The sequence below is a fragment of the Lampetra planeri genome, chromosome 29 (genome assembly GCF_965212315.1).
Source record: "Lampetra planeri chromosome 29, kcLamPlan1.2.h2, whole genome shotgun sequence".
NCBI lineage: Eukaryota > Metazoa > Chordata > Hyperoartia > Petromyzontiformes > Petromyzontidae > Lampetra > Lampetra planeri.
The window spans coordinates 8,951,597-9,221,628 of record NC_136135.1 but is presented as its reverse complement, the minus strand read 5'-3'; the positions used below and the strand labels follow the sequence as shown (position 1 = coordinate 9,221,628).

Genomic DNA, 270,032 nt, shown 5'->3' with positions numbered 1-270,032 from the left:
TTATTCTTTGTGACAGGCATAGCCAGCATAACTAATCTGAATTGCAGGGAAAGTATCAATCATTCACTTAAAAGTGCTGATCGACATGAATTAGCCCGTTGTCCAATGAGCACGCTGCGCACACTTGACCCCCCCTCAAGACCACAAACTGCCTTCAACATCCAATCGGACAATTACGAGTTCAAATACTGGTTAGGGGTTGACTTAGCGCATCAACCCTCCGGGGTCAATAAAATTGAGCACCACTTTGTGGAGAAGAAGATTTGCCCACCCAATCCGAATTTGCACTTTTAATAACGTATTTGTATGTATGGGGTGGAATAGTGCTGCAGGTGTGAGCGCACTAGACTGTGAACCTGGCGACGCCTACAGTGAGGGAAAAAAGTATTTGATCCCCTGCTGATTTTGTACGTTTGCCCACTGACAAAGAAATTATCAGTCTATAATTTTAATGGTAGGTTTATTTGAACAGTGAGAGACAGAATAACAACAACAAAATCCAGGAAAACGCATGTCAAAAATGTTATAAATTGATTTGCATTTTAATGAAGGAAATAAGTATTTGACCCCTCTGCAAAACATGACTTAGTACTTGGTGGCAAAACCCTTGGTGGCAATCACAGAGGTCAGACGTTTCATGTAGTTGGCCACCAGGTTAGCACACATCTCAAGAGGCTTTTTGTCCCACTCCTCTTTGCAGATCTTCTCCAAATCATTAAGGTTTCGAGGCTGACGTTTGGCAACTCGAACCTTCAGCTCGCTCCACAGATTTTCTATGGGATTAAGGTCTGGAGACTGGCTAGGCCACTCCAGGACCTTAATTTGCTTCTTCTTGAGCCACTCCTTTGTTGCCTTGGCCGTGTGTTTTGGGTCATTGTCATGCTGGAATACCCATCCACGACCCATTTTCAATGCCCTGGCTGAGGGAAGGAGGTTCTCACCCAAGATTTGACGGTATATGGCCCCGTCCATCGTCCCTTTGATGTGGTGAAGTTGTCCTGTCCCATTAGCAGAAAAACACCCCCAAAGCATAATGTTTCCACCTCCATGTTTGACAGTGGGGAAGATGTTCTTGGGGTCATAGGCAGCGTTCCTCCTCCTCCAAACACAGCGAGTTGAGTTGATGCCAAAAAGCTCCATTTTGGTCTCATTTGACCACAACACTTTCCCCCAGTTGTCCTCTGAATCATTCAGATGTGCATTGGCAAACTATAGACGGGCATGTATATGTGCTTTCTTGAGCAGGGGGACCTTGCGGGCGCTGCAGGATTTCAGTCCTTCACGGCGTAGTGTGTTACCAACTATTTTCATAGTGACTATGGTCCCAGCTGTCTTGAGATCATTGATTCCTCACAGTTCCCATGATCATTGCAACTCCACGAGGTGAGATCTTGCATGGAGCCCCAGGCCGAGGGAGATTGACAGTTCTTTTGTGTTTCTTACATTTGCGAATAATCGCACCAACTGTTGTCACCTTCTCACCAAGCTGCTTGGCGATGGTCTTGTAGCCCATTCCAGCTTTGTGTAGGTCTACAATCTTGTCGCTGACATCCTTGGAGAGCTCTTAGCATTTTTGACGTGCGTTTTTCTGGATTTTTTTGTTGTTATTCTGTCTCTCACTGTTCAAATAAGCCTACCATTAAAATTATAGACTGATCATTTCTTAGTCAGTGGGCAAAGGTACAAAATCAGCAGGGGATCAAATACTTTTATCCCTCACTGAAAGTTCAATTAATAGCTGTGCGGCTAACATCAGTGGCGAGTGATGTCTGTGTAATAACAGCCATAGAGGGTTCACGTGGGGATTGGCTTGCCGGTCCTGCTTGTAGCCAATAAGGGTTGAGATAGGGAGCATGGCCCCGGCGTGATCACGGCATGTCATCAGGAGTGATTGGCCTAGCCATTCGGGGCCCCAGCTAATGGCGAGCCGGATGAGAGGCGTGGTCCCGGGATTGACAGGGAACCATCGAGAATGGTCAAGGCTGTCCATGAACGATTGGCTGGGGGGACCACGTGACGAAGGGATTAAGAGAGAGTGAGAGAGAACGATCGAGAGCAGACTGGGAAACGAGAAGAGCAGGGTCACGCATGTACGGGGGCTCTGGGTGCCACGTGCACGGTGGGGACTTAGTGTGAAGTCTGTCCTCTCTCCGTTGTCTGCCAGCAACGGAGAGTGAGTGAGTAAAGTGTATTGTGGAAGTGGAAATAAAAGGACTGATTCCGAAGCCGTCTCAAGAAGGATTATTACACTGGTGTCAGAAGTGATTCTGCGACTGTTTGGACGATCGTCAAGATGTCTAAGCACCCCAGAAAAAAGAACCTGCCCGTGCCTCTATCGAAGGAAGAGGTCGAGACGGATGAAGATGAGCTGTTGGGAGCTACAGCCCTTATGCCGCCTGCTGATGACTCTCTCCTCGACGCCTCTCAGCGTTGACCGGGGGAGGATGCGACCACCGCAGGACCAAAAGACGAATGTCGGCTGATGGCGGAGCAGATTGAGTCGTTGCGCGCCATTCTGCTAAGCCTGGTGACCGCAGTGGCGTCCTCACCAGCCGTGGGTCGCCAGATCGCCGATCAGCTGGACGCCGCGGGAAGGGGTCCTGCTAAGGAATCGGGGTCCGCCATTGCTCCTGCCACGCGGGAGGACGCCGTTGTCTTGGGTGGGGCGGCTGCGCCAGAGTCGTCGGCCGCCATTTTGGGCGCGCCTACCACCACGCGGCCGCCGGACGCCATTTTGCCTGCACCGAGTGGAGAGCGGGAACGGCAGTCGGAGACGCCCGGGGCACGCGCCTGCCACCGCGGACATCGCCTTCCACAAATTAAAGAATTTATCGCCGGGGGCGATTGGGAGTCTTCCGCTCCATCCCGGCGTCCAATAAGAAGACACTGCGGGATGCGTTCACAGAGATGGCGGAATTTTATGACCCGCCGACATCGGCCACCAGAAAATTTATGTCGCGTCGCCGAGCACCGGAGGAATCGCCCTTGGCCTATCGGGGGGCGTTGATGGCGATGGCCATGGCCGCCTACCCCGACGCAATGGCCGATCATTTGGATCCGCTCATCCTTTCCCGTATGCTGGAGTTGTCTCAGGAGCTCAACATCTCTCTACCAGTGTGCGGCCACGAACCGCTTTCATCGCGGTGGGTGGCGCGCTGCCTGGACGCTAAGTTTAATATCAAGCGTTGGGACCAGATGGCGGCGTGGACGGGGAAACCCGAGATCGACGGGCCGCCTCTGGGGTGGTCTCCGCGACTGGTTGTCCACTGCTCCGACGACTCGGGCGACGACGACATGCTGGCTGCTGCTCTCCCGCATAGGATTCCGGGACGGTGGCTGCGCGACCAGCGGGGCGACTACACGAGCCGGCCGCGTGCAAGGGCCGGGTCGTACGACCACCGGCCGACGTCGGCCGCGTGTTTCAAGTGCGGCAGACGGGGCCACTTCGCCCGTGACTGCCGCTGCCGACTTCTGCTGTCGCCTCTTCCGCCAACGGGACATCCATCTCCTCTACCTGCTGCGGAGCTGCAACAACCTCGGGCGAGTCGGCACAAATCGGACACCCGGCAGGTCGTGTCACATCACTCATCCACTCGCACTCATTCTTACACTCCTAAGGATAATTTTACTTCTCCTGCTCCATTGACACGCTCTGCTACACAGTGGAAGAAATTGGCTCACAGGATTGTGGCTGCGGCGTCGGGCTCGTCGACGGTATGAGGTACCATCGACGGCGTTGACGTCCGTATCTTGGTGGACACTGGCGCATCGGCTACCATCATTTCTGATGTTATTTTTCATTTGTTGTCCATTCCTGCGTCGCGGATACACAAGGTTAATGATGCGTGTGTTGCCGCCAATGGGGGAAGCATGGGTATCTGCGGACAGGTAGATGTGAGCATCGCTATCGGAAATATTACCGCCGCAGGACCTGTGTTAATTTCTCGCTCGCTAGCTGTTCCATGCTTGTTGGGTACTGATTTCCTGCGCCGGATGCCGCTGAGAATACAGGTTGACCAGGACTGTTTGGAAATGCCGGGGGGTCGTAGGATGGCGTTCCTGCCTTCCCTGCTGGCCAATGCGCCTACAGGTAACGCAGTTACTGCTGTCGTTGCTGCTACGGTGGAGGTTCCGTCGGGAGTGCAAATGCTCATCCTGCTGCGTTACCGAAAACCACTTCAAATGGGAAGGGATGCGAAGGGCGTGCTATTATCCCCATCGAATTCGGTATCGAAATCTTTTTCTTTGGCGGCGGCACAAACGATCGTGCGCCCAGGTCAGGCACCTTTCATACAGGTCTTGAATGGGGGACCTGACCGCGTTGTTGTTCCGGAGGGATCGGTGCTGGCTCACGCCACTACCGATTTCGCCTCTTGTGACAAAACGCCGCGCGCTCGGATGCCCGCGGGTGGGCCTCCGCACGATCGTTCACAAGAACGCTGGATCGCAGATTTATGCGGAGAGAATTCTTCCTTGTCAAATGAACATAGGAACGCCTTGCGTTCGCTATTGCTACGGTACGCTGATGTTTTCAGCAGAAATTATTTGGACCTCGGCCGCACGTCGCTTTTGTCGCACCATATTGAAACCTGTGCGGCGCCTCCCGTCTGTATGCACCCTCACCGCATGAGCCCGGCGGAAAGGGAACACGTGCGTGGGGCAGTAGATGAATTGCTGGCGGCGGATATTATTTTGCCGTCCAACAGCCCTTGGGGCGCGCCCGTCGTTCTGGTTAAGAAGAAAGATGGTGGTATGAGGTTTTGCGTTGATTTCCGCCGGTTGAACAAAATTTCGGTAGCGGACGCGTACCCCTTACCGAGGATGGATGACTCATTGGATGCTTTATCGGGTGCTAAATTCTTTTCCACCCTTGACCTGTCCTCGGGCTTCTGGCAGCTTTCCCTCGATGACGAGTCTAAAGCCAAAACGGCATTCCGCACGCCGCAAGGCCTCTTTGAATTTAATCGGTTGACTATGGGCCTGAACGCGGCTCCGGCCACGTTTCAGCGGCTCATGGAATTGGTGTTGGCGGGACTGCAGTGGGAAACGTGCCTCATATATCTAGACGATATAATTGTCTTTAGCCGCACGTTCGAGGAACATCTCCAACGCCTTGAGACAGTTTTTCAAAGAATGCGTGCGGCTGACCTTAAGTTTAAACCGAGGAAATGCCACCTTCTGCAACACTCCGTCCGTTACCTGGGTCATATTGTCAGTTCGGTCGGTGTATCCACTGACCCTCTGAAAACGAAGTGTGTACGTGAGTGGCCCACACCCACTTCGGTGGGTGATGTTCGGCGGTTTATTGGATTCGCTTCCTATTATCACCGCTTCGTTAAGAACTTTGCGACGTTGGCTAAACCATTACACGTTCTAACTGGCAAAATCAAAGGTTTAAATGGGGTGCGGAGGAAGAAAGTTCCTTTATGGCACTTCGGGACCACCTCGCCACGGCGCCTACGTTAGATTACCCAGATTTTTCGCAGCCGTTCATCCTTGATACGGATGCTAGTGATATCGGCATTGGGGCCGTTTTGTCGCAACGCAAGGACGGGGTTGAGAGAGTGGTGGCGTACGGCAGCAGGGTTCTATCCCCTGCGGAAACGCGCTATTGCATGACAAGGCGGGAACTTTTAGCAATTGTCCATTTTGTTCGATTGTACCGGCCTTACCTGTATGGACGCAAATTCCTGGTCCGCACTGATCATGCGGCTTTGCAATATTCCCTCAAATTGGATCAGCCGTCAGGCCAATTGGCCCGGTGGTTGGAATCGTTACAGGAATTTTCCTTCGATATAACATACCGAAAGGGGGCCCGTCACGTGAACGCGGATGCGCTCTCAAGGCTGCCGCCCGTTCCTCCGTGCACTTGCCTGACGGGCACGCACCGCTGCGCGGCACCGCCCACGTCGCCCTGCCCGGTTATGGGGGCGATAGCGAATGAGGACGACGCAGGAGCGAAAGCGAAGGAGGAGGACCAGCAGGTGTCGGTGGACACCGATGATACCTTACGGCTGCCGCATGCGGTCTGGTTGCGCGAGCAGGAGGCCGATGCCTCGCTGTCTCCGCTACGGAAATTGGTAGGGAAACAGAAATCTCAATTGGCGGGCTGGAAGTGGCAGATGTTCCGGGGTAAGTCGGGATTGTTAATGTGTACCGACGGGTTGTCTGACCGACCACGCTTGGTAGTGCCTACTTCGCTTCGCTACGACCTGCTCCGTGCTCTGCACGCTGATAAGTTGATGCACCTTGGCGTCCAAAAGACTGTGGCCGCGATGCAAAAGGATTTTTTCTGGGCCGGTATGATGGCAGACATCAATGACTTTGTCCGCTCGTGCCATGATTGTGCGAAGAGGAAGCCGCCTCGGAACCACTATGTACCACCGTTGCGTTCCATTGAGGTGTCCCGTATCAACGAATTCGTTTCTCTCGACATTCTGGGGCCATTTCCCCCGTCGGCTAGGGGCAATAAATACCTTCTGGTCGGGGTGGAATATTTTTCTCGATGGCCGGTGGCCTGCCCTCTGCCCGATCAAACGGCAGCGTCCATCACCGACGCTTTCTTGAACGGGTATGTCATGGACAAGGGGGCACCTGAGAGGTTGCTCACAGATCAAGGGCGGAATTTCTCCTCTAAATTGCTTAGGGAAGTTTGTGACGCGCTAGGTACTAAGAAAGTTCGCACCTCCCCATACCATCCACAAACAGATGGTATGGTGGAACGATTCAACCGTACCCTCTCGGCTATGCTTTGTCACACGGTCAGTGAAAAGCAAACCTGCACATACCAGGCGTCTTAGCGGCATACCGCATGGTTCCGCACACGTCCACGGGATACTCACCTTTTTTTTTGATGTACGGCCGTGAAAATGTTCCACCCATCGATGTGCAACTGGGCACGCCGAGTAAGCGACCGTCCCGCTCCTTGCCTGACCACGTGCGTGACTCGCTTGAACGAGTAACGGAGGCGCGAGAGGCTGCCCGGTGTGCGACGGCCCGTGCTCAGGCAAGGAACGAACGGTATGCGCGTCGATCGCATACTCGCATGCCTTGGTCAGTGGGAGACCTGGCGTGGCTCCACTGCCCCCAGGTACCGGTGGGCACATCCCCTAAACTGCACAGGCCATGGCGGGGGCCCGTGACGCTGATAGATGTTCGGAACGCACAGAGTATCCGCGTTCAGTACGGAAACCGTCGGTGGTATGTTCATTCCTCGCGACTTAAAACCTATGTTGATGCGCGTGTCGGTCCTTCATCCCCACTAGCTGACCTGCCGGGGTCTGCCGGGCTGATTACGCCGATTGCCACACCCGTTGATCCCAAGGGGGACTGTGTTGTGCCTCCTGCAGATGAACAGGTTCTGAGGGCTGAGGAAGCCCCCGCTGCCCCCCCTCCAACGGGGCCCGCCCTGGACGTGACCGAGCACCAACAACCTACTTCTTCTTCGAGCCTGCCACCTCCTGTCCATCCGGAAGCAAAGCGACCTTGCGCTGGGAGCGGAGAGGGTCCCGTGTCGCGTACGCGGTCAAAATCTCTTCCGTTTCGTTAACGTTTGATCGTTTCGCTAATTTCCTTGTCGTTACTGCGCTGCAGGGGCGCCCTAATGTATGTCGTGATTTTTTTTTTATGGGTGACTGTTTTAAATGTTGTTAGGCACGGGAACGCCGGTTCACCCTCGAATTGTTAAACGCACCTTGGTGCCCTAATAAGATGTTGCGGAATTGGTTCTTCACCCTTTTCCCAGCCGAGACGGCTAAATTTTTTTCACCGGGGGGGGGGGGGGGGGTGATGTAATAACAGCCATAGAGGGTTCACGTGGGGATTAGCTTGCCGGTCCTGCTTGTAGTCAATAAGGGTTGAGATAGGGAGCATGGCCCCGGCGTGATCACGGCATGTCATCAGGAGTGATTGGCCTAGCCATTCGGGGCCCCAGCTAATGGGGAGCCGGATGAGAGGCGTGGTCCCGGGATTGACAGGGAACCATCGAGAATGGTCAAGGCTGTCCATGAACGATTGGCTGGGGGGACCACGTGACGAAGGGATTAAGAGAGAGTGAGAGAGAACGATCGAGAGCAGACTGGAAAACGAGAAGAGCAGGGTCACGCGTGTACGGGGGCTCTGGGTGCCACGTGCGTGGTGGGGACTTAGTGTGAAGTCTGTCCTCTCTCCGTTGTCTGCCAGCAACGGAGAGTGAGTGAGTAAAGTGTATTGTGGAAGTGGAAATAAAAGGACTGATTCCGAAGCCGTCTCAAGAAGGATTATTACATCTGTACAAGTACAGGTTCTGTGCCCCCACCCCCTTAACAACCAACACTAAGCATGATTAAACAACCCCGGTGCCCAACATGGCTTGATGAGGCCTTCATCCAAAAGTGGAGTATTATTTTATTCTTATTATTATGGTCAACATGTCCCCGAGTCTTGCCAAGGTGGGCAGTCGACATCGTTATGGCCGAAGAACGCCATAATTATACTGCAAGCAAGAAGCCACCTGCAGCCGCGTGTGATGGAAACGGTGTCCAGGCGTGCTTTCACCTACACAATTCCAGCACAGCCAACATACATTCAAAATAGGCAGTGCATGAAAGGCGACAATCTCCCAGTCTTACCTTGGCCTTGACATTGGACAGGCCTCTGACATTCTTAATTTTGGAGCTTTCGTGACTGCAGGAATTATTCTTGGGTTCTTTCGGTTAAGTCACGTCTAAAGATAAAATAATAAATTAAAATAATGGCATATTACGACGTTTCGATTGCAACACAAGCAATCATCATCAGGCATAAAAGAAATAGCAACAAAAATCTAACTAGAAAACTATAGACAGACATACAAGCAGACAGACATCACAAGGGTACACAGAGAGAGGACACATATCGGCACAAAGACATTCCACAACCGCCTCCAGGAAGATGACGACCACAGTGGGGAAGAGGAACTATGTCTACAAGTAAACTGGGCGGCTCAAATATGCTTTGCATGATCGCTCGTATCGCCCTTCTGCTATGCAGCCGCCGAGTATTAGGTAAGCACCAGGGTAATTTCGGTCGCCGCACACACTGCTTGTGCTGATTGGCATCCAAATATATTCAAGCACCCGCATAGTCAGAGGGACGTAGCTATGGTGCTGAGCATCATCCGCCCACCACCCGCTCGCATTTGTCGTGATGGAGAAGATTTGTGTGGATACGCTAGGCCTGGAAATGGTCAACCCTCAATGAGCCCCCCACTTCATCAAGACACCTCGTGTGGACCCAACATGGCATGGGGCACGGTTCGCCCACAATGCATCGAGGACCGCTTTCACATCGCCCACCCAACCGCCGTTCTTCTTCCTGCCTAGAATACGTCTCTTTTGAAGTTTAAATGTACCTTAGAGAAACTTTTAATATTCTTGAGTCATATTTTTCCATTGTTTACATTACTCAATTCTAGATTTGAAGCTTTCGTGACTGCAAGGATTCATACTCTTAGTTCTTTCGGTAAAGTCACGTAGGTAAAATTAATAAAAATAAAACAATAAAAATCACGACGGTCTCACCTGAAGACGGAAGCTTGTGTTGCCTCCGAAACGTCGTGATTTTTATTGTTTTATTTTTATTAATTTTACCTACGTGACTACATTACTCAAGTTCATGCAATGTAGTGTTGTTGTCACGAACTTGGTTGACTTTTTGTTGTTGCCAGGAATGGTTACAAGTTATTTTTATTTTCCTTGATGCACACTTTTTGAGAGTGCATCAAGGTCGCGCATAAATAAACCACAAGTATTGTGAACAGAAATCATGAATGATTGATTGTGTTTGACTACATGGCTTAGAGTGAGTGTGGCTGGCTACTCTTGTTTCATCCTTGAAGGTGACTAACCCTAAATAAAGGTTGTGACAGAATATGTAACTAGCCAGCCTGTCCAATGGCGCTGGAAGCATGACCCACCAGGATATACGGCATTCTGAGAACATATTACACACGTCGCTCGTCAATAATAATGACAGTTTGGTTCAGATGGAAAGTGCTGGAAATGTTTAAATGGGATTTGAAAAAATTAACAGGGAGTTGGGATTATGGGAAATATGTTTTGTGTGGAGGCCAGTCACTACAGTGGGTGTCTGGCATGTATCACAATCCGTTGCAAACATAACATTGATTTATCCATTGCATACATTATTACAGAAGGAATGCATTGAACAATCAAACCTTGAAAAACATTGATAATTGTTTTTTTACTCTTTTATCTGGCAACAAAACTGACACCTTTTTTTACAAGGAGTCATGTTTGCATTGACCACAATACCTGCAGTCGGAATGCAAACAAAAAACATAACTCTGATAATGTATGCACTGTCCTTGAATTGATTGGTCCACACCCGAGACAGCTTTCTTTAGAGCCTAGTCTCACATGGTGTTGGACCAGATGACGCCAAAAGGCGCACAACTCAATGACAATGAACCATCAGAGTATGAGAGCTCGGGGTAAGCATTTACACCATTGGAACCTCATTTGCCAGTAACAAAATATGATAATTGTTTTTTTACCCTTTTAAACATTATGTTTTTTGTTCGCATTCCGACTGCAGGTATTGTGGTCAATGCAAACATGACTCCTTGTAAAAAAGGTGTCAGTTTTGTTGCCAGATAAAAAGGGTAAAAAAACAATTATCATATTTTGTTACTGGCAAATGAGGTTCCAGTGGTGTTAAAAAACATTATCAAGAAAAAAGCATTCTGTTATATTTGTAATGACAGGGTAAGGGTCAAGGTTGGTGTCAGTCGGGAAGCTCTGAGAACCATCCCGATGGGTCTAGCAGGTTCTATAAAGGGGGCGTGGCCAGAGGTGGAGCTTGGGCACGCTGAGCGAGATATAAGGAGCACCGAACCCTTGGTTCGGGGCTGTTAGCGTGGGGTCTGGGTACTGAGTGCATCGCTGCTCGCCGTCATCTTCGTCTTCGACCACGTGGCTCTTCGTCTGCGTCTTCGCCGCTATGCTCGTCAACCAGCCAGCATAACGCAGGATGGAGAGGGGCCGCGTGTTAGAGCAGCCTGGGTGTAGCTGCGTTACTAGGTGAATCGCCTTGTGTGCTCTTAATAAACAAGAAGCCTTCTACTAAGATGTGTGTCGGGGATCGCTCACTACACATTTATGGTTGTAATCAGTTTGCCCTGTCTCCTGATGTCCAACCCTAAAAGCACTGATGATGCAGGTGCCATCTACCAAAAGATATCATTAATCCGGTTAATGGAGAACCATCAGGCATCTGAAATATTGTTCACAGACTCATTATCAGGTCTCATTACCTACTATATTTTTTGGCAGCTTTCAGCATTTTCGCAAGAACAATGCCTTGGCAAAATAATGTTAGATTATACTGTAGATATCAAATACGATATTTCGTTTCAAAGGCTAAAGCGACATGAAAATTATTGTTAATTTAAACACCCGTGGGGTTTTTTAGGACCGTTTTACAAATGCCCTGCTCTGGATGCATTTGTACAATATAGGCGAAAACCAGAGTTCACCACAATAGCCACTCACGTGGGGCCAAGGGCACGTGGCTCTGCACGACACATCACAGGCATTGCCCGGTGTCTTGTGAGTGTCACAGCTCCATCCCCATGTTATGGAATAGCGTTGGCCTTGCAATTCAGTGTCAAGGGCGAGTGTTGGGCTGACAATTCAATGTTTGGGGCGAGTGTTGGGCATGCGTGCCACTGCGTGGGAAAAGTTAAAGAGACAGGCGGGGGAGGGGGGTTAAATAGTGTACACACAGGCATTAGTATAGTAAAAACGACTTGGCATCTTTTTAGTACAATAGCAAAGGCGGATATCATGCAAAAATTCATGAAATAAAAATAAATAAAAGTAAAAACGACTTGGCATCTTTTTAGTACAATAACAAAGGCGGATATCATGCAAAAATTCATGAAATAAAAATAAATTTTAGCGATAATTTAGGACCCTAGAACGCAACCATCTTTCCCAAAAGGTGTCGTAATTCTCTAGAAACTGTCAGGTTTTTGGTTTTAAAAAAAACAATCGTTCAGCCTCATTACATTTGGGTAATTGAGACGAGCCCCGGACAGATGGAACAGCGTTATTCATATCGATTGAAACTATTTTTCTCGTGTAAAGTAAAAAAAAAATACTATACTTCATTTTTGTAATTTAAATCAAGTCAATCAGTTTGGATGATTGTCTTCAAATTTAAGTTCGAGTCCATAATAGAGGTTTTTTGGGTTATATCGCGTATACACATATTTAAATGTGTCGTTAAAACCCGCCACCACTCAACACAGACAAGTAGTAAGGGATGGTACGTAATCAGAACTTGCCAATTCGTCACTAGTACAGCACACCGGTGTGTTGGAGAGCCAAGACACAACACTTACAATGATGAAGCTAGTTGTATTCTTTGGGTCTTTCGGTAAAGTCACGTAGATAGGTTCAAATACATTTTTTTGATATTTTCTTTGAACCTAACTACGTGACTTTACCGAAAGACCCAAAGAATATTAATTCCTGCAGTCATGAAAGCTTTAAGTCAAGATTTAAACTAGTTTTAGTTACTGGCGAAACGTCGTACTCAGATTGTAAATGTTGTGGCTTGGCTCTTCAACACACCGGTGTGCTGTACTAGTGACGAATTTGCATGTTCTGTTTACATGACAACCCTTACTAGTTGGCTGTGTCGGGTGGTGGGGGTTTTAACGACACATATATTTACGCGATCTAACCCAAAAAACCTCTATTATGGATGATATTGGTCGCGAAAGCCTACGTGTTAAACTGTAAGTTCGAGTGTTATAGATGGTTTCCAGTGTAATTATATTTGAAATAATGCATTTCAGCCCCGTTTAATTGCTGTTTACCTTGCCGATTGTTTTTAATCTTCAGGCTAACTCTTATACATATATATTTTGCGACCATAGTAGTAGTTTATTTAGAATTACCCTGTGAGCCAAGAAGCTCTTACATCGGGTTTCATCAACAAAAAACATCAACAAAACACCACTGGCTCAGCTTTCGATGTCAACATAGCGCAATTCAAATGTTAATTACGTTACTATTCATATGTAAATCGAGTAATATTGCATGTGTTTATTTATTGAGAACTGATATGGAAAGGTAGACTGATATGGGTATGTAGACTGATATGGAAAGGGTCACATGTTGTGCTTCAGTCAGTAATATGGCCCTGTTATTGGGGGGGTGAGGATACGTAATGTCCTTATATTTAGCACAATGCTCCATTATTGTAGCTGGATGAAACGATACTACAACAGCCACCACATTTATTAGTAACGGTTTTCATTTGCAATGGACTAATTCAAAATAGGACTGAGCAGAAAAGGACCTCATAACATGAGGCCATAGTGTGGCTTTGGGTGGGTATGAGCTGTGTGTCTCTGTGTACTTCTGTGTGTATATATTTATATTTTTTTGTTCTTCTATTTTTTACAGCTGCATATTTTTTTACTAAGTTTATTTAATTCACTTTTGAATTATCTTACCTATCGTACAATAAAGAAGTGTGTTGCTCCCCGAGCTGGAGGAACCTGGAACAAAAAAAAATCACGTTCATATACTCACCAGTGAGACAGGTGCCCTGAATAAATCTGAAAAAAATTGTAAGGGGCGAACCCTACCTCTGAACAAGGAGCAGGCTGGGCATTCGGCCGAGCATCCCAGGAATCGTCAAACGTGCCGTGGCGAGGCCTGTACGCCATATGGCCGGCCTGCCGTTTGTCTTGGAAACCCAGCCTCGGAGACGTCTTCCTTCGGGGTTCATCTCACCGGCCAGGAGCCGCTCCCTCTATGCTGCTCTACTCGACACTGCGCCACTTGGCGCGGTCTCCAGGGAGACCGATTGGGTGGCACAATCGTGGGGACTGCTCCCCTGAGAGACAGAGGAGCAGTCCCTAAGAAGTCGATGTACTCGGCTAGTAAAATACGCTAAATGTTCATACTATTGTAGTGACATAGAATGGGTCACTACGGCACGTAGGACAGGTGAAGAGTGCCACTGGAGCGCGTAGCACCGGTTGCTGGCAGAGAAGGGGCATTTGAGGATATAGCAGCCAGTCTGCCAGTAGGGCACGTGATCGGCCGGGGTAATGGATGTAGGGTAAAGGTGACAGAGGGGACACGTAGGGCAAAGCCCAGAATCTTCTGGTAGATTCCAGAATGTGACATGGCCGAGGGAGGAGCCAGGCCATGCTGGGGAGGATAAAAGGGAGGCCCTGATGCCGGGTCGGGGCAGCTGAGGTTTGGGAATGGAGCCTGTCATCTATGAAGTCTTTGTCCTCCTCGTCGGTGTTGGGTCAGGCAGTGTGCTGGCTGTTCTGACCCGTCTATAGTTATCCCCTGTACTGTGTAAAGTGTAGAATAAACGTGTATGCCTCCTACGACTAGTGTATCTAAAGTAACCCACTACACTATCATTATAACTATTCTAAATTTACAGAGCCTTTTACTCTGTACAATTGGAGAGATAAGGTGGGTCCGTTGGCAATACTCTATTATAATATTAATTGCTGCCCATCTATGGCCGGTGAAGATTTAGAATAAACAAATCAGCTATGATGGCATTAAATGTCGGGATTTTGACAGAAACTTTAAGACCTCTGATTTGTGGACCTACGGTTGAAAATTAGGTCTTTTAGAGGTGGCCGTGTGACTCAAGGGGTCAGAGCGCCACTCTGCCAGGACTTAAATTCCACCAGAAGGCTATCACCTTGTAGATGTTCGCGGTTCAAGCCCGTGGCCGTCCTGGTTAACGTTGTTGGCATGTTTAGCCACAATAGTGCGTGCTGTCATCGTCACAGTGGACGTTTTGGCCGATGGACAAAAAACATTTATATATTCATACGGGGAGACAGAAAAGAGTTCCAGTTAAAAAGGAGTTTCAAATATAGAGCATGCTGCAAAGGGTTTTAATGGCAAAGGAAAGTGATACAGTTGTTTTAAATTTACATCTCCTTGCAACTATCTCATTTTTTAAATTACAGCTAAAATATTTTCATAGGTATTGAACAATGTAACGTCATAAATATGAGCATTTTTATATAACAAAGTTGTTTGTGAGCATCAGCTACTCTATCCACATCAACCAATCTGATTGTATGGCATAAAGATGGTCTGCATTTGATCTCTGAGGTCACCATGCTGTCAATGTGCATCATTAACTGTTAGTCAATGATGCCTTCAATTTTCTCCAACACCAGTATTTCTCCCACTCCATCCCCAGATCACAATGCAAGGCTCCACTTTTACTCGTGCATAACAATTTGTATTTGTATGGAAAAGATTTCCATGAGTGGATATATGGATTATATTTTGGCACAAACGATAGTTTGGAAAATGTAACCATTTTACCATTTTCCATTCACACTTTTTGCTTCTACATTAATCAACAGCATTGTTTGTGTAACTTAATGTAGTTGTATTCTATAACCTTTGGTTAAATACCTACTTTTAACACTCATATAAATCACTAACTCGTGCAATATCAATCATGTAGCGTTTTGCTTGTATTACTTAATGCTACAAATGTGTATACACATCAAAATTATACGTGTTTAAAAGTGCCACATAGACTTATATAGAATCTCGCGTATTATATTATCGTTTAAACCAATCATAATGTCACGGTGGCAGAAAAGAAAAACATTGTATTTGAGTTGGTGGTCACATGAGACGTACACAAGTTATGAAGTGACTTGCGCCTTCCTGCTGTTTGCAAGCACCACAGATTTGCATGTTGTTTGACATAGTTTAACTTTAAATGCCCATTTTGACAGCTGACAACAAGGGGCAGGCTACAAACATCAGCACCATGGAATGGGGAATACTGTACATCTTATCCAGAATTTTATATATATTTTTTGAGACCGAAACAGGATCATTTATCCACAACTCTGTCTGTCACCTGATAAGGCTGGTTGTAATTACCTGGTGAAACGTCGTACTCGAATTGTAAATGTTGTGGGTTTACTCTCCAACACACCCGGTGTGCTGGACCAGTAATGGATTGGCATGTTTTGTTTACGTGACAAACCGTACTACCACCTATGTTAGGTGGTGGAGGGTTTACCGACACATTTAAATTTACGTGACCTAAACCACAAAAAGGCTATGATGGATAATATTTGGCGAGAAAGCCTACGTGTTAAACTCACTATACATCGTCTGCTTGTTGCCGTATATGTATAACATCGCTCTGTCTAAAGATCAGTCGCACAATGAGCCTGATACTTACGAAGATAAGCATCGATCTAAAATGTTATTGGCATCAGATGTGAAGATGATAGTTCCAAAGTTCAATCACTGCTTGCTCATAAAGTCCCCGGGTGCCCTCCTCATTGGAAAAAAAATGATGGGATGATACTCTTGCAGATTACGCAATGGAACCCTTTTGGAGGATTAATGTAGGTCCGGAGAGAGGTGATTCTCAATCTGTGAAGACACAAATAAAACCGCTCATAGCTTGTAAAACAAAGTATCACCTAATTATCAATCATCATCAGCAGCAGCAGTCATAATCAATCCACTGCCGGATGAAGACCTTCCCAAATCCCCCAACCACCACCTCCTCCACTCTCCTGCAATGTTAATAATCCGAGTAGCACCTGCGCACGGACTGATGTCATTGCTCCCCCTCCTCAGTGGACATACTCTCGGACACGCTCTATTTCCTGCTTCAATGATGACTTCATGACAAAGTGTGTGAGCGTCAGGTGCCTTGCGTCTCACCAAATCTTCTTTTGCAGCTAACCGTTAGAAAAAAAACAATGCACGGACTATTAAAAACGACATGACAGAAATGAGAAAAAATTGTGAATTCAGCTAAGAAAAAAGAAGTCACAACTGCCAATGCCATTTATATCACCACTCCTGCCATCCGTTCCTTTGTCTCATATGTATGTATATTTTTCTTCTTCTTCTTCTTCTGCTGCTGATGACGACGATGGAGATGATGTGGGTGAGGTAGTGCTCCCAGGAACCACACAGAGTTCGAAACTCGTGTTTACGCATGTTTGGCATGTGAGCAGAAACTAGGCTACCCAGAGAATCTTGCACATGCAAGGCGATAGTGCTCACTATCGAAACATATTCCCTCTGCATACCTATCGGACACACAGCTTTATAGCAGATTTTTTTCAGCAGCATTGGTTCAATATTCAGTGTCTTATTAGCAGTCAGGCTTGCTTAAATCAATGCTGGTGAACAACTGCCAGATGTTTTTAGGCAAGAAACCATCTGTTATTATGGGCCCTATTTAGACACAAAACTATATGATGCATCACACTTTATATGGCAAATATAAGAAACTAGGACCCATATCTAACAGAGTTGGTGGAGGGACAGATTTGGGAAGGAGGTTAACACTAATGATTAGCTTGTGTACTTCTTGTCATGTACTGCCTCGGCCATTTTGGTAATGTGAATGCCGGAGTCACACAAAAGTACGAAGATGAACTGTACATGAATCAGCCGTCAAAACTATTCAAGAGCATGTTTGCATATGTGCAGACCTGTATGAAGTAAACAAAAATAAACAATTGTACCGTTACATTTCCTAGAAGGCTGCAAGTATTGTTGCCCCATGAGATCTAAGTAGGCTTTTCATATTAAAGTGTTTTTTCTTCCACTGGCTTTAGAGGACTGTACAAACTTTATAAATATTAAATGTTTTCCCTCAAAACAAGATATCAAATAATTTTTTTACGCAGATGTATTTTTACTATGTATTACATAAGCAGACGTATTCTGTCGTATTGTATGCTCACTCTCTCGGTGATATGTAAGTACTTTATTATTATTTTCTTGGTTCTTTCAGTAAAGTCACGTAGAAGGGAAGTAATAAAATAAGAAAAAAGAAAACATAATAAAATATAAAATATTTTTTATTTTTTTTATTTTTTTTATTTTATTACTTCCCTTCTACGTGACTTTACCGAAAGAACCAAGAAGATGAATCCCTGCAGTCACGAAAGCTTTAAATCGAAATTTACTTTATTATTAGTCTGAATATGTGCGAACATACCAAATAAAATCAATAGCAACAATATGTATTTCTAAAGTGTAAAAAAGAGGAGCATATCAATATGGTGTATCAAAAATGCACACCATCTTAATAATTGCAACCCCAAGTGAATAATAATGAATGGACTGTAAAAGGTAATTTAACTCACTCTCCTGCTGGCAAAAGGGCCTCAAATAGAGGAATTTATCTAGAAAGCCACTCGAGTGGATTTGTGGCCTCTTCTTATACAGTCGTCAGACGTCTTGTGGGGAGTGCCCCCACACTCTACCCCACCACGTGTGACCTGCCGATCGACTATCTGTGGTTGTACCCCCCTCTATGCTGCTAGGCCAGGGGTCGGCAACCTGCGGCTCTGCATCTGCACGCGGCTCTTAAATGACTGCTTCGTGACGTCATTTATTAAGGATTCACGTACATTGCGGCTCTTGAAATATAGACTTTTTTTAACCGAATTTGAAAACAAAATTGCACTCCTTGTTATTTTGGCTGCCGACCCCTGTGCTGGGTGGACAGAGGGGGAAGGAGGTCCTACAGACGACCTCTGGATTGCAAGGAGCAGCGTGATAACCATTATAACTGCGGCTTAATTTCGGATGCCCTGTAAGGCGTATTAAGTGTCTGAAGCAACAAGCAGATGCAAAGGAGGCGTTAGTATTCTTGTTTATGGAGATGGCTAGCAAGCATTGTGGAAAGTATTCTTTGTAAAGTTACCGGTTAACAGCAGAGAACAGAAAAGTCGTGGGTATGGGCTTAAAGAGTGGCTAGGGAATTGACCAGACAGACAATTAGCGGAGGAGGGGAGGTGGAATGCCAAACCCTCCGGGGCAGCAAAGGAGCAGAGGAGCAGTGTAGATGTTAATTTATAGCTTCCCCACATATGGCCTAAGCGGCGGCAGCAAAGTGAACGCCAGGGTAGAGTGAGATGAGAGGGGAGACGTGGACTGGGAGAAAGGCAGCGTAACCCTTTCCCATTCCGATGATATGCGTCAAAAGTCATGATGTAAACGTCATCAGTTTTTTCTCACGATTCTGTTCTGATGACGTACGAAAGTCATCGGAACCGAATCGGAAAAGGCCATGCGGGAGGGCGTGGCGCAATTTGGCGCCAGCTATCATCGAGTGTCAATCATGTCACGACAGTTCTTTACGGTGAGCGCAATGTCTTTAAAAACAGTGGCACTGTGCCTCTCTAAATAAAATTTACGCTAACCTCTTGCATGTTCCGAGATTCAGCAGTGAACGGGACACCCACCTTGCAACTTGCAGACATCTTGGAACGGAAAAAGTGTAAGATCTTAAAAGCAACGTGTACTTGAATCGGACCCTCAGAAGTGTTGGCATCATCTTCCTTCACTATATTTGTATGCTGCAAGAGTGAGTCGTGTGGCTTTAATATCCACACAATACAATTTAAATGTCACGTAACTTTGGATGTTTTATTTAACAATTGTAAAAAATACATATATAATAGCTCAGAACTCCGGAAAGAGAATGAAAATCCTACAAAATATCCAATTAAACCCAAACGTACAACCACTCTCAGATCAATAAAAAGATCAATTAGAATCGATAACAAATGATTCAAAATCAAGGTGTGATTTAGCCTGGACCTCGGAACGGGGAGGTTTCTCGTTCACAATATTGACCGATTGCATATCGTCCTACCTTAAATTACAATTTAAAATTCCGTAAGTGTTTGCTTTGGAAAATTAAGATGCATGGTGGACAATAGGCTGCCAGCACCAGTAAATTGACATGACATCATTTTGCTGCATCAGCCTTTGTTTTAATGGTTTGAAAACTGCCTCACGTTCAACTTTAAATGCAAATCCCTTAACATTTTCAGCCAATGCGTCTGTCCCACTTAGCCTCAAATGAGTACCTGGTGTGGTGGACAAACATCACCACTGGGGAGACAAAGGCGGCCCGGGGGTGGCGTTGGTCACCCACCCCCTCGTGTGCCGTGCCGGCCTTCATAGGTGCTCGCTAACAACACTTTCCCCAACAGTCTGTCCAGGCTTTCCGGGGGGTCTTTGTCTTTTGATGTGTTTATAAAGCTGTGCGTTTGTGTTTGCGTTTGACCTTTTGTTAAAATCGAAAGTCAAAGTAAGGAGCGGTGATACAGTTTTTGTATGTCCTGTATGTTGAACTTATTTCTCACTGTACGTAGCCCAACCGTGATAATCGGAGGTGCAGTGATTAGCAGAATGTGCGACGAACCAGCAATTTGAGTTTGAATCTGTCCCGGGCTGTTCACTCGTGCACCCTGCTTCGCATTTTAAGTTGCTTAATAACTACACTTTCCCCAGCATCCTAAAAAGTCTATACACGGGGAATCTTTGCCTCTGTATTTAAATATGCACTGGACTTTGACGAGGTTGACTCAGCCTTAAATGAGTGCCTGTGAAAGCATCAGCACTCGGGATAAAAAGGTGGTTGGGTAAATGCTCTCGCTGCTTTAGTAAGTGCCCTAACAGCTGATAAGGCTAAACAAAACAATAATTGGCATCATTATGCAGTGTATACATCACAATATAGACGAGTAGACAATACGTTTGAACCGTCTGTCTGTGCGCTCCGATGGGTTTCTTAAGAAACACTTCAATATATGTGGAGACACAGATACGCGAAGAAGATTATTACGAGGCTAAACGGAGCATCTGTGTCTTTGTGTGGATGCTCGTGTGTATATGTGTGTGAGGGCTTCAGGCATATCCCGTGACGTGTTTATACCGTAATGCGAATGGATTGTTTTCTTCCTGAGCGCTCCGATTTCTTATTAAGGGCAACAACTAAACACAAAGTCAAGCATCCGAAAACAGGATGTCCGTGACACATTATAACACTTTTTCAGACTGTTTTAAGAGTACGTTCATAAATATTCTAATTCCGTGAGTTACCAAAGATTAAACTATTGACCTCATACATTCTTACTCGGTGGCAAGCGTTCAAATTGCTCTGCCACCAGCTTCCTACTTACGCTCAGACAGTTGGAGACAGTTGGAAGAAAATCAAGAACACCGCGATCATATCTGGGTGCAAGTTGACACTTTCTTCTTTACACGCGTTCGTTTATTATCGAACCATGTTGAACAAAAAGCGTTGTACTTGAACCCGTAATACATCCTGACCCTGTCTCTAAATGTTACTGGTGTGTTTTCTACATCAGCCAAATTGTTATTTACTAGTCCCTGTATTTTGCTATCATTAACAGACATAAGCATTCTCAAGTTCCACTCACCACGGATATTTTTTTATTTTCTCAAAGGAACAAAAATAAAATGCCCATTGAGGAGTTCTGGGAAAGTAATCAAGCCTTGCCTGTGTAGTATAATAGCGCCGGCTGGTGGACAGCAACGGCAACTGTCGTGGACAGACAGTACACACGCCGGTGAGCGTGTGCACAGGTGTGTTGGCAAAGCAGAGGAACTAGGGCAAGGGTCATGGAGGACCCCATCTGGAGGCCCCTGGAAGCTGCTAGTAGGTTCGAGAAGGAAGCCGTGGTCAGTGTTATGCCAGGTCGTATTGGTAAGATAAAAGGAGCCGAGAGCTCGAGGCTGCCGGTTTTGGGAGTGGACTCGTTTCGTCGTTGCTGTCGTCTCGTCGCCGTCGTCGCTACCGTCTTCGCTAGATATTGTGCTACAGGATAGTTGTTGGCTGCCTCAGTCAGCGCCGTCAGTGTTAGACGGCTAGTGTTGTGTGCAGGCTCGGCTAAGCAACTGCGGAGAGTGTGTGGACGAGACCGTGAATGTTATAATAAAGAAGGTGCCTCCTATAAACCTTGTCACCGAATCACTGACACTACACATGTGTTACATTTAATATCCTCATCGCCACATTACTATGTATTCTTCACACTCTATGTATGAATCCAATGTGGTTCCATCATTTTAATGCAATGACAAAAGTGTCTTTATTCATTAAATATATTCATAAAATTAAACGACCTTCTTTGCACCACGTAGAAATTTAATATAATTCTTATGATGCAAACATCATTGACAGATTTCCTATTTGAATGCACAATACGATATATTTCATATTGCTTGAAACTTGAGTCTCAAGTAGCATTAGCTCATTTCCCTAACATGGGCATCATTCACTTACCCTCCCTCCTTTTTATTTCCATGTTATATCCTTGGCATTCTGTGCATCTAAATTATTGTATTGTGTGAGTCTTTGCCACATGAGAACCATAGTATATAAGCACTAAGTACAGTGGCTCCTTAGCATGCAATTAAAAGGCAATTATTTAAAGGTACAATTCATCATCATGATTATCTTAATTACCATGGATGTGAAATCCATTTAATTCCAACATCTGCCTTGCATCATGGCCAAAGCAAAGCGATGTGAAATGTAAATCAACGTGACATGTTTAGTCTCGACACAACATGTTAATATTGGATCTGATTGCTGAATGTGGTTGTGATAATTGTCGAAACAACAATCGTTTGACGCGTTAAACACGTGTGCATGGGACAATTTGTTTTGTTGGCAGTGTTCGGTGGTGGAGGATATTAACAACACAAAGTTGGCAGCATCATTCGGGTGGCCTAATCCGAACATACATACTGTAATCGATAAGAAAGGCTGCGTTACTGTCGTGAATTGTCGCAGTCATTTTAACTAGCACCGTACACACTATTCCACAGTTTTATAATTCACAGCGGCTTTGTAAGTATTATTATTCCTTGGAGCAAATATATAAATAACATTACTCATTGTGGTACCTTCTTCAGCAGGGGCAAGAGCAGTCGTGGTGTTGGTGACTTGGATCGGAATACAGCTCCGACGGACGATGCTCAAGACTTCTCGGGCATAAAGCCCTGGGTGGCTGCTTATCTTTTTCATACTCTATTGGGAGAAAGAACGAGAGGATTAACTTGTTAACAAGCAGAACTCCGTTCTGTACTTCTGCATACAAAAAAACCTATGTTTTAGGCTATACGCCTTTCCAGACCAATATTATCTGGCAGCATTTGCTTACAGCGAGCAAACTCTGGACTGGTTTTTGACCTTCACAGATGTCCTCCGAGACGTCTATGAAAAAGAGCTTCATAGCTCATCGGATTCCTTCCTGCAGTCTAGATAAAGATTCAGATAAAGATTAAAGATTCGGAATCTGACCTTTTGGATCTCATCAGCAGTGTCAGGTGTGTGAAACTAATGCTTCTGCTGTGTGTCCAGACAATCGACTTGGTCAGCATCCACCAACATAAGCACTCACTGGATTGGCTTACTTGTTTTGCTTAGCAACTGATGGATGCAACACCAAAATAAAAAAAGTACAAAGATTCATTTGGATCTGCAGTACATATGTTAGTTGAGAGGAGGTACTTACGAAGACTGGGAAGCAGCACACCTTTGTATCATACTCAGTTGACATTTTCTTCCTAGGTATAATGTTAACACATTGCACAAAGTGTGTATTTATGGCTGAGTTAACCAGGTCAAGTTTAAATTCAAATACCACTGATATTCTCCATGGCCAGGAATTGAACCTTGATTATTATAATTGTTTGTTATATTAATACTTTTTCTTACTCGCTAAACTAGGCAGGTGGCACAGCTGTAGCGCGAGCGGCTCACAATCAGAAGGCCGCAAGTTAAAAATCTGGCTTGCGGTTAATTATGCCGAGAATTACCCCTGCCATAGGAATGTGGAATTTCCACCACCAACGTAGTGCTGTAAATAGGAAATCAGCACAGCTTCTAAACCGGAGTACCGAGAGAAAACCCACCATGCATATGTGGGATAAGACTTAAATCTATGCACAGATTCAAGAATCCATTGATCGACTGCCAACTTACGACAACCCTACAGCCGCCCACACCCCAAGCGTTTGACTATAGAGTGCTTTATACCCACACACTAGAGGATGACACTAAGCACATACATCGTGGTCACTGGGTGATATCACGGTCCAACATTTAAATCACCAGTAAATTAATTGCATCTATGTTACAAAGTAATAATTACTATCCACATTCAACTCTGAATATCTCAAATTTCTGTCCACGACACAGCAATACAATGGTTATTTTAAATAAATTAATGCAATAATGTACAACGGCACTGTATTACAATGTCAAAAAAACATCAGCAGAGACCAAACTTAAAATTGTTGCTCCATTGAAAAAAAATATATATGTCGGCCAACAGGAGAATGCTGTAAACACCAGAAGAATGGCATCCTAATCTCTAATTATATTTTTTCTTTTGTGTCCTTTTATCTGAATAATGCACGTTGCATTTGCATGTAGTCTGTGCTCCGATGAGCACTGGCGAGTCAATATTTGCATTCATAATATTCCCACATCGATAAAGGTGACATTTAAACGCGACCTCCACAGTGCACGGCAGAGCATACAACATGTGTTCAAGAGGACAGATATCATATTGAGAAATTCACATGGGACACCCAGCGATGTGACAGCAGTGCTGATCCACTGTGCTGTCGTACCTTATCTTAATGGGCAAAACATGTGTTGTTATAGTTGTTCTTCTTGGCCAAACGAACCAACAGTATGTTGCAATGGCAACACCTATGATAGCGATACGGAATGCATGTGCCCTTGCTCACAGCATCGTGCAATAACAGGCACGATAAGAAGACGGACTTTAAAGTATATTTTTCCCCAATTTAAACAAAGTAATGTGACAGTAAAAAAACAATACATCATCGTTCACCCATGATCTATCCACTGCCGAATGAAGTCCTCCCAAGACGTCGCAATCTCTCACGGTCCTGCGATGTAACGATCCGCCCAGCACCTGCACAGGACCTCAGCAGTGAATGTGCTCTTGGGCCCCCTTGAGTCCCTACGTGATAACCAGATATTTAAAAGTGCACCTTGTTGTCCATTACTTGTATTTTGCCCGTATTCAACTTTAACCCAACTTTGCAGATGTCTTAATTAAGTTCACTTATTATTTCCTGCTGTCCATGACCATTGATTGGATGTTATGACTTTCTCATCAGCAAGTCTGAGATGGTTTAATCCTTATTCTATCTGTGCCTATGTATGTATTTTTCCAATCAATTTTCTGACTATATTCTTACATGTCGTTTTAATTCTAGATTTGAAGCTTTCGTGACTGCAAGGATTCATACTCTTAGTTTTTTCGGTAAAGTCACGTAGGTAAAAAATGAAATTAAAATTAAAACAAATAAAATTATAAAAAATCACGACGTTTCGGAGGCAACACAAGTCTCCGTCATCAGGTGGAACCGTCACAGCCAGATTTGCTGTATCAAGTGAGGCAGGGATTCCAAGATTCAAGTTCTTAAATGCAAGTTAAGGGAGAGGGGGGGGAGCTTATCAGAATGTGGTAGCCAATGAATGGAACGTATTGGGAGGGGGGGGGGGGCTAAAAGAGAGCACGAGTTGTAAGTAGACGTCGACGTGGACGTGTTTGTGCCCAAGCCCCTGTTGGTGCACATGATAACGTATTGGAAGGGGGGGGGGGGGCTAAAAGAGAGCACGAGTTGTAAGTAGACGTCGACGTGGACCTGTTTGTGCACAAGCACCTGTTGGTGCACATGATAGAAGAGAACGAAAATGACCATGTTACTAGTGTTGGCTGACAATGAAATACGAAAAAGGAGAGTACTGTTAAACGCTGGGGATTTTAACACTCGGTAAAGTAAAATAGTGCCTGTCAGATAAGATGGTCCAAAAATGTGTAGTTACATCTTTTTTGCATGGTTAATAACATCTTTCCAATGATTACTAAGTTTGTACCCATCATCACGGTTGAAATTATGTCTGTGTTTGTATATCTGAATGGCTTCGTGTACACACCTTTGATGGTAGCCAGAGGGTTTGCAGAGCACCTTAGTCTCGAAAAAAACAATATCATGAGAGCCCACCGTGTTGTAGCAATGATCGGCAACGGCGGAAGACTCAATTTTTGCCGTGTTTCAAATCTGACTGATGGTGTCCGCGAGCACTATTTTACTTTACCGAGTGTTAAAATCCCCAGCGTTTAACAGTACTCTCCTTTTTCGTATTTGATTGTCAGCCAACACTGGTAAAAAACAACATGGGCATTTTAGTTCTCTTCTATCATGTGCACCAACAGGTGCTTGTGCACAAACAGGTCCACGTCGACGTCTACTTACACCTCGTGCTCTCTTTTAGCCCCCCCCCCTCCCAATACGTTCCATTCATTGGCTACCACATTCTGATAAGCCCCCCCCTCACCTTAACTTGTATTTAAGAACTTGCATCTTGGAATCCCTGCCTCACTTGATACAGCAAATCTGGCTGTGACAGTCCCACCTGATGACGGAGAATGTGTTGCCTCCGAAACGTCGTGATTTTTTATTATTTTATTTTTTATTAATTTTTATTTCATTTTTGTCGTTTTAACTTTGGTGAATGTGTGTCTCCTGGTCTGACTCCCTAATATTTATGTTACTTAATACAATCTCAGTGTAACTGTTACATTATTGTAACATATATATAATGAATTTGTATTACCTTCATGCCTAGCGTTTATTTGCTGTTTAAAGGCAATTAGCTATGTGTAATTTGATGCACTATACACTGACAGTGCTTATGCATATTTGTAGAGAATAATATTGCATCAATATCATCGTCATCACCATCATCATCATATTTCACATCCATAGCATAACTTTATACCCGACACATTTTCAGAACGCACAAGAAAGAAGACAAAAGAGATTTATGCCATCACACAAACAGCCAAACTGTATAGAAATAATTTTGTTTTAATTGAGCATGAATCGACTCGATTTGACAGTTCAATTCCTACAGCCATCTGCTAATTTCCGCAGGGAATTACTTCGCAAGCCATCTAGTTTAAAGTGGGCATTAAAGACAAGAGTAGGTCATTATGTGCCAACGACGACTCAAATGTTACATTTTGTACTTGTTCACAATTGACGCTACAAAAGTTTGAGTACCAGTTCTCCCGTAAAAAAAATTCAATAACGAATCTCAATTGCATCTCTCCTGGTTAAATAAAAGAGTATGTTGAATTCAGAAGACGTCCCAAATGCGCAATATGTGTTAACTGCCGACCCTGTCTCCACCCTCCTTGAGCAACGCAAACAGGATCACGCGAAGAATAACGATTTACAAATTTTAACACGGGCCGACGCTACACGGCTCATTCCGAGTTGCCTGAATGTTAATCAATTTGATGCTACAGTGGAAAGGTCAACTGTCATTAAGAGCTGTTGATTATCTTGGCTCATCATACAATACCTCTAACCACTGATTACTCCAACTAATGAAACGCAATCTGCAGTTGATATAGGTTCCCACGAGACAAAGCTCTGGCATTTGAATTAGAGGCTCTGGGACATGGCTACGGTGTGTGCATGCATGATTACAACTATCTCGAGCTGGCTACTCCAGTGAATTTGAAATGAGCGGGTGCCACGGTGGCGAGATGTTAACTTCCTAGCCCGGTATGCAGGAGAGCGTATGTTCAATCCCGACCCTGATGCCTGCTGTATATTTTGGAGTTTGTATGTTCTCTCCGTGGTCGTGTGGATTTTTCTACGAGTCCTCAGGTTTTTCCCTAATTTAAAATCAACATGCGTTTAGAGTATTTGGCTGCTATAAATGTTCCAAGTGATAAGCCACTTCATTGAGATATCATTTGTGGCCAGGTCGCTTCTTAAAAAAGAGCTATGTAGCTCAGTGGGCCTTACCTGGTAAAATAAAAACAGTTCATAGTATAAATAGCTTCAATGCATAAAAAAAACTTTATTTTAGGGGTTGCTGCAAAACGGAGGGGTACATTTTCCCACGATTGTTAACTGTTGATTTGAATGTTCCATAGAAGAATATTGCGCATGTCATTAGTACAATGCTACAATTTTTTTGTAAAATATATTTCTGAATTACTGTATATGGTTAGACATAAATCAACCGTTCTCACAATGTACTGAGGAAATCGTATCAGACTACATGGGAAGAACATGTTTTCCGGCTGGATAATCTGTTTGGATTCCTGAACAATGGCCTCCCTCAAGGCTCGGTACGAGTGTCAAGGAGGTCGATACGAGGGAGGGACGGAGGGAGTGAAGGGCGGTTGGCGGTACGGAGGGACGGCCACGTCCAAAGAACATGCAGGCTGCACATTTGTAATGTTTTTTTTGTATCATTAACAAATGCGTATAAATACATACACAAAGGAAGCACATATTCATAGACGAATGAGGGAAAGTGCTGTTAGTGAGCACCTATCAAGGCCAACACAACTAACGAATATGCAGGCCTGATCACTTTTATCGACCCCAGTACTGTTGACTATATTATGCCAGACTCAAATTTAAGGGTGCGTTATCCTCAGGGAGACCAAAACAACAACAACAAAGGGAGTAAGGGAGCAAAGGAAGTGGTAGACAGGATTGAAATTATGGCGAAGGTTTACCCCCGAGGTACTAGTTGGCAAGATCATAGCAAAACTCAGCAGAGGTGGCGTTCTTGGCACGAATTCACCATTAGAAGGGAATGCATGGTCCATGCGGTAATGAACCCCCACTACACTGTGGAAGACAATGCCACTGTATGCGTATTTGTTATTGCCAATTTAACCACCTACGATAAGCAACATGCCATCACCATATATATGTATATGCATACAAACATGACTCGAAAAGTATATTTTTTATTGCAAGAGATGGTCATTTATTATTTAGGCTATTTTTGTTCTTGTATGCGTGTACGGTTAAGGTAACGCTCAGAGTCAGGGTCAGGGTTCATGTTCCAGTTACTGAACTCGATCAATAAACATCAAATCACGGGGAAAGAAAAGTTTATCTGGATATACCGGTAAAATATTGCGAGTTACGGGAAAGTATAATTACGAGAAAATATAGAATTGGTGTAAACGTTTGAAACTATTTTCGTGATTTATTTTAATTGTAAAAAAATATTCACCTGGGATAATCCCTTACACATATTGGACAATTTCGTTTGTAAGTGTCCAGGGTGTCAAGTGAAATATTAAACATGTAAACATCGTAAAGACAACTACTTATCACGTACAATTTATACAGTGTCAAGGACATTTACACAGAGTCAAGAACATAAAAAAAAACATCACACGACTGTCAAACTCATAAATAAGTGGTGCACACTGCCAGTATATAACGAATGTGCTCTAGGCGTAAATATTAACTTAATTGGTAATTGGTATTTAATTGCAAAGAACATACCTGTACATTATGGGAACCTCATTTGCCAGTAAAAAATATGATAATTGTTTTTTTACCTTTCTATCTTGGCGTCATCTGGTCCAACCCATGTGAGACTAGGCTCTAAGGAAAGCTGTCTCGGGTGTGGACCAATCAACTTCAAGGACAGTGCACATTATCAGAGTTATGTTCTTTTGTTTGTATTATGACTGCAGGTATTGCGGTCTATGCAAACATGACTCCTTGTAAAAAGGTGTCAGTTTTGTTGCCAGATAGAAGGGTAAAAAACCAATTATCATACCTGTACATGTTATTCATCAATTAAAGTTTATTCTTATGCTCACAATACATGCATAGATGAGTGAGAAACGACAATTTATACAAATCCCTAGGGGATGGATCAGTGACACCGGTGTTCAGCACATTGCACTATAAACCTAACTACCTTAGTTCGATTCCCAACCACAGCTAACATCAGTAGTGATGAGATACTGTATGTTCAAACCAGTTCAGACTTTGCCTGTACTAATTGAACGCTGCTGAAATTATGCACTCCCAGAAGGCTTTTGGACTGATGAGGTGTGTATGAAATATTTTTTTTGGAGAGAGAAATATGAAGGAGACTTTGTTTGCTTATCTGTTATATTTATATTCTACACAACAAAGCAATGTATTATTTCGTGTTATACATCAGTAGTGATTAATATCCGCAACAATGCTACTGCATTCCAAAGTGGTATTACCCATAGTTTGGTGATTGCACCCAGTATGGATGAGACCAAAACAGTCATTCAAATGTTGAGTCCTCAACGTTTCCAGTTATTTAAGCACGTGGTATTGGATCGAAGGTCAATGTGTACCCAGCCGGCATTGTTCAATTTATCTGTCACCCTGCAAGGTTAATTTCCACATTCCTTTCAGAGTTCTCTGAGTTCCTCTCGGTGGGATGTGCTTGTTCTGAACAGATTATCATAATTAGTGACTTCAATGTTCATGTTGATATACCATCCAAACCTCATGTCAGGGACGTTTTGGCCATCCTTGACCCTTTTGGTTTCATCCAGCATGTCAAACAGGCAACACAGTCTGGTGGACATACTTTAGATTTGGTTTGTTCTCTTTGGCTTTCACTATCTGCAATGACTGGGATGGATCCAGGAATCTCATGCCACTCTTTGGTCCTCTTTGATATATTCCTGCACTCTCCTGGTCCTTCTATTATCCATCGAATTTAATTTCTCAAAATTGCATCTATCTCCCCAGCCTCTCTCACAGACGCCTTATCGAGCTGCCTACTGGCTAATGAGTGTGAGCTTCCCGTTGAAGGAGCTGCTCGATTATATAACTCTGTTCTGTCAGAGATCCTGGATCATTTGGCTCCCCTCCGAACCCATCGAATATATTCACATCGCCCTTCACCATGGTGCACTGAAACATTGAGGGTGCAAAAAACTACCGTTCGTAAAGCAGAACGTGCTTGGAGAAAGTCCAGCCTCACTATTCATCATCAAATATTTAAAGAATAACTTTGTACTTATCATAAGAACAATTGCCTCCTACATTGCTGGTCACATTGGAAATAGTGATAACAATTATCGGACCTTATTTTCCTGCATAAGTCAACTTTTAATAAGGAACCAAATGTAATCTTTCACTCCTCCGCTGAGTTTTCTAATACAATTCAACAGTTTTTGTTCACGATACAATTCCCATTATCCAGTTTCAATTAATGTCTCTTTCCTCTTTTCCAACTTGCCTCCAAATCAGTTCGAGGGCACATTGTTGACCGGGTTTCCCGCAAAATTAACTGCAGAACTTCATATTTTTATTTGCTGTCTCTCGACCTACCAGCTGTCCACTGGATCCCTTCCCTTCAAGGCTGTTGTGCGACCATTCTGTTATGCTGAGGCCGTATACCCTCAGTTTTCTCAACAGGTCCCTCAAAACCGGCACCATTCCTGACAGTTTTAAGATTAATGCTGTGACCCCACTTTAAGAAAAATCCGGGTCTTGATGCCAAGCTTCTGGAAACTTTTCGCCAAATATCCAACCTTCCGTATTTGTGTAATGCGAGCGTAAATGGGAAGGCCGGATGTGACGATCCGAGAGGGAGTATACACGTCGAGCCGCGGGGATGTGGTTATGGTAATCATTCCTTGACTCTCGTGTTGCGCTCTAACTTGTGTGCGTGCATTGCGTGTTGTGCGCAATGCTGGTGTGTTGGCGCCCATCGGGGTAACAAGAGCGTAGTGGCACGTGGCTCACTAAAGAGGGGCGTATCATTGCACCAGCATTTTGGGATGGAGATGCTGGCTGGGTTCTGTTCTGGGGCAAATATTTCATCAGTATATGCCTGCCATTGTTGAGTGGATGATGTACGAGTTGTGGTCACATCGGCCTATGGCCGATAGCTGACCCGACAGCCCGGAGGCGAGACACTCCGTGGTTTGGTCTCAAACTAATGGGCCGTGTGCTCATATGGCTCGGGGAGTCGTGGTTCAATTGTGTTGTGGCAGACTGAACCTGGTGGGCCAGGGGCTCACGGGATTCAGGAGTAGAGGTTCCGTTACGTGGCAGCGAACAGGGTGACCTGGCTAGCATGGGGCGGGGATTCCCCTTGCGGGTCCTCCAGCGGGAAGGGCCGCGGACTTGTTCCGCTCTGGGTTAGGACGTTATTGAATGTATAAGGCAACATTGCCCCGTGGGGGGGGGGGGGGGTCGATGGGGTCTGGCCTTGCCAAGGGATGAACCTTCCCTTGTCTGTAAAGCGTCAGACTATAAGCTGCTGGGGTGTGTCCATTGGTGATGGGATAGTACGGGATGGAGCGTGGCTGAGTTGTTGCGATGTGCCATTGTCTCGTCCCCGAAATTTCACTGGCCGAGTGTATGGCCAGTGGACGTTGTTGTGGTTGGACGACCACGGTGAGCGTGAGGGCAAGTTAAATATTACCGCTGGGGAGCGTGGCTCTCTCCACGCGAGGGTGTGTGGCTGGGGGCTGTGTTGAGAGTGACAGTGGGTAGATGCTGTGTACGTGAGATGTCTGTGCTGGTCTTCAAGGGAGGACTGCTGGTGGGCAAGAGCAGGAGAATTTCTGTTGTCACGTGTAAATCATATTTTAGTTAAAAGGTAAATACTGGGGCATCCATCGCGTCTATTTTGGGTATTTATTGGGGTTTTCTTTATGCGGGCCAGATATCGATCATCTCCACTACCCTGGGGCCGGATGGCTGTCGTGTACGACATGCGGATGTGCGTTTTGTTGTGTTGTGCCTCAGGGGGTTGGCTTCTCCTTCTCGTCACAGATCTTCGGCGCCTGCCACACTGGGTGTTACCGGTTGTGCTAACCGGATGTGGACTTGAAGGGGGAGTGGAGCGTCTGTTCGTCACTCCTGCTCTACCAATTGCTCTTTGAAGTTGGACTTGATCCAGGCAGATGGACCAGCAACACGGACACGCTCTAAGACACCGCATTCCTGGTTTATGCGCGTCGGCCGTTCTTGCGTGTCGGTTGCCATTGTTGTGCATTGTTCCATTCTTAATTCTTGTTGCTTGTTGTGTGGAGGACGGGCCGATGTTCTGTACCGGATCCTGATCCCTCCCCTTTCGTTACTTGTCTTGTTGTTCTAATCTCCGTTGTGTCTGGAGTGATTCCTGATGGTCATGTTGTCGCTCGCATTATTTTGTCCTGTTTCAGCCGAGGACGGCTGGCTTTTCTTTAGTGGGGGGGGGTCATGTAATGCGAGCGTAAATGGGAAGGCCGGATGTGACGATCCGAGAGGGTGGAGTCAGGTTCACGTGGGAGAGAGGTTATAGGAGGGAGCCCGGAAGAGATCAGGGCCAGTCGATGGAGTGAAGAGGTGGGACCACGTTGGGTGGCCACCGCGCCATCAGCCACATGGCTGATGGGGCTTGGGACACCGTCAGCCAGGCGCACGGGCTAGCGGAGTGGCTAGCAGAGCGTGCGGGGTGCACGGGGCTAGCGGAGTGGCTAGTGGAGCGTGCGGGGTGCACGGGGCTAGCGGAGTGGCTAGCGGAGCGTGCGGAGTGCACGGGGCTAGCGGAGTGGCTAGCGGAGCGTGCGGGGTGCACGGGGCTAGCGAAGTGGCTAACGGAGCGTGCGGAGTGCATGGGGCTAGTGGAGTGGCTAGCAGAGCGTGCGGGGTGCACGGGGCTAGCGGAGGGGCTAGCAGGGCGTGCGTGGCATGCGAGAGGAGACGCTGGTCCGAGGAGGAGGCCAGCGGGGTGCGGGGGAGAAGAATCTAAATAAAGGACCAACGGAGAGTGACATCATGTGTGAAGGAGTCTTTTATTACATTTGTATAAAATTCTGGAACGAGCTGTGGTAACTCATTTACATCAGCACCTGGCCTCAAACAATCTATTTGACAACTTTCAATCGGGGTTCAGGCCTGTGCATAGCACCGAAACTGCCCTGGTAAGGGTGGTCAATTATTTACTTTTGTCAGCAGATAAAGGCTTTGTCAGCCTCCTCATTCTGCTACATCTCCATTGATCACGGGGTTCTCCTTAAGCGAATAGAAGTTTCAATGGGGATATCTGGCAGAGCTTTGTTGTGGTTCTACTCTAACTTAAATAAACGTAGGTACTTTGTCACAAAGGATGGCTTCAATTCACCAATTAGACCAGTTCTCTGCAGTGTTCCGCAGGGATCTGTCGTTGGCCCATCACTTATTAGTATCTAAATGGCACCATTAGATATTCTGCTCCGACATATTGGCTCATCCTACCATTGCTATGCAGTTGAAACTCTAATTTATATCCAGTTAGAACCCGACTATGCAACAGCTTCTTCTGCGCTATCTGCATCACTAAAAGTAGTGAATTCATGGTTGCGCCAAAACGTTTTGCTATTAAATGGCAACAAGACTGACGCCATATTCATTGGCTCCCTTCTGCCTCTTTTTAAAATTGGTTCGCCTCGTTTTTTGATTGATGGTCACGATGTCAGTCCCACATGGGAGGTCAGAAACCTTGGTGTTCAGTGTGACCAGTCATTATCCTTTGAGGCACATATATCTAAGGTGGTTACAATTTCCCTTTTCCACTGACGAAATATTACCAGAATGCATCGATTCCTGTCACCTGCTGACTTGGAGAGACTTGTCCATGCTTTTGTGTTATCCCTACTCGACTACTGCAGTGCCTTATCTACAAAACAACCTAGCGCGCGTCGTCATTGCCCACACTCATCCCCGTCTCGACTCACTGGCTTGTCTCCGTGCTCTCAACTGGCTACCCATCGCCAGTAGGGTCACATACAAGACCGCTTGCCTCTGCCACAATGCCTTCATATCCGCCTGCCCGCCGTACCGTTCTTCATTATTGACAACTTGCAGCTCAGCACACGGCAGATGCCTGCACAGCGCGACTCACGACCTCCTCTTGATACCAAGATCCATGATGGTCATGTCTATGCGCCGCTTCTCTGTGGCAGCCCCAACAGTCTGGAACGCTATCCCTCTGCACATTCGCAGCATCACCTCAATCGCCTCCTTCAAGAGAGACTTAAAAACTCACCTCTACAATCATGCTTTCGAGCGACTCTGAGCTTGGCTCCGCGCCTCTGAGTTGCGGCCACTACGTCTGCAAATTTGCGCGCGTTACAAATTGAATTATGATTATTATCGGTTGGAATTCTGAGCAAAGTACTGGGCAGACTCCAGCTTGTTTAAAATGCAGCTGCTAGAGTGCTTCAACTTACACCAATCCGTGAGCACATTACACCAGCCCTCTTATCTCTTGATTGACTACGAGTAAAATTTCGAGTGGATTTTAATATACTGCTATTAACCTATAATGCTTTAAGAAGGGCTCACCCCACATTACTTGTAGGAACTAATATATTGATATATTCCATCAAGGTTCTTAAGATCATCTGATCTCCAACTGCTCAGCATTCCCAGGTATAGGTTGCGCTCTATTAGTGATCAGGCTTTTGTAAGTATGGCATTCAAGCTATGGAACGCTCTGCCACTTTAAATCAGGAAATCGGAGTCGGTAGATATATTTAAGTCTGCTTTGAAAACCCATCTCTGTAAAGTGGCCTTCCCTCTTTAGTTTGGTCGGTTGCCCTGGTTCTGTTTTTGTTTCTTGCTTTTCATGCATTATGTATTGGAATCCTAGAATAGAATGCACATGATGAATTTAAATTATTATTAATAGCGATAGAAGGGTGCTAAGGAGGTGACTGACCAACAGTGAGCGAGTAACTGGAATAAGTTAGCGAGTGGTAGATCAGCAATCTAAACGAAACATTTTGTTTTATTTTATCAGATAAGGCCCACTAAGCTATATTGCTATTTCTTTAAGAAGCTACTTTGCCACAAATTATAGCTCAAACGAAGTGGCTTATCACGTGGAAATCTATTGCAGCCAAATACTCTAAATGCATGTTTCTAAATATGGAGGGGAAAATCGGAGGACCCCGAAAAATATCCACAAGACCACAGGGAGAACATTCAAACTCCAAATATACAGCAGGCATTAGGATTGAACCCACGACCTCCTGTATACCAGGGGAACATCTCGCCACCCTCGCACCCAAAACCTGAGAATTGGATCAGATGTATGAGATTGCGCAGAGAAACGGTGACAGTGGCAAGGTTGTACTTACGCGGGACGTCAGCGTCACATCCTTGAGTGCGTATATCTTGTTGGTGATGTCTCTTCCAATGAGGCTGGCAAAGACCACTTCCAGAAATGGGTTTGTCTTCAGGAAGTATATCAGACGCTCTTGTGACCACGACACAAGCTGGCAGTCGTCCATTGCCGATATCGATACCTGGTGGTAACATCACACCACACCCCGCTCCTTCGCTCACTCACTCAGTCACTTAAGGGATCCCCAGTGGGGCAGACCAATCTGTTTACGGTAGTAGAGGCTATGTTTGATTCATGTAACATTAATAGGGGAGAGCAGTGGTGCAATGGTTAGTGGACCGTGCGATGAATGTGGCGGCCTGAATTTGATTCCAGGCCACGGCTAATGCCAATGGCGAGTGATATCTGAACCCATCCTGGGACACTCCTCCCCCCTTCACGAATGCGTCCTGATCAGCGTGGTGAAGTATGTTCAAACAACCCCCTATGACGCGACTTGGCGTGTGGGGGCCCTCATTCAGCAGTGGATTGACAAAAGGATGCACATGAACGGGCAATTAAACAGATCAGGTAATAAGGAACTGCCACTGGGGGTGTTCTTTCAAGTGTGTTGAGAAGTGACGTAAACTCTTTGGTTCTTTTGGTAAAAGTGATGTAAAGCTCTACGTGGTGAGTCTATGGGTCTCTAACTGGTCAGTCTATGGCTCTCTGAGTGGTGAGCCTATGGATTTCTGTGTGGTGAGTCTATCGCAATGAGATGTCCCAGCATATCAAACACCAATCATTATTCAACAATTAGTTGGTTATAAAGCATTGGCAGTGGTGCACAACAATAAATATAAAAAAGGCAATGCATTTCTCAATAACACTGCCTTAAGAGTTGAAATAGATTCGTCTATTACATATATATTGCCAAACGATATGTAATGCTATTCAATATGCAGCTGAGTTTTTAAGATACCGTAGTTATTTACATGTTTATACCGCATTTGCTTCATATTTTATCACTTGACCCTTCTGTATAAACTACTTTGTCATTTATGATGAACAAAAACTCATTAAAAAGTTCCTCTTTTGGTGATACATGGGCCTGTCAAGATCTATGAGCACAACCACTCTGCATTAAAATAAAAAAATATATACTTTTGGAAACCATATCCTCACAGACAGGTACCATAATCTGAAGTCGATGCAGAATGCGTAAAACATATCACTGAATAAATGAGAAACTCAACCTGCAATTGTTATCAAACATAAACAATGCAACTTTTTTACGTTCATTCTTCAGTCACGGACATAAAATTATCACATCCATCTGCTAATTAAGTGAGAATGACTATTATATGTAATTCTGTGTTTCTACCCACTGCTACACTTGACGAGTTTGCGTACAATATAACTTTTTTGCATTGAATGATGTCCCATGTAATGTTTTATGGAGTAGTCTAGCTTATGGTAATCTGGTAATACATAAGCATTTGTTTAACAAGCCTGATTCTTCTTATGAGACCCAGGAGGTCAAAACCAATGCAGAATTTAATGGCTTAAACAAATGCTACTTAATAATGTTGGTCTGGAAAGCCAGTAGGCTGATGGACTAGAATTGATTTTTATATATATAATGTGGAGAGACTGAAGGGAATTCTGCTTAAGCTTGCTTTTACCTTTCATATTCCACAACATAATCACTTTCTGTGCAGTTAGTCAGTTCCATTAAATACGAAGCAGGCGCTGTTGCTTGAAAGAGCTGCTGTTATATTTTATGATAATCTAAATCTTTATGCTGGAGGAATCCGATGAGCCATGAAGCTCTTTTTCACAGATTTTATGCTGCATCACACAACTTGTTGATGAGGAAGCCCTATTCGTTTTGGGGATAATGGCTTTGGCAAATGATTCATTTGGCGATGACACTGGCGGGTAATTGCATCATGTTGTAAAATGCACCACGGGACCTTTTGCTTCCCAAACAGACGGGAAATCAGGGTAAATATCCTCACGTATAGATGGATATTAATCAGCAACCAAATACAAAACCTCAGCTGTTATGAAGCCCCTACCATTAGAAACGCCACTTCAAACGATGCAAGCTCTAAAAACAGCAGCAACTGTAACAAATGTAGCTATTTGTAATCACCAGTGAAACGTCGCACTCGAATTGTAAATGCTGTGTGCTTACTCTCCAACACTCCGATGTGTTGAGCTAGTAATTAATTGGGATTTTTTGTTTACGTGACAAACCTTACTAATTGGCTATGTCGGGTGGTGGCGGGTTTAACGACACAATGTGTTCCTGGAGCTTCGTTCGTATATATTGAATCACTTACAACATTAGTACTATGAGAATGAACTCCCAGCCTTCGTAACTTGCTATTTCATACTATAAACACTTAATAACTTACCATTTATATTGTACAAAAAGGCAATTCATATTGTAAATAATATTCTATTTTACACTGTACGGTATTAATATAAATACAAAACTGACAAAGTAAAGAAGCATATTCTTCTTATGTACACAATACCGAAGATTTACATGCCCAAACGTTATTTAATTAGTATTTATTTTTGCATATTATTCTACTCATATTTTCCCCCTCATTAAAATGAATGGTAATACATCTAGAGTTCGTTTAACTGAAACTTCGTAAATCGAATATTCGCACATTTAGGCATTACCAGACTAAGATTGCTTCATTTATCATAAATTGGAAAACGGTCATTCATTGCATTGCACTGAAGAGTGTTCAATAACTCTTGCTATGAATATTAATGCGACCGTGGTAAAGGGAGCCATGTGCCTCCCTCCGTTTCCCTTAATTGGGCCGCTGAGACCGGTCACCGTTAGCGAGCCTACGCATTCACGGTCCAGCACACAGGGGACTGTGACATAACAATTACAGCCATCTTTGACTTCTTGCGGCAAACACAACCCCCATTGTTAATTCTTGGCATTGCTTGTCCAAGGCAATACAAAAAAAACATCCTAGGCATGTTTTGACCCTCTATGCTGTGGAAGCGTCTGTGTGCATGCCGGTTGCATTCTGCGGCGCTATAATTAGTTGTCCAACATGGCTAGACAGACATCCGACATTTTGAGCATGACAGATTTCATTTCCAGCAACATCGTTTCCGTTGAAGGCGGTGGCGAGCATGGGGAAAATGGGGAACGCAAAAAAAATGAATTGTTTTTTATTCTCGAAGGGATTTTGCAAAGAAATGAGATGTCACGACAGCGACAAGGAGGTCACATTCAGTGTGTCCCTTCAGGGAGGGTGTTTTTCGTGTTATAGGTCAAAAGGGCTTTCGCACGCTAGATCATGTCGTATAGTATTCAGACCCACGGGCAATTGTGGATTCATTGTTCAGAAAGAACAAGCCGGCAGATATCCCACGCTTGGTATCAGTAAATTTGCGCATCCACAAATTCTTACATCGATGGCCATCTCATTGCAGCAGCCTCTTCTACTTTCACTGACTGCAGGGTCAACAATGTCAGCGTCTTCCTACTCCTACAAGCATTTGGGAAGCACTCAGATGTGTTGATGGCCCGAAGCCATTTGTAGAAATTCCACAATCCCATCGTCGCGAGAGCCAGCTTATCATAAGAAACCCGCCTGTTGATCTGCTTTTCATGCTCAATAAAGGTGGCTTCCACTTACATCCACACACATGGTACGAGCACCTTGAAATGTGTGAATGTACGTATTTATGTTTAACACGTAGGCTTTCACGACCAATATTATCCATAATAGAGTTGTTTAGGTTAGATCCTATGAGCGTCTCATAAAAAAAGTCTATTATGTATGTGTGAATGTGTAGAGGTTGATGTAAAATATGCTAATGTATAATAAGAGGCAGCTCTCTAGTCTAGAGTTGAAAGAAAGTCAACCGTGTGGATATCAAAAGCAGCGTATGAGGAGGAGTTTCTCCTAATTGACGAAACATTGACAGGAAATGCCGCGGTGCCAAGGTTTAACAACAAGTGCGTCTGTGTGCCATTTTCGCGGAATGGAAGAAGAAGAAAAACAATAATTTTTCAAAACTTGACCACTTCACTTCAAGGTCTACTTTCCATGAAGCTGTTATATATATATGCCTCGAGACCTATAATTAGTGTTACAGCTGTGTCTGCGACCTGTCATCCATAAAGGGCAACTTGACTGACAATTCGCCCTGTAAAGTGCACTCCGCGAACATGAGAAATGTTTTGAAGGTATCACCTGAGACCTGCCCCCTTTTTGTGTCTCCATCATCCGGTATTCCACTGAATCGATGAATGCGTTTGGGTAAATAAAATGTAAAAAGCGTCCTTGGCAAGTCACCTTCATTCTGAAACAAACCATTCGCGCAAGACAGCATGTACATACGTGTATATGTTGAACTTATTTCGCAACGTACAAAGCCAACCGTGCTAATCGGAGGTGGAGGGAAGGATAACAAACTAAATACAAAAAGCAGTTGTAAAGAAATTCGTTTTCAATTCAGATTTAAAAGTTCATGTATGTATGTTAAACTTCTTTTGCAACGTACGTAGCCAACCGTGCTAATTGGAGGTGGGGGAAGGAAAACAAACTAAATACAAAAAGCAGTTGTAAGGAAATTCGTTTTCAATTCAGGTTTACAAGTTCATGTATGATGTATGTTGAGCTTCTTTCGCAACATACGTAGCCAACCGTGCTATTCGGAGGTGCAGAGGAAGGACAACGAACTAAACACAAAAATCAGTTTTAAACATATTAGTTTTCAATCTAGATGATTAAAAAGTGCATCGCTCCAGTGGCTGACTATTCCAGACGCTGGCCGAAGCGTTAAGTCGAAACAATTAAGTCTCCTTTGTTTGACTATATGAGATGAGAGCGTTCAGAGATTCAATGGGGATTGTTTCGTGAACCAACTTTTTTGCCTTTTTTTGTGAAAAACTGAAGAAAAAAAATCATTCAAATATGGCAATTTCCTGCCCACCAGCTGGATACATTTTTGCCGCAACACTTGAATGAGGCTAATTATATCTACGTAATATCAAGTCCAGGGAGAAAATATTTAAAGCGAGACATTTATTAGATTGACAAATGGCTAATAAAAAATATAGGTAGAATGTGTTAAGCATTTAGATAGAATAATACATTGATACATATATATGTGGATACAACTACACAAAGTGGTTATTATGGAGAAGAGGGCACTCACTTTCCCTTGAGTAAAATGCTGAGCCTTCTGTCGATGGGGGTTTTGTTCTCAAGGGCGTACACCTCGCCCCTGCGTCTCGTCTCTATCATGCAGTACTGAGACACCACTGAGCGGAACACCTCTCTGGGCACGTTGAGAGGTGCGAACAGCTCAACGTACAAGTCACTCAGCTCTGGGGGCAGCTTTACCTTGAAAACAAAACAAAAAACAAGCTATTATCATCACTCGCCACGGTGGTGAGATGTTAACTCCTTGACTTCGTGACTGCAGGAATTAATATTCTTGGGTCTTTCGGTAAAGTCATGTAGATAGGTTTAAAGAGTCAAGGGAGAACCCATTGGGGTATCTTCAACTTGTTTGTCGAATGTTCGATTCCAGGTGAAGTAAGTGTTGGTGAGGCAGTGTCTCACCAGGGCCGGTACATCAGGATTCAGTCCTTGTTGGACCAAATCTTCAATGAGTGCAATGGTGTCAAGCACAGTCTAATTTCAGACAACCTAAAATTGGTTCTAGCCAAAGGGTTGAATTTCGCAGTCACCCCTAAAGACATCTCAGTTGATGATATCATTGCCCAGGTCGACATAGCCCTTAGGGGTTTGGGACACATTACTGCAGATGTGGCAAGATCGGGAATCGCTGCAATCCTCAAAAACGCTAAGACACCTATTAGCAACATCAGTAAAGATGAGCACTTTGAGCTTTCTCAATTTAAAAAGAGAGATCACATTGTCATCCTCTCAGCCGACAGGGGCAATGCCACAGTCAGCATGGACAAACCCACAAACAATAACACAATTCAGGACCTACTTAATGATGGTAGCTATACCAACATTTAAAGAGATCCCACCAACCGCCTTGTTACGAAAACCAACAATATCATCACTGATTCGACATCTTTGATCGAACCAACCAAGCGGTTTCCTTAAAACCCTCTGCTGCTAGACCACCAAAATTGTATGGATTACCAAAAATCCATAAAGAAGGGACACCCCTTCGTCCTATCGTCTCCACCATTGACTCACCCATCTACAAATTGGCCCGATTCCTGTCTGAGACATTACAACCATTCACTGGAAAGACCACCTCAGCTGTACTCAACTCAACTCGCTTGGTATTGTTAATTAAGAACATCTCACGATCTCCAGGTGATTTGCTCGTTAGTTTCAATGTGGTCTCTTTATTTACCAAAGTTTCTGTGCTTAACACCATTGCAATCATTGAAGATTTGGTCCAACAAGGACTGATTCCTGATGTACCGGCCCTGGTGAGACAATGCCTCACCAACACTTACTTCACCTGGAATGGAACATTCTACAAACAAGTTGAAGGTACCCCAATGGGTTATTTCTTATCTCTTTGAACTTATCGACATGACTTTACCGAAAGACCCAAAAATATAAGATGTTAACTCCCTTGCCTGGTATGGAGTTCGATCCCGACTCAGACGCCTGCTGTATATCTGTAGTTTGTGTGTTCTCTCTCCCTGTGATCACGTGGATTTTTCCTCTGGGTCCTCCATTTTTTCCCCCTCCACATTTAGAAATGTGCATTTAGAGTAATTGGTTGCGAGAAATGTCCACATGATAAGCCACTTATTGACTTAAAGCTTTCATGACTGCAGGAATTAATATTCTTTGAATATAAGCCACTTCGTTGAGCTATCATTTGTGGCCAGGTCGCCTCTGAAGCAGAGCTACTATACCTCAGTGGGCCTTTCATCGTGATTAGCCATTGTCAATCCACTGCCGCATGAAGGTCTCCCTCAGGTGGTCACTACCTCCCACAATCCTGCCACACTTAACAATCCACCTGCATGCAACACCACAGTGCAGGTCAAAATACGTTTGTTTGCATGTTTTTTTTGCCACAAGTATGTGTGGCTAATGCAGACTTGATACCTTGCAAAAGGTATATTGTTGGTGTTTGAACAATGTATCACCTATTTTTATTTCCATATGGGTAAAACCTTTTCTTATATAACTGCTCGACCCGAGCTATAAGTGTTCTGATACTTGCATTGTCTTTGTGCTGTTCTCCTTTTGGCGTTCTCTGGTCTCACACTGGTGAGACTAAGCCATAAAGAAGGCTGTCTCTGGTGTAGGCCAATCAGTTTCAAAAACAATGCCATATATTATTAGAGCATGATAGGTTGCATATTTTCGTCACAAGTATGTGTGGCGAATGCAGACTTGATGCCCTGCATAAGGTATCTATTTAGCGTTTGAACATCTTAACACCTGTTAGGCTGTTTTATTGCCAGCAAGGGTAAAACGATTCTTATTTTTCATCAATTTGGATACTGCCAAAAAAGTCCCAAAGATACGTCTCTTTTTGCTTCTATCATTGCATAACTCCAATTTGAAGTTCCCATGAAGTTCACTCATTTATTTATCCACTCATGTTGAGGATTCAGTCTCCAGAGTCTTTGGTCTCATCCATGCTGTGTTCAACCACCACACTGCCACAACAACCCCCATTCACCATTAATTGGTGGTGACGTCACCACAGCGCTTGTTCCAGGCTAGGTGCGCATTTAGGCCGCAACAAAACACTCACCCACTTACTGACCACTTTCGAATTCTCTGCCATCGCCTTTTTTTACCAGCTTTGTATAGCCTTGCTCAATTCGAGACACATGAACGCTTCTCTGTTACAACTTTAGTGCTGTTTTTTGCTCCTCGTTTGGAAGTGTGGACCTTTGACCCTATGCTCAGCAACCTTGATGTTAACAACATATGCTTAATACTTTAGCGAAAGAACCAAAGAGTATATGCTTAATAATTACGATTAATAATTAGTTGTCATTGTGCTCATGCTCACGATAAATGTATAGATTTACAAAGCACAATCCAGAATGTCACTACTGTTCAGTTACTTCCTTAGACATGTGGACACTGGATAAATCAGGGTGTCTCTGCTGGTGAATTTGTCACCGATTAACTCAGCATAGCGTGACGGTTTGGCATGCCCAGTGAAGTCGACATGTGTCTTCTTTATTGACAGCCTGCGGGGGGGTCATATGGCAGAGATCTTACTTTCCACATCCAACGTTTCAGGGCACTGGGATTCAGCCTCCATGGTTAAATGTGTTCGAGGAACAATGACACAGACTGCGCCATCTGCTTGATTGCAGGCGCTGGAGGGTGTCCGGCGCTGTCTGTTCGAGGCAAGGCCAGATTTACAAAACGTCTCAATGAAATTGGCAATTTAGATTTGAAGTTTTCGTGACTGCAGGGATCCCTACTCTTTGGTTCTTTCGGTAAAGTCACGTAGGTAGAAATTTAAGTAAATTAAATCACGTCGTTTCGGGCGCAACACAAGCGTCCGTCATAAGGTGGGACAACCACAGCAAGAAACTTCAGCAATTGTTTCTTGCTGTGGTTGTCCCACCTGATGACGGACGCTTGTGTTGTGCCCGAAACGTCGTGATTTAATTTATTTTATTTTATACCTACGTGACTTTACCGAAAGAAAGAAAGAGTATGAAATTGGTAATTATTAATTAAATAATACCAATAATTTTTGGTAAAAAAAACCTCAGCATGCATGTATTATATATATAAATTTAAATTAAATAGATTTTGTTATGTTTTTACAATGTAAAGCAGTGACAGTGTTTCTTTAAAGCTATTTCATGGATATGACCAAATCACACGGAATGTGCCTGAACTCATAAAATCTCAGAAGCTCAGCATGCTTGAGCCTGAATAGTGCTTGGATGGACAACCACCAGGCATTCCATGGGTGACTTGGGCTCCTGCAGGAATATATTGCCAACGGTGCAGTGTTTAAAAATCCATTGTCGTACTCTACTATGCTCCGACGTCTATATGCTCTCGCCTTGTATGTACTGTAAGTTGAACTTCTGTCGCACCATATGTAGCCAACCGGACTAATCGGAGGTGTGGAGGAAGGACAACAAACTAACACACAAAAAGTAGTTTTAAAAAAATTATTTTTCAATCTAGATGTAAAAGTGCATCGCGCCAATGACTTCCAAATAGCGGAACGAAGGGCATTCCAGACGGCCGAAATAGCGTTCCAGACGGCCACATCGTACTGACAAGCGTGCTAAAGTCTGGTCAAACATCCCTCATGACCCCGCACTGTACGGCAAGGCCTTCATCCGGCAGTGGATTGACAAATAATCGTTATACACGTACATATATTTGTGTATGTACATGGGTAAGATGTAACGTAGTGCAGTAAAGTTCCCAGCTGAGAGATCCTCACCTCAGTTCAAATAATCATCATCGTCTTCCCTCAATTGCCAATAAAGCTGCACCAAATTGTTGGAAATTACATCGTGGAGGTCACAAGCGATTCTCGAGTCAGTCGAGCTCTTAACGTGCAGCATGGATCGATAAGCCAGTAAAAAGGCCCAGGACCGAAGCTACCACGGGATCAGTTAGGACCAGATGGGTTGCCATGGGAACTTGGACTCCTGGGCCCAGCACAGAGTGCTAGAACTCTAGCCAACACAATGCCGCAAATGAGGCAAGTGAGCGTTGCAACACCTTGTCACAGAGAATTGCCCCAGAAGATGATATAATTACATGACGGACTGACTTGTGAAATTACTTCATGAGGCTCCTTCTCCGCTACGTGAAGCAAATGTTAAATGCCATGGAAACTATCTTCATAACATACCTATAATTAGATTTAAAAAAATACTCTTTGGGTCTTTCAGCAAAGTCACGTAGATAGGAAAATAATAAAATAAAATAAATCACGACGTTTCGATCGCAACACAAGCAATCGTCTTCAGGTGAAAAAAGATAATGTGCCATATTCATTGGTGGACAGGCTAAGTCCATCAAATCTTTATTATACTCAGTTGACCTCAGAACTCAGCACTCTAACACTCTTGTCAACCCCTTGAGCCACTCGGCCACTTTTAAACGAGCAAACTTTTGAAGGATATGGAAGTGTGAGGGCACAATGCTGTCGCTTCATTTGACTGAAGGTGTTACACCGTGCTCTTTGTCTTATAATGCAAAAGTGCGTCTTTACCACTTACCAGACGCATGTTATAAAGCAGCAGGGCTGCATGGGCAGCACAAATAATGAGGAAAACCAGACCCCACACTCCAATGCCGTAGGCACACTGATACAAAGTGGCCCACAGGATCCAAAAGATGCAACCTGGAAGACAGAACATTGAAATGCTTGAAGTTCAATTGCCATAAATTGATGTTAAAGTATTTGTGAAAGGAGGCCATTTTCACATAACCTAAAACACACTTGCATTCGACAGCTGAATAGTCCAGTAGTCTCGTGAGAAAAATGTATCTGTTAAATTCTCATAGCTGCATGTTAAGTTCCACAGAGATTTAGCATAGCAAGAACGCTACTGCACAGTGGATGCTAAGGCCTTGTGACCTCATAACAATCACCAAATCCCATTGTTTTTTTAAATGTGTCTGCAATCAAATAACTAAACGATGTCGCTGTGTACCCAAACCTGACCAGGTGGCTCTGCTGCAGATCACTTGCAATTGGAAGGTCGCGAGTTCAAATCCCGTCAGGAGTTGATTCTACACCTCATCCTTTCGAGGCTGATAAAATTAACACCACTTTGGTTTGGCAAAAGTCAACAGTGGTTCTCGTGCGAATAAAGAGGCCATGTCGTAGAAATGTGCAAGTTCCACTGCTGCTGTATAGCTAAAGTTCGCCAAAACAAATGAGCACCGATGCTCGTGAAAGCAAGAATACACCGTGACGTGGACTACGTGACTTTGACCTCTCAGATGGCATTCTTAATATAAATAATACATCCCTATTGTTTCTCACCCACTTGAAAGGCATTATATTGAATTGAATTAAACTGCCCAAATCATTTACGGAAACTAGACTGTATGCAACTGCAAGCGTATGTATTTAACCTTTTGGTGCAAAGCCTATTTATTCATTAATATCTTACAATCTTGAGTATGTGGAGTTTACAGAAATATACTGCATGCATGAGGGGCAGGAAACGTCTTCATAAAGTGGTTTGGAATATTATGTGCAGCCCTTTCAAACCCATATATACTTAAAATATAAGTAAATACTATATCATAAATTACTTCTCAAATAATGTTATATGTATATATAAGGGTCAAAGATGCCTGATATACTATTCCATTGTATACCAAATAGCTGATAATTATCAGATATTTGGTACGTTGTGAACATGAAAATAATGTCTGATACTGTTTTTTTTTAGAAATCTATGTAAAACGTTATTAACAAATTCTAGAATGAAATCAAATATAGGTAAAGTTTCAGGCAATTGCCTAGTTGAGTGAATAACACAAAAATAAGAATAATTTAAAGCCTTTTGTCAATTCACTCCTGGATGAAGGCCTCCCCATGCTGTGTCATTAGCATTGCCCATACTTCATAACAGGGATCTCTGTGGGTTGGTAAATTGGGTGGGTGCAGGACCAGTTGAGATATTACTCGTCACTGATGTTAGCCGTGGTTGCCAGATTTGTAGTGCTGCTCCACAGTTCCAGTCCAATGAAACGATGTCACGGGGTATTTAATGGTCACTTTATAGCAGATGCTAATTTCCCAGTAAAATGAACATTGTTCTCAAGGATGAAACCATTACCCGACAGAAAAATGGATCAGTGATGAGCTTGCTGACGACCATGTTATTTTGATACTCAAGTAAAAAAAGATATCCAGATTCAAACTTCTCGATCATGGAGGGGCATGTGCCGTTCACTAGCATCTACATTAGTTGTGTCGGCATACCACATGGGGGGTGGCGTGGCCAATGCCATGCCCGGCTTCCTTTGTCTCCCCAGTGCTGATCGCACACAATACTTGGTACTCATTTAAGGATGAGATGACCGAGGAAAGGACCAGGACCAGCACTTTCTACTGCTGTGCGTGGTCGAGGAACGAACTGAGTGCTAAACTGCCCTTCCATTGCTCTCTAAGCATGCACAGACGTACATACATCATCTACATCATTTTTAAACAGAGTAATTGGTGAATCCAACATTTCTTATGCAACAGTAGTTTTCCACAATAGTATCAAATGCAGTTAAAACACTTTTTTTACATTCAATTGAGGCTTTTAGTACTCACCCAATATCATAAGTCCTCGAAACAGCAGGATATGGCAGGAGAGCGTGGCTGGAATTAAATAGGCAACCAAGAAGGCAGTGTTGGCGAACTGGAAGAGTCCGTGCTGACTCTCTTCCCACTCAAGGCACGCGCTACTGTTCAGGGCACTGGCGTTAGTGGAGATAGTAGAGGCACTAAAGGTACTCGAGTTACTAGAGGCCGGTGCGCAGGCAACCAATGGACAAGATACCGAGAGAAGCAGTAGCACAGTTGATCTCATTGTTGCGTCGTCCAGGCAAACACGAAGAGGCGCAGAAAAAGAGCGACTCCAAGCTATAATAGAGCATTAATATATTACAAATTTAGAGTCGGTTGTTCAACGTGCTTGGTAAAATTATAAGTAAACAATATGGATAATATAACATTGGGTGAAAAAGACAAGTGTAAAATGAAGACAGTGCTATTCAATATAATAACAAAAATAACCACGACTAAATATAACAAAAACGATTTACAACGAAATACAAATTGTAAAACAAAATCTAACAATTAACCTAGATTGCTAAATTTAACTAAAGCTTTAACAGACTATTACGCATAAGCACTCCATGCCAACTACACAACACGACGAGATGCTGAAGCAGAATTACTGAGCTCTCTGGGGGCGCATGGTGTAGATTTTAGCCATGCAATCTTCCATCTGGTTGATAATGTGTGCAAGAAAAAAATGGAGACATAGTGAGCATTGTTGCTAATGACATACACGACAAAGTTATCAGTTGGATAAGAGAGGGCCCACTCTGGTATTTAAATTATAAAACTTGTACCGGTTTTTCAGCGAGTTAAAGATTACGTGTACACTGAATTGCATTTTGATGCCTGAAAAAAACGTATCCTTTTTAAATTAAACACACTAACTGTGAAATATTATAACATACAAACCGCGGATTATTTTATGTATTAATTTTCACGTTAAATACGATGTAACACTGTTATTACCACTATATTTAGAATTGTGTCAGCCTTTTAGGCGTTGTTGTTTTTAATCATTTTAATGTTGTAAAGTCTGTAGCTACACGTAAACAAGGGTTGCTCTGAATTTAAATAATTTTCAACATTCCATTTTCCTTTACTTCATAATGCAAGGGCCTTGGTGATAAAGTGTCTATCTTGCAAAAAGAGAATTCTAATAATATGTAATGAGTTAAAGAGTGTGTTTTATTTTTGCTCTTAAACAACTGCCTTCAACTTTAGCTGTTTTCATCAGGTGAAAACTCAACAGAACAGAAGAGTATTATTTACAAGACTTAGGTCACCAACAAACGTTCTGACCCACCCCGACTGGACATCTGTGAAAAAGAGCTTTATAGATTATCGGATTCCTCCGTTATCAATACATATTATGATTCCGATTACAAAAGAAGAGGCCTGATGGCTCGTTGGGACATTCCATCTCCAGGAAAGCCACCCACACGGATTCCTATCTAAAGTCTGATTCCCACCACCATCCGGCCCAGAAGAACTCCCTCATCAAAACACTACACCATAGGGCTCACTGCATTTCCGACCAGCGCCACCTAGCTGGTCGGAGATGCAGTTACATTGGGGAAACGAAACGACATGTCTCGGACCGTGTTCATGAACACAAGGCAGATTTGAAACACGGCAGAACCAATACCTCTGCAGTGGCTGATCATTGTTATAACGCAGTGGGCTCGCACGATATTGTTTTTTTTCGAGACCGAGGTACTCTGCAAATCTTCGGGCTACCATCAAAGATTTATCCATGAAGCCATCCAGATATATAAACAAAGAGATAATTTCAATTGAGAAGATGGGTATAAGCTGAGCAATCATTGGAAGGACGTCATAAACCAAGCAAAGTCGTAACTTGCTGTGGTGCTTCCATCCTTCCCTGCCTTTTGGCTGTTATCTTCGACTCTCTGAGTTGCATTGCCCTGTTAGGTGCCTCTGCATTAACGGGCTGGAGTCTCACTAACATGGCCACCTTTGCTCCCTTAGCCTCGATGTATCGATGGTTCTGGCTGTGTGATGGGCTGTGTGTCTCACTGGCGCGACCACCGTTGCGGTGGATCTCTTGCGTTGACGCGCTTGCCTCTCACAGCGCAGTTGGCAGCGACACAGCTTGTGTTACACATAGACATCACATTAACTTGTTAAACCCCCTAATCTCTCTGCCCAATCCCTCCCGTCAACATAGTGCTATTTCTCTCATTAACACTGCTGTTGTGCGCATATGCGGGGACGATACTCTTATGCGGCGACGGAAGCTCATTTCATACTAATCTCTCTCCCTAATCTCTCTCTCCCTAATCTCCCCCATTAACACAACTGACGTGCTTGCGTGCGGGGATGGAATTCCTTTCCAGCTCAGACCCCGCCTGCTTGCCCTTCGCCACATATATAACGTCTTGTTGTAACAGCTCTCTCACTGTGTTCTTCCTGGTTCAGCAGTTCCACTGCTGGGTTATTTTGTTTCTGCCTGAGGACGACGCTTGTGTTGCGATTGAAACGTCGTGATATATGATATTTTTATTTTATTGTATTTTTCTACCTACATGACTTTACCGAAAGAACCAAAGAGTAAAGCACAGCAATTAAGAAAATGTAAATTATAGAAAAAACTATAGAGTAAAACTCTGAACAAAATGCATCTACACTGAGGAGATCCAGATGTTCTCAGTTCAATTCCTGGTTGAGATGTTTTGTTGCCTCTGTCTCTTACACAGGAGTATAATGGCGGTGGTGTAAATTGTTTACAGGACGTGGCGTAACGTGCAGGTTCATCCTTTCCCCCAACACATTCAATCCGCGTTAAAACTTGAGGAAAAAACGATGTAATAATAAGTCTGTCTCTGGCTATGAGGGCTGTTATTTTGTGTGTATACATATGTTAAGGCAGCGACGTATAGTTGATTTCGAGTGGAATACAGATATTTCCGAGCCTGCCAGCAATTACGCACTCGAAGAAGAAGAAGATAAACCAGTGCATTGAATCATTACCGTGATTTTATTCTTTCCAAAAGTGAATAAGGATTAGTGGGGGTTGGAGCGAACTCATAATTATTAGAATCTGCAGAGAGAAATGCATGGGGGAGGGGATGGAGTAGAGAGAGAGAGAGGGGGGTTGGGGGGGGCAAGATTGCCGTGAGGGCAACCACCCTCTAAAATGTGAGAGTCTCCGTCTCAGCGTAAGCGATACATTTTGCGACAATTGGTTATGCCCCTCCATGAAATATAAATGGCTGTGGGTGCGCACACGCCCGCGTTATCACTCGAAAATACAAATAGCTCGAGCACAGTTATCTAATCCTGTGCCCGAGCAGAGTGAGCGGCTTGGCTATTCTTGCACCCGTTGGCTGCTAAAAGGGTGCCTTGTAAGGGGTGGTGGAATTTGATCTTAATGGTGTGAGATAAAATAAGAGTGTGATTGTATACCGTCGGTCAAAACCCTCCATCACCGCTCATAGACTTTAGAAGAATGGAAAAAAGTGCCGGTAATAAGCACCATTGTGAATGCATTTGAAATGCATTAATTTATTAGACGGCAGTCGTGAAAACAGAAAGGCTAAACAATATACAGTATTATTGGATGTTCAGTGCTCAGGAAATAAGAATGCATTAGTTTTAACAATTCCAGTGCTCATTTGATGTTTTAAGTGTTTCAATCGTTAAAGCGTCTTTGCCAGTTTGATGGTATGAACAATTTCCTTCTTACAGCCATTGGATAGAGTTTTTCATATTTATAAAATATATATACTGGTGTGATCTGCCCTAAATCGAAAGTTAAACACAGAATTTTGAATCGTAGGTCATAATACACCAATGAATTATATGATAAACAATACTATCAATTGCCCAATGTAACTAGAATTAATTGTTAACATTACAGTTAAAGGACATTGAATGCATGATGTATAGCAATATCTGTAGATAATAGTGAGACGATTTTGGAAAAGTTTATATTTTTGTACATATTCTCCTAAAAAAAGAAATACACATTTTATAAAGTTCCACATCCGTCTTAAACCACAAATAGATGTGATGCGTTCCAGACTTTTTTTTTTATAAACAGCCAGATGGCTCGGCGGTAGGGCGATGCAAGTGGGAAGTTTGCGAGTTTCCATCGTGGGTTGACTCAGACCATAATCCCTATAGGGTCGATAACGTGAGCATTGGCTTTGTTGGGAAGTTAACAGTGGCTGTCCTATGTATACAGACACACCCCGGTTTGCGACCGGGATGCGTTCCTGATAACCATAATGTAAACCGAAAGTGCTTGAATCGAAGCACAGAGATGGCATGGTGGATCGTAACGTGGTACAAAACCTAAACAGAGACAAAGGTCTCCGATTGGTAGAAAGAGACCTCCGCGGTGATTGGTCGCAAGGCAAACTTTTTAAGGGATTGGAGGAATACGATTTGCACGGGATTAAGCCGGAAAACAGAGAGGATCCGTTAGAGGGGAAGGATAGGGATTGGCTAAGAATGAAACAAGGACAAGAATATTCCAGAAAGGGGGCTCGAGGAGTATACGTTTGGAAGAGGTATACGTTTGGAGGAGGTTACAAGCCGAAGATAAGACCGAAGTCTAAATCGGGGAGGTACTGCATATACTTGCTCCGGCCATAGGAATGTGGAATTCCCACTACTCGTTCAAGATTGTGAACAGGAGATGAGCAAGACACTGAATGATCATTTGAGCAGGGCAACACCGTTTGCATGCAGACGTGCTTGTGTAATTTCTCTTTTACTTTGACGATATATATTAGGTAATATACTCCCTGCCGCTGGTGACTCCAATTTTCGTGCGGGACAGCGAGCCTCGGGTTTTCCAGTCACATAAAATACATGCAGATGGCGCTGCTAATGTAAATCAGCAATGCCCATGTATAATTCAAAAGGCATTACCCAACAGGAATGCACATTTACACGGCACTTGCAAATCGGAGGGCTTAAGTTCGAATCCCATCACTTTAATAAATATTGTGAATATATCCCTACGTTATCATACTTTATACTTATACAGTGCTATGTTCGAAGAAAAACGTATTTTTTCTCCTGGCGGGTTCCCTGCCTGTATTCCTGTCTGCATGTCTGGTGCATGCCCAAATGCGCGTGCGTGCGGTGGTGAAGTCATGCGCATCCCACAGCGTTGAGCGAAGATTTTGTGCGTAGCGCTGACACGTGCGGGTTGCAAGTGTAAAGGGATGCCGAGAGGCAAACCCCCATTGGGAAATAAAAAAAAAGCATCCACTCACCGAGTCTAACGGGCTCCTCAGGAGCTAGCACAGAGGGAGCTGGCATCAGGCGGCATGAAGGTGGAGAACATTCCAATGGGATTGGTCGTCAGGGAACACTAAATGGAAATGCGTGGTCGGTTGGGAAACCGTTCGGGCAAATGAATGGGATTTTTTTTAGTGGAAAGTCACAGAAACTTCGGGAAAGGATGGAGACGAGAATAAAAGGAAGGACGTTTTGGTTGTCTGAACAGAGTGATTCCGTGATGTGTGACGCGCTTTGTGGAAGAGACAACATCACATTGAAGTTTAAGACTCATTCAATTGGAACTCCGTTGCATTAGTATAAGGACATGTGTGTGTATGTATGCACATCCGATTCGCACAGCTGGCTACGTACGGTGCGAAAGAAGTTCAACATACACACGAAATGTATCATAAGTAAGGTAAGACTTAAAACAGGTTTAAAATTACAAATGTGCTTTGCTTTAAAAAATAATACTGTATAAGCAGAACTCCATTCTACGTCTCCACATATGTTTAGTCCATCGGCATATTGGCTTTCCACACCAATAAAATCAAGCAGCTTTGGTTTAAGCAAGCAAATGTATGCAGTGTCTACCCCATCAGCATTGTCAGGTTCGATTAACAAATTCTGCTGGATTCTCATGGTGTTATTGGCGAGGGCACTGCATATAAACCACGGGTCTCCACGGCAGCTGTATACAGTAATTTCTTCGTGATTTCACAAACCAGAATTTTGGCCTATGACCTTGTCACACACAGGTGCTACGGTCTTTAATGTCCACTTTGCTGCGAAATACACGATTTGATAATTACCCGCGCATATTACCAGACATGTGAAGTGAGCGATTGACTTCAGTCTAGCCCACCACATGTTACCTGCCAATTGACTTAATGTACCTATGCGACGTGATAGGCATATTTAACTGTCTTTCTTAATGCATCTATGTTTATATTCTTGGTTCTTTCGGTAAAGTCACGTAGAAGGAAAATAATAAAATAATAAAAATTCAACAATAAAATTCTCACGACGTTTCGATTGCAACACAAGCAGCCATCATCAGGTGTGAAAACCACAGCAATAAAATGTTTTCAAGAATATGAATCCCTGCAGTCACGAAAGCTTTAAATCGAAATTTACATCTATTTTTGTAAATGAGCAACGGAATAGCGGTCATCTCTGTTGCAGTCAGTTTCTTATCCATACGAAAGTCACCGATGAATTCCACACAAACTGGTCAGCACTCATTTGATCAATCTCTAGGGGAGGATGGGTTAAAATCGTTCCTGACCAACATTAATAGCCAGTGCTACATAGCCAGTTACTGATACAGTGCTGTGTTTTATAGGGAGAGCCATTAATCTTTAATGGATGTCTTGCATATGTATTTGTTCACAACACATTTTATTCAACACTTGTCGAAGATTAATAATTATTTTTAAAAAAACATTCCTGACCGTTTTGATTTAATCCCGCTGATGCATAGTCTGTTGAATAGGTTTGCACATTCCGTATGTGTTAATGTGGGTGCGGATAATGCCAAAATGTCTGCATATTACCGTGGGTATAATTTATTCCCAAGTTTACAGTTTAGCAAAATATGCATCTCAGCATGAAGTAGTATATTTTTCTTAAGCTAACGTAATTATTTAACACTTGTTTTTATATCTCGACTACAAAACGCAGGAATTACTGAATATTGAACTCAAGCATTATTAAAGTTGCATTTGAAAAAAATGAGGAAGTTAAATTGGCACATATCTCAAGCTTGACTTTGTCATAGAAATTCCGATTTGAAAGAGCAATTTACCATCCTATATTATCAACAATAACCATCTCCCTCTCCCACAAGACATGGTGGTGCCTGGAGGTGCAGTGGCACCCCGTTAGCGAGACGGGTGCCATGGTGGCGCGATGTTAACTACCTCGCCTGGTATACAGAAGGTTGAGGGTATGATCCCGACCCTGACGCCTGTACATTTTTAATTTGCACGTTCTCCCCGTGGTCGCGTGGATTTTTATCCGGGTCCACCGATTTTTCCCTCCACATTTAGAATCAGCCTGCGTTGACAGTATTTGTCTGCTGTACATTTTCACATGCTAAGCCATCATTTGTGGCCACGTTGCTTCTGAAGAAGAGCTATATAGCTCAGTGGGCCTTACCTGCTAAAAAATATAGTTTAGTTGATAGTTTTTAGTTCAGTATGTTAGATGATGATGGTTGGGGAATGAGGCAGCCCATCATCCATATGAGGTCACTGAGCAGGCTAAAACTTGCTTTCCTTCCGAGATCTAATGAGGTCGGGCACATTCAGGGTGATATGGTCATAGAAAACAGATTCGCAGGTCACGTGTGGTGAGGACGCTAAGATACAGCCAAGAGGAGATCTCTATAGCTCCATCTAGTGAAGGCACTTCTTCCAAAAGTCCCGAGAGCAAGCCAGCGCAAGGCTACCTCTTTAAGTATGCATCCTGTACCCTTTCACCGCTATTTCTTTGCATATTTCCCTCTCTGGTCTCTCTTACAAAGACAGGCATGTTTGCTTAATTGGCTTTTAGCTATGATGAATTGTTCTGATTAGGTATTTCCATTGTTATATATTTTTCCCTGCCTGACTGAAATCTGCACGAAATCACTTGTGTGATTAGAAAATAGACAAAATATAGTGTATTTAAATAAATGTCCCCTTTCATTATTATTTTGAAGACGAAATGGCACTAAATATGTACAGTTATGTTTAATTTATTCGACCTGGTCTTCTCCTGCTTGAAAATGTCTGGTACATTTTGTCTTGATAATAGGGTTTTCCCCTTTTTTCTGGCAACAAAACAGGTGTTAAGATGTTAAAACACCAAACTGAAACCTTTTACAAGGAACCGTGTCTGCATTAGCCACAATGCGTGTGGTCAGAATGCAAACAAAAACATACTCTGATAATATATGCCATGTCCCTGAAACTGATTGGTCCACACAAGAGACAGCTTCCTTTTGAGCTTCGTCTCAAACGGTGTTAGACCAGAGGACGCCAAAAGGCGTATTCCAGATTGATGAAAAATATATATATTTCAAGAGGCAATTCGTGACAATGATGATTGTCACTGTGGCCTTAGAATATATTATGTGCAGATAAGTTCTTGGTCGAAATTAGATGGCATATTTTTCATAAGATGCTGCACAGATAGTGGTACTTGCAAAAGATTAGTAACAGCATGGTACAAATATCACATCTTCTTGGTTCTTTCGGTAAAGTCACGTAGAAGGGAAGTAATAAAATAATAAAAATAAAACATAATAAAATAATTCTCACGACGTTTCGGCCACAACGCAAGCAGCCGTCTTCGGGTGAAGAATGAAACACTGCCAAGCTTGGAGCGTATATATAAGCTGGGTTGGAGGTGGAAGAAGAGCGCCTTGACAAAATAATTTGCATATCAAGAGGAATTTAGCATATTTATGGGAAATGCGTAGGAGGTGGGCGGGGGGGTTTCAAAGTCATATTATGCCCATGCATTATGCAGGATTAGCAGCATCAAAGGGAGGGGGTAGGGGGTAGCATTAACAAAGGGAGAGAATGTTAATAGTATGTAGAAGCCACGAAACATGTCAATGGGAGAGCGGTGGAAGGAGACCCGCAGCGGAGCAAATAATGCATTCCCTGTGGAGAACACAAGATACACAGTCAATGCCAGTGAGTGGACTGCGGTCTGAAAGTCACCGTAAACGTGAACAACAATCAGTTAAGATCCGAAATGGTTTATTATGTCCTTCCAATGATTGCTGAGCCAGAATCCATCTTCTCGGTTGAAATTGTCTCTGTGTTTGTATATGTGGATCGCCTCATGAACGAATCTCTCATGGTAGCCAGATGGCTTGCAGAGAACCTCTGTCTTGGAGAAGTCAATGTCATGTGAGCCCACTGAATTGTAACAGTGATCTGCCACGGCTGAGGTGTTTGTCCTACCGTGTTTCAGGTCTGCTTTATGTTCACGGATGCGGTCCGAGACATGTCGTTTGGTTTCTCCAATGTAACTGCTACCACAGAGGCAACTTAGTTTGTAGACGCCAGGGTACTGTATGTCTGGAACCACGTCTTTTACAGATGGGACCAGATCACGGATTTTATGTACTGTGTTGAATCGGACCTGGATCTTGTGTTTAATCAGGATTTTGGAGATCTTTTTTGTGACCCTAGCAATGTAGGGTAAGGTGATGGTTTTGAAAGGCTCATCAACAGGATCCTTCTTGATGGTTGGAGTGATGGCTTTGCGGATTGTGTAGCTTATATATAAGCTCCAAGCTTGGCAGTGTTTCATTCTTCACCTGAAGACGGCTGCTTGCGTTGTGGCCGAAACGTCGTGAGAATTATTTTATTATGTTTTATTTTTATTATTTTATTACTTCCTTTCTACGTGACTTTACCGAAAGAACCAAGAAGATGAATCCCTGCAGTCACGAAAGCTTTAAATCCACCACCATCTCAGCATAATGATTAAGAGCGGCAGTTCAAAAAGAATGCTGACTGGCCTAGACACTTTTCTCAATATTAAAAGAAGGAAAAAAACCTCTAATTTCATTTGCCACGCTGATGGCTGCATGCTGATTATGATGGAGGCTCTAATGTAAATCAACTATACGAGCGAGGTTTTCCATTTCAAGCACCGTCTTCCACACCCATGGATGACAAACAAGAGTCAAAACTCGGCACACGACCAATTAAGCAAATGAACGGTAGCCCGTTAAAGTCTCCAGCCTTATCTAACCAGTATTCTCAATTTGAACGTACAAAACACATCCCTCCTTCTCCCTTTTCGAAACCCCACTATGTTCATAAGTCACCTTCTTTGGCATTTTATTCCAGGTACAATCTACGCTGACGAGTAATGCACTCTCACTTTAACTTCAGAACAACGTGATTGTTCCTAATTCCCACATTCTTTGAAGCCTACCCCTTATTGGTAACTTACATACGAGTGTTTTGCTTTACAGTCATTATGCCATACGTTTTCCATTCTCTCTACATGCATTCAGATCTTCACTCCAGGGTGTCCCATAAGTCTGGAATCATATGGAAAAATAACTATTTTTTTTTATTTCTGCAGGCCAAAGATAGACATACCTGAGTAAGGAAGAACGAGTCCAGATAATTATACTTATAGGAAATCGGAGACGGAGGGGAGGTCGCTGTTCAATTTATCAGACTGCATTCAGACCGCGAGCCAATAGCAGAGCTGTGTTGGCAAACTTGTTGTAAAGTTTAGGGAAACGGGATCCATACAAGATAAGCTACGCAGTGTACGTTCGAGGGGTTGTGTATCAGGCCAAATGGTGGACACATTGAGGACATTTTGTGAATAAAAGCGTTCCTATTTCCTTTTTTGCATTATTTTTCCTATGATTCCAGACTTACGGGACGCCCTGTAAAAATCTCTGCAGATCCTGTGAATCGTTTAAATTGCGCAATCACGGCCCTTTTGTATAATTATAGCTGTAATACTGCCTTGATCGGTTCCTCGTATTTGTATTATTTAGCTTTGATCTCCGCTCACAAAAATGGAGGCTCCTATTTTACATCTAATTTATCAGTAACATTATATGTACTTCTGATAAAATTGCATCTTAGTGACATGTACTTTTTAGAGTCCATTCGTAAAGGGTATTCAAATGGCCTCCTCAGCTGACTTCACTCAGTCCACTGCTATAAAATTCCATTCTCACAGCGAGATGTCCAAAGCAGCCTCCCGATGATGCCGAAACGCACCATAAATTTAGACAAATAGTCACATTGGTTTTGTGAGCTTTTGGTACGCACTGTGATGTCGCACTCATTCACATCGACGTGCTCATTCGTCACGCACGCCACAGCATCACTGTGGCGTGCGTGACTCCCGTGCCGTTTCCTTGTTGCGTCCATGCATTGCATGTGGCACGCACACGCGTGGCCACCTCGCCCTTAAATTAAGACGACAGCCACTTCAGAGGACCCACCCAATAAACATCGCATTTAAGCCAAAAATATCTCATGCTGAAATAAACGTTTAGTCCAGTGTTCATCACCTTGGCATCCCTGTACGAGCGATGGAAATTTCACATCCATAAGAAACCAACCTGGCTCGATATCTATAATAGAGGTTTTTGGGTTAGATCGCGTAAAAATATAAATGCGTCGTTAAACCCGCCACCACCCAACAGCCAACTAGTAAGGATTGTCACGTAAACAGAACATGCCAATTCGTCACTAGTACAGCACACCGGTGTGTTGGAGAGTCAAGCCACAACATTTACAATCTGAGTACGACGTTTCGCCAGTAATTACAACTAGCTTCATCAGGCGACAGCCAGATTTGTGGAGAAGTCTTACTGTTTCGTTCCTTATATAGAGGCGTAGATGTGTTGACCACGCTTCTACACTCTTGTACAATGTACATAATGCATGCCCATTATGCGAGCCCTTTGAACTTGTCATTCCTGTCTATTGTGTTTATTAAAACAGCCCTACCAACGGTAATCCCTATTGAAGTACACTCCCCTTTGTAAGCATGTATTTAAATAAATATGATTCCAAGAACACAGGATGAGATGTTACTATCCTTTGTGCAAGCACTTCCAAGAGTTCATGAACAGTGAGCCTGGTGAAATTTGGGGAGCGCATCGTCAGTAGTGTACATTTGGTTCCTAGGGTGTTTCGGCCTTTCACACTATACACCCTCCCCAAAGGCGGCCAGCGACAGGGTGATCAATCCTATGCTTGCGTCCCATTCCCAATTAGTCATAGGAGTTGCCTTGTTGTTGATAGCCAACATCCCATGGGACTATGCATGGCAGGGGCGTCCTCCTCCCTGAGTCAAGCACTGTTGACCGCATACCTCTTGGCCCTCTCACTTATTATTTGATTATTCGCTTCCACGCAGCGCTAAGGCGGTAGCTATCTGAACGGTTAAAGTTATTTGGATTTCTTTCCATTTAAATATTCTCTAATTAGTCTTGGCCAGTAGTAGCTCGATATACAGCATTGGTTCTCAACATTGTTGGTATGGCAGCCCGCAAATCAAGACCATTTATCCCCCAATCACCCGATCAGACCAAAATTCACAACTCAGTTTACTTAGCCCACAATGCACAAGGAGATCGCATGTCCATGCCTCGAGTCAATGTGGTCGTATTAGCATTCGTTTCATATTAAGTAAGGCGTTTGTTTCACGTTGTGTATTAGTGTAGCTTGTTGCTGCAGCGTGGCGTTTACGTTCCGTGCACACCTTCGTTATTTCTCCTTCACGGTATCCATGCCGCAGCTTTCGACCCCACTGAAACCCGTGGGTTGAGAACCACTGATAATGAGCACGTGTATGTGTTTCATTATTCCATATGATTCGTGCTGCTCTGACAAAGTGTGCGGAATGCATGCGAGTTCAAATTTCAGAGGTTGAATTAACCCATCATCCCTCTTGGGATAATAATGTGGGCACATTTTTGTGGGAATCCAAGTGGTGTAACTACGAAGAGACATCCCCGCCATGGGATGATGGCATTTCGACTTCTCGATCAAGACTACCACTCAGCCAGGAGACACTGACTTTAGCTTGATATATATTATAAACACTGTCATATATTTTCTTGGAAGTAACTTTTTTGGGTAGTGCCAATGTTCACCTGTTCCAAATGGCAATATGCAGCTGTATCCTTCATACACGAAGGCCCTGTCTTCCCAGGGTAATACTTTAAGAGAATTGGACTCCCTATGCGGTTTAATCCACTTCTGTCAGTGCTCCCAGTGGTGGATGCGGTGGCTGTTGCTTTTTTCTCAGTGACATGAAGAATATCACACTGCCCGAGGGCCCAACCATCTGACATTCATACTTAATTCTTGAATATATTTGTACCTTCTCAGGGCCACAACAGTGCCAAGGGAGTCCGCTCTGCATGTGGAATGTCGCAATGAGTCCAGTGTCTCGATACTTTTTTACACAAACGATGCGGAGACATGCACTGTTGCTATAATTGTTTAGGACTAAATTAATTCCCTCAACTCATGTACATACGATGTTACGCAATTTGTATTCGCATAGTCTCAAAATGCAATTATATCTTAAGGTGCTGCACAGAAATAGTGTTTATATATGTAAGGAGAGGAGTGGTAAATCACGGGAAAACATGAAAAGGAAACTCTTGAGTCTGGATTTGAAACAGGGATAAAAACAACACTACGGATGGCCAAAGGGAGAGCGTTCCAGGCAATGGGGACAGCAGAGCAGAATGAGCGACCTCCACCTGAGCGAATGTTGACTGGAATATAAAAAAAACTATGTTAAACTGGACGCTTTAACACAAAGCCTAGGTTGCTGGAGCTGAGAATGCATAGAGGTGGGTGGTGGGAGGGGAGATGTAGGCAGTGGCGAGTCCATGGAGGTTTTTAATGATCGGAAATTAACCTTGACATTGACCTGGGGTTGGCTTGAGAGCCAGTAGTGAGGGATTGGAGTTTGCAGTGATTTGGTCTCATTTGGGATAAGAAAATGGAGGATGTGGGTGACGTTGCACAAATTGGGGGTACGAGGTACTGCAGATTTGAGATACAGTCCGCGCGAAGACAAGAAGAGATAAGAATCAATGACAACTGCAAGGTTTCGCGCACTCTTTGCCAAGGTGATGTCAATGAAGCACACTCAAACCAAAGTATGGGTGGACGATTTTACTGATGGCTGCAAACATGAAATCATCCACAAACACGCGTGACTGTTCATTTCAATACATTTGCATGCTTCTTAACAAGGCTATGCATTCAACTTAGTATTTAAATGTTTCATAATGGTCTCGAAATGGATAGATCTACACCTTTGCAGCACAGCGTAAATCTCGCAGTCCTTTTTAAAATCAGTATTTATGTTTTTTAAGTTCTCAATTATTTACAGATTTATTTTTCAGAATTCAAAATACCCCTCTGCTGTGTCAGCAGAGAGAATTCAACATTTTCATGGCAGGGGCCACTTGTTCAATACAAATGTCATTTACACTATGAAACCTCCTTTACCAGTAGCAAAATATAGTAATAAGTTTTTACCCTTTCAACTGGTACAAAAACTGACACCTTTATACAAGGCATCATGTTTGCAATAACCACAACACAAGCAGTCAAAATGCAAAGAAAAAAGAAACAACTCTGATGATAATGATATGCACTGTCCTTGAAGTTGATTGGTCCACACCAAAGACAGCTTTTCTTAGAGCCTAGTCTCCATTGGTGTTGGACCAGATGTGTGGTTATTGCAAACATGATGCCTTGTATAAAGGTGTACCAGTTGAAAGGGTAAAAACCTATTACTACAAATGTCATTGTTAATGATATTCCATAATGCAGTGCTCATTTTAGCATGGATAGAGATGGGAGTACTTGCATTTTACCCCACCATACATGATCTGCTAATCAACTAATTGTAGTATATTTATTATTATACAGCTGGGTGGACAAAGACAGGAGAGATTTAAGAATCTCACAGCATTGTTTCAAGTGGACATCTGTGAAAAAGAGCTGTATAGCTCATCGGATTCCTCCAGTATAAATAAATATTCTAATTAATTATTAACTGCCACGCCAGGGGATTGAATCGAACTGGTTACTCCTGAATTGCAAATCCTGCGTGCTCGCCACATTACACCACCGCAGCACGTACAGTACTGTATTTCTCACTGTATTGCACGAGCACAGTTTTCAGCAATATACCATCACGGCTATCTGTTTTTATTGACCACATTTCAGGTAGCATTGCCAAGAGCCATTTATATTGTGCTACTTAAATGGACCCTGAACAAATAATTCTACAACTCATGTCATTGTGCTGGAGAAGAAAAATGGGACCCTAATAAAGTTACAGTACTTTGCGGTCGGGGTATTCCGTTGCACACATAGTGCTGAGGAAGCACAATAACAAACTATCAAATATACTGCCGTTTATTTCCTTTGGCAGGAGCTCCACGATTATGCAAGAAAAATATAAATAAGCACACGAGCGCAATACACATTTTAATAACCAAGCGTATAGGAAGGTCACATTTTTGGAGGATGGGATTTTATTAATAACACATGTATAGACTCACAATATTTTTTTTATTGTTTACATTTTGAAAGGTAGCGTGCTTGTGCAGCGGACAGTGCATTGCGCTGTGGACCTGAGGACCTGAGCTTGATTCCCGGCCACGGCTAACAGGGGACAAGTGATGTCTAAAACCGCTCCGCACCTCCCCCACTCCACTTCACCAACTTCCATTGACCAGCATAGTGAAGTATGGTCAAACAACCCTCTAACCTGACATCGTGGATAGGACCTTCACCTAGCAGTGGTTTGATCAAAAGCTGTAACATATTATATATATTTGGTATTGTTTATATGTATGTATGTTGAACTTCTTTCGCGACATACGTAACCAACCACGCTAATAAAAGGATTGACTATACTATCAGCCATAGTTAATTTACTGTTGGATGTAGGCCTCCCCAAGCTGCAGCTGCCACCTCTCACGATCCTCTGGTGGTAAAATCCACCTAGCAGCTGAACCTAAGCTGCTTTCACCACTCCATCTCCTCAGTGGACAGTTGTACGGTGCTAACCATCATCTTTTGTGTTTGCAAGACACGATGAAGCCAATATCCATTTCATTTCCTTGCTTTACGGCTATGTTTCTATTTAGGCACAGTAGGGTATTGACCCGTAATGCCAGCCCACAATGCATAATTTAGCACTTTTTTATGCATGCCAATTGCTCTTTTAATTTCCAGGCCAATTCATGTGCAGTGGTAATAATCCCCGCTGTGCAGCACATAATAAAATAAAATTAACTTTAACTGAAATTAAAACAGTGGAACTTCACATTAAACAGAAATGCTGCATTCATATATGCATGTGTATAATAGACACAAACAGAATTGTAAATTAAATTAAAGACATACATATATTTAAGCACAAAAGCTTAACGCTCAATGCTTGGTCATGTCTTGTTTTGGAACATTTTGCAATTGCTGTTTTGTGTTATTTTTCATCCAGCAGTGGGTTGAAATGGTTGACACTTATTTGAACGTGGGGGAAACAGCAGTAACCACACATTCACCTGCTTGTTTTACTGTATTCTAAGTGATAGGTATCCATAGATTTCATCCCTTTGTGGTCCATCACCTCTGCCTGAAACTAAATTACTGGCATATGCCACTATGATGTACACAAATCTATGACGTGTATAATTATGCTTATTTATACGCAATACACACGAGTTTTACAAAATGTGAAAGTATTGTTACCAGTTTATGTTTTTATGTAATAAGTGTTTGGACTTGCTTTAAATTCAAACTGACTAGATTTGAAGTACAACTTTCATCTTCCTCTGTTCTGCCTCACGGCAGGTGTCTTGCCTCACAGCAGATGTGGGGTGTATGTACACAGTTTTTGATGCTAAGTTTGGTCACGTGACCAAGAAGTTGCGATTTAAGATTCCCGCTCAACCACGCGGGCGTCGGCCATTACACACATAATTCAAGATGGCGGCACACATCGCCAGCTGTAATTGTCCATCGTGGGACTTTAAGAAGCATTGTCTGTAAGTTCGTTTATGTTCTTATAATATTGGCAATGCTGTTATAATGTTAGAATGACCGTTATAATGATGTAAATGTCTTTATAATGCTGTTAAATTGTTATGATAAATACGAGGCCTAGTGAACAACGAAGCCTGCAACTTGCCTTGTTGTGACTTGTTACCTGTAATCGAATAAGTCGAGTCAAACTTGTACCCAGGTAACTATTTTGCAATCTTGAGAGCAAGGATGACAAAATGTCTCAACCAGAATTTAGTGTTGTGTAACACTGTACATTTGGGGTCCAGTGTGATGAATACACGATGTGCCTTTATGTAACAGCAGCTTATGCTCTTGTATAGCTATTCAGTGGTAATGTAGGTGCCTTGTCCATCCAGGATCTATTGTTGAGAAACATGTTATCTAAGACAATGTTATGATGCTGTGGTGTTCATTCATTGTGTTGGTGTTTCCGGGTATTAACAGATGCTGTAACTGTGCTGTTTTCTTACCAGTTTTACTTCGTTAAATTCAATAAATGACGTTTGGAGTCGGACGTTCATCCTGGCTCTGAGGGTTTATTGGACGCGAGGTTAACTACTCAGCTAGCGGTGCAACGCAGCGCACAGCGAGGCCAAGACATCCTCCATAAATCATAAAACTCTCATTAAGTATTTGAAATACTCAATTCCAACCATTTAATCTTCGTGTTATATACTTTTTTCAACAATGCAAACATAAAAAAAAACAGAATCAGTGTACAAGGCATCGCCCAACACCGATGCAGGTGAATGGATTTAGAAAATAACCTAGAGTTGTGATCCCAGGCGGGAGAGAGAAGCAGAGGAGAGATAAAAATTGAAATTCGACGATCAGAGGAGTGGGCCGACCCGGCCAGTATCGAGCTTCAAGCAGGTGAGCTCCTCACCTTCCCAGAGAGAGTGAGCGAGCGAGTTGGGAGAGATCCCCCACGGTGCCCTTGGCCTCACGCATCGCATTGAGCAAAATGTTCGACGTGAGTGTACCCAACTTTGAATCAGAGGTGTACAAAGGGCCCAGGTCACGTGTTGGCTAATGTCCACTTGTCCGTAACAACGTTCTCGATGGAACGTGACCCATAGTTCCCTCCTTTTGCCACCACTTGCTACTGCCAATGGCGACTTCTTTCACACACAAAAACACCACAATCATCTATCGAGAAAGAGGGAGGGGGAACAAAAACCCTGATGATTTATGGAGGCATGAATTTTGCATGTTGTATTCACATGGAAACTGTTTTAAGGATGGATGTTTACGTTTAACATTTGTATATGTGTATTTGCTCTGGCGAAGTGCGGAAAAGTTGAATCCATTTGTTGTAACCTTCAGGATAACTACCTCATGGACACTGCAGTGCATCAAGGAGGGTGGGGGGGGGGGGTCAAGTGTAATTGTGTTGGAATGCATTGTATTCGTGATTTATGAGTCTAATTGAACGATTTATTTTCCAGGCACACAATGTGAATTAATAGGATGTGCAGTTGTAAGCTGTAATTTTGTATAAAGAGCACTTTTTAATCATTTTATTTTCAATCATTATTGTAGCGCGATCTTTCAAACCAAATTCTTCTCATTATTTTTTTAAAATATAATTTACTGACATTTTATTGCAGACCCCGAGTCAATAGTGGAAATTGTACATTCATATGGTGGAAACTAATATATACATGCTCAGAGTGGAAATGTTACACCAAGATGCAGCAGAATACATATTTGTTAAGCCTACATTAGGTTTTGTATCATTATCATCAGAAGCAGCCCCCGTCCGTCCACTGCTGGATGGAATATTTCCCATGTCCATGCTCACTTTTACACATGCCACACATCTCATTGCTCTATCTCCATGGTGAACATCCTCTTAATTGTCCTCACACCTTTGACTGCCATTGCATTACCAGTCTCATTCAATGGCTTGGCCAGGACACGTGTGGTACGTCCTGCTCAAGCCCCCTTACTTCCCGGTCTCATTTCCCTTTGTTCCTTGATCCACATGCTCGTTTACTCGTCTCTAAGTGTCACATCCATCGTTCATATCTCCGTTCTTCTCTGTACATTATTCATCTCTCATTCTATTCGTCTTTGTTATTGCCCCATGCACACGATCTCGATTCTAGATCAAGGGGTCAGCAACCTGCTGCTCCGGAGCCGCGTGAGGCTCTCGAAGGACTGCTTCGTGACGTCATTATCGTGCATTGCGGCTCTTGAAATATTGAGGGTTTTTTTTACCGAATTCGAAAAAAATGGCTCATGTTAGTTTGGTTGCTGACCCCTGATCTAGATTAGAGCTAATTGCTCTAGATATGTATATGTTGCTGTCTTTTCAAGTTGTGAACTTTACAGCAATTTGGGTAAACAAAATAAAAACCAAAATAGTTCGGTTCCTAACCGATTCTAAGTGTGCGAGCTTGAATAATTTCCACGTCGCTTAATATTCTCCTCAACTCTGCATTTGCTTACAATAAGCTCCTCGGCTGCAGTGTATGTTTATATGAGCAGGTGGTGAAAGACATGTAATTGCATAAACTGCATGCGTGGCAAACCGAAAACTGGAAGTGACCCATTAGCAATGCTCAAAAACAGGTAAAAGTAAGTTATTTCCTGCTCAATTGAGCATTGATACAGTGCTCATCTCCTGCTTGCAGCCTTGAACCAGTACTTACAAATGTCACAATATTGTGATCGGGACGAATCTATCCAGAGGACAACCACTGTTGACTTCCCCACAGAGTGGTACTTATGTTACTAACCCCAGAGGGATGTAGGGCTGAGTCAACACACCCAACCGGGATTTTAACTCACAATATTTCTGAATGAGAGTCACTCAATCGACGCCCAGCCACCTGGCCTAGCAAATTTACCGAGGGGTATTTGACAAATTGCTTGTTGAGTATTGTATTTAACCATAATAGAGGTTTTCGGGTTAGATCGCGTAAATATATAAATGTGTCGTTAAAACCCTACCAACGGTAATCCCTATTGAGGTACGCTGTCCTTTGTAGGCACGCATTTAAATAATGTATTATTTGATTATTCGCTTCCACGCAGCACTAAGACGGTAACTATCCGAACGGTTAAAGTTTTTTTGATTTATTTTAATTTCGATAGATTCTCTAATTAGTCTTGGCCAGTAGTATGCCTACAAAGGGCAGCGTGCTTCAATAGGGATTATCGTTGGTAGGGCTATTTTAATAAACACAATAGACAGGAAGGACATATTCAAAGGGCTCGCATAATGCACAGGCATAATGTACGTTGCCTCAGTAATCCCCCCCCCCCCCCCACATGTGCAAGAGTGCAGAAGCGTGGTCAACACATCTACGCCTCTATGTAAGGAACGAAACAGTAAGACTTCACAAATCTGGCTGATGCCTGATGAAGCTAGTTGTAATTACTGGCGAAACGTCGTACTCAGTTTGTAAATGTTGTGGCTTGGCTCTCTAACACCGGTGTTCTGTACTAGTGAATTTTTGGCATGTTCTGTTTACATGACAACCCTTACTAGTTGGCTGTGTCGGGTGGAGGAGGGTTTCAACGACACATTTATATATTTACGCTCTCTAACCCCAAAACCTCTTATGGATGATATTGGTCGCGAAAGCCTACGTGTTAAACTGACTAACCTCTATTGTATTTAATTTCATACGTTTTAATACAAGTACCCAGATTGGCATGTGCTGTTTTTACGTGTCAGTGTTGGAGAAATAAAGGGAAAAAAGCATTTAATTGATCACCTTTTTTTAACCACTCACCACAAACCAATGTTCCAAAACAGCCGTGAGCAAGTCTCAAGGTGGAATACAATCAACAGTTTGTTAACCTACATATCCCTGCTTTAAAAAATCCCTCCACAAATCAATAAGGTCATTGGGCATGGACCAATTCCACTTACCTCGTTCTGAAATATAACCAATTTCCCTTGTGGGAGGATGGGCATCCTTGTGAAAATAAAAAAAAACGTGGAGCCTTGACACTATATCTTAAACATTTTAAAACAACAACATATACTAATTATTTTATGACGAGGTATTGGAATAGCAAGCCATCTTTTTTTATATAACCGAATTAGACGCAAGGTGGCCATGCTATCTAGGTTATATTCATTTTCCTGCTTTAACGATAATAAAAGGAATGACAAAAATGAATTTATCAGGAATATAATGCCTTTCATGACAGTCTATAGAAATTATACGTAATATATTCGCTGTCCTTCGTAAAGACCTCGAATACTTGAATTGCTTGTAGTCTAGCTTTAATAATATAACTATTATACTCAACCACGTCGGTTTTCGCGACCAATATTATCCATAATAAATGTGGTACTCGAATTGTAAATGTTGTTGGTTTCCTCTCCAACGCACCGGTGTGCTGTACTAATAACGAATTGGCATGTTTTGTTCACGTGACAAACCTTACTAATTGGCTGTGTCGGGTAGTGGCGGTTTAAACGGCACATTTATATTTACGCGATCTAACCCGAAAAAGAATATGTATTACATATTATACAGAAAGTAAACATCTGCCCTAGAGTGGACAGCAACTGTTTCAAACCAGCTTCAGAATCAGAATATGTATTTATACTGGAGGAACCAAATGAGCTATAAAACTTTTTTCACAGATATCCAGTAGTCACAGATGTTCAGTAACTTAACAGCCAGTGAGGTTTGTCAAGTGCTATGAAGAAGGAACATTGCTCAAACCGTCTCCTATTATTTTTCATCTCTTTTAAAGCCATAGTGTTATTGACAAATGTGCTGCGCAATGTGCGATGTAAGGGAGGATGTGGAATAAAATATATTTTATTTTCAGGAAAGTAGTACGGTGACAATTTGAAGAATTGTTGCAATTCATCCATCCATCCGTATATGTGTAACTGCTGCCGCAGATACAGCTGTGTTTTATCTGCCCGATACTCCGCTCGTTGTTGTGAGTGTCTCTCCTCTGCCCTCCATTGTTGCTGGAGGGCAACTGCCTCCAACTGCCCAGTAGCAGCGTCCTTAACGAACCTCCTTCAGAGGCCGATCTTGACACCGCTGGTACCAGTCATCTGCAAGTCCACTCAGCTCCACATCGTCTTGTACCACACCACTCTATTGCTTCTCTAACCCGTGCCGCGCCCGTTTAGCCCCCTCTATCCGGCCGACCAAAATCTGTGTAGCCATGCGGTGGCTGGGCATGCGGGCTACATGACCTCGCCAACCAATCACTACGTCACACACAACTCTTGCCTTGGTCTTCAAGGCGATAACGCCACGTCTAAAAAAAAAAGACACACGCATTATGGAAGGGGAATAAATGCATGTTTTTGCTCATCCTTGCACTCTATTGCATTAAATCTCGACTTCCAAGCGTAATGGGAAAAGATGAATCAATTAGTCGTAAGATAGATTTTTTTTATTGCAGTTGTAAATTTAGGCAGCGTGCCGTATTTGTTAATGAAAGTGTAGATAGATAAAAGTAATTTTTCTCTAAGGTCAAAATACAAACCTCAATGAGCTTAAATAACATATTTTCAGGGGATACCGTCTTCTCGGGATTATGACACTTTTCCCCAGTACATGTACATGTAATGTAAAGCTAAAGTTGGGTGCCTATCTTATAATCTGGCAGATATGTGGCCAGATTGTAATAAATATTGACGACGGGCGCAAGTTTGGTGTGCGTTAGTCTTTCCGGAGCATCTTATTATCTGGAGAATATGGCACCACATGAGTAAGCTATCAATTTGGCTGCTTGGATACGACCAATTGTGACTGAAACTATATAAGAATACAACTTCCTTTCCAACGGACGTATAATTATGTCGCATCACACCCAACACTCTAGAATAACAGGCTTGATTGATGTAACGATGATTGATGTGACAATAGCCCTAATTAATCAATTTGGGTCCTTGTTCCTGCATTGTCTACGCAGGCAGGCCTAATTGCTTGGAGGCCAATGATGAACTATGCAACAATCATTGCAAAGGTAAATCGATTGTAAATCAAGTCTTAATACGTATTTAGTCATGCGAGTCATTCCTAAATGTAAAATGTAAATGTACAACAAAACGAGGATCCCTCCTCGTAGCGCCTTCAACTTTACCACTTCGTCTCCCAGGAGCTGATGGTTACACACAACACCAGCTATTCATTCAAGGCCGAGTCGATCTAGTGGAGGTCCCGGACCTATTCAGATATTCGCCACTATCATCAATCGTGAGCGGGAATCGCGCTCGGATCGCCGGACTTTGCAGCGCTAACCACTGTGCCGACTGCTCTCCACAACAAACGACATATACCGCATACACCAATGCATTTATATGAAGACATGATTCATATAAACAAATCTTTACATTCAGGTTACGTGAAGCCTGCAAAAGTTAAATTTTCACCCGAGCAGCATGTTATCAGCATGTCGCATTTTCAAAACCATTTACAACTGTTTACCGCCGCAAAGTAATTTGTTCTGTAAGGGAACTGATCCACCTTGCTTAATGTGTGACCTCTGAAAGTGAATTATAAGAGACTGTGGCTAAGGTTAGGAAGTGTTCATATGCTAAATAAACATGTATAGCATTAACAGCGCAATCAATTAACATGTTTGCAACTAAAGGAGCAGTCGACACTGTGGGCGAATACATTGGTTGTGAAAATTGCACCTATACACTGAAGAAGAGATCGGAAATCTAGTATGAGAAGCGAGCATTATTCTCACGTGGCCTTGCCGAAGGAGATAACTAAGGGATGAACCTGCCATGACTGCATTAAGGTGACTACCGAGCGTAATGCAGGAATTCTCAACCACACGGATCTTCAGACACAGAGGGAACCACAGCCACATTACAGGGATCTGTGAAAGGTCAACAGGTCTGCAAAGTGCTCAGGGGTCCAATATATATATAAAAAAGCAGTCAAATTACAGATCTGTAAGCCAGCACTCGCCTCACTTCCAATCAAACAATACTCCGGATTCAACCAGAGGTGTGGTTGTAGCTGTGCTCCGTTTCTTTAGCTTTAGTTTGTTTCTCACGAGTAGCTTTGAGTGGCACATTTTGTTCCACCCTCACCAATGTGGACAGGTGACTGTGCACGCAGGGGGCGCATCCTTGTCACACTTTTGGATTTCGAGTTCGATCGATGAACAAACATTATCTCGATATCTCAATGATAGTTCAATGGCGATGGTGAAAACATATTTCAACACGTCCAACACGTGGTAGGCTTTCGCGTCCAAGATATTATCCATATAATAAAAGATGATTTTGGGTTAGATCGCGTAACGTGATGGTGATACGCGATCTAACCCACACACCTCTTTTGTTAGATTTGATTTGACAAGAGCCCGTTAAAGGGCACGAACCCTAACAAAGGATGGGAGGGTGTACAGAAATTTTGCGGACAGAAGCCCAAACTCAGTGCTCTCTGGGATCGGAGGAAGGGGAGGAGACAAGCAAAATAAAGTTAAAAGCGTAGCCCTGCAATATCCTTCTCACGCCACTGCTGCCAGAAGAGCCTCCACCAGAGAGAGCTCACCCAGAGGGCATTTTTGGCCTACTCTCTCATGATGGCTAGACATTTTTGAATAAGTAGGACAACCCACACAAACGCATCGTGGTGTGAAATATATTGTAACTGGGCCATCTTAATATGATTCTCTGTAGAACAATCACAAGCAACCAGTCATTCCCTTCAACCATTCGGCTTGACCTCCACGTCAGGTTACGCTCTCTCAAAAAACAAACTTGCGCCGTGGGAGCGAGAATGTTTTGATGCTTTTAGTGTGTACCGCTCATCCTTTTACTAGTCTTGGTTCTTGAGTTTCCAGTGCCATTACATAAATGAAGAGTAGTAATATGGCTGTTGTGTGTGGATGTGAAAGCCCAAAGAACTACGTACAAAAACGATAATATCCATTTCTGCCCAGCTTCTATCTGGGGTCTATGACTTGCCGAAGGACGCCACCATTAGTCCTATACAGAGACTGCCCCCTCCCATGGCAATATGAAGCGCTAACCACTGCCTCAGCAGCACCAATAGAGACGACTGCCAACCCATGTCTTATTTGAGCAGGAAAACACTTGGGACTATTTTTACTTTAAAAATACATCGTAGTATAATAGCTTTGTACGATGGCTTCCTCTAGGTAATAAACACTGTAATGATGCATCTCAAAAGCACTCGCATAAAGATTATAATTACATTCACTGTATCTACTCCACTTTATATTCATCTGCAGTCAAGTTCACAAAATGGTCTGTCAAAACCAGGCCCACATACTTGACGAGATCTTTTAAGCAGTCGTATAAACATGATTGTCAATTGTGATAATAAAATGCTCTCGGGTTGAAACGCCAAAGACCTTTCCCAGTGTCACATTCAACAAATGTCTTCTCCTTTCTCGGTAGAAAGGTACTACTTCCTGCGTAAAAATTATACGGTGATTAATTAATCGTGCATTCCATTTCATGTTTGACACCATTTGCTCCCGAGGAGTACACTATTTCATAATAGGTGAAGATAGTCATAAGCCTATGGCCAAATTATCCGGAATGCACCTGCTCTTATCAGCTCTTGGAAGATAGACATGTTTGAACCTGAATAGTGATCGAATGGATGCCCACCATTAAGCATTAAAACACAGGCAAGTTGTTATAGGGTATCTGGCTACGTGGTGGTTAGCTAACGGCTGTGGAGTAAAATCAGTTATTGGATTGTGCTTCTACACTTCCATGATGACGCTCCCCACTTCCAACTAGCGCTGACCAGCAGGGTGAAGTATGGTCAAGGTGTGGTAGGGAGGCCCTCATCCAGCAGTGGATTGCTAAAAGGCTGCACGTGTACTTAATCATGAGGGAAACCAATGTTGTGCCGTGCAACGATTGGTGACTCTGGCTTGCAGACATCAAAGGATACTCATTTTCGCCTCTGCTGGTACCCCAGGGGCATGAACACAGGCTGCCAGAGACGCTGGCTGAGTACTCGTGATTATTACGCTTGTTTTACCCAGGAAGCCTGACAGACTCGCGTCTATTTGTCAGGAGGGTCCAGCCAAGTTTTTTTGCAGTAGGGGTCGATATCCGCTGTGTGTAATCCCAATTATGTAAAATGCAGTTTTTTTTTTACATTGGGATATTTGGGCAACGCCAGTGGCATTGCGTGTTTATTGTTTTCGCTATGGGAGGAAACCCGTGTAGAGAGCCATCAATCTTCACGCAGAAAGGTGGCCGAACCCAAAGCCAGAACATTCTTGCCGCAAGGCCCACGTGTTACCACTGCACCATCCCTGCGACCCAAATGGTGCCATTAGTCCCGCAAGCAGCAGATCCACCTCAGGTGCCCTCATATTGTAACTAAAAACCGCAATGAACCAGCAGCCAACTTCCTTTAATATGTAGTGCTGAGGTCGAACCACAGCTGCCATATTTGCAATTACGGTTTGACAAAAGCATTAATCTTATCTGAAGTCTTCGTGCCAAAAAAATGAGAAGAGAGGTCTTGGTGGTGTGAGTTGAACCTGTGATCATTCCATATCGTTCAAGGAATTGGCTTTACATTGCAGCTCAACACTTGTTGTGTAGAGAAACAATTACACAGACTGATTTGGTGATTTTAATTTTTTTTTATATAATAAACATGTTTGACAATATGTGCATTTAGTCTTAAGAGTGCATTTACACAACCAAGTGCAAAAAACCCCGTAAATTTTACTAATGCCACAGCAATGTGCAATAAAAATATTCATTACCAATAATAAGAATTAAGCTTCAGTAAGAAAAATAGTATCCAGCCAGCACCCATTTAAAATGAAAAATACAAACTGTAGACATTTAAACACTAAAAGTCCACTCATTTGAATACATGGTACAGTGCATAATGCCTGTCTCCATATTATTATCACTATGAACACTACAACAAATCCACAACAAAAATCATTTTAAATTTCAAAGTAATTAAAAACCAAAAAAATAAACGCATGATTAAGCGGTCAAAACAAAACCCCATATTGAAGTTATCGTGAGCATAAATCCTAGTCTCCTGCAGCAACGTCTATAACGGGAATGTATCCAATACAGTGGTGACATCTACTGCCTTGATTTAGTAACAAAAGCAGTGCTGTAAAACTGCAGCACAAATGGATATGGTAAATGTTTACCGATGTGGCCATCATGAATTACGCGGTATTGTCGTTAATTTCGTTATGAAGCCTTTTACCAAATCTGATTTGAAGCATCAACACAAGTGCTTAATCTGCAATGTTCGCGGTGTTACACCGTAGCACTCTGTGTATGGCCAAAAACGAGCACTTGGTACAACAGCGTACACTTTGTTTTCGTGTTTTGTGCCAGTGCAAGTGTCGTCAACTGGCAGTCGAAGTTAGCCTCGTGTGTAACATTCATTCCCAGCGAGTTGTAACAAAATCCACGGGTTAAACCATAAAATTCCACAAAAAGGCTCATTAGCAACACCGGTGAACATCATCAGGTTACCGTTCTGTGCCGTGAAATATATGATGAATCAATTATGAGGTCAATCATAATTGATTCATGAATCAATTAGGTGCCCTTTATTTTCCAAAGGCGTGCCAAATTTTACATTAATCGCGTTTATTTGAGAAAATCTTCTTCAGTAGAGAATGGACATATTTTGCAAATGAGATTAAACGTCCAACTGGATGGTTCTACCCAAAATGTACATAGACTTGAAACTGCACCTTCCACAACAGCATATGCCATGGCAATTAACCTTGCCAACAAATTCTAAACTTTTCTTCAGTCAAGCCTTGGAATTCAGACTTATGTTCAGTAAACACCAAGTAAACTTTAAGTTTCTACTGGTTTCCCCAACTCTGGTTCATTCACAAATGAGATGGCACCGCCACCTTTGGATTCTTCGAACAGCACAATCTGCAACACAAATGTATGCATCATTTGGACGAAGGATAAATTCACCACTGACTCCATAGTCCACATTTTGTAGTTGGTACTCTAGATGGAGAAATAACAATACAGGAAGTCTTAGCTATCATACACAGCTTGTGTGTATAGGATAAAACATTCATCAGTGAGTGACTGGAGTGACTATTTATGACCACGAGCTTTTTTAGTCACGAACAATTCCTATGATATATAAAGTTTTTTTTATATTTTATGCACAAAAAATGTCTAGCCACATGGTGCTATAGTTGGAGTTCTTCCAATGGGAACGTTATGAGTTCAAATCCCGGTCTGGTATCACCTCAGCCCATCTTCTCTCCGAGGTCCGTAAAATGATCATTACTTTACATCAAGTCCACAATGATTTTCCCATGGTAACACAAGCTCCTGCCATGGAAATATGGAATTTCTTCCCCACTGACATTTTTTATGCATACATATTTCACTTATAAATTCACATTGTGCACATTAAGCATACACACATGCAAATAAAGGTCAGGTGACCTGACATTTATAGCGCTCGCATACTGGTCCAACATTTGCTGACTTCGCAGCAAGCATGCAATGCACATTAATATTAAATAACATTCTTAAATGAACACTCATTTCCATTTATGCTTGCGAGGGTTACGGTTCAGATTCACCCTGTCCACACACGGTAAGCCAATGGCGTACAAATTATGAGATGGCATGAGCACAATGATATACCAGAGCCTAGATTATCGCAGATACTGATTACAAGTGGTGTTATGATATATGGTGCAGAAACAAGGTCATTAACGAAACAAAAAACTGAAAAGTGGGAAAATAAGTGTCCAGAAATGCACTGAGAATTCCTAAAGAGGAGCACGTGTATGAAAGAACATATACGCAAGTAAATGTCACGGATAGAAGGGGCAATGACCATGGTCAAGAACAATAATGAATTGGCAGCCAAGCAATGGAATGCGTCTGAGTATGGCCACAGAGGAGATGGAGAGATTAAATCAGTTCATGTACAGTTAGTACATAGATTATTACATGGCAGGATTGTGAGAGTTGGAGGCCACTTGAGGCCTTCATCTAGCAGTGGACCTCCCATGGCTGATTATTATGATGCATTGCATGTATGTGTGTGTTGGGGTAATTCTCACAAACCTTATTGTCACCCTCCTTGAGCCATGGAGCAGGAAGGTATAGTGTTTTCTGGGGTCCCAGAATCCAGTATCTACCGAGGTTTTTGCCGTTGACAAATACAACACCTTTCTCAAATTCCTACATTCACACACCGTATGCTGACATCAGAGCTGGGAGATTCTCGCAGGAATCACATTTGATTCCTACAAACACACCCTGAATGGTTCCAGCAGGAATTGGGATTTTTGTATTGATTGTTACAAAGAAAATATCTCCATTCAAATACATGAGAGAGCATTGTAGCGTGCGCATACGCATACATGCACTCGTAAGCAACTGTGTATATATGTCACGTGAGTGAGCATATCATTTGGTCGTATCAGCAGACCAAGTCCTACTGGACATCTGTGAAAAACAACTGCACAGCTCATCAGAATTCTCCAGGACATATAAAAGTTCTGAAAAAGATTCTGATTCTGAAGTGGTGGTCTCAGAGGTCCCAGTGGTATGGCCAGTAGTCTCATCGGTCTGAACACTACTTCCTGTAGTCACTGTTGTGGAAAGACCACATAATGCCATGTGAAGCTTAAAAAGTGCCTTAAACAGTATTTCGGCCAGATATTGTTTTTTTACCAGAAGCTTTATTGGCCTACCCTGAATTCTGGCTTGCTCGTGTCTATTTCGAAAGGCTATTCTGTACGTTTTAACGTAGATTTCACCGGGATGGCCGGGCCCCACAGTTCCTCTCATTGAGCGTCAACGAAGTGCCGGAATCGTGGTGAAATGAGGCTTTGGGCCCTTAAGTTTCAATGGCCATGCTGATCTAGTGGCTGGAATTGGCATTGATGCATAAGCCAGGCTGAATCTACCAGAATCACAATGAAAACATATAACCGAGACCAATGTACAATTTGGCACATCTGACAGTCAAATATCCGCCTATATCTCAGTTCCCAGTAGGTCGGATATGCGACGTTTCACTGAAGCATGTTAATCGTCACGAAGGTTGACGCTCACCAGCTGGGCTGAGTCCCAGCTGCTCTCGTAAGACCGTGATAAATGATTACGTCATGATGAAGAAGGCTTAATGCAGCTGTGGATAGGTCACGGCTGATTACGATGGTGTCAGGGATGTAGCGGCGGTAAACACTGTGCTATGAACCCTTGGCCATGCACAGCAGTTCAATGTGCTATCTGTTTCTGTCCTGGAGCTTTCCCGAGGTCAACTCCTCGTTAAATGAGTACTGAATAAGGATGAGATTTGGCTGAAAAAACGCTTTTTGAATTGTTCAAGACTATTTCTTATCTGTTATTGATCGCAAATATTATGTGATTAAAGAAAGCGTCGTCATGCTAAAGGCAGTGCCACATTACACCAATTTGTCAGGAAAAGCACAAAAGTAATGTCATAAAAGACATAACTTCCGGTTTTAGGATCATTTAAAAAAACTAACCACAACATCTGAAATTTCGTATTTAGGCCTGATTTTGAGATTTTTCAAATTTAACCGAAAGTCGAGAGTACATCTTTAGAATCTAGTATTGTGTATAAACATCTGCACCAGAGAGACAAAGGCAGCTGGAAATGGTATTGGCCACACAACCCCCCATGTGGAATGCCTGCTCCTCATAGGTGCTCACTAACAGCACATTCCTCCTTGTGCTCCATAAGACTGAATAGGGATCTTTTTTATTATCATTTGGGCATCAAAATAACAATTGTCAGGAACCTCACCACTGAGCAATTTTTATGGTCGGTAATAGTTTAATCCCAAAGGATACATAGACATTTTAGTGGGAAATTACCAGTGTGCCATCTGCTATAAAGTGACCATTTAATGCCCTCTCATATAATTCCCTGGCGTGAATCAGTAACAGAGTGGTTAGTGCAATGCATTATACTAATATCCTAGCAACCTGAGTTTGGTTCCCACCACTAACAAGTGGCAAGTGATGTCTGATCCAGTGCTGGCTATCCATGAACCAACAACTCACACTGGCCAAACAACTGTGACCAACACGAGATGGGGAGACTTTCCTCCAGCATTGCATTTACAAATGGCTGTACATTATTATTAGAATGTAGCCACCATCCTACCTTTGTCTTGCCAATGCCAATACGGACCACAAAACTCATTTTGGGATGAATCGACCGATGGAACATGTCGGCTTAGTTCATTGCCACTGATGTTATGGCCCATAACATATCCAGATATTGAACACAGGTCACAGGAGCAGAGCTCACTGTGATAACCACTATACCACCACTCCTAATTACGTACATAATTTAAATGCAAAGTCTCCTTTAATGGTCTCTTAGGGGCAATTGAGGCTCATGATTTACAGTCTTGAATGTGGATAGAATTTGCTGTTGAATCTACAGCTTTTGGCTAAACGTCGGTGATGCTCTCCAATAGCAGGGCGATTTTTTTTATACGTTTATAAATTTTGGACACATTTTCATCGTATTTAAGTCATTTTGACACCGATAATGCAATTAAACGACACGTTTGAGAATGCCTTTGATATCCCAATCTTAGAGAGTACATTTTTGGGCGTACTTGAATTTTCAGCCATTTTTGTCAATCCACAAAGATGCCACCCTCACCGTGCAGTGGCGTTGTGGGGTTGTTTGACCACGCTTCACCCATGCCGGTCAGTGTGAGTTGGCGAAGGCAGGGTGTTATAGGCATTGGTGTACAATACATCTTGACGATCAACGTCTCTGCTTATAGCATAGCCCCGCAGAAGACAACACCTGGTTTACGCATGCTGGTTGCTCATCCAAGCACTCTGCTCAGCTTCTGAGATCTGATGAAATCGGGTGATTTCTGTGTTCTCACTACACACACATATATATGAGCTTCAAAAGCAACTAGCTATTAATACACTCTAAATGTACACTAAATTACTTCTCATCAGACCGTGTCAACATTCATTTCATTCTTTGACATCAACAATTACAAATTTTTGAAGTGTTAATTTCATCTCTTTTTATAACACACTTAAATTGGAAGAAAAACCCCAAAAAGCCCGAGGTTTAATTACAAATCACATTTCAACAAAGCAAGTAAAGCAAAGCTGATTGAAGGCATTCTGTGCAATAGCACATTGGAGCAGCCAGGGTCACTGTGCAATTTTGCTTCATAGCTCACCTTACGGCCTGCAGATGAATTGTATAAAGAGTCAGGGCTTAGGCAATTATCTGCACCGAGGTCTCAACTCCTGTTGTATGAAGTTGGGTATGCTAACGCGCATATCCAACAGAGCTACGGCATTGCACTCCGTGCATTGGACCCGGTCAGGTGGCTCAGCGGAGGAGTGAGCGGCTCACGATCGGAAGGCTGCGAGTTCAAATGTTGGTTCGCGGTTAACCTCAGCCCATCGTTCCTCGGCCGTCAATAAAATTATTGCGAGGAGGTTAACAGTGGCTATCCTTTATATATACTCCCCCTGCAATAGCAGAATGGAATTTGCACTTCTGGCTCAGTACTCACTTGAAAGCCAGAAATCTATGACTTTTCAACGTATTACACGCACGAACCACGTGTCCAGTTCTGAACATCAGCAAAGACATTGGTTTTTACATTTTGGGTCACGCGAATGTTCTAGAGGTGTACATTTTTTATGGTGCCTGCATGCAATGTGTTTCAATTTAAGCAAGGCCAATCATGACCGAGCAGCGTTGGTCTTACCACTGAAAAAACGAAACATATGCATGCATACACATGAAAGCTGTAAAACATATTCATAGTAAGAGCGCAAGAACACAAATTAAATCACAGTATTTAGGCATGGTTAGGGTACAATTTAAAATGCAAAACCACGTGCTATGTTTCTATTACACAATGGATAAAACAACTAACAAAAACGTCACTTGTTTTTTTGTTAATTCTTTTGGAATAACTTTGATAAATGACTATTCAAGATTACAAGCCTCTTTCCCACAACAGCATTTCAAGAATTGACGTAAAATATCACAGGATGTCAAGTAGAAATCGGAGTCTGTACAGACTCATCATCATCACCACTTCTCTCGCGTTGGTAACATTGGCACTAACTGACTATGTTTGACCACTTGGTGAGAGTTTACAGTGGTTGGAGTGTAGATATACTTGCTTCTGCCATTAAAATGTAGAATTTCCACTCCTGGCTCAAGACAACCGAAGGAGAGCAGTACCTTTTGTCCGTTAAGTATGAGACCACTTTCAAAACATAACTGGCTCGAAAATTATTCACATGTTTTGATGAAAACTGCTTGAACCCATGTATTTCCCAAGGTCTCCCACAACGAAGATATGTACTTCAAGCATCCCAGAGTCAGAAAGTTGATTATTAGATTAAAATAAAACTCAGCCTGGTCATTATTTTATTATAAAGCCAGCTCAGTATTCAGAATAGATATTAATAGACAAGCAGATGGGCTGATGGTTTATATCATTATCCAGGCAATGGGGAGTAAGAACTGACCCAACCACATCTGCTTCCCGACACCATGTGGTTAAAGAGCCATGCAAAGACACACGCTATTCCAATTGTGGCATATGTGCATCTACAGCACCCGGGAATTCATCATTATTCGTTGGTGATGAATACATGTCTAATCGTGCAGTATGCTATTTGCAAGAACTTGTGTTTGTTCTCAAACGTGTATATTACATGTTCTAAAGGCACTTTCAATGGCACAAGCTTGACAGTCGTTTAATAATTATTTTACAATTTAATCTGTTCCAGCCGTCCACTCGATCCTTTCTCTGTTTACGCAGCCTCCATTGCGGTCTCAAGATTTTCAGAGAAAGATAAGGGATGTGTGGTCATCCTGAAGCAATTCAAATGTCAGTGTTAATTTGTGAAAAATCTATTCTTATAAAGAACTAAAATAACAATCCGAATCTGTTTCACGGAATCAGGAGACATCATTACATCGCAGGGGTGGTGTGCCGTGGTGATGATGATTACCCACTGCACCAGGTATTTATTCAAGGCCAAGTTGACCTACAGCAGCCCTAGGACCCCTTCCGATATGTTTGTAGCAGAGTGCACTAACCACCATGTGTGCATACAAAGACAAAGATGCCCTTTATAGCCTGAACAGACTTTTGGGGCAAGTGCTTTTAGAAAGCACTGATCAAGGCTGGCATGACACACCCGGCCGGCTTTGTCTCCCAAGTGGCCATGTTTACACACTACACCAGGTACTCATTTGAGGCTGAGTCGACCTAGGGGAGGCCTGGGATGGGTTAAGATAATCGCCACTGGTGTTGGTGGTCGTGAGCGGGATTAGAACTCGGGTCACCGGGTGCATAGCACAGTGGGATAACCACTACACTCATGTTGCCCACTACACGGCTGCATTTGTATGTGTATGTGTGTACACATACACATGCGTGTATGTACACACATACACATTTCCTGGTATATTACCACTCTCTTTTTTTACCAGTATTACCACTGGGAAGTCATTTGGGCCGAGGTCAAAATTTTGAATTTCTATTCATCTCAGAATGCACTCCAGAGGCATGAATTGTACATATACAAACAAATATCTTTACAAGGAACACTGCAGCCCACCTTTTATCTGGACAGATTGTAACATGCACTCATTCAAACCAAGGTCAACACACAGAGCGTCTCCTACAATCATCTTGTTTGAACTGGCATAACAGAATGACTTAAGAGCTCAGGAGGTTATGTTTATCACACACAGGGGCGACCTAGCCTTATTCTGTAGAGGCATAAAGAGACACTCTTCTGTATTCATAAGGGAGAGAAACCTGATCACACACCTGGTTGCCTTTGTCTCCCCATTTCAGATTTGTATGCACCACTCCCAGGTATTCACTTTAGACTCAGTCAACCTAATGGCAGGCCAGGTCCAGATTCAGGTTTCTGTTGCTGATGTTGTGTATGTCCGGGAATTAAACCTGAGCCAATCGGTCCATTGTAGAATATGTTGATTACTGCCACCACGTTGGGAGATATTAACTACCTCACCTGGTATACAGGATGTCATGGTTCGATCCCGACCCTGACGTCTGTATATTTGGAGTTTGCATATTCTCCCTGTGGTCGCGTAGATTTTTATCCGGGTCTTCCGGTTTTTCCCTCCACATTTAGAACCATGCGTTTAGAGTATTTAACTGATATAAATTTCTACATGGTAAGCCATTTCGTTGCGCTATCATTTGTGGTCAGGTCGCTCCTGAAAAAGAGCTATATACAGTGATGGAAAAAAGTATTTGATCCCCTGCTGATTTTGTACGTTTGCCCACTGACAAAGAAATGATCAGTTTATAATTTTAATGGTAGGTTTATTTGAACAGTGAGAGACAGAATAATAACAACAAAATCCAGAAAAACGCATGTCAAAAATGGTATAAATTAATTTGCATTTTAATGAGGGAAATAAGTATTTGACCCCTCTGCAAAACATGACTTAGTACTTGGTGGCAAAACTCTTGTTGGCAATCACAGAGGTCAGACGTTTCTTGTAGTTGGCCACCAGATTTTCACACATCTCAGGAGGGATTTTGTCCCACTCCTCTTTGCAGATCTTCTCCAAGTCATTAAGGTTTCGAGGCTGACGTTTGGCAACTCGAACCTTCAGCTCGCTCCACAGATTTTCTATGGGATTAAGGTCTGGAGACTGGCTAGGCCACTCCAGGACCTTAATGTGCTTCTTCTTGAGCCACTCCTATGTTGCCTTGGCCGTGTGTCTTGCGTCATTGTCATGCGGGAATACCCATCCACGACCCATTTTCAATGCCCTGGCTGAGGGAAAGAGGTTTTCACCCAAGATTTGACGGTACATGGCCCCGTCCATCGTCCCTTTGATGCGGTGAAGTTGTCCTGTCCCCTTAGCAGAAAAACACCCCCAAAGCATAATGTTTCCACATCCATGTTTGACAGTGGGGATGGTGTTCTTGGGGTCAAAGGCAGCATTCCTCCTCCTCCAAACACGTCGAGTTGAGTTTATGCCAAAGAGCTCCATTTTGGTCTCATCTGACCACAACACTTTCACCCAGTTGTCCTCTGAATCATTCAGTTGTTCATTGGCAAACTTCAGACGGGCATGAATATGTGCTTTCTTCAGCTGGGGGACCTTGCGGGCGCTGCAGGATTTCAGTCCTTCACGGCGTAGTTGTTACCAACTGCTGCCTTGAGATCATTGACAAGATCCTCCCGTGTAGTTCTGGGCTGATTCCTCATCGTTCTCATGATCATTGCAACTCTACGAGGTGAGATATTGCATGGGGCCCCAGGCCGAGGGAGATTGACAGTTTTTTGTGTTTCTTCCATTTGCGAATAATCGCACCAACTGTTGTCACCGTCTCACCAAGCTGCTTGGCGATGGTCTTGTAGCCCATCCCAGCCTTGTGTAAGGTCTACAATCTTGTCCCTGACATCCTTGGAGAGCTCTTTGGTCTTGGCCATGGTGGAGAGTTAGGAATCTGATTGATTGATTGCTTCTGTGAACAGGTGTCTTTTATACAGGTAACAAGCTGAGATTAGGAGCACTCCCTTTAAGTGTGCTCCTAATCTCAGCTCGTTACCTGTATAAAAGACACCTGGGAGCCAGAAATCTTTCTGACTGAGAGGGGGTTAAATACTTATTTCCCTCAATAAAATGCAAATCAATTTATAACATTTTTGACATGTGTTTTTCTGGATTTTGTTGTTGTTATTCTGTCTCTCACTGTTCAAATAAACGTACCATTAAAATTATAGACTGATCATTTCTTTGTCAGTGGGCAAACGTACAAAATCAGCAGGGGATCAAATACTTTTTCCCTCACTGTAGCTCAGTGGGCCTTACCTGGTAAAATAAAAAATAGTTTAGTTTAGTAAATAAACCCATTGCATGCCGACTCACATTAACATATCTGAGGGTTTTTCAAAAAGGGACATTTATTTCATAAAAACACATCACAGACTAAGTGTCTACAAAAACATTGTATTAAAATGCACTTGTCCAAGCAGCCCACAAGCTTTCTAATGCCAGCAGCAAAAAAATACTTTATTTGGTTCTTAAGCAATGACTGTACTGTACTGCCTTTTTTAAAATCGAGATTGAAAACGAATTTATTTTTAACTGATGTTTTTGTTTAGTTTGTTGTCCTTCCCCCGTACCTTCGATTATCACGGTTGCCTACGTACGGTACTAAAGAAGTTCCCAAACATCCCATTCAAGTTTTCCCAATAATTATAGCATTGCATGTGCAGCATACGGTCATGCACTTCTGATGAACACAGCTGGCTCTGTATGGTTTGAAAGAATGCAAACATATTCCGATTTAAAGCTTTCGTGACTGCAGGGTTCTTTTCTTGGTTCTTTCGGTAAAGTCACGTTGGTCTCATGAGCAGACTCAGGCTTGTTAAATACATGTTGATATATTACCAGACGTCATTGGCACTAGCATTTCATATAAAATATGGGACCCTGTGCAGTATCGTACACAAATGGATTACGTGTTGTGGAGCATTGTGGGTAAGAGCAATGAGAAGGAGAATGAAATGTTGTGTCTTCACATATTATTTAACTATGTTTGTTCCATCAGCTTATTGTTTTACCTGCCCAATATCATTTACTCCTATAATGATCCAAGAATGCCTGTGTGTCCCGCGCATGACGTCACTCCACGTCGGCCAGCCTCCTCATTAATAGTCATGAGCAGGTGACATCCTCCAATGGACCCCCCCCCCCCCATTAATAATAATTAGCGGGTGACGTCACTCCACATGGGGGGGCGAGGCACCTCCTCCCCCTTCCTCAGCGTCAACTTACAATCCTCACTACAAAGGCAAAACCTTCACGTCATGCGATGCATTGCCATCGCGGATACCCTGTATATGTGGGTGTAGTACCAGCCCTAGTGGGGGCTAGGTGAGCGCTGAGTCATAGCGCTGAGTGGCACCATGCGTGGCGTGCAGTGCCGACCCCTAGAGGATGGGGTGTGAGAGTGTCAGCCATGGAATGAGGTTACCCCAGGCCATGGCAATCTGCTTGACCCTGGAAGGCACGTCACGAGTAAGATCTACACAGGGGCCCCAAGTGGGGGCTGGGGGTGGTCACGTGCCAGGGCGAGATCCGGCTGGAGGGTATGAGAAGGTGGTCGTGGCCAAGGGCGGAGCCAGCCACGGCCAGTGAGCATATAAACCGGGTCCCCGAGAGGGACCGGGGTTCAGCGTTGCTGTTGTCATCTGAAAATCTACGTTCTACCTCCAAGAAGAAGTCACCAACACGTGGACGAGGACCCAAGCCGGAGTCATATCCGTTGTAACTACTCCCAGTGTAACTAGTGTAGTTCGCCTGGTATTCACCACCACAGGTTATTATCTGGTAAAGGGGCAGTTACCCATTTTGTGTTAATGTGTTGGTATTAATAAATGTGTCGCCTCATAAAAGTACGTGTGCGACTAAGTTGAATTTACTACACATGTATAACCAAACACTTGGTAGGGGCATCTCTAAACCACTTCTCACCCTACCCATTAATTTTCATTAATTAAATTGATATTGTTTTTGAAGTACAAAACACTATGTCAGCAAAAATGTAATCCAGGTAATTGCATAGAATGCACCATTGTTTAATGACTTCAATAATTACCACCGTGTTGAAATATAAATTACTTCTTCACGCCATTGGGAAAAATCTTTAAGTGGAAAGTATGTTTAAAGACAAAAAACACGAATTTGGATATATATATAAATGTGTATATGCAACACATTTTTTTAAAATAAAGGTGCAAACTGCACAATTAACAACATTAATTCACAGAGAATAATTTACTCCAAAATTAACGTCACTGATTTATACACTTTTGTCCTTGGAAAAACTATAATTTAATTGTAAACTAAATTTCAAGCACCTAATTACAAAAACAATGATGGAGGGCAGGGCATGCAAACTCGCAACAAAAAGCATTTGAGTCAATAAATGTTATAAGAAGGAAGACAGATTTGCATGTGTTTACTCCGCTCACTTGAAGTTTTGTGTTCAGATCTCACCCAGCATAATTGGGTCATCTAATAAAAAAGGACATTGTTTTATCCCATCGTATAATAACCTCTTTTTAAATAGCAGATGAGTTCAACTGATCGCAGACGTACTCTTGGAGGCAACACATTTATTTAACACCAACACACGGGGTAACTGCCCCTTAACAGAATAACAACCTATGGTGGTGACGACCAGGCGAACTACACTAATTACAATGTAACTAGCTAATACGGACTGGGACCACAGCTAGGGTCCAGGTCCACGTGTTGGAGACTCAGAGAACGTAGACGAAGGTTTCTTCAGGATGAACAAAAACGTCGGCCCCTCTGGGAGACCCGGCTTATATTCTCTGCAGCAATCAAATTCACCATGGAGGTAGAAACGGATGGCATGCTACCCTTCTTGGATGTCTTAATCAAAAGGAGACCAGATGGCTCAATGAGCCACTCTGTCTATAGGAAAGTAACCCATACTGACGCCTACCTAAAACCTGATTCCCACCACTATCCATCCCAGAAGAATTCCCGCATCAAAACGCTACACCAGAGCTCAATGAATCTCCGACCATGAGCACCTGACCAGTGAACTCAAACACGTACACAAGGCTCTCAAGGCGAATGGATATTCTGACTACACAATCCGCAAAGCCATCACCCCAACCGCGAGGAAGGAGCCATCTGAAGATTCAATCAAAACCATCACCCTACCTTACATAGCAGGGATAACCAAAAATATTTCCAAATACTTTAACAAACACAAGATCAAGGTCCGATTTAACACAGTGCATAAAATTCGTGACCTGATCCCATCTGTGAAGGACAAGATTCCTGACATGCAATATCCCGGCGTCTACAAACTAAGCTGTATCTGCAGCAGCAGTTACATTGGGGAAACCAAGCGACATGTCTCGGACCGTGTTTGTGAACATAAGGCAGATCTGAAACACGGCAGGACCAATACTTCTGCCGTGGCTGATCATTACTTTAATGTGGCTGGCTCACGTGAAATTGATTTCTCTAAGATGATGGTACTTTGCAAGCCGACTGGCTATCAACAAAGATTAGTTCACGAAGCCATCCATATATACAGACACATACACAATTTCAACCGAGAAGACGGTTTAAAACTCCGCAACCATTGGAAAGATGTCATCAACCACTTGAGTCATGACTTGATTTGTGTTTTCTTGTCCACCTCCACCGTCAGCGGTGTGGGTGTGTGGAGTGAAGTGCAATTCTTTGATTGGTGTAGACCTACTGCCGGTGTCGGAGACCTCTCCTACATTAACATTAGCTGCCCCGCCCATCTCTAAACCTTTATAAACAGCCTGCCTCAGCAGCTTTCCCCCTCCTTTTTCTCCTGATGACGATTGCTCGTGTTGCGATCGAAACGTCGTGATACTTTTTATTATCTTTTATTCACTTTATTTTCATTTTTATTTGTATTATTTAATTGCTACTGTTTTTTCTATCTATGCGACTTTACCGAAAGAACCATAGAATATAATTTTTTTTAATTAATGTTCACATATACATACAGAAAAAGCTCTGTTATCCGGCACTTTACCATCCAGAATGCTCTATTAACCAGCATCTGTCAAAGGCGGGAATACAAATCTTCGTTCACGAATCCGGGAACTTCTTGACAGCCATACTGCATCTTGCCATGTGCTTCTCATAGACCCGTTGTTTATGGGAGCTTCAAGACGTTACCGAGTGGTGGTGCTCGCGGAAGCCTGTACATACAGTACTACCGTATACCGTAATCTAAACGGCCCCACTGGTTCTCTACAATCAACTTAGAATGCTCTACAACTGACTGGCGAGTACTTCTGTAAAAAAAAAAAACACTACGTTATTTCTCATATCATAGTTAAAAATGCAGGCTTAGTTTCTTTCTTGAAAGTTTGATGTACTTGGTACATTTGGTGAACCAAAAGTATAACTCCAGATACCGGCATATTTGATTAACCAACACCCTCCATTCCCCATGGATTGCCGGATAACAGAGCTTTTGCTGTAATGAGAAGCGGTGACATTAATCACGACCATTCCTTACGATTCAAAATAGCATTTCCTCATCTCCCACCCACTCATTCGGTACATACTAGGAGCTTGCCGCATCATCTTCTCCACATCATCTAACATCTCGGATGGTCGTTTCCTCTTTCTGTTAACATTAATCATTTATCTTCAGATAGTGTTATAGGAAGTGTCATCTAAACTGAACTGTATTGTAATTAAATGCCCCTGTGATTCAGGGCATTTTGTTTAGCTCAGAGAGCTCAACGTTCATGTCAGAGCACTGCTATACAGCCCTCACAGCCAGCTGTGCTTAAACCAGGTTCACAAGCAAAGTAAATTTCATTCCGCACCATGAATTATATATATTACAGGGCTTCATTTCTCACTCTCCATTCACCGCAACGCTGTTTGGCTTGCTTAAAAGAAGTGTTATCGGCGCAAGATACTACTACTAGAATGCAAGGTACCCCTATCCATAACAATCATACATAGTTGTACCCAATATTCCTATAAACACCACTGCAGTATAACGACAATAAAATATGGCACGTAATAATCATGGCACATAATAATTTCCAGAACAGTCTTGAACCCAGTCCCAGCTGAACTAAGGACTGGTTGTCCAATTAATCTGACGAGTCTGGATTGGGGTTGCCACCTGTACGGGTTTGACCTGGACAATCTGGGAATTTGCCATCTGTGTTTGGGTGGCAGGAATTTATTTGTACCGAGATTTTGGTTGGTATCATGTTAAACTCTATTACAGTAGCAATGCATGGTCTTGATCGACGTAGGCGGACTGTTCAATTTGTTGTAACGATGGCAACCACACCCAGGCTCTCAGGGCTAAAATAATTCGTAGGCAATTTCATGACTCACTAATGGCACCCCACTCTTTATGAAAAACTAGGGGGCAGCATATAAAGTTGCATATTATTCGAGGCCTATTGAAATGGTACCCAAAGTATTCTGGAACTTACACGTATGTGACTCCTGACTGAGTTCCCAAAGGATGCCTCTGACTTACAAAATGAATGCAAAAGGATATTAACAAGGGAGTTCATCTATTTGTCTATTAGCTAGGCACAGCATTTACTTGAGTATTATTCGTTTTTCAAAGTCCAGTGAGGGACCATTCTGGCTGCGAGACAGCAAACACCAATACTAATGATTATGACCTATGTATAATTTAAGTTACAGAATGCTGATTGCATTGAGCAGTGTGCCACCTGCTGCACAAACTACTTCAATGCACAGGGTAGAGTGACACCGCACATCAACTATACCTGGCATTACATTTTTCAGTCATAGGAAAGTGGTGTCCCATGTATGGTGAAGGTCAGGTCCAGTAAGTGTGAAGTTTAAGGTGAGTGTCTAGTGAGCGTCCGATGAGGGTCAGGTGAATGGTGAGTGTCTGGTGAGTGGTGTCAGGTGATTTGCAGGCGAGTGGCGAGTGGAAAGTGCCTGATAAGCAATGAGTGCGAGTGTCTGGTTGGTGGTGAGTTACAGATGACTTGTGACTGTCAGGTGAGTGTACGGTGATGTTCAGGTGCATGGTGAGTTGTGTGACCAAGAGGAAGAGGGGTGGGCCCATTTGGGGGTTGAGTAGGGTCTATGTGGTCATGGTGGGAAGAATCGGTTAGATTCACCCCATCAAGAGAATGGGCTGCCATTTAGTTCGTATATAATCGGTGACAAAATGCTAAATTATGCTTCGAAAGATATCCCTGGATGTCTATTTAATTGTATACATTAAAATGTATGCACTGTGTAAACTATTGAACAATTATTTAAAAAAACTGAATACAGAGGGAAAAAAATCTAATTAATTTTTTTATATAAATAAAATAAATCCGACTGTATACACAAATCTCAGTACTGCATACACATTGCATGAATTGAAATAGTCATTGAATGTGGCACACATCTTACGCACTTTATCATAACCGCAGTTGTGTGTTCTCGTACACACATGCAGAGAGCACTCTTTATCTTGAGCTCTATCCAGGCCCAATGTCCCCCGAGGATGTGTAGAATTCAGTGGAAATATTCCCTGTTATCTATTCTTTTCATTATTTTTCAAACCATCTATCTGCTCTAATCTTGTCTGTTCAGCCACACAGATGCCATTCCTTATGCCATGTGGATATGTTGTCTTTTATGTGCCTTGCACAAGGTGTTCCTTTTAAGAAGCTGAGAATGTAATTGCTGCTGTGCGAGGTAGAATAATCGTGTCTTTTATTAACACAGTCCAGTACTTTCATTTTGAAGTAAAAAAATCCCACAATTGGATTAGGTGCTGGGGTCTCGCAATATTTTTTTAGAGGCGGATAGGAGCACAATTTTTTCCAAAGTCTTTTGGGCAAGGGTTTTCAGGTTATTAGCACATAAAATTTAACATTTATTGTCCAGGAAAGTGTCAATGAATATCCAAGTTCCAACGTTACCTCCGATATGTAAAATGCTCACTCATAGAGTTGGTCAAATGTCCCAGTGGTGAGCATTCTTGAAAATTAGGAATCACCATTGTCATGATAAAGTCGAAGTGAATTCCTGCTCAATCTCCCGTTTACAGCCCTGAAGCCAGTGGTGGAAACGTCCACTTTCCTATGGTGGGGGCTAGCCGATCCATGACAACCACTAATTTGGTTTTAGTTGTTATTCATTCATTCTAATATACTTCAGCATAAACTTAGAAAAAAAACTTCCCCACGATCAGCATGGGCTCTCAAGCTCTGGCCAACTCACTGCCCATTAGCGAAACAACTTGGTGACATTTCGTTGCTTACATTCTGAAGCGCGTGTGCCTCACCAGTGAGGCCAAAGCGTTATACGTTTACGCTCCCGCTTCTTGCCGTGCGAGATGAATAAACTTACGTCGAGCCGTACGAACGTGTCTTGTGGAGTGCCAGATATCTGCAGGGTCCCGCGGAAGAAAGCTGGGAGCCAGGGTTGCAAGGGGACTGTGCTCCACTTTGCCTTCTCCAGACTAAAAACCAGGAAATCAGGTACACACAATTTGAAATGAAACAAGGAAAATAAAAAAAAATATCAGCACACACACACACATCACTTTGGTGTTCAAATAGCGAGACTCAGTTGGCTTCAAACAAATGATCATTATCTGGCTAACTGATTAAACATTTACAAAGGAAGAAAATGGCCAATAAAGCTAAAAAGGGACACTTCAAAGGACATGCTTATAAATACAGTGATGTTCATGCACGACCAGTGCTCAATTTCAGCCAGAACAATCCAAAATGCAGCCACTGTTAAGTTAACAATTATAGTGCCATGATTTAGAGAGTGAAGTTTGATCTATTATGGATAAGTAATTCATGTTTGTTTTTTTCTTCCTAATCCAGATTCGATGATGCTACTGGAGTACTCGTTATCTGCAGCTGTGGTACCCATTAGCAGCCACAACAGTCTAGAACGCCGTTCCATGAGTTACTTTGGCACGCCACATCCATCTCACCTCATATTGTCCTCATGATAACGACATCATTGTATCAGATATTCCGATATAACTATGAACGTGATTATAGGATTATATTGTACAATAATGTAGGATTTTAATGGATAGGCGTGCCTTGTACTATAGCGGAAGTGCCAATGCCAATAACCCCTACTCCAAAGCCAAGCGTAGCAGCATTCTGGAGAATATCGAGTGATAAATTAAGCCCTGCCTCTGAGTCATATTATCTGCAGGACAGAAAGGATTTGTGAAAACTCTGAGAATGACCCTGTGGATAATGGGATCCACGAAGTTCCGCTCCACAAATCGCCGTGGATAACGTTCTAAACACGTCGTTGGCTGGGTTTATGTTCGCGATTTGATGCATGTCAGAACACATAACACTGCTGAGATCCGCAGTTTGATATTGAGCAGTCAACCAAAATTAAACCAGGTTCTCAAGTGGAGATAACTTAATTGTCTTAACTTAATAGCGAGATTTTTCCAAAATAAAAAAAATTACACTTTAGTTGACCTTATTTAGCTCCAAGTACTTCAATTTTACAATATCGAACGATTGATATTCGGCAAAGCACTGGTGGTACGTGCTTGGAACCTAACACTGTGGAGGCAGTGAGGGTTGGTGGATTACAAATTCGTTAAACTCCCTCCTCGTGGTCTTCGAGCTTGCCTTCTCCTGGCTTGCCAGGGTACCATGGCAGTACAGCAAGTAGATCACTACATTTCTATCTCTACGGGAAGTGCTACGCCGCTCACATGCGCTGGTTTATCCGGGTTCTCCGGCTTCCTCCCATTTATATAAACACTCCATAATAGGGTTGGCCAAACATCCCCAATATAGAACCACAGAGTTTGGCAGATTATCGGTGCCAATATTGGCTGGTTTCCTCCGTTTTGAATAATTTTCTCTCTCCCGAGACTGAAAGAAGACCACCTAGTGTTGTGTAAGAGAGGCCCACAGAAGTGATCCCGTAAGTACTCTCGTTCAGTTTCGTATAATTCATGGGCTTCTCCTGTCTTACAAGGAACCCTCCTCAGAACGTGACTAATGATGACAACATTGGAGATATAACAAAATAAAAAACCTGTTGATGAAATCTTGTTTCATTTCCATCGGGTATATTTGAAACTCTTCCAGAGGCTTTTCATCCAGTGTTAAGTTTCCAGTCAATCCTGAAGCAAACATAGATACAATGTTAGGTCATATACACGAGTTTGCAAACCTTGCCAATGTAGTGACATAAGAAGGGAGGGGCTGCTGGGGGCTCTGGGTTCCCAGGTGGGTCCAGACGCTTAAGCCAGGCGTTGAGTTCCCAGGGGGTCCAGACGCTTAATCCCCTTGGCGCCGCCAAAGGGGGGGGCTGTGTGTGCTCTGTGGGATATCTGGGGGCGCACACGGCCCCACCCCTCGTTGTACCAGGCATAAAAGGAGAGCTCCCTGGACGATCGGGGCCCAGTTGTAACTCAAGACCCAAGACCCACGACCAGCCATCTGAAGACCCGGGGATGCTGTGAGAGCCAGCGCTGGGACTCTGGAACTCCCGACTCTACGACCTTGTGAGGGCGAGTTCCGGAGCGTAGCCAGAGTAGAGTATCTAGGCTGTGTAGCTAGGCTGTGTACCTAGGCTGTAACAGAGTATCAGGACTGTTGGACTGTTGGAGTGTTGTATTGTAATAAAGAAGTTACCTCTACAAGTGTCTCCGGAACCTGTTACACCAGCAATACATATTTTCACATAAGAATACAAAGACAAAGTCTCCCTTTGTTATAATAGACTAACATTGCGAGTGCATTTAGCGAGCACCTATTAAGGCAGGGCTACTGCATAAGGAGGTGGGTGAGGTCACCGATATCTTGCATGTACAGTCACTTTTGTATGGCCAGTACTGATGTTAGCAACGCTGAATCACAGCAGCGCATACCTAAATTTGTTGAAAGTCAACCAAAAACCAAGCTCAGGTTCATACTTTTTAAAAATGTTCCACTGGTGTTGTACGTCGTCAGGAATCAAACCCGTGTCACCAGGGTGGCAGTGCAGTAAGCCAACTATGTTATCTCCACTCTCTATAGAACTAATTAAAGTTGATGTTGTTTAAGAAACTAGGATAGTCTTTTCCTGATGACAAACGCTTGTGTTGCGATCGAAACGTCGTGGTTTTGTGTTATTTTTTGTATTTTCTTTTAACCTATCTGCGTGACTTTACCGAAAGACCCAAAGAATATGAATAGGATCGTCTCATTTTGCAGGGATGATCTGGACAGGCAGAGATATTCTAAAATGCACACATGCTGTCACGGTGTACAGGTTAGCACACTGGACTTGCATTTCATAGGTTTCCAGTGTCATTTGATCTCCCGGCATGGCAGTGGAAACGGTGCAAGTTTCTTAACCCCCCTCCCCAACACCTATGTCCACCCAGCAGTTGAGATGAGCACACCGCAGTCAATCGGGAGGTTGCATGTGGTAGGGGTAACACGTGGGTATTCTCCCACTTCTCCCAAGACGTCTGGCCAATGTGAAAGAGTAGGCCAAGTGCACTGTAGAGAAACCCTCAAGAGAGTGGTCCCTCACAATGGAGGCCATTCCAGCAGTACTGGCATGAGCAAGCAATTGCAGAGCTGCCCCTTTACCTTTGTTTTACTATTAGAAAAGCTCAGCATCTAAGAGGCGCACATTTGGTATCCTTGAACACGATACCACCGGGTGTCATTGCCTTGTATTTACGCTGGATATACGACGATCTCACCGAAGGGGAATACACTCAAACATAGTGGCAGCTCACACTGATTTGTATGTTTAAATAAGCAGCGGTCACAAGGCTGCTCATGTACTTGCCGCACACACATTTACACGTAAAGGTTAATATGTGAGACAAATTAACCTGCAATTGAATGGAACAAAACAGCCAAGCAACCAGCGTTTTTGTCCCTCAGAGAGAGAGAGAAAGAAAATGCAACGTATTTAACGTGTATCCATGGCACAGAGGTCACAATGTATCGCCAACCCGCTCAAATGAGATGCACCATGTAATTATTTTAATCCCTCTTTATCTTACAAGGCTGTTTCCATCGCAACCAAATGCTCTGCACACTATTTTTTTAAGCTGAGACCGTTGCATATCACACTCGACATAATAAGCCATTCAAGGCAAATTTAAATCAGCAGTAATATTGTCTGCATAAAACTAGAATTTGCATTCATTTTTGGATTAAGCAACAGTTGCTTAGCATATTTTAATTTGGTTATTCATCATCTTTTACCACTTAGACTACCACTCTTAACTCCATAAACTATATTTTGTTGATGAACATCATCAACAGCCATGATAAATCCGCTCCTGAATAATATCTTCCTCACATCGTTGTTTTTCCCCCCCAATGGTCTTACAATTCCATAATCCATCTTCCCCCGGATCATGAGGTGATATCATCATCCCATGTCCGTGGTTGACATCCTATTGAGTGTGTTTCCCCCCTTTGGCTGCTATTCTATCACCAGTCTTGTCCAATCAGACGTCATCCCTTCTAGCGATGTGTCACTCCCAATCCCACTTACATTTATTAATATTCAAGATGTCGATATTGAGCTTGCTTTCTGATCCACTCTTCTTCCTGCCTCTCTGCGTAAATCCAAGCGTGCACCGCCCCATGTTTCTTTGCGTGTTTTCTGTCTTTTATTCCACTTCTTTTCTAAGTGTCCATGTTTCCGATCCACATATCATCGCAGGCAAACATGCCCGGATTAAAAATGTTATTTTTTTGGCATACTGATAGATCGATTTTTTTTTTAAATTAAATTTTGCAAAAGCACTTCAACCTGCAGTCACTCACCTCTTTATTTCCTCATTTTAAACCCGATCTGTCAGTTGATGAAGTTAACTTTAAAACAAACGTCTATGTTCAAACATGGTAATATGTACGTATGTTGAATTTCTTTTGCACCATACGTAGACAACCGTTCGAATCAGAGGTGTGTATCTTTATCTTATCTCCATTCCGCAGGATTAGAACTGAAACATAAGGTCCTTAATTGATCAACATTGGTTGTGAGAAATGTTCTTTAACTTAACAGAGAGCTGAGACAAGACAGTTATTTTGTGTTTCTTCCCTTTGCAAATAATCGCACCAACTGTTGTCACCTTCTCACCAAGCTGCTTGGCGATGGTCTTGTAGCCCATTCCAGCCTTGTGTAGGTCTACAATCTTGTCCCTGACATCCTTGGATAGCTCTTTGGTCTTGGCCATGGTGGAGAGTTTGGAATATGATTGATTGCTTCTGTGAACAGGTGTCTTTTATAAAGGTAACAAGCTGAGATTAGGAGCACTCCCTTTAAGAGTGTGCTCCTAATGTCAGCTCGTTACCTGTATAAAAGACACCTGGGAGCCAGAAATCCTTCTGACTGAGAGGGGGTCAAATACTTATTTCCCTCATTAAAATGCAAATCAATTTATAACATTTTTGACATGCGTTTTTCTGGATTTTGTTGTTGTTATTTTGTCTCTCACTGTTCAAATAAACCTACCATTAAAATTATAGACTGATCATTTCTTTGTCAGTGGGCAAACGTACAAAATCAGCAGGGGATCAAATACTTTTTCCCTCACTGTAATCGTGGCTGTGAGACAACTACGTGCCAAGAACGAAACTAAATAAATTGATAAAGGTGGACCCAGAGAGGCTAGGAGAAAAGGAGCAATAAAATAAAGCTCAAAATATAAAATGGCATGAATGGACTACTGTGTGCTTGCTGTTTCAGAGATGCAGTGAGGAGACATCAGCAGCAGTCCTGTCCTGTCAGTCACACCCTCTGAAATAGTACTTTGCCACATAAAATGCCGCATTGCCAACAGGGAGATCTAGAATACATATGTTTACCATGTGACACAACTGGGATATCATTGCTAATAAATTATAGTGTAAAAAATAATACTCTTCTTTGTTTTGGGCTGTCAAATAATTAGTTGATACACATAGGTTGTAATTAATGATTATATAACATTCCTTGATTAACGTTACATATATTATTGATATCATTATCGCGACTAACTTTTCATATTCTTGAACTTATTTTCACTTTTCATTGTCTAATGTGACTGAATTGGTTCTAAATTTCTACCTACTTGGCATATCACATGTATTGACATTTTGTATTACAAGTCTACATATTAAGAAAATAAAGTGTATATTGTGACACAGGAAAAAAATACGTGCAGTGTAATTACACCATAAAACGATTAAGACAAAGTAAGTGGGCTGGGGCATAACAAGTCAATGGGAGGGATGATCGTGGATCTTCTTAAAAAATAATGGAGCAATGATGTCAATTCAGGTCGTGTGCAGGTGCTAGATGGATTGCTAAGTCTCAGGATCAGAGAAGGTGCCTTGTGGAGGCTTTCATCGAGCAGTGGATTGACGATGGTTGATATAATGAAACTCTCATGGAATCATACTGTGCAACAGTGCAGTTGTGCATGGTTGGAATAAATCATTATGGTAACATTAAAAAGTTACAAGACCCTTGTTGAACCCCTACCGCTATCATCGGATCAGACCTTCAAACAAATTGCATCTGAAATCCTTTAGCAGGGCACAAGAGGGGGCGTGAACGATGGGAGGGCAGATGAAAGACTTTTTCCAACGTTGCATGTAAAATGCAGACCTACCTTTCCTTTGGGTGTCAATGTTCAACCCATAGTTGACCCGGCCTCTGTTCTCCACCAAAAAACTCAGCGTCGACTTTTCCTGCCGTGAAAAAGGAGACTGTGAAAATGCAGTACTCGGCAGTGCCCCGTCAGGGGGTCGGTTTGCCTACATGAAATAACACGAGGAATAAGGATTCACATATACCCCAGCATCTCACATGTCAATCATTCCAATGCCCAACTATAATTTATTTCTTTAGCCTCGGGGACTACACTGATAAAAGCCGTGGCATGTGCGGCATAAGGTGATACTTGGAAGTGGGCATTAGGCTGTTATTGGTTATTCCAATTAACCCTTTACTGTTATGAGACGTCTGCAAGTTGCAGGGTAGGTCCCGTTCACCGTTGAATCTAGGAACGTGCAAGCGGTTAGCGTTAATTTCATTGAGAGGCATAGCGCTGTTGTTTTAAAAGACACTGTAGTCACCGCAGAGAATTGTAGTAACACGATCTCACTCTGTGATAGCTGTGCCACATCCCCCCCCCCCCGCATGGCCTTGTGGGAGCCTCGGTACTAAAAAAGTTATTTTATTTTAGTTTTTATTTCAGTTCTGTTCCGATGACCTATGTGACATCATCGGAATGGCTAAGCAATTTGCCTGTAATTTTCTAAAGTAGGACTGTAACACCGGTACACACAGCCTACTCTATTTTTATAATATCACATGTTTAATGTCCACTGTGATTCAGACGGTGCGTGACTTTGGTTAATACGCCCGAAGTATCAACTCAAGTGGCTAGGGGCTCTAAACGCAAACGTCTGCAACAAGCACTGTAGCAGCTGCTCGTGCTTACATGTACACCATTCTGTAAGCACATTACACCAGTGCTCTGAACTTTTCATTGGCTACCAGTCAAATTCCGCATAGATTTTAAGATCATGCTATTAACCTTTAAGGCTTTAAAAGGACTAACCCCACATTGCTTGCAGGAACTAATACATTTATATATTCCATCAAGGTCCTTAACATCTTCTGATCTACAACTACTCAGCAGTCCCAATTCTAGGTTGTACTCTTTTGATGATCAGGTTTTTGTTTGCGTGGCACCCAAACTATGGAACGCCTTGCCACTTGAAATCAGGCAATCAGAGTCGGTAGATATATTGAAGTCTGCTTTGAAAACCAATCTCTTTAAAGTGGCCCTGGTTCTGTTTTTTGTTTCCTGCTCATCATACATTGGACATTGGAATTCTAGAATGGAATGCACGTTATAAATTTCAATTATAATTATCAAGCGGCAAACAATGCTACCGCTCGTCTGTGCCACCACCTCATGGGAGAAGTGCGTTCGTTTAATCAGGATAAATTATAAGTAAAAAAATAGACTCATACCTTTACATTTGGGATAACTGCAGACACCCTCACGTCGTCAAGAAATCCTTCAGATTTTGAGTTCAAAAAAATCTGTGTGAGAAAACAAAAACAAACATGGAAATGTGAGTGTTTTCTTAAATAATTATCTTCACATTGTGACAGTGAAGAGCTACAAACCGATCTGTTGCGCTCCAAAATATCTTCGCACTGCAATGGGCGTCTAGTTCAAGTTCATTCAAGTTCATGTATTAGGTATAGCCCTGTGAGCCATTCGGCTCTTGAATCGGGTGCAACCGCAACAAACAAAAAACAAAAACATGAACAAGAAAACATCTTAAAGTGACTATGTGCAAACAGAAAATCCAAGAAAAGACAGCAACATATTGCAGAAAAAGCACCGTACACCAACGCTGTGTGCAAAAATCCCTGTGGGATGCAAGTCAAACGACAACAACCACAAGACAACTTAGATTAAGGCCATCAGTCTAACTCCCTACTACAACAAACAAACATGGCCAAACCAAAAAACTTTTCGAAAATCACCAAAATAAAGCCATAAAATCAATGTAACAGTGATCATAGAAACTGTGACCGAATTTCCACAATAAACAACGTAAACAACATGTACTACCAAACTCTGCAGCCATCGCTGGCTGCATGAGTCACTCCACAACAGCAGGAGCATCAGTTGGAGTATCAACATCTTTCAATGCACCTTTAAGATCAGCACACAAAATCAAAACACAGATCATACTTTGCAGCAATCATCCGGAGTGAAACATTGTATTTTAGGCCACTGAATAGCAGTGGCAGCTAGGGGTGTACAACTCCTCTAGAGCAGTTTTGAGTGAAGATCTCATAGGTAGTGATTCAAGTTGCAGTTTATTGGCAATAGCATTCCAGACCCTGGGGGCATCAATAGCAAAGGCCCTTCAGTATTTGTACGGCAATATGGAATGTGAAGCTGGTAAATGAGCGAAGACCTTAGGTCAAATTTGTTCTTTGAAACAGAGAGGAGATCCAGCAGGTAAGCTGCGGATTTTTTTGTAAGTACATCATGAATAAATAAGATCTGATGCACAAGCCGTCGAACATTGAGAGATGTTAAGTTTGACTCAATGTAGAGATCACAGTGGTGAGTCTTATATGGGCAGTTCAATGCAAATCTCAAGCTTCTTCAGTACAGTACTTGGGGCTTATTTATACACGATGTCACAGTAATCAAGTAGAGGCAGTATAGTAGCTTTTATCAATTACCAATATAATCAATGTGATCTTCAAAATTCAGTTTTGAATCAAGAATGACCCCAAGATACTTATAGATCTTGACTTGCTCTATTCGATAATTATTTAAGGAATGTAATTGGGGGAAAATAACTTCCTGCTTTAGTCCTGGTGAGAAGCATAGCACCTTGGTTTTGGAGGTATTCAGGACTAGTTTAAGAGCAACTAGCTGATGTTGTAGTTTGTTGAAATCACCCTGGAGCTTAGCAATCACGTCATCCGGAGAGCGGCCAGCAGTAATCAGTATCGTGTCATCTGCAAAACGATTTACCCTGGAATGATCCAGGTCAATGCCCAATTCATTGACATAAAGAGAGAACAAGAGAGGGCCGAGGATTGAACCCTGTGGAAACCCTTTTGTTATCTTAACACTGTTTGACCTCCAACCATCTGTGAATACAGTTTGGGTGCGAAAAGAGAGGTAATTTTTTAACCATTCTACTGCGTGTTTGGAGAACCGGAGGCAACTTAGTTTACTAAACAGGGTGTTGTGGTCGACTGTATCAAAGGCTTTGGATAAGTCAATAAAAAGACTGGCGCAGTACTGCTTATTATCAAGGCTACCGTAAATGTGATACAGAGTCAAAAGCAGCAGATGTGGTGCTGTATTTTTTTCGGAACCCAGATTGTTTTCGATGTAATAGATTGTTGTCTGACAGGAAACTGCTAATTTGGTAGTTCAATAATTTTTCAAAAAATTTCATCAACGGGGACAAAATTGAGATAGGTCGGTGGTTATTTGGATCATCGTTAGGGCCCCATTTGTGAAATGGACGAACATAGGCATGTTTCCATTCTAGAGGTATTGATGCTTCTTTGATGGACAGGTTGAACATATGGGCTATAGGTTTGTATGTTAGGTGACCAACAGTGAGCAGAGCCAAAAGTCTAAGGGTCATACAAGGCACAGCAAGTTCTATAACACACACACATTCCTTTCTAGAGCACTTATTTTCCAAGAGAGATTACTCTTTTGCTTGTCTTTTTTTTAAGGTCATGTGCTGCTTTTTTTAAATATCGGCCACTGCATCGTGGAATCATAACCCAAATCCCAAATATTTTCCAACAACCACATTGAGAAATGCCACCAACTGACCATTCTTACGAATGTCAACATTGCAAGCAGCTCATCTCACTGGGCTCATATACACTGCCATCCTTTTGTAAATATGTTGGAGGAGGGCCTCTGCACCCCTCTGTGGGTCGTCAGGGTTAACTGAGCATGCTTCACCACACGAGTCAGGGCGGGCTGAAGTCAAATAACAAACAAAACATTACAATACAATGCTATCCAATTCGGTCCACAACTCTGCAGTAACATAAGTTATACTAAGATATATTCGTTTTGCATTCAAACAAATAAATTAAACTTAAAGATACAAAAAGTGAACTGCGCAGATGAGAGAACATATGCAAGTTAATAAAAGCGTAAGCATCCAAACATAAGAAATTTAAGTAGGGTCCGGCAGAACACGTCACTATAAGGGAAGAGGGCTCATGGTGAGGAATAATAATGGAGTGGCAGCCAAAGAACAGAAGGCATCTGAGAGGATGTCAACCAGAGAGGTGCAGTGATGATATCGGCTCATGTGCAGATGCTAGGGAGATTATGAAAAAGGCACGATAATGAAAAGTGGCAGCGGTTAAGGCGGCTTTCACCCAGCAGAGGATTAACCATGGCCGATGATCATGTTGACTTTACTGTATTCCCTCGTTATTCACGACCTTGCTATCCGCGATTTTGGCTATCCGCTAATCGCATCTGGAACTCTACACGACTGCATCGATATAGAGAGAAAGAACGTGTTTAGATAAAGTGATGAAAGAGAATGTGATGAGATAAAGTGGATAAAGTGATGACAGCGAAAGTGGTAAGAGATGCGAGAGAGAGACTTCTCGAAGCTTTAGAAGCATCTGCAAACATTGTGCGTACGATGTTCGTAGGTCGATATAATCCACAAAATTTGCTGTTCACGAGCATCTCCGGAACATACCCCTCGTGAATAGCGAGGGAATACCGTATGGAAAAATATGCACACAAGTGTTCCCCAAATACAAACTAGGCAGTCCCACCAAATACGTAAATGAATTGACATGCAGATGTATGAGGAAATAGTGTACTTCACTTTACCCACCACTGACCCTGCAGTCAAACAACTGGTTGAATGCATATGATGGGGTAAAGTAGAGGTGTTACTACTGTTTATATTGCTTGATGTATCTAGAAATTAAAGGTGGAATTACTTATACTGTACTGAACTAATTTTGGAGTGCGGCTTTTCTAACTGATCCTATCTTTACTCTTTGGGTTTTTTCGGTAAAGTCACGTAGGTAAAAAATAAAATAATTTAAATTAAATCACGAGGTTTCGGAGGCAACACAAGCTTCCGTCTTCAGGTGGAACCGTTACAGCAAAATTACTGTATCAAGTGAAGAGAGTTCTAAGAGACACGAGATTATATACAGGTTAAGGGGGGGGGATGAGCCAGAATGGGCCGTGGGGGGGGGCTAAGTTAAGCCGCCTTTTGTTATGCTGCAGGGGTTCATATTCTTAGGTTTTTTCGGTAAAGTCACGTAGGTAAAACATTAAAATTAATAATAAAATAAAATAAATGTTTTTATTTTATTAATTTTAATGTTTTACCTACGTGACTTTACCGAAAAAACCTAAGAATATGAATCCTTGCAGTCACGAAAGCTTCAAATCTAGAATTATGCTGCAGGGGGTTAGGGGATGGAGAGAGCACCGTGTGCAGGCGATGGCAAGTGGTTAGAAAAAACGAGACACATAAACAGGAGGCAGTATTTAAGCTGACAAACTGGTTGCCTTGCAGTATACTGCAGTAAACTATAAGACTGCTAAAGTTTAACTTAGGTTTGACTTGCTTAAAAAGGGAGGCTAATCAAGCTGGAAATAGGTTGGCTCCTCCCCCCCCCCCTTAACCTGTATATAATCTCGTGTCTCTTAGAGCTCTCTTCACTTAATACATTCATTGTGCTGTAACGGTTCCACCTGAAGATGGAAGCTTGTGTTGCCTCCGAAACGTCGTGATTAAAACAACATTTTTACCTACGTGACTTTACCGAAAAAAACAAAGAGTATGGACTCTTGCAGTCACAAAAACTTCAAATCTAGAATAAATGATCCTATCTTTTCCACATTGCAGAGAGATGAGCTCAACATGAGAAAACACTTCTTCTTCTTCTGTTGTATTGGCTTATGAAGAACAACTCTTAGAGGTTCACTAGAAATGGATTTATCCATTATATTGGTTTATCTGAAAATGGGTGAATTGTAGATACACGACCACCTTCAAGTTTATATTTGGGGCAATGCGAAGTTACGCGGTCCATGGCTTGGAGTTCATAGCTGCAGTTGTGCACAAGAGTCCCTTTGATTTTCTATTTGTGCACTATATCCGAATATTCCGTGGTTTGTGTGGATACAGAACACAAACCGACTTTCTAAATAATGTACTGATTAATACGAAATATATCGTTGCATAATGTATAGGAGGAGCTTTTGATCCCACAAACAAAGAAGCCATCTCATTTAATATGTCCTCAAATGCTAAGAGCACTCTCTAAGCACAAGGCACCCTCCTCCACATTGTGTCCATACCAGAGTCTGGGTCACTGCAATGTGCTCCTATACGAGACCAATTAGGATGCCCAAATGAGTAATGCAATAAACTTTAGAATGTAAGAAATAAATAGGTAATTCGCAATCTTACATAGATGCGGATGTGGACAAACAAAAGATTATGATAAAAAAAGGCCACTATAAAAATTGAAAATGGATTATTTTCTCCATTTTAAGTGCACATGAATGTGTGTATGTGTGCATGTGTTGTCGGGAATGATGGCAGTGGTCAGCGTAATGTGCTATGAACCAAGCAACCCGAGTTTGATGTTCAACCACGGAAAACAATAATGATTACACAACCGGGTCTGGGCTTGCTCCTAGGCCGACTCAGCCTTAATAAATACCTGGTGCAGTATATAAATAACATGGTGGTGGCTATCCCAACCCATCGTGCACCATTCCGGATTGAACTGGTGCTTGCTAACAGAACTTTCTCCAAAGGTCTATGTAGGCCGTATCGGTGTCCTTTTGAATACACTTGTGTGCGCATGTATGCGTAAATGTGTGTGCTTGTGTGTATGAGGAGCTGTCGTTTAGTGGTTATCGCATTGTGTTATGAACCCAGCGACCAAAGTTCGATTCCTGATCTTGGTCAACATTGGTGAAGTATACCTGAACCAGTCCTGGGCCTCCCCTAGGTCAAGTCAGCCTCAAAGACTTGGTGCAATGTGTAAACATCACCACTAGGGAGACAAAGGCAGCCGAACATGGTGCTGGCCACCACCCCCTTGTGTTCCATGCAGGCCTTCATCGGTGCTCGCCTACAGCACTTGCCCAACAATCTGTTAAGGCTAAAGGGAGGATATTTGTCTTTGTGCATACATGTAAAAAAATACTCACTGAGTTTCAGTATTCTTTTCTTTATGGACCTGCTTTGAATATTTTATCAATTGCTGAAGGGATATCTTTTGACATTGAATATAACTAGACAGCTTGGAGAAACCAAAACTCATGGGGGGATAACAAAGAAATACGTAGCCTTAGGTCAGCAACATCGTTTCTGTACTACCTCCTCCTGGAACTTTACTGACCTGCGGGTAGATCTCACGCATATGAATCCATGTCCAATTCAGCAACCACATTTTAAATGCAATGAGCTACAGGTGTCTGCCACCACAACCAGAAAACCTATTTCATTTTCACTTGCATACAACTGACAGCCACAAATGGCTTTCAAATAGATATTTTAACTGTATAAAATTGTTTATTTTCACGTTTAACTTTATAATGGCACTTTGGGTGGCAAATCTGTGCCAGAAAATTGCCACACGTTGACACGAAAATATTGTACTTGACATGACCATCTGAACCCTGCGTAATTTTTAATTTTAGTTTACAGATGATGACGAGACAATGCTCACCTGTGCCCGATCATGCACGTTCAAGTTGGACTTGAGTAAGCCTCCGTGACGGATTTTCGTCTCGTAGAGCGCATATCCATAGGACTGGCCATTCCCATCATTGATTGGGAATTTCTCCATGTTCATCGGAAGAGCAGAGTGTATCGGCTGGAGACATCACATGCACACAATACGGCATTATAATTATGCATTAGTCACTGGGTAGCAATGCAATTACAGTCCTCGACTCAAATGAAAAAGGTTGCGAGTTCAAATCCGGTCGAGGGTCGACTCTGCTCATCATCCCTGTAGGGTTGATAATATCCGTACCACTTGTGTCTCACATATACGAGTCTCTTCCATAGCAATGTGTCTGTTCTACCACAGGCTCAGCACCACCAATGGATTTGAACCCTCGCCCCACGTTCAGTTTGCATGCACTGCATCGTAGCATATCACGGCCTGTAGATTAAAAACTATTATCATACGTGTAAAGGTGCGATTTGCCCTGACATGTCGCACTCGTGCCACTCCTGGCAGAAGGCCCTCTGCTAGAGGGGGTTCTAGAGAGACCCTCTCAAGGGTATTTATAGCTCAGTCGTTCTCAACACTTTTTGGGCCACTCTACCCCCTTGTTGAATTTTGTTTCAACTGAATACGCCCCCCCTCCCTTTGCCTGGCCCACCATAGTTCTGTGAAATACATGTGAAGTATTGGAAAATGACGGCAGGAAACTCCTTGACGGGAACACACTTCTTTTATTAAATCTTGACTTGTAACGATACAACGCGTGGCCTCTCTTCTTCACAATGCGGTCACCATACAACGGTACAACTCGTGACCTCTTCTCTCCACCCTACGCTTCTCTTGACTCTCTTAGATTCTGTGCTGCTGGCTCTCTGTGCCTCGTGTAGACTCCGCGCCTCGGCTACACTCTTCTCTCGTCTCGTGTAGACTCTGCGCCTCTGCTACACTCTCCACTCGCCTCGTGTAGACTTTGCATCTCTCTCTCTGGCTACACCGTATGCATACTCGGCTCGTGTAGACCTTTCTCTCTCTCTGGCTACACCGTATGCATACTCGGCTCGTGTAGACCTTTCTCTCTCTCTGGCTACACACTATACATCACTCAGCTCGTGTAGACCGTTCTCTCTCTCTGGCTACACACTATACATTACTCAGCTCGTGTAGACCGTTCTCTCTCTCTGGCTACACACTATACAGTACTCAGCTCGTGTAGACCGTTCTCTCTCTCTGGCTACACACTTATACCTTACTCTCCTCTACTCTCCATTACTCTCCTCTCCGGGCTCTATCTCTGCACCTTCGTCTTCATTCTTAGATGGTTCCACTTCTGCCCCTGCTCCTCTGTGCATCACCTTATATACCTCTTCTTCCCGGGAGACGGAGCGGATGCGGACCTCAACGTCGGCACCGCTCCTCAGTTACCCAATCCCCACGCGCTATCTCTACGATCCGGTTCCGCTCAGCGCGTGTTTCCACTCCCCGACCAATCACACCGCGCTGCTACCCGATCACTCCCTCTGGGCGCGTCACCGGCACACAGCCAATCAGCAGCACTACCCCCACCCGCGCACTGACGCCTGCTCCTCCCCGTCAGCGCGCGTCACCACACACACACCCGTACATACGCGCTGGCACACGACGTATACACCCAGCGCGTATCACCACTACACATGTATAAATAATTAACATCAATATTTTAACCAATTTCCCATTTTGTGAGGTATCCTAACTAGCGAGTGACTGCAAGCGAATAAAAATAAAATGTCAACGGACGCTCAGCATGCGTGACGCAATTTGTCTGTGCTCGCTGGTTATTCTAGGAAACCACATTGTTTACGATCATTACGTTGAGAGAGGTCTTTTATATCATTCTCGTTTACCTTATGGATAAAAATGTATCGTAGTTATTTTATATAGGCAGATTTATATATGATTTCTTCACCAAATGACTCTCATGTATGATATAATTTCACACATTTGAAATCACCTCACATACCCCCCTGGGACATTGCCACGTACCCCCAGAGGTCCACGTATCCCAGGTTGAGAACCACTGTTTAAGTTTACTCTTCCGCGCTGAGCAGATAACTTGGAAGAGGTGGGAGTATCTATACTTTACCACACCACACACAACTTGCCAATCGACTGTGGTGTGTATACCCAAGTATACTGATGGGGGAACAGAGGTGGAGGGATTTTAGAAACCTGGGACATTGTTTTAATTGCCACGCTGAAAAATCTAATCAAATCAGAGACCTCTGGATTGCAAGTACAGAGTGTGCTAACCATTACACCACTGCGACATCCAATAACCTTACAGAGAACACCAAAATTACCTGAACAGGTTCATCTAAGATTCTGTCATTTTGTCGTGACTTTTAAATTATTTTGTGAAAGGCTTAATCTTCAGCAGGTGTTTTGCGAGGATTCATCCTTTATTGGACTACATTCCCCATCCCACCCTTGTTTTTACCCAGCGTTTTCTCTCTTTGCCTCTCACTTACCAGGGACGCTCATTCTCAATAAAGCCTCAAATGTCACGAAATTCCATGAAATGTCAGAGAGCTCATATCAAACACAATCCATCATTTCACAAAAGATCCAGAATCAGATGTAAGCGCTAGAAGCGTCTGAAATATGTATCCATGGTACAGATACGGGGCTCTGTGCGTGTGTGCTTGGGTGTTAATTTGAATCTGAAGCTCACAACTATAAAACTGCTAGTATGCCCTTGCACCAGATGGAAGTAGTAGCCTTACTACATATTGTTAACGTTCGTTTTCACATTTTCTAGAGTGGCATGATGGATCATTTTGCTATTTTATTGTTGTCATTATTTCCGGCAATGTCAAAGAGGTTAACTAATTGGCAGAGGCCAGCAATGAGAACCAAAAAAATGAAATGATCCCCAAGCACTTGGGAACACTCAGCATCGAATTTTTTAAATGGGCTCTACTCCCATCAAGAGGTTCCACCTGCACGAACTGATTCAATCAAAGGATCAAACAGGAATCCTGTGTGTCCTGCGGGGCTGAGACCATCATTACCGGGAGCATTTGCATTTTGCCCGGCAACCGTTTGTATATCAACACCATCACAGCACTGCTTCTGAGAGTGATGCTGTGCTTTGTAAGAGTTATTCTGGGTTTTTTCAAAGTCCACTAATTTCACTCCATTATTCATCTTACACCAAAGGCAATTGTGATATTTGTTTTCCCCTTTAACTTGCATTGCTTTGATTGGCAATCTGAGATACATTTTAGCTTCAGGTGTTGAATGCAACTTAACCAATTGTGCAACCCCACTATGTGCATATAATGCGATCACAATCTCATTCCAGTGTTTCCGTAAAATGAGTCGTGTCCTAACGGTCAAACTAAATGCCATCGTTTGTATACAATGTTGCACGCAACAGTGATTATATTCACATTTGTTTTTTACTAAGTAGAAATAAATGTCATTTTAGGTTTACAGTACACTTTTAGGAATTATTTATTAAATGTATTCACGTCACGCATGCCATATCGCTGCGATTGGCTGAAATGAGGTCGTGTGGGTTTGACGGAATTGTCAATGTCTCTGCAGTGAAAGAAATTGCTCCGTCCATTTGTTTTTAGTGGAAACACAGCATGCGCTGAGATTTAAACCCAAAAAGGGTTTTCGATTGAAATATGTTTTAAATGACTGTATGTGTATAGTAACAAACTACTTCATGGATTTCATTTATAAAAAAAATAATGCCATAATTGTCCAGGGGATTTCAGTTTTTTCAAGGGGAGACTATTATTTTCTTAATCGTCTATGTCCAGTTTGAGGAGGCTCTCAGCTGGAACACCTAGGAAAGAGGGCAGTGCCAGCGATACGGTCTTGGGCCAATCTCTTATCAAATTGGAATTTAAGTAGGCAACAACACTTGCATTCTCAGCAATGTTACAAAAAAGACAAAAAGTGTATTCCAATGTTCACATTCAACATAAAGAGTTAAGCAACATTTTTAGACAACACAAATAAGTCTCTGTCGTTATGCTAATGAAGCCCAGCAGACCCTTAGTTAACAAGCGATCAGGACAGTACATTAAAGCAGCCGCCATTTTGTGACTTCAAATCCTGGTTGGAGGTTGACATCCCATCATCCATCCGGGTCGATACAATGAGTACCACAGGAATGTGGAATTTCCACCACTGGCTCAGAACTATAAACAGCAGATTAACACTGCCTCAATGGCTATTTCAGCAAGAAATCACCTCAACTCTTTTTTTTACATGTTGGACAAAGAAAATATTCTTCCGGGCACAGCAATGAGTAGTCCATCAGCTTCATTAATAATACTCAATGAATGTAAGCTCTGCACAGATTGCTACTGTGTGTGTTTCACCTTTCCAACGAACTCCAAGGAGCTCCACAGAGGCAAGTATTCATTCATGGTGACTATTCCGTAGGCAGCCTTGTGTGTAGGTGGCGGAGGGTCGATGAGTTTCAGTTCTGTGAACAACAACGTCCGGTTACAAGTGAAGCACTGCCGATAGAATGATGATGATGATGATGAAGACCATGATCAGAAAATACATTTGCTATTGCGTTCGTGTTTCCATTTGCGATGCGCCAGCAGCCTCCGTTACCTCCATCGAGGTGCGAACAACAGCGGTCTCAAAAAGACATAATGTACTCATCAGGATGGTTTAAAACCAACAATAGGGCCCAAGTTGATTACTCGAAGGGCAAGCAGGGCTCTCTATTAAGAACGTGGAGGTCAATTTATAATTAGACTGACACTTTCCATCGATGATGCTTTTTGTTCAGCTAAAAGAGCATCTTATATGCTCAAGGATCCAAATTTCACCATGTGTGTCACAAACTTTATGAGGCCATTAGATTTTCACTACTCTGCGATGCTCACCTACCACAGGCGCATGCTGACAATCAGTCTCAATTCATTTGTAATTGAAGATGTATACGGTTTGTGAGAACGTGGGCTGTTCCCTCGAGATGACGATGAACATAAATTGTGGAGAACGGTTGTGGTTGATGGCGTTTCTTGCACCACATGGGATGCTGCTTGTGATGCCGAGTCTCTTCTCCGAATCGCTCACAACAGTTGTCAAGGGTTTCAAACCTTTCCCCTCCACTGCCACCAGCAGCAATGGGGACAAACACAGCAACGGAGGCAGATTTTTTTTTTAACCGGGCTACATTTGCCAGCTTTGACATCTGCTTGAAGACATTTAAGATCCCATGACAGTTTTTCCAACAGTATGCCATTGCATTTGGGTATCGGGGCCAAATTAGCCACCTGTCACGAAGTTACGTTCCAACACCCCAAAAATATAATTGTAAGCATGGTGTATAATTGAGCCGAACTATACTTTGAACACATATTTTGGAGAATGCAAATCTGTCAATGAAAACTGGTTACGATACGTAATTCAGTTAGGAAGTTTATGTTTAAAAGTCAATTACTGTACTGTATTACCATGTTCAAACTAGCATGCAGGGGTGCTCGTCTTTGTTGGTGGCTCTAAGCGAATAGTGAAGATTTAAATTCCGATTGTGGCCGGCCAGTCTTTCCACGCAAAAAAATCGCTCTCGATTCATAGTTAATTGCTGGGTTTGGCCACGAAACGATCTGGCCAAATTTGCGTTGAAAAACCCTGCACGAATTAAACAGTTTTCTTGTACAAGTGCTTAACGTGCCAAATATTAGTGTTTAAGCCAAGTTCTCACATACAAATCTAGCAATTAGATACGGTGGTTTGCTTGCAAATGCGTCAAGCATCATCCGGTAAATCCAGGAAGTCAGAGTAATTGTCACCTGAAACGGCTTCTTAAATAGGTGTCATGATATCGTAAGAGCAATACATCTAATTTAAACTACATGTTAACGATTAATGTACGATAACATATATGGGTACATCGATTATTAATCTTAATTATGGTTGGGAAAACCTACATGCTAAGTGAATCGAGTTGTTCTCATTTTATAACACGAGAGGCAAGTTGGGCCAAGCTGACCCATGACAAGGAGTTGAACTCGTACCACCTTGAATTGAACCTGGTGCACTAGGCCTCAGCACCATCCAGACAGATGGCCTTATCTGGATATACCCTTAACCCCTAACTTCTAAGGATGGTGGAACCTGCCATAGTCAGCTCGAAATATAGTTCAGTTGTCTGACATATAAACTGTTATGTTTTATTTTTAAATATATGTCAAATCATGATTGATTAGCACAGCACCAATGGCACAAAACACCAAGTGGCCAACAAAAATATCCAGCACTATTGAAGGTGCAATAGACAACAGATCAGGGGCGGTTTCTTCATTAGGGCGATTGGGCGACGCACCACCAATGTCATTCAACCACAGAGTCACGCTAGCCGTCACTGTCAGCCTCTGGATATAGTCCAATCAGCGTCATGTCACGTTCTGTGGAGTACCGCCTCTTTTTGGGCGATTTCGCTACGGCTGAGAATCGCCCCGAGTGGCCCCATAGACTTACATTCAAAGATCTTTTTTTTCGAACGGGGGCGCTGCAATGCATTCTCTATGGCTTCCGGGAGGGCATGCACTAACGTGCTTACGTCATCATACGTGCTAACGTCATCATACGTAAGCACGTTTCATCCAACAATATAATTTATCGCCACCTAGTGGAATCTTTAATAAAATAAACTTGAGTGGTTTGTTTTAATAGTGAGTATATAAACAAACAAGATGTATTGTAAGAGTCACTTTATTTTTCATTAATATTAAAGAAGTGAAGTTGCCTTTACATGCTTAAGCTGTTAATTTATTCATTGCATGGGTGGACCTTATCAATCATCCAGACATTTGCCCCCCCCTGAGAGATTTTGCAGGAGCCGCCACTGCAACAGATAAAACATTTCTTGAATTGAGCAAGAACGGAAATTGTGTACAATCTCCCCAAAAGGCATGCCGTATTCACAGAGCACTGATTCCAGAAACGCAGCAAAGTCATTGCAAGCAACAAATGTACAGCAGATGTTGGCACTCCGCAGGGATATTCTATCAGCCAACTTCAAGGCACTCGGGCTGAAACTTTTGTTACAAAAGCATAGGGTCAAAATGTTCTGCTGCAGAATATCTAATATTTTCATATGAAGGTCTGTCTCGTGTTCCTAATACCCCAAACTGCTGTGAAACTTTAAATTGTGTTTCTGTCCATTCTGAAGAGAACAGGTTTTTTGCGCAAGCAAATTACACGTCACGAGCAGCCATATACTTTTTTGAGTCCTAATATAATGCACATGTACAGAATTTGAACACGCCAGTGAAATCGTATGCAAATAACAAAGTAACCAAAGGAGGACAGATGTAAAATTGCTACTAACTTGCATGTACCAGTGCCCTGTCACTGAACACAGCCAATAATGAGAATGGTGGTGCAACATCAGCTTAATCCAGGATGAGCACAATAAAGCAGATGGGGTTTGAGTGCTTTTTAAATGTGTGTAAAGTCTCATAGGACTGAACGCTTGCTGGGAAGAAATTCCACAATGGACAGATCATAATCGGGGAACTGCCAACATATTTTATGCTGGTGGGTGGGACAACGAGCCCATTTCTTGACGATCAAAGAAACCATCTGCGTGTGTATAATGGGATAAGCACAATTTTTTTCCCTTTTAGAGCGTAATAATAATTAAAAGTCTGCATAACGGGAGTATTTAAAAATATATATATTTTTTCACAGACATTAAGGGACTGCATGTGGTTTTAAGTTTAACGGAACTCTACAGCCCACCAAATGCAATTTGTTAAACTGTGTGCAGTGACATCAGGGATGTCAATGTAAAGGTGCTGGCCTGAGAGGGCCGTGGCGTGCGATGTAATATCATTGCGTACACCCCGTGGGCGGGTGTAGTACCATCCCTAGCGGGGCTTGGTGAGCGCTGGGATAGCGCGGGCACCACGCATAGTGTGTAGTGCGAGCTCCCACCAGGGAGAGCGGGAGAGTGTCAGCCCAGGGACATGGAACTCTGGTTGACCCCGTAGACACGTGATCCGGAGTGTCCACAGAGAGGCCCCCAGGTGGGGGGGCTCAGGGGTGATCACGTGTCCGGGGAGAGCTCTCAAGAGGGATGGAGAGGGAGCTGGAACGCTCGAGAAGGCGGGTGGGGCCAAAGGCAGAGCGGCCCCGACCCGGGGGGGGGGATATAAGGCGGGTCGCTAAGAGGGACCGGGGTCGCTGCATTCTACAAGCTGAAGCTCCACGTCTACAAGCTGGAAGCTCTACGTCCTACAAGGCATCAACACGTGGTCGGGGACCCGAGTGAGGGTCCGACCCTTCGTAGCTGTAACTCCTACATGTAGTGTCGTTAGCTGGGTGGTCACCACCCTACGCTGGATCTGGTGAAGGGGCAGTTACCCCTTTGTGTTAGTGAGTTGATGTTACAATAAAAGTGTTGCCTCTAATGAACAACATTTGCGACTCAGTTGGACTCACTACATGTGTATTAATGAATGTACATTTTATTTAAATATTAGACGTTAACATTTTTTTCATTTCAAATGTATTACTTGTGGAGATTATCAACAGCTAATAATTTCTGCTTTGCTAACCACTTATCCTTCCTCTCCTTAAAAAAAAACATTTTAATCATCCCATATTTATTGCAGTAATTTTTCGTTTTATGTTTGGCAATTTCCAAACATGACACTAGAACATAATGGCCCACTTTCAAAATACACCTCAGGGTATTTGATGAGATGATACACACTGGTCAATGCCTCGTCTCATGAAAACTGTAGCAGACCACACTGGCGTGTCATATAAATAAAGAAACTAAACAAAGTTACACTTACTGAACTGAGTCATCAGTAGTTGCCTTATCTTTTTGTACTTGGGTGTATAGTCTCCAGCTTCTGACAGTGGTGCATCGTAATCTGCAATGGCAAATGGAACAAGGCATTGCGTTACATTCGTTTGATGTTTTTGTTAGAATTGGTGATAGTTTTTAAGGAAATAAACAAAATAACTTTGGGTCAAAGGATATGTGTGCCATAGCACAGCAAGGTATTTCATAACATAAGAGATATTTGGAATGCTTTATATTGACAACGTGAGCATTTTACAGAATGAATATCAAACAGACAATTTCAATACATTGGCACATGTTAAATGTATGAATACAGTGAGATTAATTGAAGTGTTTTTCTGCTCATGCAAATCATTCAGGTGGTACTAATCTCTGTTAAACATCCTAGCCAATGATGGAAATTACACATTCCATGGGTAGGAGCAAGTCTTCACATAGGAAAAAAACGTTTGAGTATTTCAGCGGGACTAAACAGTGGTAGACAACAAATATTGACATTACGTCCTCAGAGAAGCAGCAAACAATATAATTATTTAACACGTAGGCTTTCGCGACCAATATTGTTCATAATCAACGATTTTTGGGTTTAGATCGCGTTATTTATAAATGTGTCGTAACCCTCCACCACCCGACACGGCCAATCAGTAAAAAAGTGTCACGTTGACAAAAGCAGTGAACTATTTGTCTTTTGTCAACGTGACACTTTTTTACTGATTGGCCGTGTCGGGTGGTGGAGGGTTACGACACATTTATAAATAACGCGATCTAAACCCAAAAATCGTTGATTATGAATATAATTATTGACCTGCCAATCGAAAAGAAACAAAAAATGTGTGCAATCAGGCTACAAGGCCTCACGAGAAATTACGTAAATTGGGAACAACACAAAGGGAGCATCAACCAACATTTAAAATGTTTCCATGCACATTTTAAAATGTATTTGTTTGTGGGGCTTTTATCCCTCCCAGTTACATTCCGATGCTATGGACACCATCTCATTATACGAAGACGTTCAAGTGTGGAACGCTCGCAGTGAGCAGTGCATAACTCTGCTAGAGAACCGCACATAGAGGACCATGTCACTTGACTAGTGTGCACCTACGAAACACCTTCAATTGCGACCTTCCCACATGCCCTGCAATAGAGTTTCATGGCAAACAAGAGCTGGAATATTCCACATTTTAAGGGACAGTATTTATTTCTTATTTCTATTATCGTCTTCTGTGAGGGATTTTATATGTATTAAAGAATGAGACAATGCACTCACAATAACATTGTGCCTGGCCTTTGTTAACTATTAAGAAACATTCGACTGGGTGAAATTTGATGCAGTCAGAAAGCAAGGTGCAATTTGAACATTTTTGGAAATAATAAAATGTACAATTTACAATGGGGATCGTGTGGGTCACAGGACATAAATCACAAGACAATGTATCTCAGTGGGCTCTTGCCTGGATAAATTGTCAACCACAAGACAATGAACGCCAATGGGATCTCAGCGAGTTAAAGTGAAGGATGTGAATCACATGACATGGTTAATCTCAATGAGTCACATGGAGGATCCTGGTGCAATGTGTAAGCATCAGTTTTGTCTTGGGCAGATGCCTGCGATCTAATCATAAATGTAACAGGGCCACCTCAATGATCTGAGATGGAATTAGCCATCTAAGACACCCAGTCACCTCTGGTTTCATCAAGGTTATTCTGAATTCAGTATTGAATTCTGAGTAAAACAGGTTTTTTTTCTATCTCTCTCAGCAGATTGACATTATTTTGTTAGAGAGACAGCCTTTCCTCTGCAGTGTATTATCAAATGCTATCCTAGTCTGAAATACAGATCTAAATAACAGTAACAATATCTCTCTTTAAACTGTAATAAATAAAGCATTTAAAAAACAATAATCGTGCACGCGTCTTTCTCGTACGTTTTTCAAATGAAAAGTACTGTATGTGCCCAATGTCATGAATACGCTCTGGCAAGTGTTTGCACTTCTCCGTGAAAATAGTTTGTGGAAATAATAAGAAACTAAACATACTGCTTTTTCATGTTTTACCGTGTAATGAAAGTATGAAAATAAAAACCACAGCACATGTTTCAACCAGCGAATTCAGGGATCATTACACAAGTGCACCCACTAAATAGATGCCCCATTTAATATTGCAGACCGTTAAAGCTAGTGCGGTTAGCGAGCGCCGAATTCGGGCAGCACAGCACACCTGGAGTTCAAGTGGCTCGGACCACACCTTGGCAGCTTTGTCTCTCCAGTGGTGATGCTCACACACTGCTCCGGGTAATAATGCAAGGCTGAGTTGAATGAAAGGAAGTCCAGGAAAGAGGCAGATGTAACTTGCCTCAGATATTTTGGCAGTCATGGATTGAAAACAATAACATACACACTGCAGCTGAGTGTGAAAACCATTCTATATCACTGGTTCCCAAACAACGGCTGCCGTTTTCCACAAAGTGACGGTAACGGCAAAGATGTATACCCCCTACAGCCATACACAGTTAGGACAAGTGCTGTAAGCGAGCATCTATGAAGGCAGGCATGGCACATGAGGGGGTGGTGTAGCCAATGCCCCACCCAGTCATTTGTCTCCACCAGTGCTAACGTTTACACATCGCATGAAGTTTAGTCAATTAAGGCTGAGTATACCTAGGGGAGGCTTAGGACCGGTTCAAATAATACCACTGATGTGAGCCGTGACTGCGAATCGATCTTAGGACATGGAGTTTGCAGCGCAGTGGGATAACAAATATGCGACTGCAAACACACAAACACGGCCAGTCGCACCGATAGTTATTTTCTGTCCAGTTAACTTAGAAGGGGCCCAGGCCAAGTTCAAATACCAGTTGGCACTGCTGTAATGCATCATGGCCAGAAACCTGGAAAGCCAGGCTTACCAGACTGTACCAACCCTACACCACCGTGACAAAGACAAAGATCCCCTTTGCAGCCTACACAGGCTGTTGGAGTAAGTGCTGTTCGTGAGTATTGATGAAAACCAGCACCGCGCCCTGCCGCATTTGCCTCAACGGTGCTGTTTACACACCGCACCAGGTACTCATTTAATGCTGAGTCGACATAGCAGAGGTGCAGATATTCACCACTGATGGAGCCATGGCCAGCAATCGAACTTGGGTCACTGGGTTCGTAGCGCAGTGCACTCAACACTAAACAACGCTGCTCGCATACACTACACATACACACCGGCATGGCTCTACACACAAGCCGATAAGCTCATACAAACCATGTGTGCATCATATATCTACAGATAAATTATGTCCCAGTAATCCTCTTTAAACAAAGGTTGCATACAGAATGCAGACATTTGTTCATTAAGATGTATAAAGCACCACACTGCATGGTAATAGCATGGGATGAGTTGAAAATCAACCCTGTGGAGCAGTGCAGTGAATGTATTACATCTATAGCGATAGCTTGTGCTGCACAATAATTTTTTTAGCATGGATGGGCGCTCCTTTGATTTCCACGGTAATGTCTGAGCAGAGGTATTAATGTTGTAAAACAAAATAATCACTAAAAGACAATCTTGTGGACCACACATAAAATTGATAAATGAAAGGCCTCCCCAAAAAACAGGCAAATGGATTTTTTTATGAGCTTATTCAGCACATCTGATTAGTTGGTTTAACGAGGACCCTTTTATAGCTTAAATACAATTTGGCCAATGTTGGTTGTCAAGCACGGCCCATCAATCAAAATGTAACTGGGCGAGGGCCCATTGAGACTCCACTTGCCTTTTGCATAATGGACCAAAGTAACCGTAGATATATTATTATGTCTTTACCCAAATTGCAGGCCCTTTCCAAATTTGTGAATTGTGCAATGCCACTAGCACACAATGGGCAACTTTTGATAAAGATGTCACAAGTTAAGAGAAGGAATCCACTATTCAAATCTCTCTTCTGGTTCCCAATTCAAACTGGATCAATTACATGATGACCATCAACATATTTTGAAGGTCTTCCATGGATTATCTCCTGCCTCCATCACCTTTGCATCCATCCTCCATCACTCTACTTTCCCCGACAAGCTCTCCAGCAGCCGCCAATAGTCAATGGGCCGGAGCAAAGTGGTAAGACCTCTTTGGCAGCAAAAGATCAGTTGTGCCAATTCATTTTGCCGCTGCTAGGAGCATGTTATTTGATAACTCATAAATTTCAAACGGTTATCACACTGTTGTTGGCCACTAATGTGACGCCACCTCAGGTGGGTGGTACTGACACGTGGAATATTTGGTCTGGGCTTGTGGCCTAATGACATCCTGACAAAATCCTCAGTTAACCTCAGCTCGATGAAAGGTCTCTCCCTCTCTGCTGCTCTTGCTGTCTGGAATTCCTACCCCTTGATTTCTCCACTGCTAACTCTATCTCCCTGATCCAAGTTCAGACTTAAGACCGTCTTTCTCTTCTCCTCCGCCTAAGCTGTATGCTCATCAATAAGTCCTTAATTCAATAATCAATCCCTCTTTCCCAGAGCCCCGTACATTCCCATGTATCTCCACCCTCAAATGAGGTCACTTTTTCCCCAGTGCGCATCGTACACTACACTGCAATGTCTTTAGACGGCTTTGTAAATACATATTGTATTGTATTAAAAAAAAATGCAATGTTGACGGGTGGGTGGCTCAGAGGGATAATACTCACATAAGATTATGGAGGCAGCAACGCAAATATCCTGAATATGTATGGGGGGGGGGGGGGAAATGTGCCTGTGTGTAGCAAAACCAGCTTACATGTCTGTACTGGGGCAATGGTCTCGTGATTCAAGACTCCACAAAATGCTGTTAGATTCAGTCAATGTACCTACTCTTTTGTACCTTATCTTTGCATCTTTGCAGCTCTCCAACCAAAACATTTTAAAATCACTTATTCAGCAGATGTGCACAGCCAACAGCAAAGGGGATGTATATTTATAATGATGATGATGGTTGTGATGATGTGAACAATGTTTATATTTGGGATGATCATGTTCATGGTTATGGTGGAGTCATTGATATTCATTACTATAATTATTGTGGTGGTACTGATCATAATGGTTGTGTGGGTGATGATGACAATTATGATGACGATATTGGTGGTAGTAATGATGCGAATGTTGAGTATGATAATGAGCAAGATGAGAATGATGGTGGAAGTGATGTAACGATGAGATTCATCGCTCACCATAACTGGTGATATCTGGTTGATATGATGGCAACTCCACAGCCCCATTCATGAATCCAAAGTTTGTTCCTCCATGAAACATGTAGAGGTTGATGGATGCTTTCTGGTCCAGTATCTTCTTCATGTTGTCAATCAGTGCTGCAATAGGACAAGCATGAACATATTAACAAGATGGCAGTGGTTTCTTGTATAGTGACAATACCAGGATATTGGTGTTGTGATGATGTTGAAGTTAGAGTCAGCACACACAGTATTCAGAATCAAGAATTATTATTTATCTTGGAGAAATCCAATGAGTTATGAAGCTAATTTTTTTTTACAGATGTCCAGTAGGGGCAGGTCAGAAAGTTACAACAAAACAAAGCAAATCACTAAAATTAATTAAACTAAACTGTTTTTTTTAACTAGGTAAAGCCCACTTAGCTATTAGTTATTTTTCAGAAGTGATCTCGTTACAATTGATAGCTCAACGAAGAGGCTTATCATGTGGAAATGTATAGCAGCCAAATGATCTCCATGGATGTTTCTGGAAAGTTTCCAAAATAAATATGTCAAAGTACAATGCTGTAGTATTTTTTTCAAATTAGTGATAAATGTGTTTTCCTAGTATATTGGTTATTTAAAAAATGAATGCATTTTTTTCGTAATAAGTCTACAGCCCAATGCTATATACTAGGTATGACACAACACTAACCCCTTTACACTGCGATTTGATGAACTGTCAGAATGAAGAATCATTACTGTTTCCTTATTACCGCCTCGTGGTTTTTTATGTTTTTGTCTTACTTGTAATTTTCTTCACTACACTAGCTTGAATGTAACATGAGCATATTGTTTGTATATAACTTCCATACATCTAAAATGATCAACTCTCACATCAACAATTCAATGTTTGCATCATGAGCACAATAACTAATTTTTGTTGATTAATTGGTGCATCATTACATACCGAAGACTGCATATAATAATAAAGGTGGCAGGATAATATAACTTTTTATTGACAAATGTAAGTTGCAAGCAATTCATACCCACAGTATGGACACATGTATGAACCTATGGTATGAATGTCTATACACTGCACCGACGTAAAGCAACGTGGATTTAATTCCCCTGATAAGTTCACCAGTAGAAATTGGTATCTGATTTTGGGTTGCGTGTCCCTTAGGTTGACTGAGCATAAAATGATCAATTGGAACATGATGGATATGGTCCTGATGTAAGAGCCCCTTCATGTGTTGTCAGACTTAATGTTTGCAAAGCAAATCCATATATAAAGGCCAATACTGTACAGTGATGCAAGAAATATCGTACGCAGCATACGTGCACATGTTTGCAAACACAATGTATATATTAATATATATATATACCGTCAGCATTGAACACCATGTGGTAGTTCCCCCAGCTGTCAAACCATCCCGTCCAGAACTCCATGACCATTTTAGGAAGGTTTGGCTGCATTCATAAAATGCACAAAGACAAATGCACGAAGCCAAATACATAGATCCCCCGTGTAGCCATACAGACTGTTGGAGCAAAGTGCTGTTAGCGAGCACACATTAAGGTCAACATTGCACACAATATGGATGGCGTTGGCCAGCACCATGCCTGCCCACCTATGCTGACCTCACCTATCAGAGGCCCAGAAGTGCAGATGTTCATCACATCTGTTGGCTGCGTGCAGGAATTGAACTCAGATTGCCAGCTTTGCCACAGTGAGTTAAACACGTTCCTTCGGAGTGGGCAGGTAGGAACTTGGTTGGACAGCGCATTCGTGCACGACAGAAAGCTCGCGGTCACGTGACGCACTTCAACCAATCCGGCAGCGTACATGTTTGGGAGGGGCTATGCACGACAGACAAATAAACCCTGGTGGGCAGTGTGGAACTGTTGTTCCTACCTGTACCACTACACTAACCACTCCCAAAACACACACCTGCATGATTCTGTCAGTCCTTTGCATGGACGATGTAGAAGGGCCATTCCCCAAAATGACGATAGTCCTGTATATTTTTTCCTCAATTATAATAGTATTTGCTTATTGATGATTTAAAGTACATGATGATGATGATGGAAAGTACAGGTAAAACATGTTTCTGAACAACACGCAAGGTGATCAACAAAGAAAATACGGTAGAACTGGAGTTATAAGCGACAAAAACATCACTGGAATGCTGCACATGAAAACAAATGTACAAAATGTAAAACAACGCATCAAAATACCAGACATCCCAGACACTCTTTGCATTAAATTGTATTTATACTGCTCAGTAAAAAAGGTCAAAATGGTCAAAGGTATTGACAGATCAGTGGCCAAAAGAGAGAACATGCTGAATGAAGGGATCAAATTGAGCATGGTACATCAAAACAGATGTGGCATAAATGAAGTTTTACAGAGCTGCATACAGATGCGGTAAGAGTACTACAAATGTGTGGGTCTATCGGGAAATTATTACAAGATGTTATTTGATGATAACCAATAACAGAATAAACAAAATATTTGTTTGTTAATTGACAAACTTCGAGGACCATACCAACCTGAACTGAATCAAGATGCTCAAAGTAGCTCCTTTGAAAATGCTTGAAATTCATAGTTGACAGAGCTGAAACACAGTTATCAAAAGTTTTTCTTGTTGTGACTGTGTGTGTGTGTATATATAATGGTGAAATTTGGGCACATGCCACTGAATTGATTCACATTTACATTAATGATTGGCAAAGCCACCACTCTCTAACTCATAACAAATGTAGCACCCCCCTACCAGATGCGAATACTGCAGGTATTTATAGGAAAATAACATATGGCACATTGAAAATGACTGATGATGCATTTATAATGAACCCTGTGTTAAACGTTTTGAGTAAAAAGCATGATTAATTCCAAAATTACTTACTTGAGCATTCGGGCACTGACTTTTTACAATTCTAGCATTTAATAACCACACCTGCATCAATGTGTTCCATATAAATACAAAAGAAAATAGTCATCCTGGCTGGCGGTATTTGACAATACATGTTCCAGCAAAGATCGCATTTCGTGTACCAGCTGAGCCACACACAATCACAACCAACCCAAATGATACAGAACCCACTGCCCAAAGAGGGCAACTCAGTTTGCCTCTCCAGTGTTTGCCAATTGTGTTAGAATAAACGTACATGTTCTAAATTAACATATGGCAATTACAGAAGCATATCCCGTTGTGCCAGACGAATTAATTTACCAAAGGATGTACTGTATTTACTAACAGGTCTATGGAATTGTACGATGATTCTTTATACCAGCATCTCGAGCATATTAATATCTGTACGTTACATAAGTCAGCATTGTCTTGTGGGATGGAGCTCAGCTTCATTGGCAGCCCTGAACCCGACCTGGGAGTTCCGAATCCTGCCAGTGCCAACTAGTGGAATAAATAAATCAATAAATAAATGTACGTGAACAGTTACAACAACGTATATGTAGGTGTAGATATACAAGTACCTCCATCCAGTGCTCCTTGGCTTAGCCCATCTTTGTTGTCCGATGTCATCAGGAACTCGATGATCCCATGTTTCAGCAAAACCTGCAAACACATTCACAAGACAGCCCATAAAGTTGGGACACACGTGGTTAGTATTGTTAGTATTAGGGTAGTTAAAGGTAACTGGTAACCAGTAACATATTCCAGGTAACCCTTGCAAAAGAGGAAATGTTTCATGATCTCAATGGGGTTATTTCATTCCCTGGTTAATTACAGAATACAAAAGTAGAATTTTAGGAAATGAATGCACCAATTTTAAAATAATTGCCACGCAGGGAGATGGAAAACAACTGGCAACTTCTGTACGGCAAGTGCCAGTGTGCTAACCATTACATCAAGGCAGTTCCCTACCTTAGGCCGAATACTGAACATGCTAAGATTATTGCTGTAGATGTTGCTGTGTGTGGCAAATTGGTTTTGTGACAATGTTTTTGTTGTGTCCAGTTACGAGTAGATTTAATTTAAAAAAGAATATTTTAACAAACATCTTTAACATCTGCTGCTGCTGCACTCATTGCTGTTAGTGTCGTTGTGCATCTTGATGCCCACATTGGCTGTCACTTTATCAGCAGCCGCCATGGCTGCATATTTGCTGTGGCTGTTTACCTGCTTTACGGATTCCATGTAGCCAGTGTCCTTGGCATAAGCTCCATACTCATTCTCCACTTGCACTGCAATGATGGGGCCACCGTAAGTGTACTGCAAACATTAAAGAAGAACAAAACACCATTAGGTTACGGATACACGTGCATTAAAACTAGCCATCTAAACGATATGAACTGCTTATATAAACATGCAAGGAGAGAGTGGATAAACATAGCTAAGCAGTCTAATATTTGGCATGCTTGCAGGAGAGACCATAAAAGTTGGTCTGCACGATCAAAACATTTCATCATGCTGTAAAGTAATACATGAAACAATACTTGAAACAGGAGACCATTATGTGCACACTTATGAATGCATTATCTCATCCTCTTTATTTCAATGGTTTAATTTGGCTCGCAATCAATCACTATCCGAGGTTCCAATTGTGTCCCTGCCAGACATCTCTTAATTGTTGAGCGAAGGTCTGGACATGACCTGGGTTTTGCTCACATTAATTCCCAGGCCCAAGTTTGCAGCCTCTTCAATGACGTTTTTCCAATGGTTCTTGCATTTAATAATAATGGTACAAGTACCTACTGAAAAAAATGTCTTCAGTTTAATTAACAATCTAATTATTATGACTATACACTGTATTTAAAAATAATCATCGCAAGTAATATAACTCTTGCCAGAATTTTAATCTTCTAAAAACATTTCCAACCAATGCACATGCTCCACAATTCTAACTTAAACAAAGACAAAGATCCCCCTGAATAGCCTTAACAGCGTTGGGGCAAACGCTGTTCGCCATCACCTATGAAGGCCGGCACGGCACACAAGGGGGTGTGTGGCCAACACCACGCCCGACCGCCTTTGTCTTCCCATTGGCGATGTTTTTACACACCGCACCAGGTACTCATTTGAGGCTGAGTCGACCTAGGTGAGACCCAGGACTTGATCAGATAATCGTCACTGGTGTTGACCATGAGCGGGAATCGAACTCGGGTCGCCAGGTTTGTAGCGCAGCGCGCTAACCGCGACACTACCACTCCCCCAAATCTAAACACAGCCCAAAAGATGATGAAGTGCATTTATTTAAAATATTTCAATCGGAATAACACACAGCAGCAATCATCGCCCCATCCGGGCATATTGATGCCTGCTTGCAGACCAGGTGCCAAGACACCTTGTGCCATACAGGGACAACTGCCATTGGTGGTGTGCTTTCAACATTTTTTAGATGAAAAGTGACGTAAGTCACTTATTGCAGTTCTGAGATGCCCCAGCATGAAAGACGCCCTTTCAAAAACAAAGCATAATTGAAACGCAGGATTTAAAGTGTTACTGTTAAGCAGTTTACAAACATCACTCACTTGTAGAGGAGCCACACTTGGCATGAGCTTCTCAAAAAAGTTATCGACTGCATCTATAAATCCTGAATAAGTTGTCCGTAATTTCATATCTGGGTCTGCCAGAAGCCAGCTGTAACACAACAAAGAAGAAACAAATATATCGGTGTTAAATTAGTAACCATCACTGTTCTTTCAAACCACTGCCTGAAAACCAGTTTAGCTTTGTAAGTGTGTAAATTGGAAGGATGCGAGTTCAAATTCCCACATCCCAGTCAGAAGCCAATTTGGCTGTTCAGCCCTCCACCAATATGAAACTAAATCCCACTCTCGATTTAAAGCTTTCGTGACTGCAGGGATTCATCTTCTTGGTTCTTTCGGTAAAGTCACGTAGAAGGGAAATAATTAAATAATAAAAATACAACATAATAAAATACTATTCTCACGACGTTTCGGCCACAATGCAAGCAGCCGTCCTCAGGTGAAGAACAGGTCTGTCGGAAAGACAGACGCTGTCTTTCCGACAGACCTGTTTCATTTTTAGAATTGTATTATTTCCCTTCTACGTGAATTTACCGAAAGAACCAAGAAGATAAATCCCACTCTGTGGAAAGTCAACTTTAGTTGTCTTTTGAGCTGTCTGTCCCCGATATAGAAATCTGGAATGTCCAACGCTTACGCTAAACGCAATGATCATTGCATGATATCGTCATGTGCTGCGCTGGTTTGAATATGTGCTTGATGTTAGCACATACACAAACAGGGGCGGTTTCTTCATTAGGGCGATTGGGCGACGCACCACCAATGTCATTCAACCACAGAGTCACGCTAGCCGTCACTGTGCCTCTGGATATAGTCCAATCAGCGTCATGCTACGTTCTGTGGAGTACCGCCTCTTTTTGGGCGATTTCCCTCCGGCTGAGAATCGCCCCGAGTGGTCCCATAGACTTACATTCAAAGATGTTTTTTTTCGAACGGGGGGCGCTGCAATGCATTCTCTATGGCTTCCGGGAGGGCTCGCACTAACGTGCTTACGTCATCATACGTAAGCACGTTTCATCCAACAAAATTATTTGTCGCCACCTAGTGGAATCTTTAATAAAAGAAACATGAGTGGATTGTATTAATAGTGAGTATAGAAACAAACAAGATGTATTGTAAGAGTCACCTTATTTTTCATTAATATTAAAGAAGTGAAGTTGCCTTTACATGCTTAAGCTGTTAATTTATCCTTTGCATGGGTGGACCTTATCCTTATCAATCATCCAGACATTTTCCCCCCCTGAGAGATTTTGCAGGAGCCGCCACTGTACACAAACAATCTATGCACGGTACAATTTGTGCCTGAGTTTGTGTCTTCCAAGCCTGGATTGGGAATACCCTTGGTTGACCGCCTAAACAGATAGGAGGTGTGATACATTAAAATCAGCACTAGCCACACTATTCTACATGTATTGTACAGGAAGTCCTCATTTAACGTGGTAGATGCGTTCCTGAAACGTGCTGCGTGAAGCGAAAAATGTGTTGAGCGAAAACAATTTCCCCATAATTAATTTAACAATCAAGTTGGGCGAGATACGATGTACGCTCACACAGTAAGATGTTGGCACAAGTAAGGGTACAACGCCGTATTTATCATTCCGCATACTGTAACATACCGCTCAGTCGCGCAGCTCAAGAAAGCAGTTCGTTGTCGACCACTAGGAAACCGCGTTACAACAGGGCGTGATCTGCATTATAACGGGTGCATTGTACGAAAAGTGTTCCCCAAACGGAAGGAACACGTGATAGCGAAAGCGCGTTGTGTGAACACATGTGAAGCGAGGACTTACCTCACGGATCTGAATGGATATTTACTCTTAGCACTTGCCTCAACAGTCTGTCAAGCTAAACAACGGGGTGTGAGTGTGTGTGTGCGGCTGATATGTGAAATACCTTGGCAAACCTCCCAGATCCCACTCGGCGCAGATGTACGGTCCAGGCCTCAGGATCACATGCAAGTCCAACTCTTTAGCCAGCTGAATAAATGCCCTTAAAACATTTACAAACATTGACGAGTGTTTAATCAAACATGCAAAGAGCAACTATAACTTGTAAAACACGCTACCTAATTGTGAGAGTAATGTATTTTTACTTGAAGGAAATATAACATTTCAGATGTGCTTTATCTCAAGAGCACACACACGCTTACTTCTGTAGAGAATATCACAGGGTCTTTAACATCCACTTAACAGCTATAGCAGACATGTATGAAGCACCAGAATAATTACTGGGTGGCTGATGGAATTAAACTCGTGGAATTGAAAATAAGGAATGTTGAGCTTGTACAAAAAATCCAGTTTCTTTTTAGGAAATAAAAAGATCGATGTTTGGGTTAGACTATTTAGTGGCATGACCAAATCTGCGTCATGAAGCCCCATCACCACCGGACTCAGTCACATGAATTGTTATGTGTGCAAGCGTGTTACGCGCCAATTATTATAATTTCAGCTCACTGATGAGTTGAAGAATCGTCACAGCCAAATTTAGCAGATGCAGATGAATTGTATTGGCTGTGAAAAGCATTCACGTTAAATAAACAAGTTATCGGGGTTAGTTTAGAACATGAACTTAGTGAAAAAATATTCTTAGGTTTTTTCGGTAAAGTCACGTAGGTAAAAAATTTAAATTAATAAAAGTAAAATAAAATTAAAATCACGACGTTTCGGAGGCAACACAAGCTTCCGTCTTCAGGTGGAACCGTCACAGCCACGACAGCTGTATCAAGTAAATGAGAGATTACAAGAGCTACCACTCCGTATATATAACCATTACAAAAGCTACCACTCCGTATATATAACCATTATATATACGGAGTGGTAGCTCTTGTAATCTCTCATTTACTTGATACAGCTGTCGTGGCTGTGACGGTTCCACCTGAAGACGGAAGCTTGTGTTGCCTTCGAAACGTTGTGATTTTAATTTTATTTTACTTTTATTAATTTTAATTTACCTACGTGACTTTACCGAAAAAACCTAAGAATATGAATCCTTGCAGTCACGAAAGCTTCAAATCTAGAATTAGTGAAAAAATACACACTACATTCAATTGAAGCTGTACGTTTTAGTTCATCTGAGTGCAACCAGCAGACAGCCGTCTACTCTAGACAAAATAAGTCGCGGTGAGATGAATACACTTCAACACAGCACGGAGCTTAGTCAATCATTGTTTGTTGCACATCACTATGGGTAGTGTGTAGACTTTAACACCCACATTCCCTGTTCTTTTGACTCGAACTTCTAATGGATAATCCTCCCCGAGTGTGATGTATTTGTACACAGCAGGTTACGTCCTGCAGCACAAAGTGTGAGGTAAACGTGCAAAGGTTTCAAGATAATGAATTCATAAGCCTAGGCATTATAAATTCATACATTTTTCCAAAGCAGCCAACATTTGACCCATTTCACATCATAGACATATACTGCACACATTTAAACCTTTCAATGACTCAATTAGCATTGTGTATACACATTCACGAGTGGTGTTATTTGCATAGCTTTATAGCTAAAAATGTGGCTGTGGATAGGGAGGTAACCAGTTCGGTAGGTGGATATGTGGATAGATAGCTATAAAGCATATTTCTATCAATCTTATCAACATTTAAAATCAGACGCGTTATATGCACCATGGGATCATCATAGTCTACTGTGATTGCATCTCCATGCTTTATAAATGTTCGTATTCTTTTATACTTTTCCTTTAATGTTCATATTTGCTATGTTCTCTACCCAGGCAGGTTAAGCTACAAAAAATGCTCCATAAGAAGAGAGGAGCACATCGACTGGGGATTTGAACATGTGAACGAGGCAGCCCTTTACTGTGGCATACTAAAGTGAATAAATGCATAATAAACATTAAACACATAAATAAATGAGTAGCAGTTGGGTAATGCATTCACTGTGACAGTACCCAATATCCAGAGACCCGCTGAAGTCAAACACTCCCCGCTGCGGCTCATGCAGGTTCCACGCCACATATCTGTGTGCAGACATGGAGGGAGAGATATGCATGTGTAAGTGTACAGGGGTGTGTATGGGAAGTTGTAGTGTAGTGATTAGCGCATTGCACAACAAACACAGCTATCCGAGTTTGATTCCTGCTCACAACCAAAATGCGAGGTTAACTAAGCCTTAAATCGGTACGTTGTATGTACGTATGTTTAACTTCTTGCACGCCGTACATAGCCAACCGTGCTAATCGGAGGTGTGGGGAATGGACAACAAACTCAACACAAAAAGCAGTTTTAAAGAAATGAGTTTTAAATCTAGATTTAAAAGTGCATAGCTCGAAGTGGCTTCCTAATATCGGAAGGAAGATCGTTCCAGACGGCGGCAGAAGCGCTTCCGAAAGCGCACAATGCAGTGATCGTGTTTGTTCGATGGCTAGCCAAATTGTGCAGTGTGTAAAATATCAGCACTGGGGAGACAAAAGGTGGGGCCGCATATGGTGCTTGCCACACCACCTCCTCATGCGCCGTTCCGGCCTTCACTGGTGATCGATATTAGCACTTGCCCCAAAAGTGTGTTAAGGCTATAATAGGGATCTGTCTTGTCCATGTGAGTGCTTGTGAGAAGACGTATATGGGTGAGCGCACGTATATGGGTGAGCGCACGTATACGTGTGTGTGCACATGTGTATGCGTTAAAGTGGGCAAAATGTCCTCACAGGATATACTGTCATGTGCTTGTGTGCGGAAGTCTACGTGTGCATGTGTGCCACGTGCCAAATGGACTGTGGTGTGGTGGGTGTGGTAGATGTGTGCTGGTTTACACGTGGGTGTGTAAATGGCACTATATATCCACTGTTACATTTGCAAAAGAATCATGACTATGTTATTTCATGATGATTTCCCAACACAACCCCTTGTTTGAGCATAATTGGTACAACGAAATAATGCATTTACAGCAATACTTTTATTCTAATAATTTCCTCGATATTCCTTATATGCAGGAATACATGATATATGTACCAAGATTATACTGCATTTTATGCAAAATTCTCATCTCATGCAGCATCAATTTGTGAACATCTCATTTTGTATCTTGTGTATTTTAAAATCAACATCATAGCCTGCACAGCTCTAAATAGCACATGTAGCCACAAGCATGTGGCCAGACTGCCATCTACTGAAGTCGATTCATTTGAACATTACACACACATTTTAAGCAATACAGTGCAACATTTACAGTTTCACATTATTTTTACATCTACATGTCAATGTGTAGAGGTCTTTAACAGTCCACTGCTGGATGACCGCTTCCCCACGCCATGTCTGTTGTGTGGATTATTTGACCATACTTCACCACACGAGTGAGTTCCAGTTGGCAAAGGCGGCGCCCAGCACTGGTTCATATCACAAACCACTGACATTAGCCTTGACCAGGAATCAAACTCAGGTTCTCAGGTTAATTGTGCAGCGTGCTGACCAGTGGGCCACTGATACACCACAATATAAATCAAGAAATTAACTTGCAACAATTTAATAAATACTAAAACCGCATATATCTATCAGTGTATTGCTTAGAAAATGTTTGCTTTTGTAAGAATTACAGACTAATCAATTGCACGTTCTCAGACTCGTGTCATTATGAAACAAAAATGTTCTTATGCAACTCCCACATTCAGCAAAACATCACAATGTCAAGGGCTGTCCCATAAGACGATGCCTGCCTAACAATACTTCTGTAAAGAGTGATTCACTGCGTGTTACTTATTGACTGTACTGTACTTACACATTTAATCCCTCAGAACTGCGCTAGGCTTGAGCAAGATAAAGTTGCGTGGGACAAGATTGATGATTTTGGCTGTCTGGATTTGAGGTGCCCTACCTAAGTATTCTGACAGAAATGATGAGGTGAATGAACTATGGAGTCACCTCCAAGGAAGGTATCTGTGAATAGTTTTTCTTTTACAAGGTGCAATGCTTTTAATTTGGGACAAGCTGGTGACAACAGATAAACCCTTGAATAACGTCGTAGTCTTTACCATCAATTTTATAATGAACGTCACAGAGTGACGACACCGATGAATAGCTAAAATTGACTGCATGATGTCTGGCACAGTGGCAAGCGAGCACACGGTGAAGGTCAGAGGGTAACCTTGGTCAATACCAGTGACAGCCCCATAACTCGCCATCATTATTTCCTTCTCCTCGATGTCTTAACATCGTATCATGGTGGCGAGATGTTAATTCCCTCACCTGGTATACAGGAGGTGGTGGGTTTGATCCCGACCCTTACACCTGTAAATTTGGAGTTTTCATGTCTCACTCCTTGTGGTTGCGTACATTTTTCTCCGTTTTTTCCCTCTACATTTAGAAACATGCATTTAGAGTATTTGGCTGCTATACATTTCCATGTGATAAGCCACTTCGTTGAGCTATCATTTCTGTTCAGGTCGCTTATAAAAAAAATAGCTATATAGCTCAGTAGACCTTAACTGGTAAAATAAAAAAATAGTTTATAGTTTTATTCTAGTGTTTGCCAGCACGATCAACAGCCAGCCTCAAAGATCTGCTTTTCTAGTTCTCCACCATCTGGCTGTAGGGTCCCGAAGTGAGGAGAGCATCATAGACGTTAGGGAATGGTCCAAGAGAAGGACACCACTCAACTACTTCCAGTGTCAATTTTTAGCGAACCACTAATGGTGACAATGATTATTTTCAATCACAGTTGCTGAGCGCAGACTCAAAGGCCCAGATACCAAGTAGCCAGCAACAGGTAAGCATGCCTAAAGATTATTTGGCTCTATCGGTAAAGTCACGTAGAAAGGTCAATGAAAATAACAAAAAAATAACAAAAAACTACCACGTTTCGATCACAACACAAGCGATCGTCATCAGGATAAAAAAGAGGGGGAAAGCTGCTTAGGCAGACTGTTTTAAAGGGTTAAAATGGGTGTAGCCCAAGGGTCATAAACAAAGTGGGCGGGCTAGTGATGTTAATGTGAGAAATTAGCATATCCCAGATTTGAAGCTTTCGTGACTGCAAGGATTCATATTGTTAGGTTTTTTCGGTAAAGTCACGTAAGTAAAAAATTTAAATTAATAAAAGTAAAATAAAAATAAAATAAAAATCACGACGTTTCGGAGGCAACACAAGCTTCCGTCTTCAGGTGGAACCGTCACATCACGATAGCCGTGACGGTTCCACCTGAAGAAGAAAGCTTGTGTTGCCTGCGAAACGTCGTGATTTTTTTTTATTTTTTATTTTACTTTTATTAATTTTAATTTTTTACCTACGTGACTTCACCGAAAAAACCTAAGAAATTAGCATGTTAATGTATGATCGGAGAGCGGCCTCCACGATGAGGGCGCTGAGGTGGCTATGTTAATGTAAGAGATTAGCATGTTAATGTGAGAGATGAACATGTTGATGAAAGATCGCAGAGCAGCAACGTCGAGCTCGGCGAGCGAGGTGGCTGTGTTAGTGTAGGAAATTTTACCTGTTAATGTAAAATCATAGAGCCAAAAATAACAACTAACATCGGAAGGTGGTAAGATGGGAACATCACAGCCAGTTATGACTTAAACTGGTTGACATCGTCCTTCCAATGATTGCTCAGTTTGTACCCATCTTCTCGATTGAAGTTGTGTCTGTGTCTGAACATGAGGATGGCTTCATGAACGAATCTTTGTTGGTAGCCAGTGGGTTTGCAAAGTACCTTCGTCTTAGAGAAATACATTTCGTGTGAGCCCACCACATTAAAACAATGATTAGCCACGACCAAGGTATTGGTCCTGCCGTGTTTCAGATCTGCCTTATGTTCACGAACACGGTCCGAGACATGTCGCTTAGTTTCCCCAATGTAACGACTGCCGTAGACGCCGGGGTATTGCATGTTAGGGATCACATCCTTCATAGATGAGATCAGATCACAAATTTTAAGTACTGTGTTAAATCGAACCTGGATCCTGTATTTGCTCATGATTTTGGAGATCTTTTTGGTGACCTCTGCTATTTATGGCAAGGTGATGGTTTTGATTGGGTCCTCAGATGGTTCTTTCCCAATGGTTGAGGTGCGTGTGTGAGTCGGTGTACGTGTGTGTAAGTCGATGTGTGTGCGTGGGTCCATGTGTGTTTGTAAGTCCATGTGTGTGTGTCAGTCAATATGTGTGTGTGTGTAAGTCCATTGTACACCCCTAGCTGCCACTGCAATTCAGTGGCCTAAAATACAATGTTTCAGTCCGGATGATCGCTGCAAAGTATGATCTGTGTTTTGATTTAGTGTTCTGATCTTAAAGGTGCATTGAAAAATGTTGATACTCTGACTGATGCTCCTGCTGTTGTGGATTGACTCATGCAGCCAGCTATGGCTGCAGAGTTTGGTAGTACATGTTGTTTACGTCGTTTATTGTGAAAATTCGGTCACAGTTCCTATGATCACTGTTTCATTGCTTTTATGGCTTTATTTTGGTGATTTTCGAAAAGTTTTTTGGTTTGGCCATGTTTGTTTGTTGTAGTACAGAGTTAGACTGATGGCCTTAATCTAAGTTGTCTTGTGGTTGTTGTTGACTTGCATCCTACTGGGATTTTTGCACACAGTGTTGGTGTACGGTGCTTTTTCTGCAATATTTTGCTGTCTTTTCTTGGATTTTCTGTTTGCACATAGTCACTTTAAGATGTTTTCTTGTTCATGTTTTTGTTTTTTGTTTGTTGCGGTTGTGCCCGATTCAAGAGCCGAATGGCTCACAGGGCTATACCTAATAAATGAACTTGAAGTGTGTGTAGGTCGATGTGTGTGTGAGTCTATGTGTGTGAGTTCATGTGTGTGTGTGTGGGTCGATGTGTTTGTGTGCGTGGGTCAATGTCTGTGTGTGTGTAAGTCGACGTGTGTGTGTCTTTTTCGCCCAGGCAAAGCCGGGTACTTCCCACAATGTTACAGGAACTTGGATAAAATAAACGATGGGGCGTGAATTACAAAGTTAAGCAATGCAACTAAAGCAGCACAAAGATAAGTGTTTTGAACGGCACTGTGGTGGTTGAACACAGTATGGATGAAATGAAACAGTCAAGTCTGGTAGCCTAAACCCTCTCCATGGATGGAGGAATGAACAAGTGAAGTTCATGGCAACAGTCACCATGGTAGTTGCAATCGAAAGGGGATGAGGCACCTGACCACCAGCAAAGGAAGTAAATGTAATTAATCCATGAGTGAATTCACAGAAATAGTAACCACGGTAGCAGCGACAGAAGAGTCCTAAGTAGGTGACCGACGCCTCCAGAAAGTAGCTACACTGAAAAAGCGAGTGCTGGATCATGAGTGATGCATGGAAGCATCAAGCCCCGGTCCTCACGTGGTGAGCGTGTTGAGGCCGCACGCCTTTAGCTTGAGCAGGCGGTCGCGCCAGTACTCCCGGGGTACGCGGAAGTAGTGCACCGATCCTCCCAGGATGTGCAGCGCCTCTCCGTCAAGCGTGAACTCCTGACCATGTGTCTTCAGTGAGCCTGACTTTTTGAGGTCGGCTTTCAGGATTTCTTCATCCATGTCCAACTGAACCTCGCTCTGCAGGTTTCTGCAGCACAGGGTGGGGTGTGAAGATGCATAGCTGAGGTTATGCCCTGCTGGGAGTATGGTATGTTTAAAAATCATGATGCGTTGTTGTGGAAAATTCAGAAAAAAACATATATAAGCAGAACTATGGTCTGTCTCAATGTATATAAAGTGTAGCACATCTGCGTATTGGTTTTCCAGACCAATTATTGTCAAACAGCATTTGTTCAAGTAAGCAAACTCTGGCCTGGTTTTGATCTTCCAGGTCTCATCAGGCTTGTTATGTATGTATGTATATTGAAGTTCTTTTCACCGTATATCGCCAACCGTGATAATCGGAGGTGCAGGGGAAGGACAACAAACTAAACACAAAAAGCAGTTCTAACAAATGTTGCCAAGTTACCAGATGTTATTGTCTTTACTAAGAGTTCTGTCAAAATTAGGCAAATTTTTTCAATCACCATCTTTACAGGAAAAGCATTTCTGCAAATTACTTTAGTTTGGACCAAGTGAATGTTCTTATTTTACTGCATCTAGGCAAGAGCAGATTGCACTAAACACGTCTCCTGCAGTGTGTGCATTAATAGCACATCAGGTGTGGCCAATTGCTAACTGCATAACTTTTGTTTTCAATTTCAGAGTCCATTTTAAAATCCAAACATGCCATGAGTTAATGTAATACAGTAACCACAGAGTGATACACAAAAGATGCATGCACAGTAGGGGGTAGAACTTTTGGGATGGTCAAAGAGCTCAGAATAGGTTAATTAATTAATTTACCATATTGTGCTTAGTTATCCTTGCACTTTTATTTCATGTTAATACAGGACTCATCATAATGTGCTCTCACTGGATTTAAATAACAGATACAGAGCAAGTAAGTGTATTTTTTTACATCACAATTCTGTTCAAATAGAAAAGGTAGTACTGAGTGACTTGACAATGACAGTCTTTGCTTTACCAATTTGAATGAGTATAAAGAGTCTGCAAAATCAATGGGTCAGCTGAAATAAAGTATCCCTCCTTTAAAATAACATCTAAATCAAGTGCACTATTTATTTTATTATATAAAAACCAGTTAGAACGACGATGTGAACAAAATTTGTTTGTTATCTAGTGGATTCATATATCTTGCCTCCATTGGAGATGATGCTTGTGCTGCCAAGACTTTCTAGTTTAGTGCCAGATGTCGTTCTGGAAACGTTCTCACCGGGGTTAAAAGATGTGTACCTTACACACCGGTGGGCAACTCACCCGCTCTATGGACTTGCGTGACATGGCAATCGCACCACAATCACCTGTCGCTATCACATACTGACCTCTCACCTCTCACCTGAGACCGACCACTCACTAGTTTATTCCATACCATACACATTAGAGAGCAGATGATAAAATACACTATCGCCAAAGCCGTTGACAGCAAGATTAATATGAATTTTCGGAAAATTGGATTGAGAAATAAATGCATGAAGATAAACGGAGGTCTTCTATTTTAATTACAACACAGTTATACAAACCAATGGAAACAAATTACAGAAAATTCAAAGATCTTAATAAAGATGTTCATTTCGGCTCAATAAACATGGGTAAAACAAAAGCCTCCTACAGTTCCTGTACAAGTAAGAAAAAGAGATACAAACTATATATATTTAAGCGACACAACTGGAAAACAGTGAAAAATTTAGAAACCCTGGGCAAATTATTCAATGTGGACCATAATCTAAATGATGAAACAGGCACACAAGATCAGGTTGGAGTGCTTTTGGAAAACTGAACTTCACAATGAAAAGCAAGATACCAATGTGCCCGAAGAGGAAAGTGTTTATTCGATGTATATTACCTGCTATGACATGGACCAGAACCACATGAAGGCATGGAGAAGCCTTAATCCAGCACTAAAGAGACCATGGCTGACAATGATTATGCTAATTACAGGAATATAATTAACAGCGCCATATAACATATGGCATTTCGAGCCTGTTGTAAAATATAGCACAGTACTAAATACGGACAGTGAACACGATGAAAATGAATTTTAAAAAAGGTTTAAATGGCTGAATTTAGCCAAATGGAGTTAATTTATTTGGTGACATACTCTTTGGTTCTTTCGGTAAAGTCACGTAGATGAAAAAAAAGAATGAAAATAACTAAATTAAATCACAACGTTTCGAAGGCAACACAAGCTTCCGTCATCAGGTCACGAAAACTTCAAATCTAGAATTATTTGGTGACAATGAGAGCTTAATAACTGGCACTTACCTCTCAAAAATACGTTGCCTTTTCTGTGCCCGATTCCGCACAGACACTGGCTGTGTGGACTTTGATTGGCACCTTAAGTACGGTACTGCATTCTGTGTAACACATCCCTTGGTTCAAAGTATCTATACGCACTCTCCCATTATTGGAGGGAGAACTCAAAGGTCAAACGTAAGGTTTTCTACGTTTATAGCAATGCACTTTGGCCCAAAACCCACAAGGGTTGTGCAATGTTGCCGATTCAACAATATGTTAACAAGCTTTGCTCCTTCACGCAAGCTGTCAATGAATACCTTTGTTGCGAATGTGCAGGATTCGGTATTGCAATAGCGTTCAGTGCTGGGAGTTTAGTGGGTTCATATAAGTCAATAAGAACAGTGCAATATTGTATGTAGACTGCAGAAATATGCCACGTAGTAAAATTGGCGTTTATTTAATTTGGCTGTACCCAGCCATAAAGGTTGAATAAGTGGTCAGAAAAACTGTTTCAAATTGTATTTATCAGCAATGCACTCTATGGTACAGTATAGGGAAAAGGTCATTTCAGTTACTGGAAAAAATACTGTAATAGATGTATTGAGTCTGCTAAGTGCAGCATAAAAGTAATTCCAGCCATTCTCAATCCACCAATGAATGGCATTCCCTTAATCATGTCTGTTATGGTTTTTTTTTTACCATACTTCACTGCGCAGGTCAGTGCGAGTTGGCGAAGGGGTAGAGGGCATGTCCGGTTCTGATACTGAAGTTATCCAAGGCTGGGAATCGAACGTTGGTCGCAGAGTTAAAAACTGAACAAGCTAACCACTTAAAACGAACATATTACTTGCCAGGCCAAAGTGGAAGCAAGCACATAATTGCGTACAACAATGAAATATGTTGACAAGCCTATAAAATACTGTGCAGCATTCTAATAAATGTCTTAGCATGTAAAGTAACCTTTTGTGATACCAAATGATGTAGTTAAAAGGAGGTACTTTCTCACCAGTGGAAAGACGTGTATTCTAACTAATGTATGTACTGTATGTTGAACTTCTTGCAGCACGTGGCCAACCGTGCTATGTTTTTTGCCTATGGGCAGTTTAAACCAATGTTTTCCAGAATAATTTAAGCGGGAAAATTCTGGTCTGGTTTCGAGTCTCATCAGCAGAACCAGACCTTTTATGCAAATTTTGCTGAGTTGAATGAAGCGGACCAACATTGTCGGCAAAATGCTTCGCATAAGCACTACCGGACAGGCCGCTTCAGCACAAATAACCATAATACAGTATTCAACTAATGAATACTGCACAATTTCTGTCATGTCTATGTGGCAAAATAGGCCATTGTTTATTTATTACAGTATAACTCTTCTCATCCGTGGTGATGTAGAGGACGAACATCAGGGATCATTAAAAGGTGGTTGTGAGCTTATGTGGGAGCCTGGGATTCTGTGCCACGATTTAATGCAATGTTGCTGGCTCAATTCTCCAAAACAGGCACAATAAAATACTGTTGTGCATCATTCAGCGCCTAGAGCCACCCATTAAATACAACTCTTGAGCTGAACATTAACGATTTACATAAACAGCAGCACAGGGCTGGGACATGTACTTGTATTATGTACTCGCGAGCCACAAATTAAATGCCAGCTGAAGCAGAGACAGCAGTGGTCGGGCTGGACTGCAAGTCCATATGCCAAGCAGACCCAACTTGCAGTGCCTAAGAGCCCCCTTGGCAGAGTGGCACGTGCCACATCCACCACCAAGTCTGATCCAAGACAAGATATTGCGGTGTGATTAAACCAGTGGTAGTCACGGCAGTCAGATTAAGTCGGAGTGCACCGGTTTGGTGGCAGAGCACATCTTATTTGACCCTCATGGCAGTGGAGTAAAAATTCTACATTTCCATGTAATGTCCCGACTCAACAACCAATAAGGACTGAACCTTGCAATATCTCTGGAGTGGATGTTCAAGTAATACTCTGGTTAAATTAAAATACAGTCCTGTAGACTTAAACCACAACGTACTTTTTTTCATATACATGTCCTTTAGATATATCCTGTAACAATAATATTTAAATGATTTTCTTAAGTATGGCATTGTACTGTGCAATAATTCGATTATGGTAGTCACACGTTTTGAAATATACCTGAACACTCAACTGCAAAGCGCATACAACAGCCGACATACAGCTCACATACATACACCTCGCTAACACACACCTAACCTAACCTCCACCACTGAATTTGTACGCTCACCTGGAATCCACATACACACACCTGTGAAAATACACCTCTTCAAAGACGCACCCATCTCTGCACCTCCACACACACTCACCTGCAGAGATATCTGAAAGACACAGATCCCCCGTATAGCCCTAACACGAGGGGGCGTGTGATCAGAACCACGCCCGGCCGCCTTTGTCTCCCCAATGGCGATGTTTACTACACACCGCACCAGGCACTCATGAGCTGAGTTGACATAAGAGAGGCTCGTGGCCGGTTCTGATAATCGTCACGCGTGTACACTCACCTATGCACACTCTCACCTGTGCATTCATATCTGTCCACTCACCAGTTTACACGCCCTGCCTCCATGCAACTTCATCTACAGTGTGCACATACCTAAACGTTGAAGCTCGACGCGCAATTACCTACATTGCACACTCACTCACCTGCACACACTCGCACACTCACTCACCTGCACACACTCGCACACTAACTCATCTGTACCCTCAAGACACTCACCTGCACTTGGAAACTCAATTGCACACTCACCTACACACAAACTCACTGACCAGCACATTTCGACGCACTCACCTGCACACGTTCACCTGTACTCACTCACTCACCTGCACACACACCCCCCTGCACTTAGTCGCACACTCACCTGAACTTAAGACACACAATGACCTGCACGCACAAACTCAATCATCTGCGCACACACACTCACCTGCACGCCACTCACCTGAGCATGTAGATGATCACCAAAACGAACAGCACGATCAATAAACAGTAAACGCGGTTCTTCTGCGACTTTCGCATGGTGACGCTTGCCATGGTTGTAATCCACCCACCTGCACCTCTCTGTCGCTGTATTTGCGGCACGGCAAACGTGAGCCAAACGCGGAAACTCACAACAACGCACGTGGGTGGCTATCTGTGGCCGTGTGGCGCTTAGCTTATAACGTCAGTGGACTTCACTAAAACTTCACGGAGCAATGGCAATGGAACTCATTCGGTCCAAAGTTGTTTTTGGGGGGGTGAGGGGTTGGTCTCAGCATGCACAAACTTTCTATATCTTTTCTGGATTTTTCCCCAACTTTCTCTATCAAGCACAAACTTTCTGTATTTTTTCTGGATTTTTCCCCAACTTTCTCAATCAAGCACAAACTTTCTGGATATTTTCTGAATTTTCCCCCAACTCTCTCAATCAAGCACAAACTTTCTGGATATTTTCTGGATTTCCCCCCAACTTTCTCTATCAAGCACAAACTTTCTGTCCCAAGTTCTCAACCTGTTCGTCGCGGCTCGGGAGATGAAACAAGAATGAGAGTGATAAACTAGAACATACGATGATGATGATGGTGGTGGTACACTGAAAAGCGACACGCCGCTGCAGGAAAGTTTACGAACAGCTGACTGCAACAGGTGTGACGCAGTGGTGTGTCGATGTATGGGGTGTGTGTGTGTCGATGTAGGGGGGGGGGGTGTGCACCGTGTGCAATGATAACAATACGCAGTCTCTATGCAGCGTGGCTTAGTGTGCGTGCTGTCTCCAGTGAAGTCGCCACCCTGCCCCGCTGTGTACACAGCTTTTGTTTTGCATCGCCATTGACGGCGGGGTCGTGGGTTTGGGGCCCACCGTGGTCACGTCTGTTGCACGTGCACGGTGTGTTCATGTCGCGGTGTGCCACGTCTCGTGTGTTGCTTTGACCTAAGATCACCTGTCGGTGCTTTTAACAGTCAGGGAGTGAATGCAGCGTGCAAAGGCCTAGAACTATGTCCGTCGTGTGTTTGTGTATGCACATTCGGTGTGTCAGTTAAACTACATTCAGTGCGGTTCAACGAAATTGTGTGCTGCGTATAGCGCGCGTACACACACGCAGCGTTCGATAAAGTGTCTACAAATATACGCTAAACATATCGCTATTCACTCTCGCTTAGAATACAGTGGCGTGTGTGCGTGAGCTGGTATGTACTGCTAAGTGTGCTGGCTACCATCGGTGTTCGTGCTGTGCCGATCACGGCCCCTATGTACCGTACAACAATGTAGAACTTGTACGTTGTGCGTACGTTGCAACACAGTCTGTAGTTTAAACGTAAGATGCAAGTACTGTATATGTGTCTGTGCAGTGTGTGCAGTGTGTGGTTTACATACAGTGCGGAACTGTGTGACACACGACTTTCTCTTGCGTGTGTTTCGAGAGAGATGATTATTCAATTGTTTGTAGCGTGTGTGTGGATTCTATATATATAAAACGTGCTCGGACTGGTTTGGCCAGCTCACACCCCCCTTTGGCGCGATGGCTGAGGCTCTGTTGTTTCCCTATCGCCGCCCCGAATCGTTTTCACGACGACGACGATGCCGTCCCACCCACTCTGCGAGTGATTCCGGTGCGAGGAGAGACCGAGCGGCAACAACAACAAAAAACCGGTGACTTCTTCCGCAAGGAATCGAGTCACTGTAACTGCATTCACCACGCACAGCGCCTTGTGGTGAACACGCAAAACGCATGCACTGACGATATATTTTAACATTTTTTTTTACTGATTGGCCTGGCCAAGTCTCGTTAGTGTCAGAGCAGAGAACGCCAAAAGGCGAGCAGTCCAAGGACAATGCACTACCAGGGTATTTATAGCTCGGGGTGAGTAGCTACAAAATGGGTTACCTTTTTGTTAGTATCAAAGTATGAATAAGTAATAATAGATGTTAACCTTTCTGGCAGTAAAACGGGTATTGGGATGTTCAAACATCAATTCGAAACCTTTTGCAAGGAATAAAGTTTGCATTAAGCACACGTACGTGTGGTGAACATGCAAAACACAAAACGTGCTCTGACAATATATTTGCATTGTCTTTGAAACTAATTGGTATACACCAGGGACAGCCTTCTGTAGGGTCTAGTCTTACTGTCGTGACGACGCGTGGCGCCAGTTGCAGTTCCAAGGAGAACCAGGGTGTAAATGTCCCTCTCTGTCAGCGGCGTGTGCTGCTGGGGCACAAAGGAGAGTCCATGAGGGACATGGCTCTGGTGAATGCAGAGAGGGGCGCATGGGAGGATATAATAGTCTGGGTGAACACGAGAGGGCACGTGACCGTACAGAAGAGGTAACGGGACACGTGGTGTCGGGTCCTCGTTCTTCTGATAAGATTGAGAAGGGGGCGTGGCCGAGGGCGGAGCCAGGCCACGCTGAGGAGCATAAGAGACGAGTCCCGAGAGTCGATCTGGGCTGTCTTCTGGGAATCAACTCGCCGTCTACATCTCTTCGGTCTCCGGGGCTTGTTAGTCGTGAAGCATACTGTGTTAACGGACCTGGTCCGGTTATATAGTTACCCCGTGGTGGTTACCGCTATATAGTATCCCGTTGTATGGTTAGGTAGTGGACCAGAGTACAGAGTTAACTATGTTGTACGTTATGTAGTGACCCCGTTGGGGTCTAGTTAGCTACGTTGTACGTTTAGGGAGTTACCTTGTTGGGGTTGTTAAATAAACGTGTTGCCTCCAAGAACAAGTGTGTGTCTCAGTGAAACCACTACATCACTACCAGTGTCAGACCAGAGAATGCCAAAAGGCAAGCAGTGCAAGGACAATGCCCTATCAGAGCATTTGTAGTGTAATAGCGCCGTCTGTTGTCCAGCAACGGCAACTGCAGTGGACGAGCAGTACACACACACCGGTGAGCATATACACGGGTGTGTCGGCAGGGCGGAAGAACTGGGGCAAGGGTCATAGAAGACCCCGTCTAGAAGCCCCTGGAACCCGCAAGTGGGTTCGAGAAGGGAGGCGCGGCTAGGGCGGAGCCAGGCCGCACCGGGTAGCATAAAAGCAGCGGAGAGCTCGTGGCTGCCGGTTCTGGGAAGTGGACTCGCTTGTCGTCACTGTCGTCTTCGCCGCTTTCGTCGCTGTCGTCGGCCGGATAGCTCTTGGCTGTCTTGGTCGGCGCCGTCGGTGTAACACGGTCAGGGTTGTGTTAAGGCTCGGCTAGACGACTCGGGAGAAGCGAGGATGAACCTGTGGACCTGATAGTGTTGAATAAAGAAGGTGCCTCTTCAAGAACCTTGTCTCCCGCTCTGCTCACACTACACATAGCTTGGGGTGAGCAGCTACAAAATGGGACCTTTTTTGCCAGTATCAAATTATGAACCAAGAATAGGTTTTACCCTTTCTGGCAATAAAACAAGAGGTGTTAAGACGTTCAAACACCAAATATCAACCTTTTGCAAGGAATCAAGTACTGAATTTACCACACGTACTTGTGGTGAACATGCAAAACACAAAACATGCTCCGATAATATGGGTGTGGTTAATGCAGACTTGATTCCTTGCAAAATGTTTCTATTTGGTGTTTGAACATCTTGACACCTGTTTTTTTTCCAGAAAGGGCAAACCCTATTCTTACTTTTTGATATTTTGGTACTGGGAAAAAGGTCCCATTTTAAAGTAACTTCCCTCTGCTGTTTTTTTTATCAACATAATGAATCCCCGCTGTCAAGCATGACGTGTGTGTGTGTGTCTTGAGGCGGCCCTGGGTCTCCCCTAGGTCGACTCGGCCTTAAATGAGTACCTGGCATCAGTGTAAACATCGCCACTGGGGAGACAAAGGTGGTCGGCGTGGTGCTGGCCACCCACCCCCTCGTGTACTGTTCCGGCCTTCATCGGCGCTACTTGTTAAAAGCACTTACCACCAGCAGTCTGCATACTTGTTACCTCCTTGTCAGTGCCTACCTTATTACAGACCAATTCAGACCGTATTGGTCACCCCGTGCCCCTTATAAATCTCAACGTTCATCTTACAAAGTCCCATCACAAGGGAGAAACATGCAAATAGACATTTGTTTTGCCCGTATTGAAATGGCTATATGCCGCACGGACCTGAAAACTCAATTTACCTGTACAAGAATATGGGTAAACCGTATGGGTTGACAGGTATGCATGTGAGGCAAGGCCATTTCCACTCATGTGCAGTCAAACCATTAACTACTGTGCAGAACTCCTCTTGTCCGCAACCATACTACGTAGTACGTACCCACAACTTATATTGTCCACGAAAGATGTAAAGTCCACTGAGTCTTCGATTCCCAGCGTACCAATAAGTTCCTATTATTCGCCGGCATTTGGAAGTGTTCCCATTAAGTGGATGAGAACGGCATCCAATTATATACCGTACAGTACTCTCAAACATTGTTTGTAAATAAGAGGGTAAATTCGTAAATAGACTGTACGAAATTCGTATCCCACAACTACATGAACACTCTGCTTTGCGTACATTACGTTACATATATATTTTTGGCACGTATTGTTTTTTAGCCTTGGTTTTTAATGTGCTCGTTGTACCATGTTGATGCAGACCTTGCCATTTGAAACTTGGCCATGTACAGTTGTTTTTTGATTGTTTTGTTCAGGTTTTTTTTGTAATCACGTTTTTGTGAGCATGTCCCCATTGAAAAATAATATATTGCTCAATGGATTTTTATTTTTTTTACTTGTACCAATATAAAGCCTAAACCTATTCAACTAAAATTATTGAAACTTCAAGAAACCACTACAATACATTTCCCTACTGATTAGTGTTCGTTTTAAAACTTTACTTCACATTAATGGTTTCAAATGAATGGAGGCAATCTGGGAAATAAGTAATATTGAAATGACTTATTGCCGTCAGTTAATGTAATATTTCGTCAAAATGTGCTTGTGTGCTACATTGTTGCATCTCAAACTCTGAATGCACATACACTCATCCTTAGCTGGATGTATAATTTAGTGGCTTAGCCAATGTGCAATTGTTAATTTGTTTCAACCCCACCTCCACCTGAAATTCCTACCGTGCTGTAAAGTACAGCAAGTGCTTAAAACCCTGGTCACGTGGCACACAGGAGTAAGCGATTGAATGCCGAACAAATGCATGGCAAAGTGTTACATTAATACTGGTACTGTATGAAGCCATATTCTCAAAAATAAGCCCTTGTTATTGTACCTAAGCGAACCCCTTTCCACAGATGTCACAACAGGCTTCTACCTAGTTATGAAAGCAATATACACATGTTCAGGGCATATGCAAGTACATGCAGTAATACAAATATACTAGAAACGGGTATCCTTTTTGTTCACAGATTCTGTTGTATAATTTTGCAGTATTAGCTTGAGCGAAACTACAGTACAGTAGGTATAGTGATTTCATAAGCTTTAATTAATTATTGACACAACACATACATTGTGTGGGTTTCATGTTTATTAATACAGTATTTTCAAAACAGTCAGAATGTGTGAACAGCTTTCTTAAATATGTACTGGATATCCGTTACAACTTAACATTGGACAATGAACAGTATCCGCAAGCTAGCTACTTTAAATTAGTATACACGGTTATCTGTGTAGGTGTACTATCCAGATGTAGACCATTCACCTTTCGTGTAACGTTTCTAAGAAACTTTTACTCACTAGCACATTTCACCTACACAATATCACCATGTCATCTCCAAACGTAAAATACACTTACCTAGAATATATGCTTATACTGCATGATTGTTAATGCTGCAAAAATGTATGAAGTAACAATAGGAATTACACACGGTCGAACATGTATTCGCCCTGTGCAGCGAGCTGTACACGTTGGCGAGTAACATAACCAAGCCCCCCCCCCCGCCCCGGGTCAAAGTAATCCAATTACGTGAATTGCAGAAAATTAATTAAAATTTTCAAAGGCTAAGGAAAACATGCTACATACAGAATATCGTGCCAATATTATGCTGAGTCTATACACGATAGCAAAACAATCCTACTCTTTAAAGATGTAATTTAACATGCATGCTCTGAATAAAAAAAAAAGTTATTCGAATTAGTATTTATGTTTTACATTTCACATTTAAATATTATGACAGTTTAATTAAACCAAAACTGTAAAACACGACCACAGTATGATTATACGTACATTTACAAACCCGAAAGATTACTGTGCAAGAAGGCATTGGCTTGGTACACAGTACGTATTAAACAAAGCATGTTATTAAACGAGTATAAATATATGGCGCAAGATATGGAAGCTAATTCTTTTTAAATTGATGAAGACCTCGAACAGATTAAATCAAGTCACATCATATGTAAACGGCCATATGGGTACAGCCTGAATGAGTCCAAGGTACACTTTGACCTTCAGTGGCTAACAAGTTCTGAGATGCATCCAAGAAACTGGAAAATTTATTCATTTAATAGAGCGTGTCTGAAAGACAGTATTGTATTGTGCTAGACGCTCCAAATGTAAGTAAGAGATGGACATGCTCACAACAGATATAAAGGGCCCTCGTAAAATGTGACTTTCTTCAACTGAAACGAATGCAGTCCCAGCTGTACTGTGATATCTCTGGGAATTTGCCAAAGATATCCGTGCAATAACCACAATTTTGTTAACTGAAATAAAACAATATTGAACACTGCACTATACTGCAATTTATAATTGAGGAATCTAGTAAGCCTTATCTAGACCGATAATTAAATCACAGTTCCTGAGCACATGGCCAAAGTCCCAAAATGCAAAGCGATAAGCAACAAACGCCACAATTAAAGTTGTCACATGTAACAGTGTAACACATTTAATGAAATTGAGCAAGGTAATTACATATTTGGAAAAGAGTTGATGGGAGCCAATGTTACAGTTAGCGCAGTTTAAGGGAAGAAGCAGAAATGTAAGTGTTGTGATCTGCAGTGGAGTGGTTGAATACAGAATGAATGAAACAGTCAGTCTGGCAGAGAGAGTCCTCAACATGGATCAAGGAGCCAATGAGTCTAAAGTTCACGGTGACATTCCCCCTTTAGTAGTAATGATGCAATGAAGGTAGCAGAGAAGGCACTTCTGGATGGCTTCACAAACAAAGCATGACCCACTTTAAGCAGCCTTTTAGATACCTTCAAAATTGACTCCGTTTAAAAGTTTAAAGTCCACGTTACTAAAATATGTTGCTGTAGTTTCAAACGATCCTGTGACAGTAATTATGGCCTCAGGCTAATGCCATGGACAAATGTGTCAATAAAGTCAGCCATAAAAACTAAATATTTGCAGAGGAAGATGAAAAAAACTAGATAGATGCAGATCATAATAATCCATAATATAGTTTTTTTTTATTAGATCGCGTAAATATAAATGTGTTGTTATACCCGCCACCACCCGACACAGCCAATTGGTAAGGTTTGTCACGTAAATAGAACATGCCAAATATGTGACTAGTGCAGCACACTGGTGTGTTGGAGAGCAAATCCACAACATTTGCAATCTAACCTAACCTAAAAAAACAATTTAACCCAACAAACCTATATTATGGATATTGGTCGCGAAAGCCGACGTGTTAAGCAGCTCATGATGTCGAGCTCCTGTATATTTTAGAAATATAAGAAGACACAAAGGTCCATTTCAGGACAGTATTTTTCACTCTTGTTTGGAGAGGTCATTGTCACTGCTGATGCCGATGAGATAGGCTTGTGGGGCCAGGCCATAAATCTTCTTCACCTGCAACAGAATGGCAGAGAAAATATTGCAAAGAACAATGTACAATAATATTCACTTATTTACAACATGACACTGTGTTTATGTAAAAACGTGAATTTAAAACCGAGTGTACTGTCACAATTGTACTGGGTACTTTTTTGTTTCCTTTGATAGTGAAGACAAGTGTTGATGTTGGCCTAAAAGCGTCCTTTTCGAAGATGAGCCACGCTCTTTCATCTTCAAGGGCAATCCCACAGATTCGAGGAAACACAACGCGTGGGAAATGAAAAATACGTTTTTTTGTTGGGTTACATAACAGTGATATGAGTATTCGTAAGTATAAAGGAACTGCTTAGCATGACATTTTATTTGCCTATATGTCTACATGTTTACAAAAAAGTAATTATAAAACTCCATCAATCCAGGTTAAGGCAATGATGTCATGAAATTGTTAATTACCATATGAGGCTATAGTCTGGATAGAACATGTATATGAATTCTAGATTTGAAGCTTTCGTGACTGCAAGGAATCATCTTCTTAGGTTTTTTCGGTAAAGTCACGTAGAAAGTAAAATAAAATAAAAACAAAAATCACGACGTTTCGGAGGCAACACAAGTCTCCGTCATCAGGTGGGACCGTCACAGCCAGATTAGCTGTATCAAGTGAGGCAATGATTCAAGATGTAATCCCTTAAAAGCGAGTTGAGGGGGGAGGGAGAGGGAGGGGGGAGCTCATCAGACTATGGTAGCCAATGAAAGGAACGTATCGGGAGGGAGGGGGGGCGAGGCCAAAAGGGTGGGCGATGGACGTGGAAGCGCTTGTGCGCAAGCGGCCAATTACTGCACACGCCAACACAATGGAGCGATTGTGCGCAAGCGGCCAGCCACTGCACCCGCCAACACAATGGGCAGAGAGGAGGAGGGGAGGTCTAATACACATGATAGACAAAAGAACGAAAATGATGATGGGTACAAACTTAGGGGGAGCTCATCAGACTATGGTAGCCAATGAATGGAAAACCTAAGAAGATGTATATGAATCTTTATCACAAATACACCGAAAACTTTTAAATTTGTATAACACTTGGAAATATACATCATATATAAGGTGAAACTTTAATATAGTCATAATATCATGCCAAAATTTTATGGTCACAGAATTTTGTATAAATCAGTCAGTCATGCGTGCGTGTGTGAGTGATACACATGTTAATACTATCCTAGAAGTGCTGGAAAGCTGATACGGTATTTGGCAAAAGTATAGGTCAATGGTTATAACTACACTTCAAGAAACAAATTTTAGCTACCTAAGATTGAGGTGAAATTATTATATTTTTCTAAAGCTAGGCCCACAAAATTTAGCATCTAGATAGTTTATAGAGAGCTGAAACAAAATATAAAATCATAATTTTATATATAAAACATTGGCCGCCAAAAAATTACAGCCCTCCAAAAATTATGACGTGAAATTTAGCATTAAAAAATCCCAATAAAAAAATCAATGTTCATGTTTGAATTGGAAGGTGGACGTTTTAAAGGAAGCCTGATACAAGTTTGCATCCAAATATGACACCTATTTTAGATTATCCAATCTTTAGAAAAAATAATGGAAGAGTGTGATTCTGAATCCAATAAAAAGTTCACCAGCACACTCATGTTACGATAACAACACTTGATACAATATGCATACTGAAGTTACATGTTGTGTGCATAGCAACATATCACCTATTTTGAAATGGCAGTTGCATGCGATTTAGAAACATTTACTATTTTGCTTGTGAAAGTGAGACTAAGCATCATGGGGATGGTCAATGAATATTAAACAGAATGTACCTCATAGAATCCAGTGCCCAGGCTCGTCTGGCCACTCACGTATCTATGGAATGATCTGAAATACCCTGCTTCCTCTTCTGGCGTGACATTTGATTTATCTCTCACTATCCGTATCGTTTCATCACCGCCTCTTGCTTGCTTCAAACCAGAAATGGAGGGCTTTGCACGGATGGACGTGTGGCTAGAGACTTGTTTCTCCCTGTGATCAGATTGGTTTGTTCGTTGGGATGCGGTGGTCTCACGGGTCATGTTTCTCTGTAGTTGCACAGATTGTGAAACCTTCCCAGCCTGTGACTGTACAGATGCCACGCTGTGTTGCAGTTGCATCGCATGTGGTCATTCTTGTACTCACCATGCCCCCAAGCTGAGCTTGAGACTTGTCTGCTGTTTCCAGTAGTTCTCTTCCAAATGCTCCACTAACGTTTTGTTGATGCAAAAGTGAATGCTGCTCTAGTGAAGCAGAAAATGCAGCACCTTTAACTGGGGCAACAGCCTCATGTAATGGCTGCAGATGGTATGTTGTAGCCTGTTGCGATAGCGACATTGCATGTTTAACGTGACCTTCAACAGTGTTGTCAGACGCTGAAATCTGGTAAGAAGTTGAACGTCCACTGCCACCCATGTCGGACGAGATAGTACCTGCTGAGGAAGACTTGGAAGCGTAATGACTCTGACCCATTGATTTTGTTGGACTAGTAAGCTGCTTGTGCCCAAATTCCTCTGAAACAATGCCATGACCCTTTGAACCTGTGGCAGCCAGAGCAGTCAGGACACCCTGTGAGGATTCCCATTTTCCTTGCGAGCTTGACAAACCGGCACCTAGTGAAGATCCATGCAATTTGGTAATGGCTGAAGCCTCTGAACCTCTTATAGAAACACTGTTTGGCATTTTATCAGCAGATTGAATGCCACTGTTGGTTGCACTCGATGGCTGTACTAATGTCTTATTTGTACGGAACGGCATAGAATTATCTGCAAGTTTCAACTTGGTATTTAACTGTGTTGATTCACTCAATAGCTTTGCCGTTCCTGATTCAATGAAAGTGCTGCTTGCGTTTGTCATTTCTTTTTGAGGGCTCTTTTGGATGGAACTGAAATACGTATTTTGTGTTACTAAATTGACAGATTGATTTTCTTTTTCCTGTTTTTTGGAAAGTTCTTCTGGAAGTGTTAGCTGAACAGAGCCTGGTTTGAGTCCACCAGGTTGTGTAGATGCAGTGAAGCTCTCTCTTATATCCAAACATTTCCCTTTATTTGCAGGTATAGAAGAAATCGTTTGCCCTTGGATCGTATTTCTGCCGTGTTCATCGGAAGAAAATGACGACAAAGAACTTTGCTTAGACCATCTGTCAGCACTTGTGGAATATACCTTTGAAGTGTCACCAACATTGTGTTCCAGAGACGTTGCCAGTGCGGGTAAAGGTGGTCTTTCTATTTTATTCTGCTGAATGGATGAAAGTGATGATACAAATCCACTGGAGCTGTTTATGGAATTAGCACGGGTGGTTGATTGAACTCCAAACTCTACATCTCCGGTATAGCTCCTTTGTTTATTAAATAGCACCTTTGTGTCACTTTTTAGTGATGGTGATGCATAATTTTGTGTTCCTTCAATAGTTGAATTCATCGTTTCTAAAACAAATTGTTGCTCTTGACTGCCCACGCGTTGGGTGCCTCTGTGTTCAAATTCCATTCCAGAGCATTCTAAACTTTGCAATGTTTCTCCATGCACATCACTGCTGCTGTCTTTACATTGGTGAGGCTTTGAATGCAGCACTTTTGCCTCTGAACTAGAGTCTTTACTTTTGATTAGAGTTTGTGATGATAACATCGTTTTCTTCACACTTGTGGTTTTACCAGCAGAAAAGGATGAACTCGAGCCTTGAATAAGACCTGTACCAGCTGTAGCGATATTTCCTTCTTGACCACCCCCAACAGAATGCTGCACAGATTTAACAACTAAAGTTTTTGATGGTTCTGTTTGCATATTAAAGGACTGATGTGTGGACACTGGTGCAGAAAATGTGCTGGCACTTGTTGTAATGATTTCTGGAACACCGCCTAGGGAAGTTCCTTTAGACCGATGGCCAACAGCTGTGCTGTACTGCATACCCTTCTGAATGTCAATTATATTTGTACCTCCTGCCAATGATGACACGTCTGTTCTCCTTCCCTCCAGAATTAATTTTGTATTCCCTGATAATGAGCGATCTTCTCGGCTCGCGTTATCAAATTGGACTCTCCTGATATCAGAAGTGTTGGATGTCTGTTTAGTTCCAAATTCAACAGTGTCTCCAGCCTGTGATTCTATGATGACCTCTGAACTCTGAAAAGTGAACTGTCCCAGTTCTTCCCTGAACTGGGACGGTGACAAAGGCTCTGTCTGAGTTGTGGTGCTGCTGGGCTGACTAGAGGAAAATGAAGATATGGTGCTTCTTGAGGCTTTTGAAAATGTTGCTCCAGATGCTCCTTGACGATCCCCAGAGGTGACAGCCATTGGGTAATCTCGAGCATGTTTTACAGCTTCTATTGCTGGTGTCACACTCCTCCCTTCAATAATGGTTTTGGTCCTCTTCGACAGTGAACTGCGATCTTGAACTCCCGAACCTTGTAGGGTCGAGCTGCTATCGAACATTACCTTGTTTCCTTCAAATGTATTTGACCCCTGCCTTGCTCCACTTTCGCTCAGGTCTTGAGATTGCGATGAATTTGTTATTTCTGACTGCCCTGACTTGACCAAAGACATGAATGTTGCAGTTGTGTCCATCGACTGGTGATCAGCAAATACCTCTGTCTGCACTGGGAGGACCATGTTGCTGGAATGACCATGGTATACGGACGACACTGAATAATTTGTTGAAACTGTGTCAGATGCAGCAGGACGGCTGCCAAAATCCACACTCGTTAAATGGTCTGCAGACTTACCATGCAGGGACGAAGCCTGCATTTGGGTTTTTGCGCCACTGTTTTGTCTAGACACAGCTAATGACGAGCCTGGTAAGTGTGTGGCAGTGCCAGTGCTAGCTTCCAATGTATTCGAGTGAGTCGTGTGTAAGGAGCTGACAGGAGTGTCTGGCGAAACGTTGACGCCCTGTCTATACGCCTGCTGCATGACAGCTTGACTCACGATTCGCAATCCCAGTTCAGAATCGGCACGAGAGAATGCTCCCGTGGAATCAAGGTCACGCACCTCTAATTTTTCAATGTGTTTAGTCTTTAGGTTGCCCTTATTGGACGTTACTGTGCTTGTGGCCATGTGTTCAGACTTTAGAACATTTGCCGATTGTCTTTTATACTCTAAATCTTGCTGCTTCAACTTGTCACCGCCATCTTCACTGCCATAGATCACCTCGAGATTTCTCTCATCCATGACTGAGATAGCTTTGTCTTGTAACTGTAGGTGGCAAGAGGAAGCATGCGAGTTCCCAAAGTCAACACTGACTTTGTCCTTACCAATGAGAGTCCGGTTGTACCTCACTAAATCCTGCTCAGACAAAACCTCAACAGACCTCGTCGCCTTCACTTTGACTTCCATTGATGCATCCTCTTGTCCCTCCGTTTCATCCCTGTAGTTCAGCCTTGATACATTGACGTTTGTTTGGCCTGCATTGATATCCGATATCATTGCTCCTGTTGCTCTCATTAACAATTCTTCTTCGGCAATTTGTTCCTTCTTAGCTTTTGTGCAGCTCTGGCTAAGGCTGTCCTCATGCACACAGGTTAGGGTCTTCTGATCACCTTTTGACATTGCCGTGGTTTCAGAATGTCTAATTTTCATCGATTTTTCCATGAGTAATGTGGGTCTGCTTCCAGATGCACTTCTGTGTGTGCTTGTCGAGCTTTCCACGTTAACTTCTTCAACAACAGTTTCCAATCTTCGTTGATTTTGGCTTTCACACTATTTTAAAAACACAGCAACATCAGTCCCATATGATACAATTAAAATCAATATTTTTGCATATCTCACTTTAGTCTGACTGAGCAGTCGTATGCATCCATGCATGCATGCACGTCGGACATAATTGCTTAGTTTTTAATAAAATGCAAGAACATTGATAAAAAAAAATCCTCCACATCAACTCTGAAGATAACACGGTTCTTATTAAATGGCAGGAGCACAAAATTAACACTGCAAACATACATTTTGTTGAGCTTGTTTTTTTAATCACAGCCACAGACTAACGTGAAGACAATATATACTGTAAATAATTATTTTGAGAGGGAAAAGTCAAAGTTCAAATGGGCATTGAAGAGATGCTCATCTCCAGTTTCCAGCCCTGAGCCCGTGGTGGAAATCAACTGACCTGGAAATCCTATGGCAGAGGGGGGGATGGGATCTATCCACAGGATAACCATAGGTGATTTCCCCAAAGAGTGCTACTTATTTTATTTACCCCAGAGGCATGATGGACTACGTCAATCCCCAACCAGGATTTCAACTCACAACCTTCCAATTGCGAACTGTTTACTCTACCGTTGAAGCACCTGGCTAGATCAACAAATATTAAGCTCATTTTAAGTGTGTAATAAGCAAATCAACACATCTGTTATGATTAAATGTTAGAGAGTGCAATTTTGACAATGTTTCATTGTAATCAAAGCCATCAAATGTAATATTTTGTTAGAAGTCTTCCACAGTCGATATATAATTTACTCATTATTTATTTATCCATTTAAAGTCTAAACTTTGTTTTGACTTAAACACGTATAATAAGCAAGGTGTGGGCTACTATTACATTTGTGAAAAGGCAAATTACATTGATTTCTTGTTTGGATTTACTCACCTGTACATCATCGCTGGATGCTGCTTGGATGAAGCCTTTGTTTTCCACTTCTCTCCGAGTAAACCACTTACGAAGGAGTGCCAAAAACACTACACCTGCAAAATTACGTGACAATGATCATTGTAGGTGACTAATAAGAGGTCAATTAAATCATCACATAGCAATCTCACTGAACAGCTGTTGGTCTCGAAATATAACTTTTTTGCAATTAATCTTTTAATAATTTGAAAAAAAAGTGTTGTCTCCAGGCATACAATAAATGGACAGAACACATCACGAGATCAGCGAACAAGAGGGACAAATTTGACTTCAAGAGTGGGAACCGAGAGAAGCGGAGAGAGACAACATTGAAAAGATATTCGAGGACTGGTAGTCCTCTACTTACGATGGAGATGCATTACGACGACCCCATCATAAGTAAAAAATATCGTAAGTCGAAGATGGAATAGCCTACCCAGGAGTCTTAAAGAATGGTGATAATTTAGCAAAACAGAGCAATTTACAGCACCGCACTGTATAAACGATATACTGTACGTATTTATTAATTACAATAATGTATTGCACAGCAAAATGTAAACTAAAAAAAACAAGGAAAATTCTTAGCCTACCTATATTAACTGCAATTTAATAGAAAGTTTTTTTCAGGAAACAATCCTATCTGCTATAAAAACTTTTAACATGCATTGAATGTATCGTATCGCTATCGCGATCGTAAGATCGAAATATCGTAAGTCGGACCATCGTAACTTGGGGACTATCTGTACTCAGAGTCCACTTCTGGACAGGAGCAACTGGGGAAAGGAGAAAATGGAAGAAAATGGGGGAGCCCTTGGGCAGCAGTGAGAATCTAGAGGCTGACAACAACGTGGGATGAGAGAACGTCTGCTCGACTACAAGGCTGCCGTTTTGGCCGCGACGTTTACCGAGCCTGGCTCACCTAGGAGAGGGGCGGCGATGATAGAACACAAAATGGCAGCGAGGCCTCCACTGGACAAGCAGAGCCCTGTTTTTCCATCCTGCACGGGCAGAACACCAATGATGGCCGGGCCATCTTCACAGCGACACACTGTAAGCTGCACACTCAAACCTAGCTCTGAGCCGGCAGCGTCGACACCACTGACAGGGATGAAGTAATCACCGCACGGCAGCGTCCCCGACTCCACACTCAGCTGCGCCCGAGAACCTGAAGAACATCACAACTTGTTGGGTCACTGTCCCACAATCAAAATCAGGGTTTAAATACTCGCTCAATGTTTACCGGAATTATACGAGACTGTCGTGGAGTAGGAGGTATTGGTGTAAGGCACTACCACTAGAGTACAGGGTACACCTATCGATAACAATCTTATGTTATTGAACCCTATATTACTGTAATCCTACAAACAGGTTTATATAAATCAAAATGTGTGGTGTGCCAAAATAATTCCCGCAGCAGAGTTCCAGATTGTTCCGGCTGAAATTAAGTGATGATTAAAGTATCTCCCTAAGCAGATTTAGTAGCCCCAAGCTACATTCTACATTTATATAATTTGGTCCAAAAATGTTATAAGAAAACCTCTGGCGATGTGCCAAAAGAAGCATATATTTCAGTCGATACACATGGGCAAAGTTATTGGAAGTGACATGAGTAGATATTTTCCTAAAAACAGACAGTAGAAAGAAAGGCACACAAATAAATGACGAATATATTACATATGTATTTGCTGATTACATAATCATAAGAACCAATAGAAATATATTACAAAATGTATTGAAGAACTTAGTAAGGAAGGCTGCAAAGTTGGGGTGAAGATAACTTTTAATTAAACAAGTTTTGTACAAATTCACTAAACAAATTAAGATCGTTGTTGGAGAGACACAACCGGAAATCACATTAGAAAATGTATACCGGGTACATTAAATATGTTAACAATAATTACTTATTTATTAATTATGACAATTTATTACAAAAAATAATTTCAATAGCAAAAAAAACTTTTTTAACCCTTGTTTATTTTGAACTTCAGGAAGATCCAGTTTGCGATAATTTTGTGCCAAGATATCACGTTACTAAACCCAAAAATGCATATCTGTGATGATAAAAAGTCAGAGGTGATTTTGGAATACCAGTGGATTACAATGCTTTGGCATTTCTGCTATTTCAGCCCTGAGCTATAAATGTCACTTCCAGCTTAGCACAGCACGGGCATTGCCGTGGACCGTATCTCTTGCCAGCCTGGCAAATAATTTGGTTAGTGGGCTGAAGGCCACTCACTGCACACAAACACTCATATCCAGAGGGACAGCATTTGTGTTTAGCTCTGGGCCCTGGGCCAAGAGGCCAGAGGGAGCTGACTCAGGGCCCTGCCACACTGCATTAGAAACGCGGCTGACTAAGCTCAGCTGATAAACACTGAAACGCTAAATATGTAGCAAAGTGCAATGTGCTCTGCAGGATGTGCACATCCCGCGAGCGAGCAATTGCAGGGCTGCACTTTTGCTAAAAACAGTCAGAAATTAGATATGTTCATTATAGAAGTGAGCACAGCTTGCTTGAGTGAAAGGTAAAGATGAAGCCCTGCGATTGCTCGCTCGCTCGCACCACTGCTGGCGGAAGGGCCTCACCCAAGAGGGAGATCGGGAGAGAGACCTGAATGAGGGTTAATCATGGCCGACTCTTCTACGCTGGCCACACGTCTTTGCAGAGAATGCTTGTTTGTTATTTACGTTATAAGGTCGCATTCATTACACACACCCACAGAGTTTGCCACAATTGAACGACAATGCTTTGTTGATCTCGTCTAGGAGCATAAACCGTCGCGCAAACTCCGGTCATCCTCGCAGCAGCGGCTTTTGGCCAGCTATCGAACAAAGACGGTCACTGCATTGCGCGTTTTCACGTGCGCTTCTGCAGCCATCTGGAATGCTCTTCCTTTCGATATTAGGAAACCACTGGAGTTATGCATTTTTTTATCTAGAATGAAAACCAATATCTTTAGAATGCTCTTTGTGTTTAGTTTGTTGGCTTTCCACCGCACTTCCGATTAGCACGGTTAGCTATGCAAGTTGTGAAAGAGGTTCAACATACATACAAGAAATAAAGTCGCTCTTTTACGTGTTAACATTTACCGTCCATCTGCGTGATCACCCAGCCCTGGTCCTGGCTGTCAACGAAGAACTCGAACGGTGGTGACCCCACAATCGCCCCTTGTGCATCGGTGGCGGCGATGTCAATCGACACGGACGAGTTCTCATCGCGAACGCACGCAGTCGTGTGCAACAAGATCGGGCGCTGCCCCGAGTCTGAGTCCGAGTCTTCCGAGTGTGAGTCTCGCACCACGATCAGCACCGTTCCGGTGGCCGTGCCAAACTCCTCTCCTGTATACGGAGGTCATCGTGAACTTACGTACGTGAAGGTCCTCTTATCTGCACACTGGTTACCCACTCTTCCGATTATCCATGCCTCCGAATCAGTGGACGCAAAATTATGTTACCCCCACGATGGTTCTTCTTCCCATTATCCGAGCCTTTGTACACATAACACTCATTGTGTAGCTCTGTGGAGCATTGTGAGTAATAAATATATAAGCAGAACTCTGTTCTGTCCCCACATGTAAATAAAAGCATGTTATAGTCCACAGACTTATTGGCTTTCCAGACCAATGTTATTCAACATAATTTAAACTATTGCTATTTTAACAACTTTTCAATCTACCAGATAAGGCTCACTGAGATATATAGCTTTTTAACAGAAGCGACCTGGCCACAAATGATAGCTCAACAAAGTGTCTTATCACGTGGAAATATATAGCAGCCAAATACTCTCAATGCATATTGATTCTAAATGTGGAGGCGAAAAACCAGAAGAATAGGAGAAAACTCCACGCGACCACAGGGAGAACATACAAACTCCAAATATACAGGCATCAGGGTCGAGATAGAACTCACAACCTCCTGCATACCAGGCGAGGAAGTTAACATCTGAGATGTTTTGTTTAAGCAAACAGATGAGAGGAGTGACCTGGAAGTGGTGGGAAATTCATCATATTAACCAAAACTATTAGTTGTATTGTTAATCTACATTTGAAGTTTTCGTGACTGCAGGGATCCATACTTTTTGGTTCTTTCAGTAAAGTCACGTAGGTATAAAATAAAATAAATTAAATCAGGGTCGTTGTATTGTTTGCTGTTGTAACTAGCTGACCCGCCCATACTGAAACACTGTGAAAAAGAGCTTCATAGCTAATCGGATTCCTCCTGCAGTCTATATCAAGATTCTGACTCTAATGTTTGGATTTTGTCTACGTAATTCAAACATGCCAACATAAAACAGCGAGCTTCATGAACACAGGGTTATATTGTTATTATAATGCGAGTTTACCCATGTAAGCTTCACTGGGTCCCGGAAAACATTTTTCACAGGATGGGGAGTTGTTGCTATGTGTAACCTGAATTTAGTAATTTGCAGCAAATGTTTCAGCATTCAAAATAAACTAAAACTGAGCATTGGGATGTTTAGCCAATACCAGTAACATTGCATGGCCCTCTGTGAGGCTGTTCTTGATAAACGAATATTCCATTCGTATTTGTACTCCTACGGTGAGACAATGAACAGGAGATATACAACCGAGGCAAAACATGACGATTGTCACTTGACCTGTACGAATTCTGTAGGAACACACACAAATCTTCAAACGACTGCATGCTTTTGATGGTCTGTAAGATCCACCTTTTGTGGATCTTACAGAAACCGACGTTACCTTCCAGAGTGGCAGTGATCAGCGCTGTGTACTTGTCGGTTTGTAAGAACGGAGAGTCCATCTTGAAGTCAGCCCTCACAGAAAGCTTCCCTGTGGCTGCATCAATGTCCAGTAAATTGGCCTCATCCTCGTGGATGGCGTACCTGAACGCGACAGCAGTCGGCAAGGTCATAGAAATATTCATGTGCGTTCTTGCATTTAGGAATATCATGTTCCCCCACGGAAAACGGCTTTCGAAATGCCACTTTAAAGAAATGATTGCTGCGTACGGTAGATGAAATTTTTATACGACGATGCCGTCAATTTGCTCTAGCGTTGAATATTTTTTTGGAGATTTGTTTTTCTCCTCACGGCTGCCCGACCCATGATCATCATTTGTATGTTGATTAATTAAGTATGGTCTAATATGTAAATTATGACAATCCAGTATGTAGTTTAGACATGTTGACATTTTCATACATGACAATGATGGAGGTTTATCCCGAAAAAGGATTACATTCCAGACTCAATCATCTGCGTACTCTTTGGTTCTTTCGGTAAAGTCACGTAGGTATAAAATAAAATAAATCACGACGTTTTGGACGCAACACAAGCGTTCATCATGAGGTGGAAAAAGCATGGTCTGCTGCTGAGGCAGACTGCCAATCTGCTGGCAAAGCCCTTAGAGACTGTAAACAGTCTGCCTCAGCAGCCGACCATGCTTTCCCACCTGATGATGGACGCTTGTGTTGCGCCCGAAACGTCGTGATTTATTTTATACCTACGTGACTTTACCAAGATAACCAAAGAGTATGGATTCCTGCAGTCACGAAAGCTTGAAATCAACACTCAATCATCTTCGTCTGTCTTTGAAGTTAATTTTTTCTTTGCATTTTTCGACCAATTATATACAGCTTTTGCTGCATGGTTGTTGCAAATAATGATAAGAACAGTTGTCGTCACATGACAAGCCATTACAAAGGCGCTTAACAGACAACCCATGACTATGTAAGCCACACGGCACATTGTGGAACAAGCTGGACATTATATCACCAGCCAAACCTTCAAGCACCAATCATACCAGAACACTAAAGTGGCATTATTTATCTTGCATGTGTAATACGGAGGATTGGCTTAGGGGTACCACGTGACCCAGGGATTAAGAGGAGGAGAGACAGAGGAGTCGGGAGCAGACCTGGGAACGAAAAGAGCAGGGGTCACGCGCGTATGGGGCTCCGGGTGCCACGTGCGTGGTGGGGACTTAGCTGGGAGTCTGGCCCGCTTTCCGTTGTCTGTCAGCAACGGGGAGTGTGTGTGTGTAACTGTGGAAGTTGGAAAATAAAAGGACTGATTCCGGAAGCCGTCTCGAGAAGGTTTATTACATTGGTGTCAGAAGCTCTTCTGCGACTGTTTGGACGATCGTCAAGATGTCCAAGCACCTCAGAAAGAAGAACCCGCCCGAGCCTCCATCAGAGGAAGAGGCCGAGACGGACGAAGATGATCTGTTGGGGGCTACAGCTCCTCTGCCGCCGGCTGCTAATGCTCTCCTCGACGCCTCTCAGCGTCGACTGGGAGAAGATACGACCACCTCAGGGACGAAGGACGTATGGCGGCTGATGGCGGAGCAGATCGAGTCGTTACGCGCCATTCTGCTGAGTCTGGTGACCGCGGTGGCGTCCTCACCAGCCGTGGGTCGCCAGATAGCGGATCAGCTTGACGCCGCGGATAGAGGTCCTACACACGAATCGGCGTCCGCCATTGCTCCTGCCACACGGGAAGAGGCCGACGTTTTGGGCGGGGCGGCAGCACCGGAGCCGTTGGGCGCCATTTTGGGCGCGCCTGCCGCCACGCGGCCGCCGGACGCCATTTTGCCTGCGACGGGTGGAGCACGGGATCCGAAGTCGGAGACGCCCGCGGCGCACGCCTGCCACCGCGGACATCGCCTTCCACAGATTAAAGAATTTGTCGCCGGGGGCGATTGGAGTGCTTTTACGTGGCGCTTCGAGTCGGCCTTTAGATCCGTGCATTGGACGGAGGCGGAGGCGCTGGGAGCGCTACCTACACTGCTTGATGATGTTTCTCTGGGGGTCTTCCGCTCCATCCCTGCGTCCAAGAAGAAGACGCTGCGATATGCGTTCGCAGAGATGGCGGAATTTTACGACCCGCCGACGTCAGCCACGAGAAAATTTATGTCGCGTCGCCAAGGATCGGAGGAGTCGCCTTTGGCTTATCGGGGGGCGTTGATGGCGCTGGCCATGGCTGCTTATCCCGACGCGACGGCCGATCATTTGGATCCTCTCATCCTTTCCCGTATGCTGGAGCTGTCTCAGGAGCTCAACATTTCGCTACCGGTATGCGGCCACGAACCGCTTACATCGCGATGGGTGGCGCGCTGCCTGGACACTAAGTTCAACATCAAGCACTGGGATCAGATGGCGGCGTGGACGGGGAAACCCGAAATCGACGGGCCGCCCTTGGGGTGGTCTCCACGACGGGTTGTCCACTGCTCCGACGACTCCGGCGACGACGACGTGCTGGCTGCTGCTGTTCCGCACGGGATTCCGGGACGGCGGCTGCGCGACCAGCGTGGTGACTACGCAGGCCGTCCACGTGCGAGGGCCGGGTCATCCGACCGCTGGCCGACAACGGCCACGTGTTTCAAGTGCGGCCGACGAGGCCATTTCGCCCGCGACTGCCGCTGCCGACCTCTGCTGTCGCCTCTTCCGCCGAGGGGACCTCCATCTCCTCCACCTGGCGCGGAGCTGCAACAACCTCGGGCGAGTCGGCACAAATCGGACACCCGGCAGGTCGTGTCACCTCATTCATCCACTCACACTCATTCTTACACTCCTAATGATAATTTTCCTTCTTCTGCATCATTTCCACGCTCTGCTACACAGTGGAAGAAATTGGCTCGTAGGGTTGTGGCTGCGGCGTCGGGCTCATCGACGGTACGGGGTATCATCGAGGGCGTCGACGTTCGTATTTTGGTGGACACTGGCGCATCTGCCACCATCATTTCGGATGTTATCTTTCATCTGTTGTCCATTCCCACGTCGCAGATACGCCAGGTTAATGATGCGTGTGTAGCCGCAAATGGGGGTAGCATGGGTATCTGCGGTCAGGTCAATGTGAGTATCGCTATCGGGAATATTACCGCTGCAGGACCCGTGTTGATCTCTCGCTCGCTAGCTGTCCCATGCTTGCTTGGTACTGATTTCTTGCGCCGGATGCCGCTGAAAATACGGGTCGACCAGGATTGTTTGGAAATGCCGGGGGGTCGTAGGATGTCGTTCCTGCCTTCCCTGCTGGCCAGTGCGCCTCCAGGTAACGCAGTTATTGCCGTGGTCGCTGCTACGGTTGAGGTCACGTCGGGCGCGCAAATGCTCATTCCGCTGCGTTACCGAAAACCCCTTCAAGTTAAAAAGGGTGCGAGGGGCGTGCTATTATCCCCGTCAAATTTGGTAGCTAAATCTTTTTCCTTGGCGGCGGCACAAACGATCGTGCGGCCAGGTCAGGCACCTTTCATACAGGTGTTGAATGGGGGGCCTGATCGCGTTGTTGTTCCGGAGGGATCGGTGTTGGCTCACGCCACTACCGATTTCGCCTCTTTTGACGAAAAGCCGCGCGCCCGGATGCCCACTGGTGGGCCTCCACGCGATCATATGCAGGAACGGTGGATCGCAGATTTGTGCGGGGAAAATTCTTCCTTGTCAAACGAGCAAAGAAATGCTCTGCATTCATTATTGCTGCGGTACGCTGATGTTTTCAGCAAAAATGACTTAGACCTCGGTTGCACGTCACTTTTGTCACACCATATTGACACCGGTGCGACACCTCCCATCTGTATGCACCCGCATCGCATGAGCCCAGCGGAAAGAGAACATGTGCGCGGCGCAGTAGACGAATTGTTGGCGGCGGATATTATTTCGCCGTCCAACAGCCCTTGGGGCGCGCCCGTCGTTCTGGTTAAGAAAAAAGATGGTGGGACAAGATTTTGCGTTGATTTCCGCCGGTTAAACAAAATTTCGGTGGCGGACGCGTACCCTTTACCGAGGATGGATGACTCATTGGATGCTTTATCGGGTGCTAAATTATTTTCCACCCTCGATCTGTCCTCGGGCTTTTGGCAGCTTCCCCTCGATGACGAGTCAAAAGCCAAGACGGCATTCCGCACGCCGCAAGGTCTCTTTGAATTTAATCGGTTGCCTATGGGCTTGAATGCGGCTCCGGCGACGCTTCAACGGCTCATGGAATTGGTTTTGGCTGGATTACAGTGGAAAACGTGCCTCATATATCTGGACGATATCATCGTTTTTAGCCGCACGTTCGAGGAACACCTCCAACGCCTAGAGACGGTTTTCCAAAGAATGCGGGCGGCTGACCTGAAGTTTAAACCTAGAAAATGTCACCTTTTGCAACACTCCGTCCGTTACTTGGGTCATATCGTCAGTTCGGATGGCGTGTCCACTGACCCTCTGAAAACCAAATGTGTCCGAGAGTGGCCCACACCCACTTCCGTGGGTGATGTTCGGCGGTTTATTGGATTCGCTTCCTATTATCGCCGCTTCGTTAAGAACTTTGCGACGTCGGCGAAACCATTACATGTTCTAACGGGCAAAAATCAAAGGTTTAAATGGGGACCAGAGGAAGAAAGTTCTTTTCGATCGCTTCTGGATCACCTCACCACGGCGCCTACGCTCGATTACCCGGATTTTTCACAGCCGTTCATCCTTGACACGGATGTTAGTGATATCGGCATCGGGCCCGTTTTGTTGCAACGTAAGGACGGGGTTGAGCGAGTGGTGGCGTACGGCAGCAGGGTTCTGTCCCCTGCGGAAACGCGATATTGCATGACGAGGCGGGAACTTTTGGCGATTGTGCATTTTGTTCGACTGTACCGGCCGTACCTGTATGGACCAACCGTCAGGCCAATTGGCTCGGTAGTTGGAATCGTTACAGGAATTTTCCTTCCATATTACGTACCGTAAGGGGGCCCGTCACGCGAACGCTGACGCGCTCTCAAGGCTGCCACCCGTTCCTCCGTGCACTTGCCTGACGGGCACGCACTGCTGCGCGGCGCCGCTCACCTCGCCCTGCCCAGTTATGGGGGCGATAGCAAACGAGGACGACCAGAAGGTGTCGGTGGACACCGATGATACCCTACGGCTGCCGCACTCGGTCTGGTTACGCGAGCAGGAGGCTGATACCTCGCTGGCTCCGCTGCGGAAATTGATAGGGAAACAAAAAGCTCAATTGGCGGGATGGAAGTGGTGGATGTTCCGAGGCAAGTCGGGACTATTAATGTGCACCGACGGGTTGCCTAACCGACCACGTTTGGTCGTGCCTACTTCCCTTCGCTACGACCTGCTTCGCGCTTTGCACGCTGATAAGTTGATGCACCTCGGCGTGCAGAAGACTTTGGCCGCGATGCAAAATGATTTTTTCTGGCCCGGCATGACGGCAGACGTCAATGACTTTGTCCGCTCATGCCATGATTGTGCGACGAGGAAACCGCCTCGGAACCAGTATGTACCGCCGTTACGTTCCATTGAGGTGTCCCGCATCAACGAATTAGTTGCTCTGGACATTCTGGGCCCGTTCCCCCCGTCGGCTAGGGGCAATAAATACCTTCTGGTCGGGGTGGAATATTGTTCTCGATGGCCGATGGCCTGGCCTCTGGCCGACCAGACGGCTGCGTCCATCACCGACGCTTTCTTGAACGGGTATGTCATGGATAAGGGGGCACCTGAGAGGCTGCTCACAGATCAAGGGCGGAACTTCTCCTCCAAATTGCTCAAGGAGGTTTGCGAAGCGCTGGGCACAAAGAAGATCCGCACTTCCCCATACCATCCGCAAACGGATGGTATGGTGGAACGATTCAACCGTACCCTCTCGGCTATGCTTTGTCACACGGTGAGTGAAAAGCAAACCGATTGGGACTTGCACATACTGGGCGTCTTAGCGGCATACCGCATGGTTCCACACGCGTCCACGGGATACTCACCGGTTTTTTTTTATGTATGGCCGTGAGAACGTCCCACCCATTGATGTGCAACTGGGTACGCCGAGTAAACAACCGTCCCGCTCCTTGCCTGATCATGTGCGGGACTCGCTTGAACGAGTTACGGAGGCGCGAGAGGCTGCCAGGTGTGCGACGGCCCGTGCGCAGGCAAGGAACGAACGGTATGCGCGTCGATTGCGTACTCACATGCCCTGGTCAGTGGGAGACCTGGCATGGCTCCACTGCCCGCAGATGCCGGTGGGCACATCCCCTAAACTGCACAGGCCGTGGCGGGGGCCCGTGACGTTGGTGGACATTCGAAACTCACAGAGTGTCCGCGTCCAGTACGGGAAACGTCGGTGGTACGTTCATTCGTCGCGACTTAAACCCTATGTTAGTACGCGTGTCGATCCCTCATCCCCACTAGCTGACCTGTCGGGATCTGCTGTGCCGATTACGCCGATTGCCACGCCCGTTAATCCCAAGGGGGACTGTGTTGTGCCTCCTACAGATGAACAGGTTCTGAGGGCTGAGGAAGCCCCCGCTGCCCCCCCCTCCGACGGGGCCTGCCCTGGACATGACCGAGAACCAACAACCTTCTTCTTCAAGCCTACCACCTCCTGTCGATCTGGCGGCAAAGCGACCATGCGCTGGAAGCGGAGAGGGTCCCGCGTCGCGTATGCGATCGAAATCTCTCCCGTTTCGTTAGCGTTTGATTGTCTAGCTGTCCCTTCCCTGTTGTTACCGCGCTGCAGGGGCGCCCTAATGTATGTCGGGTTTTTCATGGGTGATTCTGTTTTAAGTATTGTTCGGCGCGGGGACGCCGTTTCACCCTTTATTGTTAAATGCACCTTGGTGCCCTAATAAGATGTTTTACGGAATTGGTTGATCACCCTTTTCCCAGCCGAGATGGCTGATTTTTTTCACCGGTGGGGGGGGTGATGTAATAAGAGCCATGTAGGGCTCACGTGGGGATTGGCTTGCCGGTCCCGCTTTGTAGCCAATAAGGGGTGAATGAGGGAGCATGGCCTCGGCGTGATCACGGCATGTTAGCAGGGGTGATTGGCCTGGCCGATCGGGGCCTCAGCTAATGGGAAGCCGGATCAGAGGCGTGGTCCCGGGATTGACGGGGAACCATCTGGAACGGTGAACGCTGACTACGGAGGATTGGCTTAGGGGTACCACGTGACCCAGGGATTAAGAGGAGAGACAGAGGAGTCGGGAGCAGACCTGGGAACGAAAAGAGCAGGGGTCACGCGCGTACGGGGCTCCGGGTGCCACGTGCGCGGTGGGGACTTAGCTGGGAGTCTGCCCGCTTTCCGTTGTCTGTCAGCAACGGGGAGTGTGTGTGTGTAACTGTGGAAGTTGGAAAATAAAAGGACTGATTCCGGAAGCCGTCTCGAGAAGGTTTATTACACATGGAAGAGTGAGTCAATTTGTCAATGCCAATCTGCTGACAAAGCCCTTAGAGCTTGACTTGACTAAGGTAAGTACAACAATAATGTTTACATTGTTCATGCTGTGCACTTATTGTTGACTTGCCTGAGCCCATTACATCTGCTACACTTAATAATTTATTTTCTTACTTCATTTATAATGTTGGGGAAATTAATTGAACGAGTCATGCTGACTGATTATTCTGATATGGGAATAGTATTAACTGTCTTTTTATATTTTTTGGGATATTTTCATATTCCGAGCATTATACCGACATCATCTCAAGTGAAAGCTATGTCCTTTTCACCTGAAGACGATGGCTTGTATTGCTATTGAAACGTCGTGATTTATTTTGTTTTATTTCTACCTACGTTACTTACCGAAAGAACCAAAGAGTATACATATAATCGCTTTAATAATCTTTCCTGATTCAACACCATAAAGTGTGGCTTAACACTCTACAAAGAGAAGTTCACTGCTTGTGAAAAATAAAATGTTAGCCCGAGAATAAAAACTAGGCTAATAATTATTATTATTTTTACAATTGTTTGGGAATTATCATCTGAATGAGAATAGGGGTTCCCCTTTTACTGGTAGGAACGAAGTGAACCAGCCTACAATCGATTATATCGTCCGTCCGTCCGTCCGTGTAGCAACATCGCCCCCTACTGCAAACACTTGGCAGGACCCTACAAAAACCTTTAGACTCAGTGACGCTTTCCTGGCTAAACAAGTGTAACATTCCCTTATAGTTCCCTGAGATAGCTTTTTAATTAAAACATTTAAATTAAAAATTAACTCACAGCGGCCTCAAGCCTACAGCTAGGCCTAAGGCCTAGAACTAGGCCTCAAACTCTCCCTTCGTATCGTACCCCCGCGTGTGTGAAAGGGAGTTAATGTTTAACAATGTTACATTCCCTTATGTTTTTAAATAGAAACATTTTAATTTAAAGCTTTTACATTAATAATTAAAACATTTAAATTAAAAATTAACTCACAGCGGCCTAAAGCCTACAGCTAGGCCTAAAGCCTAGAACTAGGCCTCAAACTCTCCCTTCGTATCGTCCGATTAGGTGTAGCAACATCGCCCCCTACTGCAAACACTTGGCAGGACCCTACAAAAACCTTTAGACTCAGTGAGGCTTTCCTGGCTAAACAAGTGTAATAATACATTATGTTTATATTCTTTGGTTATTCGTTCCTACCAGCCCACCCCGCAGGGTCCTGTTTGTTGGCAACAAAACAGGTGTTAAGATGTTAAAACATCAAAATGAAACCTTTTACTTGTGGTCAGAATGCAAACAAAAAAATACTCTGATAACATATGCATTTTTATTTAAAGCTTTGGTGACTGCAGGGATTCATATTCTTGGTTCTTTCGGTAAAGTCACGTAGAAGGGAAATAATAAAATAAATAAAATAAAAACACATTTTATTTTATTATTTCCCTTCTACGTGACTTTACCGAAAGAACCAAGAATATAATATATGCATTGTCTTTAAACTGATTGGTCCACACCAGAGACAGCTTTCTTTCGAGCCTAGTCTCAAACGGTGTTCGACCAGAGGACGCCAATGGCGTACTGGCAAAGGAGGTTCCATGATGTATCATCTGAATGTTTTGTTTCATTTTTAACTCGCCTTGCTTGGTGAGACAGCAACACATATCACGATAGGATTACAGAGCTCGGGCAATTAGTTTTCACCAGTTCTCTCTGTCTCCCCACTTGTCTGTGGTTTCCCATGTCTCCGTGCTAAAAACTGTGCGTTGTAAAATTCTACAGCATTTAAAAAATTGAATTTACATGAATGACCCTATATATGTAAGCAATTAGTATTACACTCATGTGAAAAGTTAATGCTGAAAAAAAATACCTCATATTCTCGTTTGAGTTGTTCTCCATGTCCTGTGCTGACAGCACAGCGATTATTTGCCCAGCCAGGACGGTCTCCTGAATGTGCACCTTGGTAACTGGGGGCACGAACTGGATCCTCCCAACTTCACCCAGCATGGAGACAAACACTCGACATGTCCTCCCTGCCACGCTAGTCTCCTCCACCCCTGCCACCAAGGGCACCTCATTCTCCACCAACACCTGCAGCTCCATGTCAGTGTATATCTCCTGCAAAACATAAAAAATCAACGCAGCTTTTCAAGTACACATTCTTTACAGTTCGTCAGCAGTGGGCGTGAGAAAGGAATTGCGGGGCTGCACCTTTACCATTTATAATTTTAGAGTCATGGCAGAAAATTTAATAAACATATTATTGTTAATATATTTGTCTTTCATGTTAAATATGAAAACACTTACATGAGAACTTAAAAAAAAATGATCAGGTTAATTTTCTGTCAAAGTTTGGTGTAAACTACTTGGCATGGTCAAATTTTGAAAATTACACAATTAATAAATTGCGAGTTTGTTCCGTTTTGATAACAATTGCTGGGTCTATAGATTTGAAATTTATTTTGTTATAAATGTCTGTTTGTTGAGCTGGATACGATTCCCTCTATGACCCCCACAAGAGAGGCAGCTTCTGCTGGTCAAACATTCCTGTGGCTTCAGCTTCATCATCAGATGGAGAGACAGGTTTTCCTGCCTCTTCGTCTGCATAACTACACCACTGCTCAAGAGGCCTCAATCGGTAAGCTCTTCAAACACCTCTGGTGTGTGTGTGTTTTTAAAATCAAATTTCTTGTATTTATCATTAGTTAAAATTCATGTAAACTTACAACCACGTGATTTGTGTACACGTCGTGAGATTTAGTCACGCGTTTTTTTTTTCCAGAAACGTCAGCTAGGAACGCGACTATTTCATTCGCTATGGGGGTGGTCAATAATCGGTTTACATTAGCCTCCTTTTGCTGATACGTTAACGCATTAACAAACCACCCCGCCCCCCCCCCTATTCTCCACAAATAGACTCGCCCTTGCCAGCGGCGTGACAACTAAAAATATGTCTTTGCCTCGGCTTCTTGGGTTTCTTCCTCCGCCTCTTGGGATTCTCCCTCTTGGATTCTACCTTATTTTCTTACATCACCTCGAAATATGTATTTTTCGAAGGGGTCTCACAAATTTGAACCATTTTGGGGTCTACATGTTGTGAGGGTTGTACCGGCACACGCAGAGGGTAGTTGGGGGATAACGGGACCACAGCCAAGATGACTGAATAGAGAAAGGCGGTGGCTAACCAATCAGAGAAAAAGGGGCGACGGGGGATTGTAGGGAACCAGAATGGGGGATATTTGGCAGGGAAAGAAGGAGCAGTTTCGAGGAACTTCTGGAAAGTTCCTGAGAATTTGGAGAGAGAGAAGGTACATGGGGTGGGGGGGGGGGTGCTCGAGTCATGTGCATGTATCGTGGTGTACGTGGTGTGAATACGTGAATAACATCGCTCCTAAATTTTGATTTAAAGCTTTCGTGACTGCATCGCTCCTATTTGTCGTGTGGACTCCCTCTCACGTGTATACAGTCTCAAAAATCTACTCTAAAGCAGATGCCTAATATTGATAGTGCCCACATTAAATGGTGGAAATCGAACGCTCAAGGACATGAAAATTGCCTTCGCGGTCAACTCGCCGCATGTTCTGCTTTGCAAAATAGTCTTAAATTCAGGCAGCATATTCCGAATGTGGTAACTCCATATATTTGTTGAGTGGAAATAGAAACTGGTGGCTTCATAAAATGCTATAGTTTGCTCGTTCTTCTCGGATTTTTGTATTTTTTTTACTAGCTCACGTTTCAATCCATATAATTCATGATTGCGACTTCTTAGAACGCATGCTGTAATTTGTTTTTATGCACAACTCCCTATTCATGTACATTTGCTGACGGTAAATGCCAAGCGTGCAACCCTTTTTTCCCCATTATAATTTTTTTCCAGTGTACACACTGAAAATTGCCTGGTTGGCAAAAGGTTATCTCAGTATATATCTTCAATTCATTTATGTGCTCTATTGTGCGTGATAATTCCCTGGCACAAAGACACCACAACTGGCATGCATGAAGGACATGCAGGTGCATATATTTAAACGTGAAAGAAGATAATCTCAGAGTGGAAACAATGATGAATGTAGAGTGTTTTGACGGTTTTCTGAAATTGCCCAGTCTTTTAGTCTACCAGGCACAACTCTGCCTCCTGCCTGCACATGCAAATGTCCAATGTCCTCTGTTTATAAGAGTAATGTTGGCATTTGTCTCCACATTTTGGTTTGAGTTCACCTTCGATTTGCATTCCTCAGTCGGATTGCCTATTGGATTTTTAAGATGTAATTCACATAGTTTGAGTGAACAATCATTCAATATATAATGTAGCATGTTCGCATTAAGCATAAAATGTACACCCACATATGTACAAATACTAAACACATGCACAGGTTAGAAATATTACCCATATATAATTTACGTAATAATATTTGTTTATAATTCAAAATCTTGTTTGTACTTGAGAACATCTCACGAAATATAATTTATTATGACATTGCCATAGCACAGCCTAGATATTTCTGAATTATACAGACTGACCTTGGCAAGTCTTAAGACTCCTTCGTTGGTGTTGGTATCGGTGGAAATGGAAAATATATCCTCCGTGTTGCCACTGATTTTGTAGATGGCGCGCCAGTTTTCCGTGAGCTTCTCATCTCTGTCTTCCACTGCGATGGTGGCGATGGTGATGCCTCTGCTGCCCTTGTTAACAGTGACTTTGATCTGGAGTAAACATAATTTTTTACAGGTTGAGGTGGAGATGAGTTGCGATGAGACAAAAGCTTTGTAGAGAACCCATAGTAACATATTTTTGCATTTTAAAACATTTTCTGTTATCATTTCCCACTAAATTATATCCCAAAAACGCGATCAACACCATATCACAAGACAAAGACTTAGGATCTCTTGCAGAGCAGTCCAACCCTTCGTGTTAGAGAACAGCCCATTGAAGCAGATATTGCAGAGTTACCTCTGAGATGGATTCCAGTGACCTCTTGTCCACACACAGTAGAGGTCAGCACTTCCACCATCTTAAGATATTTATAGCCACTAACTGCAAGGCTGTATTAACAACCTGATAATAAATATATATATATCAGGAGAATGTAAGGCAAGTAATTTAAAACTCACTGTTGAGTGCTGTTTGAGTACAGATGAAACGCGATTCTCTTTTCTATACAGAGCCATTGTCTTGATCCCTATTTACATCATCCATGGGCCACGTAAAAAAAACTGGCAGTTACAGTATTTCTTCCTCCAGCAAAAACAAATATATCAATAATGTGAAAAGCATTTCAAATGACTAGGTTATGACGTTATGTATTAAATTTGTGCCAATCAAATTGCGGCTTCCTTGGAGGTGGTACAAAAAGTAACATTTTTTGCCCATAGACTTTATATTCAGAGTAAAAGTGTTAATAATAAGAAAGATGGTGGTGAGGTGTAAGCAGTAGAAGTAACACGTTAATTGATCACGTACAGCCCTTGCCCGATCCACTGTTGGAGGAAGACCTCCATCCTATCAGCCACATGGGTCATTTGACCGTACTTCACCACATCATCTTCTTGGTTCTTTCGGTAAAGTCACGTAGAAGGGAAGTAATAAAATAATAAAAATAAAACATAATAAAACAATTCTCACGACGTTTCGGCCACAACGCAAGCAGCCGTCCTCAGGCGAAGAATGAGAACATTATCAAGCTAGGAGCTTATGTAGGTGTAGCGAGGAGGAGCGCCTTAACAAAAGAATGTGCATATGAAGAGGAATTTAGCATACCAATGGGCAATGAGTAGGAGGTGGGCGGAGGGGTTTCAAAGTCCCATTATGCCCATGCATTATGCAGGATCAACAGCACCACGGGGGGGCGCAAGGAACAGCGTTAATAAAGGAAAGGAATGTTAATGATATGTAGCTGCATTTACCCAACAACCACGTAGAAAACCAAAGTAAAAACTACATAAAAAACTAAAATATAAACTGATACTTACTATACTCTACAATAAGCTGAGTTACTAACAACAAATAATAACTTACAATTCTACGTCGTAAGAAGTATATAATATACTTCCATCTAAACTTTATTCTCTTAGCATATACAGTACTATATACTGCCATAGATAAACCCAACATTAAATTATATACTGTATTGCTGTAAACCACCCTATACGTTATACATTTTAATATAACACTATGTATTATTCAACTCACCCTAATGTGTATCGAAATGGTTTATTACGTCCTTCCAATGATTGCTAAGCCTGAATCCATCTTATCGGTTAAAATTGTCTCTGTGTTTGTATATGTGGATCGCCTCATGAACGAATCTCTCATGATAGCCAGATGGCTTGCAGAGAACCTCCGTCCTGGAGAAGTCAACGTCATGTGAGCCCACTGAGTTGTAACAGTGGTCTGCCACAGCTGAGGTGTTTGTCCTACCGTGTTTTAGATCAGCTTTATGTTCACGAATGCGGTCTGAGACGTGTCGTTTGGTTTCCCCAATGTAACTGCTACCACAGAGGCAACTTAGTTTGTAGACGCCAGGGTACTGTATGTCTGGAATCACATCTTTTACAGACGGTACCAGATCACGGATTTTATGTACTGTGTTGAATCGGACCTGGATCTTGTGTTTAATCAGGATTTTGGAGATCTTTTTTTTTTTGTGACCCCAGCAATGTAGGGTAAGGTGATGGTCTTGAAAGGCTCCTCAACAGGATCTTTCTTGATGGTTGGAGTGATGGCTTTGCGGATTGTGTAGTCGGAGTAACCATTAGCCTTAAGAGCTTGGCGTACGTGTTTGAGTTCACTGGAAATGTGTTCATGGTCGGAGATGCATTGGGCTCTATGATATAGAGTCTTGATGAGGGAATTCTTCTGGGATGGATGGTGGTGGGAATCCGGTTTTAGATAAGCATCCGTGTGGGTGGCTTTCCTGTAGACAGAGTGGCTCATTGAACCATCAGGTCTCCTTTTGATTAGGACATCCAAAAAGGGTAGCTTGCCATCATTTTCGACTTCCATGGTGAATTTGATGGCTGGGTGTATGGAATTGATGTGGTCGAGAAATTGGTCTAGAGCAGGCCGGCCATGTGGCCAGATGACAAAAGTGTCGTCTACGTACCTCTTCCATAAGGTCGGGCGTAGAGTGGCAGTCTGGATGGCGTCCGTCTCAAATTTCTCCATGAAGATGTTGGCTACAACCGGAGATAGGGGGGAGCCCATTGGGGTGCCCTCAATTTGCTTGTAGAAGGTTCCATTCCAGGTGAAGTATGTATTGGTTAAGCAGTGTCTCACCAGGGGGGGTACCCCAGCATTTAGTCCTTGATGAACCAAGTCTTCAATGATTGCGATGGTGTCAGGCACAGGCACCTTGGTGAACAAGGAAACCACATCAAAACTGACAAGCAGGTCGTCTGGGGACAGGGCAATCCCCTTGATTGTCGATACCAGGTCAGTAGAGTTTAGTACTGCAGAGGTGGTTTTTCCAGTGAAAGGCCGTAGGATTTCGGACAAAAAACGAGCCAGTTTGTAAGTGGGGGAGTTGATAGTAGAGACAATGGGACGAAGAGGTGTATCTTCTTTATGTATCTTTGGCAAGCCGTACAATCTTGGTGGCCTAGCTGCAGAAGGTTTCAACGAGAACTGTTTGGTCTGATCAATTAATGCGGTTGAAGCAGAAATGATGTTGTTGGTTTTGGAGACGAGGCTGTTGGTGGGGTCTCTTTTTATTTTTGTATAGCTGCCATCGTTGAGTAGTTCTTGAATTTTGTTGTTGTATTCTATTTTGTCCATGATGACAGTGGCATTGCCTTTGTCGGCTGAGAGGATGACAATGTCATCCCTCTTTTTTAATTGAGCTAATTCAAAACGCTCATCTTTGCTGATGTTGCTAGCTGGCATCTTAGCGTTTTTGAGGGTTACAGAGATTTCAGATCTTGCTACGTCTGCAGCGATGTGACTCAAGCCCTTGAGAGCTACATCTACTCGAGCAATTATATCATTAACTGGTATGTGTCTAGGTGTGACTGCAAAGTTTAGTCCTTTAGCTAAAACGGATTTCAAACCTTCAGAAATCGGACTGTTACTGCGATTAATTATGACTTTGTTAACATCTAGCTTTTCAATGTGTGGGTCCGGTTTCTTGTTTGAGAGGCGGTTGAATTTGGAAATCAAGTTGTCCTTACATTTAGTCGACATAGCGGCAGCTGAAGAGGCAGTCATTTTTTCCACGTGTTCCCAATCCGATGTGGACATTGTTGCACTCAAAGATAAGTGTGATTTGTAGAGTGTCTTGTATAACTGATCTAGTTCGGTGCGCGTAAGTCTGATTTTCTCTGAGATAAGAGCTAAGCTAGTTCTAGACAGAATTCGTTTCGCATTGGAAGAAGTTACAGCAGCAGGAATGGAACCTTCTACAAGCAAATTGAGGGCACCCCAATGGGCTCCCCCCTATCTCCGGTTGTAGCCAACATCTTCATGGAGAAATTTGAGACGGACGCCATCCAGACTGCCACTCTACGCCCGACCTTATGGAAGAGGTACGTAGACGACACTTTTGTCATCTGGCCACATGGCCGGCCTGCTCTAAACCAATTTCTCGACCACATCAATTCCATACACCCAGCCATCAAATTCACCATGGAAGTCGAAAATGATGGCAAGCTACCCTTTTTGGATGTCCTAATCAAAAGGAGACCTGATGGTTCAATGAGCCACTCTGTCTACAGGAAAGCCACCCACACGGATGCTTATCTAAAACCGGATTCCCACCACCATCCATCCCAGAAGAATTCCCTCATCAAGACTCTATATCATAGAGCCCAATGCATCTCCGACCATGAACACATTTCCAGTGAACTCAAACACGTACGCCAAGCTCTTAAGGCTAATGGTTACTCCGACTACACAATCCGCAAAGCCATCACTCCAACCATCAAGAAAGATCCTGTTGAGGAGCCTTTCAAGACCATCACCTTACCCTACATTGCTGGGGTCACAAAAAAGATCGCCAAAATCCTGATTAAACACAAGATCCAGGTCCGATTCAACACAGTACATAAAATCCGTGATCTGGTACCGTCTGTAAAAGATGTGATTCCAGACATACAGTACCCTGGCATCTACAAACTAAGTTGCCTCTGTGGTAGCAGTTACATTGGGGAAACCAAACGACACGTCTCAGACCGCATTCGTGAACATAAAGCTGATCTAAAACACGGTAGGACAAACACCTCAGCCGTGGCAGACCACTGTTACAACTCAGTGGGCTCACATGACATTGACTTCTCCAGGACGGAGGTTCTCTGCAAGCCATCTGGCTATCATGAGAGATTCGTTCATGAGGCGATCCACATATACAAACACAGAGACAATTTTAACCGAGAAGATGGATTCAGGCTTAGCAATCATTGGAAGGACGTAATAAACCATTTCGATACACATTAGGGTGAGTTGAATAATACATAGTGTTATATTAAAATGTATAACGTATAGGGTGGTTTACAGCAATACAGTATATAATTTAATGTTGGGTTTATCTATGGCAGTATATAGTACTGTATATGCTAAGAGAATAAAGTTTAGATGGAAGTATATTATATACTTCTTACGACGTAGAATTGTAAGTTATTATTTGTTGTTAGTAACTCAGCTTATTGTAGAGTATAGTAAGTATCAGTTTATATTTTAGTTTTTTATGTAGTTTTTACTTTGGTTTTCTACGTGGTTGTTGGGTAAATGCAGCTACATATCATTAACATTCCTTTCCTTTATTAACGCTGTTCCTTGCGCCCCCCCGTGGTGCTGTTGATCCTGCATAATGCATGGGCATAATGGGACTTTGAAACCCCTCCGCCCACCTCCTACTCATTGCCCATTGGTATGCTAAATTCCTCTTCATATGCACATTCTTTTGTTAAGGCGCTCCTCCTCGCTACACCTACATAAGCTCCTAGCTTGATAATGTTCTCATTCTTCGCCTGAGGACGGCTGCTTGCGTTGTGGCCGAAACGTCGTGAGAATTGTTTTATTATGTTTTATTTTTATTATTTTATTACTTCCCTTCTACGTGACTTTACCGAAAGAACCAAGAAGATGAATCCCTGCAGTCACGAAAGCTTTAAATCGAAATTCACCACATCAGTCAATGCGAGTTGGTGAAGGAAGCACTCAGGACTGGTGTATGTATCACTCACTACTGATGTTAGCTGTGGTCTGAAATCGAATTCAGGTTCCCCGGTTCATACTGCAGTGCTCTAACTACTAGGTGACTGCATTCACACCCGTAAGTGGCAAGAAGTAACGAAATGACACCTCTGCAGTGCCAGATTTATTTTGGAGTGAGACCAATAACTGCATAAACACTCACTTCTTCCCGTGTAAAAGTGGGCGCGTTGTCATTGACGTCTGTAATGGTGATGTGCACAGTTGCCTGGGTGAATAATCCATCACTGTGCCCATTACAGTCTCTCGCCTCAACTTCCAGAGTGTATTCAGCTGTGTCCTGCAAAACACACGCAGAAGCACAACATAGTTCTTAAATTGTCACCGTAATTTAATATTCACGTAATCAATGTAAGGAATTGTAGCTTAACACACGTCAATGGATTAACTATGCTGCTGTTGTGTAATTATTAGCTCGCTGGATTTGCAATCCAGAAGGTTGCAACGTATGTACGTTGAACTTCTGCCGCATCGTACGTAACCAAGCATGCTACTCCGAGGTGCGGGGGAAGGACAACAAACTAAACACATAACGCAGTTCTCACAAAAGCTGCTGAGTTACCAGACGTTATTGTCTTTGCACAAAGTTCAGTCAAAATCGGTTTATATTTTTAAATTGTAATCACCACCTTTAAACGTAACGAATTTCTGCAACTTAATTGTTTGGACAAAGTGAATGCTCTTATTTTACTGCATCTAGGCAAGAGCATGTTGCTCTAAATACACCTCCTGTGGTGTGTGTATTAATAATAATGGGGCAAGTTCCTAAATTCCATCCCACATCTGTTCACCCAGTCATATAAATGGTTAGTGCACCAGTTAGTTGGTTGGCAGGTCTTGTGTGGTGGTGTAAAGTGTGGCGACTCCCACCTCCTCCGACACATTTGGCCAGCGTGCAAGAGCAGGTCAAATTACTCTAGAGGGGTTCTCTGCAGCTCCCTCTAGTGAAGGGCCTTCTGCCAGCAGTGGCGTGAAGATAGAGATTGCAAGGGCTGCACCTTTACACTGAGCTATGAGGAAGAGAAGTGGAAACACCTTTGATGAAAAGCCACGTATTCATAAAATATACTTAAACAAATAAACCTTTTTTCATGAAAACCTTCGTATTTGTACATTTTCGCAAAGGGGCAGTCCATAAATGACGTCACGCGATTTTGGACGATTTTTGACCCCCCCCCCCCTCGTCACACATCGTCACAAATGTCTGACGCCCCCCCCCCCCCAGGTGCATGACGTCATTTATGGACGGCCCCAAAGCGAACAAAAGTAATGTCTCATAAATATCTAAACTCAATTGCTTACGGCTCACGGGCTACGCATATCGCACCGCGCCACAGGGAGCCAACCTCTCGATCGAGGGCCGACTGGCCGACGGTGATCTCCCCAGAGTTCTCCTCCAAGGCGAACGTGGACGTCTCGGTGAGAAGCTTGTATCGTATCTGGGCGTTGGGTGTCTCCGGGTCATCTTTGTCCGAGGCGGACACCGTCACCACAGGTGTGCCTAGGAGAATCATCGGAGGTGGATAATTAATGCTCAATACGCTTGTGCGACTTGCATCATGCAATTTTCCGTTGTCCTGTATTTAATCGGATGGGTGTCCAGTAATTGTTGTGATTAAAATAATGGTAAAGTTGAATGTTTACCGCGTGCGGTTTACACTTTGACCCGATTACAATATGGTGCGTTGGTAATAATAATATTTTTAAAGTTTCCCGAATATGCTGACAGAGCAATATGCACGTGGTGAAGACCCATACATATAAGAAATACCATGCAAGCTAAATATTAGTACAGTATAAGTATTATTATATTGTAGAGTTTTGAGACAACCTTCAACCAATAGGTAAAAAAAAAATCTGTTGTGATTTCTTTCCACAAATATCCTTCCTAAATATATATTTAAAAAATAAGACAGACATACATATCAGAGTGTTTAAACCATACCGCACTTATTTTACATTTAATGTCTTGCCATGAACTTTCTCCAATTATATGAAATGTCATGGGTACCACTGCTGGTTATATAATTGGCATGTAAAGTGCTCTCGATTTAATTACCAGCGGTGGCCGCTTCCGAGAGCTCCACTCTGAAAGTGGTCTCCGAAATCTCTGGGCTATTGTCGTTCTTGTCGATGACTGTGATTATGACCGTGACTGCTTCTCCCCAGAGGGTGTTGTCGCCCTTGAATCGGCTGCAGACAATCTGGAGAAAGCGGCCCACGAAGAGAGCGCTCACGTTGCAAGTGTGCCCACGTGTGACAGACAAGCGAGCACGACAATTGTTGAAAATCGAAATGCTCGATTACACCTCGGTCATGTATGAATATGACTAATATATAAACTACTTCGTTTGATTAATAATTTGGTTACATATATATAATTATTCATATGATTTTACTTAATAATAACATATTTTTCTTGGATGACTGGCACGTGGTAAACCACTGTTTGGAGACAATGGAGTACCACCTATTTCTATTTCAGAAATCAGAAATAGGTGGTAGTCAGCGCTAAAGTAGTTCTGTGCTGTAATTTTCCTGGGCTGCTCGATAAAATGATGTAGGGACGTTAATTTTCACCTTAAAGCTTAGCAAAGAAAACACAAATGCGACACAGTTGCCAATAACATCTTGCATACGTATAGAGTCAAAAGTCTCTCCGTGGTTGCGAAAGTACAGAAATTCTTCACTAACTGCGGAGTGTAAGTACACCCGGTTTATTATATCTGTACAGTTTTGGGGAGATGCTCATCTCCATTGCCAGCCCTGAGCCAGTACGGTATTTTCCACATTCCATACACAAGACAACCACGGAGAAAGTAAAAGGCAATGGTGTCAGAGCAGGTTGATCCCAGTGAGATTTAACTCTTGATGCCAGTAGCCAGAAAATGGTATGTAATACGTGTGTGGGTGTGTGCTTCTCTGGGTCAAGTGCTGTTAGCGAGCACCTATTTACGTCAACGGCAGAACATGAGGTGCGGCTAACAAAGCCGAGCTGTCATTTTCTGCTGAGTATTTATGTTTGCACACCATGCCAGGTAATCGTTTAAGGCTGAATCTACCTAATAGAAGCTCAGGGCAACTTGACGTAAAATTAATCCCTAATCGTGCAGCATGGCCAGGAATCAAACCAAGGTTGCCAGGATTTTAGCACATTACACTAGCCAATAGGACGTTCCTGCTCATGCTAAAAGCACATGTCCCTACAGTCCTGTAAGGCTAAATGAGGGATATTTATCACGTATAGATGTGTGTGTGTGATATTCTATTGGTCATTTCCGTCGATACGCACCTCAAATGTGGGGTGTTCTTCACGATCAATGGAGCCAGTGACACTGATTTCCCCGGTGAGTTCCTCCACCACAAAGAGACCTTCGGGTGGTGCATCGGCCCCAGTGCCCGTCAACGAGAATAACAGCTCGTGCTCCTCTCCAGGCACCTGCCCAGTGGCGAAAGAAATCCCACTCGCCCACTTTACCACAGGCCCACCGACCCACTAACCCACTCGGTCACTTAAACACGGGCCCACTGGCCCACTCGGCCACGTGACCACTGGCCCACTCGGCCACGTGACCACTGGCCTACTTGACCACTGACCCACCGACCCACTAACCCACTAACCCACTCGGTCACTTAAACACGGGCCCACTGGCCCACTGACCCACTGGCCCACTGACCCACTCGGCCACGTGACCACTGGCCCACTTGACCACTAGCCCACCGACCCACTAACCCACTCGGTCACTTAAACACGGGCCCACCGGCCCACTGGCCCACTGACCCACTCGGCCACATGACCACTGGCCCACTCGGCCACGTGACCACTGGCCCACTTGACCACGGACCCACTTGACCACTAGCCCACCGACCCACTAACCCACTCGGTCACTTAAACACGGGCCCACTGGCCCACTGACCCACTGGCCCACTGACCCACTCGGCCACGTGACCACTGGCCCACTTGACCACTAGCCCACTGACCCACTGGCCCACTTAACCACGGGCCCACTGACCCACTTGGCCACGGGCCCACTGGCCCACTGATCCACTTGCCATCTTTACCACGGGCCCACTGACCCACTCGGCCACGTGCCCAATCGCTCACTCACTCATACACCCACTTGCCCGCATTCGCAAGATGAGTAATGTACTTCCACCTCTTCGAAAACGTCTGGACGGAGGTGGAAGAGTAGGCCTCATACCCTCTACGCAGGGATGGGGGGTCTCTAGAGACCTGCCTGTAGTGGAGCCCCTTTCGACAGCATCGGACATTGAAGGACTCCACATTTACCTTTTTATTTCATTTCAAATAAATATGCACATCACCCTAATAGGGCACCTATATTCCGGTTGCTCTTTGTATTCATGCGCATGTGCGGAAACACACGATGAATTAAATTTACATACCCCCTCCCTCATATAACATAATGTAACAGCCACATTGGCATGTTCAATCTTAATTTTGGAGCTTTCGTGACTGCAGGAATTAATAAATTAAATAAATTAAATAATAGCATACATGTATGCAATTATTTAATTTATTATTTTATCTTTATACGTGACTTTACCGAAAAAAAACAAAGAATAACATTGCCATGTGTTATTCTGATGTTAAAACCCATCTCTCGGGTAAATAGGATGGTAATTGAGCTAGATAATAGAAATACTATTTTTTATATTATATATCATAAAGTGCATGTCGTGTAAGGTATGTTTTTTCCTCATTTCTGGAGAAGAAAAATGCAATGCAGTAGTGTTGGCACAAAGAAAGCTGAGGACGGTTCCTCAGTTTGGTTACATACGTTCTTAAGTGCACGGTGTTTAACGAACCAATTGACTGTGATGGGAGTTCATAAATCACCATCTTCGTCAGCAATGTAACTTGCATGCTTGTGTTCATTTGTCCGTGCCCTGTCCTATCTTTCTCTTTCATTTCAGCTCTTGACTAATATTTGGGATGATAACCCGTTTTTTGTGCAATACCGCGTTGGCAATGGAGCACAAGCGAAAATAACAAACAAAAAACAACAAACGCATTCAACAACGCTGCTCTGAAGATGCGAAAAAAGTATACAGCATTGGCAATGGTGGTTTGCAATCTGAAGAAGGGACATTTTTGCCTGAAACTTTGCTATTATATAATCGGTCCTCTTTCAGGCAGTGCTGCAATTTGGGAGGGCATACTGCCATGGGTATTCGCCCCCCACATGCCACACTTGACTTACGGTGATGATGGATTTGGGAAATGGGCCACCGTCGTTTTCCTCAATGCTGACATGCATGACGCTCTTCCTACACACACAGAACACACATTAACCCTTGTCACAGTCTTACATCAAAACGTAGCGAAACATATTAGTTTTAGACAAGGTCTGTGTTTTTAGATTGGCTGTTCAAGTGGCTGCCCAGCCCACATGTTATTGTGAATATTACAGCTAACGTGTCACCTTGTATAATAACAGAGCATAACATTTTAACTGGCACATCATTCCTCTGAACTGTAAAATAAAAAATATATGCTTTTGACTAAATATAGCTTTTCTAAAACAAGCAATGGCCAAAAGTTCAAACCATTTAAAATGTCCATGTTGGGGGTGAGTTTATCCAGGGGACAATCACTGCTGCTTTGCTACAAAGTGATGCTCATTTATTGATCATGGAGGCATTGATGATTGAGTCAAGCCCTAACTGGGATTTGAAGTCGCAACCTTCAATATTTACAACAGTACAGTATAAAGTACGCATCAGGCTTTCATGTAATTGTGGCTAATGCCAAAATCTTTTACGTACACCTTTGCACATGACGTTCGGCAGACTGGCCCTTCTGTTATGTCTGTCTCACGCTATGGAGGTGCTGGGGATTGGTGTCACTGACTGTTGGGGCTCTGCAGGTTTGAGGCCGATGGAAACGGCGATGGTGACCGTGCAGGTTTGTTCCTCGGAGCGAGCCACCACCAGTTCTGCCTCATTCTCCGCAGCCAAGGTTAGCTGGTACGTTCCGTCCTCCTCAAACTCCTGCACAAGTAGCACACGGAATGAGCATGGCCCATTATCAACTTAAGCTGAAAGAACTTAAATTGGCGTGAAACACCAGTTGCAGAGTCATCGTTTTCCGTGCAGGATGAGGGCTTTGTGTCGTGTTGGGAAATGTGACCCGTGTGGTGTCAGCTGTTGAGTCTGCATCGTTGCTAATTTTAATTGAAATCAATTACAAATGTGTGAATTGCGTATTAAGAGCTAACAGCTGTCTAATGGAGTTATGCTTGCGTGCGTTTAGTTATACTGGGGGTAGGTTTAATGTGCATGGTCATAGACAGGACGAGTGATACTCGAGGAGTAAATAATTAAGCCGATAGTCAAAGCGATTTCCTGCTCAAATATTATTCAGGCGGTAATGAACTTCCATTTACAGCCCCAAGCCGGTGTTGTAAATGCCACATTCCTATGGCAGAGGTGAGTCTGTGACAACCACTCTATTTCCCCCGCACAAAGTGGTAATAATTGTATCGACCTTGGAATGATGATGGGCTGGGTGAATCCCCAACCAGAATTTCAATTCACAAACTTCTGAATCCAAGTTGCTCGCTCTACTGCTCAGCAACCTGGCCAGATAAAATAATGGTCATATCCTCAACTGAGCAGTTTAAACATGTGATTAGAGTAAATGCAGGGCAAGACTGGATAATACTAATAGCCGTTATTTAACCCGGACAGTTGCATATCTCTTTTACAAGGAGGACTGGTTTAAAATAAGCAGGTGTAAGAGAACCGCAAATAATGTTGGTACAAACTTAAAAGGATAACAAAACTGTCTAAAATATGAATAAGTGTAATCGAACATAGTCTTTTTCAAGAGAGCGATGGGCTTAAGCAAATACAATACAACAGAACACAACAAATTCCAGATGTGTAAGCAGAGCAGTCAGAGGAAAAATTCCATTTGTAAACATTTATAATCTAATTAATAAGCAGAACAGTATCAGAAATATGCTTAACAGCTGCCATGGCCAATGAATGTCACATTTTCATTATGAAGGGAATCATGAGGTTCAAGTTATTCACACATTTGTCAGTCAGTGACCTTGTACAATCATCTTCCTACCCGCCCTGCCACTGAGAGTAGTGTTCATCGCATTACAGTCAAACTGATATTTATTTATATATAATATATTTTTATATCAGTGCAGAACCAATGTAATGTGATGGTTTTATTTTGTGCAGTCATTGGTCACCAGGCTGCCACCATCAACTCACTATACTTGAGGACTGAGTTTAATCATAAGCGGCGGTCTGGATTAAAACCCAGAATCTCAACGGTACCGACTCAGTGCTATGACCTCTGAGTCATCAAATATTCTCAGGAGTCAGCCTTCCTATGGAGCATATCGCAGTACGCATTTCAGCTGCATTATTAAACCAGCCACTAAGTCAGCCTTTCGTGCATCCTCAGTTTCAAACCAACGCCAATTCAAAGCTTCTCCGTGCCCGTTTGGTAGCTACGAGCCATAAGGTAAAACATTTCACGTTTCTGCGGTGGAAAGCCAGGCTATTGTCCATAAGACGGCTGCTGTCGATTAGTCCGTGTGTTTATCACGTGGGCATCCAGGAGGGGAGGGGGCAATGTCAGAGAGTGAATGTCAATGGCACGAGGTGCTGAACCCGCATGCCTTGGCTATGGTGATGATGGCCTGGTTGGATGCGGCATCTGTGTGGATGTTGAAGTGGACCCCCGGGTCCCCGCTCTCGGTGTGGTAGATGGTGCGCCAGTTCGCCGTGCCCTTCTCATCTTCATCGTCCACAGACAGACGCAGCACCTCCGTGCCCACTTTGTTCGTCTCCACCGTTGCCGATGCCTGCGACACGAGGATGATATTGATTATCTTCATCATTATTATTGTTATTGCTATGCTTGTTTACCGAGGAAAGCCTCAGTGAGTCTCAAGACTCCTTTCTCAAGACTACTACTTTCTCAGGAGGGTTCTGATACGTTTTTTCAGTCAGGGGCGTTGACTGATATGTGCGTCCCGATTAAGTAATTTGCGAGTAAATCGTAAAATTGGAAAAATATGGATCATGACGACATCATGGGAACTTATACGTCCCACTGTGACGCAGACGGCACATTTTCACGGTTAACACACCCACAGTATTAACCAGGGCAGCGACGGGCTCGAACCGCAATCCTCTGCAACAAACAGCAAACCGTGCAACCGCTGTGCCATGATCACGATCAGAGGTGGAAATTTTGAATTCCCACGGTGGGAATCAAGTTATCCATAAGATGATCCATCATGTCAATCATTTCATCATTATTTCTGGCAGAGATTCATGGTTCGAATCAGGTGGCTGCCCTGTTCATCACTGTGGGTGTAATAACCATGAAAACATGTGCTGTTAAAGATCATAGATGCATTAAGCCTGGATCATAGTCCAATATTTACTAAATTAAAAAAATTATCTGTGAATTACTGAAATAGAATATACAAAGCAGTCATCATATATGACTGTTAAAATTTGGCAGTCATGCAACTGGGTAAACATGCATAATATTAACATTGAATAAAATAACCATCCAGGGCACCGAGTAATGTATTTATAATTCCAAGACATTTTTAATAATTGGCCTCTATTCCCGCCAAACATTCTCACAGGATATGAAACATTTATATATGACAAAGCCCAAAACAATGTAAATAAATTAATTATATGTTAGAGGCAAATCTAGTGTCTCTTAGCCATATACCGGGATAATACATTAGCTCCAAAAGTAAAAAATAATGAATGTGCTTAAAATGGGAAACTAATTTTGTACAAGGTGAATATAACACAATGTGCAAAAACAGCACGCAATAATGTTTCAGTGAGGGTCAAATAAATCAAGCAATGGGAGCTTGTGCACAAAATGTACTGTCAGCAATTTGCAACACCCAGCGAAAGCAATTAATTGCACCTTTAGTAGTTTGTAATTTGAAATAAAATATTTTTAAAGACAATTAGCGGTTTATATTGAGCAATCACGAAAGCCAAACACTTTACATAATCCGGCAGGTTTTAACCATAGCTAGAATTAGCCTTAAAGCCACCCTACTGCGTACATTCACTCTCCGATGCTGTCCCATTGTGCACCTCACCTGGGTGCTGGTGAACCTAGGTGGATGGTCATTTTCATCCGTCACTGTGATGACGAGAGTGGCGGTAGCAGAGAGCCCTCCACCGGCGCCATTGAGATCCGCAGCCACAACCTCCAGGCTGTGTGAGGCCATCGCCTGGACACATGCACGGCACAGTGAATATTGCAGGTGTGGTCAAAGGTGCATCCTCACAATCGCTTTGCTCACGCCACTGCTTCCACGCTAGTCAGGCATTTCGACGAGGTGGCTGTACACACGCTTTACCCCGTCGCACACGGCCTGTCGGCAGACTGACTCGTCACCAATTTATATTGCTGGGCGCAGAGGTGGTGCGGGTTTGAGAAACCGGCTCATTGTTTCAATTGCCACACCAGGAGGTTGAATCTAACCGTCAACCGTTACATTAACACCACGGCAGCAGATGTACGGGGACGCAGAATTTTGCACTGCAGTGAAACTGGTAGGAATAGCCATGACTGTTTTTAAGCTGAAACGAGCGTATCACTATAAAGGCAATGGGCACTACGTTTAAAATTATTTAAACGTTAAAATTATTTAAACGTTAAAATGATTTAAACGTTAAAATTATTTAAACGTTAAAATGATTTAAACGTTAAAATTATTTAAACGTAGTACCCTTTGCCTTTATAGTGATACGCTCGTTTCAGCTTAAAACAAGCGAGACTCATTTTAAAACAAACATTTTAAATATGCAGTTGAATTTTCATATTAAAATCATGTCCGTTAAGGGACAGCTCAGTTTGCAAAGCATCAAGACTCCTCATCATTAGATTGTCCTGGGCGAGGTCAAGTTAGCCTATCGGTTGCATGAAGTCATAACAATCTGTATCACCAGGTGGGTTCCACTCCATTTGGAAAAGCAACAGTTATATGACGAGACTGGCACTCACCATAAGAATGAACACAACCTGCTCGGAAAGCCCAATGGAGATTTACACCATCCCACACTCAATCAAGCATGAGCAACTTTAGACTGATTCTAGATATGAAGCTTTCGTGACTGCAAGGATTCATACTCTTAGGTTTTTCGGCAAAGTCACGTAAGTAAAAAATAATAAAATAAAATAATAATAATAGAAAATAAATCAATTAATAGATTTATTTTCATTTATTTTAAAATTAATCAAGTAATTTATTTATTTAAATTAATTGATTTATTTTCATTAATTTTATACTTTTTTACCTACGTGACTCTACCGAACAACCTTATTTTTAGACTGATTTTAGCATCGAAAAATTGTACAATTGTACTTTTCAGCCTCCACGGTGACGAGATGTTGACTACCTCGCCTGGTATTCAGGAGGTCGTGGGTTCCATCCAGACCCGAACGCCTGTATATTTGGAGTTTGCATGTTCTCCCTTTGATTGCGTGGATCTCTCCCTCCACGTTTAAAAACATACGTTTGGAGTATTTGAATGCTATACATTTCCATATGTTTGTTGAGCTATCATTTGTGGCTAGGTTGCTTCTGAAAATGAGCTATGTAGCTCAGTGGGCCTTACATGGGAAAATAACAAAAATAGTAAATAGTTCAAGGTTTATATCAGCAGCCAGACCTCTCCTATACCTGCCCCACAATGAGAATACGTCTCCTTCTTTCGTACGGCTGATGTAGATGCACAGCAGCAACTACAATTTTACATTCAGGTGGTCAAGCCAGAGAACTGCGCCAGAAGTAATTTATCCTTGGTATTTGTGGATTGGGCATTGCGTCGTTATACGTTGTACTGTATGTTCTGGATGACCACAGTCGCACACTACTGGAGAGTTTTGAATTTTCCATTTGTCCATCAGGTATCCGCATCTGCCATGGTTTTTTTGCGGATGCCGTTTAGGGTGGACCATGAGCTTGGTGGAAGATCAACCCCATGGATCTTCTGCGTTGGGTCTTTTACGAGGTGGATATTTGTGAGTTATTTTGAACTCCATTCAGCTCTCCAAGCTGAGAATACGTGAACATGGATAATGAGTTAGCAAAGATAATTGTGAAAGCATAGGTACATTTTGTGAATTAACCAACCACTCACCTCTCTATCCAGCCCTGACTCACTGACGGTGATTATGCCAGATTGTTCCTCAATTGAAAAAGCACTCGTGTCAGAGATAATCTTATAAGCCATCTGAGCATTTGGAGTGCTTGGGTCGTCTTTATCAGAAGCAGAAACTGTCCACACGCTTGTTCCTGTTAACACAAACAGACACAACGTCAATGTATACTTTGCTACCTCCCCAAAATGGGGTCGTTTTCTTGCGAGCGTTGTTCTCTCTGTACCCTTCAAATCCTTTATGATCAGCATATTTTGGTTCATTTCAGGCTGAGTTAAACCAATGTTATGCACTATGGAGCACCACAGCAAGTCATTATGAAGCGCTGTGTATATTGCCAGAGCGGATTTTAACTAAAGCAGAAGAAAAATAATAACAATAGGAGTGTGCTCGTAAGAAAAGCCCGTTAACTACTGGTTCTCCTGTTGTGCGTTTTACCCTATTATGTTATGTTATACAGGTCTCGACAATGTGGTTACATGTAGATGTAAATAAATAAATTATAAACATTGATAATACAAATAATAGAAATAATAATATAAATAAAATAATAAATGACGACGTTTCGGAGGCAACACAAGCTTCCTTCCTACGTGACTTTACCGAATAAACCTAAGAGTATGAATCCTTACAGTCGCGAAAGCTTCAAATCTAGAATACATGTAGATGCTCTCTAAAGTCACTGGAAATTGCATTGTAAGATATAAAGTCTAGCTGCTAAATATCTAAACAAAAATGCACAACATCGGTGACTGATAAAAGCAAGATGGAAACGCCTCCACGAAACCAGACTTAACATTCACTACTAGTTTTCCCTTCTAAACACGTTCGATGTTAAACCCCGGTTGGGCCACTAAAGTTACACTCAAGTTCTTTAAACGTTTCAGATGCTTTGAGGCTATATCCATGCACATCACTATGACCATGTTTTTTTATGGTGATGTGCACTCCCTTGTATGTATGTGAAACTTCTTTTGCACCGTACGTAGCCGACCGTGCTAATCGGAGGTGCGTTTACTTAGTATTATTCCAGTACAAGGAGCAGCAGCCGTGCAATTGCTTTCTCACACCACTGCTGGCGGATGGGTCTCTACCAGAGGGAACTCTAGAGGGAGCTCTTGAGAGCCCTGCATAAGAGGGTATTTTTTTAAATCTAATTTTCCACGCTAGTCAGACGTCTTGGAAGAAGTTATCCATTCCGGTACCCACCACATGAAACCTGCCGATCGACGAATAGTGGCGCTCCCATTTATACTGCTGGGTGGACAGAGGTGTAGGAATTATCTTGCACCATTGTTTCAACTGCCATGCCATGAATTGATCATCCCAACATTCCAGTACATTGCCAAATTGACCGCCGCTGTAGCATGTATTATGATAGCGGTTTATCCGGTGTCTTACCCATGGGGGAGGCTTCTGACATCTCCTTACTGAATGTCGCTTGAGCAAACTCAGGACTGTTGTCATTCTGATCGACCACTTTGATGATGACAATAATTGGTTCAAGTTCTGCACCACTGTCCGCGGCCTGGCTGCATGTTAGCTGTTTCAGAAAAGTAAGCACACCCAAGTTAGTACGGTTATTATTTTCTGTACGAAGGCGTCGTTTAATGATGGATGAGCTGAGTTGTTCTCAGACAGCGTTTGGTAAAATGAGCAGCACCTGGTCAGGCTGCAATCCTTTGTAAAAAGTTCAGGAGACCAGAAATGCATTGCTTTTCATCACAGAAATGTGGAACTGCCACGGGAAATGAGCACTCTCCAATGCATGTTTTATTCCATTGGTGGCCCAGACTGAATATTGTACTTGTTGGTACAAAACTTGAGTTGTACCTATGTCCACATTGATAACCTTGTTTTAAAAGGTTATCATATAATCCACTTTTATTAGCCATATACATAAACTTGTATTCTTAAATAAGTAACATCTCTGGTGGGGCTGAATTCTGTTCTGGCTTAAGGAACTATTTCACCACGTGGGACAATGACTTTAAAATAGTCACATCCGTTGAAAAGAAACCAAACAATTTTCATAACACCATAAAAAAAACGATTACAAGAAATCTACTGACGTTTCTTCATTTAGATCTTGTCACGATGCGGTGTGGGATTCTGACATTTGGATAAACTGCGAATGCGGTGACTTCCGTGGCTTCGGTGCGAGTCGGAGCGACGCGGGGGTCGCCCACCTTGAACTCAGAGTGCTCCTCCCTATCTAGGGCAGCTGTGATGCTCAGCTCGGGCACAAACTCTTCGATGATGAAGAGCCCCTCAGGTGGCTGGTCAGCCCCTTGCCCCGTCAGTGTGAAGAACAATTCGTCACCGTCTGCCTGTAACTGAAAAAGAGCATTCACCGTTCTTAACATGGGCAGAGAGAGGCCTCGCCAGATATACCAATTTCCGTTGGTGACTTTGCGATTTGACCACGATGCTCACAGCCGAGTACAGTACACATGGCCACCTTTCTCTTCCTCCTTAAATATTGATGTCTCTATGGGGTAGACAAAATTAAGTATCACTTTTTAGGAAGCTGAGAATGAGTCGTTCTACAGAAAGACTGGCATTAGCCATGGACAAGTGGCTTTTCCGTCCACCCTGGTTTACGGAGAGAGTTTGCATATATGTGTGTGTGCATCTGAACCTGAGTTTAATTTACATTGGTTTTGTTGCTTAGCTTATCCTATTTTTACTGCCAGTCCAGCTCTGATATAAAGTCGCAGAAGTAGCCGAGTGGCTCAGGAACATCAGAGTGAAAATATCCGGATACCAAACTAGCATCTCCGAGATGTTGGCTTCATAAATATTCAAAGTGGATTAGACAGAACATTCCAACCAAGACCTCGAGTGAAATAACATTTGTAGATTCGTTCCTGGGTGAAGCAAGTTTATGATGTTTTATCAATTGACAACTCAAGAGACCAGAGTAGTCTCATTTGCAAGAGTAACCTGGGTCACCAAAATGACACAAAACAATGGAATAAAGTATTGCAATGAAGCAAATTGGAATCAGAGCAAATAAACAACTTACTGAAGAAATGAAAAAATACTTCAAAATAAATAAATCAATATAGAAAATAAACGTCCTCTCGTGAAAGTTGGCTCGGACAAATAATGTTTAAACCGTTCATAAGTGCAAGTAAGTTACATCAACATTAAACATATTACGGCAGAGGCGGCCAACCTGTAACAGACCAAGAGCCAAGTATATATAAGTGTGTAACAAGGCCGTAGCCATAGAGTCAACGTTGGGGGGGATCAAATCTTCCAGAGGGTCTGGGGTCCCCCCCCCAGAAAAAAAATCGAAATTTGAAAACTAATTTCCCAACTAAAATATAAATAAATTCACGAACACATGGGATGGACTTTTTTTTTACAATAATGTTTAATAGTGTATTGTATTACATTGCTGTTTTTTTTCTTTTTTACCTTTTCTTGTTTAATTGTATGCAATGGCAGAGATTAGGGATTCATAAAGTACAACTATAATCACAAACATATGAAGGGAAATATATGCATTGTTATATGAAGACAAGTCCAGATATTGTGGCCAAGGTTTAGCAAAGTGTTGTTTTAATTTACATAGCATCGCAATTATTATTTGAAAAAATATTTTTATAGCAATATATTTTGGGGGGACATTTTGAGCATATTTGATTATTGGGGGGGATGTGTGGGATGTGTCCCCCCCCCCCAATATACAGGGTGTTTGAAAATGATGGACCCAATTTCGAAGCACTATATTTCACGATGGCCACATGTTACAATTACACAAAAAGTTACAAACGGTTTAATGAGTTATCAAGTTTTACTAACCATTTTATAAATGCTATATGTGCCCTCCACCTGCTGTACAGGCAACATCGAGACGATAGTTGAATTCGTCCCAAACGTCTCTCTTCTCACGTTTTCCTCTGAGGTGCGTGGTCGCCCTATGCTATTCCCCTTACATAAATAGCCTGTTTCCTCAAATTGTCGGTACCAACGACGAATGCTCTTTGACATTGACGGATCAATGCCAAAACGCCGTTGAAGCGTACGCTGCACCGCAATGACGGATTCAGTCTTGCTGAACTGCAGAACACAAACCGCCTTGTGTTGTGGGGTCACCATCTTGCGAATGACTGAGGCTAGGGGCTGTTAGTGCGCTGGGAGAGGCATCTAGCGGTAATCATTTGAAATTCTATGCCCCGCCCTCTCTATGCCATGCCCTTTCAAGTGGTAAGAGTTTCATTCATGGGCGGTTCGTGGTTGCAGAGATATAGCGATTTCAAATCGGGTCAGTCTTTTTAAACACCCTGTATATTATAATTACGGCCTTGGTTTGTATACATAGACAGTTTTTGACACAGCATGGGAGACATTCATTATTCTTTGCTACGACTGTGATAGTGCGGTCTACGTTATGCCCCTTCGATAGAGCCGCATGCGACTCGGGAGACGCCAGTTGGCCATCGCCACATTCCGGTCAATATGTCAAAACAACACACGTGTAATGAATGCAGGTACATTTAAATACTGTACACAGTGACATGGGGCCTTTTTCTCTTTGGAATTATCATGAATAACATGAAGAAAAAAACCATACTCACGGTGTCTAACAATTTCGGGAAAGGGCCCTGGCCGTTCTCTTCGACGCTGATGTAGATCGGAGATGCAGCCCTTCTTGGTCGTCCAACGAACAAACCTGGCCAAGCAACAACCAATCGGACAAAGCAAGCAGCGCCAATCGGCACAGGTTTACCTCGCTCTGTGCCAGTGTTCTTCACTCATTTTTAGTGGGGGAGAGGGGGATGCCCAAGTTCCTCGATAAGACATCATCAGCGTGAGAGCCGACACACATTTGAAGCCATTGGGGTTTGACAGCGTCATGAGAGGTGCTTTCACATTTTTGTATTGTCGGGGGACGCACGTTAGGGCCCGCACTAAAGGCCACCAGGGGCCCGCCAGTGGACTGCGGGCCTTTCACGGAAAGAGACTGCTTTGTATGGTAGTAGATGCGTTTAAAAAAAAGTGCGCTCAAAGCCAAATGGCGTAGCATGGACCGTAGAGTTACCCAACCCACAATGCACCGCATGTGGAGACAGCCGCTTGCCGAGTACCACATACCGTGCACACATTGCATACGCAATGCTGTCCAACGTCCGACTGCCAAAGCCGTATATAGCGAAGTTTTGGTAGAACTACGTTCGCCGCATATAAGTTTTAGCCTCTCTCCTCTTGCCACACACATAGAGAACTGCATGTGACTGGAAAAGTTTGAAGAAATCCACACGTCACCAATAAAAAGAGGGCAGACATCTCAGCAGTTCTGTTTTGTATACGTAATATGGTTTTTTGTTCATAATAAAGTATTCGTTTTTGCAATGTGGTGTATTGTGTAAATGTGTGTGCTTCGTGTTTGTACTGTCTGTGATTTATTTGTTGCATATCATATTGGGTGTTCTGTATGGTGTTATTTTGCATAATGTGCTTTACGTTTTTTCCTGATTACGTTTCTTTATTTATTGTAAATTTAATGTTATACATTGTTAATGGATTGCATTTTATTTGTTTTTGTGTGTCGTATCGAGTATTTTGTCCAGAATTATGAAAGGTATTTATTTTGCATTGCAGGAGACGGTAGTGGCGACGTAACGGTTCGTGCAGTGCCCTATAAACCCAAGTTTCCTGAGTTCGATTTCCAGTTGCGACTGACATCAGTGGAGTGATACATGACCTGTTCATTGCCCCTTCCCCCTTTACCAACCCGTACTGATCAGCATGGTCAAGTATGGCCACACAAACTCCCGTGACTGACGTGGCATGGGGAAACGATGGTTTGACAGAGGGCGGTATGTTATTCGTCTTCTTCTTAAAAAAAAAGAAGAATCAACATTTGGCCGCCTTTTATATTCATGAATAACATTACACATTCTCCTCGACGAACGCAGATACAGTACATTAGATTGTTATGAATTGCGTTCGCTTTTTTATCATAACAGCAGATGTGAATAGAATTGTCTACAGATATCCATTAATTACGTTTGCGTTTCACAGCTGGTGTATTTAATTAAAACTAAAACGCTGCCAATGTTTATACAGACCCCTAAATGATTTGTTGACTTATTTGCTTCCATTGAATGCATTTTTTTTTTCCCCGCGATAAAACACTGCTTTATACAGCATAATATATGTTAATATGTGTAACAAAGTGGGGACTGTTAGGGCGTGCTGCATTTATAACAATATAAAGGCAAGAGTTAAAGTAACAGCCCTGTATTTTCTTGCTCAATGCCACTACTGGCAGAAGGGACTTCACGTTGTGGGCGCGCTTGAGGGGCCCTCTAGAGGATATTTTTGGCCTCCTCTTCTACACTGGACTGGGGTCTTGGAAGAAGTCGGATTACCCACAATCTGCCCCATTGTTTCAATTGCCGTGTCGGGACATCGAACTGGTGACAGGGAGACTTCTTCACAATTCTAGCAAATTTGCCTGATAAAGCTGTTGTAATCACCAATGAAACGTTGTTTCGTTGGTGAAACTGCGATGAAAATGTTGTCACATTAAATTGTATAAGACCATGACCTGGTCATTTATAAGTGCGCCCTAAGTCTGTAATTTAGCTCATTATATTGTAAAACGAATATTTTGCATTTTAAAGTAACGTCTGTTAATGAGTAAGTCTGTTAATGTCTGCTAATGAGCAGCTTTTTCTGGTAGCCCAGAGGCAGCAGTGGAAATATCACCTCAAATACATTACTTACTCGACTATTTCGCGCCGTACGAAGCCAGCCCTGCTAATCGGAGGTGCGGTTTGTATGCACGTTGAACTTCTTTCGCGCGGTACCTAGCCAACCGTGCTAATCGGAGGTGTGGGAGCGGATCATGAGGGTGCCAGAGTTGCTGACAAGCGACGCCTCTTTCTCTCTCTGTCACACGCGATTTTTTTTCCTTTACAGTTTTCTGTATTACGTACTACACAATATATTGCTTTATTTTTCCACTGTGTCCATTAGTAATGCTATATATAACGATATATGCATGCATTGATATATGTACAGCAAGTCCTCATTTAACGTGGTAGATGCGTTCCTGAGAGGTTAAGCGAAAAACGCGTGAAGTGAAAACTGTTTCCCCATTAATGATGAAGTTTTGGCGAGCTACGATATGCTACTACGCACACACAGTGAGACGGCAGGACAAATAGTACGCCACCGCGTTACCGTATCATTCCGTGTGCTGCATTGTATTGCTAAGTCGCGCAGCTCAAGAAAGTAGTTCGTCGTTGACCACTCAGAAACTGCGTTATAAATATGTGCGTCCCGCGTTATAACGGGCGCATTCCATGTTGTGCGAAGTGTTCCCTCATGGAAGCACTGCATTACAACGAAAATGAATCGTAAACACGCGTTAAGCGAGGACTTACTGTACATAAAGTTTATTTTTCAAGGTAACATATGGTTATGTCCCCTAACTCTTTGGGTATTCATAATCTCTGATTTAATTTCCACGCCGTTCTGCAGGAACGTGTCCCCACAAATATTGAGGGGTTTTAAAAACGAAATGTTATCATCTGGATGAATTTTGGACTGAGTCGACCCCCAGCTGGGATTTGAACTTATGAGCTTCTGACTGTGAGTGAAGCGGTCTAACCACAGCTTAATCCAGCAGTATTTTATAGCTATATATGTTATATATAAAGGCAATGAGTGTGAATTATGGGTGGTCTAAACGACTGTTTTTATACCCCATCAATGGAGTTTTTTTTTTCGTTGGAACAAAAATTGGACATAATAGATACAGATGCTCAGTGGGAAAATAGTACCGTACAACTTTCATCCATCGACCCACAGGCATTCTGCTGAGTAGTTATTGAGCATGTGGCTTCTTTAAAACTATGATGGTTTGCATTTATAGGAGCACTTGCATAGGTGCCTAAACAATCAACAGCACCTTCCATCACATCTCAACTATTTCAATGCCCATCTGTAGTTTTAGTCTCGGGACATCCCATGCTTGCAGCTTTCCCTCTGTTGCCAAAAGGTGAATGGAGCACTATGAGACATCTCCTTTACCAATGGCAAAATATAGTAAAGGTTTTTACCCTTTCAACTGGTACAAAAACTGACACCTTTATACAAGGCATCGTGTTTGCAATAACCACAACACAAGCAATCAAAATGCAAAAAAAAGAAACAACTCTGGTGTTGGACCAGATGACGCCTTTTAGCCTCATCTGGTCCAACACCAATGGAGACTAGGCTCTAAGAAAAGCTGTCTCGGGTGTGGACCAATCCACTTCAAGGACAGTGCATATCATTATCAGAGTTGTTTCTTTTTGTTTGCATTTTCACTGCTTGTGTTGTGGTTATTGCAAACATGATGCCTTGTATAAAGATGTGAGTTTTTGTACCAGTTGAAAGGGTAAAAACATTACTGTGTGAATGGAGCAATTGGTCCGTAAGTGGTTATTAGTCTGTCAGTAGGAAGATATTGTTACTCTTTGTTTTCGCAATGAAGTACATTGCGAGTAATTGGTAACATTTCAAACCATGACACCGGCACACGTGGCCTTTTTTGTTCATGCCACAGGATATTTAATATCCAATGTGAAGCTGACGGCGCATGTATCGTTTTCGTTAAAACACCCTCAGCATTTAACAGGGCGGTCAGGTGGCTCGAACCACGAACCTCTGTGACAAGCGGTGAGCAGGATACCCGTTCGATCATTGTCACCTTAAGGCTGATGCAACAACAACAAAAAACCTCAGTAGCGCTTTTGAATAATGATAGGAATCATTCTTCGTCGTGTTCCGAGTCTTAAATGAACAGCACACGATGGCGCAATGCTAGCTGCAGCAATGCACACAGCAGGAACCTGCTGCACAGAACACGCCAGGGATAGCTCTGTGTGGACACCACCTTACTACACACGCGGCTAGCACGTGGTGGGAATTTATTGCCAGCGGAGTAATAATGAAGTTATTCTTTAATTACAGTCCCGCGAAAAAGTTTACACTCTGGACTATCCGTTAGGTATGAGAAACAACTTCTGTGTGGGGAATGGGAGGCCGACAATACGTGAATGATCACTTTGAGTTTCGAGATACATCAGAATCTGAATATTTATTTGTACTGCAGGAGGAGTCCCATCAGCTATAAAGCTCCTTTTCACAGATGTCCAGTCGGGGCGGGTAAGAACGTCACAACAACAAACAGTACAAAACATGGTAATAGTGCAAAGTGCAAGAAAGGTAAACAAATCACCGAAACACGTACAAATACAAAACTAAACCATCCCCATCCTACCACACAAAGCCCACTCGGATATTAACTTATTTCTCAAAGGCGACCTGGCCACAAATGATAGCTCAACAAAGTGACTCATCATTTGGACATTTTCGGCAGAAAAATTATCTGAATAGTTAAGTGCTGAACACATGCATGGTCGCTTTGGATATTACATTAATAAATAAAAAAACACTAAACTGTTGAGATTTCAACACTGAACACGCACAGTCTCAAGTTGCAACGTGTTCATCGTCATCTTTATCCATGGTCAATTCAACTGTCACGACCATGCCACGTGCAACCGTTCAGCCAGCCGCTGCACCTTGAATTCGCTACATTGCTCCATCACCTCGTTGGACTTTCCCTCTGATGTGTTCCAGACAAATGATCATTGTCTTTAATCCATCTCAACCTAGCCACTTACTTTTTAATTATATATACAAATGTGTTAGATTAATTTGTGCTTTCATGTTGTGTTATTGAAATAGCGCACTCCAGCGCGTTGACCAGGGTGCACTGAATGCGCTGCGAGCTTCCTCGTTTGTCGGGGCAGCAACGTTTAGTAGCGATGCTGCCCAATACAGCAACAACAAGCGCGCGGCAGAAGCATCAGTGTGAATCTCCTTTCTCACGCGCTATTTCGAAGATCTTGTGAGGGTGAAACTTCGTCTTGTTTAAATTAAGTTTTGATTTACGCGATTTTGAGTTACGTGTCGTTTTGCAAGGACACAACCACCGCGTAGAACGAGAGGTTGCTGTATGTAATTTTATGATTTGAAATTATTCGTTGCTCAAATGAGAATTGGGGCGAGGATAATCTACTCTTTACAGCGTTGTGCCAGTGGTGGAAATTCCAAATTCCTATGGCAGGCGTGAGTTTGTCAATAGGGTAACCACTGTTGACTTCCTCACTAAGTGGAACTCATTTTATTGACCTCGGAACGATGATGGGCTAAGTCAATTGTAGAATTGTACAATTTGACTTAGCAGAATAATCATTAATTTATTATTTAAGTACAATTATACAATTTGACTTGTCTTTACATATACATTACATTCATATATATGTAAACGATGGTAATGGGAATATCAAGAAATAGGTCAAGGTACTTCATAACCAATAAACAGAAAATGTTACAAATGTTCATGGGCAATCGCTGGCAATAAAATGCTGAGCATTTTTTAATCAGTGTGGAAATGTATTTTCTCTTGGTGAATGATAAATATCTAATTATACTCCTTATTGAAAAAAAAACGTATCATAATCTGTGCCAAATTAACCACTTTCCATAAATAAAACATCCACGCGAAGTGAATTAATAAATCCATGCCCACTGAGCAGTGGCGTTACGTGCCTGGCATGGGTCGTTGTGCAAGGGAATTAAATGCCCCCACCCCTCCGTGTCTGCTCCCCCTCTTGATAGCCCAACACCTGGGCCCACCCAGTCCACGGACCGCATGCACAATCGACACCTATGCCACGTCCACTGAGCGAGCATGCCAGTGAAGTGCGCTGGGTTGTGCCAGGCTGTCCCAAGTCACGAATTCCTTTCCCACGGACACCCAGTTCAAATTGAAGTAAAAGAGAAGACTTTGACTACAAAAGATGGGCTGCTGAACGTCCCCGTGGCTTTACACGATCGTGGAAATTAGGGAAGGAGCCGCTCGCCCAGCAGCCTCGGCACCTTCGGGGTGTGATTGGAGTTCCACCATGCCCTGTAAACTAACGGAGACACGCTGGCCTTCTTGTAAACTAACAGGTGAGATGCTGGGCTGGGCAATGATTATTCTTGACAACACATAAAGAGAGAGACCAGAGAGGTAGAGGATAGGAGACATCACTTTGTACGTCATAGGTTCTGATACAAATTAAATGATGAAAAATATATATCTCCTGATGTTTTAATGGAAGCAATATGATCGAAAGAACGTATGAAAATATGTTTTGTACTGAGATAATGAAAAGTCGTAATTGTCCCCACCCTCAAATGATCACTTGGGTGGATGATCATCTACTCTGCGGTCCTGCGCTACTGAAATAAGCCCTGCACTGGGAGATTTATGATGAGGCGAATGTCATGTGTGGTTGGGCACATTTGGTGGAATCCAGTACAAATGGCCACTGCGTTTACTTTGTTGATGCAATTGTTTGAATAGCAACCTAAATATGACGCGGCATGCTTGACGGATGCATCACACAGCCCGCATTCGACAGTGGCAAATGTATGCGCCTGCACTGTTGTTGTTGAGTGTGTAGCTGTGTCATCGGATAGCAATTCAAGCTCTGGCAATCTCAACGCACCGAGGGGTAACACCCCTGCTGAAAGGTTGAGTGCATTCAACAATGCCAGTCATCGCAAGCATTTTGTCCACCCCCCACCCCCGCTTAGTTTTGCACCCAGAATGTATCTCTCTTGCGCGGACTTGTTCGTGTGAATGGCGGAATCAGCTGAGGAGTTGCAGGACGCTTTCAAAATGCTTGGCAGCACGAAATGAGACATCGTAACAATTTGCTTTAACTTGCATTAGTTCATTTCATTCGTTCGTGTCTTAGTCCGCTTGTCCTGGCGAAGGTCGTGATGGCAGCATTTGTTGAGTAGTGGCGGTCCAGACCTCCCTTTACCTGGCGACAGACTCCAGCACTACATTAATATACACTACTACACTACATTATACACTACTATGAACTACACTACACTATACACTACTATACACAGACTCTAGCTCTTCCTGGGGAATTCCCAGGCGTTCCCAGGCCAGCTGAGCGATACAGTCCCACCAGCAGCGTGTCCTGGGCCGGTCCCGGGGTCTTCGCCAGGGCCGGCTCAGTTTCAAATGGGAATTAAATTATTTAATATTTTTGAAAGTTGGGACAACATCTTCTTAAATAACCATCATGCAGAGCCTAATAAAACTAAATATCCACCGGCCACAGACAGAACCGTGAGAAAAATAATAATTCAATACTGCATCATTGAGTATGTATTTTTGTGTAAAACATTGATGTACATGAGTAAAAATTTGAATGAAAAGGTACACTTTTGAGATTGTGTAAGCATGGATTTGAAGCGCCAAAGCACGCCCGTGCCTGTTGACAGTATTTCTTAGACTCTGTTATCATTATCAGAATAAGAGATCAGATTATTAGGTACAAATTTTCTGGTACCAGCTGTGTTGGATTTTACTTTGTGTGTGTGTGTGGTGGAGGCTCATGAATGATGCGAGTGGCCATCCTCCTTCGACGACAGGAGGCAGAAGTGCAATAGCCCACAGAGACGGTCAGTGCATTGTGCGAATAACTCAGAACGAGATGGCACAGGTGGGCACGAAGGTTTGGTCATCTGACAATCGACCCAGTCTGTTAGCTATAACACCTGGATCACTTCCATGACCTCATTGTCAGTGAGCCTTCACCACTTCACGTGCCACCCATAGGCCAAGTAATTTCGTCGAGGTGCTTTGGGGAAAAGAGGGCTCATGTTGAGGCACGAAACGTAAGTGTCTGGTGCACGGAGATAGATCACCATCGCCCCAGAGCCAGAGAGATTGATTGGTAGCATCTGCTACCATTGACCACCATGAACAGAACATCGTAGTGCAAGTAGAAGTCTGTTTAATAAATACACGTTCCATGTATTTTCATATTCCATGGATGTTTCATATCACATTATATTTTTGTACTTCCAAAATTATATTTTCTTTCACATTATGGTACCCTTCTTTGAAAAACAAATACATTCTAAAAAGCTACCACTGTGACATTGTACTCATACATATATGTTATCTAGAGATAAAATATATATACTGTTGACATTTGCATCCAGGGTGGTTCCACGAAACCATTTTTGGGCCATTGGCTCAAAGACCAACGTGGCAGATGGCAAAAGCCAATGCGTAGATTTTCCATCAGTTTGTTGGTATTGCATGCCACCTTGTGGAAGTTATCTCCATATATATAAAAGGTAAAGTTGTGAATATGTGTGCCTGTTCAAAATGTTTAGCGTACTTCCCGACATGCAACAAACTGGAAATTTGCCATGTGGGCACTTTCCAGACTGTACACCATGCAAAAATTACAAAAATACACAGTTTTTTTTGGGGGGGGGGAGCTCAATAATGCATATATTTTTGGATGTGGAAGCGTAATGCATTGTAGTGTCGTGGTTAGCACGCTGCGCTGTCACGGAGTTCGATTCCCGTTCACGGCCACCACCGGTGACGATTATTTTAACCGGTCCTGGGCCCTCCCCTGGGTCGACTCAGCCTCAAACAAGTAACTGATATGGTTTGTGAACATCGCCACTGCGGATCCAAGTCCTGGGCGAAGCCGGGTAGTACAAGCTAGTAGTGAATAAAGGCTTCATTGAGGTTTCATTATTGCATACGAAAATAATGGGACGCTTCAGATTGTATTGCGTGCATGAACATGCATGCACAATGGGGAGCAGTTTGTACATGCATACCGAGCTTCATGTAACTGGTTACAATCCTAATAATCTAGGTTTGCTTCCAAGCTATTCACACCATTAGCAATAGATACCTCAAGCTGGTCTGGCCATCATCTAAGTATATAAGCTCAGCGCAAAACAACAAGTATCAAGTATATTGTGTGGTGTGTCAGTATCAGCAGTGGAAGTCAACAGCAGCCTGATTTAATTTTGGCCACACCTCTGCATCACGTGCCCTTTCGACCTGAAATATGTGCTCTCCGATTTCCCTTACCCTTGCACACAACGCAGCTTCATCGAAAGTGTTTGCCCTGTTTTTGTTTGTTTGAGCACATCTGGTTGTAAGCGTGGTTTTCAAAAAATATTGCAAGAGCCGACATCTCAACGTGTCGATATCTTTCGCTCGTGATGTTTAGTTTGCTTTCCTTCCCCGCGCACCTCCGATTCGCACGGTTGGCAATGTACTGTGCGAAAGAAGTTCAACATACATAATGGGCGGAGCTTGGGGTCATGCCAATGAACAGCTTGGTGTGCAGGTGTCGAACACTGAACTGCTGAGAGATCTAGCAAGTTTAAAATGAAGTTATGGCGATGTGTGGTGGCTATGATGACTTGACAATTGCAGTGTGTTCTCACAATGACCTGCGTGGATATACCAGTTCTAAAGAAATTAGTTTTCAATCTAGGTTGTGGGTTTGATCCAGACCGTGACGCCTGTATATTTGGAGTCTGCATGTCTCTCTCCCCGTGGTCGCGTCCATAAAACACTTAAAAAAATTGGCGTTTTTTATTTTTATAAACCACATCCCAACGATAATAACTTGACCCAGTGCAAAGCGATGCCGGTTTGTGGTTAGCTGCATCTCCAAGCTACACAAATATCACGCGCCAGGCAGTCCCAGTTTAAGTGCTGTAACTACTGCAGCATTAGAGTGCACCTCCAATTAGCATGGTTGGATGCGTACGGTGTGAAAGAGGTGCAACGTACATCGAGGGTACGTTCCAGAATTCTCGTGTTTTTAAATGCTTTCAGTTGTGTTCATTTAACCTTTTAAATTAGATTAAAAGCTGTAGATGGGCGAAGCTTGGTCTTCATGGAAATAATGTGGTTTTGTAAAAAAATAAGTATAACCCGTAAAAATAAAGTTTTTCACTATACATCCTTTATATGCGTGGCAGCGAACTTAATATAAAGGATTTAAATATATATTCGCCTGTGGAGGACGCGGGGATCGATCCCGCGACCTTTGGCATGGGAAGCGAGGGCGTTACCAACTGCGCTACTCCGCCACGGCCTGTGGAGGGGTTACGCTTTGGGCTCTTATACTGTGACGTTCAGCCAAAGTCATGAATGAGTTCTATTTGAATATATGTAAAATACATTTTTTTTGCCTAAAAAGTGTAAAATTTTGGGAATTTTTTTTCACGAACATTAATTGTCTAGCACAACGAGTCTGTGTGGAAAATGTCAGCTCGATTGGATCACGGGAAGTGGGTTAAAAAACGACCGAAAGATTTGCACGGTCGTAAGCAAGCAAGCAAGCACGCAAGCACGCAAGCAAGCAAGCAAGCGAACTTAATATAAAGGATTTAAAAATACCATTGATCTACATTGGGGGCACTGCGCCAGGAATCAACACCCATGAATTAGGCCACCAAAATCAATCCACTGCTGGATGAAGTCCTCGCCAAGCTGCTGACACCTGCCACGACCCTGTGATGCAAGAAATCCATCCGGCACCTTGCGCGTGAACTTATCTCGCCGTCGCCCCTTCTCCTCCGTGGCCGTGCTCTCGGATGCGCTCCATTCCTTGGCTGCCACTCCATGATGATTCTGGACCATCGTCCCTCGCCCTATTTCGCGACGTGCCCTGCCCAAGCCCGCTTTTAATAACAAGTTGGATGATGTCATGAAACCTGCGTATGTTTTCTAATTCACGTGTTCCTCGTTATGACTCTTGAGGAAACGCTGAACCTTTACAGCAGTGGTGCTTTGCCATTACCGGTTCTCAATGGTAACATTGTTTTTATAATGTTAATAAAAATTGGGTTTGATGAAGTAAAGTAGTTGTACTCATGCCCGTGCTTAATTTGTGTTTTGATGATTTACCGTCTAAAAAAATCTGGCACGTCTCGCACCCCAGGTTAAGAACCACTGCTTTAAAGTAAGCAATTACTATTGGTTTGCTCTTTAATATTCAACTCATTGTTGAATGGATTTATTGTACACAACCAGAACTGCTAACACTGCGATTGGACAGGCACTGAGAGGATTTGTACAGTGTGCACGTACCGGCTTGCCAGCTGTTGTTAATGAGGGCCGACCCACTTGGGAGTGGGCTGAGCACAGCAATTCTGGAAGAGAGCTGGGCTGCTGTGCAGGGAGATGCCTGAGAGAGAGAAAACAACATTAAAAACCATGCAGGGAATGTTATGAATATCCATTAATAGGCAGGTGGCTCAGCGGTCGAGCGAACGGCTCCAAATTTGAAAGGTTACGAGTTTAAATGCTGGTTGGTAGTTGACTAGGCTCATCATCCCTCTGGGGTCGATATGCTTGCCCCCACCATAAGAACGTGGAATTAATTCCAGTGGCTCGGGGCTATGAACTGGAGATGAACACCGTACCTCGATGCTCACTTGAGCAGCAAATCACTTTAACTTATTTATTATAGATATGGGCCTACTGAGTATAATATACCCCGCTGTGCTGTGTTATTGGATAATTGCATACATCCATATGCACAAATCAATGCACTTTATTAAAGTTCGGTGGCTAAATGGACATTATGCCACACTTAAGATTTTTATTATAATAACAACATAATATTGCTTTGTGTCGCTATGACAAAACAATGAAAGCCATAAATTGACAGGTGTTAATAGTTGTCATTAAGATGGAAAGTCAAGTTCCAAACGTGAGAATGTGGAATTGCACCACTGAATCATGGCTACCAATATAGATAAGTGCCACTGCACCTGAGCACTTGTAATTTTGATGTAAAATCCAGTAATATATAATTACCAAAATGTAGAAATATACGAGCATTCATTTTGTAAAAGTATTTTCTGCTTCTCATGAATTACGAACTTCATGGTTTTATTTTAACAAATATATTACAGAAAGTTCTCACATGGAGAAATATTGCCATTGATTTCAGGTATTAGAATATAGTACTGTACCTGTCAATGTTAGGATTATAATATAAACTTACTAATATTGTAATACGTAGAGCTGAAGGATTAACGCATTCAAGATTAAAAGCATATTATTGTGATATATTCATTACTATAACAAACAATGATACATTAACTTCCGTATTACATGCTATTACCATTCACAAATAAATGTAGAACATTAAATACAGTTCAATCTTTTCCTTCTTAAATGTTTATTTACATTGGATGCGCATTGCATTGCAATAGTCGCTATTTAGTTAAGCCGCACGATGTAAATTAACGGTAAAGTTGCCAAAGAAACAAACTTCAACTAAACTTACCCAGGACAGCCATGCCACGATGCACAACACTATTGTAGCGTGCATTGCAGACTTTGAGAATCGACAACCGGTCATGATGTGCTACTCTTTTATACTGTCGTATTGCTAAGTCAGTATTGAGTCACACGCGGGGAAAGGCACGTGGTGCACAATACGTGCCCCCACCTTCACTCGCATGTCATGATTAGACACACCAGGTACAGCAAGCTGTGCCCCGTTATCAATTGATTTCAAATTATTACAAATTTACAATGATATTTTCCAGTCTGCCGTGAATTTAATGCGGGATGAAGACCTCACCATTCCATGTCCATCATAGGGGTTGTTTGACCACAATTTACCAAGCTGATGAGTGGGGGACGGTGGTGAAGTGGACCTTCATGACCATATGATGTTATTTAAAAAAGAGGAGGCCATGTGTGCTGGTGTCATGATCCATATGTGATTAATGACGGTATTTGCAAATTACTTAATTGGGAAGCCACTTAGCAACTTCGTCCCCTCCTGGCAGACTAATGCCTACTTGCAGGCCCATGCTGGGTTCACCACGTGCTCCGCAGGGAGAGCTGCCACCAGGGGGTCCCCTACCGCAGGGTGTCTTGAGATTCATTGAATAGGATATTTGAGTGATGATGATAATAATCATAAATGTATGCGTGTATGTTGAACTTCATTCACACGGTACATAGTCAACAATAACTAATTGAAAGTAGTGAAAAATATATTAATTTTTTTGCATTTAGCTGCAAATAATGATCACCTTTGTGAATTGGACTGATGAGGATACAGGACACAATTGCTTGATATTGAAAATTATGAAATGGGGTCAATAGCAGTGGCAGATGGCGAGCAACGGCAATTCCCAGTGGAAATTCCTGTCCAGATGCACTTACTGAGCCACCCGCCCCGTGATGATACCACATTCGCATGTGCAGCGATGTCACCGCCTCATCTTGATCGCCAATGCGTGCAGAAGATGTAAACGTTTCATTTTTCAGTCGATTCAGCCTAGCCCATCTCAGGGGTATGGATGTTATGAACATATCATATGACTAACATGCGGTGAACATTTTTCAACGGAGCATCAAGAGGTGATTTTAGACATTCGGAAAAGAAAAGCCCATTGAAATTACTCATATTTACCGTGTATTACAATCCAGCCAGGTGGCTCGGCAGTAGGGCAAGCAATTCACAATTGGCAGGTTGCGAATTCAATTATTGGCTAAGATTGACTCAGTCCATCATTCCTCTGGGGTCAATAAAATGAGTACCACTTCATGGAGTAGTCAGTGGTTGTTCTATGGACTTGCCCTAGCCATAGAAATGCGATGCTTAACAAAAAAAACATGATTTGGAGTTCAATAACATAAATGTAAATCATCTTTATTAATATTTTCATAAAATTTATATTTTTATCATTTATTCACATGCCTATCAATCAGTGTACTGCGCTATACGGCACTTAATTAATAACATTCTGAAGTTCTTCCAAAACAATTGAGGTAATCACTTTACTACAGACGTGATTCTTTGTCATTCAACAAGCGTGGGCCAGCCCAGGATTCCATAATAATGGAGTGATGTAATGCTAAGGCGCAACTAGCGATCCCCCAAAGGCACGCCAGACCCCAACAGCAGCCAAGGTGCGCTGGGATGCAGCGTTGTGTGTTCACCTACCCCGCGCTTCCGAAGGACAAACGCTGAGTTGGTCAAGAACGAGCGTCAGGCCCTCTGGTCGTTTTTTCGACCTCGAGGAATTTTCCCTGCTCAGCAAAATGCTACCCCGGAGTGAGTAATGTAGTTGAGGGTGTACGTTGAAGCCTTTGCAGCGCCGGTAAATAGATTATCTTACAGCGTTACAATGTGTCTATAAAGTCTATGCTCTTGAGTACAATCGTACGTTACGTAGTTTTTGGAGAACATTTAAATATACTTCCTGTGTAACCATAATAATATATTCTCCAGATTGATGGACTTTCCCCCCCCCCCCCTGTATTTAAAGTTAAGGTTGGGGATGCATCTTATAATCTGGTAGATCTCGTAGATATGCACTTTTAAATCTAGATTGAAAACTCATTTCCTTAGAACTGCTTTTTGTGTTTAGTTTGTGGTCCTTCTCCCGCACCTCCAATCAGCACGGTTGGCTACGTGTGGTGCGACAGCAGTTTTACATACGTAAGTTTGCGACTTGTTTTGTTTAACTGTTTTGACACTGGGTGCAACTTTGGGATCCGTATTACTTTCTGGAGCGGCTTGTCCTTGCAAAAAGAGTTCAAGGTCAATGGTGTGGTGTGGAGCTCCGAATCAAACTGGGGTCGCTACGATCGTAATTCAGCACACTTACCGATACACGGCTTTACAAATGTACGCACATACCGTATATGCAATTCAAAAGGAGAGTTTATTGACACACAAATACATACGGGTGGGTGCTTCCTGTTCATGAGGTATACTAATGCTGTAGCTTATATTTGTTTCTCATACATTCGAAGTCTCGAAGCAAAACTTGAAAAGTGTTTTTTGTATTATCACAACAGTTTTCTTCAAACATAACATAATGGCAGCCTCAATGGCAGCATTAAAGTTATATATTTCATAAAGAATAGTAAGATAAAACAGGTGTGAGTTATTTAAACAAGAACTGATAGCCTTTGAGCTGTAAAAGCAAACCTCGGTCTTTTTCATTCAACTTAAAATGACTCCATTTGTCCAACACTGCATATAATAAAAACCGCATGCAATATTTTAATGGGTCCCACGCTGTTTTGCGATTTCCGTTGCCCATAAACGTCCGAGAGAAAGAAATAGAAATGTGCAAAAAAAAACACGTTTAAAAAAGGGGTCACGTCGAAAAGGTGCGATATCTACAACAGGTGCCAACTTGATACAAAACAGAAAGCTCTGTCAATACACCTTAGCGAATTTAAACAAGGTGCAGTTTGCTTAAACATGCCTTTTCCAAAACAACAGGATATTATCAGTGGGCTTTCGTGAAGCAATATTCACGATTCATAATTAAGTTAATTTTGGGTCAGGTCGCCGTGTAGATTTTAGTTTACGCAATAATCCTCCACCCCTTGACAGTCAATCAAACCAAGTTGTGAACGTCATGAGAAAATATGCCAGTTGATTTAGTTTATCATAAAAAACGGAGGAATGTTGAAAAGCCAAAGCAAAATGTTGCCAATGTTATTATTACACGCAGCAACATCATCATCATCACCAGGTGTTGACAGAAGCTGAGCCTCTTGTGTGATAGAGATTCCCGATCCGGGTCCTTATGTAGATGCCATGACGTCATCGGGACACCCATGCTGGTGGACCGGGTGAAACATTACTGTTGCTTGCTGCAATCAACACCGATTGTTAAAACTGGTTCAAACATGCCCACGTCACAACTTGATTCGATTGGCATTGTCAGCTGGTGGAGGGTTAGAGTAAAAACAAATGCTATTATAACTACACGATCTAGCCCAAAATAAACTAATTATGAAACACAAAATATACTAGTAGCAACACCAACTAACAAAAAAAAGGAATGGAAACGTTTGTGCCAATTGTTTAACTTTGCCACGATTGTTTAGATACTGTATATCATAAGCATACGTTGATGAGACCTAGAACACTTAGATCAGCTGTGGCAGAACCTGTACTCTAGATCTGGCTAAACGTTGTGATGTGTGTATAGTTACAGTGGTGTCTCGTGTCACTGCAGTGTCACTCCAGCCTAACCTGGTTAGTGTCACTAGCATAATCTTATCATTGTTAGAATTATGATAAACCCATACCTCTAGGACTGACAACTTGAATATCGCGTTGTGTGAAAGTCGTTCGTGGTTTATTATATATAGATGGGTCTCAGTCGTAAGAATGTTGAGTTTTCACTGAAGGCTCACAACCACCAAAAGAGATACTGCTCAAACTCTTGGTATGGGGATACATTGTCTTATAATGTGTATAATTGTGTAAGTGCATTACAGTTTTAACATATTACTCTACACAATGACACTGCCGTCGAATCATTGCGAATTATTTATGTCATGGTTTATGGCAATCGAGGCCATAACCCAAGATTTGGAATGTGTGGAGAACAAGTTATTAAAACAGACTGTAACATAATAATGCATGTGCAAATTCATATAATTTAATCTCACATTATATCCAAATTTGTTTTTACCAAAGGCTTAAAACAACACTAAATATGATTTATTCCTAACATGTTTGGTCAAAACGAGGTCGAAAATGCATAGCCAATTACAATGAGGTTTTTTGGAAGCTCGCTTAATATAAAACGACACTTTTGTGGATATGTATTATTTACTCATCACAATATAACTTCCACAGTTACAAATGAGTAATTCAGCTTCTCGCTATGGAGCTAATACAATTCTTACTATCGAGGGCAAAACAAAGCTTATGTCAGAGAGTATAATTAGACATTGTGCAATATATAACATTCACTTAACTTGTGAAATGTTCAACACAGCTAACATTTCCCTGTGGGGGAAAAAAACGGTGTTGTGATTGGCATGGAAGAGCAATAGAGGCATTACGATTCAGTCACTCAGTAACTCGGTTAATTGTTGCGATTCCCCTCTATAATCATTGCTGTTTTGAACACTGTGGTGATGGTACCGGCCTCTAGTGACCACAGTGGTCAATGTGAACCCATTACATACAGCAACAAAAACATAGCTTCGTACAGGTGTGCATTGATGCGCAAATAATTTAGCTTGTGGATGGATATTCCCGTAGACTCTGGATTATAAGACGACTTTTCCCCCCATGTAGTTTAAAGCAATAGTCGGGAGTGCTTCTTACTATCTGGTGTGTGCGCGTGCTCGCAAGACCAGATTTGTATACTTTATTGACACCGGGCACATGTTTGGGGTGTCTCTCAATATCCCAAGTATCTTAAAATACAGGGAAATATTCTTAATCATCGCATCGCTAGACCCCGATCATAAAACGTTCACAATAGAACACCATTGCCTTACGCGAGGTTAATAAAGACATGCCACTGAATGCAATGTTTGCGTTGCATGAAACTAATGTCATGATAATCCACGTATTACAACAAACATAACTGCGTCTCAGGCGTATTGATTAAGGATAACAACACATTGATCAAAATATTTTCTCTGTGCCAATGCAGTAGGACAATGCAAGCAAAACTAGACCGCAAAAATATGGTCATCGTTTTTTTTTGCCATGTGGGAAATTGATGGTGTGATAAGATTGGGTTTGGTGTGCATGTGAGCGCATCACTTTAACATGACCCAACGTCCTTGACATTCACTCAAACAATGCACTTTATATAGAAAGCAGTGTCGCCTCACCGCAACCCACCCCATTGTCCGTGCCCAAACAAACACACAAAAATAAGTAAAAAAAAAACCTACTACTACAGCACAGCTATATTAAACCAATTGCATTGGCCCTCAGCGAACATAAGCAACCTTTTTTTAAAGAAATAAGTAAACAAACAGATGTACAGGTATGTGTGCCGAATTGTATAATGTCGCACCATACACGAGCGACGGGGTTCCCAAACTTTCTGAACTCACTGTCAACTATCATAGCATTTTGCGTAACACTATGCACCAATAATATTTTTAAAAAAGGTAATACTCTAAATTGTAGAATTTTCAACAGTTCCATGGACCACTTAATTCCTACTGCCTTGCGTACTGCAGTTTGGGAACCACTGCACTAGCGACTGCATTTAAAAAATGGTTTTGCAATACATTTTAACAGCCTCATCTTTTCATGGCTTTTACAGCATACAGTCACATGGTGAACCACCACATATCTTTTACAGCTAAATTAAGGTGTACAGTTCAGCGGTTGTGCACAAGAGATCCTAAATAACACGTGGTGAAATATTTGACATACCATCCATATTGTTACGTAAAGTAATGCACCACTGTTGTCGTAAGGGTTTTCAATTTGAACATGGTCGGAGCAGTTTGGTATTAAAAGGGGGCTTAAGAGAGAGTTAGGGGGTGCGAGATTCAAAATGACCGTGTCACAACACAAAGCAAGAGCAAGTAAGAATCATAATGGCTGTCTCACACGACAGATTCATCATGAGTAAAGCAAGTTCTCCAGTATAGAACTAATGGTCTGAACCTGGTCACCAACGACTACACAAAAATGTCTAACATTTATACTACAAATTTAACTCAATTCAACCGAGCTTAACTTTGAGGGCTAACAGTTTAAGAGATAGCACGGTGAATGCTCGTTGACGTCACAGTATCCTTAACAATGCATGAACAAGTGCTGGCGAATGCTGGATAAGATAGGCCAAGTGTAAATATACACGTGACTTAATATCAATAGCACACATTTTATTTGTGAAAGATACAAAAACTGTCTGCCAGAAGCCGATTTTTGCATTCAAAGTGAATGGATGGACATATACATGGGTGTGTGGATGGATAAATTAGTGGATGAAATAACAAATTGATTGATGGAAGAATACATGGATGGGTGGCTCAAATAGATACATGGATAGATATATATGTATGCATGTTGAACTTCGTTTACACCGTACAGAGCCAACCGTGCTAATCGGAGGTGTGGGATGGACAAAAAGAGATATGGATATACAAACAAGATTGATATACAAACGGATATAAAAATAGATGAACGGATGAAAACAAAGATAAACGGATGGTGAAACAGACGGATGGATGAAATAACTTCTAGATAAATGGATGAATGGTGAATGGATGCATTAACAAGTTAATAACTGGATGGGATAGATTAACGAATTGGATGGTTGGATTGATGGGGTGTTGACTTGTCTATCTATTGCAAGTTAAGGTCAGTGAGGCAGGAGAATGAATCAGGAGGTGTGCACCTCCCTTCATAGCTGTAGATCAAGCGTGTGTCCAGCGGCATCATGGCTGGGTCAGCATCCACCAACAACTTCACCTGGAACAAAGACAGACACATGCGCAGGCACACACAAACACACGAAGGCAAAGACAGGCAGTCGGGCATTGCAGATTAAGTTAGCATTCACTCCCAATGCGTCCACAGTTATATGTGTTACCCAGTATAACCAGCATAACCGCTACCTCAGTTATACTGGGGAAATAACGTTCCCTGCGTTGATTTAGCCAATTTGTGAATTTGTGACTTAAGCACTTGGAACCCAGGCTTCAAAAGTCATCACATGACCACACTGAATAATTGTGACTCTATCATCGTTAGTGGTATTCGTGCCATTCTTATAGTGCAAGACTTTTACGAGGATGCTATTGTATCTTGACTTAAAGCTTTCGTAGTAACATAGAATCGGTCACTTAGCAGCTTAGCACTTGTTGCTGGCAGGGAAGTGGATCTGCAGTTACAGCAGCCTTGACTGAGAACAGGCCACGTGATAGACCAGAGAGAGGGATATCGGGGAAAGGTTACTGAAGGGGCACGTGGGGGAAGCCCGGGAACCCGCTAGTAAGGGGGCGTGGCCGGGGCGGAGTGAGGCGACGCTAGGAGCATAAAAGGAGGCCCTGAGCAATTGCTCGGGGCTGTCGTGTGGAGTGGGATCCCGTCGTGCTGCTGGAGTCTTTATCACCGTCTCCGTCTTCACCATCTCGGCGTCGTTAGTCAGGCAGTATGTCAGCTGTCCTGACTGGGAGCTATAGTTACTAAGTGTGAACTGTTAAGGATGTTAATACATATACTAAAATTGGAACGATACAGAGAAGCTTAGCATGGCCCCTGTGCAAGGATGACTCTTAGTGTCTCTGAGCCAGTCACTACACTATGATTCACAGTCATTGTCTGCAGTAGATTCACAGTGGGAGCGATAATCACTGTGTTCTCCAAATCAAGAAATTTGCTGGTAAATGTTCAACACGCGGTTATGATAATTTGCCGTTTGCTCTTCAAACGCCACGCGGGAAAAGATAGTGTGGAATAAGCCCATAATGATCTCCCCATCCAAAATCAAAATATGTATTTACACTGGAGGAATCCAATGAACTTTGAGGCTATTTATCACAGATGTCCAGTAGGGGCGGGTCAGCAAGTTACAATAACAAAAAAACAATAAAAAAAACGATGGTGCAAAATATAAAAGAGGTAAGTGAGTGATTATAAATAAATAAATATACATTAAGTATACATTTCATGAACACATAAATTCCCAGCACCTTGTAAAGAACCTTGTCCATGTTTTCTTGACCCAGTTTGTAGCCACCCATGGCCTTGGCACTCTTGAAACGCAAGGTCTCGCTGGCCACTGGAGCATCCTCCCTGTAGACAGCGGCCCGCTGCCACTGCTGCTGTGCCCCGTCGCTAAACTGAGCTGTGGCCGTGCTGTGCCCGGCCGCCCATCCACCCGCATGGCCGAGCCTCACAGTGGGGCTCATGGCTCGAGCGGAAGGGGATGTGGGTCTGAGTGTGCCCCTAATGCTGCTGACGTTGCTGCTGCTCGCGACGGTCGCGGAGCCATTGGCGGTGGCCACATGCTCCCTCGCCGCCAGGGCATTTGCCATATCCCCGGCGTGGGCAGCACGGCCCAGCCCGGCCTGCACGATGCCACCCACGCCATTCTGCTGCTGCTGCTGCCGCTGCGCCAATGATGACGACGAGTGCTGCGTGGTTTTCTTCATGGTGCTAGTGGGTGGCAAGAAAACACTAATTGGAAACGTGCGTTTAGAGTATTCTTCATTGCAAGGCCCTTTCGGGCCACTGGCGGCCCCTGGTGGCCTTTAGTGCGGCCCCTTTGAAGTGTGGCCCCTGATAATACACAAATGTAGAAACACCCCCTGTCATCGTGCTGTCAAATGGTTTCAAATATATGGTGCCCCCCCCCCTTCCCGCCCCCTCAAAATTAGTGAAGAACACTAGTTTAGAGAGTATTTGTCTGCTACTAGACATTTCCACATGATGAGAAACTTCGCTGAGCTATTATTTGTGGCCAGATCACTTCTGAAAAAGAGCTAGATAGCTCAACATGGGCCATACCAGGTAAAATATAAATAGTAAATACTTTTTTGGTCTTTAGGTAAAGTCACGTAGATAGAACAATATAAAATCACGACGTTTCGATCGCAACACAAGCAATCGTCCTCAGGTAAAAAAAAATATAGCAAGGGAGCTGCTGAAGCAGGGTGTTATATAGGCCTGAGATGGGTGCAGCCCAAGGGTAAGTGGGCGGGGTTAGAGAAGGAAGATGGAGGGCACCCCAAAGCTGTTGGTCTGGCCATTGTATTGTGAGAGATTAGCATGTCAATGTAGCCACCACCACATCGAGGAATGCAACTCAGAGAGTCGGAAATAACTGCTAACATCGGCAGGTGGGATGGAAACATCACAGCCAGTTATGACTTAAACTGGTTAATAACGTCCTTCCAATGATTGCTCGATTTGTACCCATCTTCTCGGTTGAAATTTGATCTGTGTTTATAAATCTGGATGGCTTCATGAACTTAACCAGTTTAAGTCATAACTGGCTGTGATGTTTCCAGCCATGCCGACGCAGAAAGCCATAAGTGTAAGTAAGGCCTCGGCACAATTTGGCCCCAAAAAGAAAATGGTGAAATGTGAACATTCCCCAATGTGTAAATTGGACCCAAAGTGTCTCCACGCTCAAATGAGCTTCAGATTGTGGTCATCTAATAAAAAAAACATCAAAGTGGTTTCCCATTCGAATGAGCAAAGAGGAGAGCTCATCTCCATTTGCATCTCTACGTTCATAAAATATATAATCCAGATTCCTATGACAGGAGTAAGTTTGTTGATAGGACAACCACTGTTGAGTTCCCCTAAAGTGGTACTAATTTTATTCACCTTGAGAGGTGGGGAGGGGGGGATAAATTAAGGGCAGAATTGACCCTTGACCAGCATTTGAACTCGCACCCTTCCCAGTTACAAGACGCGCATTCTAACTGCTTTGCATCACTCGCCCTGACAGAAGGCTCCGTATGCAGTGGTGGTTGTGCGAAGACGTACGTGCTGGTCGTTACTATTTTTTCCGTGAGGTTGGCGCTACTCATGGGCGCGGAGATGCTCTGAGCTTCCACCTTGAGCAGTGCAGAATCTTCCTGCTCATCGAGGTTGGCGGCGGATGAGAGCACGGTCTTTTCTGCATTCGAGTACTGCTTGTTCATACTGAACGCCTGGAATGCGCTCATGTCCTGCGAAAGTACGGCAGTGGCTTTCAAACGAAGCACAAACCGGCTCGTCGTCTGCCCTTAACGACACCAAAATCCATGGCTTCATTTGTCGCTCGATACTTTTCTAGGCTGGCTTGGAGTCAAGATTATCTGTGTGAGACACAACCACTAGACAACAAGGTCCTATAAAAAATATCCTATTCTATCCTATATAAATATCTGTGGCATATTAGGAATGAACCACTCTTTCTTTTAATAAGTCCTTATGTGCTGTGCAGTACATCAATGCACGTGTGTATACCAGCATGTGATGACTGAGTTGGGCCTGTGAGGGGGCTGGCAGCGTTAATGATTAAGCGGACGTGTACACCAGTCACGTGGTTATTGGCGACTCGGTGAAGATTGCTGCGTGTGACACACATGCTGTTGCATTCTACAGATTAACCACAATAAATGTGTTTGCCCTCGATTTGGAGCACCTGCCCAACGTCCTTCATTTCGGGTGTGCAACATATAATTGTAGCCTGTATTCCTATAATTCTATGAACAGCTTGTGGACAAAATAAGGTGAAACGAATGTGGCATGCGGAAATCATTCCTAAACTACATTTTGGACTCTTCCATTTGGAAATTAAGCGCTACCAACAACACAATGTCCATGGGTCTCCGTCAGCTTTGGTTGATGCTCATCGCTCACCTTCATAGGTGAGCCTGTGCTAAGCTAGTGGCGAAAATGCCACATTCTTATAGTGAGCGCTACTCTGTATAGGACAAAATCAGATCCATCTGGCATATGAGGAAATAGTAACGTGTCAGGGAACGATGGAGCCGGGAATATTTGATCCACAAGGACCAGAGAGTCGTGGTCTGGTACTATAACAAATGTGTTCCTCCATAGAACGTTCCACAAAATCTGCACCTCCACAAAATCCGCACCTTCGATGAGCACGGGTTACTACTCATGGTGCATAAGAAGTTCTACATACATACACAAAGTGATGATTATTTCTGTAAACCCCGAAGATATTGTAGGCTGTGTCAACTGTCAGCCAACCATCGACAGGGATTTTAACTCCACTTCGCTCACAGTCTTCTGCCATAATGTGCTTAATAATGACAGAGACAGTAGTGCAATCTGGGAAAGCCATAATCGAGAAGTAGATAGAAAATGGTCATGCATTTGCTAAGTACCTGGTCTTGCTCTCCTGCCTCTCCCATGTAGTTAACGACCAATCCTTTTGTGTCATTCCCAACAATCATGGCTTTTCCTTTCTTCGGAAACAGTTTCGAGGCCGCACAGAACAGTCCCACAGCTGAAATGTAAACACCGACATCAAGACAGACTCTTTCATCAATTTAATACGTAAGCTTTCTCGACCAATATTATCCATAATCGAGGTTTTTTTTTGATCGCTTAAATGTAAATGTGTCGTTAAACCCACCCGCAGCCACCAGTTTGTTCCTAGTTCAGCACACTCGTGTGTTGGGGAGTAATTGTAAATGTTGTGGGTATACTCTCCAACACACCAGTGTGCTGAACTTATAACGACATGTTTTGTTTACGTGACAAACCTTACTAATTGGCTGTGTTGGGTGATGGTGGGTTTAATGACACCTTTATATTTATGCGATCTTACCCGAAAAACCTCTATTATGGATCTTTCATCAATCACCAAAATGACAGCAAGATAAATCTCCTTCCGTTCTACACCTCCACTTGTAACAGCATATATTTAGTCTTATCAGACTATGGGCCGTCCAGACTTAAGCTAGCTATACAAAATATGTTGTAACGAGGAAACCCTCCCTGTTTTTTTTCTTCCTTCTCGGGCTCATCAGCAGAGTCTAATATTCTGAAAGATTACTGCTTGTTTTACCTGAGCGTATTGATAAGTGCCATCTTCCTACACCATGGTCATCAGTGCGCAAAACAAAAATACTTACATTTATTGTAAAAAAATGTCCATGAAACCAACATAAGCTTCACTGAGTTGATTTTTTTTCCCAAGAGGGCTTTCCTTTGGAATGGTTTACAAATGAATGTGTCCAATATCTATGTATGTGGGAGGAAACCAGAATGTTTCACGCATGCCAAATAATATCACTAAAACTGTACAAATTGAACTATTTTATAGTCAATTGTCTCTCCTCTGGCCACTGTGGTCTGGAATTCCACACAACTCTCTCATTGTCCTCTGCCCCACTATGATATTTTTTTCTCATCCATTCTTACCTGATGACGGTTGCTTGTGTTGCAATCGAAACGTCGAATTCTATTATTATTTGATTTGATTTTCTACGTGACTTTACCGAAAGAACCAAAGTGTACAAATCGACTTGATGTTTTGCCTCCTAAAGGAATTTCATTGCTCAGTCACTCCAGGCATTGCACTAGGTTGGTGTCCCACAAACACGATTCCATGCCTACATGTTGCTGGATTACAGGCATATTCTTAGGTTTTTTCGGTAAAATCACGTAGGTAAAACATCAAAATTAATGAAAATAAAATAAAATAAAAACAAAAATCACGACGTTTCGGAGGCAGCTAATCTTGCTGTGACGGTCCCACCTGATGACGGAGACTTGTGTTGCCTCCGAAACGTCGTGATTTTTGTTTTTATTTTATTTTATTTTCATTAATTTTGATGTTTTACCTACGTGACTTTACCGAAAAAACCTAAGAATATGATCCCTTGCAGTCACGAAAGCTTCAAATCTAGAATGGATTACAGGCATGCGCCAACCACACCCTCCTTGATGAGATCAGCAAGGTATTGTGGTTCATACTCCTTGACACGATCTGAACAGTATTGTGATTAATTTGTGGCAAGTACTCTGTGTGAAATGAGTGCGACCTTACAATTCATTCAAAAGCCTCGGGCCAGGCTCTCTTAAGGACAAACAAAGTTAACTTCCTTAAATAATCTCCCTATTTTATTGAACCCAATAGGATGATAGGCAGTCAACTCAGACTGCATTTTTGTTTTCACCTAGCAACCGTTTTAATGTTCCACAAGCATTTCTGCCACAATTCCACCCAGCCAGCATGTCATAAGTCAATGAACGACTGCAATCGTGTTGTACCCACCGAGGAGAGGCAAAAGCAGGAGTGAGCAGATGATGGCAGCCAGCGCTCCTGCGGAAAGGCCAATTCCAGATCCACCATGGGTGTAGCCAGGAACACCCCCAGCCACTCCACCCTCTCCACCCACTCGATCGTCCATTCCCCCGTGAATGCCTATCGCTCCGCCAGCACCCGCCTTGCAGTCGCACACCTTGACAGACACCACGGACGTTTTGCTAAGGCCAGGCTTGTCCGTGACGGACACGGGGACTTCTTGAGTTCCGCACTCCAGGTTGTCCTTCTCCAACGACATCAAGGCCGATGTGTCTGTAATAAAGAGGTGCATTCGTAAAAAGGATTACAGAAGCGGTCATGAGTCAACAAATGCCAAATGTCCCAAGGTATGATAGACTGTGTGGTCCCCACTACTGCAGGACCACCATTTTGAGAGTCTTATGACCAGCGCTTAGTTTTAACTGGAATAGTTCGGAATGCTGTTCCGATAATTATTTTAGGCATGCCACATCTATCTCACATTAGTTTTCATCGCATTGCATGCATCGCTGCATTCACTTGCATTGCATTGTACTGCATGCAGCAATATCCCAAGAAAAAAAAAACATGAAGGAAAGTAACTTTCAAAAGTCTGTGCATGGAACGGATCACCTCATATCATCAACTAGCTTTTTTGCCCGTCTAAGGACGGGTGTATATTGCAGTAAATCTGAAATATTCAATAGAAAAATTGTTCAGCTCATGATTATTAATGAGGGGGGGGGGTTGCCCCATATGGACTGACGTCACCCCCTCATGGTTATTGTGGAGGGGTGCGGAATGTGGAGTGACGTCACCCGCTCATGATTATTAATGAGGGGACGGGTGCGGCATGTGGAGTGCGCAACCTTGTGCATTAGTGTAAATTTCAACGCCGGCATGAATATTAATGAAGGGGGGGGGGGCTCTTTTGCAGTGACGTCACGCACTGATGTAGCACTATGCTGCCTATAATTATTTTTTACCGTCACTTTCTGTAAAGAAACGTCATATTTGAAGAGACTCTGCATAATCAATTATTTAATTCAGCTAGACCTTCCTCTGCGTTCGTGTAAAAATCCACCCACTCATGAATATTAATGAGGGGGGGGGGTGGGCCTCATGTGAAGCAACGTCACGCGGGGGGGTGGGCCTCATGTGGAGTGACGTCACGCGCGGGACGGACAGACATTTGTGGGTGATTATAGTAGGTAATGCCACGTGTGATTTATGTCGCTCAAGGTGAACCCGCGCCTGGGCCGCCAGCGTACCGCTCGTGGCATCGAAGGTCCACTTGTATCTGGAGTTGTCGTAACTGCTGGGTAGGGAGAAGGTGAGCGGGCGGTCACCGGGCGAGCCATCGTCCCGAGCTACGAGGGTTAGCTGTGCCTGCTGCGACGCCTTCTCCACACAGTAGCTGCTGCTGACCAGGCTGAGTCGTCCATTGTCGGCGCCATCCACGATGATGACCACCGTGCCCGTCCCGGTAAGAGAAGGCGAACCTTTGTTCACCGTAGGAATAAATAATAATAAAGTCGTGATGATGTATTTGTATGAAAGTGTCATCTTTGGAAATTGCACCTGAACAAGTGTAGAATTTATAAAATGCACATCCTGCAAGCGGAGGTGCAGGAAACCGTCGATAAGCGGGTTAGCTGCCAGAACCAGTGCCAATGATTGCCCAAGCTCTGTGGTCCTATATTGGAATATTTGGCCTATTCCTTTAATGAGTGTTTATACATATGTGGGGGGAAACTAGAGTACTGAAATGTCACTCGGGTAATTGGTATCATAGCGCATTCTACATATAGTTTCTCACAGATTGTTGGGAACAGTTCCATTAGTGAACACCTATTAAGGCTACCATGACAAATGTCTGGGTGGATGTGTGACCAGAACCACATCGGGCCACCTTTGTTTTCCCAATGCAGTGTACACACCACACCTGGTACTCATTTAAGGCTGAATTAATCAAGGGGAGGACCTGGGACTGAATCAGGTGTCACTTTCCACTGATGCTAACCATGGCCAATTAATTGAAGTCAGGTAAGTGAGTTCATAGTTCAGTGTACTAACCACGGCACCACTGCTCCCCTCACACACACAGACCATCTCACCATCCTTTATAGCGATGACTGTTGCAGTGTATGTGTTGTTGTAGATAAAGGACGAGTCTCGGCTGAGTTGGGCCTTCGAAGTAACCTCTCCCGTCATGGAGTTGATCACCAGTACATTGGCCGCGTCCCGCAGAATCTCATACCTGAATGTCACGAAGACAAACAAGCATAGTAAAGGGGTCACGTTGACGATCCAGCACTCACAGAGTCACTCCAGTCGCTCCCTCACGGGCAGCCAGTCACCTCCTTATCACCCTACTACCGCTACTGTCAGTGACGTAACTATGGTGAATATGCAGCGTAATGTGATGCATTGGGGCCCAGTCGGCCACAGATAAACAGGTACAAAAATGTTAAGAAATTATTTTTTTGAAATGTACTCATTAAAAATTACCTGCAGTCTACTGCCATGGACCAAGCCCGCTTAACACATCTGGCTATCGTATCAATAAGGAAATTCTAGACCCATGGGCCGGCATGAAAGCAAGACGCATGGCCACTTAATTGTGAGTATTGTCCCTTCAAATATGTTTTATTAATGCTGTCACTGTAAGATTGTCTTCCTCTAAATCCAATACACAGTGCAACTAGAATAATATATATATAGTTGTGGCCGACATTATTGTATACGGGTTATAAACAGTCAGGAGAAAGGAGGAGGGCCCACGGTCGTATCTTGCATACCCCATTGAAATTGGTCGTTGCACCCCTGGCTACCATCAAGGTTAGTCAATTTAATACGTAGGTTTTCACGACCAATATTATCCACCTGATTGGCTCACAAGTGACGACATCACATTTATCACATCATTTTTATCCCTCTATTTAAGACCAAAGCAGGAGGATTTCTCCACAACTTTTGGCATCCGCCTGATGATGCTAGCAATGCCGGATTACCCTCGTAGCAAAAGTAGCATATGCTACGGGGCCCGCATTTTCAAGGGCCCCGCGCTAAATGATTTCAAGCTATCAATTCCGGTTTAGTGATTCTGCACTTGCTCTATTACTATAGTATTAGCCTGATTTCAACTTTTATGAAGGACTGGGTGTTTAAGGTTAGCAATTTGTCGTATTATCTGGTTGAATAGAAAATAAAAAAAAATACAATTACTTTACTATGCAAGTTGTAAATTTGTGTTTTCATATTTACGTGTTTTTATTTTATTTAGGGCCCCTTTATAACATATGCTACAAGCCCTGCACTAGCTGAATCTGACACTGGATGCTAGTTATAATTACTGGCGCACCGTCGTACTGGAATTGTACATTTTGTGGGTTTATCTCTCTGTAATAAAAGACTTCGTCAGGCACTGCTGGTCTCCGTTGGTCTTTTTAGTTTCTTTCTCCGCACCCCGCTGGTCCTGATCGCGGACCAGCGTCTCCTCGCGTGTGCCCCGAATGCTCCTCGCGCGTGCCCCGCACGCACTCCCTCTACAGCTCCTCTACTCGCGTGTGCCCCGCACGCGCTCCCTCGTCAACTCCTCCGCTCTTCCTCACACCCCGCTGGTCCTGACAGCGGACCAGTGTCTCCTTGCGCGCTCGCGCGAGCCCCTCCAATAGCTCCTCCACTCCCTCACTCCGCACACTGCTGGCTGACGGCGTGCTGAAGGTCCTTAGGCCACGTGGCCGATGGCACGGATCCCTTCTCGCCACTCAACGTGGCTCAGCCTTCTTACTCCCGCAACTGATCCCGATCCCTTCCGGGCTCCCCCTTATATCCTGTTTCGCACGTGATCCTGACTCCTCCCCTTCCGGATCGTCAGATCCGGCCTTCCCATACTGGCTCCGCCCCCCAATACCCCGACCCGTGTGATTGGGCCAGAGCCCAGCAGCAAACCCCATTTATGCTCGCATTACATCTCCAACACACCGATGTGCTGAACTAGTAACGAATTGGCACGTTTTGTTTACGTGACAAACTTAACCAATTGGCTGTGTCAAGTGGTGGCGGGTTTAACGACACGTTTATATTTACACGATCTAACCCAACAATCCTCTGCTATGGATCTTGGTTAGTGTCCCCATGAACTCCGCTCGCCAATTTTTCCAGAACGCGGCCTACCTGACTGATTGTGCCTCCTCATCCACACTGTGTTCCAAGCACCACTACACTGGGGGTCACAACACGTTTATTTCTGCTTCTACTCTCTCACACTGCGCCACTTTGGAATTCCGTCCCATCGTCCACTTTCCAACGTTCTTACAACGTTGCTCAATACAATCAACGTATTAATTATTATCTATTACACCTTAAAGGGTGCTCGATGCTTGTGCATCGAACAACCGTTTGTTGTTTGTTTAAAGCAGTTTTGCCGATAACTTTACATAAATTCCATAACGTGCATATATCACGATGTAACACAATTTTTGTTCCTGGGTTGTAAGTGTTATTTTGTAATTGCTTATGCCTAAAAAGTATAGAAAATGACAATTATTCCCCATAAACTTTGCTTTTGTGACCAGGACAGTAATTTTTTAAATGTACCTATTTTCAATGATAAAATGGGCGAATTTGTGTCTTTTCGTTCACATAAAGTCAGCAAACAACAACATATTAATCAAAATAAACTAAAGTCATACAAAAATTACTACAAAAGATGTAGAAGTGAGTAGTTTTTCGAGATTTACGATTATACTGTAGATCACTTTCACGAATCAGCCCCCAAATGTAGTCTCCAATCATGTTCTCGTTATACTGTCCTTGGTAGTGGCATTCAAAGTCCAGTATATCCTGGTGGAAGCGCTCGCCTTGCTCCTCCGAGTACACTCCCATGTTTTTCTTGAATTTATCAAGATGAGCATCAACGATATGGACTTTGAGGGGCATCCTACAGCCCATTATGCCATAGTTATTCACCAGAGTCTCAACCAGTTCCACATAGTTTTCTACCTTGTGATTGCCCAGGAAGCCACGAAACACTGCGACAAAGCTGTTCTAAACCGCTTTCTCCTTTCTAGTGAGCTTTTTGGGGAATTAATTGCACTCTATGATCTCCTTTATCTGTGGCCCGATGAAGACACCGGCTTTGACCTTTTCCTCAGACAACTTAGGGAAGAAGTCTTGAAGGTACTTGAAGGCTGCCGACTCCTTATCTATAGCTCTGACAAATTGTTTCATGAGGCCAAATTTGATGTGCAGTAGGGCATCAGCACCATCCGGGCGTCCACCAGTGGCTCCCACTTGACAGTGTTCCTCCCCACAGAGAACTCGGTCCGCTGTGGCCAGTCCCGCTTGTGACAGTGCGCCTTGGTGTCCGTGCTGTCCCAAAGGCAAAGATAGCAGGGAAACTTGGTAAAACCGCCTTGGAGACCCATCAGGAATGCCACCATCCGATGACTTCCCAGCCGTACTCATTATACTTCAAGGCGTCCAGCAAGATCTTGATGCTGTTGTAATCCTATTTGAGGTGCACCGAGTGAACCAGGGGAAGAGATAGGTACTTGTTACCACTATGGAGCAGCACGGCTTTGAGGCTCCTGGATGAGCTGTCAATGAAGAGGTGCCGCTCCTTCTGGTTACAGGCGATTCCGATTGCCTCAAACAGACTGGCCACATTGTGGCTGAAGCAGAGCTCATGTTGACCAGTGAAGGAGCTGCAAAAAGGTTGGTGAATATTCCCCATATTTTCATCCAACAAGTTCCACTGCTTGAGCCTAGATGTCAAAAGCTCGACATTTGACTTGGTGAGACCAAGACCTCTGATCAAGTCGTTGAGGTCTTTTTGGTTGGGGTAGTATGGGTTTCTCTCCTCAGCTCCACCTCTGAAATTGTCATCTAGATCTACAACGTCTTCCTCGCTCTTTGACTTGCTGCTCTCTTCTAAAGACGGCTGCTCTCTCTCCGGAGGAGTGGGTACGGAGAGCTCATGGCAGTGTGGCATCGGCGCGTTGGATGAAGGTCCGGATGCGTGATAGCAGGTGCATTCTTGCCAGTCCAACGTTTGTAAGGGTCCACTATGCAGAAGTAGCAGTTGCTTGAGTGGTCAATGGGTTCCCGCCAAATTATTGGGATAGCGAAGTTAATGGCTCTTTTTTCCCCTCTGTACCATCCTACAAAAATACATTTATTTCACCCATGACTAATGTGTAAGAGATTCTCGCAACATTTTTCATATATACATTTTTTCAATAACATTGAAAATTGTAAAACATTTTTTAATTAAAAACTTTAACAATTTTTCTTTACAAATTTTATAACGTAAAATTCCGAGCAACAATTGTACATCTTACCTTCCAGAGTTTTTTTTGCATTGCTCGCAGGTGAAATGAGGTGCCCAGGGTTTGTCGTCATCCCCAACAGGCATGCCGCAATATGCCTTGTAGGCCTCACACATCTTAGCAGATGCTTCCACAAAGTACTTTTTCGCTCTTGTCTTGATAAATTGGGCGCAGACATAGCAAAATGCATCTGCCGGATGCTTGCAGCATCTTGATGCCATCTCCGAAAATGTAGATATGTATCCACTTAGGCAGCTGGAACTAAACTGAACTGTATTCTCAGGTTTTTTCGGTAAAGTCACGTAGGTAAAAACATTAAAATTAATGAAAGTAAAATAAAACAAAACAAAATAAAATTCACGACGTTTCGGAGGCAACACATCGTCGTGAATTTTATTTTGTTTTGTTTTATTTTACTTTCATTAATTTTAATGTTTTTACCTACGTGACTTTACCGAAAAAACCTGAGAATATGAATCATTGCAGTCACGAAAGCTTCAAATCTAGAATAAACTGAACTGGTTTTCTTAAGGTCCCTGTATTTATACTACTATTTCTATTACTGTACTGTAAAGTTATATAATGTTCTAGAAGTTACTCCAAGTTTACTCAGCCCTGAATCTATCTGAAATGTTCTGGAAAATAGGTAAATTTCAAAATATCACTGTCCTGGTAACGAAAGAAAACTTCGTGGGAATAATAGCCATTTTATGTACTTTTGAGGTATAAGCAATTAGGAAATAACACTTACTACCCAAGAACAAAAAAAATTGTTACACAGTCCCAGCAAAGAGGCTGTTGAATATATTCAGCAGCCTCTTTGCTGGGACGGCATTACTTCGTTTAGTTTACGTGGTGAAATTCCAGATCATGTTGTTGTTTGTAAAAGCCAATGCTAAACTGTCAGAAGCCACCATGTCGAAGAGCAGGCCAATACTTGCATATGCCAGTGTAGTAGTCAACACTGTGAATCATGTGAACAGCAATTGCAAAACAACGTGCCGGTACATACCTAGCGTTACACGGATTATATATTGACAAAGAGAGACTTAATTGAATCTCAAAGGGTATTCATCCGTTCTCCTTTTCAAAAAGGGTATTGCATTGAAATTCATGAACACCCTCCCTCTACACTGGCTATGCGCCGTGCTCACTAGTCCAGCAGAGGGCGATGTCTGCAAGCAAGATTTGAAGCGAGAGAGCTGTTACAACAATATATATAATCTCTTGTTGTAACAGCTCTCTCGCTGGTTCAGCAGTTCTACTGCTGGATTATTTTTCCCGCCCGAGGACGACCGCTTGTGTTGCGATCGAGACGTCGTGATATTTTTTTTTTACCTCCGTGACTTTACCGAAAGAACCAAAGAGAATGGATTCCTGCAGTCACGAAAGCTTCAAATCAAGACTATACTTTATTGTTGTTTTGCATTTGTCACTTTGGTGACCCTGGTTACTTACTATTCCAAATGAGACTCAAGTCGTGGTCTCCTGAATTCTCACCTGGTTCAACAAGTCAAGCCTAAGCTAACGCATGTGTGATGACGGCACTCAATGTGCACGCCATGAGACAACAGTCGCTTCAGATAATTTCAGTTCCTTAAAATATTCCCTCCTGCACCGCTGGGGTGGGGTGTGGGATATCCCCCCTCCCCTCTCCCTTCCCCTCCACAAGATTTAACAATCATAGTAGCAATCAATTACATTATTATTAATTGCAACCAAACATAAGGTTGGTCGCGAAAGCCTACGTCGTATTCTTAGGTTTTTTCGGTAAAGTCACGTAGGTAAAACATTAAAATTAATGAAAGTAAAATAAAATAAAAATCACGACGTTTCGGAGGCAACACAAGTCTCCGTCATCAGGTGGGACCGTCACAGCCAGATTTGCTGCATCAAGTGAGGCAATGATTCAAGATGTAATCCCTTAAAAGCAAGTTGAGGGGGGAGGAGAGGGGGGCGGAGCTCATCAGAATGTGGTAGCCAATGAATACGTCGCATTAGATGCTGAATTTTTTTTGGGCCAAATCCATCATCGTGCAAAGCCCCCACGTGCCTGATGTTGGTGTTGTGCTCGTTATCTGGGTCCCGGGCCAACACGGTGGCCACGCTGCTGCCCTTGGCCACGCCGTACTTCCGCGTGACCACCGTCTGCACTGGCATGAAGACGGGCGGCTCGGCCTGGTCCACCACCGTGATGATCACCCTGCAGACCTGGGTAATCGGCGTCACGCCGACCAGCGGCGTCTCGTTCTGCACCGTGATCGACAGCTCGTAGCGTTTTGTCTCCTCGTAGTCTAGAGTCTGGAAGGTTCGCCGAGGAAAGACGTCGTCGTCATCGTCGTCATGATCATCGTCGAGCAGTCGCAGTCTAATCAGCAACAGGCGTCTCAAAAAGTAGCAGCAACTCCAGTCTCAGTCTCATCATCATCATCATTATTATTGTTGTTATCCAGTAGCAGCAACAGTGTGACCCATTTATTATTAAAGTTGCGAAATTGTTTCAGGTAATTTTGCTATCTGTGAATATAGCAATCAAAGTCTAGTTCATGCAAATATTCTAGATTTGAAGTTTTCGTGACTGCAAGGATCCATACTCTTTGGTTCTTTCGGTAAAGTAACGTCGGTGAAAAAATTAAAATTGTATTATTTCTATTTGTATTCTTATTTTTTTTTCACCTACATTACTTTCCGAAAGAACCAAAGAGCATGCAAATATTGTTTGCCTCAAAACGAAACGCCAGAACATGTCCTTCTTTATCAATGTTAAATAATGTTTGTCTGATTCTGCATTTGCATTAGCACAAATAACAACAACTCCAGAACAATCCGTCTGCTTTGAAGAAGTACCATTGCCATAAATGTGATGCAAAACAGGGGGAGAACATACAAACTCTTGCACAGAAAGGTGCCCGAATTTGGAATAAAACCCAGGTTCTTTTTACTCTGAGGCACGAGTGTTACCATTACGCAACCCAGCTGTCTGGCTGGATAAACAGGAGCTGAAAGCGAGTGCCATTGTCAATTTTCTGAGAATCAGAGGTAGAGAATTTGTGCAGCAAAGGCATCCACGTTCTTCTGTGCGTGAGAATTTTCATCTTGAAAAGACAAGTCAAGGCTTTACTCTTGGTTCCCAGAAGTCCTGTCTTGGGGATTATGAACCTGGTCGAATGACTCACACTTCTTAAACAAACAACAACATAAACAACTACCCAACATTAAAACAATTATCCCCTTTTCCCTTGTTCACGTGTATCGATCTGTGACCATGAGTGCAAAGGATACCGACCTTATTCAAAGACATGACTCCCTCGTTAGTTTTGCGGTCCGTGATGATTTGAAAATATTTTCGCATGTCTCCGCTGGCGATCGAGTACACAGCCCACCAATGTTTCGTGTTGACTTTGTCTCGGTCTGTGACAGAAATTCTAACCACATCCATTTTGATGGTGTTTTCCACAACCGTTGCATACAGCTAAAACAAAAAAGACAAGAACGTTTAATATTAATCTGTGCATACAATTAATGCAAATCGTAGAACACGAGCGAAATCCATGTATGTTTTTTTGTTCGGGATCACATATTCAAGGATTGAGATGTTATTTGGTGGCACTCAGGATGTTGATGGAAATTAGACATTCTTGTGGTAGGGTCCAGTAACTTTCTCAAGACTGCTGCTGAATTCCCACAGTGGTGCAGCTGCTCATTTTATCAATATCAGAAGGAATGTTATGATTTGACCCATGCTTGGGATACGAACTTATAACAACAACATCACCAGGTAGGATAAAAACAAAACGAACAATGAGTTACAGCCATTAGGGGGGTCCCCCCAGGCTAGTTTTTTGTCCACCTCCCCACCTCCGATTCGCATGGGAGGCTACGTGCGGTATGAAAGAAGTTCAAACAAAGACAAAGATCCCCATATAGCCTTAACAGACTGTTGGGGCAAGCGAGCAGCTATGAAGGCCAGCACGGCACACGAGGGGGTGGCGGGGCCAGCACCACGCACGGCCGCCTTTGTCTCCAAAGTAGTGATATTTACACACCGCACCAGGTACTCATTCGAGGCCGAGTCGACCTAAAGGAGGCCCAGGACCAGTTCAGATATGGCCATGAGCGGGAATCGAACTCGGGTAGCCGGGGTTCGTAGCCCCAGCAACGCACGTACATGCATGTACACCGGAATAGACGTTACGTGGCGTAGCGCGAGATGGAGTTGTTGAGCGCCCTAGAAAATCCAAACCCCCGGTCGACCTTTGCGCCGCGCGACCGCTACTTGCCTCTCTGACGACAAAGAAGGGTGCATTGTCGTTGATGTCGACGATGGTGATGACGCTCTTTGCCAAGGTGGTGAGGGCAAACGGCAGCCCTTGGCTGTCCGACGCCTTCACTGTGATGGTGTACTCCTCCGTCACCTCAGCACAGCAAAAATAGTTGCGCGCGTGCAAGCAAACGGACGCTTTGACCGGCGCACAAAAAAAATCAATGAATTCGTGAAATATGAACGCGATGAAATTGTCTAAAAAAAACGCCGCACGGACTAAATCGTGAGTTTGAGTTCCCTTTGGATTTGATACACGGATGGTTCCCACTTAGCCAGATGCCTGGCTATTTATGCAAGGGCACGTGATCACAGCAGCAACAACAACTAAAATATTCATTAAAAAAAACATATAACAATAATAAGCTACTTTCAAATAAATAATGGACGTAAGATAATTACTTCCCGTTCAATGTTTTTCTGATAATTTTTTCGCAGGTTTATATGACTGCTGTGGATAAAAACTTTAAAAACGGGAACAAACACATCTCAAAGCACTGTACAATAAGATGACAGCAAATAAAAATATACATAGTAGGTGGTCGTGTGTAAAAACAACTTACAATGAAGGGCAGAAGTAAGATGGTAAATTATCTATGCTGCACTGTTGCAGAGATACTTAATATTATTTTAGCATGTGATGTAATCCCAAAGATGGGTAATCTCGATTACAGGCAAAATGTGTTTTGCACTATACCGTACGAATTTGTGTGCACGAGCAAAAACACTTAAAACGAAAAAACATCTTACGAGACATCTGGCCAGTGTGGAAGAGTAGGCCTAGTACCCTCTTAGAGGAGCTCTCCAGAGCTCCACCAGTGGCAGTCTCTTGTGGATGCACTTCTGGCAGCAGTGGCGTCATCAAGCAATTGCAGGACTACACCTTTATCGTTGTTAGTGTTAATGTTGATATGTTACAGTATTACAGTGTAATTTGTGTTGCTAATGCAGGTGATGTGTCACATTGCTGTGGTTGATGTTGTTGATTTTAAGTGGGAAATAGCAAAAAATCTGTATATACTTGCAATTCACTTTGCAGTTATATTCCAACTTTTAATTTGGGCACGTTGTTGAGAATAGTTCTCACGCTTTAATGCAACTCGGTTGAGGGAACGTGCGATCTCTACCAAGCGTTCTCCTTTCTCGTGCCCTTTAACGATGTCCATCTTCATCACCCCGCTCATAGCACGCTTCGATTTATTCCGCTGGATTAATAGCCGGTGATGTTGATTTACACTTGCTACGCATGTTGAAGGGGGTGCTTGAAGTGAATGGAAAAAATAACACCGTAAACAGGGACACAGGGAGCGCACGCTAGCAACCGTTAAACAAACCGGAATGAAGAGAACCGGTGATGCGGGCACGCAGCGTGGTGAACGGTGCGCAGTACGCCGACCCACAAGCCCCTTGTTAATGGCACCCAACTCAAATTTCGTTAAAGCAAAAAATTCGCAAATCGCCAGTTCGTAATTCGAGGAATTCCTGTAGTCGGTATCTCGCTGGACTGCAAATCCATCAGGAGGGCGCTGCTCTTGCACTGACCTCTCGATCCAGCACTGCACTCGCCACCTTGACTGTGCCCGTGAACATGTCCAGGGAGAAAATATTCGACCCAGAGATGAGCTCGTACTGCACCTGCCCATTCATTGTCTTGGGGTCATCGGCATCCATCGCTATGATATTCATGACCGTGGTACCTAGACAAGGGACATTGAAATGTATTTAATAAAACGTGTCACTTTCGCTTGATTATTCTTATAAAGATAACATAGCCCCGCAGCAGCCCACAGCACTTGTTTTGTGCATTGTGGTTGCTCATACAAGTACTATACAGGCTCAGACCTACTTAGCTTTTCGAGGTCCGATTAGCGCAAGAAGTTCAACATACATACATGTGATGGAGACTTGGCTTCAACTGACCAGTTAATCATAATCTGAGGCAAAGCCCTGGGCAGATATTAGTATGAGACTCAAGAGATGCTTTGCCAGTGAGTGATCTTCAGTGACAAAGCCCTGGGCAACAATTGACTGGCAAGGAATGTGGACCAGGGGATAAAAGAGGAGAGCGAGAGAGGAGAAGAAATTCTGTATGCTGAGTGCTGAAGCGTGGCGTGTTAGCTGGCGTATGACCAGGGATGTTACATGTGGGTCATCTAATACAGACACTTTTGCTGAACACAGCGTGAGCTAAATCCTTTCATCAGTTGGCCTGCGTCTACGATTCTCCTTCGGGCGCCATGAACCGATTCCAAAGTCGGGTGCAGACGCCTACCAAGTCAGCACAGGCTTATTGGGGAATCCTCCTCGTGCTTGCCAGGAAAACCTTCCCAAAAGCCGATGAAGACACCATCAACTGAAGGTAGCCCAGCCTCTCGCTTGTTACAACCAGGTGGGCTGATATCCTTCTGCACACCGCAGGTGCAGACGAACGCACTTCCATATGGGTCGCTCAAGAGTTCGAACACCTAAGGGCCACGGAGCCATATCCTAGCTCAAGTTGGGGAGGTGACAAGCGCAGCAACAGGGGGAGATGAGACAGGGGTTGAGAGAGATGAGACAATAGGGAAATATTGTTCAGAGAAGCTGGAAGAAGTGGTGGCTGCTGCCATCCGAGATATGTCTGCAGCACAGAGAGAGAGCCGCTACAACCCCCGTGACGATGGCGACCAAGGGACTCGGGGGAGGTTCTCTGCAAGCCATCTGGCTATCATGAGAGATTCGTTCATGAGGCGATCCACATATACAAACACAGAGACAATTTTAACCGAGAAGATGGATTCAGGCTTAGCAATCATTGGAAGGACGTAATAAACCATTTCGATACACATTAGGGTGAGTTGAATAATACATAGTGTTATATTAAAATGTATAAAGTATAGGGTGGTTTACAGCAATACAGTATATAATTTAATGTTGGGTTTATCTATGGCAGTATATAGTACTGTATATGCTAAGAGAATAAAGTTTAGATGGAAGTATATTATATACTTCTTACGACGTAGAATTGTAATTTATTATTTGTTGTTAGTAACTCAGCTTATTGTAGAGTATAGTAAGTATCAGTTTATATTTTAGTTTTTTATGTAGTTTTTTACTTTGGTTTTCTACATGGTTGTTTGGTAAATGCAGCTACATATCATTAACATTCCTTTCCTTTATTAACGCTGTTCCTTGCGCCCCCCCGTGGTGCTGTTGATCCTGCATAATGCATGGGCATAATGGGACTTTGAAACCCCTCCGCCCACCTCCTACGCATTGCCCATTGGTATGCTAAATTCCTCTTCATATGCACATTCTTTTGTTAAGGCGCTCCTCCTCGCTACACCTATATAAGCTCCTAGCTTGATAATGTCTCATTCTTCGCCTGAGGACGGCTGCTTGCGTTGTGGCCGAAACGTCGTGAGAATTGTTTTATTATGTTTTATTTTTATTATTTTATTACTTCCCTTCTACGTGACTTTACCGAAAGAACCAAGAAGATGAATCCCTGCAGTCACGAAAGCTTTAAATCGAAACAGAACAGCACAGTTAGTCGATCGGCAGGTCACGTGTGGTGGGGTAAAGTGCGGGTTCCAAGATGTCTGGCCAGTGTGGAAGAAGAGGCCAAATAATATTCTCTAAGGTCTCTCTGGAGCTTCCTTTCATTATACACTCTTAAGTCAGCAGTGGCATGAGCTATTAAAATATGAAACTAAACTGTTAAACTATTTTTTATTTTACCCAGGTAAGGTCGACTGAGGTATATGGCTCTTTTTCAGAAGCGACCTGGTCACAAGTGATAGCTCAACGAAGTGGCTTATCATGTGGAGATTTATAGCAAGCAACTACTGTAAATATTTTTTTCTAAATGTGAAGGGAAAAACCGGAGGACTTGTAGAAAAGTCCACGCAACCATGGTGAGCGAGACATGCAAATTCCAAATATACAGACGTCAGGGTTGGGATTGAACCCACAAACCCACGAGCATCCTTGTATACCAGGCAAGGTCGTTAACGTCTCGCCACCACGGCACACTCTTGCCACCGCTATTGATTGCAGGACGACACCTTTACTTTTAAGATACATCAACCCCCCTATGACGTTATTGCTCTGCATGGCAGGCCGATTCCCTTGGGCCTATTGTCTTCTGGTTTTCAACAGCTCGCTGCCGCCTCCACTCGTGGTGATGGACGCGCAACCTGCTTGGCTTACCGACTTGAGAGTTCTCAAGGACAAAGCCAGCCAAGGAGGTGACGGTGAATATTGGGAAGTTGTCGTTCTGATCGATGACAGCGATTGTCAAGTTGCAGGGCTCCTCCACCCGCCTGCCTTGGAGAGAGAATGCGTGACCTTGCAGCTGTACACACACACAAAGACAGAAATCCCTCGTGTAGCCTTAACAGACTGTCTGAGCAAGTGTTGTTCGCGAGCACCTATGAAGTCCGGCACGGCACACGAGGGGGTGGATGGCCAGCACCTCGCCCGGCCACCTTTGTCTCCCTAGTGGCGATGTTTACACACTGCGCCAGGTACTCATTTGAGGCCGAGTCGCGGTGTTTGAACTGATTGAGATAATCGTCACAGGTGTTGGGCCGCGAATGGAAATCGATCATCAGGCGACAGCCAGATTTAACTGTAGCCTGATAATGGTAGTTGTAATTACAAGGCGAAACATCGTACTCGATTAATACATATTGTGGGTTTACTCTCTAACACACTGGATTGCTGAACTCGTAACGAAATGGCACATTTTGTTAACGTGACAAACTTTACCAATTGGCTGTGTCGGGTGGTGGCGGGTTTAACGCCACATTTATATTTACGTTATAAAACCCAAAAACCTCTATTATGGATCATAGTTAGTGTTCCCGTGAACTCCACTCGGTGAAGGCGACTCACAGTGAAGACACTGTACTCCTCGCGGTCCACAGCTCGAGTCAGTCCCAGGAATCCTGTTGCTGGGTCCACAGTGAAGAGTCCAACGGGGTCCTTGTCAGCGCCAACGCCCGTTAGCTTGTACCGCACGTCGATGTACTGATTCTGGTCAGATGTGATCTGAACAGTGGAAATGTGGATAGAGACTTCGCCAATGCGCCGAGGGGGATCGGTTGGGATGGAACCTTTAATTATATTATCTACATTTGTAATGGTCAATATCTCGTTTCAATCCGATTTGTTGTTCCCGTGATGTCATGAGACCTATTTTAAGAAGCTATACTTGGCACAGTTTTAAGTGAAACCTAACACTGTATGTCATTGGTAAATTATTTGTAAAATTTGATCTTCAACTTATTGACGAGCTGAAACAATCATGTCTACAATCACTTGTAGACATGGCAATTCAATTTGTTTGGCTATATCGGGTGGTGGAAGTTCATCACATCATTATTTAGTGGAACCAAAAAATCAATGATGAATCACAAAATAGTTTGAGAAAACCTGCATGTTATATATCCTGCTTTATAAACACATACTATCTTTATATTCATAAACTAGACTTTTGCCCATCCAAGGACGGGTGTATTGTAGTAAATCTGAAACTGGCAAGCGAAAAGCAGACCGTGACGTGATATTCATTGCATCAATTCGTATGCAATTTGTAAGGGCGCGGTGACACAGACCTATTTAATTTAAAGGTAATAATCCCTTGTTCATCATGACGTCCTTTTTACTTTGATGTGTCAACAGCGTTACAGAGATCGCGTTACGTGAGGGTTCTGCCTTTGTAGTGAGGGTTGTGAGTTGACGCCGAGGAGGGGGGAGGAGGCGCCTCGGCCCCCCATGTTGAGTGACGTCACCCGCTAATTATTATTAATGGAGGGGGGGTGTCCATTTGGAGGACGCTACCTTATAATGATTTTTAATGAGGGGGGCTGTTCGATGTGGAGTGACGTCACCTGCTCATGATTATTAATGAGGGGGAGGGTGATCCATGTGGAGTGACATCACATGCTCATGATTATTAATGAGGGGGGGTCCATGTGGAGGACGTAACCTGTTCATGATTATTAATGAGGGGGCCTGGTCGACGTGGAGTGACGTCACGAGCGTTGCACACAGACATTGCTGGCTCATTATAGTAGGTAATACTAATGGGGGGGGTGTCCATTTGGAGGATGTCACCTGCTCATGATTATTAGTGAGGGGGGCTGTTCGATGTGGAGTGACGTCACTTGTGCATGATTATTAGTGAAGGGGGGGAGTACTCCATATTGAGTGACGTCACCCACTCATGATTATGAATGAGGGGTGGGGGGGTGTCCATTTGGAGGACTTCACCTGCTCATGAATATTGATGAGGGGGGCTGGTCGATGTGGACTAACGTCACGTGCGTTAATGACAGACAATCCTGGGTAATTATAGTAGGTATACCATGGATGTTTCTCATTGTTTGTCAAGGTGACAGAGGTTTTTGGTGTGCTGAATATACTCTGCTGCCGGGTTGAAACACTCACCGAGACCGGATACTTTATAAAATGGTTCGCATCGTTTTCAGGAATGCTAATGGGGGGGATATTCCACTGCCTCTTAACGCGGTGTTTGTTCTTGACTGTGAAAAGCTCGTGCCAGTGGAGAGATCTTCCAATCGACACGGCGCTCCTGTTCCTTCTGAAGCTTCTTATGTTGTCGGCCACCTGTGAGATTCAGACGACAGTGCCCTGGTCATGCTGCTAATTCTCAAAAGGACAAACACATCAATTGGCATGGTTGGCTACGTACGGTGCGAAAGAAGTTCAACACACAATGTCAAAGTTCATGGGCAACTTAATTTATTTTATAAAACTATATTTGGATCAATTTTGAATATGGAATAGATTATACCTTTATGATACTGCTGTTCTGCCACATACCACAATTAAAATAATGTAATCTATAGTATTTGTATATTTTGGTGGGGAGGGGAAGGCGGTGGCATAGTGGTTATCCCACATTACTATGACCATACTTCACTAAGTTGGTCAGTACAGGTTGGAGATCGGCAGCCCAGGACCAGTTCAGATATACGTTCCACTGAGTGTTAGCAGTGACCGAAAATCACGGGGTCTCTCTGTTCATTTCACATTCCCCGCCACTCTGCTCATTAAGGTGAATCTGCACTGCACTACATTTTAACGTGTGAGGCATTTCACACTGCATACATTGCCTATCTATTGGACCTTTTTGCCACGATAAAAGAATACAAAATAAATAAAAAGTTTTACCCTTTCTGGCAATAAAACAGGTGTTAAGATTTTTCAAACAAGTCTGCATTAACCACCCATACTTGTGGCAAAAGATGCAAGCAAACATGCTCTGATAATTACATATGCATTGTCTTTTAAACTGCTTGGCCAACACCAGAGACAGCCTTCTTTATGGCCTTATCTCACCTGTGTCAGACTAGAAAATGCCAATATGTGAACAGTACAAAGACAATCCAAGTATCAGAGCATTTATAGCTTGGGTTGAGTGTATAAATATAAACTTAAAAAAGGGAAGATCATGTTTGAAGAACTCCTTAACAATGTGCATATTGGGGTTGTTTCCCTGGCTACCTCCTCTTTCAGCCATGCCCCCTTTTTCTTGTACCCCTGCCCCTTCATTTGTTATCTCCGCCCCTTCCTCTTGAATCCCCGCCCTTTCCTCTGTAGGCCCTGCACCTTCATCCTGACACTAGTTTAAGCTTGATTTGTTTTCCTTTCCCCATGAGACTTAACAACTCTGGGCTAAAGCCGAGTTGATTTGAATGAAAAATGGGGTGAGTGGGCAGTGGTGGGGGGTTGGTGCCCATAGACTGATATATTTAATTGTCATGCAGCAGACAAGGGCACGTCTGCTTTTTGAGAAGAAATGCATTTGCGTATCAGCAAGCTATTATACACCACTTATTAAACGAAATAATAATAACCTTGAATAGTTGTGATTAGTTTCTAGCTTCTTTCTCATATAAAGGCTGTGATTAAAGGGAAAACTTTTGGAGCTGACTTTTACATAAGATGTGCGCCATCGGAAATACCTGCCAATGCATTGAAATTAATAGGGCTGAAAGTATTATTAAAAACATATTAACAACAACAATGTGAGAATCCATTTTATGGCTGTGAGACCCTCAACATTGTGAGTCTCAAAGGTAATCTTTGAGACTTGAAATGTTTGGGAGAGTGGTGGTGGTTTTCGAAGGAGTGGGGAGTGTCCACCCGAAACAGTGGTCGTGGGTTATTATGGACAGAAGCCTGACCTTCAAGCCCCGCAAAAAAGAGATCTGTGAAAATACCAAATCAAGAATTAATCTGTCGCAGAAACTTGCAGGTAGGACCTGGGGCGCTTCAGCTGAACTGCTGCAAACTGCCGCCATCTCACTGATTAACTTGGTGCCAGAGTACTGTGCTCCAGCCTGTCCAGGAGCTCATACACAACATTTCTAGATGCACAATTCAATGGCGCAATGCGCATCATAACCAGAACACTGAAACCGACATCAATCCCCTGGCTCCCTGTTCAGGCAAATCAAATATTCGTTTTCTTGCCAACGATTACCTACCGATCAACCAAGACCTCAACAATGTACCTCGCTGCCGACTCAAGCCCCGATACCCCTTCTGGGTTCGTGCTGCCACAATCCTAGAATCTCACTCAGATCCGGAAGAACGTTGGCAAGCCGAGTGGAACAAAGTAGACGTCCAGAATAAATGCCTCATTAGAGATGCTGGTGAAACTATCAACTGCATCAAAACATCAACAGGCCAAAGAGTACGCATCTCCATCACAGATGGAAAATTTAAGACAAGCCACAGCGCTACTATGGCCATGCAAGCCAAACTATGGACCATATGGTGAACTACTGTAGTCCATCCTCCTTCAATGGAGGAGGAATAGCAAAACTACATGAACGCTCTCTTGAAGCCCTCTCGTGGCTAGCAGACCTCTACATTGGCATTTAGCTCCGGGACATATTGGCATGCACAAGTATAGAAATAAAAGAGTGATAGTCGTGGGTGGGGATGGTAGGGCTTCAGCGGCTTCACGAAGACTACGAAAATTCCCCTCTAGAGCAATATGAGACTAGATGCCGAATTAAAATGTACTGTTTAACCTTGCAGAAACATCACTTGAGGTGGTAATTGCACAATACAACACGATCGGGATATTGTGCTGAGAGTCAAACGTGGAAAATAAAATTGACATGACCGTGCGCAAACAAAGCCCTGGAGGGAACGATGCCCAATAAGCAACTCTGATTACGCTTTGGCAGCTGCCTTCATCATCATTCATGGTAACTAAACGTAAGCAAGGGGCCATTAAGGCCTTCATGGGGTTCTCCTGCTTGCCAACAACAACAACAAAATGGGTCATATCTATTTAATTTTAAATATTCTACCGGCATGATTGATGATCTTTCAAAAGTAGAAAAAGGTGGCAAAGGTGCAGCCCTCCAATTTCTTGCTCACACCACTGCTGGTGGAAGGGCCATTCTAGAATAAATGTTTGGCCTATTCGTCTATGACAGAGAATCAGTCATCTTGGAAGAGTTATGACAGATAACCAGTACAAATGCAAAGATGCCAACGTTAACCTTAACAGTCTATAGGAGGAAGTGCTGTTAGCGAGCACCTATGAGGGCTTGCATGGCACACGACGGGGTGGGTGGCCAGCACCACACCCGGTCGCCTTTGTTTCCCAAGTGGCGATGTTTACAAATCGCACCAGTTACTCATTTGAGACTGAGTCGACCTAGGGGAGGCCCAGGAACGGTTCAGATAATTATCATCGTTACTGGTATTGGCGTGAGTGGGAATTGAACTCGGTTTATAGCGCAGGGGATCAATCGCTACACTACTGCTGCCCATATAGCATGTGACAGGTAAAAGAAAATTGAAAAAAGTAGATCACCTGTCGCATAATACCAACAAAAATAATGGGTATTTTATTTTTCAAGAAAGGATAAGAATACCTGAGCCATATTTTACATACAAATATACACTGTATTGCCATTATTTTAATACCGTGTACCGGGCCATGTTATTTACATTATTGTAATTATGTTTTGGGGTGAATAAATATTCCGGAATTCCTTCAATTAGCAGAGCATTCAGAAAATTGCACGGGATATCTACTTCTGGAGTCACCTCAACAGGCATCGCATAACAACGCAAAATAATCAGCCTTTCTTAATATCACTTATCTATGCTTATATATATAAGTGGTTTGCTGCATGACAATCATCTGATATCGTGTATTTATATGTTTTTTACCTCAGACCTGAGCCAGGGGCAATATCAGCGGAAAATATAATCTGGTGTGATGTTTGTACGTTGGTCACTTTGCTATCAACTCATTACAATTGATAACTTCAACGCACAGCACTACACGAGAGGGCTCTGTTTCACTGTTCCATTATTTGGACTCACTAGGAAGTGACATTTAGGTCTTGAGAGTCCTTCGCTATTCAGTTGCTTCACTTGAAGACCCTCGTCCGATTGGTTTCTAGCCCTTAAAAACAGGGAGTGTGTGTGGGGGGGCTTTTTTGACCATTTAGCACAAATAAACATATCTGGATTCGAATTAACGATGATCATTTACGCCCAGATGAAAGTATTGGTTGTATTTAAGGTCACAGGAAAAATATATAACACGTAACAGGTGGGCCTCGAGAAGGCTACTGTGTCCCACCCACTCAGTGCTCCAAAACCACCCAACCAAAGTTTTATTGTATCCAATACAATGCTTCCTTTTAAGCAAACAACACTTTTACACTGAGTTACTGCTCTTCGAACTTTGCCATTGAACTCAATAACCAAAGTTCAATTCTCAGCCATGGCTAACAGAGTGGCAAGTGACGTCTGGACCGGTTTTGGGCATCGCCATTCACCAAATTGCACTGAAACTTAGTATGAAAGATGTAACACATCATATAAATATGGTGTTAATGGAGTGCATTTGATTTAAAACAAAAAAGTCATAAACAGTATAACAATCAGTGCCCAGTGATATCTGAAGTATGACAGACAACCCCTGCTGACAGATAGGGAAAATGGCGGCCTTCACCCAGCAGGAGATAAACAATGGGCCGTTTAATTGTTTTTTTTTGTGTACTATAGTAACAAACACAACACCTAGCAGATTCGTACGTGTATTGCAAATCACATGCAAGAATGAATAAACTTGCACTCGATCACGTAAAGAATTGTCTCAGATCACAGCTGTCCCTGCAGCAGCTGGCACGAGATGACTCAGCAACTGGCTCGGCGATAGGAGTTAGTATGCCATTCGGGAGCAATGATTGCAATGTGAGTAATTTGCGGGTACTGTTTCAATTTATTGCAAATTTGAACCGAGATTTACATTTTGCTTTTATTATGATGGGAGGAAACCGGCAGAACCTGGAGGAAATCCATGTACAACAGGGGAAGACCGTACAAACAGATATCGAACCCAGCGTCTTCTTGCTGTGCCAATCTGCAACCGTCAACAATCTGTCACCATCAACGAATATCAAAGTCGAATTGCCTTTCGCTTCATACCTTGTTTTGCAGCGACAGATTAGTTTCCGAGTCTTCTGCTTCAAACAACTGAGCCAGATTATTTCCTGGAAAAGAAAAGAGGCAAATAGTACAGGTTCATGGTCTCGTTTGATAATTGTCGCGAATTCCATAATGAAGAGTGTTCAATTATGATCAACAATCCGAACCACACGGCATTTCTCAACTCAGAAAGATGCCAATCAATACACTCTATTAGGGTGATCTATGTAGGGTCAATAAAATCTGTACCACTTTGTGGGAAGTTTCTCGTCGCCTTTCTCTGGATAGAATGAGCCTGCAGCAAGCATATGGAATGTCCTCATATGGCTCAACACTGCCAATGTTGATGCGCTATGCCCAGCACCCTCTGAAAATATGTTTGATCGCAGTAAATGATTGTGGAAATATGAGTTGGCACTTGATTTGTAATGGCTAAATGAGGCTGTCATCCGTGTACAGTACATGCTGTCTGAGGGAACCATCTTGCAACTGCAAGGCACACACATTTAATTTATAATGTATAAACTTTAAACTTTGTAAATACAGGTTTTACTCGATCCTATTATAAAACATCAAACCCCAATGTAAAATTGGCTTTCGTGACCAATATCATCCATAATAGAGGTTTTTGGGTTAGATCACGTAAATATATAAATGTGTTGTTAAAACCCACCACCACCCGACACAGCCAACTAGTAATGGTTGTCACGTAAACAGAACGTGCCAATTCGTCACTAGTACAGTACGCCGGTGTGTTGGAGAGCCAAGCAACATAATTTAAGTACCACGTTTCGCCAGTAATTACAACTAGCTTCATCAAGCGACAGCCAGATTTGTGGAGAAATCTAACTGTTTGGTTCCATATATCGAGGCGTAGATGTGGTGATCACTCTTCTGCGCTCTTGTGCAAAGTGTACATTATGCGAACCCTCTGATCTTGTCCTTCCTGTCTATTGTGTGTATTAAAATAGCCATACCAACGGTAGTCCCTATTGAAGTATGCTGCCCTTTATAAGGATGCATTTAAATAATGTATTATTTCATTACTTGCTTCTACGCAGCACGAAGGCGGTAGCTGTCCATGTTGGATTTGTCATGCACAAAATTGTCACAATCTTGATTTGTAAAGCTAATTCAAGTGCTCTAATTCCCAGTGTACTGTTCCAGTATATAGAACGTTTATCACTGAAACTATCAATCCTTTGAATACTCTGCATGGGGCTGTACACTGAAGGAACAAGAAGCACATTCGTATGTTTTGGTAGACCTCATGCAGGATTTGGAGACCACAATGTTGCGGTCTTCAACAAGGCATTGGACTACTTGCTAATTTTCTGGAGTGAAAATTGTACTTGTAGTTTTCACTGTGGCAAACGCATTATCATTTTGTTTCATAGAGGACTCTAATGGGTACAAGTTGGATAAATAAATGCACTGGAATTAAAATTTGATTTAAAAAAACGTGCAATATTTGGGATCAATTAAGAAATTATTTTAGAGTATATACTATATCTGATTTCAATGATTTTTTGCAAACAGAAAGATATTTATTTAGATATTATAGACAGTTGTGGCAGCATAGCACACGAGAAGAGTGTGCGGCTCGTTCGATGCACGGCCAACTTTGTCACCCAGTGTGGCGATGTTGAAACACCTCACCAGGTACTCATTTGAGGCTGAATTAACCTAGAGAAGGCTCAGGACCAGTCAGATATTTGTCACTGATGTTGTGCCATGAGTAGGAATCGAACTCAAGTCACCGGTAATTTAGCACAGCTTGCTAACCACTACAAAGACAAAGATCTCCCGTATAGCCTGAACAGACTGTTGAGGCAAGTGCTGTTAGCGAGGACCTATGCAGGCTGGAACGGCACACGAGGGTGTGGGTAGCCAACACCACGCCCGGTCGTCACTACGACACATACACACATTCACACACTCAAGCAGTCGGCGTGTGTGAAATTCACCAGTGACACCTGCCCTGGGCCAAAATGTGATTTTTTTAAAATTAAAATCACGATGCAGTTCATGTGAATTGACAGCGAGTAGATGGACACTGTTCATATTGCCTGCAAAAAAAAAGACAATGATCTCCCTTATTGCCTTCAACTGAGTTTTGGAGTGCTGATAGCGAGCGCCTATGAAGGCTGACGCAGCAAATGAGGGAATGGTTGCGATCCGCATGACGTTTGGCCACTTTTTCCTCCGCACTGCTACTGTTTACACACCACACCAGGGACTAATTTAAGGCTAAGTTGGCCTAGAGGAGACCCATAACCAGTTCTGCAGAGGACTGCATCCCCGTTCCGAATCGGGCATGCATATTGCCTGACCATGCTTTACCACTCTAGTCAGGGCTGGTTGGTGAGGGGGGACAAGCCCGGCTTTGATATCACTCGTCACTGATGTTAGGCGTGGCTAGGAATCGAGCTCTAGTCGCTGGGCTCATAGCGCAGACAAAGGTCCCCAATATAGCCTTAACGGATTGTTGTGGCAAGTGCTATTAGCGAGTATCTATGAAGGCCAGCACGGCCAGAACCACGCCCGGCCGCCTTTATCTCCATAGTGGCGATGTTTGCACATCGCTCTAGCTACTCATTCGAGGCTGAGTCGACCTAGGGAAAGGCCAGGACCGGTTCAGATTATAATCGTCCCTGGTGTTGGCCGTGAGCGTGAATCGAACCCGGGTCGCCAGCTTCGTAAGCGAAGCGTCCTAGGCGCCGCATCACCACTCCAGCAGAGCTACGTCTACGACAGGCTACCTACGGTAGACAGCGAGTAACAGTTAAAAGATGGACAAAGAAGAAGGAGGTGGGGTGGGAGCCAGCTTGTGCTTGAACGGACAAGCTCTGGCGTGACCTGAGAGGATACACGGTGGCACGGTGCTGCAGGTGATTGGGCGTGTGCGTGTCGTTTTTGAAAGGTGAACGTGCAGGAATGCTTGTGCGGTTTGGTCGTTGCTGGGTGCGATTTAACCTGCAGGACTGATTCAGGAGATGGAAAATAAATAAACGCCTCCCTCTCCCTGGGAATACACGTGGGGTGCTCGGTGTCAATCCACTGATGGATGAGGGCATTCGCACGCCATGCGGGTCATCGGTATTATTTGACCACACTTTGCCGGTGCAGGTTGATGAAGACGGGTAGCATGGGATTTAGTAATCATGGATTTTGCCACACTGTCCTCTGCTGCCCACCATGTGGGCCCGTGGCCTATAGTACCTGTGTTGTGCATGGTGGTCGCCCATCCAGGCTTTATTCAGATGCAACCCCGCTTAGCTTCAGAGGTCTTAAGAGATGAAACACGTTTTCCTGGTGATTTAGTCATCGGCTTACAATCCATTATTTAGAATCCATGGAGGTTGCTAAACACATCGTTCACTCTGAAGTTACTAGCCAAATAAAAACATCATGATAAGACAATAAAAAAGCATTTTATAGACTCTTCGAGAATATATTATGTCTGGAGCTATACCAGAAAGGATTAAATGATTATTGTATAAAGGCTGCTTATACATATCAGTTTTCTTAGCAGTGTAAATAATGCATCCGATTAGCACGTTTGGCTAGGTACGATGCGAAAGTAGTTCAACGTACATACTTACAAATGCACTTTCCCATTACATCAACATATATGTACAGACACATTTGAAATCTATTTAAATAATAGACAATGGCCCAGAGTTTGGTGGCAAGCCAAATCAAAGACAAGCTGTCTCTTTGCCCAAACATTGGATTGGTGCACAATTAGGTATTGATTGCGGTGGATGTGTTTTTATGCTGTCCACATGAATTCGACTCCGGCTCACGGCCAACACCAGGTCGACTCGGCATCAAATGAGTACCTGGTGCGGTGTGTAAACATCGAGACAATGGCGGACGGGCGTCGCACTGACCACCCAACCCATCGTGTGCCGTGCCGGCCTTCATAAGTGCTCGCTAACAGCACTTGCCCCAACAATCTGTTAAGGCTACACGGGGGATCTTTGCCTTTGTGTTTGTGCGCGCAGGCAGCCTTTATAGGTAAACGCCTATTAAGCTTTCCCAGGGGATCTTTGTCTTATTCCGTGTCAAATTTTAGACGGTGGTGTTTGTGAAGCGTTGTGATGAAATCCCTTTCCTTCCACACCCATCCTACACAGGGCTTGTGAGCAGTGTGGGGGTGGAGGGCGGGCAGTCGTCGTAACCTGTGAAACTTCGCTGCCGTCTAAGCCACGATGATGCTTTTCGGAGTGGGCACACAGCGCCGTTCCCTCGTTGAGATTGCCCCAAACTGCACATTTTTACAGATGCACATACAATGCCCAATATTATTGCTCTGAAAAAAAACTGTCCTTAATATTCAGGTCAAATAAGCATGGGGTGGTGGCTCATGTCTACTGCTGGTCTAAGCCAGTGCTGGAAATGACACATTCCCATGGCATGGATGAGTGTCCTCATCCATTCCCAAGGCATGAATGTTTACTACCTCGACTGGTATTCGATTCCGACTCTAACGCCTCTATTTTATGGAGTTTGCATGTATTTCCCGTGGATTTTTCTATGGGTCCTCCGGTTTTTCCCTCCACATTTAGAAACGTGCATTTGGATTATTTGGCAGCTATACATTTCAAAACAGATAAGCCACTTCGTTAGGTTTTCATTTGTGGCCAGATCGCTTCTGAAAAAGAACTATTTAGCTTAGTGGGCCTTACATGGTAAAATAAAATTAGTTTAGTTTAAATAGTTTAGTTCAGTCCTTTGTCTTTATAACATAACTACTTTTGACTCTCAACAAAGTGATTGCTCACTTTATTGACCCTGGAGCCAGGAGTTGATCCCCAATCTGGATATGTCCTCTTCTGATTGTGAGTTGTGCTTTAATCCCACATGTGGTTTCAATCATGGGAGTTGTTTGACCATACTCCACCATAATAGTTAGTGCGGCTGGTGAAAATGGGCCCAAAACTGGCTCACATACCACTCAGCACTGATTGGTTTTCATAAATATGAAGTTATATAAAATGCACTCCATGAACACCATGTACTCTCTCTATGTATATTTAATACCATATTCCATATTTAGGGAAACTGTCCAAGCAACAAGTACATGGTGGGTCTGCAAGCCATATGACATTCACCGGAATGACTGTTGCATCTCATTTGCACTGCGTTGAACCATCACACTTCGGGTCACAACGATTCTCCTTCCACTTCTTCCCTTGCACTGCTCCACACGGGAATTCACACCCATCGTCTGTTTTCCCACGTTCTGATAACCGTGCCCAATTTAAGCAAAGTATGACAGTGACCCCTTTCCCTTACAACTTTGATAGTGCTGTCTGTTGCTTGCCGTGCAGCATTTCAATTGGTTGGGCGTGCTGTCAGGAATCTTGATAATATTGTAATAATTACTTTTACGATGAATACCGATATATTCTATAAATGGGGTGCATAACAAAAATCCGATCATGCAAGTTCTATCAGATACAGACAGGTGACAGCACAGATGTATTAGAGATTGCTGTTCCAGTTTATGTTCGTGAAAATGCATTTTGTTTAATTAAGACGTGGATATGAAACCTACTTTTATATCTCTCAGCGTTCGCGGGAAGATTAAGATGAGAGCTTGCTTGACGATTGCCATTCACCAGGGCAAATGATCCCTTGAGAAAAGGAAAAAATGAACAGTTAAGTAATTACATTCATCATCACACGGAACATTATGTACAAGTACAGGAACAATCTTGACATGTTTCAGAAGACAATTAATGTTGCTGTGACATGCTGTATTGAATAAATAAAGGCATAAATATTAATGGAGAAAATAATGACCCATCTCAGATTTTTTGACAACTCAATAATTTTAATTTATTTTGTCTATGATGATAATTTTCTAGTTACGTGCGCTTTTTCTCTCGTTATTTAAGTATGCATTTTTTTTTTTTTTAAATTGCTATTTAGTGGGGTTTTGGTTTTGTGTTCATACACGTGTAGTGACATAGAATGGGCCACTACGGCGCGTAGTGCTGGTTACTGGTAGAGAGCGGGATCATAGGTGTAATAGCCCGGTCTACCAGCAGGGCATGTGAAGTGGGCCACTGGGGCGCTTAGCGCCAGTTGCTGGCAGTGAAGGGCATTTGAGGATACAGCGGCCGTCTGCCAGTAGGGCACGTGACAGGCACGGATGTAGGGTAAAGGTGACAGAGCGGACACGTGGGGTAGAGCCCAGAGCCTTCTGGTAGGTTCCAGAAGGGGGGCGTGGCTGAGGGCGGAGCCAGGCCACGCTTGGGAGGATAAAAGGGAGGCCCCGACGCTTGGTTGGGGCTGCTGCGATTTGGGAATGGAACCCGTCGTCCACGAAGTCTTCGTCCCCCTCGTCCTCGTCGGTGTTGGATCAGGCAGTGTGCCGGCTGTTGATTATAGTGTGCTGATTTTTAAAGGTGCATTGAAATTTTTTGATACTCCTACTGAGACTCCTGCTGTTATGGAGTGACTCATGCTGCCAACTATGGCTGCAAAGTTTGGTCGTACATGTTATGTTTCTCGTTTATTGTTAAATTGGAATCACAGTTCCTATGATCACTGTTACATTGTTTTTATAGCTTAATTTTGTGATTTTGAAAACGTTTTGGTTTAGCCATATTTGTTTGTTGGAGTACAGAGTTAGACTTTTCACTTTAATCTAAATTGTCTTATGGTTGTTATTGTTTGACTTGCATCCCACTAGGTATTTTACACACAGCGTTGAAATGCGGTGTTTTTTCTGGAAGACTTCGCTGTTTTTTTCTGGATTTTTCTGTTGTGCGTTGTCACTTTAAGATCTTTCTTATTAATGTTTTTGTTTCTTGTGGTTGCACCCGATTCAAGAGCTGCATGGCTCACAGGGCTATACCTAATAAATTAACTGAAACTGTCCTTACCCGTACATAGTTATCCCCTATACTGTGGAAGGTGTATAATAAACTTGTATGCCTCCTACTATTAGTGTCTCTGAAGTGACTCACTACACAAGTGAGAGGAAACCAGAAAACCCAGAGAAATGTTCTATTGTTTTAATTCGTCATAAATTGTCTTAAATGGCAACTACTGAAGGAGAGGAACATCGCCTTCAACTCCGGAGACAAAGCTCTCTACAGCACAGCCCGAGCTAACCTGAAGAGAGGCATCCGCGAGGCCAAAGCAGACTACAGGAGGAGGATTGAGGAATGCCTGGACAGTAACGACAGCAGGCAGGTGTGGCAGGGAGTCCAGCACCTCACCAACTACAGGGCCAACCTCGGAGCTGCTGATGGTGACACCGCTCTGGCAGAGGAGTTGAACCTCTTCTTTGCCCGCTTTGAGGTGACACCACAAGGGACAGCATCACCAAACCTCACGGTCCACAGCAGCTTAAACCTCACAGTAGAGGAGCATGAGGTGAGGCGCACGCTGCGGGCCGTCAACCCGAGGAAGGCTGCGGGACCTGATGGCGTCCCGGGACGTGTGCTGAGGGACTGTGCTGACGAGCTGGCTGGAGTCTTCACAAGGATTTTCAACCTGTCTCTGGAACAGTCCACTGTACCACCCTGCCTAAAGTCCTCCACCATAATCCCCCTGCCCAAAAAAACCCACATTTCCAGCTACAACGACTACCGGTCAGTAGCACTCACGCCAGTGGTGATGAAGTGCTTTGAAAAACTGGTCCGGAGTCACATCATAGGAAGCTTGCCCGAAACCTTGACCCCCACCAGTTTGCCTACAGAGCGAACCGATCCACGGAGGACGCCGTGGCCACAGCACTACATGCTGCACTGTCACACCTGGAGCAGCAGGGGAGCTATGTGCGGATGCTCTTCGTGGATTACAGTTCTGCGTTCAACACCATCCTCCCACACAAACTGGTGGAAAAACTGGGCGACCTGGGGATTCCACATTCCACCTGCATGTGGTTACATAGTTTCCTCTCGGGCCGCAGACAGAGGGTCAGAGTGGGCCGTCATACATCCACAGCCCTGAGCCTCAGTACCGGCTCCCCCCAGGGCTGTGTACTGAGCCCCCTGCTCTACTCCCTCTACACACATGACTGTGCCGCCGTCCACCATAGCAACACTATTGTGAAGTTTGCTGATGACACCACAGTGGTGGGGCTCATCTCTGGGTGGGATGAGTCTGCCTACAGGGACGAGGTGGAGCGGCTGACAGCATACTGCAGGGGCAACAACCTGCTCCTTAACACCGCAAAGACCAAGGAGCTCATAATAGACTACAGGAGAAAGAAAACCGACACTCCACCACTAATCATCAGCGGGGACTGTGTGGAGAGGGTGGCAGACTTCTGCTTCCTGGGAGTCCACATTGGGGAGGGCCTGACCTGGAGCGCCAACAGCACTGAACTTCTGAAAAAGGCCCAGCAGAGACTTTACTTCCTGAGAATCCTCAGGAATAATAACATCACACAGAAACTGCTGGTGTCCTTCTACCGAGCCTCCATCGAGAGCATTCTCACATACTGCATCTGTGTATGGTACAACAGCTGCACAGTGGCTCAGAGGAAAGCGCTCCAGAGGGTCATCAACACAGCCCAAAAGATCGCCGGCTGCCATCTCCCCACACTGGAAGAACTACACAGTTCACGTTGCATCAAAAAAGCACAGAACATTATAAAGGACTCTTCTCACCCTGGACACTCACTGTTTGAGCTGTTGCCATCAGGCAGACGATTCAGATCAGTCAAAACAAGGACAAACAGATTCAAACAGAGCTTTTATCCTACAGCGATCACCACACTCAATAATGCTAATTAATTATTAAGTAATAGTATTTTCAATTGACTGTGAAATAGAGATGTGCAATGACAAAATGTAACCTTATGTGGGTATACTTGGGCTGTTTTTATATATAGTATAAATTGATTATCTTTCATTTAATTTTATTTTTATTTTTTTGTTTTATTTAATTTAAATTTATGAATGATGCCCTGACTGGTGATCATTTTAAATTTCGTTGTACTGGTGACAATGACAATAAACGATCTATCTATCTATCTACCTCAATCTGTGAGCTAAAGTAAAACAAGAAAAACACATTAACATCCGTCACAGCATTTAAAAAAGAGATCATAATTTGTTTCATCTTGGTCAACTTTAAAATCCATCAGAATGTCCCAAGTTCAAAAAGTTTCCTTTGAAATGCATCCATCCTGAATTGACTAATTGCCATCTCCTCTGCCCAATGACGAGCGTGCCAAATTAAATTCGTGATCGTATACATCACCGTTGAGATACCGTGTTCAAACACAGGCAGCCGCCTTTGATTCAACCGAACTCTGCGATATCAACTTTTGTGGGCCATCTTCGAACACGAAGGGTTCAACTGCTCTGCATGACATTAGAATGGTGACTTGATATGATGACGTGACGGCAATAGCACAGCAAGCATACCACTGGAAGAAGAAAAAATCCAATGCTGACTACATCATGGGACATTTTTTGCCAGTATCCAAAGTATGGAAAAAGGTCCCATGATAAAGCTGCTCAACCCGAGCTATAAATGCTCTGATATGTGCATTCGTTTTGTGCTGTTCGCCTTTTGGCATTCTCTGGTCTGGCACTAATGAGACTAGGCCACAAAGAAGGCTGCTGTCTCTGGTGTAGGCCGATCCGTTTCAAAGACAATGCAAATATTATCAGAGCATGTTTTGTTTGCATGTTCACTACAAGTACGTGTAGTTAATGCAGACTTTATTCCTTGTAAAAGGTATCTATTTGATGTTTGAACATCTTAACACCTATTTTATTGCCAGAAGGGGTAAAACTTATTTTTCATAAATTGACTACATTTTTCAAAGCTGTATCAAATTTTAATTTCAATCACAGGAATGCCAATTATTTAAGTGTGTATACTATCCAATAATTTACCAACCTTAACATCACGAATGCAAAAGTATTGGCATATTTCACGTCTGTTTTTTGTGGCTATGGTGCAGTGAGTGTGTGCGTAATCTTACGTGGTAGGAATTGTGGTTTTTATGTAATCGTGAATCATGCTCAACACATCTTACCGAGGGGCACACCCACAGCAATAACACACAAGACATCGATTAACAAATTGTAACATGATGAATTTATAGACGTAAAGTATCAGGACTCTACTTTCTGCAATTTCAAGGTTACGCACGAATAAAACATTTCTTTTGTTTTTGTTTACCCACTTAATAATGGGACGTGTATTTGTCATGCATGAAGTAAGATTAATTCGAAACTCAGTATACATGCATATAATTGTGGGTGCAAGAACCATCGATTATCACGATTTATGCAGATTGTATGTATAGTATGTATGTTGAACTTATTTGGCACTGTACCGAGCCAATCGTGCGAATCGTCTGTCTTAAACGAACAAAATAATGAGACCATATGAAAGGGACGAAACAATAATCTCCTCTTCAACAGAATTGTGACCTGAAATCAAGAAAATGCATGACAATTAATTGGATGGCTGTGGGCATTGGCTCGTATTGATCAATTCAAACAATGTCTGATTGATCAATATCTCTGCTGCGTGATGCAGGTTAAGTAAGGATAATTCACTATGTAACACGATTTTGTGAAGTAATGACACAAATGCACACGTTTTCTCATTGAAAATAGGGAAATTTCAAAACATCACTGTCCTGGTCACAAAAGAAAAGTTTGTTGGGAATAATAGCCATTTTCTGTACTTTTGAGGCATACGCAATTAGGAATGTGATAATCTTGGGAAAGTCGGCAACGGTTGCTGAGATCAATGTATACAGCCTTACTTAGCCTGGTACAATGTTTGCACGTGAGTAATATGTACTTAGAGCTGCGTATTGTTGGTGTGCATAATCATGCACACTCGCCTATACTGCATACCTCGTAGCGATGTTTATTTAACAAGGCTCATATTGTATTTTTATTTTATTCTTAATTTCTTTTATACCAGGTAAGGCACAGTGAGCAATATGCAGTTCTTGTTCAGAAATGACCTGGCCACAAATGAAAGCTCAATGAATTGGCGTATCACGTGGGAATTTAAAGCAGACAAATCCTCTAAAGGCATGATTTCTAAATGTGGAGGATAAAAACCCAGAGGACCCGGAGAAAAAATCTACACGACCACAGGGAGAACATGCAAACTCCAAATATATATACAGCAGTCGCCAGGGTCGGGATCGAACCCACGACCTCCTGTATACCAGGCGAGGTAGTTAACATCTCACCATCATGGCGCCCACATATTGTAGTTAATCGACTATTCTATTCTTGCATATTGGCAATATGTTCAGGAGTTAAATGTCGAGGTCTGGCTAGCCACGAGAGTGCGTAAGGGGAGATTTGGTGTCGTTTTTTTATATTCTTCCTTCGTCCACAGATTTGGTTTGACTGGCCACAATCGCACCGGGGCTTGTCTTAAATGTTCCATCTATGAAGGAGATGTGTGCAGCAGCCTGTTGGTGTTCTGATTCGGTTAATGGTTCCACCAGTGTCTCAAGGGAGTTGATGGACCGAGACACTAGGATAGCTCTTTGTTTTTTTCGGTAAAGTCACGTATAAAGATACAAATTATAATAGCATACGACGTTTCGATTGCAACACAAGCAATCATCATCAGGTATAAATGGAAGAGAAAACAAACCTAGTATACTTAGAAATATAATGCAATACAACACAGAGAGTCGGCTAACATAACAGTCAATACCCTACCTGGTTGATTAGGTTCTTCCAGAGAATGCTAAATTTGAGAGCGAGATAAAATACAGAACCGGAGACATATAAACAGGCATATAAGCAGAGAGAGATAACACAGAGACACATAGAGAGAGACAACACACATAGGCACACAGAGAAACCACGCCTCTGTGTCAAGGCCTTGAATAGAGAAAGAGGGGGGTCGAGAAATTAGCATGTCAATGAGTGGCACGGAGCATGCGAAACAATAGAAAAGACAAAAAACGAGGATAGACAGAGAGAGAAAACACACTAAATCAAATAAACTTAGCAAAATTTCGAAATGTAATGCAATGCAACACAGAGAGTCGGTCAACACACAATTAACGCATAGCCTGGTTGATTACGTTTTTTCCAAAGATTGCTAAATTAGAAGTGTGAAATTTTAAAGAGAGACAAGACACAGACACGAAAACAGACATACAAGCAGAGAGAGACGACAACAGAGACACACAGAGAGAGTAGAAATTAATAACGACAAAACGAGGGGAGACAGAGAAAGAGAAACACACTAAATCAAATAAACCTACAAAAATTTCGAAATGTAATGCAATGCAGCACAGAGAGTCGGTCAACACACTATTAACGCATATCCTGGTTGATTACGTTCTTCCAAAAATTGCTAAATTAGAAGTTAAATGTGAAATTTGAAAGACACAGACACGAAGACAGATACACAAGCAAAGAGAGACAACAACAGAGACCCACAGAGAGAGAGAAAACAAACTTAAAACTTCCCCGTAAAAGTGGTTCAAACTTAAACACTAGGATAGGTTTTTGTTGGGAACTTGTTCCGGGGAACTGTGTTCACATGCAGGAGGTTTCAACTATGATACAAAGGAGCACAATGCTCAAATCACTGCGCTCCTCACATTCACACCCACACACGCACACCCAAATGCGCGATACGACAATGAAACAAGTTCACAACGATATCCGCCATTCGCCACTAAGTGGTGGTGACGTCACCACAACACTTGTGCCAGGCTAGGCGGACTTTGAGACAATGTGAAGTGTCGAAGACTCACTGATAGGAGGTCACGGGACAGACCCAGGTGTTATGGGTTGACTGAGATGACTGACAGATTCACCAGCTGTGCTCTCAACTGTCAATGTGCTGCATTTTAGCCACCCAGCACTCTGCTCGTTGTTGTGAGCGTCGCTTCTCTGCCCTCCACTGTTGTTGGAGGGCGACTGCCTCCAATTACCCAGTAGCGGCCTTCAAAGCCTCCCCCACCGAGACCAATCTTGACATCACTGGTACCAGTCTTCGGCAATTCCACTCAGCTCTACATCATCCTGTACCACATCAGCCCATCGCTTCTCGAGCCCGTGCCGTGCCCGTTTAGCCCCCTCTATCTGGCCAAAAATAAGCTACTTAGGCATTTGATGGCTGGGCATGTGGGCTATATGACCCAGCCAACGAAGCCTTGCCTGCCAGAGGAGCCCACTGATGGCACTGTGTTCAGATATTTCCAGTCTGGTTAACCCCAGGATGGATCGTAGGCGGATCAGCCTGAATGTTTAGAAGTGGTGTAGATGTTCTTTTGGAGGGGTCTGGGTTTCGCCAGCACACATATTCACACACATGAACAGAACGATTGCTTGAGTAGCCTTATAGCTGGTGAGGTCGTCCAGGCACAGCACTGTGCTACGAACCCAGAAACCTGAGTTTGATTCCCAGCCATAATGAATGTTGGTGAGTGATATGTGGTTAGGAGTGGAGTTAGTGTTCATGCCAGAATTTTACAAAAGCATGAAAAAAATAACTCTCTTCACTGGAATAAATAGTGACCAATTTGTCAGTTAGCATTCATACTTGTCCATTCTATACATTACATCACAAATATATGAATACAGTTTTCCCGTCCCGTGACTACACACCCATATTATGACAATTCCGCATGAGAATGTGGACTGGCTGGATGATGAGTTGATTGGTGATTAAACTGTCAAATAGCGATTGAAAAACCAAGCCGCGATTGCGTAAATAAGGTGAGACATTTACAAAGCACGTTTAGGTTTAATCAAGCGCTTAATATGAATAGACGCTTCTTTGTTTAACACAAGTGCGGTCTACCAACCTTGCTTCCGCATTTCTAAACGAGCGGTTGGCACCAGTTACAGTCCAGGGGTGTCCAAACTTTTTGCAAAGAGGGTCACATTTGATAAAGTGAAGATGCCCGGGGGCCAATAGTTCCTTCTGACATTGTTTTAACCACAAAAGTTAGGTGGAAATACACACTGTTATAAAAAAAAATTCATTGTCACAATTACCTTTATTTTTCAAATGACAATGTAACCAAATATAAGCCACTCAGGCAGACGGGAACAACTCTAAAAACGCAATTCTGCCTTTCATTCAGGCAGATAACATTGAACAAACTGTATAGAATACCTTAAATTTCCATGAGTTTTATGATGTATTTATTCTGACAGAGCTGGCGAGCCGTAACTAACACATTTTAAGACCGAAGCTGCGGGCCGTATGAAATCTGCCCGCGGGCCGTGATTGGCCCACGGGCCGGACTTTGGACATGCCTGAGTTACACTATGAAGTTACAAATCTGCCCGTTTGACACTGTCAATGGAGCACTCCTGTCAATTGAGAGACGGTTTAAATCCTGATTAAGTGTTGACATACGGATGTGGCACTGCTGGTGAGACCCAGAAGGTCGAAACGAGTCCAGACTTTGTTCGCTTAAACACATGCTGAACGATAACATTGGGTCTGGAAAGCAAATAGGCTGATATGGTCGACATTAATGTCAATTATATGGGGAGATAAAACATCATTTAGCGTGTGTGTGTTTTTACCCATGTCCTCCTACAACAACACAATGAGTCTGTACACAATCATCATGCGGGGGCCAGTAAAACAAGTTCCACTTTGTTGAAATCCAAGTGGTCATCCTGCGTGGAAAGAATGGGCTCCGATAGGGGAATGTGGAATTGTGGTCATTGTAGGTTAATTGCATTATGTTGCTCCCATAATATAACTAAACGTTCTAGATTTGAAGCTTTCGTGACTGCAAGGATTCATACTCTTAGGTTTTATCGGTAAAGTCACGTAGGTAAAATAAATAATAATACATACCTTCCCCTTTTAACCCCGCCCACCTCCCCCCCCTCCCAGTCCCCAACTGCCACATTTAGATAAGCTCCTCCCCCCTCCCCTTAACCAGTATATATGATCTTGTCTCTTGAATTTCCCTTCACTTGATACAGTAAAATTTGGCTGTGACGGTCCCACCTGAAGACGGAGACTTGTGTTGCCTCCGAAACGTCGTGATTTTATTTAGTTATTTTCATTTATTATTACTTTATTTATTATTATTTTTTTTACCTACGTGACTTTACCGAAAAAACCTATGAGTATAACTAAACGTCTCAAGCATGCAATTCGTTTCGCCTAAGGGGACACCCCCCCCCCCCCCCATGGGAGATTTCCACCAATCTCCCTGTACCACTGACAAAGGATTAGCACTGATGTGTGGCTCACGGGACCAGGCAGACACTCACCTAACTCGCACTGTACCGTTCAACTCGCAGTAGCAGAGCTTTCGCGACAAATGTTATTCATGGCAGAGGTGGGACAAAGTCATTGTTATGCAAGTCCAAGTCGAGTCGCAAGTCATCAAATTCATGACTCGAGTCTGACTCGAGTCCAAGTCACATGACTCGAGTCCACATCTCATAGGTGGGACAAAGTCATTGTTATGCAAGTCCAAGTCGAGTCGCAAGTCATCAAATTCATGACTCGAGTCTGACTCGAGTCCAAGTCACATGACTCGAGTCCACACCTCTGATTCATGGTAAAGTTTTTTTTTGGTTTGCCTGTGGTAAGATCGCGTAAATGTCAATGTGTCGCTAAGCCACCACCACTCGACACAGCCAATTAGCAAGGTGTGTCACGTAAACAAAACTTGCCAAATTTGTCGTGTGTTTACTCTCCAACACCGGCGTGCTGAAGTGGTAACTACTGGACACGTTTCGTTTACGTGACAAACTTTACCAGTTGGCTGAGTCGGGGGTGTAGTGGGTCAACGACAGACACCTTTATACTTACACCCTCGAATCCCCCAACAAAAACAAACCTTTATTATGAATTGCGATGTACTGTGCGATGGTGGTTGTCGTCATTATAGCGGGTTCAACAGTGACCACGCAGGTTCCACTGTCTGGAAGCATAGTTTAATAACACCGAGTATGAATGTGGATAATATTTATATGTGTATGGCCACAACACAGTTGCAAGCAATGCGAGTGTTCTCAATTGCACCTTTGCACACAGCTGACTTGATGTGCGCTCAAACAATAGTAATTGATGCAAGCAGATATAGTTGGTGTAATAAAGTTTTAGTCAATATTAACCCTGTCATGATTATGATTTCGCCATCCAATCATGCAGATTTAAACACCTCTTAATACAGTACTAGTCGATTGCAGTACAAACAAAACAAAACAGTATTCTTTAATATAAATACGACAGAGATACCACGGCACATAAGCAATGCACCAAACGAACATAAGAACAGAATGCACTGCGGAATTTGACCAGTCACCATCAATCCATTGACAAGAACTCAACACATTCGGCAAAGAACGCTGCCCTAAAAGGAAGAAATAAATATTATTTTAGAAAGTAAGGGTCCTTGCCTGAAACGTTGCCTATTGTTTTCCTTTCAGGGCAGTGTTTTTTTTTTTACAAATGTGCCGAGTTTAAATGACTCGTGCTCTGTGCACAACCACCAAAGGAGCGTCACACGAAACGACGTAAATCAACTAATCAACAGCTGGTCTGGGTAACTTACCAGCCAAGTTAGGACAAGGAGAAGGAGGCCAGCGTGAGGAGACATCACGGTTACCGTTGCGCACAGAGGAGACCCCGCTTGGTCTTATCACGGCCAGATCTTGGGGTGATTGAGTTCACTGCACACACGGGCACGCAGGTACACCAGGTGAGTGGGCGTGGTGGCACGAACCATTCACTGGCTGGGGGATGAACGAGATGGCCCGACTTTGTGACGCCGTCTTTAAGCTTAATCTCATTCATCGATGACTGTTTTATGGATGTTGACTTCCTCTCCAACCGCCTTAATCGAGAAGTGCCATATCTCCACGTCGTAATATGTAACAAGTTTCCCTGTGTTCGAATACAATGGAAGGGTAAGGTAGGCAACTTTGAAGTCTGAAATATAATGTAGCAATAAAAAATTCATCCGCATGCATATCTGTATTCGAACACAGGCAACTTGTTATATATTGCGATGTGGAGATATGGCACCTCCAATCAACACGGTTGGAAATAAATTCAACATACATAAACAGTTATACTAGTAGGAGCCTCCTGGTTACACCAGCCCACAGGGGATTATTGTATCCGTCCGTCCGTCGTGCATCCAAAAATGGGAGGGGTGGGGCTGGGTGGAGAGGGAAAGGTGGGGAGGGGCTGGGTGGGGAGGGTGGGGAGGGGCTGGGTGGGGGGTGGGAGGGGTGGGGCTGGGTGGGGTGGGGCTGGGTGGGGAGGGGCTGGTCACCCCGTGGTGCCCTTAAACGTTTAACCTACTCACACCGGCTTGTGCCTGCCCTCACAGTCGGCCATATTTGCGGAATACACCACGCCGCCGTTGACCCTGGCCATTGACCGAGCAACCCAACGTTCCTACCAGCTCCCTTCGCAGGAATGTGTTTGATGAATCAGGCAAAGATGAGGTCACGATTGGTGGGACCGCGTGCAGGACGGAGGAGGGCGTGTTGGTGGAACTGGCATTGGAGTGGCACCCAGAGGTCAGAGACCAAGGGAAGGGAGACCTTGAGCCAGATGTAGGTAGACTGAGAGCAGGGCTTGGGGGTCGAGTGTCGACTTTGCAACAACGCTGTGATGGAACAGAAGGGAGGAGGGTGATGGTAAGGTGTGGTGGCATCAACAGCATTGGCCGTGATGAACTCTTAAGCTTTATGCATGTGTGTGTGTGTTGAACTTCTCTCGCACCGTACGTAGCCAACTGTGCTGATCGCAGGTGCGGGAGAAGGACGACAAACTAAACACAAAAAGCAGCTCTAAAGAAATTAGTTTTCAATCGAGATGATGATTTAAAAGTGCATAGCTCCAGCGGCGTCCTAACATCGGAAGCAAGGGCGGTTCCAGACGGCCGCAGAAGCGCATCTGAAAGCGGTGACCGTCTTTGCTGTTCGATGGTTTAACCAAAAGCTGCTGCTGCGTAGATGACCGGAGTTACGCGTGATGATTTTCGCTCCTTGACGGTTCACCAGGTGAGTGGGCGTGGCGGCACAAACCATTCACCAGCAGGGAGGGTGGACGGTGTGAGCCTGCTTTGTGACGTCCGTCTCAAGCTCAATCTCATTCATCAGTGACTGGTCTGTTTAGCACCACGATCTTGATCAGAATCGGGGCGTGTATTCATCCTGGAGGAGGAATCCGGATGAGCTATGACGCGAGTTACGTGAACAAACAATTCGAAAGAAAACGAAATGAGTGCAAATATAGGGACAAAGTAAACAAGTTGCTAAAATTAATATGTACATATAAAGTATGGAAGTTCAAATTGCACACGTATAGAAAACTTGCTGGTGATTTGTAAACACCGAAGGCAAGCTAGAGGCAAGGCAACAAAACAGCAACAACGTTCTCAGACCACACCCAGACAACACAAAGTCGCTCAACACATCTCACCTGTGCCAAACGAAGCTCACCTATGCCAAACGCAGCTCACCTCTGTTTGCAATGTCGTGTTCTGGTCTTTAAGCATGAAACATTCAAGCATAGCAGTGTATCTTCTTGGTTCTTTCGGTAAAGTCACGTAGAAGGGAAATGATAAAATGATAAAAATACAACATAATAAAATACAATTCTCACGACGTTTCGGCGACAACGCAAGCAGCCGTCCTCAGAGAAGTAACCTGAGATCTTAAATCGAAATTCATAGCAGTGTAGTACTATATATATATGCAAATGCCCACGAGTCTGCGTGCTATTATTATTTTAGGTAAAGAATGTTTGCAAGAGGCGTGGCTCACACTTTGACGTGTTTACCTAAAGCAAGCAGCCTCACCAAGTATTGAACTCTCTTTTCACAATATTTTTTTCAAGGTGCCCTTACATAATGCGATCTCAGAGCGCCATGCTTGTAAAGAAGGCAACGAACAGAGAAGTAACCTGAGATCTTCTTTTTTTAAACGAAAGAGATAAAATCGATAACTGGAGAGAGAATTCCTTCTTTAATATGTGCCGGATCCATCGGCGAGGACCTAAGAGTCTTCAGCAACTGCGAGTTTCCCAACCTTGCAAGGGCAGGGAATTTGCGAGCCTGGGTGCTGTTCATACATAAGCCAGGTGACCGAAAAGGTTCAAGCATGGCGGAGCTGAAACAAGATACTTGCCTCTCTGCAGTATTGTTCAACGTAATCTTACCTACGTGTGTTCGTTAAACCCATGAGGTAATTGCACAATGCATGATTCCTACGTGTGATAAGTGCGTGAGGGTGCTCACAGGTGTGAGTTTATCTAAAAACTAACACCTATCCGCTTTTATTTATTTTATCAGGTAAGGCCCACTGAGCTATATAGCTATTTTTCAGAAGCGACTTGGCCACAAATGATAGCTCAACGAAGTGGCTTATCATGTTGAAATGCATAGCAGCCAAACACTCTAAACGCACGTTTCTAAATGTGGAGGAAAAAACCGGAGAACCCCGATAAAAATCCACGCGACCACGGGGAGAACACGCACACTCCTATTATATACAGGTGTCAGCAGCGTCGGGATCGAACCGACGACCTTCTGTATACCAGGAAGGTAGTTAACATCTCGCCACCGCATCGCCCTAAAACAAAAACTACATACCTCTGCGGTCAATGAAATGAACATCACTTAGTGTGAAGTCAACATCTCCTGCCTTGTGAAGGCTGCTCTCTTCCACTTCAGAGCAAACTGCACACCATATAACGACGCAGTGCCCGATCCACAAATGCGGAGACGTGAGAGCGTTTTTGGCTTGACCACCTGAATGTGAAATGGCAGTTGATGCTCTGCATTTCCATGAGTCATACGAAAGAAGGGAATGTGGAATTTCCACCACTGATTCTCCGCCTCAAATTGATATGACCACATCGGTCATTCAAGTCGGGGGACACGAACTAGTGATATATATTTTCTACTTTTTACGTTCCATTGTGTGTGGTTTCAAAATTTTGCCTTGACAGCAGTGTATCATATTTTACGCAAGCCATGTGGTCTTTAACGTCCACTTTTCCACCAGTTTTCACACTGTATACATTTACTGGGTGGTGAAAGAAACTGAACCTTCAACTCTCGAAGCACTCCTGACCTAGCGATGAGAATACTGACCAGCACACCACAAAACAGCCTCGAGCAAAATGTTTTTTTTTTCGCAACAATTTTCTCCTTGGGTGGGGTCGGTGTTTGGCTGGGGATATTTAAGTCAAATGCCAATTGCAACTTTACAATGATGTGTTTCCAAATGACGAGTCTCTGATGCATACGCAACGCCCGGTTCGGTCTTGCCGTGAAGATAATGAAGGGCAAAAGCCAACCACAAAACGTTGACAATTTGTCTGATAAACAAATAAGAAACAAAATGGTTTGGTGGAGCGGTGGCGTAATCATTGGCTCGCTGCGACTATGACACCATTGAACCGAGTGTGACTCCTGTCCAACGGTTACGACAGCGGGAGGCGATATCCGACGCAAGTTCTGGGTGCTCCGTGATTAACTTACACTGGCCAGTGTGGTGAAGTATGGTCAAACAACCCCATCCTCTGACACGGTGTGGGGAGACCTTCACCCAGCAGCATAGGCGAAATTTGACTTCTATATTTGGAGGAGTCAGGGCAGGGGTTCACTTTGCCCCTCACATTAGGAATCTCGGGTGCATATAATTAATTAACTTATGATCTTAAATGTAAACTACTTTAATAAAGGTGTCAAGTTTGGTGGGGGGTACTGCCCGCCCCCAACCCCAGCAAACTCTGCCCATGCCCAGCTGCGTCGTGACAAACGGGCTGCTTTTGTATGCAATGAAACTACAAAGAAAACGAATTATTTACTCGCAATTGCATGCACACAAACATTTAGGAACACTTGCATTGTCTGTTTATTGACACACAGGACCCCCCCCCCCCGGTGGTGGCGTTCTGCCGTGGCTCTCACTCCCTGCGAGTGAGGGAAGAGGCCATGAAAAAGCGCTTCATGGCTCTTCGGATTCCCCCAGGATAAATGCGGACGGGGTTGTCCCTCGTAATGAAAGTGGATCTTGTGAATGAGAAGGAGGATAGCGCAGCGAATCAAGTGCATTTGGCGCGAGCATTGAAATAAATAAACGGCTTTTGTTAACGAATCGTACCGACAATTGTTTTTTTTTTGTTCAATGCGAAGTCAACCATTCGTGATTGTGAGCAAGTCAGGCCTAGAAGGTACAACACTGCTCCTATCCGCGGTGATGCGGATGGAAAACATAAGACTTGATAAGGGGGGCTGAGACTTAAGCAGGGAGGGACCCCCTCAACCTCAATCTCCCTGATGCTCCGGGATGGCTGGTGTTGATCTGTTCTGCCCCTGTTTCTTCGTCTCATCTCTACACAGACCTGTCAACCCATTATCAGTGCCCTACCTTATTACAGACTAATTCAGACCTTATTGGTCACTCCGTGCCCTTATACATCTCAACGTTCATCCTACAAAGTCCCATCACATGGGAGAAACACAAACAAATAGACACAAAAATGTGCCCATATGGAAACGGCTGTACGCCGTGTGGACCGAAAAACTCAATTTCCCTTTACAAGAATACGGGTAAACCGTATGGGTTGAGAGGTATGTGTCTACAACGCCTGCGCCACTGCTTCAAAATCTCTGAACACCCCGAAAAACAAATGCAATCCATTTGAAAGCCTTTTTTTGTTTAGTTGCCAGCTCCCATGCAACATTTTCCCGTCTGTTTCAAAGCCGATGTAAGCATGTATCTCTCACTCTCTAATTCCCTGGTTCTTACCCTTTACTGCAGCCTTGTATCCCTTTGTTCATAAATCGTAAAAACAAATGTATGTTAATACATATTAACATATTTGTATTAACTTTATTGTAATTATTTTATTGTTATTTTTTTCTATCGAGGTAACTTTACCGACAGAATCATAGAATATGAATACATAGGTTTGATGAAACTACGTAGTTGTACTTACGTGCCCGTGCTTAATTTGTGCTTCATATGATTTACCTTCAAATTAAATCTGGCATGTCGCGCACCCCCAGGGAGTGCGTGCACCCCAGGTTAAGAACCACTGCTCTAATTTGTAACGAATTTAACGTCGGCAATATAAACCGCTTCGTCCAGTCTCACACCTGGTTCTTCTAGATCTGCTGCTCAGCGCTCTCTCCGTCCAACTCTGTCTTGCTCTGCTCTCGTGTCCTCTCACGCGTGTGTGAAGGGCGGATATGGGACCCTAATCCCGGCTCGTTCTCGTAACGAGTCTGACCACTGTTGTGGTCTTCTTCACTTTGTAAAATTCGTTTATTTTCACCACCAGCAGTCTTTTTTTCTTGTGTTTCAGTCTCCGCAGTCAAGAAACTCTGCAAATCCTTATCTCACATCACACTAGCTTTTTATCTTTTTTTTATAATTTTTCTCATATCCCAAATGTAGAGGCTGAACTTTGCAAATACTGTGTGTTATGAACAATAAAACACCCTTCGCATAATCAAAATTGTTATGAAATAAAAACATCACCAATTTTCTTTTAAGTGCACAGAACAAATGTTAGTCTTGTGGTTTAGCATTTAAGTCTTTTGAAACGCAGTTTTATATATATGTATATGTATCACGCCCTTCTTATGACATTGTATCAGATAAGGTATACCATAAAATGTGATTGAATTATGTCGAATGTAATTTTTCGATTGTGATTTTCTTAAACACGAGCTTTAGATTTAACATGGATATTATTGATGCTCTGGGGCATATCTTACACACAACAAGTACAGCATTGCGCTCTGGTAATGGCATCATGAATCTTTGGGAGCTTTGCATTTAAGCTTCACAATTTCATCACTCCAAAATAGTTAATTGCTCACATACCCTAAAAACTTGTTGGGTCGATCTCATCTCGTTATTGATCGTCAGTCGGTCAGAAAACTAAATTCCACGTTCCTATGGCCGGGACCAATGTCTTATTACGTGGACACTGTTGGGGGTCCAACGACGTGGCACAGTACGCGTTTGATCAACCCCTGGGGGGTTATGAGCTAAGGCACGTCAACCTCGCAATCTCTCGATCGTGAGCGAGTCAGCTCTAAAAATGCAGAACTGCTCATATCCACAGTGATGTGGGGGGACTAAACAAATATCTCAGATGCTCTTGTCCCAGGGGGTCGTCTGCGAGTGGACTCTTACTTATCCGAGGGAGAAAAAAATAAATCACCGATAATTGCGGATAATAAGAATGCACTCATTAACTGCTGTTCGCAATTTTGTCCAGGGTTAATAGAAGTTATGATGTGTTTTCCACAAAGTGCAAGTGGGAAAAAAGACCGGTTAATACTTGTGGATAATAGGATGAATAGGGCCTCTGTTAAAAGTACATTTAGTGGACCCTACAGCTCCTGTTGTTAATAGCAGAGGTGGGACAAAGTCATTGTTATGCAAGTCCAAGTCGAGTCGCAAGTCATCAAATTCATGACTCGAGTCTGACTCAAGTCCAAGTCACATGACTCGAGTCCACATCTCATAGGTGGGACAAAGTCATTGTTATGCAAGTCCAAGTCGAGTCGCAAGTCATCAAATTCATGACTCGAGTCTGACTCGAGTCCAAGTCACATGACTCGAGTCCACACCTCTGGTTAATAGCAGTCATGGGTAACAGAGTAATAACCACAGCCTTAGCTGAAATTGCAGCGGCGTACACATAGTCTGTTTTTTTTAGGTAATAGAGCATACATCAACTTCTCCACAACCCTGTGCGAGGAAACTTGTATTATGGGGAGTGTTTCCGACAGAAAACACGGAACAAACATATGCTGGCTGCAAGCTATGGGGGAAACATGCAGGATGCAGCTTCAAACTCTATGTTATGAGAATATGCTCTAGGGCACAGTGTACGATTCTCAGATCAAAAATGTAATGGTTATTAAATGTTTTACCAATTTGTATGAATTGTCATCCATCCCAAAGTCAATTCGCAACATTCTTGCAAGAAAAAAATATTTGCCTTCAAAATGGTCTCATTGGTGACTATTAAATGTTGCCAACCAGTGTCTGTGAAAGACCACGATCCAGTTTCCCTTTTTTGGGTCCCCAGAGCAAAATAAATAAATAAATGAAAGGAATTTTAAACGTTAACATGAATGGCCAAATTTTCGCCGGGAGGGATAGACGCTAGCAAGTATTACCAGTTTATTAAGTCCATCTATCTTAGGAGAACTACCTTTCAAAGTAAAGGCCATAATATATTCACATGTCAAACACATATCCCAAGAATATGTGAAGTGATTCTCATGGGTCACCCTTTTTGAAATATTAATTTAAACAAACTCCACGTTCCAAACTGTGGATAACGATGGTAATTCGTACGACCAAATGCAATGTGTTGACACGTAAGTCTGCGTAGCCGCTTACAATCCATGTGTCTGGTCACGAGTTGAGAACATCTTCTGTCATATTCACCTCGTGGAGACGCCCACGCATGCCCAACCCAGTTCCTTTAAGTCGATTTGATATCATCGATTTTATGTGATCGTCACAATTATAATGAAATCGTTCCATCATATGTTTTCATAATATTGTTCCCACTGAAGGACCTGATACGTTTATTCTCAGAGATAGAACCGAATCAAATTCATGTAAACAAACATTTTATTTGTTGCGTGTTTTGTACAATAGTTGGCAATCGGGCAAAGTCCATCAATTCGCTACATTTGGGATGCAAGCGCTTCAGAATATCTGGAATTATAGAGCTATGCAAATATAAATTGTTATTATTAAATAATAAACGATGGTGTAAACGTTCTTTGAGAACAATATAGTTGAGCTTATTGCACTGTGGTTAGTGGTTACAGATCTCGTATAAGGTCCAGTCCTGGGGCTCTGATCTGTCAAACACTATCCATTTGAAGTTATTAAATTTTCAGGACGTATGCAGCAATACTGGTGAAGACATGTGCCATATAGTGACCTTTATAGCTGCGTTTACAATGCATGGCTTACCGTACATCACATTTATATTGCCATCGTGTTTTGGGAACACTTTAAATGTGTGCACAACCACTATGCTTAGTAATGTCCTAAAAACACAGCACGTGATGCACAATCGATGCGCTTTTATTTGCACTCTGATATTTTCATTGCTTATTTATGGTGTATGTTTTCCAGATGTCTTTCCACCTGTGCTATCAATGCAATTAATATATAAATTCGGAACACTCGCAGAGCAATGCAACCGAGCTTGATAGAGGATGGTCTGCAGGAATGGACATCGTAGAACTGCTTCATTAAATCTCTTCAAGGTGCCGCACACCAACGCCACACTTTGACGCACATTCTTCGACCGAGAAACGTTCGTTGCGTGGCGTCAAAGTGAGATGTTAAAGTTTTAGAGATAGAATTTAATCATATTCACAGTAAACCATACACATTTTATTTGTTGTTTATTTTTTACATTGATTGTGACTGGGGTCGAGACCATGAACTTAATATATTTGGCATCTCAGCTTAACACACGAGTGACTGCCACAATTTGAGATTTGCAGCAAGTGTCTCAGCAGTGCTGGCTCACTGTTCTGGCCTCTGAGCCACCAGGTCACCTCTTTCAACATCAATAACAAACAATCTATAACAACACAAAAAAACCCAACATGGCCAAAAGCTCAAGTAGTAACCAAGTTCAACAACGCTTTGTTATAACCCGTTAGTGAATTCAAATGTTCGCCCCCTCGCACGCGTGGGTTTTTTCCGTGTGTTCTGGTTTCCTCCCACGTGTAAATAGTCATTAACAGGACGATAACACTGTAACACATCGAGGACCACAGAGCTTGGAGGGGGTGGAATGTGGTGCCGCCCATGGTTCATTGCGTCTCGAGTCGTTCTGTCTCTGTTCTAGAGCGAACGAATACTGTGCACATTACGAATTGAAATCATTCTTGATTACAGTTAAGGTGGTTGTCATACAGCCATGACACATGCCAACATGTAGATAACATTTACGTATATATTGATATTAAACATTACTTTCCAGATCTCGATCAGTTACATTACAGCAGACATTGTGGAAAGAATGCTGGATTTTAAAAACATTTTCACCAACAACAAAATCAACGACTGCACAACTGAAATAATAGAACGTTTGAAATGAAATATTCTTCTGGAATCAAATGATGCTAAACTGTCCCGAAAAAATATCAATTTCATGAAATATACAGTGTATGAAGAACATATTGACTTAAGGCTATCGCGACTGCAGGAATTCATACTCTTTGGGTATTTCGGTAAAGTCACGTAAATAGAAAAATATATTTTATAAATCACGACGTTTCGATCGCAACACAAGCAATCGTCTTCAGGTGAAAAAATACAGCAGGCGAACTGCTGACGCAGGAAAAATATAGCGAGAGGACTACTGCAGCAAGAGGTTATATAGGTTTGAGATGGGTACAACCCAAGGGTCTTTATATTAACATGCTAAATGTCTCACTAACATAGCCGCTCTCGTTGTTTAATAGGCTAAATGTGTCTCATTAACACATACGCTGCTGCAGGAGCCATCTTACATTGACATGCTAATCTCTAATCTCTAGAAATACAATGGCTTCTTCAGCACCGAAGTCGTGGGGTTACATTTGTAAAGGTGTTTTTGGGTGAAGATGCGCCATTCCCATGCAGTTAGCCGGTAGTGCCGGCCACATGCCAATAGGGGGTAGAAGAGGGGCTGAGCCCCAGTGCTAGGAGACTATGGCCCATAGGGCCCAACGGTTACCCCTATGGAACGGCATGTCCAGAGGTACAGACCCCAGACCCCAGGAGGGGGCTGGGGGATGACATCACCCCCAAGTCCTTCTGGAAGGTTCAGGAAGGAAGGTGTGGCCGGGGCGGAGCGAGCCACGGCCCTGCGTAAAAGCCGGATCTCTGAACGGTTCCGGCAGTCGTCGTTCACCCGAAGATTGAAGAGCCTCCAGAAGAGAAGAGCCCAACGGGCAGAGCTGTACTCCTGGCTAGGGTCGGCTCGAGCTTATACCCGTGAAGACCCAAGCTTCACCCAAGACGGAATTAGGTTAGCCAGTGAGAGGCGTGTTAGTCCGGAGGGGCTACCTCCTTAGTGTATCGGGTGTGAGGGGCCGTTACCCCTCTCTGTTAAGGATTTGTTGTTAAACACATTCCGTGTTGCCTCAAGGAACTTTCCTCTAGTTATTTAACCCACTACACATTAACAGATTGACATGCTAATCTCTAGCAATACAATGGCCGAGGTATATTTCTTGTAAATTCCTTCTCTAGCCCCGCCCACTTACCCTTGGGTTGTACCCATCTCAAACCTATATAACCTCTTGCTGCAGTAGATCTTTCGCTATATTTCTCCTGCCTCAGCAGTTCGCCTGCTGTATTTTTTACCTGAAGACGATTGCTTGTGTTGCGATCGAAACGTCGTGATTTTATTTTATTATTTTTCTATCTACATGATTTTACCGAACGACTCAAAGAGTATATGAAGTACATGTTAAACCCTAAATGACCGTATTCTTCAAGTTCAAAGCTCCTGGTCTCATACCCAGCTCCGATTGATATCTTGGGCCTCTTGCTGAGTTCAAGGAGAGTACATTTGAGAGCATTCACTTGATTGGATGCGAAGGGAAGACAGTGTTGTTCCAGTGTCCATATCAAACGTCCCTTGTATTGCGAAATGTATTGAGGGCAGTCTTTATTATGTTTGTACTTGATGCATTATTAAATTACTCTTTTAATATATCTTTATAAATAATGTAACACTTACCCGGAATGCCGTCCCCCCACCCTCGATACCATCAAATCTCAGAAGCTAAGCAGTGCTGAGGCGAGATAGTGCTTGGATGTGTGACCACCATGTACAGGAGTCGGGTGCGATGGGTATTGTGCGCAATAGAGGGCAGTGCAGCAAAACACATTGTTGTTTCAGCACTACCGCCACCTGCACTGAGCAGCATGGTGAGGTATGGTCAAACTATCCCTCATAACCCGCAAAGATTTAGGGGAGACCACCATCCAGTGAAACTCATAACACTGGACTGTACAATTGCATCGATTACAAGCGAGGAGCCGAAACGTTTTTTCAACCCAAGTAAGACATTGTTTTCGAAAATAATATTTTACTAAAACCGATCAATGACGTGATCTTGCTCCATTTAAGACCGGAAGTAGGTGGATTGCTTCACTATTCTGGCAAATCGCCCGATGATGCTGGATGTAATCACCAAGGAAGCGTCGTACTCAAATTGTAAATGTTGTGGATTTACTCGGCTGAAGTAGTAACTAATTGGCGCGTTGTTTACGCGACAAACCTTACTGGCTGTATCGGGTGGTGGAGGGTTACGACACACTCTACTTACGCGATCAAGCACAGAAACCTTTATTATGAATAATATTGGTCGCGAAAGCCTACGTGTTAAACTGGTATAAAGGTGTTACTTTTAATATGAGCATGAACTTAATGGCTTTTCACAAAAAATACTGCAGACATGTAACACAAATAATGTCCTTTCAAAAGCATAATTTGCACAGATGAAAAGAACTACACTGAACTCTTTATTCATAGTTTACATCTCTATGTAACGTATTGAGCGTTTGTTCTTGAACTTGGTTTTCAGTGCACATTGTCCCCAGACATCCAATTGCCAGGAGGGAAGTATGCAAGTTTGGCCAGCGGGTGGCAGGAGATTTTCACTCGTAGTGGTGGTGGTGTGACACCATTGGGTGAGGAGAGTGGGGAGGGTGAGCAATTGGAATTGCTGTTGTTACAGCCTGTTCGCCCATGACGCGTGTTATTTTCATAACGCGAATTGGATATAACGCAATGAATGTATGAGGGAACACGTCTATTTTCATAACGCGGATGCGAATTGGATATAACGTGATTGAGTGAACAGAACTACTTCGCGCGAGTAGCAATAAGCGGTTGTACGGCTGCCTCGGCGTTGCATCGCACAAGGCGGGATGCTGCTGGATGCTTCTATATACTACCCACATGCCTTAGTCTGTGTTCCGCCTGCATACGCATCTCACGTGTTATCGTGGGCCGTGCTTTACCCTATATCTATAAAATCGCAAATCTGTCTGTCTGTGTGTGTGTCTGTGTGTCGCCGGACCATACGCAGTTTCATTGGACGGCGGTTGCCCCTGGCAACGGGTAGCGACGCATTCGCTGCCGGGTGGACGCCATTTTTAATTCCCGTTAAAAATATGCGCACGCATTTGTCGTATAAACTCGATATACCCAGCGTTGCCCGGGGGGAAAATACATTTAAAATCTTATGAAAACTTTCAAACATTACATACCAATAAAAAAACAACTGTGTAATTACTTTTAAACCCGACGTGCCAAGAATCGATTCTCTGAATCGCGCAAAGGAATCGAATGTTGTAGATTCCTTTACATTCGGACGATTCCCGTTTACTATAAGTTGCTTAAAGTCGATATAAACTGCTACGAACGGGAAATATCCGGCGTTGACCGGGGCAAAAATGTAATTAAAAACTCCTGAAAAAAT

General features: G+C 43.2%; 5 protein-coding genes, 1 long non-coding RNA gene and 1 other non-coding gene across 11 annotated transcripts; 1 reads left to right on the top strand and 6 right to left on the bottom strand.

Annotated features, from left to right (window-relative positions):
- Positions 1 to 14,914: 14,914 nt before the first annotated feature.
- Positions 14,915 to 49,508, bottom strand: LOC144728662 (popeye domain-containing protein 1-like). Its single transcript, XM_078608246.1, has 7 exons — positions 48,124 to 49,508; positions 46,061 to 46,185; positions 41,041 to 41,228; positions 40,074 to 40,182; positions 35,864 to 36,031; positions 22,776 to 22,899; positions 14,915 to 16,451 (listed from the first exon to the last, which is right to left on the bottom strand). The coding sequence occupies exons 1-7, from the start codon at positions 48,380 to 48,382 to the stop codon at positions 16,447 to 16,449; spliced, it is 978 nt and encodes a 325-aa protein (XP_078464372.1). The 5' UTR covers positions 48,383 to 49,508; the 3' UTR covers positions 14,915 to 16,446.
- A 25,062-nt stretch (positions 49,509 to 74,570) lies between these two features.
- GLB1L2 (galactosidase beta 1 like 2) lies at positions 74,571 to 141,585 on the bottom strand. Of its 5 annotated transcripts, XM_078608241.1 has the most exons (20): positions 141,465 to 141,531; positions 140,052 to 140,176; positions 134,653 to 134,871; positions 129,267 to 129,335; positions 127,253 to 127,348; positions 125,342 to 125,450; positions 123,990 to 124,082; positions 123,344 to 123,425; positions 122,401 to 122,465; positions 121,233 to 121,317; positions 119,866 to 120,003; positions 114,661 to 114,741; positions 110,212 to 110,318; positions 105,830 to 105,976; positions 99,557 to 99,628; positions 98,184 to 98,262; positions 93,605 to 93,692; positions 91,919 to 92,030; positions 77,038 to 77,154; positions 74,571 to 75,870 (listed from the first exon to the last, which is right to left on the bottom strand). In XM_078608241.1, exons 2-20 carry the CDS (start codon positions 140,141 to 140,143, stop codon positions 75,787 to 75,789), a joined length of 1,935 nt encoding a protein of 644 aa, XP_078464367.1. In that variant the 5' UTR covers positions 140,144 to 140,176; positions 141,465 to 141,531; the 3' UTR covers positions 74,571 to 75,786. The 5 variants fall into 5 exon arrangements, with proteins under 5 accessions (XP_078464367.1, XP_078464370.1, XP_078464366.1 ...); XM_078608244.1 differs by lacking the exon at positions 140,052 to 140,176 and having other exon boundaries at positions 141,465 to 141,585; XM_078608240.1 differs by lacking the exon at positions 141,465 to 141,531 and having other exon boundaries at positions 140,052 to 140,683.
- A 3,934-nt stretch (positions 141,586 to 145,519) lies between these two features.
- On the bottom strand, positions 145,520 to 155,579 carry LOC144728660 (uncharacterized). The gene is made up of 5 exons (XR_013587548.1): positions 155,339 to 155,579; positions 154,402 to 154,496; positions 149,970 to 153,515; positions 147,939 to 148,021; positions 145,520 to 147,805 (listed from the first exon to the last, which is right to left on the bottom strand). It is a non-coding gene; the product is annotated as an uncharacterized LOC144728660 (long non-coding RNA).
- A 1,913-nt stretch (positions 155,580 to 157,492) lies between these two features.
- Positions 157,493 to 182,872, bottom strand: LOC144728504 (cadherin-13-like). Its single transcript, XM_078607993.1, has 11 exons — positions 182,858 to 182,872; positions 182,642 to 182,781; positions 181,992 to 182,058; positions 180,059 to 180,205; positions 178,826 to 178,970; positions 178,113 to 178,267; positions 176,912 to 177,046; positions 171,084 to 171,266; positions 168,436 to 168,683; positions 159,141 to 159,283; positions 157,493 to 157,758 (listed from the first exon to the last, which is right to left on the bottom strand). The coding sequence occupies exons 1-11, from the start codon at positions 182,870 to 182,872 to the stop codon at positions 157,499 to 157,501; spliced, it is 1,638 nt and encodes a 545-aa protein (XP_078464119.1). The 3' UTR covers positions 157,493 to 157,498.
- Positions 182,873 to 184,189: 1,317 nt separating this feature from the next.
- Positions 184,190 to 205,720, bottom strand: LOC144728503 (cadherin-4-like). Its single transcript, XM_078607992.1, has 8 exons — positions 205,709 to 205,720; positions 203,979 to 204,075; positions 192,556 to 192,650; positions 190,156 to 190,302; positions 189,368 to 189,509; positions 187,948 to 188,102; positions 185,898 to 186,032; positions 184,190 to 184,619 (listed from the first exon to the last, which is right to left on the bottom strand). Exons 1-8 carry the CDS (start codon positions 205,718 to 205,720, stop codon positions 184,404 to 184,406), a joined length of 999 nt encoding a protein of 332 aa, XP_078464118.1. The 3' UTR covers positions 184,190 to 184,403.
- A 5,803-nt stretch (positions 205,721 to 211,523) lies between these two features.
- On the bottom strand, positions 211,524 to 257,191 carry LOC144728659 (B-cadherin-like). The gene is made up of 17 exons (XM_078608239.1): positions 257,079 to 257,191; positions 246,120 to 246,198; positions 240,554 to 240,618; positions 235,508 to 235,687; positions 233,951 to 234,106; positions 233,264 to 233,408; positions 230,615 to 230,769; positions 229,032 to 229,166; positions 228,038 to 228,223; positions 226,805 to 227,052; positions 220,534 to 220,676; positions 219,688 to 219,918; positions 218,408 to 218,710; positions 216,510 to 216,631; positions 215,155 to 215,339; positions 213,351 to 213,816; positions 211,524 to 212,127 (listed from the first exon to the last, which is right to left on the bottom strand). Exons 1-17 carry the CDS (start codon positions 257,121 to 257,123, stop codon positions 212,002 to 212,004), a joined length of 2,970 nt encoding a protein of 989 aa, XP_078464365.1. The 5' UTR covers positions 257,124 to 257,191; the 3' UTR covers positions 211,524 to 212,001.
- Positions 212,857 to 212,962, top strand: LOC144728702 (U6 spliceosomal RNA). Its single transcript, XR_013587559.1, has one exon. It is a non-coding gene; the product is annotated as a U6 spliceosomal RNA (small nuclear RNA).
- Positions 257,192 to 270,032: the final 12,841 nt, after the last annotated feature.

Coding starts and splice junctions, on each gene's coding strand:
- LOC144728503 (XM_078607992.1), bottom strand. Junction 192,651..203,978: donor TAACAACAGCTGGCAAGCCG/GTACGTGCACAC, acceptor TTGCTTGGCCAG/GTTTGTTCGTTGGACGACCA. Junction 186,033..187,947: donor AGTCAGGGCTGGATAGAGAG/GTGAGTGGTTGG, acceptor GCATGTGTCCAG/GCGATGGCCTCACACAGCCT.
- LOC144728504 (XM_078607993.1), bottom strand. Junction 178,268..178,825: donor CTCGGAAGCGGCCACCGCTG/GTAATTAAATCG, acceptor TGATTCTCCTAG/GCACACCTGTGGTGACGGTG. Junction 168,684..171,083: donor GAGTCTTAAGACTTGCCAAG/GTCAGTCTGTAT, acceptor TATGTTTTGCAG/GAGATATACACTGACATGGA.
- LOC144728662 (XM_078608246.1), bottom strand. CDS start 48,382: ATGAGATCAACTGTGCTACTGCTTCTCTCGGTATCTTGTCCATTGGTT. Junction 46,186..48,123: donor TCGAGGACTTATGATATTGG/GTGAGTACTAAA, acceptor TCTGTCTTCCAG/GTTGCATCTTTTGGATCCTG. Junction 36,032..40,073: donor AAAAAGGGGGCAGGTCTCAG/GTGATACCTTCA, acceptor TGTTACCACCAG/GTATCGATATCGGCAATGGA.
- LOC144728659 (XM_078608239.1), bottom strand. CDS start 257,123: ATGTCTCCTCACGCTGGCCTCCTTCTCCTTGTCCTAACTTGGCTG. Junction 235,688..240,553: donor ATCTGTCGCTGCAAAACAAG/GTATGAAGCGAA, acceptor TGAATCTCACAG/GTGGCCGACAACATAAGAAG. Junction 218,711..219,687: donor GACCTTCGATGCCACGAGCG/GTACGCTGGCGG, acceptor TCTTTATTACAG/ACACATCGGCCTTGATGTCG.
- GLB1L2 (XM_078608241.1), bottom strand. CDS start 140,143: ATGGCAAGCGTCACCATGCGAAAGTCGCAGAAGAACCGCGTTTACTGT. Junction 124,083..125,341: donor CAAGTGTGGCTCCTCTACAA/GTGAGTGATGTT, acceptor TAATGTTTGCAG/TACACTTACGGTGGCCCCAT. Junction 105,977..110,211: donor CCTTGGAGTTCGTTGGAAAG/GTGAAACACACA, acceptor TGATGTCTCCAG/CCGATACACTCTGCTCTTCC.